Here is a 288,358-nt window from a genome sequence, read left to right as displayed (position 1 = left end):
TGTTCTGAATTTTTATTTTTTTTTATGTTAAAAGTAATTTATAGCTGTTTAAAAGAACTCGAAGCATATCCAATTACCATATTGAAACGTACACAAATCCAATTTCTTTTAATGTTTAACTGAAATTTTCATTATTAACTCTTTCTCTCACCTTAGACAGTTCGCATTATAAGAGTCCTTTTTTCGATAAATGGACAATTTGATTTTACATTTTTAATTTAATCAATGTACTAATGATTTATTTAATTTTATCTTAGTAAACATGAAAATGCTTATATATATTTTTTAATGTAATATCGTGAGTTAGCATTATTAGATAATTATATAATTATAACGCATCATTAATAAGTTCCTGGTTTGACACATATATAGCAATATTGTTGACAGACTCTCGTGATTTCCGGATAGTACAATCTTCCAAAGTACGTGTCAAAATCTCATGGTATTCTGATTGTTAGTTTAGAGATTACAGTCGCTTTTGTGACCCCAGTTTTGTAATTTTCAAGACAATGGATAGAAAGGAATTTCGTGTGTTGATTAAGCACTGTTTTTTGATGAGGAAAAATACCGTCGAAGCCAAACAGTGGCTTGATAAGCATTATGGGTACTCTGCACCAGGGAAATGAACTATTATTGATTGGTATGCTGATTTTAAAAGCAGTCGTACAAACACGGATGATGCTGAACGCTCTGGTCGCCCAAAATCGGTAGTTGTTCCGGACAACATAAAAAAAGTCAACAAAATAGTTTTAAAAGACTGTAAAATGAAAATTGTGTGAGATATCTGACACCTTGAAGATATCAGAAGGTAGTGTCTTTACAATTTTACATGAAAATTTGAGCATCCGCTAGTTTGCTTGCGAAGTGGATACCGTGTTTGCTCACACCGGCCAGAAACAATAATGCGTTGACGATTCAGAGCGCTATTTGGAGCTGTTGAAGCGAAAAAAAAGGGTTTCTTGCGTCGGTATGTGACAGTGGATGAAACATGAATCCACCACTACACGCCTGAATTAAAAAGATTGTCATCTGAGTGGACAATAGCCGGCGAAAGTCGTCCAAAGCGACCAAAAACTCAAAAGTCAGCTGGCAAGATTATGGAATCTGTATTTTGCGACGCACATGGAATTTTGTTCATCGACTATCTTGAGAAAGGCAAAACTAACAAAAGTGAATATTACATGGCATTATTGGATCGATTGAGTGAAGAAATCAAGAAGAAACGGCCCCACATGCAAAAGAAAAAAGGGCTGTTTCACCAGGACAATGCCCCTTGTCACAAGTCGATGAAAACAATGGTTACGTATCACATTGATTATAAAAAATGAAATACAATTATTTATTAATGAATTCTCTATATGCAAATAAAAATATTTCCTTATTATGAGAAATTATAAAGATACTATGAAATTCAAATAAATATAACATTAAAAAATGTCTTGCAGAATCTACCATTTACAATAATATAAAGAGTTAATTAATGATTAATCACCCAGTACAGTATAAATAATATAGATTATTATATTATAATATAGATTAAATATAGATTTATTGATGATTTTAATAATGAATCACGAACCCACTCTGTAGTACTATTATTTTAAAATTCAAAAAAAAAAAAAAAATCAAAAATTTGTTTATTGAACAACAAAACTAATAGAAATTTTTTAACTGACCTGCCTACGTCTCTATTTAATCAGAACCTTCAGGAAGTAACCTAGCCACATTGGATTTACCATGTGGTATTTATTAAATACATATGGATGATTTAAGATATTTCCATATCTCTTGAAAATACGAGGGTTGGAAACTTTAATAGTGGCAACTATTTTAATACATGGAATATAAAAGAGATTCATATCACCATGTTTTACAGTCCTTCAATATAGTCGCCAGCATTGTGTACAACCTGTTTTCAACGATGTGGAAGAAGCAGAACACCTGTAGCAGCGCCTGTTCTGTTCATAGTTCGAATGGACCGGTCTACTACCGCAAGAATCTCTAGAACAGTTTTGAAGCGAATGCCACTAAGTGGTTCCTTCATCTTAGAAATTAAGACAAAGTCACAAGGGCCTTAGATCTGGGGAGTATGGTGGATGGTAAAGTATTTCCCAGCCCCATCGATCGATCAAATCAGCCACAGCTTGCGCTGCATGCGACCGAGCATTGTCGTGAAGAATGATAGGGACATTCTGCAGAAAGTGCCGCCGTTTTTTTCTCAAAGATGGTCTGCGTTGGTGCACCAAAAATGATCAGTAATACTGCGCATTGACAGTCTGCTGTGGGGAAACGGTATGCATTAGCATGACACCATCACAGTCATGCACAAGAATCAGCATAACTTTAACATTGCTGGGGTTCTGAAGAAATTTCGAACTTCGTGGTGACCCGTAATGACGTCATTCGTTTGATTGGCGTTTCAGTTTTTGCTGGTACGATCTGGCCAAAGTCTCATCCAGCGTAATGATACGGAGTAAAAAAATCCTCTCCTTCGCGCTCATAGCGCTCCAGGTGGGTTCAAGCAGCATCGTGTCGTAGCCATTTCTGCATTTTCGACAAATGATGTGGAACACATCGCGAAACAATTTTTCTCATGAGCAGGCGTTCCTTCAGAATGTGCAGCTCAGTCGTATGCGCAAATCCTGTCTGTAAGGCCAGCTCACGAATGGCTTGGCATTGATCACTGTCCATTAGTGCGGCAACAGCATGCACTTCTGCTTCGCTGATACTAGGACGACCTGGTCGATGCATTCCTGCCACATTTTGGCATCCTTCATTGAAGGCTTTTACCCATCTTGCAACAGTTCTGTAAGGCAAATCAGATTCCTTGCAAGCCTCTTGAAGCCCTAGATGACATTGTCGTGCTGTACGACCTCTGGCACATTCAATTTTTACCCAACTTCATTGTTTTTGTTTTGAAAACATCCTGACAACACTTACTTTAGACCGCAAGCTAATGCAAGGATCAGTTCTTCCCGTCACTCCACATGCGCGTGACGTAGAAAGGTCTTTTTGCTGAGATCTAAAGTAGGTATGTAGCTAACGTGTGGTATACGTGACATTCTTTGGTTTTATTGCGTAGCATTTTTTCAGCAGTGTTGCCACTATTAAAGTTCCAACCCTCGTCTATTTGTGCAAACATATATATATGCACATTTCATTAAGTAACAGCAATTTTTATTTTAAGAATTAAAATGCTTGCAACTATAAATATATGTTGTTTGTTTAAGCAATATAATGAGAATAAATATTAATTTTTAATTACCTAATAAACGTAATTACTGTGATAACCATTGGATTCATATGTGAATGGCTAAAAAAACGTAATATATAATTATCAATAATAAAGGTACGTGTGTGCGTATTTTTATCAACATATATTTATAGATATATATTTTTTTATCAACATATATATCTTTAACAGCATATCTTTAGACCTAGATCTGCTACAAAGTAGATCTGCTTAGACCTTATCTACTTTTAAAAGTGAAAATGTAAAAATGAAAAAATGTCGCTCAGAGATAATTAAATTTTTAAATAATTGAAAACTAAGCGAAACTTTCGACATTTTCCCACCGTAATTAATAAAATAATTACAGCCAAAAAAAATTTTAATTTTAAGAAAACGCAAAAATTATCTTTTCATTTATACAGATTTAGAAATTTAAATTGTATCCTTGATCAAAAAAATATTTCATCCATGCTTTTTCATCGATTTTTGATCATGAAGGTATGAAATTATGGCTTATTTTCCATTACTGAGTAGTTTTCTTATTTTAAGTATATTTTTAATATACTTTTTAAAGTTTATATTATTTGCAATTTAGATTTAATTTCGCCAATAGGCAATGATGAAAAATTTTTGAGCCTATTTTTTAAAAAACTGTTGTTTTTTAATGTAATATAGCTGGATTTATAAAAATATCTTTCTTATAGCTTAAAAATTGTTACTTTACTTCACTTCTCTTTGAATTAGAAATTTTATTGAATAATCATCTGAATTGTTACACAAATTAAGAAAAATATTCTGCAATATATATAAATTATCAATACTGAGATATTCTACTCTCTGCTCTTATATTTTAGATAAAATTGTGTAGTTTCAGCAAAAAAAAGTTTTTTTTTTATTAGTTGAAGTTTAACTATGTAAATTTTTCTAATTCATTGAGGAGATAGAAAATCAATAAAATGAAATTAGCACAATGAACAGAAGGGTGTAAGACTTTAAAAATAGTACGTATTACATATTTATCAAAGTTTCGAAAACGACCTGCAACACCTAATGCAGGTCGTCAAAAAAGGTTAGCATCAAATTTGTTTTCACCATTAATTTAATCCTTTTAGATTCTTCACAACATATGGAAACAACCATCTAATTCGCTGGATTATAGCAAGTCAAAATTTTCCATTAATTATTTAATAATTTAAATTACATTTTTATTTTTAAATGATATAGCGTTACATATATAATATTTCGAGAACAGAAATATCTTGTCAACTTTATAGATCACTTCCTTTTGAGCAATTTACTTTCTCTACATTTGCTAATGGACTAAATGAAAAATCGGATTCGATTTTTTTTTCAAATCCCCGATGATACCAATAAACAGAAGAATTTCAATATTTTCTGTTATTTCTCGAACTTTAAATTCTTCTATTCCTGTGGGAAGAGGAGAGAATTCCAAATTATCAATTTATAAGTTCAATTTCTCTATTTCATGAAGCCGTTTTTCCTTCAAGAAATTAAAACTATTTTTATTTACGACATAAGTCTTGAATTGGAACAGATGCAACTTCTAAGACCTTATCAACAATTTTAGCTGATTTATCTAATATTAAATCTTTAACATTTCCAAAAATAATCTGCATCGTTGTAGGCAAAACGCTCTAAAAAATTTTCCTGAGGTCTTCAATGTCTAACAACTTTTTCTGAGACCTTCAATGTTTGCAAGTCGGCTCATTTTCAAAAATTCACCGGATCTATGTACAAGTTCTATTACCATATTATATAAAAATCTGTTGCATCAGAGTTCATCAAAATATCTAGAAGAAATAATGGGAGTATATGGGAAACCGCATAATAGTATTTAGTTATAGATATTGTGGCGGGCTTCGAAATCCCCAATTTAAATGTGTTTCTGCGCATGTAAAAAATGATCTGATCGATTATAAATTGGACTTATCTTAGACATTATGCCAGAGAATCTCAATATTCCAAGCTAGTTAAAAAGACTACGGCCACTTCTTAAAGAACAGTTTCGAAGATAGTATATGCTACATCAAAAGTCCTTTAGATGCATATGCATACTTAGATGCATATGTACACGAAAACAATGTTACAAGTACATTTTAATCCAAAAATCAGTCAGCATAGATACCACTATTGCGTTATTCATTATATCAAATAATTTAATCCATAATCAGAAGCTTAAAACAACGTATTTTATTTTTCCGTTGCTGTTTTACAATACTAGTATAGCTCCCTTCATTTCTACTTCTTTTTTCTTCTAGTACAATTTCTCAAAAAGTCAGTCTGTCGAAGTTTCCAGAATTTTTGCAATGCACGTTTGCTTCAAGATGCCGGGTTTACCATTCAATCTAAGTATGCATTACAAAATCAAGATATTCCTATCTTACATTAATGGCCCTTCAGAACTTCTCATAGGTAAAAAGATAAATACTACTCTTCCCCTTGTGAAGATCCATTTACAGCCTAATCCAGTGAACAAGAAAGTTCTCGAAGCTAAAAAGGAATAGAAAAATTTTTGAAAGAGCTGAAAGAACAGAAAAAGAATTATGACCAACACGGTGTTAGAGATCTTGAAGAATTATATTAAAAACATACAGTCTGTTTTACAGACTGAATGGTGACGCGAAAGGCATTTGTAACGGATTGGGATGAGCGAGGATAGAACCTGGAACCTTGTGCTTTGCAACCCAGTAACATGACCACAATACAAAAGCAATGGGGTCAATTCACGGTCACGTGTCAGGTACCAAACAAACTGCTTCTGTTCAATTTTCAACCGTTCTGCGCATGTCGTGATGTCTGCCGATAACGTTGACGAAACCATTGTTTAGTAAATATTACGTTAGCCGATCAATTATTAAAAACTTCTGATTTTTTTTAAAGATATTATTTTGAATTATTTTCTCCAAATTTCGTTATATAATTTTTATTTCTTATATTAAAATTTTAGTTAGCATTTTCAAAGAAACTATTGTTTTTGCATAATTAATTAACATCGCTTTTTAATTCGTTTGGTGCCGCTTTATTCTTTCCTCCTCCCCCCCCTTTTTATCCGAAGGATACATTTTGACAAATGACTATGGCAGTGTTTTTGAAAAATTACATATGTTCTTTTTTACATATTATTTAAATATTACTGAATGCTGAATCTTATGAATATAGTTCCCCGAGTTAGTTCTTTATAAAATAATTATTACTCTTAGATAAGTTAATATTTTAAAGCTTGCTAATAAAATACTATATTTTTTTTCTTATGTAATTACTTTTATAAATATTGAGACTTTGATGTTTTCAGTTTGCTCAGAGGAAAGAACATGAAACTCAAATTAGTATATATTGAATAAATTATGTTTACAATTTCAAATTATGAAATATAAAAGGTATGGATAGCTGTTTTTTTTAAATCTATGCAACTTATGAATAAATAATTTCATTTTAATTTGTAGAAATCATTAAAGAAAAACAAACAAAATCACGCTTTCATAATTTTTATTCACACATTACAAATATATATATATATATATATATATATATATATATATATATATATATATATATATATATATATATATATATATATATATATATAAAATATGTGATAATTATTTGAAAAAATATGATCAAATGTATGTTTCAATGTACTCACTAGTTCAAAAAACTAAAAAAAAACTATTTATCAACAATTATTTTTCTAGACACTTAGAAATAATATATAGTACGAGAAGAATGTCAATGAAAATGATGAAATCAATTTTATTCAACAGAAACATCCTAGATACTAAAGAACAGTTTTTTTTATCACTAATAAAAACATAATGTTGAACAATATACTTTTAAAGCAGAACATTTATGAATTTTTTTTAAATGCTAAAGTTACATTGATAAAAATTACATTGAATGAATATCATAAAATAAAACAAAAACATACAATACAGCAAATTTAAGAATAAAAGCATGATATATATATATATATATATATATATATATATATATATATATATATATACAGAGAGAGAAGTTAAATAGGATATAAAGAGGAGTTGAAAGAGACACTTTTATGCTTTCACAGAATTTTATAATTCAAAATTGATATGTTAAAGAAATAGAAAAAAAAAAGTGAAACATGCATATAGCAATGAAGTTGGGAATAAAAATTATATAATAAATGTTGAGATGGAAATTGATTTTCAATGAAAAGACCTTTATTTATTAAAATTGAAATCACTGAGGTGAATAGTGTTATAACAGGATATTATGATAACAGTCAATTTCAGTTTAAATACAATAAACTATTGACATTTCATTTTTAACAATAGAAAAGTTGTTTGATATAAATTCACTTTGAATCCATCACAAACTGTAAATGTAATTAGAAACCTAGTAATATTCACTTCCACCTAAGTTTAGCATTATAGCAGTTGTTATTTTTGCAACAGGAGTTTGTTTACTTACATTAATTAAATTTAGATAAGATTTTGTAAAAAAATGCAATGTAATAGTCATGTAAACATTTTCAAACCTTCTAAGCATATTCAAAATTATTAGAAATTTCATCAAATGTGAATAAAGTAAATTAGAAATGCACTCGCGATTTTGTTTGATTGTTTTTGACGGCAAATCGCTTACCGATTTCTTTTTCTTCGAAGAGTGTTTCTAACAAATTACTGAAACAGCTATATTTAATAAATGGACACACACTGAATGAATTCTTCAAAGATCGGAGCATATCACCGACTTCGAAGGCTTGAAAAAATCTATACCAAAGCTATCAACCCAAGTCAGGATTGTTGAAAGGGAAATAAGAAAACATTTTATCATGACAGTCACTCTTGTGTTTCGCATTAAAGCATGCATCCATCAGCACGCCAGTATTTCCTCTTTTAACACATAATAAGAAGGGGAAAAAAATGACTTCAAATGTAAACAAAAAATCCGCTTCATACTGCCAGAGAACGTTAATGGTAGACTGATCAACGAAAGTGGTGCGGATGAAACTTAAATGCCATGCGCAAGAAGTACATGACATGTGACTTGGCTTATAAGCTTTCACCACACATTACAAAAAACTATGTCCATATCATACTTGATAAGCGTATACATAGAATGAACCGAAAGCTCCTACTTTGAATTAGAACTTTTTATGTCGCCAAAAACCAATACTCCCCTGACGATGGAGCCAACTCCTTTGAGTCAACGTCATATCAGCCACTAAAAGTTTCATCATTAAGATAGCTCATGTACAGAAACAAATCCTAATTCCTTTATCACCAGGAATAGTAGAACTATTGGATTGGACACTCTCTCCCCCCCTCTTTCTATCCTCTTTTTGCTATAAGCAAAGCCTAAGAGACTTATTATGTCGTGAGGCGCGAACTTGTTTGTAACTGTAACGCGGTTTCGTTTGCCTTTTGAATTCATTGAAAACCTGCGCTAGATTTAATTTTGATATTCAGTAATTCTCATCATTCAGAGCTTTCATTCAAAAAACTGTTTCTAACAAGCGGTATTTTGGGATCCTTCTAGAATATCTCAAGTCATTTGATATGTTGTTATTGTTACAAAAAAATTCTATTTTTATTACGCTTCTATCAAAATTGTTGTGTGATGACTAATAAAATCTTCTGGAGCAATACTAAAAATATGCATTGGCATTATACTATAGGAGTTAATGTAATACCTCCTACACAGACACAAACAAAAAAATTTCCTCTTATAAATCTCGAATTATGTTTGGAATGGATAGTGAAAATTTGAAGGAAAGAAGCGGAGTGTTATGTGAGATACATTTATTATTTTACTTGAAAAAATATAAGAAATTAATCGATAATTTAAATAAAAATATTCAGTTATAATAAATTTTTTTAAAAATGTCCAAACTCTTTGCATTATATTTATTTTAATAATATCAATAAATACAAATTTATACTAATAAATTTTGAAATATTTTTATATATTCAAAATATTCTAAGAAATTCTAAATTTTACAAATTGACAATATATAAATAAAATTTAAGAACAAAAAATTAGAATTCCTGTGAAAGAACTATAATTACATTTAAGAAATTATAAGACCAAAAATTTACAATTATTATTCATGACAAAGGAACTACTTGATCTTAAAACATCAAACTCAACTTCTGCAATGGGTTTCAAGTTTCAAATGAGAAGTCGTAACTTTATACATATCCACAATATCCATTATTAACTGATTAACCTACCTAGTAATGCTTATTAATTTCTTCTAAAAAAGTCAGTAACACATGTTACTGTTTGAAAACAATATATTAAATTCTAAATCAAACAAAAAAAAGTGCAGAAATATGATAATATAATTATGAAGAATTAACGCATCCTAAAAAATCATCTAGATCATGTCAATCTTTAACTTTTTACTTTCAGATGATACAGCTGTTTTACCAGGATTGTTAGGATTTTTTAAATATAAAATACAAGTAATTAGCCTTAAAATATTATACATAAATTGTACCTTATTTATAAAAAAAAAAAAAAAAGATTTGCTAGGAATATAAAATATTCACATTCAAATGTTCAAACTTTAAAAGAATTAAATTCTTAGTTCACTCATAAATTCATACTTTGACATTTAATAAATGTCAGAATTTTCGGCATTCCAAAATAATCGCAGTGAAAGTTTCTTTTCATATTATTTTTATGAATAAATGATTATAAAATTGGTGAAGTTTTGTTTAACTAGCCAAATACAGCAGAAAATTTTATATAGTTTATTCAGCATCATAATATAGTGCCTGTGATAGTAAAAATAAAACTGTGATACAATGCCATACCTAGGGTCCTGACAAAGACAAAACCCCTAAAGAGCACCTTTTTTACTATGGTGAGGAAAGATAATCCATTTGTTGCAATCAAAGAGGACATTTTCAACAAAATCAATTAAAAAAGGGGGGAGGCATTTTTTTAGCTTTCTTCATTGAGGAGCCAAAGTTAAAGAAATTTTTCAGAGTTTGGTTCCCATAACCTAAAAGCCCAATTATAGGGAAGTTGACATAATCATTACCAGGTTTATATCACCCTTCAGGTGGTGAGATTCCTAAAAGTTGACATAATTTAGGCAATATCTAGGATGTGTGAATTTCAGAGTTTACAAATAATCATTCTTCCTTGTTGAGTGAAGTATATTGCATATTAAGAAACAACAACGCAATAATTACAGGAAACAATACAATAATGTATTAGGAAACAACACGCAATATGTAAATTTTGATATACACAGACATTTAATTATTATTATTTTTTAATTTTGACATTCTTTTTCTGAAATTTTGTGAATCTTTATTCTAACCTTATCAAAGAAAGGATACAAAATCTTATAATAAGGTCTGTTTTTAATGATTTCTCCTTTCAATTTCAGAATTTTAAAATTGGTATATCTTAATTATGATGATTGCTGTGTTTTTTATTTCCATTTATTTCTGATAAGGAAATAAGCAATCAATGATGTTTAGTTAAAATTCTAATATAACTCACTACACTGCAATAAATCATATCTTATCCAATGAGTATTATTTGCAGTAAGTATGGTGTCTTAAAAATTTAGATAATTTTCTGAAATTAATCAAAAAACTTTTTAAAAATTATTTTAGTAGATTATTTGAATAATTATTTAATAATTATTTAGTAGATTATTATTTTAGAAATTATTTAGTAGATTATTAGCTTTGACTTATTATTTTTATTATTTTATAATGTAACTGTTTACTGTTTAATTTATAATTTGTTGATTCTGATGAAGCTTTGAGAAATTCAGTGTCTTTATATTAAAATCATAATCTTAAACAATGGGGAATTGTCAACTAGAAACAAGCAGTGTAGCAAAAGAAGGAAAAAATAAATTCTTCAAACCCCAAATTTTTTTATTCAATATCAGAATTTGAAATTTTTTGCATTTTAGCTGTATAAAGGAACAGATTTTAGTATCTTTAATTTTAGTATCTTTTGATCCAAAAATTACCAGAGTGATGAATTAAATGTATAATTTTTAAAAAATTTCTGCTTGGAAAATTATTTTTTCCATTTAAGTTATTGATTTATATTTCAAAGACTGTTAAGCCTCTATAATGTGAAGAAATGCTCATAATAATTAAAATGAGGCAATTAAATAAATTAATTCAAATGATTAAAAAATTAATGTTCTTCTTGCTGAGTTAATCTTAGAATGTTAATTAAATATTATTTTTCAAAATATATTTATTTATTTATATTTTTTGGTAGGAGAACTATACTTCTTCTCTAAATAATTGATTTTTAACCCACTGACTGTAATTTTTTAAAATCACCATTTAGATGTGATATTTGCAAATTAGTTCAAATATTTTTCAAACAAAGTGAACTGTTAATATGTGCTAATAATTGCATGATAAGATAAAAATCTGCAGTTATAAAAGATAAATGCACTAAACCACCAAAAAAACAAGGTCCAACAGAAAATAGCCTGATTGACAACCTATGGAAATTGTGGGATAAGCAGTTGGAGGGTTAATCATATTCAAAGAAGATAAATGATATGTAGTATGCAAGAATTATTTAATAATTAATTCAAAAAGATATTTATATACATGAAAATAAAATGAAAGGAAAATATTTTAACATTTTTGACTTCAGTATCTGAATTATATATGCTACTTAGCTTTGCAGTAATTAATAAAATTGTATTCAATATTTATTTCATTTAATAATATTATATTTCATAAAATAATATTTCATTTAATAAAATTGTATTTCATTTAATAAAATTGTATTTAATTCAAACTTCCTTCATTTGGACCTCTGCTTGCTTTGTATAATTTTAACATTTGCATTAAATAATTTTTTTTATGCATTTCTGAACTGTAGCCAAGAAAAATTTGGCTATATTTGAGATTTTAGCTATTTATGTTTCTGTATATGCATGACTGTGCATCAAAAATTTTATAATCTCAGCCTCACTCATAAATTTTATAACCTAGCATTTAAATTTATAACAAAAAAAAGTTAGATATGAGGACATTTGCACTTGCTTTATGGCATTACATTTGACTTTTATTCATAATATATTTATTTCCAAGACTATGAATTTTATTCGTTTTCCTATTTTTAATTTGTTTTTATATCATTTCATCTAATATGTATATTTTATGCATTGAGATAATATTTTTATAGCTGAGTAGGATGAAGGAAATTTGAAGTATAACATTGTACTCCAAATAGGCTTGCTGAGCAGAATATTAACATAAGATTTTAATTGTAAGCTGTAAATATTTTAAATATGATTTTGGATTTGATGTGATAAGTGTTTTAATATATCAAATCTATATTTGTGGTGGCTTATTATTTTGGCTGGGTCATGAGAATTACTCTGAAATATATTAATTTTATCAAATGCCATAATATGTGTAAAAGTTTGCAGTGAATATTCTAAAAAAATAGTATACTTTTAAATTCAAGTTGAAGTTGCAATTTAATTTTAATTCAAGTAATATGTACATGTTTCAAGAAATCTTGTCACTCTAATTTACATAACTTATTATGAACTATAATTATATATTAAGACTATAAATAATAATGAAATATTAAAACTTAAACTATAATTATATATAAAAATTAACTTTATACATTTAATATATGTTATTAGATCATTATGTTTTGAACTTTTTTTGTTGAAATATTTGAATTTTTGTTTGTATGTGTAATTTTTACAAATTCTTAATCTGTGTCTTTACTTACAGGTTTCATTTGTGTCTCCATTCACGTTATTTATTTTATTTCTTTTGTTTGTTTTCCTTATCCGAGTGTACCACTACCGTTATCGTCTGTTTGAAGCATATTACCGAGATATTCTGGACGGGTTCAGAACTACCGTGGCTGTATATTGGGATGCTGTGTGTTGGGTATGGCATGGTAATCAAATTATTTCATTTGAAATTATTTAATCATTGAATAATAGAACATCAATATGGTGTAGAAATAGGAATTCTAACTTAAAAGTTTACTTGAGTATATAAATTATGTTTGTCTTTATTCTGGGATTTTCATTTAATTTTGAAATTTGATGTAAAACTTTTATAGATTAGATAAACAAGTTGTTTATTTTTTCACATATAATTGCTGGCCCCTTATACTATAAAAATATTCTACAATCTAATCTTTGAATTATCAGCTTTTTTTTAATACTTACAAATGTAAACGTATGTGATTAAAAAAAATATTATTTAGTCATAAACTGTACAAAAAGCTTTCATACAAGTATATTTGTTTGTAAACTTTTAATGTTTAGCATTGAGTACTTTTTCAATATTGTTCTTTTTGTCTGCTTTCTTTGTCCAAGCTTATCACTATCATTATTGTTATATTATTAAATCTAACTTCTAAAGTTATACATACTACTCTTCTCTTATGGTTAGTTCTTAAAATTTATGAAACTATGCTTTAAAACATCATCTTATCAACAATTTATTCTTAAAACTTAATTTTCCCACAATTAAATTTTTGTATATTACATTCAAATAGGAAACATTGCATGTCATTTTAAAATGACTAACCATCTTATCAAATTATAATTATTGAATACTTAACCAATATTTAATCATTATTTATATTATTCCTTATTATTTATACTATTTTATTTTAAAAAGCAAATTTTTTGGAATTTCTGGAAACTTAGTATGTTTAATGTTATTGTCAAAATTGTATAAAGTATTTGATAAATGTTTAGATGACTTCTTATTTTCTCACTTATTTTAAAATTGTTCTAAGACATTTATTTTTAAAATAATAAACACTTACAACAAAATAAAATGTTCTCTTTACTACCTTGATTTCTAAATTTTGTTACACAATATATGTTTTATTCATACCTTTCATCGTGATCTAGTAGCCTTTTTTTCTATGAGCATTTCTCATCTGAGCAATATAAAAATACTAATATCATCATCAAAATTATCTTAAATATCTACATTTACTGTAATTCATGGATATTAGTTGATATGGTTTTGAAAACATGGGCAATTTTTCTGAAATTCAGAATATTTTTCAACAGCAATTCACGAATGTCCTCGCGGCTGTCGATGACCAATTGCTCATATTCTTCCTGTAGGATGTCGAGAATTTTCTGGTTATTTTTATGCCTCATTTGCACACCGATCACGAGTTCGAAAGTAGTAAATTTTGTACTCTGTGGAGCAGTAGAGTAAATACACGATGTGTTGCTTGAACATGAGTGTAACACTTCCTAGGATCATTGATGGAAAGTTTGGCAAGCAGGGGGATAAGAGTTCCATGAACCCTTTCCACCTGTCCATTTCCTCGGGGTATTCCTGTGGTAATTTGAATGTGATTTATATTTTGATTCGCGCAATAGTTTGTGAATTCCTTGAAGGTAAATGCGGAACCTTTATCCGTGATGATACGCATGGGATTTCCGAACACTGCTTCCTGCAATTGCAGTTTCGTATTTGCATCATTTGCAGTGACACCTTTAACAGGATATAACCAAACAAAATTTGAGAATGCATCTATTACGTTGAGTATATGATTGTAATTTTTATTGGTTGACACTAAGGGTCCAATAAAGTCAACATGGTAAGTAATTAGAGGAAAGTTTTCCTTCGGAATCGGATGTAAGAACCCTTCAGGTTTACCACACTTTCGGTTGACTAGGATGCATTCGACACAGTTCTATATTACCGATTCAGTACTTTTTTGCATATTCGGGAAAAAATAGTCACCGTTCGATAATGTTTTTAGTTTTCTCCATGGCGAAGTGCCCTTTTGAATGCGCGTTCTTAATTATTTCGTGTTTCATTAGTTCAGGTATAACAAGCCTGAATGTTGTCCTGACATTTATACAAAATATTATTTTGTACCACAAAATCAGCTTCGTTGTTATCTTTACATAGGTCTTTCAATTTTTTTTAAGTATTCATCTGACATCTGTGCCACTTGCCCTCGCGTTGTTAAATCATCAGAAAGTGCAGTCATGACTGTTGGGTATCTACTAAGTGAATCAACGTGACGCATTTGACTGCCTGAGCGATGTACTATCTCATAATCAAAATCTTCGAGGAATAAAACCCAACGCGCTATTTTAGGAATTAATTCTTTTTTAGTAATAGTCTATTTGAAAGCAGAGCAGTCAGTGACAATTTTAATTTTAGTTCCTAAAATGTAAGTACGGAATTTTGTTAATGCTTTAATAACAGCTAAAACTTCTAGTTCATAGCTCGATAAATTTTCTTCCTGAGGTGTATTTTTTTGCTCATATAAGCTATGGGATGTAAATTATCATCGTCGTCAGCTTGAAGAAGGATTCCACTGTAACCTAATTTGGAAGCATCTGTATGGAGTTCCAGTTTGGAACCTGGTTTGCACAGATGTAAAACTGGATCTTGCGATAAAGCTCTTTTAAGGGTCTCAAACGCATTTATTTGAGAGAGACCGAATTCAAATGTTACATCATTTCTAAGTAAATTGCTTAGAGGTCTAGCTATTAAAGCATAATCTTTAATGTTCTTCCGAAAATATCCCGTTAAACCCAAGAAACTTTGGATTTGTTTTTCATTACGTGGTTGAGGAAAATTTTGTACTGCTGAAATTTTTTCAGTTGATGGCCTAATTTGTCCATTTTCGATGACTTGATCAAGAAAGTTAATTTTTTCTTTCAGAAACCGACATTTTTTTAGATTTAACTGTAGGCCAAATTCAGAGGCTATGTGTAAGACGCGTTCCAATTTTTGAATACCTTCAGAAATGGTTTGAGAGGGGATGATAATATCATTCAAGTAAACAATTAAAGTTCCGTCATGTATTAATTCTTGAAAATTTTTGTCGGCCATTGCCGATCCGAAGATAATTTGACGAAAACTAATGGTGAAATTTCCGGATTCTTACCGGATCGAAGATTATTTTTCTATTTCCGAGGTCATTGCATCCAGGACGGAGCACCCACGCGTGGAGACATGTTAACTCTGGCTCGAAAAACAGGCCTCTACTAATCGGATTATATATCAAATCAAATATCTCTCAGGGGAAAGCCCGGTTGAGATTAATGCTTAGAGATGGCTCATATTACAAGAATCACACACTAATTTAACATAAACGTATTTAATGAACTGAACGCTATTACAGTACTAAATACAGTTTTAATGGCGGGAATCAGATAGCTTCTTATTGGCTGTTGACTGATGACGCGAGCGCCGCCAGGATGACGTTCCGGACACCACACACACACATATACATACATATATATATATAAAATTTTCACAGGTATATAGCTTTTCCATCTTCCTCCCATCTTTGTATGCATGCATCACCACAGCTATTACTGCATTTTTTTGGGGAGTCCTGTTCCTTTTTTTTTTTTTTTTTTTTTTTTTTAAAGTTTCTCAATATCTGTATTTAAGAAATCTGTAGACGCAGTGTAGCATTATATAGCTGTCATACTATGAAGTAAATAACAAACAATGCAATTTGTAAACAAATAATGTTTGTAATTCCAAATGTGTTATAAATATTTTCAATTTCTTCTGCAAACATTTTAATTTTTTGAATTATTATGCGTGCATCTGCCTGATTGAACTAAACTAAAATTAAACTGCTATATAAATTGGAAATTTTATACATTTCTTTAAACATATAAAATCAATTTAATTCTGGATAAGCTAACTTCAATCCAAAATTATAAAATACCTTTCAAAATAGACCTCCCTAATAGAAAATTAACAATTTTATGTTTTAAAATTTGTTTCACAATATAAAATTCTTCTAAATCTTTATGTATAATATTTCCTTTTTATTATATTGTCACAAAAGGAAGATCTATCCATAGTCAGCGTGGTTCAGAGGTAAAGTACGTGCTTGCAACACACAAAGTCAAGGGTTTGAATCCCAGCCAAGTCGTATTAATTTAAAGGTTGAACTTTAAATTGAATTTTTTATTATTCATTTGTTAATGTTCTAGAAGCTTCTAGAACTTTCTATAACCTTCCTTATAATTCTAGATTGTTCTGTAAAGGTATAAATTCTGAGTTCCACAGGTAGTAGAATCGGTTCTTCGCCTGCATGTTACAAGTTGCTTAAAGCTAATAAACTTGATATAGTGTTACTTTGTGACTTGTTATTCTTTGCATCTTCATGACAATATTCAGTAACTCTTAATATTTTTTAAAAATTATAGTTCAGAAAATTGAAGGATTTTAAAAAAATTTATTATATTTTAATGATTTATAATTTGATGCATTAGTTTCAATTATTTCATAGTACAAATATTTATCTTACAAACTTTCTTAGATGAGAAAATAATTTTAAGTATTTTAGGTTTCATGGTTCTCTTCCCCTTCCTTAATGAAAGTTTGGAAAAAAAAAAAAAGTGCTATTCATTGTAATTTTATTGTTAATATTTGCCATAAAAATATGCCGATAAAAACAATAGGAAAAAATTATTCATCCATTATTTGGATTGAAAACTAATTAAGATTAATTGCTTTCTTTTTTTATGATTTTATCTCTCTTTTTTTTTAATCCATGCATTTATTCCATGCTATATCTTTCAGGTTATGAGATGGTTGGCTTTGAAAATATTCCTGAATCTAAAAAAACAGCTGCATTAATAGTTTTCTATCATGGAGCTATTCCAATCGATTATTATTATCTTTTTGCCAAGACCATTCTTATAAAGAAAAGATATATTAAAACCGTGGGAGACCATTTTCTTTTCAAAATCCCTAGTAGGTTTTGTTCTTATATTCTTAATTTAAAAATATCACTCTCATGTTTCTTAAACTTTAAAATTATATATATATGCAATGAATTTTGTTCGTCCTTATGAGAAGCTTCTTTTTTTTCTGATTAGCACAGAATTTTAAGCATATAAATAGAATATTTCTAATTAAAATCAACATTTTAAATATTATTTTGTGGTAAGTGTAATCTTAAATCTCTTTTCTCAAAGAATAATTGATGTCTATTTTGATGTTATATTTATATTACAATGGAAAAAAATCTGTTTGATTTCACCTGTTTCATTCATTTCCTTTATCAGGGTTTTAATTTCAACATGCCAAATTTTGAAATATATTTTTCAGACATTTGCAAAAAAATTGTGTTTAAAAAAATTCAGACATACTTATAAACTGTCTAAAATTCACTTTTTCCATTTGATATATTACTAAGCTCTCTACTGTGTAAGCACAGTGACCCTGGATACAATTTTTATCCAATAATTGATCTGTAATCAGTTTTTAAAGTATAATGGGGAATTTTATTATTACATTTAATTTATACAAAATTTAATGGACGGCAAAACAGACATCAAGGGAATAAATAATTAAAAATAAGTTATTTTCAGTAATTATTAGATTTAAATACTGCTGCCAAATTATAAAACCAAATGTTTGTTACTTAATTCTAATGTATTTTTCATAATAGTTTGTAATTTCTGGATGACTGTATTCCATGTATTTTCGGGACCTTATCCCATTTGTCTCCAGTATTTAAAAGAAGGCCATCTTGTTGCTATTTCACCTGGAGGAGTTCTTGAAGCCCAGTTTGGTGATGAAGACTATCGCCTTGTATGGGGAAAAAGAATTGGCTTTGCAAAACTTGCAATTGAAGCTAAAGTAGTAAGTAACTTATTTTTATAAACTTAATTTTTAAGAATTCATTTTCAGTCATATTTATTCAGATTTTTCTTAGATTTTATATGTTATAGAATCTTTTGATTCCACGGTAAATTAACTTTTTTTTTCTATAGCTGCTGAGGCAATATTTTTATCCTTTAGCCTTTTAGCTTGTGGTGGTACAATGAAACCACCATTTTCTAAAAATTAATTTCCAAATGTTTGGTGGTTACTAATCGAAACCAAAAATTCTAAAATAATATTTTAAATAATTACCTAAAAATTTCAGCACAACACTTAACAATCCTCTTATATACAGAAAAAGTTTTCATTTTGAGGCACTTTCAAAATGTTTTTCAGGAAAGAAAAAAATATCAGAATGTACATACAAATTTGTTGTACATACACATTTTTTTTCAAAGAAAAATTCTTTATATTTGACATTTTGCTAGGTGGCTTTAAATAAATACCACTGTACATCTAAAGCATGAGATTTAATTATTTTCTCTACTACACTCATGTCCATAAATTAAGGATAATGCCAGAATCGGCAAATAAAAGTTATGAAACAAAATAAACGTGGGTTATTCATAAAGCCCATTTATTAAATAAAAGATAAAGAACAAAAAAGATGGATTATGTATGATATCCTTCATAAAACTACGATTCGTGCACCCAGGAGCAATTACAAAAAATATCTCCCTTACAAAAACTTCACTTTATATTGTTGGTATGATGGTTAATATATACATTGTATGTCACCAAGACGATGAAATGCAGTACGTACAACGTCTGTCCATGCTATCAAATTATCGAGCTGATTTGGGGGAAAATTACACCACTCAACAAGCAATGCTCTCTGAAGTTTCGGTACACATGTAGAAGGTGGTTGACTCCTCGGTCAAGCGTTGTAAAATATCTTCAATAATTACTATGGATGTGATATGAGAGAGCACTTTAGTTGCGAATATTTACATAAAAAGTTTCGATATTAACACCGAGAAAAGGAAATCTGGATTGATATGGAGTTGAGTTGCAACTGGTATGACGCTTACATAATCTCCCACCTTGCAATTTTATGGAATACCGGAAATTGCAACAAAAGTTGAATCTATTGGGAATTTTAATACGTCTGCCAGCTTTAGTGACATCAGGAGCTACTTTGGTTATATAATCATCATCTTCAGTGGAAACGTGATCTGAAACAACTGGAGTTGCAGGAAGTTGAGGGTTTGTATGTTTATCCTTTTGCTGATCAATGAATGGTAATTTTTCAGAACTTCCGATTTCCAAGGAATAAAGTATCTGGAATGGTCTTAATTTTCCCCCTTGAGCTGTTCTTACTCTGGCGACTCTTGAATGTCCATCTGCCCCAGGGAGGACTTCAATTACAATTCTTAAAGGCCAGTGAAGGCGTTTTCCATGTTTCAAGGAGAATGATGTCTCCAACGTTCAAAGAATCATCTCGGTTGTGACGACCTTTATGCACTAACATTGTTAAATATTCGTTGCGAAATCTCGTTTGTAAATGCCGTAGTTTTTGAATAAAACGTAATCTTCCATTTAGGCTTTTATTGTCGATTTCGTCTAAATCAGTTGTATCACTACTAGGAATGCCTTGCAAGAAACAAACAGGTGTCAATGACCTTAGACCTTCTGAATTATCTTCAATAGATATGAGAGCCCTGGAATTTATTGTGGCATCACAGTCACATATAAGAGTTTCCAATTCTTCATAATCAATACTCTTTCGGTCCAAAATTCTCCTTAGCATTTCTTTTAGCATGCGGATCATCCACTCCCACCATGCAGCATTTGGAGGGTTGAAATTCCATTCAATTTTCTTGATAGTGGAAAATGACATGATCTTCTCCCAATCCAGATTTTTCAAGGCAAAACTTGAACCAACGAAACTGGTGCTGCTATCAGTGTAGATTATGTTAACTCAACCTCTCTTAGAAAAAAAAATCGTCTTAGAGCCATTATAAAGGCTTCCGTGGACAAGGAATTGACTAACTCAAGATGAACAGCCCTATAAATTGCACAGGTAAAAAGGACAATCCATGTCTTTTCTCCAGAACGCAAAAACAATAGGCTTGCCAAATCAATCCCTGTGACTTCAAATGCTGCAGCAACTTTTATTCTATTTTTAGGAAGAGGTGCTAAAGGTGGCTCAGTAGGTTTGTTATTAAATCTTTTACAAGTGATACAGTGAGAGCTTACTTGTTTTGCTATTTTATTGACAGAAATAAACACGTAATTTTCCCTCAAATTGGAAATGAGAGTTCGAAATCCGGCATGCTGCAATTCACAATGTTTCTGGTGTATCAGTCGACGAATTATTTCATGGTTACCCGGCAACAATATTGGGCACTTAAAATTCTCTTCTTCATCTCCCAGTATGAGCTTAGTTCTAACTTTAAGAACGTCGGAATCATTTTTGAAAGTTTGCATATTTTTCAATGCTTTCATCTTACTTCCTGCAAAACTTTCCTTTTGAATTAGCTTTAGCAAACATGTTCATAGGTTAGTTCGGTTTCCTTACATTTTTGTTTAAGGCGACAGTTTTTAATGAAACGTAGTATCCACGCCAGCATTCTTAAAATCTTCGTATATTTCGAGAAATAAAGTAGATTGTCAGTAAAGTGTTATCATTCAAAGGCCATAATTCTTGTGACTTTGATAACCATTCTGGACCTTCCCACCACTTGCTCTTTAATAAAATCTTTGCATCACAACCTCTTGAAGGAAGGTCTGCTTTATTCATAATGCCGCATTGAAAAGAGGTAGTCGACTCTCCATGGCTGAATGGTCATAGCACTGGTCTCATAATCAAGAGATTGTAAGTTCGAATCCTGCTAGAGACAATGCGATTCACGGTTTGTGTAAATTTTATGTTTTCCTTTATTTCATGTTCCAGCAGATTCTGGACCTTTAGTTTACCAGATAGTGTTCTGGACTTTTCTTACTGTCACCAGGAAAGTATTCTGGAACTTTCCCATTAGTATAAAAGCAGAAGATTTGTCATTCACTGTGTTCCGAGTTTAGTTAATAAATTAGTTTAGCTCTACTTCTTGTGTGTGTCATTGAGTTCCACACTAAAGTACCTACGTAACAATATGACCTGGCACGAAATGTCAGTTATCAGAATTCATATATTTTCTTATATCAGTTATTCTATTTCTTTCAAATGTATTTCAAGAATTATCCCGTTAAATCCAAGGTAAGACAACAGTCGAGTCAGTACAAAAGTATACTTCATTAAATTTTACCTCAAATCCATCTGTCACCTGGCAATATAATCGGGATAATATAAGATTTTAACAGTTCTAATCGAAAAAAATTGTAATTTCCTTTGTTGGTGACACTCTTGATTTACTTGCTACTAATTGAACTGAAATTTTCCCACTATATTCAGCACGTAAGAAAATATACGCGGTATAAGAGACTTCACTGGCGTCACTGAAACAGTGAAGACTTGTCTGACAATCTTTAAAAGGATTTGAAATTAGCCTTCTTGAAATTTTGCAATCTTTTAGATTGGATTGGATGTGATAATTCTCTGGCGCAAGATCCTTTTCTAGGATATGCTGCACCGAAAACACAGTTCACTTATCGAGTTTCTCTTTAGTTCCTTAAGATCCAACGTAAAAAACTGGTAAAACAGTAGGTAAAAGTACTATAATAGTAAATTTAAATTTCATTAAAAATTCCAATTTTCTTCAAGAACGGAAATAAATTTTTATGGGGTCTTTCTCCTATAAGGAAAGACAAGTTAAAATCAGAGGAGTTAAAAAAGTTAATAGAGGAGTTAAAAGTTAATCTTTTAGAAGATTTACATGTTTGTACCAGGCTAAAAATTCATTACATATATCTGCTAGAAGCACATCACATCATCCCCATTAATTTTTCTTTTCCAAGTTTTTTGTAGAATGATCTTTGGAATTAGAGTAGTTGGACTCGTAAATTTGTTGAGCAATAGATAATAATGTTCGTTTAATTATATTTTCTTCTGAAATTGTAATAGCAGTGTTACATGAAAGTTCATCATTTGCAGTATCCCAGGAAAGTCTTTGTATTGGAATATATCTATTTTTTTTTTCTACAATTTTTTCAGAAGCCTTGTAAATCAAATTTGGCTGCAGACATCAGTTCTTTAGCTTCAGAAATAAATTTGGCTGCCTCTTCCCTAGTTTCTAAACTAGTTATGCAATTATCTACATAAAAAGATTTTTGAAGTTGGCGAGCTGTTTCTTTCCTAACATCTGGAACATTCTCTAGATGATGAACTATCGTTGCCTCAAGTAAAAATGGGCTAGGAGAAGCAACAAATACCACTCGGCAATGTTTCAGGGTGATCAATTCCTCACGTCTTGAAAAATCTTTCCACCATAAAAACTTAAAATAATCTCTATCCTTTGGGTTCAGGCTGATTTGTAAGAAGGCCTTTTTAATATCTGATGTTATTCCAATAGCATTTTTACGAAATCGCATTATCAACTTTGGTACTAATTCTAGTAAATTTGGACCATTTTCTGAGCAATTATTCAAGCAATTTCTTGTAGAGTCTTTTGCCGAGACATCGAAAACTGGGCGAATCTTTGTAGTTGTATCTCCAGTCTTTATTACAGGATGATGAGGTAAATAGTGTCATTTATTCTTATCTTCATCTACAATTTCGATAATTCCCTCTCGAATCCACCTATTAAACACGTCATTCACACATTAAACAATTAATATTTATTAAAAAAATTAAAATAAATAATAGAGGGATAAAAAATTAAAAATTCCCATTAAACACACATTAAACATATTCGCTTAAATGTCCTGATCGAATAAGACTTTTTGTAGTTACATCAAACGCTTAGTGACTAATTCTTTGTTACTTTCTAACTCTGGATATCCACTTTTCCACGGCAAACATACTTCATATCTCTTGTATTCATTTCTCTTAATAGTTTTAGGGGAAAATTCAACTGTTTCTTCATCGGCTACCTGCCTTGATTTAATTTCTACAGGATCTCATATACCGATGGCATCTAATCTCCATAATTCGATCAAATCTAAATTGGTAACATAAATAATATTCTCCAAAGATTTTGACTGTTTAATTTGTTCATCTTGAAATGCTCATTCGAGTTTTGTTTTTATGGCTACTAAATTTTTATCAATGTGTTCAATTGATCCCTTCAGCAATGCACCAAGATAATCTGCTCCTATTAATAAATCTATTTCAGCAGTGTTTTGCTCTATATCACCTAATTCTATATTTTTTCTCTTCAAAATGGGGAAAATTTCAGGATTACTTACACGAGGAATAGCACCACATATTTTCTTTTCATCTAAAACGGAAATGTTGTGCCTGCAATTTGAACACGAACTTTGCAGTGTAATATTATACACATTATGGGATTTTTGTTTAGTTTCACTGCTCCCAAAAAGTCAGTGACAACATTTCTTGATCTACTGGTTCCAAACCCAGTTTATCCACAATATCCTTTTTTATGAAAAATCTCTGAGCACTGGTATCGAATAATCCTCGGATAATTAAAGATCTGTCTTTATTGATGATTTTCACCAATACCATTAATACTAATCTATATGAATTCCTCGGTGACAAGAGAATCTTAGCATCTAATTCAGGTGATGGATTTTGTTTTGTTTGATTTATATTTGTACACATAATACTATGATGTTTTTTCTTGCATATAATGCACTCCAATTGGGGCCTACAAATGTTCGAATTATGACCTGGTTTCAAACAAATAAAGCACGCACCTTTCTTTTTTAATGTTTCTCTTTTCTCTTCCACTGACGTATCAGGAGCTTTAAAGCATTCTGTTGCATTATGAAATGACTTATTACAAAATATGCATTGCTTGTCATTTTTATCAGCTCTTTTCTTTTCACTCGATAAAATGCAAGCTGCCGTAGGAATTTTATCTTTTGGTTTAATTCTATGGAACTCTTGATCCTTCGCAAAACTGGATCGAGCAAGTTGTAATCTCTCATCACTTTCGACTTCCGATCGAAGAAATTCTAAAAAGTTTCCCAAAATATTCGATTTGACTTTATTTTCAACTCCGCTACGTGTTCGTTCCCACTCTTTTATAAGATCTTCTGGAAGAGCTGATTCTACTAATGGATACAGCATTTCTTCGTATTTTTCAGATGTCACTCCTAATGTCTCCAGTGCTCTTAACTGGGTTTCTAATTTATCATAAAGAGCACGTAAAGTGAAATTTTCTCCATTCTTTGCTTGCATTAAAACAAGATTCAAAAGTTCACGAACATAAATTTGGATCAACAACTCATCTTTAGCAAAATGCGTTTTCATTTGTTCAATATCTTTATTATAATTCGCGCCCGACGACGGAAAACTTTCTACTAAATCTCTTGCCGATGAACCAATTTCCATCACTTGCAAAAGATATTGAAATTTATCATCCGAATCAATACTATCATCATCGTGAATTTTTTTAAATTGTCCCCAGAATCTGAGTCAGTTCTTTATATCGCCGTCAAAACGTTTTAATTCCAACTTGGGGAGGTGAAAAGTTCATTTTGTTTCGTTTAATACACCGGAAGTAACACTATTTTCTTCTTTCGTAGCCAAAACAAAATCAACTCGTTTTCATAGCAATCCACTGATTGCGATAATTTTCCGTTATGTCAAGGTCATTAGAAAATTCTTCTTATTCAATATTTTCCATTTCGAACCATATTACTCTAATTTTTTCATCTAATTCAAATAACCTTTCAGCTTTATTACTTAAAATATTAAATACCGGTATCAATTCAATTTTATTTACCGGTTCCGTTTTCATAGCATTTTCAAATTCTTTCAACGATTTTGTAAATAATCGCCTGAGTTGTGTTCTCTTCTGTTTTAGATAATCCATAATCCTGTCTCGGACGCCAGTTTGTAACATATCTTCAATAATTACTATAGATGTGATATAAGAGAACACTTTAATTGCGAATATTTACATAAAAAAGTTTTGAAAGCATATTTACATCGAGAAAAAGAAATCTGAATTGACGTGGAGTTGAGTTGCAACTGGTATGACGCATACAAGCATATTCCACACATGCTCAATTGGATTCAAGTCAGGTGAGAATGCTGGCCATTCCATACGGATGACATCCTCAGATTGAAGGTATTCATTTACGATGTTTACACAGTGAGGATGGGCGTTGTCATTCATAAACACAAATTCTGAATCAATGGTAGCATTAAAAAATTTACATATTGTTCCAAGAATGATATCTCACTATATTTGGCTGTCAAGGTTCCAATTTGAACATGCAGATATGTTCTGGAGCCCAGTATAATTCCACCCCAAACGAGCAATCCTGCACCATTGTAACGGTGCCATTCAATGATCTCTTGGTGATAACGGGTACCTAGCGTTCTGTATATGAAAATCCGACTTCAAGCTAACCCTAAATTAGTTGGAACACCTCACACAAGTCCACTGTGACGACATGTTCTCTATTCAAAGCTAACCACTGGCAACAGTGAGTTGCCGTGAAGGAAACACATCTGACAAGATTACGAGCATATAGACCAGTGTGTCTTAAACATCTGTACACGATTTGGCTTGAAATTGTCGTACCAGTTTCTGAAGACAGCTAACGAGATAGATCTGATGGTATGCTCCGTCTGCTTCTTTTGTCAGTTATTGTCAAACATCGGTCGTCATTTGGTGTTGTAACTCGGAGGCGATTTGTACTGTAGCATCTTCTGACATTTTTATCATCTTGAAATCGTTGCCAAAGCTTAGTGATGACACTTTGGGAGATTTCAAGTTCCTCGGAAATTTCCATTTGAGTACGCCCAAATTCCAGATGTCAGATAATTCTACTACTCAAAAAAACATCCAGATGCGACTTTTGTGTCATAACTATTCGTTTGTGGCACTGACCGGCTTATAGAACGCTTCTGAACACTTTTACCTCTTTCCCACCATTATTTATCTCTTTATTTATCTCAGCTCTCTTTATCCATCTCTTACATTCTCGTCATTGTGACGTGCTATCGGCAAAGTCCGGGATAACCTGGTTGGTAGGGCGTTGAATTCGCGTCCTTCGGTTGCGAGTTCGAACCCCGATGGCAGAAGACTCTCCGTGTGTGTATGGTGGCTGACGCACATATAAATCTTACGTGGTCAAAGCCCTCTTTATCGAGAGTAATACCACTGGGGGTATTTGGATCAGGGGTGATCGTTCTTTGATTCATGTCTAAATTACTATGTATGGATGAGTGAATGACATGCATGAATGAAGTCCGCCCCATAAAAAGGGTTGTGACGTATGTGTAGCTAAATCGTAGTCTTGGTCCTAGATGGCGCTACTGAAAAAAACAAGAGACGCACCCTTGGCTTAAAATCACTGTCTGTCAGTGGGCTTGTCTATGACAAATGCCATTAGAAACAACAACAACAATGTCTAGTGACATCCTGCAATTTGCATATTATTCTTAAAGATGGGTGTGATAATTCTACAGTTGAAATTTTTATTTTAGAATTCAATTTCTGTGAGATTTTGAATTTTCCTTAATTTATGGACATGAGTGTATTTGAAATGCATTAGTGAAACAGAACTTCCCTTTTTTTCTTTTCTCCTCTAACTCAACTAATCAAGTGACTGATAATTTGTAGGAGTTTTGCCATTTGTTTTTTGGATGAGAAATTTATTTATATTTGGGTGAGGTTTATACAAACAAGGGGTTAATTTCTTACCTTTTTGTTGCTTTTTTTTAATTGGTTGGCATTCATATTCTGGGGATGTTAAATATATTTTATAATATAGCATAATTTTCTTAATTTTTAAATAGTTAATTTAAACATTATGTTTCTTTATAGCATGAAATATAGTTATTACTTGTATTTGAAATCTAACTGTCATGCAAAGGACTTGATATTTCTGAAGTACTAGCAATATTTGATGTACTTCCTTCTGTCATAGATTTGATTGTATCAAATGAAGGCAGTGATGCAGAAGAGTCCTCTTTTTCAGAAATAATTGAAAGGACATTGAGGAAAATAACATAAAAGATAATGAACCTGAGGATATAAATATACCAGGTCTTTCATTCTATTCCATTTCACTGGAGAAAACACAAAATCTTAAACAAAACATGTATGTCGTTTGTTAAGTGATATTATAAAACTTAATTAACCACATGATCTAAAGAAGATAATCCACTGATTAGTATTGAAAACAGAACTTTTGCTACTGTGGTGTGTGCTATTATGTAGTAGCTTTTAAGCTGATAGCTATTGTTGTGTGCATATTTGTTCTTATATTTAGTGATATTCTAAAACAGAATTAATCACATGATCTGAAAATAGTGATTGATAAGGATGAAGAAAGGTATTAGTGAATATTAAAAAAGTATATACCATCATTAGGTGATGAAAGGTACAATTTTCATGAAATAAATAAAAAGTTAAAAAGACTCAGACAAAAGTAACATTTCTAAATTTTTAAGTTGGTCTGAAAACACTCTATTCACTTCAAGAACTGTCTAATAAATGCAGTAAAAGATATGCTGCAGCATAAAAATCTACTGCATATATCTATATCTATCTATCTATCTATATATATATATATAGAGAGAGAGAGAGAGAGAGAGAAGAGTATAAAGTTGAATGCAAGCCCTGTTTGGTGTAAACTGTAAGAAAGCATACTTAAGCTGAGACCATCTTTAGAAAAGATACAGTTTCATCCTTCCCCCTTAAAAAATTCTTAACGAGAAAAATAAACTAGCTATAAAATGCTGATAAAAATGTAATTCAGTTTTAATTATAAAATCAGTATGATTAAAGAACTTGTATTAATCAGTGGGAAGATATTTTAATTCTATAATTGATGTTAAAGTGTGCCTGAGTAAAAGTGTTAAAATGTTAGTTTTTAATTATACAATGTGCCAATAGATGGCAGCATGAGCAATTCTGTATGCTATATATAGGTGTGCTCACTAAATAAAATTACTTCTCTTCCTGCTGTCTCCAGCTAAACAGGTATGTGATTGATTCATTTGTGTCTTAATTCTTGCTTCGCTGCTCTTATATTTAACTCTGATTTGTTCAGGTTATGGGCCCAGGAGAGCTTTAAGAATAAGATGTTTTGTAAGATAATTATGATAAATATATTATTGAATTAAATGAAGGTCACGTGGAAAGCCACATGGTAGTAGGCCTAAGTGTATTTGATACTATGATTGATGATTTTTTTTTTTTACTGTAATCTTGCATTTTTAATTAAATAATTAAGCAAATTCCTATATGAAAATAAATTAATTTTAATAGAAAATTTATTAAAATTGCTTTCAAAGGAACTTTGTCTTGCTTGATTAGGGTTAAAAATAAAAAAAATAAAAAATCAGGATTCAGCATGCCTGGGGGAGAAGGTTCATTCAATCATAGGCAGTTAATTGGTAGGGCTAATTATATGGATTGGAAATTTGCAATGAAAATGCATCTTATTAAAAAGGACTTGTGGGATTATGTAGCAGGCATTAAAGAAGATACTGCTAAGGATATAAAAGCATTATCTTACATTGTTGAGGGGGTAAGTGAGACAATATTTAATGACTTAAGGGAATTATCTAGTGGGAAGCTGGCTTGGCAAGTGTTAGCAGAAACCTATGAGGATAAAGGTATCACAAGAAAGGTCTCAATAATAAAGGAACTGGTTAACACTCGCTATACAGACTGTAAAGATATGTCTGATTATTTGCATAGGGCTATCTCAGCATATCAGCAGCTGAAATCTACAGGCATTAAGCCTGATGAGGAGTTAATTGCTGGGATAATTCTAGCAAACTTACCTGATAGATTTGAGCCACTCATTATGGCATTAAAGAATTGTGGTGAGGAAATTACTGTGGATAATGTAAGAAATAGATTATTAGCTGAAGATGTGAAGCCCCAAGTAGAAGCTAATAGGGAAAAGGCTTTTGTTAATGAAAAGTATAAGAAATTTTTTAAGGGTAAATGTTTTAAATGTCACCTATATGGGCACAAAAGCTCAGATTGTTCTAAGGCTACATATAATGAAAGGAAATCTGAGAAAAGAAAAGATTTTAAGACAAAACAACCAAAGAGGGAGGAAGCTTACATGGCAGATGTGTATGTTAGCGGCTCTAATCCAAATACTAATGTTTGGTTTATGGATACTTGTGCTTCGTATCACATGACTCCACACAAGGAATTAATTGATGACTATACTAAGCCTAATGTAAAATTAATTAAAACTGGGAGTTCAGTGATAGAAGTTGAGGGCGTTGGTAATGTAACTTTCCTCTTGTCTCGAAATGGAGAGAAAGTGCATGTAACTTTTAGTAATGTCTTGCATGTACCCAAATTAACAGCTAATTTATTGTCTATTAAGTATTTAAATAAAACTTTTGGAATGGTTAGCACGTTTACTGGAGAAAGGTGTTTGGTCTATAAAAACAAGCATTTAGTTGCTAGTGGGACAGGTGTTGGTGACAATTTATATTCACTAGATATAAGTAGTGAGTGGGCCTTGATAACTCACAATATTTCAAATGATTTATTGCATAAAAGAGTAGGTCACTTAAGTAAAGCGGGAATGACAAAGCTGAAGGATATGGTCGAAGGCTTTACTTTTAATGGAGAATTGCCTGATTGTACTTCCTGTATCAAGGGCAAGATGCATAAGCAGCCGTTTTCTAAGGGAAAGGCTAAACGTGCCAAAGAGATATTGGGTATTGTGCATACAGATGTATGTGGGCCAATGAATGTCGCATCAATTGGTGGTTCTCAATATTTTGTTTCTTTCATTGATGACTTGTCACGAATGACTTTTGTCTATTTTTTAAAACATAAATCAGAAGTGTTTGAGAAATTTAGGATATTTCAGTCACATGTTGAGAAACAAACTGGCAGGTCAATTAAAGTATTGCGTTCAGATAATGGAACAGAATACATAAATAATGAGATGATGAAATATCTAGAATTGAAAGGGATTCAGCATCAAAAATCTATTCCATATACACCTGAGCAAATGGGGGTAGCTGAGAGGAATAATAGAACTCTTGTAGAACGTGCAAGATCAATGTTAACTGATGCTCATCTTGATAAAAAATATTGGGCAGAAGCTGTTCAAACTGCTAATCATTGTAAAAATGTTTCCCCTACAGTGGCAGTTACAGGTATGACTCCTTATGAAAAATGGAGTGGAGATAAACCAAACTTGGAGTACTTGAGAGTTTTTGGGTGTCGTGCATTTGTTCATATCCCTAAAGAAAAGCGAACAAAATGGGATGCTAAGGCAAGGGAAATGATGTTTATAGGGTATTGCCAAGATAGGAAAGGTTATCGTTTGATAGATCCTGTAACTAATGAAATAATAAATGCGCGAGATGTACATTTTTTAGAAAATCAAATGTATAATCTAATGAATGATGGTAAGCCTAAATTTTATGATGACTCTTTATTCAGTGGGAGTATATCTAATTCTTCAGACAATGAAACTAATGGTTCCAATAATGAAACAGAAAGGTTAAGAAATGATAATGCTGAAACTGATTTGCCAGATAATGTTGTTTCTCATAGTGATGAAGCTATTGATAATAACACAAATATAGGCAATTCAGTTGATAATTCTCCGCCTGTATTGACTCGTCCATACAGAGAGACAAAAATTCCAAATCGTTATCAGGATTTTGATATGGATGGTATGCCAGATTTGCAAATGCCCAATTTAAATCGTATGTGTTATGTAAAAGCTTTGGCAGCAATGACAAACGATTGTTGTCTAGAACCTAAAACAATTGAAGAGGCATTGAAGGGTCCTGATGGGAATCATTGGAGAGACTCTATAACTGAAACTATATTGGGTCATATCAAAAATAAAACGTGGGAAATTGTAGACCAACCTAATAATAAAAACATTGTAAACTGTAAATGGGTGTTTAAAATTAAGAAAAACTCCAAGGGCGAGATTGAAAGGTATAAAAGTCGGTTGGTAGCTAAGGGCTTCTCCCAGATTGAGGGGATAGATTATAATGAAACATTCTCACCAGTTGTTCGTTATGTTACATTAAGAGTTTTGTTAGCATATGCAGCTATTTATGATTGGGAAATTGATCAAATGGATGCAGTTATGGCTTTTGTGCAAGGAACCTTAGATGAGGAAATTTATATGAAAATACCGGAGGGTTTTAATGAATACTATGGAAGAAATCATGAAAAGAAGGTTCTAAAATTAAATAAAGCATTAGATGGCTTAAAACAAAGTGGCAGGCTTTGGTATCAAACTTTGGAAAAGGGTTTGGTTGAAATGGGATTGAGACAAAGTTCTTTTGATAGTTGTGCCTTTATTAAAAGAGATCAAAATGATCTAGTTATAGTAACCATTTATGTTGATGATTTGTTAATTTTTAGCAATTCTGTAAAGCTTAAAAACTGGGTTAAAGATGAACTTAAAAGGAGATTTGAAATGAAGGATTTAAGTAATGCAAATTATTGCTTAGGAATTAAAATTGAACGTGATAGAAAAAATAGGTCCATAAGCCTGAATCAAACTCAGTATATAGAGAGTATGCTTTGCAAGTACTGCATGCATGAATCACATCCTGTCGCAACACCTCTGGACTGTAACAGTTCATTAAATAAATTTACAAATAGTAATGTGGATATGAGGAAAATTCCATTTCAAGCGGCAGTTGGAAGCCTCCTTTATGCTGCTCAGGCAACTCGGCCAGATATAAGTTTTGCAGTGAATTTAATGTGCCAATTTTGCAACAGTCCTAGCAAAACACACTGGACTGCTATAAAGCGTATCATGAGATACCTTAGAGGGACCACAGGAGCCACGCTAAGCTATACTAAAGACCATGGTGATAACGTTATTGGATACTGTGACTCCAATTATGGAGGTGACGTAGCAGATAGAAGATCTACTAGTGGGTATGTTTTCATGATAGGTGGTGGAGCTGTGTCATGGTCTAGTAAAAAACAACCCACAGTTGCAACAAGTACAACAGAAGCTGAATACATGGCTCTGTCTGCTGCTGCCAAGGAAGCTATATGGCTCGGAAAAATTGTGACTGATTTGGGAATTGCACACGCTAATGGAATAACTGTGTATTGTGATAACAATGGTGCCATCAACCTAAGTAAAAATAATATGTACCATACACGGAGCAAACATATTGATATCCAACATCACTTTGTGCGGGAAGTGATAAAGAGTGGTCAGATTACTGTGGAACGAATGCCAACTGCTAAGATGATAGCAGATTTTTTAACAAAAACTGTGCCACGAGCAAAACACGAACTGTGTGCTCAATCAGTGGGTTTGACACTATAACTGATCCAAGCTGATATTTTAGAACTTTGGTGGATATAAGTGTTAGATTATTTTATGTTTATAACCAAGTGTTTTTTTTTTATATGTGTTTTGTAAACATGATTTAGATATCTGTTTGTTAATTTATGTGCATATTAATCAAGTTTCTGGTTTGCTCTGTATATTGTGTGCATAATTTAAAACTAAAGTGGGAGTGTTAAAATGTTAGTTTTTAATTATACAATGTGCCAATAGATGGCAGCATGAGCAATTCTGTATGCTATATATAGGTGTGCTCACTAAATAAAATTACTTCTCTTCCTGCTGTCTCCAGCTAAACAGGTATGTGATTGATTCATTTGTGTCTTAATTCTTGCTTCGCTGCTCTTATATTTAACTCTGATTTGTTCAAAAAGCTGACTTAATAAGAATTTTTTTAAATATCAGTTTTTCTGTAAGCTTCATCCCCTCTGATTCCCAATATAATTAACTTATTACTTTGCATTTTATTCATTAAATCATCCCTAATGCAGTTTTATACTGCTTTATAAAATAAATGTTATTGTGAACCATAAGACTTCAGAAATACTTTTATTTTTAAAAAGATATTTAAATCTTTACTAACTTTACGATAAAATGTTGTTGATTATCTCTTGAGCAGGAGTGCAGTTATAGTAAATAATAATATTATAGCCTTAATTAAAAGCTAATTTAATAGAGTATAAGAGATAGGACATGAAAATTCTCTCTATGCAATTTATTTATTTTTAATTTCTAGACAATGCATCAACAATATCACGCTGTTAATCTACTATTCATAATTTTTAAATGTCTATCCTAAAAATTCATAAATTCCTCCTTTTTATTTAAACTGAATTATATTATTAAATATATTTTATATCTAAAAATTTTGTGTTAATAATAAATATATGATAAATGACATTGTTTGAAATCAATGATAAAAAATTATTATATATTCTTACGTATATTTCTACAGCCTATTATCCCAGTCTTTACACAGAATATTAGAGAATCATTCAGACCAATAAAAACAGGCAAGAGTAAGTTTATTATTCTTTTACATAAAATAGAAACTTAATTGGTAGAATTTATTTTTAACCTTGAAACCTCTTAAATCATTACAATATTTTTTTTTCTGTTGTTTTCTGCATTTTTCTGTTTTAAATGTTCAGTTCAATGTGCATCCAACTTACTTTCATGCTACTCATAAAAGTTTTAATTTAAAATGATATATAAATTTCATTAAGTGCAGGACACAAATTTATGCTAAAAAATTAAATAGTGCTTTTATAGCTTATTTTAGTATATTGTGTGAGCTTTGTAATTAAAAACATTTTTTAAAAAAATCATAATGCTATAAAGCTTCTATTTTTGTAACATTTACAAAAAATTGAGTTTGAATGGTTTATCTGTTTCTCATGCCTTTTTTCATTTCTATTTGTCTTAAGAATTAAATGCAAAGCCAGTGATTTCATTTTTACTTTAGTTTCATCAATTTAAGGAATAGTGCTTAAAATAAAAAGTTTTTACAAATATATGAATATGTTTTTGGAATTGCAAAAAGTAAATATTTCAATGAATCAGTTTTAAGTTTGTTAAATTTATTTTAGTTAATTAAACTAAACATAAAATTATGTTTAGAAAAAGTTGACCATGTTATAAATAATAGGTAGCTATAAATAGTGTCATCTTAAGCTCATAATATGGTAATGACAAACCTATTAAAATGAACAAATGATTTAGAATATGAATTTAGAAATAACTGATATTGAAATAACTTAAAACTAACTGAGAACTGATTTAGAATTAACTTTAAAAAATAATTTAATTTTAACAGCAATTAATATTGTAAAGTGAAACACTTATGAAGTCAATTGCTTGTGATTTGGTCCTTTGTAGTTTTGAACTTAATATTATTATTTAAAAATCTTAAACCTAAAGGAGCAAAAATATAAATACTTTTACAAATTAAGTTTTACTTATATTACTTTCATTAGTAAATGTTGTGCATATTTATATTTTGTGCAAAAATTTTCTTATATTTTATAATATTATTTTCTATTGTTGTTCCTTACTTCATAGTGAAAGTTCCTTGATGTAAATAAAGTATTAAATAAATTTAAATGATAAATTTTATTTGCTATTTTTTTTCCACAAATATATATTAATATTTAAAATACATGATCAGGAATTTAAAATGAGATTGAAATCAATATATTTTATTGTTTCAGACTGGCTTAGAAAAGTATATGAGAAAACAAGATTGCCAGTAGTTCCTATTTATGGATGGTTTCCAGTTAAATTGAGGTGAGTTTATTTGAAATTAATGTTTTTTTTTCATTCTGCATTAAATGAATTTTATTTTTTTACTTGTATGATCTTGTATATAGATTATGCCATCATAATTAGAAATCTATTGTATAAAAAACAAATTTATATTAAAATAAATTGTAACAATTTGCATTATTCATTTTTAAAGCTAAATTTACTTTTTTTTTTTTTTTTTTTTTTGTCTTGTGTAAACCATTAGGTTATTCTGATTAAAATACAAAAGTAATACTTAGCTTTTTTTTTAAATTTATATCTCAAACTATTTTTGTTTTAAAATATTCTTTCTCAAGGATTAATAGTCTTGTTAACTTTTTCTTTTTTCAGAACATATATTGGTACTCCCATTCCATATGATCCAAATATAACCCCAGAAGAACTAGCTAAAAAAGTAAATTTCTTTCTCTATTTTTCATAGAATAAAAATACAAATAATTTTTATTATCTATTGTTTAAAAAAAATACAAATATTGACTGCAATATGCATGCTATGATGTGCATCTATCAGGATATTCCTTAATATATTTAAAAGAAATTAATACGTATGAAAAGAATTTAGTTTTTGATGCAGATATTTGATTTTTTTTGTAACAAAGTTCTGTATTAAAAACGAGTTTTTTCATATTTCCTTTTTTGTAAGAAAATTATTTGGAAATTTAAACTTGTTACATTCTGAGAAACAAGCAATTTGTTTTATTATATTAAAAATTCAGATTCTACTTTGTTTTCCATAGCTTTAACAGTAGTTGGAGATTATTTAAAAGAATATGTAATTCAGTTGTTCTTGTTTTCATTTAACATTTTTTTTCGGTTTTTCTATTTCTCATGCAGATATATGATGTAGAATAATGGATTTAAAAAAAAAAGTAACAAAACTTAAATGTAGAAGGCAGAATGAATTACACAATAAAAAAAATCTACTGTAAGATATTTTTGGAAAATATATATTCATAATTTTGAAAATTTTTCAAAATACGAGGGCAATTCAGAAACTAACCTCCGGTTGATTGAAAAAAATACACCAAGTTAAGTAAAAATATTTTAATATATACATCTTAAAACTACATCTTTGCACTATTTTTCGACATAGTCTCCATAACGATTGAGGCACTTATCGTATCTCTTCACAAGCTTTGAAATTCCTTCTGCATAAAAATCACCCGCTTGTGCCTTGAGCCAGCCTGTGACCGCATCTTTGAGCTCTTCGTCGTCATCAAACCGCTGGGACCCGAGCCATTTCTTCATACGCAAGAAGAGGTGATAATCGCTTGGCGCCAGATCTGGGCTGTAAGGTGGATGGTTGAAAACGTCCCACTTGAAGGACTCAAGAAGGGCTGTTGTTCTGCGAGCAGAGTGAGGACGGGCGTTATCGTGCAAAAAAACGATACCGGAAGTCAGCATACACGGCGTTTGTTCTGTATAGCCCGTCGTAATGTTTTTAGTGTTTCACAGTACACGTCTTGATTAATGGTCGTCCCACGTTCCATGAATTCAACCAACAACACCCCTTTGGCATCCCAAAACACCGTTGCCATCAGTTTTCTGGCAGAAAAATCTTGCCGGGCTTTTTTTGGTTTGGTAGGCGAATCTGAATGTGCCCACATCTTTGATTGTTCTTTTGTCTCAGGGTTCACGTACTTAATCCAGGTTTCGTCACCGGTCACGATTCTGTTTAACAATGGTTCTCCTTCGTCCTCATAACGTGACAGAAAGTCTAATGCAGAGGCCATTCTTTGACTTTTGTGGTGGTCGGTAAGAATTTTGGGCACCCATCGTGCACAGAACTTACGGTAACCCAATCTTGCTGTCACTATCTCGTACAAAAGAGTCTTAGAAATCTGTGGAAAATCAGTAGACAACTCCGCCATTGTGAAACGTCGATTTTCACGAACTTTTGCATCAACTGTCTGAACGAGTTCGTCAGTCACCAAGGATGGTCTACCACTCCTCTCTTCATCATGAACGTTTTCTCGTCCACTTTTAAATAAACGTACCCATTCACGGACAACTCCTTCACTCATAACTTTTGGTCCGTACACGGCACAAAGCTCACGATGAATAGCTGCTGCAGAGTATCCTTTGGCTGTAAAAAACCTTATAACAGCACGCACTTCACATTTGGCGGGATTTTCTATTGCAGCACACATTTCAAACTGCCACAAAAACTAAACTAGCGCAGGTACGATGTTCACTCGACTACGGCTTGATGCCGACTGACCTGCTGAGCGTGTGAATGCACAGATGGCGCGCTACTCCCCCCACTACCCGCACTGTGACCAATCGGAGGTTAGTTTCTGAATTGCCCTCGTACTTATAAATATATTAGCTACTTTTGACAACCAACTTATTCACTGGGAATAGCAACTATGGGCAATGAAAATTAAATCTTGTATGCCTAAGTTGTTATTCAAGATTCCCCTAATAAAATAATTTTAAATTGCAGACTATAATAGGTATTTAAATTTTATTATTTTAGTAGCCTTACATGTTTTTGTTCACTGTATACAGAACATCCTTAATGGTATCTAAACATTAACTTTTACATCCTTAATACATTTAACTGTATGCCTCATTCAACATCTGATTAAATTGATTAATGTAGATTAAATTTTCTTGTTCTTGATGCAAACTATGCAGTTAATTTTAGCAATAAAATGGTACAATATATTTTATATTCAACAGTTTATTAGCTGGATTAATCCTTGCTAAAAAGAAGAATTAAAAAGTAACAAGCATGGTATTTAACTTATCACATATATTTCATAATGTGCTTAATATCTTAAATGACTTTATTCCTAAATTACCACATATATGAAGAAAAAGGTTGAAATAAAAATGATAATGTATTGCATAGTTATTTAAAAAAGGAAAAGGAAAGAAAAAAAGCTGAATCGTACTTTCTTGTATTTCAATAATTGAAGAAAACATCAGTTGAATATTTATAGAAATAACAGAAGCTATTTCAATATCATTATATAAAAAGTATTGTAGCAAATAATGAATAAAACTATTTCGAAAAATTTATTAACATTGCAGGAAAAAATTGACATCAACACAATCTGCATCATCTTTACAAACATAATTTTTGATTGTAAAATTATTTTTGGACAATAATGTTTTGAAAACTATTACACAATTTTTATTAATATTCAACAAATTAAAATTTCAAAAAAAAAAACAAAAAAAAAACAGTGCAATTTTTATTTTTTATATTATTTTTTTGTTAAATTTGGTAATTCTAGATTAAACAGTTTGATTTGTAAAGCAGCAACAGAAAAACACAATTACTTTTATTAGTAATAGGATTATAGCTTTGCTAATTATATTTTGGAGATTTTTTTTTTCTATTACTTTCCAATTTAAGAAAGTGAATATTTGCTTATGTAGTTTCTTCCCTGTTGTTGGCTTTAGTGTTTATTATTAAAATTTTAAAAGTGAAATTTAATTTCAGCATGGGGATGTTTATAAACTGAAAAACTATTTATAATTTGCAATGTGCTTGATTTGTTTGTTCAAAACACTTAATTGGGCAAAGGATCAGACCTGAAACTGTTAGATTTGGTACTTAATTACTACTTGAGTCGTAAATTCATACTAATAAAGTTCATTTAAATTTTATTCCTCATTAATTTTGTAGCATATTATTTTACAAAAATCGTTTTTTATACCACCTTTGAAATTAAAAAAAAAAGTTACCTGTCCAGTGATGTCAATTTTATTTCTGTGCAATGTTTTTACTTATATTAGAATTTTAAGCATATTTGACAAGAAAATTTTTTCATTGCCTTAATTACAACTTTTGATTTTCGTAGTGATATTAAGTACTTTTTTGCAAGCATTTTATCTTTGCTATATCATTAAGAGTACATTTTAACTATAAACTAAAATCAGAAAAATAAAAATTTGGAACTGAGAAATTTAGTGTTTTAGTATATAAATATTAAGATTCTGAAACAGATTATATGATTTTTATTTCTCCTTTCCTCCTCTCCCCATCTCCTATCTCCCTACAGACTGCTGCAGCAATTGAAAATATGATCCTCACTCATCAGAGAGTACCAGGAAGTATTTTCAAAGCACTCATTGACAGAGTATATGAAAAGCCAAAGCTGAAAAGCCTATAATGCCATGATGTTTATAATAAATGAGTGTATATATAAATTTGAAATCTTTCTGCTATATTATTATAACTTCATTCCAATAGTTTATTTGCATTGTGCCTTGAATTTTTGTTACTTGCAAGAAAGAAAAAGTGAATATTATTTATTAAGTAATCATGGTGCTTTCACTTAGAAAAGAAAATGCAAACTTTCATAAGTATTAGATTCATTAATTTGATTTTTTTTAATGCTTTATCACTCTCTATTTATGGATAATTGCAATTTAAAATATGAATTTCTACCCCTTTTTGTACATTTGGAATTATTTTTATACTTCAGTATTTTTTGTTTTAGATTTATATTGGTTTTAATTTTTGTGAATATTATTAGAATATTTTCAAATAGCCCATAAACTGGCCATTTTTTATCAGGATTTCACATGTCATGATAGTCCAAATCAATAAAGAAGTTGATCAACATAATATAAAAGGAATTTTTTAATGTATTTACATTATTTGCTGTTTAATTTTTTAGCAGATGAAAATGTAATGTTGAATTTTAAAAATAATTCTTATCAATAACTAACATTGATCCCTATTGCATAGCATTTTTAATTGTGCAATTTCCTGTGAAATATATAAATTAGAAAGTATGATGAAGTAAAATTTTTGTATTTTTATTAGTACTAACGATTTTTATTTCAATATTCTGAATTAATTATTAAAGTTGTGAATTTTTGACATATTTTTGAGAAAATTGTTTTCAACATAGTGAGCAAGTATGTTTATAAAAATAATTTAACTTAAATTTGGTTGAATTAAAATTAATCAAAAAATTTTTTAAATGTTCTTTATTAAAAATTACAGATTTATCTTTTTTAATATGCATGTGATTTATTTCTTCATTTAATCAGTTTTCCCTGCAAGCTAAATATTATTTGTATGATATTTGCAATAAGAATGTGCATATTTTTTTATTCCTTGTATTTATATAGTTTTTTTTTTCATCTCATGAGTAACATTTAATGCTTCTTATTGTGTTTTTTTAATTAATGTGAACCATTTTCATGTTTATTGTTTGTGAAATTTTATATGAAACCTTCATAAAGAATATTGCCATTTTTAACTGCACCGTATATTTAATTTGTACTTTTACAACTGAAATTTTTAAATTTTCACTACTTTCTTTTACATTGATCATAACAATGACATTTTTGATGCTTTATATATTTAATAATATACATATATGAACATGTCTATATTCTTATAGAATCAGGTTGTGAAACAGATGTGATCAATAAAGTCATATAAATGGGAACAATGTCCGAGCAAATAAAGGTTTTACTATTTTACAATTTATTTAATTGCACTCTTTTTTTTAAAAATACCTTAAGATTACATGTTTGGTAAAAATACTTAAGTCAAAGTGTAATTTTCTATATAAATACATGTTGTAGCAGTTGCATTACTTTATCTTTTCTTTTGGATAATAGATGGCGATGCCTGATTAGGTATGCATTCCATACTGCATTGCGATTGCAATGAAAATGAGATGATATGCTGTTCTTTTAAGCTGCACGTGTGAATGTCTTGTCTTCTGTTTGTGTTTGCTTAGTGTGAAATATACCTGGAAACATACGTCCTATTGCTTCTACTGCACCGATCTTAATGATCTACATTCCACAATATCAGAAATTCTTTTTCGTTGGTCGCCAATGTGGTGGCGGGAAAATTTTCTTGTGATCGTCGGGACGACTTCACTTTCTTTCATCAATTTGATCAGAAATTCTTTTTTGTTGGGCGCCAATGTAGAGGAATGTAGATCAAGATAAAGTTGCAGCAATACAAGACATTCCTTGTCCAAGAAATGTTAAACATTTACAATCATTTTTGCAGACCTGTTCATGATACAGGAAATTCATCCTGAATTTTTAAGATATTACTAGACCCCTAAGCAATTAGACAAAAAAAAAAAGAATATTGTTTGGAAATGGAGTGAACAAGAGCAACAAGCCTTTCAAACTCTAAAGCAATGTTTGGTAACTCCGCCAGTATTGAAACAAGTTGATCCTACAATGCCTTTTATCATCCGGACGGATGCAAGTGGTTACGCCTTAGGTTCAGTTTTTCTACAAGGTGGAAGGCCCGACGATGAAAGACCAATATAATATGCCAGTAGACTCTTGAGTTCTGCTGAAAAGGATTACTCGACAACTGAAAAAGAAGTTTTGGCTGTTGCCTGGGCCTTGAATAAATTTCGAGGATATATTGAGGGTACAGTTATACAGGGTGTTTATAAAGTCCCGGACCCATTTTGATGTTTAATAACTCATAAAATAATAAAGATATAAACACACTTATGACATTTATTGATGGAATAACTCATATATTTTCCTTTTCAGGTTTGAATATTTTTACTTTTGTAAATATCGTCTGCGCGTGTGGTTAATTTCAGATAATTTCATTTTCCAGTCTAAATATCTGTACTTTTCTAAATATTGTCTGCTTATTAATTGCATTTTTTTCTCTTTTGTTTTTGTCAACTATTGCAATGTTATGTTTACTTTTGATGTGTTTGTTCTATGTAGTACTTTTATATGTGATGTTTTATTCGAGCGGATATTAAGGAGAATGCATACACCACAAGAGAAAGCACAGATTTTATGGTAGTTCATAGAAATGAAATCGATAGTGCAAGCACAGAGAAATTTCAGAAGAATTTACCAAAAAGATCCTCCATCCAAAAACAGCACCTTGCGGTGGAAAAAGAATTTTCTAGAAATTGGAAGTATCGAAGATAAGAAATGTTCCAGACGTCCTTGCACAAGTGATTTTGATGTTGAGCGTGTCAGAGAGACATTTTTACACAATCCTAGAATATCTGTGAGATCAGCGGCAACAGAATTGGATATGCCAATTTCGACGGTGTACAAGGTTATTAAGAAAAAATTAAGACTGCATGCATACAAAGTTCAAATTGTTCAAGTTTTGGAACCGAACGATAGACCTAGGAGGATGGCCTTTGCAACAGATATGCTAAGGAGGATAGAAGATGCTGCTGATTTTCTGAAGAGCATAATGTTCTCCGATGAAGCATCCTTTCATGTTTCTGGCATTGTTAATCGCCATAAAGTGCGCAAATGGCTCTGTGGATGCCGACATGCTTGTCGCTACCTGGCGTGAAATTGACTATCGACTTGATATTCTCCGTGCGACGAAGGGGGCACACGTGGAAGTTCATTGACAAGGGTCATGAAACTTTTTGAGTCTATTTAACCATTTATGTTATTAATTTAAATCTATCTTTATTATTTTATGAGTTATTAAACATCAAAATGGGTCCGGGACTTTATAAACACCCTGTATTACAGCAGCCTCTGATCACCAACCTTCAAAAGCTAATGATAATCCTGGGGCAATGTGCATTTTTTCCAAGCAAGTGCTAGGAAAACTGGAAGAAATTTATTAATGTAGAATGTAGTTTTCATGCATATCAAATCAATATAAAAATAGGGCACAAAATGGAATTCTTTCAATATCAAGACTTTTTATAATCAAATAAACTCGTTGGATGACACAAAAGCTTTATTCATATATGGTTTCTTCATAATAAAGTAATAATTTAATTTTTTGTAAATACAATAAGTTTTTTATTACCAATAGCAAATTTAGGTATTTTGCAGGCTTATCTAGTATGCATCTTGAGGCTTCGTTTTTAGTAAAATAATTGATTTACTTTCACATTTTAACAGATTTTTAACTTTATCAACATATTAATGATATACTTCACATTTAATTATTTTTATTTTAGTAACTTTTTGAAAATATATATGCCTTTATTGTTAGCCACATTTGGCAATTAGCTGGTGTGCTAGGAATATTGCTTATTAAATTCTAATGCCTGATTTAACATTCATTAATCTTTTGACAAAATTTTCATGATCATCAAAATTGTAATTAGCACTAAGCATATCGGTATTTCATCAATACATTGGAACTACATTTGAAAAATGGTCACTTGATTGTTGGGGTTAGGTTTAGTGTTTAAAACTTATATTTAATCCTTTGCTCTTGGATGATTGCTGTCAGGCACCATTCAAGATGGTGCATCATTTTGACGTTTTATTTACATATTTTTTTTTTTTTTAATTTCATGGTTAAAAACACCTACAGAATGGTATGAAAATGTAGATTAATTTTACACTGAAATTTAGCTTAAAACAATTACATACAGTTTTTTTTTTTTTTGAGCAATAAATAAATTTTTGTATTAAGCAAATAATTATACATCGAATTACTTTTCCCATTTCAATAAGTTAATAGCCTTTTTTTTTTGTTTTGTTTATCATGTAAGAGATTCCTAATGCTCCTCTGACGTCATAATTCTATTAAAAATGTAATTGCTCGGTTTATTATCTCCCAATTTCCATCTATCTTTCATGGGGCAGAAACTTCACTTTATTTATCAGGTAAACAACACATTTATTAAAACAATTTTTTTCTTTCAACATTAGAAGAAAATTTAATGATTAAATATTTGATAAAGCAGAAGAAACAATAGAATTGCATTGTAAAAATAAAATGCATTTTTGAAAATTCTGCATTTTTTTTAACTGTCAAAATGTGGGAAAAACGTTACACCACAAATAAATTGGTGTCGTTAAAAATTTATTTTTTAAAATTATATGAAAAACATAATAGTTTTCAAATAATAGTTTCAAGATTTATCGCAGAAAACGCCAAAATCTTGCTTAACATTTCATAGCAGCATAATCGATTCCATGGATCTTGCATCAGAAATATCCAAAGAAACAAATCATTAAAATTTCAAAATAATACAGTAGACTCCCGATTATCCGCGGGCTGGTTATCTGCGGAGCGGATTATCCGCGCCTGACGCACTAAGTTTTCTTTTTTTGCTTCCAAGCAAAAGGAAAATGCTTCCAAAACAAGAAACAAACATGACTGATGAACAATGACTGATTTCTTCAAAAAGGTGTAGTTTTACAGTTATGCTTTTGTAATTACATAATACATTACAGTATTAAAACAGTACATATGTATTCATTTTTCTGTGTATCCTTGACGCCTCTCGTAAATGCAAAGCACTTTTCTGTTTTCATTAACAAAATGCATTTTAGGTTAGTTTTGAGTGATATACTAAAATATTAAGCGTTAGTTAAACATTTCCTGCTGTTTATTTTACGTTTTATTGTACATAAAACGATTTTTCAAAGTTGGAATGACTGTTTTCTATTTTGCTATACCCGTTTTTAGCTTTTTTCGGATTATCCGCGGCGGCCGCGCCACCCAATTCCGCGGATAATCGGGAGTGTACTGTACATTCTGTTCTTCTAAAGTATATTTGCTACAAATTTGGTAGCTCTTGTTCAAACGATCTGGTTTGTAGAGTGTCAATTTATGCTCAATCTTTTTTATTAGTAACAGAAATAGAGATAGTTCATTATTGCGCGACAACCATATGTGTATATTGTTACAAAATTTTTCTTCTACAACAAATACCGCTAATCAATTGTAATAGCGCAACACATTTAATTGCTATAGTTCAGCAGCTTGCTTGCTGTCTGATCCTCTCAAATCTGTTTATTCATCGGCGACTCCGCCCACTCGCACACACACAACTTCTGACGATACACACGACTTCTTCTGACGATATACACGACATCTTCGCAGCTTCAGATTTCCCGTCTTTTATAGTTCCGGGAGGCGGGGCTAGAATCATCAGACCAATCAGGACGTACCTGGTTGTATCTCAGGTCTTAGTGGATGGATCGTGAAAGTTCTCGAACTTTCCAGTAGTATCCAGTTAGTCGCCAAACTCTCCAAATTCGTCGCCAAGCTCTCAGGTCATTGACGCACAGGACAGATCTTACAAAGGGTTTTAACGGCTTTTCCAGGATGACACTATTCATGCGGGATAGCAAAATTACAGATTTGTAACAATATGCTATTATTCATATTTAAAGGCTTAATGTTAAAAATTCTATAACGATTTAAGTGAAAGTAACAAAACAAATTTGAACCTTACCGATTATACTTAATAAGATGTTAATATTATTCTTCATGTTTTATAATTCATAAAATTTACATATTTGGCAATTAAATTTAGACAAGTTAAGTAAATTATATATTTGGCAACTTGTGAAATTACATCTTTTTAAATGGCCTTTAAGTGACTCCACTAAGCTTAGCTGTGCCATCGGAAATTTGTAACCGTTTGTTGCAATCTAATGTTTTCAAAATTTACATGCATTTGTATTGTTTTCTTGTGGATCTGGATGTTAGGCTTCGAATTGTGTAAAGACAAGTTGTTCAAACATCTCCACGAGCTCATCGAATTTCAGTCGCTTTCTAGGTAAGTCCAACAGTTCATTTATGTCATTATTGTTAATTTTCAAATCTAAAATTGAAAATTGACATATTCCATAAATCTGTAACTAGAGAAGTTTCTGGTTCGTTTCATCACTTGTGAAAAAGAATAGAAGAACTGTCTTTTAACTTCTGAATTTTATTTTATTCTAAAATGGGTGGTATTCGAAACGGTTGTATGACTTTTGCGTACCAGTCATAAAACTGTCAATCAATAGTCTCGTTTACAATGCGGTTGTGTTACATATAAGTGTCAATTCTGGAAGAGGTTACAACATTTTAAACGTTATCTAAAAGTGTCATATTTGGCTAGAGTTAGCATGATGTTTGACACAATTTCGAATATTTAACGATACGTTCATTTAAACAATTTCATGCGTTTTAATACTATATGAATAATTTTCACTTTGCTTTTTATGAAAGATGAATTGCTTCTCAATGTATTTATTCAAAAATGTATGATAAAAATCATTGAGGAATGATATTTCTTCTGATATAAATAGTGTATTCATTTCGAAATAATAATCATTTCTTCTAGATTTTAAATATAAATGCATTACTTTACATAAATATAGCGTTTTACATTAAACGAAAGAGTTTGCGTTTCATTAGTTTTGGCTTCATTTCTTCTTGATTCGTTTATTTAATTCAATAAGTTCGAACATTAAAATATATGTTATTTAAATAAAGTACTTAAAAAAAGTTGTTTCTTAAATTTAAAGTACAATTAAATGAGGTTAGTGGTATTGGAATGATTTGTAAGGAGGGAAAAGTTGCAAAAGCAATTCTTGAAATGCCGTAAGTAGTAAGAAAAGCTTCCAACTACGGATGTTGTTTCTATGCTATATCAGTTTTTAAAAATTCAGTTTCCAGAGTAGAACGCCATTACAAATTTAAACTTTTCTGTTTATCATCGTAGATTTAATTTAAATGTTGTTACATTTTTTTTAATCTGTACTCTGATAAAGATAAATTATTTGTTCATTATATGACTTTGCATTTTGTATATGAAATATTGTAAGTATACGCTGCATAAAATAAGCAGCTTACTAAATCAGAAGTATATTAATATTTTGCTAACTGATAATTTGTGTCTGCGAAAATGTGTAGGAGATATTAGCTGAATTCAAATTTAATTTTTTTTTTTCTATTTGCACTATTTATTAAACCATAATTCAAATCTACTATTAAAAAATAAAACAGAATTAAGAAAAATGATTTTTACATTAATATATGTAGTATATGTTCTTCAAAAACTTTAATTTTATTAAAGATCGTTCTTATATGTACAATAAGTCTTTAAAAATAGTGTTGAATGAAGTTCTGGTAATACGCTCGTCAACAATATACATCTACACCTTTTTTGAAATGTTTACTGATTAGTTATGTGTTTTTTTTATCATATTTTAAACAATGTAATTATTTCGAATTTCAGAAGAATTCATGGCCGTTTTAAACCTTTCAGGGGCCCTGAGATAATGCAAATCTCGAAGCCTCATTTATCCTCCAAATTTTTTATTGATTTTAATTTAATTTTTATTCAGCAATTTTAAGTAGTAAATTTTGAAAACAGAAGTCGCGAGTCCCTTTCTAAAAGGTCCATTTCAATACTGTACAAATAAAAAAAGTGCACAGTCAAAACGTAAAATTAATTTTATGCAAAATATCGAAAACAAAAGACAACTTTCTATAACACAGTAAACAATATTGTAAAAGGAGGGAATATATATTTTTTTAAATTGTAAAGCTCCAAATTTTTTAGAATTGTAAAATAGCATAACGAATAACTTGAAAATGGTAATTAGGAATATTAGTAGAATAAAGTTCAATAATTAATTTAATCAATACTTGATTATGACTTGAATAAATTTGACTGCAGGGCCCTCTGTCATTAAATGAAAGTATAAAACTATATACCTTTCTACAACTACTAAAATTTATCAAGAGCTGAAGGTATTTTTCTTTGCTGCTTTTTTAAACTAACTTTTTTTTACTTTGTTAAGATTTGTCATTTAATCAAACTCGTCATATTTATATACTTCATTCAACTAGAATATTATGTTAACTTACATCCATATGCATTTTTGCGATTAATATTTATTATAAGTATTCTGTATAAGCTTCTTATGCATTCTACTTTCAAAATTTACATAAACAATGGAAAAATAAGAGAATACAGCGTTTCAAAATTACCTAAATTTGTAACAATGTCACAAAAGACAAAAGAAATCACATTGAGAATATTTTAAAATTAAAAAAAACATTTCAAACTTTTGCGGCCGGATTTGATTGTATTATGAAGTTTTGAACATCATTGTTTTAGGACGATCAACAATTTCATTATTTTAAGCCATTCAGCCTTGGAGAAATCCCGGTCTCTGATTAGCGTATTTTTCTCGAAGCATCAACGAGTGATTTAAAATTGCGCTTTTTTATGAAATATTGATTTTCAGATTTTCATAACAAAAATCAGTTTTCGTCGCAAAGAAGCGGTATTGTTTTATATACCACTTAATGTTTTCGAAGTATTTTATTGAATACAACTCGTAGAACCAAGGACGTGTTTAAAATTTTAAAGTAATACATTTATTGACTCCAATCACATAAAATGTTCTTTATTTCACGTAGACGAATTTTCTTATTAGATGTACATGTCTAATAGTAACTATTTAAAAATTAGCTATTGGGTCCCGATTAGTGTGCATATCCTGTATATGTTAAACCATGTTTGCCTTAAAAACACAGAATTATTAATATATTAAAATTCGTAGAAACTATTTTTTTCATTTATATTTTTAAGAAATCTGTTTCATATTTATTATATTTCCTTCCTACAAGTGTTGAAATTAACGTTTTTTTTTTTTTTTTTTTTTTTTTTTTTTTTTTTTTTTAGGTTTAGTTTATAGTGAAAATTAACTTAATTTCAGATTTTGTCGGTAATGGTAACTCGTTGATAATTTTTTTTTTCTTTCTTTAAATTTCTTTCAAAAAAAAATTTTTTTTAAATATATTGTTGGAAAATATGTTTAAAATATTTTTTTGAAAAATGTATACTTCAAAATAAAAGATATCTTTGAATTTTTTTTTTTTTTTTAATTTCAAGATATATATTTTTTTTGTAATATTTTCAGAAGTTATAGGGAAAAAAATGGAAAAAAAAAAAAAAAACGCAATTTCGCTTAATTTTTAATCAAAATTTAAAAAAAAAAACTGTGAAGTGCGCATATAATATACAGTACATCCCGATTATCCGCGGAATTGGGTGGCGCGGCCGCCGCGGATAACAAAAATCGCGGATAATGCGAAAAAAGCTAAAAACGGGTATAGCAAAAAAGAAAACAGTCATTCCAACTTTGAATGACTGTTTTATGTACAATAAAACGTAAAATAAACAGCAGGAAATGTTTAACTAACGCTTAATGTTTTAGTATATCACTCAAAACTAACCTAAAATGCATTTTGTTAATGAAAATAGAAAAGTGCTTTGTACTTACGAGAGGCGTCAAGGATACACAGAAAAATTAATACATATGTACTGTTTTAATACTGTAATGTATTATGTAATTACAAAAGCATAACTGTAAAACTGCACCTTTTTGAAAAAATCAGTCTAAAAAAAAAAAAAAACTTTGTGCGGCAGGCGCGGATAATCCGCACCGCGGATAACCCGCCCGCGGATAATCGGGAGTCTACTGTATAATCAAATAATATATGTCTCAAATTTGATTGCTTAAAATTACAACACCAACACATTTATCTTTATTATAACTTAGTCATGGTTATAATAAAGGTTCGCCGGTATTAGTACAACCCAAAATTTTCAATTAAAAATTTTATGAAACTTAGTGTCCTAATAGTTTCTTCAACAAAATATTTTTACTCTTCAAATTTTGATATTTCTATAACTCGCACTATCACAGAAGCTTTGCGCGATTCTATTCATTGTACTATGTATCTCTCTAATTTTTCATAAAATTTGAATTTTAAATTGAAACGTAAATGATTAAATTTGAACTAAAGCAAAAACTTTTTTTTTCTGAAACCAAATACAGTTTTTAAAAATATCAATCAAAAAATATAACATAATCATTCAGCATTGAAGTATTGTGTGCACTACAGAATATATAGATATTTCTAAATTATGCAATAGTTGGAAGAATTATTCAAAAAAATTTCTCTGATTCATCAAAAAATTCAGTTTTTAGTTTTATCAAATGATGTGAAAAGAATATCTTTTTATTTTCTTTCAATCAATTAAATATAATCCTGAAAAAAATTATGGAATCTAAATTTTGTAAAATCCTTTGGTCTTATGGTATCATATTCAGTGAAATACTCTTGACACTCCTATTTTTAAATATAAAAAATATTTCTCCTCTCTATAGTAAAATTTCGCCTAGTAATGAAGTTTTGAATATCACTCCTTTAAGACGATAACGATTTCTCTATTTTAGGCTTATCAGCTTTAGGCAAGCTCCGGGAGCTGATTGGCCATCTTCTTTAGACGGACAATGGAGTGACTTATCGCGCGTCTTTGTAAGATAGTAATATTCAAATATTTCATACTCACGTATTTTTAATTCAGTAGAGTGGTTCTTTTATTTTGTTTAAATTGATAGTCTCTCAAGGATATTTCACTAAAATGACTCGCAGGGAAAGAGAGCGTTTAAAAATATATAATTCGTAATTCGTCAGCACATTTATTGACTCAAATTGCATAAAATGGTATTATGTGGGTCATTCAAGCCATTTTCCCTATTAGACGTATGTGCCTAATTCTAACTGTTTAGAAATTAGGTTTTGGGAACCGATTAAAGTGGGCATCTTGTATATAAACCATGTTTTCTTTAAATAAAACAGAATTATTGAATTAATGATATAGATATTTTTAAAGTTTACAGAAATATTTTCCCTTGCATTTATCTTTCTAGACAATGTCATGTTTCATGTTTATTTCATTTTTTACAGACATGTGCCGAAAATTACATATTTCTAGGTTTAGTTTGCAATAAAAGTTTAATCTTTTGATTAGTGGTTTTATCAACATGATGGTAATAAGTTGATAAAAGTTAATTTTTCCCATCGACGTGTAACGTGCTCAGGCAGATTAAATTTTATTTTTATTTTGTGTAGTATAAATTATTGAAAAATATGATAACTTTTTAAAAATTGAAAATTAATTTATATGTTTAAAATCGGTACCATTGAAAAGAAATGTTCTTAAATTTTAAGATGATGTAAAAATCCTTTTTGAGCTGTAATTTTTCTGGCAGTAATTTCAGAAAAAAAAAGGTGACATTTCCCGATTTTTTTAATTAATTGAGTGATTATAAATACTGTGACAATAATAAAAAAAATCCGTTATGAAATAGATAGGAACTTAACAAATCATATTTGACAAAGTGTTAATAACATTTTAATACATCATAATTCATAGAATTTGTAATTTTTATAAGTTTATTTATACTGCAACTAGACAATATATTTTTAATTGGCCTATCCACAGCCCTTTAGGCAGCTTCCTAGTCTTCCCGATTCGAAATCCGTCTCTACGTGCAGTATTGTGAATATATTGTGATGTCATGAAAATATAGCCGAGTGAATAGGCTAAATTTGCCTTTTAAATTTGTTTATTTATAACATCACAGTCAGACAATACACACAACATAAAACACATAACATAAAAACATACCGGGTGTTTCAAAAATGACCTGTATATTTCAAAAATCAATAAAAACTAAACGGGCAGCGATAAAAATACACCGTTTGTTACAATATGCTTGGGAGAACAGTAAATTTTCAGGCAGACAAACTTGCGAAATTAGTTACAATTTTCAACAACAGATGGCGCCGCAGTCTAGAAAAAATCTAAACTACGATATTTTCCAAATATCCACCATGCGCAGCAATAACATGGCCTAGTCTCAGAATGAAATGAGCAGAAACCCGTGTAAACGTCTCAGGCGGGATGGCTTCACATGCAGAACAGACGTATTGCTTCAGTTGTTCAATTGTTTCTGGATTGTGGCGGTTCACCTGATCTTTCAAGTGTCCCCACAGAAAGAAGTCGCAGAGGTCTAGCGATTTCAAAATTTTCCAAACGGATCCTTTATTGTATCGCTTTTTGGCTCTTTGGTTACATTAAACTTTCGTTGAAAACTTCGTCTTGTTGCAACAACACTGTGTTCTACGCGATGGAATTCCGACACCAGAAAAATCCTTTGTTCTAAGGAATAAACCATTTTTTCACAACAAACTTGCAATCTGTAAACAGCACACGCTTAAAGCAGAAAGACGACTTACAGAATGGCGAACTCAGACTGCGTTTTCTTCTATATATTTCAAATCGCCTGCAGCGCCATCTGCTGTTGTAAATTGTAATTAATTTCGAAAGTTTGTCTGCCTGAAAATTTACTGTTGTCCCAAGCATATTGCAACAAACGGTATATTTCTATCGCTGTCCGTTTAGTTTTTATTGATGTTTGAAATATACCGGTCATTTTTGAAACACCCGGTATAAACAACCGGAAATACATACATTACAATATTTGTAAATCCATTCCACGACCATTATCTTAATCCACAAGATAGAACACTATCACAAAGCATCAAGGCCTTTTACTTTCAACACCACCTAACACAACACAGCATCACATAGCACAACACCACGCTGACTCCCGCCGAAAAAAATCTCCGTCTGATCAACGAACTCCGGCGTGATGTCATCACACCCCTGATCTACACCAATACAGTACCGCCATCCACCCCCTGGAAATTCTCGAGTCAGATTTATAATATGCAACGAAGTTGATAGATAAATATTTCTGCAAATCATTTCACACAATTTTTTTATCTATTTAAAAAATAGATTTAAAAGTAACTGTTTTTCCTAAGTTTATGAACATTTCCTAAATTTGTATCTTAATTCAATGATAATGGAATTAATGATTTATGTTATAGCTTTGATCTCTTTTGTAATAAACGTATACGTCCAAGATATTAAAACAAGGGATTATTTGGAATGAAGATCATAGCATTATGAGAGTCATCATAAATTTCAAATTTACATTACATAAATTAATGTAAGATAATCGTATTATAAAAAAAATTGCAATACCTAAAAAATCGCGATGCAAAAGAGTGCGATAATGTCATGTAGATTGAAAAGAAAATCGTAATTATATATTTTTTAAAAAAACAACTCGCTGGGTAATGACTTCAAATCGCAACCACCGCTCAACAGGGGGTTCAGCTAAGATGAACGGGTCTGAAAGGAATGGTTTCAGAACATCCCTGGCGGCGAATTCCATTCCCTCTATTTTATTCTAGTGATAAATACCGATTTCACGTGCAATAAAACTTTTTCCAACCCTTTTTATTACTTTGACCATAAATTTCAAAAGACAAATATCCTTGTCTCACAAACTATAAAAAAAGACTTGGTAAGTGATAGCTGCAATTCCCAATCCGTAAATAACAACCAGTTTCAGGATTTTTTTTTTTTTTTTTTTTTTTTTTTTGTGTGTGTGTGTGTTTTGAGTATGACAATTGAGGCATTACAATTGAGTTTCAAATAAAATAATAATGAATGCTTTATCTAAAAAATTCATTTCATTTTTTTAAAAATTCGGTACAGATTTATATTCGTAATAGATGATGAATAGCTTCTATCTGAATATATAATGATATATCATCAATCAGCAATGACATACAAAGGATTTGCTAGAATAATATATCGTTCTTTTAAGGTGTACGTACACACTTGAAGATTATTTGTAAAGTTTTAACTTTAAAAATCCAGTTTTTTCACAGTAGGTTATTAATTTATGTTTAAACTCATTTCAGCGAGAAAAAAATCATATTACACTAATTATTAATTAATTAAATAATATTTAATGAGCTAATTAGCCTATTTTTTGAAACATGATATCTTACATTCTAATTTGTACAGACACACAATTCTAGCTGGAAATTATGCCTAATATAAGTCTTCATGTTGTCTGCCTCAAACAAGTTATAAAAATGTATAGTTTTTTTTTAAACAATTTTTTCATCAACAATGAATAGAAAAAGCAAGATTTTTTCTGTAATTTTAAATTTTAAACAGCTATTAAACATTTATTTCTATACATATAACTTTGATTGAGGCACAAAACATCCGCTATTTCATACAGATTATTTTGATATATAAATAACTGTCTTTGGTTAATTTCTTGTTTACTTATGATTGTTTGAATGAAGCAACATATTGGAAAAATATCATTCTTCATAAAATGAGTTTTAAAAACACCGTAACTAAAGTTTTTAATGAAAGCACCTCAAGAAAAATAATTATAACTCCAGAAATATTTCGAATATTGACAACATCTTGGTATCGTTTGAAAGTTAAAGGACCAGAGAACATTATTAAGCAATAAAAAATATTCGATATTTTGAGCGATTTTTGAAGTTTCAAGTGTATACATACACCTTAAAAGAACGAAGCCTGCATTTGCGAATTTTATATTTTTAAGTTAAGGATTTATGCTGTTCCTTTCACAAAGCTACAGCTATCACTTTTGAACTATTTTGTTATTCAGAGGGGTGACACGCAGTTAACAAGGAGGATGCTTTGTAAATATCATAATGTAAACGTGTATTTATGATTTTCTAAATATAGAAAAAAAAAATAGATAAAATGTTTCTGTAGTAAAAAGTAGCATCTTCCCCATCTTTCATGACATCCCTATTTTGGTGATATTAAAATCGACAGGCGCATCGGTAAAAGGATTGGGAATTTTCGTTTGTGAAAATGGACCGTATCAGAGAAACGATTCATTTTACAAGATATACGTAAAGTCTTACGGCAAAGAAAAGAGAGGTCAGACCACAATAAGAAAAATAATTTGCCCAGAACTAAGCATCTATATAATTTGTACTTATTATCATTTAAAGTTCTTTAATATTATAGCGTTCTCTAACAACTCTTCATAAGCATTCCTGTTTTCTTTAGTTCAAATAATTATAGGTATATCCTTTCTAATACAGTCTTTCCATCGATAGTGTATTGAAGCCACGGAAGATATTGCATATTTCAAAAATCTATTTCAAAACTTCATGAGAACCTATGCATTTCCTCACATGTGTTTAAATATTCTTACACCGCTTTCATCTTAGAAATACATTGAAACAGAAATACTAAATGAATTTTAAAAAACGCAATTTATATTGATAAGTGTGTGTTTGAAATCCATAATCAATTAATAGCAGAAACGTTTCCAGCTGACGATCTTGCTCATTAGCTGAAAATATTACAATGTAAAAGGAGCGTGGCAATCTATACCCAACAAAATTTTACCGATAAAACTTTGAAAGGATTGCGTCAGGTTTTTTAAACCCAAAGTCAGTCTGGTGTTACAGACAGTTTATTAGAGTATCAAAAATCATGATGCGTTTAAGAGAAATTTTGTTTACCAGAAGTAACATGAAAAACATCTTGAATGTATGGAACAGTCGTGACAAGAAATAGCTTATGCATTTAATTAACGAAAATAATAGAAAATTTTCAAGCGCCATTTTATTTTTTATCGAAATAAATTGAATTACCGTATGGACTTTAAACGGAATTAATGTTTTTGCTCAATATTTTGATTAATGTAATTAAAAAATAAATTATTGTATTATGTTTCAATAAAATCGGATGTTCTTTTTTTTTTAATTAACTTCAGCTTTTCGGAAGCCCTTTCATTTTCGAGAATACTGATGGGTTTCAATTTTTTCAATATCATTTTCAGAATTGCGAGGTAATTTGTCTACCCGTAATATCGGGCTAGAAGCTCATGGTACTCGTTCCCAATTATGTGGTAAGGCAATTAAGAAGAAATTCGAGTTAATCCTAACGAATAATCAGGGATTTTTTTTTTTTTTTTTTTTGTTCTAAAGGGATTGTAACTTTCATCTACTCCAGATACAGACAGTCCCTTTAGATTTCCCGAATATTATCCGGACTAATGAAATTGTAAAGCAATTTTATTAAAATGACGGTGATACCAACAATATTGATTGAAGTAATTTGTATGAGTTTACAATAGCCTTGGAACATGGATTTTCAGGTCTATCTATATCTATACTTATAATAAAGCTCAATGTGTGTGTGTGTGTGTGTGTGTGTGTGTGTGTGTGTGTGTGTGTGTGTGTGTGTGTGTGTGTGTGTGTGTGTGTTGGCGCTCTACAGGCCAGACCGTTTGACATACAGCTACCAAATTTGGTACATGTATACCTTGGAGGTTGGGAATGTGCACCTGGGGTTTCTTTTTTCGAATTTTTAATTAGAATTTTAATTATTAATTAAAAACTAACTTTCCCGCCAAAAAAATCTTCCATTTTCCCCAGCGCCAACTTTTCCGCCAAAAAAGTCTTCCATTATCCCCAGCGCCAAACGAGAAAGGCTTCAATTTTTTTTTCTCCCAACAGTAATGAGGCTAGGGTTAAAATTTTCGGCGGATTATTTCAATGGGTTCTGTTTATTTTCTTAATGTTTGATGCATTTAAAATTAAACATTGTTAATGAATCAAACTTTCAGATTCATTCTGAAGTACTTTTGAATTAAAATAAAACAGAATAAAGGAAATTAAAAATTTCTAATCCGCATAGCGTTACCCTAACTGGCGTAGAAAAAATCACGTATTTGCGTTACGTAACCGGCGAAGAAAATTCACGCATGCGCATTCTGTTCTGATTGTTGCTATGACAACGTTATCAACGGACGATTTAAATTACTTTTAGGTTAGTTGTATGCTTTTGTAAGTAAATTGTATTTATGTTAGTTATATATTTTTTGTATATGCTTATAGTTTTAAGTACATCGTTTTTTAAGTAGTTTTTTTAAACCTGTTTTCGACCGATTATTTTAAACGATTCATTTTATTTTCTTAGTGTTTGATGCATTTAAAATGAAACATTGTTAATTATTCGATCTGTTCATGATGAATTTGAGAAAATTTTGTTGACAAATTCTTGAGATATTACATAAATTAAGAAAGATATTCTTTAGTGCCCATAAAGTTTAAACGCTCAGTGACTCTATTATCTGTAATCATATTATTAAAAAAAATGCTTTGTTTCAGTAAAAAATATTATTATATTAATTGCAGATTAATAATTTCCACTTTAATTTAAAGCATAAATTCTACTAGGGGTAACAGAAAATTAGAGAGATACATATCACGTTATGAGTGAAGGCCTTTATAATATTATGAGTGAATTATATGACTATCAAAATGTGAAGTTTTAAAATATTTTGCTGAAGAATCTATTAAAGTTGGAATTGCGTAAAATATTTAAGGGTACGATCGGAGTTTAACCTTCTGCTTGCGCATTTTTTAAAAATCGCCAACAATGGCCTTGCGAAATGTTCGAAAGCAAAGGAGCAGATGTTCAATTATAGTGCATAATAAAGATTGCCAGCTTTGGCGCGTTATCGCAACTTGGCGAAGAAGGGGGTTAAACTCCTTTTCAACCTATTTAATTATTAAAATTTAATCGAACATTTAGATTGGCGAACCGGCTGGTCGCCAAAGGCGGCTAGTTTCCTAATAAAAATGGCTCCTATTTATCATGTATTATCGTACCTAAATCTTATGCTAACACAAGCTTAAATTTAATACAAGATATTCGTTTAATTTCAATGGGAAAATCTTCAATTCCATTCTTAACACGTTTGCAATAAACCAATTAGATGCAAGCTCTAAAAAATTAACTGTGCTAGGCAATTAACCTTTTGCACTCGGAAAAGTAATTCGATGCATATTTAAGGTACTTGTTCATTGCTCCAATATATATATATATATATATATATATATATATATATATATATATATATATTTAAGAATTATTTCCCACATCTTCTTACCATTTTGTTGTTGTTTCTTATGGCACTTGCCACTGACAAGCCCGCTGTTACGAAGACAGCGATTTAAGCCTGAGGGGGAACGTCTCTTATTTTTTATAGCAGCGCCAACTAGGGCCAAGAGTACGACTTTGCCATTCACGCATCATTCATTCGCTTGCACAACCCCTTTTTACAGGAGGGCACATTCACACATCTCACAGATAGAACAACAGAAGAACAACCATGCCCAAACCGGGACTCGAACCCGGGACGCCCAGATCACGGGGAAGACGCGCTACCCCTATGCCAGGACGCCGGCTTACCATTTTGTATGTATTTTTAACAATTGAAATTAAAAATAAACAAATAAAGCATCTAAATGATATACTGTTTAGTTTAGTTATATTAACGTCCCGTTTGAAGCAACACTAGAACTATTTTGAGACGGACCTCGTAATTTAGAACCGTGGTCAGATAACAAGGACGACACCTGAGCTGGCACCCCCCTCTCCACTCCACACCACACCAGCGGGAGGACATTTGGTCAGAACGGATTTAACGTGCAACAGACCCCCTGCACGACGGTTCTTCGGTGGAATCGGGTCTCGAATCTGCAACTCTCCCGTTCCGAAGCCGAGATCTTACCACCAGGCCACTCAGGCCAAATGATATACTGTGTTGAATGGTGAGTGAGACTCACCATCCGAATGCAAAAGGGTTAATATTAATTCGCTTTATGATTATTTATATACCACATCATTGCTCTAGGGCAATTTATATATAGAATTGATTGATAGAGTCGTAGATATGATAATACCATATGCTCGTGCTATGCCAATTTATATATCTAAAAGGGGAGAAAAAAAGAATACATTTTCAGGTATCTATTAATTTTTTCAACTTATCTAAGTAAGTATGTGCCTGTCAACTTCCAGTAAGCAATGAGCGTGCTTGAGGAACGAGATGCATTATCCATTGGAATGGATGTGATAAGGAATTATATAATTGAATTATCAGCAAAAACAGAATGAAACGATTTATCATCCTTTATTAATGATTATTCAGCTAATGTATCATTTGAAACTGATAGATGCGCTATACTGATTTTGATACATCCAAACAGATTGCAAGACTGCCTTTAACATAAACTGAAGCTAAGTTTCTCATTCCTTGTAATAATTTAAATTGTTTATCACCTAACTGCAAATATCGGAAAAATGCCACACTGGGGAAAAGTTTTAAAATTGTAATATATACCATTTTTAAATGAATCACAAACAATATTTAAAATATAAAGCAGCACAAGAGGCCAACTATTGCGCGCAATAGTAATTACGCCTACTTCAGGAAGATCACGTGATCGCAATGGTACAATGGCAAATAGTTGCACCGATGAAACAACCATTAACCATTATCCCATTGGATTCACGTGATCTTCCAGAGGTAGACATGACCATATAGTACGCGCAATAGTTGTCCTCGTGCGAACGCTGCTTTAAAGTGTTTTTTTTTTTTGTCTAACGTTGCCAGAATTCATTCTGGAAAGTTTTAATAAATAATAAATTTTCAGATAAATAAATCACAGAACAGTTTTAACCCTTTGAAACTGGAAAAGTAATTCGACAATAATTATTCATCTAATATAAAAATTTGTTTATTGCTCTGAAAAATATATATGCATAATTGTTTTGAGTCGAATTTTTTTGAAAAAATAATCTACAATTTTTCACCATTCTGTAGGCGTTTTTAACAATCGAAATTGAAAAATAAATAAATAAAACTTCAAAATGATTCATCGTTTTGAATAGGATGAGGGCAAAGGGTTAAAAGCACTAAATAGGCTTACATCCTATTTAGCTTCAACAGGCATTTGAAAAAATTTTAAGAATGAAATATAGCGACTTTCAGAAAACGTTTAAATGACATTCGAACCTCTTGTCCAATGCATCGTAGATCGATAATGTTCTAGGATCAATTCTTCAGTCATTATAACTATTTTTAAGAATTTATTCTTAATATAACAACGATAACGTGTCCATCGAAATTATGTTTAACCCTTTGCTCTCGGATGGTGCCTCTCATTCACCATTCAAGATGGTCATCATTTTAATGTTTTATTTATTTATTTCTCAATTTTGATTGTTAAAAATGCCTACAGAATGGTAAAAAGAGGTAGATTAATTTTTCATGGCAATTCAACTTACAACAATTCTATATATTTATTTTTCAGAACAATAAACAGGCCCTTGTATTAGGTGAATAATTATGCATCGGATTACTTTTCCGAGTATAAAGGGTTAATATTATCGCAAAGCTCACATCAGTAAAAGCAATAGCTAAAACAATCAAAAGTGTTATTATACTATCAACTAAACAATATATTTTTTAAAAAATATTTAAATTGGAGGGAAAAAAGAAATAAAATAGCTGCCCTGAAAACTTTTTTTTTTTAATTTTAGCAAAAAATTTGGTTTTATACAACAATATGCTCTCGAGTGATTTATGAAGCCAGCAAAAATGTTATTAATTTCTAATTAAAATTTTTAAAACTCTTTCTCATACTTTCTCTTAATGGCTTTTTCATCAAAATGTTTTTCAACTAAAAATTTGATAGTCATATAACTTATACTATTTTAGAAACCTTATGTCATTCTGTTGATTCTATTATATATTCTCCTTACTTTTCTATCATATCCTCTAAAATTTGATTTTTTATTTAAAAGGAACTGATTAAACTTCAATAAATACTAAAATTTTGTATATATTGTTACCTAATATATTCAAACTATCACCCAATAATTAGCTAAGTACCAAATTTAGTAGCTTTAGGCAGAGCGGTCTGATCAAGCATTTTGAGCGATTTTTGCAACATGCATGTAACGTATCGCAGTTTTTCACTCTATAAATACTACCATGTTAAAAATATTTGAGAGAAATTAAATAAAGCAAACTAATAAAAAGTAAGTGGTCAAATGATATAGTCACTTTGAGATACCCTGAAATTTTAAAATGCCTTACTTATTCATTTCAGAAAGAAAAGACTTCCTGCGTGGCCTTGACTTCAATCACATTTTGTTAGCTGAAGCTATCTTCTAAAATGCTTACAAATCTACCACCAAATTATAATTATTGTAACCTTCCCAAAGTGCCTTACTAAAATTCTCAGAGAAAAATGATGTGCAGCAACTGAATTTAGTTTAGAACTCTAAGACTTTAAAATTTTATTTTGGAACACCAACTCTGTTGAGGTTTAAACCAAGCCGATTCTGGATTTTGATTCGAATTGAATAATTAATGAGTGAGACTAACCAACTTTCGATCAAGGTTTCAATCAGATCAATATTTATGAGGTGGAGATGTAATTAGATCTGGATCAGATGTGATCCGAGTTATAAGCAGACTGCAAAAGAAAGGAAGTGATATTCCTGTAACTTATGTAATTTGTGTCTGTTGAAACTACTGTTAATCGACCTTCTTCGTCATAGTTTTCTCAACTGTTTTAATTTTGCTGCTCAAATTTCCAAGATAACTCTTACGTAGCTTTTTAAAATCCTCATTGAAATGTTAAGCTACTGAAAGTCAGCAACCCTGTCAGTGAGAACAAAATATTAAAAGTGGTTCTTTAGTTTTTAAAAAAAAGACGATGTCTGAGAAAGTGTGCTAACCACTGCCGAGATCATGATCTCATTGGTAGATAGTAGATAACTTACATTTTTCTAGTGATCTGGGATACAAATGCATCTTAAAGAACATATGAAGGCTAATAAACGTCTCTGTTACAATTTTAGCTTAGAAATCTAGAATTTTAATAAAATTGTCTTTTCTACTTTTTTTTAGCAAAGCTTCTTTTTCACATTGTTATTAATAATTAATTTAACTTACATACGAGAAATCTCTGAAATAAAAGAAATATTATATAGAATTTTTCGATTCATTTTACCTAAAATCCATTGCATTTATGTAATAAATTATTTTTTCACTAATAAAATAATCATTTTTATGTTTTATATCCATTTAAATTGACGTCTGTTATTACAAAAGTTTTTGTTCAAATATAGGCTGTTGAAGTTTTTTTTTTCCCCCACTAGCCTGTTACTTGTAAATTGTTTACTGGCTCTGTCTTTATTTACCCGAAGCAAATGTTTTGATGCATGTACCTATTTGAACAATATTTTAGAAATGTTATCATCTGACTTTTTTATTATTATTATAATGCTTGTGACAATACAAGGGGTCGCGGTGGCCTGGTGGCAAGATCTCGGCTTCGGAACCGGAGGGCTTCAGGTCCGAGATACGATTCCACCGAAGTATCGCTGTGTAAAAGGGTTTGCTTCACGCTAAATCCGTCGGAACCAAACGTCCTCCCGTTGGTGCGGTGTAGTGTGGAAGCCTGGAGATGGGGAGTGCTAGCTCAGGTGTCGTCCTCGTCATCTGACTGCGGTTCAAAATTACGATTTCCGTCCCAAAATAGCCCTAGTGTTGTTTTAAAATGGAAAGTAAATATAATCAAACTAAACTAAATCGTGGCAATACAATGTAACTTGATTCGGCTTAAACACCACCTTGCATGCCGGTGACACACTACACCGTTATGTCGTAAAATTAACAAATACTGTCCATTTTTAGATTCGAAAACTCTCCGCACTTTTTAGAATGTGACAGTCATTTTTATTTCACCAAAATAGAGAGAAAATGTTTATTTTTTAGCAAGCAATATATAGGGACATTTTTATTTTATTTATTGATTTGATTATGAAAAGTTTGAAAAATATTATGAATCCTTTATTTTTTTTCTTACGTTCGGGTTTTTAAGAAACGCACTTCTTTGATATTATTGACACGTATCAACTTTTTGATTAAAGAAAACAACCAAAAGTTATAAGCTCTGTGGTAGAAACAGTAGCGAAATACACGATGTGACGTGTTTATTTAATCTTCTCATATACGTGATACGAGCAAAAAGACCTCAAGTGACCAATTAAAAAAAAAATTACTGCTTTTTCATTCATTTTGATATCGCATTTAAACAGAAAACAGAACATATTGTGAGATTAGATATAGTTAGTGGTTCGTTAAAGTATTTTTATCGAGAAAATATTAGCGATTATAAAAATGACAAATCTAATCACAACATAAAAGTTCCAAAAATGCAAAATATGGAGAAAAAAAAAAAAAGCTAACAGACCTTAGCAAAAGTATCATTCAGTTGCCATCGTATAATAGTCATCTAATTAGATGGCAGGTGTGAATAGGAAGCGAGAATAAAATGACTTCATCGGTAGCAAATTATCAATGGGGGTATCTTACCTGTAGTTATTATATTGTAATATTTATCAAATTAGAAGTGTGCTCTCGAACTTACACAATGCAGTACGTTTTGTGTTCGCGAAATGGAAATAAGAATGCAGCGTTACATTTTTCTTTTTGATCGATTTTTTGCAGATCTTCAATTTTAACTTCAAGTTCACTTACTAAATTTGATAGGATTGCGGTGGCCTAGTGGTAATGTCTCGGCTTCGCTACCGGAGGGTTTCAGGTTCGGGACCCAATTTCACCTAATAACCGTGATGTAAACGGGGTACCGTTCGTGAGGTCAAACGTCCTCCCGTTGGTGTGGTGGAGAAGTTTAAAGAAGGGTGCCAGCTCAGATGTCATCCTTGTCACCTGACTCCGGTTCAAAATTACGAGGTTCGCCCCAAAATAGCCTTAGTGTTGCTTTGAAACGGGGCGTTAATATAACTAAACTACTAAATTTGATTTATCTTGTTTGTAAAGTTTTGAATTAACATTTTTGCATAAGCGAAAATAGACATCCCATCTTTTGACGGATTTTATACAAAATTAAATAGAATTAGATCGGCTTGATGTTTACTTTATGAATACAGACAGGAGTGATCACCCAAAAACTTTCTCGCGTACTCTCTAATAAAGCTGATATCCAAGAGAACGCCTTGCATAGTATTGGTGTACAATAGTTACGAAATATTAACTTTTGAATTTGAATTTAGCATTTTTACTGAATCTATCTTGCCATCCATGATGAGTTATTTGGTGATTAATCCCTGGCACGAGTCAATAATATCCAAAAACCGAATTTGTGTTTCAGATATGTTTTTCTCAACCGATTGAAAACAAAGTTGGGACAAAACTATACTTGCAGTCACAAAATTACAAATCAAATTTGATGTATTTAGCCACTGCGCTTTTAAATTATCGCGTCTACATGTTTCTGAAATTACAGACCAACAATCAACCCGTTATATAATTTGGCTCAAATGTGACAGGTGTCTAGACTACACATCTTAAATCTGAGTACCGAATCTCATCTATCTAGCTCTTTTCGTTTTGTAATTATCGTGTTCACTTATATTCGAAAAGCCGAACAGATTAATATTCTCTGAACAGATTTTACTTAAAATTTGATAGAAATCTGCAAATTTGGTATAAAGATCGTATACCAAATTTCAACCGTCTAGCTCAAAGCGTTTTTAAGCTATCTTTGTCACAGACAAATAGACGGATACTTTCCCAAAAATGTGTTTTTCCAACTCAGGGAGATTTAAAACCTATAGATTCTTCAAAATCTCGAGTTCGAATTTTTCGACGTTTACTGTACTTTCTCTATACTACGTGTACGAGAAAGTAATAAACTGCACGGAAAACTGTTGCAACTCTGGAAGTTCAAACTATTGTTCAACTTTTAACACTTTCGCTTCCATGTCTCAAATCTGATATTTACATCATCCATCTAATTAGAGTACCCCTTCTTTTAATTACATACTTCCTTGTTTTAGTGACACTGGTAGGTCACGCGACAGTCAACGTGTTAAGAAAGCAACAACATATTGTTCGAGGAATCTAACTTTCAATGCTGAAATTTTCGAGGATCGCCAAATCATTTTGTTAAAATTGGACTTGCGTAATGCTGATCCGTTTTGCTGAACAGAAGAATGAATATACCCGCTGACACTCAAACTGATTGTGGATTTCAGTCATTTGATACACATTAACAATTCATATATTTAAATCCATGCACCGAATTTCAAAGACTTTTTTCAGAATTTAACAGAAATTTATAAATTTGGCGTAAAATCCGAATTTCAAAGTAATGTTTGATAACGGATTCTAAAACACTCCATTCTTTTGCGCATGCGTTAGGGTTTAATTCATCAAAATTGGGATGAGAGGAAAGATGAAAGATGTTTATATTTAACAATAAAGTAAACTCGGATTACTCGCGGATTTATGAAACGTAAACATTGCAGATAATTAGTAATGCTGAAGGAAAAAGCACAGTAAAATATTTCAGAGCAATTTTTATTTAATGTAAGGGGCATAAACATTAAATTATGGACAATAAATAAAAGATTTTTGAATATTATTTTGCTACTTTTTTATATCTTATTGAATTTTTTGCAAAATTTTAAGATTAACAACAATGGATAATCGATAGTTTATTTTATTTAAAACATTTTATTTTCATTTAAGGATTTGCTGTTAATATGGAATGTCTTAAAGATATTATAAATATTATTTTTAAAATATATGCTATCTTATATATTTTGATATTAAAAAAACAACATTATTATTAATGATTTTTCTACTTAAGAATATTATATTTTTAAATATATTACATGAAATAATTAGCTAAATTTTCTGCGTACCACTCCCGAAAGCTTTTTTGACACTTGAACTAGCCATAACAATACGCAGTTTTGAGTTAAAATAAAATGCGGTCACATAACACACCATACACGTGAATATAAACAATACACACATACAAGTGGGGAAAAAAATGAGCGAAAAAGTATCTAATGAGAGGAATTTAAGATTAAATGTGAATTCCAGAAATGCGTTCATCCTTCCGAGTCTCACCCCTTAATGAGATAAAATCGTCGAAAAGTGGTCGTTTCAGGATACTGAAACGAACTGTATATCCATCTAATTTGTTACATTTTTGAATTACAATGTTCACACACATAATTCTTAATATGATTTTTGTGAGAGGTAGATCTATAGCTTGAGCTTCATCATGCCTTCTAGATATTATATATTCTGACGATTACATTTCTCTATTCTTGTGTACATTATTCAAGTATAAACAACAAAATGAGCAAAAACAAATCTAAGTACATATGAAACGAAACAATGATACGCTCAAACTCAGCATTTCTTTCAAACTAAACCTTACGAAAGAGGCAGAAGCAGACAGACGAAAAAATTTGTGAAATCATCTTTCCAAAACAACCCTACTTCTGGCGCCACCATTTTGGATTACTCCATCGCTTTCGTTAACTGTTCAAACAATGCCTCGTTCTGAAACCATCGAAAGGAGGAAAACTCAGGGATCATAATCCTGGGAAATGTTTCGTCATTTCGGCTTTATTCTTTCCCCCCTTGCGCGCCAAAACCTTAAGGTCATTTATCGAGGAGGAAATCTAAAAGTGCAAGCTCATGCAAAAGAAGAAAAAAGTTGTTGTTCAACTCTTTATTCAGTTTCGACTTGCGCGAGTGACCAATAGGACAGTGTAAACTGATCGTCAACAAGTAGCGAGTGATTGAACTTATTTATGCTTCTGTGTGTGACAAGAGTGGTGTTCTAACAGAATTGGTAAACTTATTATTTATATATTTAAAAGGTAAAAATTCTTTATATTCATTATCTTTTAATGTTTTGCTTGCTGTAATGAAAGAATGCTTATTATATATTCATTGTATTTATTTTTAAATACTTTTTATTCTCAAAAATATAAATATTTTGAATTAACATTGTGTTGTTAGTTTGATATTAATAACATTTGAAAAGTAATAAAATAATAAACAATAGGTATTAGCTTAATTTCTAAATTATTATAATTTAATAGTTTATTAATTTTCTTTAAATGATTATTGAAATAAAATTGAGCACCGTGATTTTAATTGCAAAATAGTATTATTTAGAATTACTATTTTGATGCTAATAGTACAATACAAAATAAATATTTGTAGCATAGTAATAAAATTATCTATCGGATCAAATTTCAAAATCAGGTTTTCAATATAGCACCTGCAAGCATAATTTTATTTTTATAAAATAATTTTTGATTTAAAAAAATATTTATTGATGGGTTAATTTATTCAACAAAATTTCTGAAATTTTATTAAATATTTCATACCAATTTTAAAAATAGGATTTTTTTATTAAAAAAATTGCAAAACGGAATGTGTATTCTTTTGTATTTTATATAATAAGCGCAGGTTTATTGCGACCTGATAAAATTTGATATGTAATGATATTTGCGAAAATGGCTTGAAGAATTATGTAAATTAATTATTCATAAATTTTATTTATTTAATGATATTTTTAAGGATTAATTATTTGTAGCAAAGAGAGAGAAAAAAAGCGAAAATGATATAATTTGTGATTAAATTATTTTTCTATCTAACGAATTTTTATGCAAAGATTGTATTCGTAGTTGAGCGATTAAATTTTGACTGAGTTTAACTTTAGTATGTAAAGATTTCTTCAGTATGTAATGAAATTATGGACAATTTTTATTATGGAAATTAAAAGATGGCGAAATGAAGGGGATTTAATTGAAATTCTGAACAAATCAGGGATAATTTTTCAATCTCGAACATAGATTCGAAATTCGTAACTATTCTTGTTAATCAAGATGTCTGTTCATTTCAACCTTTTGACTGCGAATCTGAGTTCCTAATTAAACATTACATTTTATTTTGGAGATTTATTATTATTTCTAATAACAGAAAGGATACTTGAGAAACAAAAGCGTGTCCAAGCGATTTATGTATTTTAAATTAATTGTTTCTTTAGATATAGCACTTCTGTAATTCGATGCTCAAGTCCGACATGTCATTTCAGTGCTAGATCGGTTAGATGTTAATATTATTAATATGATATAATACGCTTTTTATTTGTAATTTCCTAATACATAGTTTTCTTTATTACCATTCGTAATGAAATATCTTACTCCTTTATTTTTTTAATAGAATAGTTTCGCTTTCTAATTATATACATCAAATGCTGTAAACCATAGGTTCCCAAAGTGGTCCAGGTGGACCCCCAGGGGTCCATAGGAGACCACACGGGGGTCCACGTAGACGTGAAAAGAAAACAAGGGTTCACAAGTTGTAAGTGGGGGTCCACAAAAAAATTTCTGGTTTTCATAATAAAGAACAAAAATTTTGGCTTGTATTTACCTATCAACGTAGGTAGGTAGTATCATTCACTAGGTAGGTACTCAGAAATATTCGAGACTCAGTTCAAACACAGAATTAAATAGAACAATAGATAATAGTACAAGTGTACACCACATGTCGAGACTTCCAAAGTGCCGCCCGTGCGACCGCTCGTCCGGGATGCTTGTTTAGACCTGCAAAGGGATGAAATGCGACTTGCGCTGTGCTACTTTTTTGAAACTGAAAATGTGCTACTTTTTTTTTTCTTCTTAACATCCCCAATTTAGGGTGATATTTTTTAGGAGTTTTGAGAATACAGTAGAAATGTAGCAGCAGGGGGTCTACCGAAAATAGTAAAACTTTGAAAGTGGTCCACGAGAAAAAAAAGTTTGGGAACCTCTGCTGTAAACCAATCAGTTTCGGTATCTTTGTATTCCGATAGGAAAGAAAATGACATCACAACAGGTTTAAAACAACTTGCGGTTAGACATCAGATGACTATAGCGTCACCTAAACTGATTCACTTAAAATGAAACCTTTATTTATCTTTCAGTACCACTCCTGTTTAAAAATTAATGATTTGTAGCCTTAGGATTAAATGACTGCTCATAGACTTTTATACGAACAAATTATAATTTCATTCTCTTAGTACTGTGGAAGGATAACTCCAGTTTTTCAACCAAAAAAAATTTGACTGGAATCTGTATGAACCTTAAAATATTATTGAAAGAAATTCTTATTGAGTGGCTGTTGCTAACTAAATACGATACATTTATTATCCGCCCTATGCAATCCTGTAATTAATGTTTCCTGCAGATACATCAGGTTCAGGAAAATGTAGGATAATTATTTCAGCGGACATTTTTTATCGTTAGAATAACAGCAATGCAATGATTTTAATTAGCGAGAATAAACATGGCAATTATGTTATATAAATTATTTTTATATACGATAGAAAAACAAGAAATTCGTTGCATTTTTATCATATTCACAATACACGGATGATGGGCAAATACTTTGAACAGTTTGGCCCCAAATTTAACACGGAATTTAGTGTACAAATCATATGCTGAAATTCATTCCATTAACTTAATATAAAACTTTCATGTAAGCATAAAATAGCTGACCGATAGACAGTCAGGATGTGAGCATATTTGATCTAAAATTCTAATAAACATTTACAATTTTAGCAATGAAACAAGGTATTCAATTGTACTCATCTTATTGATTGCGTTTTTGAAATTCCATAATCAAATGAAGTTAATGGATAAGAATACTTCTCTTTGACTATTTTCATCCAAAATTTCACAAAAACCTACAATATCGTTAATAAAGATAATTAAATTTCTTCTTTATAATTCCTTGCGGTTTTTTTTGTTGCCACATTCTCAGACTGGCTTCCATAAGCTCAAATATGTTATTTTCGGATTCAAATCAATTAGTTATATTAACGTCCCGTTTTAAGCAACACTAGGGCTATTTTGGGATGGACCTCGTAATTCTGAACCGCGGTCAGATGACGAGGACGACGCCTAAGCTGGCATCCCCCTCTCCACACCACACCAGCGGGAGGACGTTTGGCCTTGACGGATTTAACGTGCAACAGACCCCTTTACACGACGGTTCTTCGGTGGAATCGAGTCTCGAACCTGAAACCCTACGGCACCAGAGCCGAGACCTTACCATCAGGCCACCGCGGCCCCTTTCGGATTCAAAGAAATCTAAAATGAGGAGATTCATCAGTCTTGAGGTCGAATTTGACAATTGCAGTACTTTCTATAATTTAGAGAACAGAAAGTGAAAATTACAAGATTTTCATTTAATGAATTCATTATGTAATAAGAGTCGACATTGGGCATGATATATATCATCAGTCATGATCTGGGTCAAGATTAGTGGCTGGAAGGGCCTTCGGCACTATAGTAACCATACTCAAGGGCATACTAAATAATTTTTCATGTGCATGGTTCTGAATAATAAGATGAGATGCCTTGGAGAATATTAACTACACTGAGAATAAAATATGTAACAAATTAAATTAATGCTGAGGGCAAAATTAAATTACTTAATGATTAAGTAGATTAATTTTGAAGATTAAAATGTTTAAAACTTTTCATTAATCAGTCAACTTTCTTTTAAATTATATATTAAGTCAATCACTGACTGATAAATTTATATCTAAACTGAGATTAATTAGTTACATTTGACACCCTTTAAGTAATTAATTATCGTCCAATTTAATTACTGTCAATTTTATGAGGTCGCCTTGTTGTTTCACAAACGTGATCAGTTAACCAGAAATTGCCCCAGCTTTCATGTTCATGATTCATTTTAAATAAAACTTACCGCCTTCGGCGAACAGCTGTCAGCTCATGTTATTTAATAGCATTAATTTAATCATGCATGTTAACTTTGATGAACTACATCATATAATACTAAACGAAAGTACTGTTTTATTAAAATTCGCACAATATCATTCTAAATGGGTAAACTATGCATGAAAAGTAGTGAAATAGGTCAATTTGTTAAAGTTTGCGGATATTTCAAGGTTTTTTTTTTTTTTTTTTTATGAATCTAGAAAAGATGCAGAGGACTATAGATGGTATATCTTAACATCACGAGTTTTCATATAAAATAAAAATCAGTGAAATTGGTGCAGTGATTGGAAATGGGGGCTCTTGGTTATTTTCTTTTCCCTTAGATAATACAGTGAAGGAATACTTTTGAGATTTCTTTCGGAAATGGATATAGGAGGAGAGAAGGGCAAATGACGAATGATGGCATATCTAAATATCATGGATTTCCATATGAAATAAAAATAATTATTTCAATAAAAAATTAATATACCACGTTTTTGAAACGGATTAAAAAGCATAAAATAATTTCTGCTAACCACCATACAAACTGTCCTAAAAATTTTTGATTGTGAATTTTTATTGAATTATAAATTTTATGAGACTACGAGAAATTATTTTATATTTTTTAAACAGTTTTTAAAAAAATTTATGATAATTTTTTATTTCAATAATTTTCTACTCTTTAATTTTATGTGTGTTAAATTACAATCGATTTTAAATTAGCTCTCCAATGAGCCGCGATTTGGTACGACGCCATCTATTGATAATGGGGAAAAAAATGGATTGAAAATTTTTTAACGAGTAGACAAAGAAAAGAAAGAAAAGAAGTTAATGTTTCAATGTCATCTATTTCTGAGCTGTATTTAAAGTTTCAAATCTCTAGCTCATCAGGAAGTCAGTTTACAACTGATTGCAAAATTTGCTCCGAATAGGTTCAGTAGAAAGCGAATTCATAAAAATGAGTGAAATTGAACCAATGGTTATGGTTAGAGGATTGGTTCTTTTATTCCCCTAATTAAATACATTAGTCATCCTATAAAGATGTTATATATTATCCTATATGTTATTTCTTTAGTACTAAATGTTCCACAAATACGCCGTTTGCATTTTTCAAAAACAATGAAACGATTCTAATCTATTTGCTTTACTTTTTGAATAAACAATACTAAATGATTAACAAAAATATTTTGGAACTATCCAAAACAAATTTTGTGTTTGCATGTAATTTGCATGTAATCATATATATAATTATTCGTTTTAATCTTTAATATTACTGTTGTAATGTAAACAGAATTAGCTTTTCGAAAATACCAATTAGAATTAAATGCTGTATTCATAACAGGAAAAAATGGAGATAGTCACATTCAAAGTGATTTTTTCTCTCAATTAATTCTAAAATGAATAACAAGCTTTTATCTAAAGAAGGAAAAGAAGACTTTTTTTGACACTATGTGGAAACAAATCATTCTTTTATCTGATCAATTTAGTTGATTAATAAATTATATATCAATAAGATAGCTACAAAAGACTAGCGCGTCCATTGAATATTAACTTCATTATAGGATAATTATGTTTATTAATCTGTGAAGATAGAATTCAAAAAGGCTTAGCTGCTTATTCAAGCGAAAAGGAACTCGGAAATTTTTCAGATAAAGATGCTTATTAAAATGAGAACTTTTCAAAATAATTTGAACAGCAACAGCTACAAAAAACAGTTTAAAAAGAATGGTAAACAAACGGAAAGAAAAAAAATCCTGACTATTTTGTGTAACAACTGATGATAACAAATCGAGAAGTGAAGTACCATTTTGGTATTATATATTAAATTATTAACAAATTTTCTACCTGAGGACTCTTCAATAATATTTTTTTAGGTAGATTCTTATAAGAAGACTACCTATGCAATGGCTCTCATGATAAGATTTCGGGAACAATTTTTCAATTTTTCATCGATTTTGATCCCTAGAACCCAAAACAACTCTTCGTTCAAAAGTTTATATACAGGGTGCGACAAAAAAACTCGAACAAAGTTATTGCATCATAGAATAGAAGTTAACTTATTTCTTTTTAAATTGTGCCTATTTCTTTTTGTCTACTACTTCAATAAAAGATATTTTATAATGTATCTTTTAGTTTATATATTGTTTTTTGGCTTTTTACAATGTCAAGCAAAAGGTCTGCTATTTTAGAGCTGTTTAGCAAAGAAAATGATAGAATGAAATTGTTCGTTTGCTTAATATGTATCTGCAAATGTTGTCTGAGGCAATCTGTCGTTTCAAAGAACTTGCCAATGATGGTCGGCTTCCAGGAAGTGAATGAAAATGTACAGTGGACACTTTCAATAGCTGTAAGGCCATCAAAAAGTGAGTTCCATCAAATTCGAGGGTTTCTCCAGGAAAGATCACTTGTAAAATGGAAATAAGTGACCGATCAGTGTGGCGATTTGCAAAAACAGAGCATGGACTAAAGCCTTGCAAGTTCCAAAAAGTTCAGCTTCTTACTGAAGAAAACAAACTCATGCGGCTCCAAAGATGAGGAAAACTTTTGAGACTGGTCGCATGTCAGAGCTGGGAGAAATTCCTTTTAACTAATGAGAAGCTCTTTACCATCCAATGAGCTCATAAATCCCAGAACGATAGGATCTCGTCTGCAGACACTCCAAGTACCTTGGCAATTTTTGAACATCCCCAACATTCTAAGTCGGTTTTTATTGGGGAGGAATTTGAGCAAGCAGCAAAACACCTCAGGTTTTTTGTGGATGAAGGCCTTCAAATAAATCAAAAAGTGCACCAGCAGGACATTCTAGAAGCTGCTGTACTTCTTTGAGCCATAATGCACTTTTGCAATGTAAAGTGGACGTTTTAACAAAACTCCGCACCAGGTAAAGTGGACGTTTCAACAAAACTCCGCACCAGCTCACAAGGACAAAAAGACACAAGAGTGATGAAAGGCGCATTTTCCGGACGCGATATCATCTGGAGAGTGGGCACAAAACTCGCCGAATCTCAATCCCATGGATTACAGTTTAGATCAATTTTGGAGGCTAGGGCTTGCACTCAATCATACAAAAATTTGGAATCGCTAAAGCAGTGGGTCGGTAATGGGATAGATTAAAGGTAGACTTGCGTCCATTGCTTTGAATTTCAATAAGCGTTTGCATCGCTACAAAGGGTGGCCACTTTGAAACCAATTGAATTTATTTATTAGTAAAAGTCTACTCTTATTGTTATATTTTGTTAATTAATTTATTTTAAATAAAGTTATGCTAAAAATTGTTTGTCCGGGTTTATCTGCCGCACCTGTAATATGAGTATAACGTTTTGCCCATGTTATCTTGTGAACGGAACAACTAGAGTAATTTTATTTGGATTTTAACTGGCTTAGAATAGGGGCTTGATAGAAATCTAAAATTCTCAGACGAAAATTCAGGGTCCATAAATGGCCCATCTAGATAAAAGGGGGTGGAAATCGGGGGGGGGGTGAATTACTCATTCCGCTATAGCTTTTTTAATATTGAAGGAAAAAAATCCAATTAGCCAAATTAGCGCCCCAGTAAGACGAACAACTTTTGTATTTAAAGTTTATCGATAACTGCAATATCTTAGAAGTTAGGGGCTAGAAAGTGATTTTCAAGCCCTAATTTTGACTTTCTATCATCAACAATTTATGTTGCCAGATGGTAACTTAGATGTAAATCGAATCTATCTCTCTATCTATCTTTGCTTTCCAGCTTCCCAAGAGAAATTTTATTTTCATCTTCATCTGTTGATGATTGTTCGACTAGAAAGAGAACAGACTGTGTATTATTTAAAACTCAAATTGTTTCTGCGTAATGAGAAAATATTTGTGACTAGAGTAATGGCAGGGTAATGAGATTATTTAGTAAGCGGTTGTGCTTAGAAAATAAAGAGTTTACTTAGGAGATTAACTTATTATTAATGAATCGAAAAAAAAATGGATAGATTTTATATGAATGTTTGTTGGCAAATCGGTGTGGTAAAGCAATGATGATGACAAAGACATGGAGATGAAGTCACTTAGCGTTTTTTTGGTAGTGCAAGGTCGTAGTTTTCTTTAATCGCGATATTATCCTTTTGAGATTTTTTTTTCAAAGAATCTTGTTGATTATTTCTTGTGAAAATCCTGTAAGATCGCGTGACTAAGATCCTTTTGGATGTCTTTATTTCTAATAAACCACCGCATGTTACCGATTTGACTAAACACCACATTTTGTAGTCTGTCTAAAGAAGTAACATTGAGTGGACTCATTTCAGAATTGGATTGTTTAAAAAGAGGTCGCAAATTCATTTTATTTCGAATTTATTAATATAAATTAATTTTTGTTGTTAATAAATAGTAATATTTAATGCAAGGCTTGTGTTTTTAAAGCGCAATGATCTTTAAAATTCGTTTAAAGAAATCATAAAATTTGTTTAAATGCAGAATTTTAAATATGATATTCATTTTTAAATTATTCCTTTACATTTTATATGAATATTTCCTTTACGCAACTGAGGGCGCTTTTTTTAGTATAAATATAATTTGGTTTGTGTTTTGTTTTGTTATGAGAAATATTCCCCGAACCTGCGTAACTCCTCTTTGAGAAGTACCAGAAATGCTCGTCTTCAAAGGTCATACGCATTCAAAGCATTCAATATGCTAATTATCAAAATTTTTAAATGTAAAATATTCTAATCTAATTGCGATATGATACAATAATGATTAAAATTTAAAAAATATTTTTAATATTTTATTAAAAACTATAATAATTTAATGAAATAAATAATTTTGAATAATTTTTTTTTTAATTTGTAATATATAGGAATTCGTGGTCATATAATTTATATCAAGCATATTGTACCACCAAATACATTGCAAATATTTTAGAAATTGTTATCAGTTAAGCAAGAGGGAAAAGGTGTAACTTTACAACTTATCATAATAACATTTACAACTGAATGCCAAATGACAGTGTTTGATAAGATTTCGACATTATAATAATTTTAAACTTGCTGAGAAATGGTACGGTACACGAAATTCTTTATATCAATGCTTTTTATTAAATCGGATCTGACAGTATTAATAGTTTTGAATATTTAAAAAAATTAACATTAGGATACTATAAAAGCGTTCAGCATCGTTTATTGCATAACAATTTCGTAGAAATAGGATAGAAATATATTTTTTTTAAATAATCAATTTTTTATTTTAAAACTTTGCTGCTTTAACTAAAAAACTTATTTCGAGAACATCCATATTACAAGAATTTTTATAATTAAAAATATTCTTGTCGAAGTTTTATAAATGTCTATGATACTTACTATACTTATATATTTGATACTTATCATACATTACTTAAAAAGATTTCAAAATGAAAGCATCGTTTTTTATTTTTTATTTTATTCATTCCAATTATAATGAATAGTTTTAAAAATTTTCTCTGCAATCAGAATAATAAATATTAGTTGATACTTCAATTATACTTCACTTCCATCTTCTCTGTGATTACACAGAAGATAAATATAAACTTTTCAAAAGGATAAATATCGTCTGCCAATAAATGAATATAGTAGCTGAGGAGAATTATTTTTTAACGGCTAAATTTTTTAAGAATTTCGGATTGGTGAAGTTTGGTGTTTCTTATTTGAGTAAAAGTTTGATCAAAGGTCTATGATCCTCGTTTTTTTTTAATTGTAACTAGTTTCTCTGGAATTTAACGGCCGTTCATTAATATCGCTTCAACATCAATAACAAAAAACAGCAGTAGACTACCCCCTTCAGTGAGTATGTTAATAGAAATTAGGTAATGAAAAGAATTTCAATCAATGCTGCTTTTATATAGAAAACTCGTTTTTCGAGGAAAGTGAATGCCAGAAAAAATCAGTAGTGAAAGCTGCTATCAAAGGTTACTTTGATTTGCTATATTTGCTGTACCTTATCTATTCTAAAATATAAAAAAAATCTTTACTTTAATAAGAACTTATTTATATTCTTAAAGTTTATAGTAAATGTTTAAAATAGCTTTATTGCAAACATTTAATTTTAGAGTATTAGAATTTTTAATATATATATAATATATATATTGATATTTTTCATTTAAGCTGCTCTCTGCAACCCTTACGTCCGATAAATTACTGTTAATTTTAAAAAAAGACTAAATATAGGTTGCAAATTTGTTGTTGTTGCTGCAAAAGGTTTTCGGAGTGAATTATTTATAAAATATCTCTTCTTGCTGTTGAAATATGATATTGTGTAGCTGGGTATGTGTATTTAATCCAAGGAAAGATGCTTTCTTGTCTTTTTCTTATTTATTTTCACACACACACACATAACAACACACATGGACGATGCTCACACACATATAAGGAAACACATAATATATATATTTAAAAGTAGAAATTGCCGCTAACAAAAGAGCGAGCGGTGCCTGCTTGCACCAGTTTCACATCAACTCTCTGGTTGAAGTGTTTACAATAAAGGGTGCGCTTCCCTCATATTCCAAACTTACAAATGATTTAGAACATATTACGCCATCTATGTTCAGTATTAAAATTTACTGTATGAATAAGTATACAAAGAATAAAAAATACAAATTAAATAATTAAATAAAAACAAAAATTACAAGTAATAAAATCACATAAACATATTGGAACCTTCGAAAATCAAAGTTAGTTGTTGGAAACATTCGTATTCGTTAACCAGCAATTGGCATGACTTAACTATCAAAATGATGATTTAAAACATTACGACATTTTATTGCAGCGACTCTTCAAAATATCTAAGTCAAATTTTTTGAATATTCAATATTTTGTCTTTGCTCGCTTCACAGTTTTTTAAATTAAATTTATTATGGGAAATTTTGAAAAAAACACCTGGGCAATACATGTATTTAACCTAATTTATTTAGTCTCATTCGAAAGATTTTGAATATGCAACATTAATTTACTTTGGACTTTTTCAAGAAGAAATGGTGACTTTTCAGAACAGTGATGCTAAGACAATAACGTGACTTTGGTTTTTTTTTTCCCACTAAGAATAAGCGAAGCAATCTGCATTATTAATATTTTGCATTACGCCCTTAACATGCATCAAAATAAAAGCTTTTTGAAGCAAAATATTTATACAAAAACAGTACTCAGATACTATTAAAACATTATAATATATTAGATAGAACATTATACGATGGAATTTTAAATCGAATACACAATTTGTTACTGAGTTTTTTATGTTACTTAAATTTCAACCCATCCATCAAAATATTCACTCACGTGCTTTTGGCATTATTAAAATTAAGAAAAAAAAAGTGCTTTCTCTTATATATTAGTCCCATAATAGGATTTTCGCTTCGTTTATTTCGTGGTATATACACTTTTTAATTTGCACCTACAGTAATTTGTAGCAGATTGATTCGATTCAATTCAGGTTTTTTACTCGAATTAAATAGCAAACTGAATTTTAAAAAACAAAATGTATCCCTTATTAACCGCTAACAATCTAAAAAAGTCAATAATCTGGTGTGAACAAGCTGAGGCGGTTAGTTATTTTTATAAATTCTAAACACTGTAAAACAAACACATTCTTTTGGCTGGAAAATTATTTAGTTGGTTAGTTAGAATAGTTATTATTAGTTAGAATATTTTCAGTGATCATGAACTCATTGATTCTATTGTAAACATTTCGTTTCTAATTGTTAATTTTTCTGTTTTCACTTCCTTGTATTCTTTTCAATTTTACATTTTCCTGCTTTTCAGCTGCTTGACTGATTCACTCGAGTTGTATTAATTTTTTTTCTCACAATAAGAAATGTATTTTATTCTTAGAACTTTTTTAAAACTCGCCTGTCAACTTCAAAAAGAATATTTAAGGAAGTAATGGTTTATTAATAGAAAAAAATCCTCACTTCCATCTGTTTGAATCTATATCGTAAATTCAGATGTAATGTATTCACTGGGAATAATCGATGATAGAAAAAAAAAATGCAACAATAAATGGAGAAACGTGTTTGTTTTTTATTACATTTCTTGTTTACACTTTCTTGACATAGATAACGCTTGAAAAAACAAATAACCTATCATTTTCCTGATGGATCGGTACACTCAAACGGTAATGACAGTTGAAATGGACCAGAAATTTAATTGATGACTACGGATTCTATACGGATTAATGTCAGTAATTATTAGTCCATGAAATGGATTAGAAGACTGCAATTTATTTTATCCTAAAACTATGCTATAATTTTCTAAAAATGCAGATTATTGATTTCTTTAATTTCTATTATAGTGTAGAATGGATCCATTATATTTAATATAAATTTTACAACTAAAATAGTGTTGTTTTTAGATGATAGAATTGATTTTTTAAGAAACATTAACGGAACTACAATAATTGCAGATCATTAAAAAGATTTTTTATATATAAAAAGTGGATTCTAAGATCTCCCATGCAGTTATTCAACCGTAGCTATGACCACCAAATCGACAAAATTAGTTCCGCTTGAAATGAATGCATGCTACCAGCTACTGTAATTGCCGGAAGTGAAAGTTATTTTTAAAAACTCTTTTGGCTTATTCAGTATTTTCCTTTTACAGATATTTAAAATAAACTGACTCACGCATTCCTCTTCGCTAATGACAATAAAAAGGAAAGAAAATCTGTGTTTGTATGCGCTTGTTGTTCTTAAATCTATCTGTACCTAGAAGTGCCAACTTTTGGTGCTGATATATTTCGGAAAGTAATAGTAAGAGCTTCGGTGTAGTTTCTTCTTATTTTGTTTCGAAATTTTAATCGTGTTTTCCTTTTTTAACTATATAGTGTCTATAGTGTTTTTTGATTAAGAAGACAATATATTATGTTCAAGAAATTATGAAATAAAATTATCTTTTTTAGATTTAATAATCACGCAATTCTGAGGTTTAGCTCTGTTCTTGGAGGTGTTGGTTCATTTCCTATTTTTCTTGACTTATTTTTTTTATTCATTTTTGATTGTTTTATTGGTTGTTTTGCAAATTTATATATACTTTTTTTTTGTATAAGCCAACGACCAAAATTGTGTGTGTGTGTGTGTCGTATTGGTTATTTGGCTTATTATTTTGAGAAATGTCATCAAATTGCATATTGATTCAAAAACAATTTTATCATTAATGTAAAGCAGCAACATATAAAAAAGAAAAAATATACAGAAAGAGAATTTTAAAAAATTGATCACCACACCGGTGATAAAATTTTATGGGAAATTATGGCATTTCAGTATCTCCCCATTTCAACTTTTGTTGGCCATTGTCCTCTTATGGAAAAATTCGATAATTAATGAGTTTAACAATCAATCACAATAATCCCTTTTTATATGGCTTAGTTCTGTGGTAACGAAGTAACTAGCTGTAAAAAAAAATTTAAAATGTTTCTTTGTGATTTTGAAGCTGATATAATGCCAAAATCAAACCATACCTTCTTTTTATTGTATTTAATTGCTAGTCTATTTTATAATTAAGAATTTTTTAGATAGATTTTGGTAGATTGGCTTAAGCTTCTCCGTAGTTATTCATTTAAAATATTCAAATAACTAGGTAATTTTTTATTGTTATTTTTATCTTTAGATGAAGTTGTAATTTATAAATATTACTGAAACTAAATCAAAACTACATAACATGTTAGTCACACTGGCTGATTAAAACGACAGTTTAACATATTTATCGGAATATTGATAAAAAATTCTCTTAAATAGTGAATAATATTGTCTGGTTAAGAGATTTTTTCTTTATTCAGTAGAGATATGCAAAATTTTCCAAATTGGCAATTTTTTCTTCGTTTGAGTATTTTGACGCTATTGAAATGTGTTCCATACAAAACAGATGATTAAGTGATTGCGAGAATTAATGGAAGCTTGGCGTCCAAAAGAAGAAATATTCTAGTAAAAAGCAATATGCACTCGGTGTTAGTCTATTTATTGTAAATAAGAATTTTAATTTTGTTTCCAATACACTGATAAATTATACAGCATTACTAAATTATATTGAAATTGTAACTAAAATCATCCAGTGGATGTGCTGTGAAAGAAATCCGACATGCTGAATAATATAAAGCGATGCTTTATTCTACAAGAAGACGTGATCATCCGAAGTATCTCATAAGGAAAAAAAGATCCATACAGAAAGCACTTATAAAATTAAAGGCACACACTTAGCTAGAGTTCGCTAATTATCAGCCCCCTACACGATAGCGCTAGGCTTCAATTAGTAGGCAGCTCACTGTGCGATCAACACTGGAAAGGTTAAAAGGACTTCAACCTCTCAAATTTATATTTTTTCGATAAAACATCGATTTTTCCAGAAGAATAATCAGATCTCGGTTTCTAAATGAAACGCAGCCATAATTAATAGACGCTAAGCGAAATTTCGTTATCATTAGTCAGGAGTTTATCTATTTTGCATAGATTTATACAAAAGAAATAACTTTTTTAAGAATTAGTTAAATAAATATCAAATTCTTCTTGGAGATTCTCGAGAATTTCCGAGTTTTAGATTTCTTCGAGATCGAAAATGGTTTTCCGAATTAAATATGTCTATCAATTTATGAATATTATAACTACAGTACTCAACAAAATAAGTTGAAATTTAATATACACTCTTTACGCCAATGTTAAAACCAAGTTTCACCAGTTTCTTATCGAATTTTGAACAATGTCCTTTTGTAAAAAGCATTTGTTTTCATCCAAGTACGTGTGAACACAACAACTCAAAAATGAGATGAACTGCATAGATGGCATTCTGGGTATGATCTTTACAATTATGTGTTTGCATTTGGGGCAAATTTTTCATCGGCTTGACTGCTTGTCTTTGATTCATTTCGTTTAGGTACGTGTCTAATTTTGGACTAAATACGTTAATAAATAGCTTGATTGCTTGGATTTTTTTCATTTGTTTGTTTATACATGCACAAATGAACTTAGTACATGAAAAATTTTTGACATCAAATCTGTACTTTGTCGAATTTTGAACCCGAAACCCAACTCAGTTTTTCATTACATTGCGAAGCCAAATCGTTGAAAAACTATTCTGGAAAGTCGACGAAGGAACAGTTCTGCTGGCCTTTACTTTGGAATCTTATTCTACATTAAAAAAAAAAATTCATTCCTATTTTCACTTTATAGCTTTAAATATTTTTGATAACCAATCCCTTAGACATTTGATTTGAACTTGAGATCAGAAACCAAATATGCTACGAACACAAGTTGTAAAAGAACTAAATAGGCGTTATTTCCTAAAAGTTTATAAAGATCAAAATTCAAAATGAGTTTTAAATATATATTTCAATTTTGTTGTATTATTCGCAGAATTTACAAATACAAATCTACGCGGTAATAGACTCAGAGATTAAATTTTTATACATGAAAAATGAGCTATCACAAAGTATAATAAAAAGCATTTATAGCCTAAGTTTTAATACATATTGGTGTAATTACCAAAAACAAAACTAGAAACGTCAGATTTCGCAATTTTAGAGTCTGTTTAAGCTATTAAAATAGAATAAATCTTTCCTTAATGCTTGCTAATTCTTTAATCATGTCGTTAAAAATTTGGAGTTTTCCTTTGATAAAAGTAATGAGATTGCTACCAACTCAACTTGAACACCTTTAGGTATTGGGGAGGAGTTACCCACTAATCTGAGAAACTTAGTTACTTTACTGTTGGTTCTAATGCTAGCACTAAAATACAGACGGAAATTAAAACAATAAAATAGAATTACTGAAGCAGAATTGTTATGTTCTTTTCATAAAATATAGCACAGTCAAATGCAAGTAAAAAGGAAATAAGTATTAAAAATTAAATCAGATTTATACTTCTTTTGATTCTCAAATTTAGTTAAAAATAAAAAGTGTAGAAAGTTTGAATATTTGATTGAAATTCAATACAACAGAGGCGGCGATAGCAGGGGGCCAAAGGGGGCAATTGTCCCCCCTGTCGGTACATGTTTGCCCACCCTTCAGCGGGAGATCGGCAAAAGTCTTCACTACTTCAGGATGGTTGTAGAGAGCTGAGTATTATCGAACATGATTATTTAAAAACATCTTAAAGTTAATATATTGTAAACTGTTGAAATATTCAAGTAACAATTAAAATGGTTTGACTATATTTGGCAAAAATAATCGATAGGGTGCAAGATCAATAAGATGATGTATTTTGCAAGCAATTTTTTGATAGACCCACTAAGAACTAAATACAACAAATGTCGAAGACAAGTTTGCAGATTTTTCAGACATCTGATTCAAATGCCGTTCACTCAGCTTATAATTAGCACTACTTTTAGCAATATAACCGACAAGGTAACAAGTGAATAAGATATCGACAAGATGATAGACGCATTTTGCGTACAATTTTTGGTCGGTCGACTGTGAACTGAATGCGGTGAGTATCGAAGATGAAGTCTGCAGATTTTCAAACATTTTATTGACATGTCGCTCAACAAGCTTATAATTTTCAATACATTTGGCAATAAATCCGGCAAAATGAATAAGATGTATTCTGCCGACAATTATTGGGCGGCTTACTATGAACTGAATGCGATGAATTTCGAACACTATATCCAGAGATTCTCAGACATCTGATTAAAACGTCGTTCATCAAGCTTTTAATTTACTTTTGGTAAGCTTTTAGCTACTTTTGGCAATATAACCGACAAGGCGACATGTGAATAAGATATTACATTTTGCCAAAACTTTTTGGTCAGCTAAGAATTTAATACGATGGATGTCGACGAAGTTAAATCCACAGATTTTCAGTCATCTGATTTAAATTTTGTTCATTCAGCCTATAATTTGCGTTACATTTAGCAGTGTGTTTTTTTGTGTTACATTTAGCAGAATTATCGATAAACAGGAAAGCGAATGAGACGTTGCATTTTTACAGACTAATTTTTGTCTTTCAGCTAAGATGTTATCATAGGTTATGATGAAAAAAGATTCGTTTATTTCTTGCCAGTGGAATTATTAGGAAATTAAAGCTTTTATATTATATAGGAATAAGGCGATTGAGTTGTTTTCTCCAACTTATCATTCTAATTGAAGTTCTAAAATTAATCATCATCTTATTCATCTAATTAATACTTCCTCGATAACGAATAGGTAAATTTATTTCACTGTGGGAATTGTCTGACTAAACTCTAGTTAATGGTTAAATTAAATTTAAGAAAACACTCTTTTCTTTCGACACTCTTGTGCATATGCTGCATTCTTGTTATTTAGCTGTAGCCAAATTATGCAAATTCATTATAAATCCCTGGTGTAAATAAATTGTATAATTGTAAATTAAGTTAATGTAATGGTGAAATATCTTTTTTTATCTAATTTATCAGGTTGCAATTATTACTCTGAAGAAATATTACCGACTGCAAATGATGACACAAAATAAATATATGTGGTATGACATGAAAAGAGCTTATTCATGAATGCATTAAATTTGTTAAATAAATTACTACTTAAATTCTTCATATTCTGCATTCAGTATTATAACTATGTTATCGGGGAACGTATTGTTTTATTTTCTTTTCAAATTTTTCTTTCAATTACTCTTCGCAGCAAAAGCTATATAATTACAGGTGCTTCTAAATTTTTAATAGACTTTGGATAAAGATGTCTTGATAAAAGAATGATTAAAGTAGTTATTCATAGAATATTCATATATAACATATTAACCCCACGACATATGAATTAACTTCCTAATTTGATGGCTGCTCTTATTTGGGAGGATGATTATTATTTTAATCCCCATGCAAGGGTATTTGAGGTAATGATGCATTTTTAAGTGATTTTTGCATTTTAAATTACTTAATAATTTCACTTAATTACAGATTTAAAAGTAAAAATTTAGTAATTCGATGCGCGAGTCGAACTCGTCATTGTTTATGAAGGGGTTAAGAAAAACCAATGCATACAATTGATAAAACTTATTTTTTGGGAGGAACATTAGCTTGCAATAATTTCTAGAGAAAAGAATACTTAACCATAAGAACACGTACCTAAAAAGAAAGATAGGGGAGTTTATATTCAAGATCTAGTTATTTTTTTAATAAAATACATTGTTTTTTTAAGTTTAAATATACACTGAAAAACAAATATATGGAGAATCTAATTTTTAAATAGTCCATTTTTTACAAATACATTTTTTTATATCTTACATAAGATATTAAGTTTGTACATATATTTATAAAATATTTTCCCCAATCTTCTTAAGAAACAACACCATTGTATCTTTTCCGCATTTTATATTGTTCGTGTCCGAGTTAAATTTTTTTTGAGAATGCGCACTTATACAAAATACGTCGTACAGATTCGAAATACATTCGAATTCCTGCTCAATCCTTATTTAAAAATTATTTTAGGTAGGGAATTAAGCTAAAAAACCGATTTTTGGCAAAAACACGGAATATTTTTTTAATTTATTATTCTATATTTCTAAAAAATTTCTTTTATAAAACTTTTTGAATTTAGTTTCAACATTCATTTTATATAGCTTCTGATATAAAATGATAAAAGCATATATCTGTTAATTTAGCATGACATGTCATTCTGGTGCAATCGGTATTTCTATCTGTGTACTACAATCTAGAATGAAATAAAACCATTTTTTTTTCAAATTAGATCGAAGGAAAATCAAATCTCAAGAATCTCGTTAAAAAATAGACTCAAATATTGACAATCTTTTGATGGTCAATAAAAGAAACTGATAACATTTTTTTACAAATATCTTTGTAAATTTTTAGCAATGGAAGAAAGAAGCTAAATAATACTTAATTTCCTTTAATTAAATGCAAAATTAATTATGTATTATTTTGAAGCCAAATCAGAGAAATTGAGCTTGCCCGCCACCGTCTCTGTAGTACAGTACAAATCTGGAATATCTACACAATAAAGTGTTTACGGAATTATCCCAGCTAATCCGTGAATTTTTTTGTCAAAAATAAGCTTTCATATCATTTGATTAGGATAGTTTTTGGCAAACAATATTAAATTCAATAAATACGTCATTATTAGTATTACATTAGCATCTATAATTATTAAAATGATAATTTTTCACTCAGTCACAAAGCTGAAGAGTTATTTCTAGATATCATAACTGTAGATTTTGTTAGAACAAAGAAGAAAATCAAATTATATTTTATGAACAAACGAAAAGACATCAGATCGCATCTGTTAAAAGAATTTGTTTTTATCGCAAATGAATATATCTTTTTTTGCACGCAGTTTCATTTAACTGAACTTGGTTCTTTCTTGTAAAGATGAAAATTTATACTGATTTTTCAATAAATTCATTAAAACACTTTACACTTTCGTATTTTCTTTTACAATATACTATTTTATTAACTGCAGAACTTAATGATCAGTCAACTGAAGAATTTAATTCAGTTTTGATTCCATTCAAGTGGCGATATCTGACAGTAAATTTTAAGATTTCATTATATAATAAAGAATTATTGATAAGACACTATAAAGTATGAAATCATAATTTTTCTAAATTAAATTAAAGCCCTTTTAAAACAGAATTAAAAAGAAATTCTATTCTAAAAATGAAAATGTGTTTTTAAAAATTTTAAGATGATTAGATTATATATAATCATGCTTAATTTTTCAATTAATGTTTGCGATCACTCGGTCTTGACCATTTTTGGTTAATTGTAAAAGACTATAAACATCTCTTAATGATTTTTGACAATGAAAAAAATAACACAGCTATACACCATTTTTAAAGTCAGTAAATCCCAAAAACCAATCAATATAGGGTTAAATAAACATTGCAGTGGACAATTTAGAAATTGTAGAAGACGACGAATTCATAGAATTGTATCTTAACTCAGCCATGTCAGTTTGTCTGTACCAGCTAATTTAGTACCTGTGCACTTGAAACACTACCAGCGGACGTTCAAGTACATTCTTTTGTCCTTTTATTTCGTCTTTTTACCTTGTTCTCGACAGAAAGCTTCGAAATCTCAATCCGTGCCGGCAAGATTACTAAGGAAATGGACTTTATGGTTCACCTATTAGCCTAATTGGTTGAACTTTTCTACTCTATTGTTTCACGTGCTTCATTGTATTGTGAACCCAGAATAAATATTAAGGATATTATTTTTAAAGCACCTAGCGGGAGGGAAAGCAATGCTCTCCCATTTCAGTGCCAAGGTTTTGGGATGAAATTTTTAAATGTAGCTTATTTTAACTTTGCTTATAGTCAAGGGAGAAGGTATGTATAGTAGAATAAATTTGAATTTTTGTCATTAAACTTGAAATCATTTTTGTAGTAATCGAAAGTGATTTATAATTCTGTGCTTTTAAAGTAGTTTCTTTGTTGAATTCGATCCCTAATAAACTTGTCAGGCCAGAAAACGCCCTGTATGGCATTGGCTATAATATTAGCTATAAAAAATTAACTTTTGGGGCGAATTTATCATTTTTACTGAAATCTATCGTGTCATCCTTAGCGAGTTACTTGGCGATTAATTCCTGACACGATTTGATAGTGTCCAAAAATCAATTTTGTGTTTTTAGATACGTTTCCCTCAAATGATTGAAACAAACGTTTGATACGAAACTGAATTTATAGTCAAAAATTGTTTTACCAAATTTGATACATTTAAATCATTTAGTTTTTGAATTATCGCGTTTACATGTTTCTGCAAGTATAAACTTACAGACAGTCAATCCGTAAATAGATTTGGTGAAAATTTGACAGGTATATAGAATACATATGCAAGTTCTGCATACTGAATTTTATCTATCTCGATCTCATCGTTTTGTAATTATTGTATTAAATTATATTGGAAGAGCTGGACAGTCAGATTTTCTCTGAATGGAGTTTGCTTAAAGTTTGATAGAAATCTGCAATTGTAGTGTAAAAACAATATACCAAATTTCAACCGTCTAGCCCAAAGTGTCTGAGTTATCTTTGTTACGGACAGACAGATGGGCATTTTTCAAAAAAAACCTTTTCAAATTCGTGGAGGGATGAAACATGGAGATTCGTCAAAATCTCGAGTTCGAATTTTTTGACGATTACTATACTTTCTCTATACAGCATATATGGGAAGTAATAAAAATTGTCTAGACTATTATTTTCTACTATCAGAATGCATCACGTTTTTGTGTTTGACTTCGTTCTGAAATAATAAGAATTGTGTATGGTGTCATTAAGTTCTCTTGGAATTCACTAATTAGTCCAAAATATGATACAGATCTACAATGTTGGCGTCAAGACATCGTAGAAAATTTCTTATAACCTATTCTGTTCACTTGCATAAAAACATAGTTTATTCGTTGATGTAGGCAAAATTAGTTATAAATTGACTATTTTGCTGCAAAAGGCATATACTGAAATTCTCTCATCAAGTTTATTCCACAAGGAAAAAAAAACTTTACTATTCATTTACAGCCATAAAGTAATTGTTTGAAGTTTCATCTTTAACGTAAAAAGTCTTAGGCACAAAGTGAATTACAAAATCAGTAAATCTTGTATTTTATTTAAAGCAGCAAGAATCTGGGATGTAATGAAATATAAAAAAAATTGCCAGAATTTTATAAAAATATTTAGAAGAAAAGAAAGCAATTCATGTGTAAAATTGCACAACACAAGTTTTCCCGAACGACAAAGAACCTGAGTACATGTCTTTTAAAAATTGCACAATCTTGGTGTGGGCTTTAAATGATATTTGATAATACTATTTGTTTTAATAAACGATTCCTTTAAACCCATAGAACCAATTTCAGAAAGGCTGTGTGCTGTTCGTTTCCAAGAAAAAAAGAAATTCATTACAATGAGGAGCAAGCGAGCTACTATATGTTCTATTTTAAAAAATCGTTGGTAATGTTAAAAAATTCAGGAGATTCTGGCATAACATGCAAATATTGAGGGATATACGTAGCTATATTGTGCGTTAAAATTTTTCCATTTTCTGAATGTGCTGCTTGAATCGATTCCAGAGATGTTTCACCATGATTCAGCTTTTTAAATGCTCCAAAAATCAGCTTAATTCCATAGAAAATGTGAGAATCGGACTATAAAATATATTTTCTGCTCGATAAATGCTTCTATTTTCGTTGAGCAAATGTTTAAGTGATGACTATGTGAGTATCAGTTAATACCCTATTAAACGATACCAATGCGTTGTTCATGAATATGGAAATGAATTGTTCGGTATTTTTCCTACTTGAAACCTTTAAAAGCAAAAAGTAATAACTGCAAATATATATATATATATATATATATATATATATATATATATATATATATATATATATAATATTGTGAATATGTTTGATGTCAAACATAAGTAAACATCAAAATTTAAGAAATATTAAATCCTTCTATGTTCTTTCGATATTTGTCATAGATAAACTTGTTATATATTTATTAGTGAGTCAATTTCTTCTAGATTGGGAAAACATGAAAAATTTAAATTTTGGATTATTTGACTTTTATTTTTATTTTTTTGCTTGCTCAGAAAATTAAAAAGAAAACTCTAGTTATTATAAGAAAGAATGCCAATTTTACTTGATGTGCATTTCAGAATACTAGAAAACGATGCATAAAGTGAACGATGAAGAATTAATTTGTAATCGTTATGCTAAACAAGTTCAGTCATAATCATGAATTACAAACGATATGGATGTGCAACAGGTACTGACAATTGTAAAAACAACCTAACAAGGTGTTTATAACAATTTGTAGTCAGTCAATATCTATGCACGACACCACAGAGTGACATAAGCATTGTGAAGCTTTTTTGTAATCATCAAAATCAATAATCCATTAAGTTTTGAATGTAATATTTAAATACATTTAAAATCAAACTCTTTTCTTTATCGAGCTCTGAATCTTTTGATAAATAGGTATCATCAATTCGTAAAGGAAGAAAGCTTCGAAAGTACTGTTATACAACTCAGTATTGATTTTCTGCTGCTACGCATGCGCAGTAATAAAACAGGTTCTTTTCTGATACATGGTTTTTACAAAAAGATGCAATTAAAAGTATATTTTCAGAGATATTAGAAGAAAATTTTCAAAACAAATAAGAAAATGAATAATAATTAAAGATAAATAAAAATTAATTAAAAATATCGAGCGATAAAATTTTCTTTAAGTGCGAATTTAATATCGTAACATATATATTTATTATATACGTATGCACACTTTCATGACTTTTTTTAAATCATGAAATGGCAATTTGTAAACTTTTATAAACGGAAGTAAGAATCACAGTACATTCAATTAAGAAAATTTATTTTGGAACTCAATTTTTTTTTTATTAAAACTATTTAAAAATTATTAATTCCTTTGTTAGAATTTCCCTATATCCAGTCAACAATCTAATTACTATAAACATAATTTACGACTAATAAACGTTTATTATTACTGCTAATTAAATTATTCAAAGGTCAAAATTTTATTGTATAGAAACGCACAACTTTGTAATGAAGTATAAGTTACAGCACCAGACGCAGTTGCACTTAAATATCAGTTGAAATACAATCATTGAGAGATCAAATGTTTACAGTTGATCATGTCTCCAAAAAAAAAAATCAATACATGTTCCTTTGTAGCTTAAGATAAAAAAAGAACATCAAAACGGAGCAGTTTATTTTTAAATACCTCTTTTTATTTATTTCTTAATGAAAAAGAAATGTCTATCTTTCAGATTTGATATTATCATGACCTCTACTTTTTTTTTCTTTTTTGTATACGAAATACTATTATATTTTATTTTACACCTTATTATTTTGACAATTACAAAGTATTGTATTTCTCTATAAATTTGAATTCGAGATTTCGACGAATCTTCACGCTTTGAACTTTCTTGAGTTCACGGTAGAAATGAAAGCTACTGCTAAGAAATTAAGCAAAAAAATATTTAATTAAAAAAAAATACCCCAATTTTGGTCAATTTTTCCACAACAACTAAATTTTTGTATTAAAAAATAGATTTTTTTTTTGATATAGTTAAAAGTACTATTAGAATTGTATTATAAATTCTGCACGATAATGTTTATCTCTGGTATTGCGGAAAAACACCAAAATCATTTAATTAAGAATTTTATAATTTTTTTAAAAAAAATTCTTACTGGAGCACATTTTTAACCTCCAAAATATATCAAAATAAAATTTCGGTTAGAACAGTCTGTTCTATCAAACGCCTACTCACACAATCACAATTCTCCATTATCATTAGTACAGATAAAGATGAATCCACTACTACCTATCTATAACGACTAGCTGTTCGTACACTGTTTGTATATTTAAAATAATCAGCAAGACCAAAATAAACCAGCTGCTCAGCAACAACTACAGTACTGATTTCGCCAAATTTTATTACATATCAAATTTGATGACACATAAATGCGTTTTTATATTATCTTGCTCTGCATCACAGTCCACTTTTGAGAAAAAAAATTTAAAATTACTGCTTCATTGTACATTCTCAGAGGGAGAAAACTGCGAAAGATTTTCCCGGTTCCGTCCACTAAATAAAATATCCCTTCTTCCGATTTCGCTAATTTTTATTTCAGATGAAAATCTTGGTCCCTATCATGAAGGAACATCTGCCTATTCTGCTTCCCTTTTCGAACGCACTATTTTAACAACAGGACCGGCTTCGCCTATTTTTTCCCTTCATTTTGCAAGCATAACTAACCAGTCAGAATGCTGTTTTAGAATTATATGCAATCCTTATTACTGCAGTTATAATTTTAAATAGAACTTTCTTTTATTTGGATAAAATATGTTTCATTAAAATTAGTCTATATAACTATATTAATACTATTTATATGAACATTAGTATTAATATCATCAATGCCTAGTAATATAGACCTTACTAAGTGATTAACTACGCTTCAAACTGATGAAATACATTGGCTAAATCGATCGAATTCTTAAGGCTGAAGAGTTTTCAAAAGATTTTTTGCAAAAAGTATGCAGTATTTTGTAATCAAGTTTTATTTTGCGAGTAGTGTCCCGAAATTGGAGGGAAAGAGGTAAGACTACTGACGATGTGTCTAGGGATCATATGCGTAATGATTTCTCAATGCTCCTTGCTATCCGAATTTTAAAATTAAGCGTAAAAAGCTTTTTACTTAAATTTTTGTTGTTTTACGATGATTTTTCTCATTAATTTTCCATAGTATCGTTTGAAAGATTGTTCTCTTAGAGCTGAACTGATTTTTTTTCAGATAATTGCCATTCTAAAGAAATTTGTTTTGCATCTTTGACGTAATTTACTGAATTTTGAGAATTTTTTTAAAATTATTTTTCCTGAAAAATTTTTTGATCAAATTCTTGCATCTAACGTTATAATACCATTATCTTTATCAAATTTTTGAAATCATTATTCGATTATTTATCTCTAATTTAGAATAAGAAAGGTTGAAATGTCTTTTTTTCCATTGATTCGTTAGTTTGAAATTATTTTCAAAATGGTCCAAATATTTTCGTCGCGGATCTAAGAAGGGCGAAGGGACTTTTCTTCGTTGATTTGGCAAGGAGCCAAACGAAAATTAAGTTCAAAGTACCATAAAAGTTATTTTTGTACAATTTTAAAATTTTTATAGCATTATTTGTAACAAAATTTTTGATTTCTTTCTCTTTTTTTTAAAATTTCTAATATGGAAAGTATTGTAATTAGGGATTGCAATACCGGACCAAAATTTCAATACCGGTATTCGGTATTTTTTAAATCTTAATACTGGGATACCGGTTTTAATACAGGTATTAGAAATTTTAGAAAAAGAAAACACAGGTACTTGTTTTATTTGCCAGTTTTGTTAGAGAGTGTAAATATCACAAAAAAATAATTTATAACTTATAAATTATAACAGTATCTAATCACAAAAAAGTAAAGGAACATCTTATTTATTTAAATCACAAAAAAAGTGTAAATATCACTATTCAGTCTGTGGTACTATTACAAATTTTTGAAATGTGATCCTAAAAAAAACATAATACATCAATTGTACTGTCCTTAAGCCTGAAAAGTAATTTTGTGTAAAAATTACCAGCTGTCGAAAACGCTCTTTCGGCATCTACGCCAGTTGGTGGTACAGGTACTGTTAGCAAATCGCGATATACTTTTTCCAATTATATACCTCTAAACCCCTCATCTTCACATAAATCGATTTCTCGCCGGATGGTTTTGGATATACTGATTTCTGTATTGTATTTTGATTTGTTGAATTTTTTTTTATTTATCTCTCATTCTAATTTTTGTTCGAGAGACAATTCCTTTTTATTATCGATATTAATGTCATCATAATCTTCGGTAACTGTACCGAATTCTTCTGAATGTGAATAGGTTTGTGGGTAAAATTTTTAAAGAAATTTTACTATAAACTTAATCAGATTTGAATTGGTTAGTCTCTTTTTTCTTTTTCATTTTCATTTTTAAAATCATTATAATTATGTAAATACCGTAAGACATTTTTTATTTCAATATGCCTTTCTTCTGTGCGAATTTTCAATGTAATATATAATTCTTCAGATAGTGATGTGTGATTTTCTTTCAGTGACTGCAACATGAAATTTATTGTTGCATTAGTTGTTAATAAATTTGAATTTCTCCGACATAATGCCTCAACAGCCAGTTTCATTGGAATTAAAGCTGATACAGTTCTGGATATTAAGCAAAATTCACTATTTGAAAAATTAATTTGCAAGTTTAAATCGATTATTGCTTTTTGGATTGGATTTTTCAGTTTCAAAAATCGTTCCATCATTAGGAGTAAACTGTTCCAACGTGTTTTAGAATCTAATATTAACATATATTCTGTTTTATTTTCAGTTAGTATATATTTTGGTAATATATCCTTTATATATATATATATATATATATATATATATATAATATATATCCTTTTTTATAGAGGAACGTTTAAATATCTTAACAATTTTTTGAACTTTATAAATTATAGGAAGCAATTCTGGTTAGATTAATATTTCATCGTCATTAGCAATATCTTCTTCAACAATTACATTGTCATTATCTTCATTGTCAATATCACTCTCACTCTCTTCAAAGTTGGAATCCGAAGTTTCTATATCCACAGTATTTGGATTATTCTGTTCTTTATTTTTTTGGTATAATACATCTATTACTCCTAATTGAATTCCATGTGCATAGCACAACTGCTGATTTGCACCAATCAACTTTCCAACTTTTTTCACAATTGTTGCTCCATCAGTCGTTATGGATACAATATTTTTTTTCAGGGATAATCCATGTTCCGCTAATTTAGATTTAAGCAATTAATTAATCCATTAATTAGCTAATTAATTTCGCCCGTTAGGGAGACATAAAAACAAAAATGTATACTATTTTGCTACGTTCGCGATCCCTGAACATATAGTGGAGACCATTTTAAAAATTTCTAGTAAATACCGAAAAACCGGTATTTAAACTTGTGAATACCGGTATTACAAAATTGCACAAATGGCTCAAAATACCGGTATTCTGTATCCCGGTATACCGGTATTGCAATCCCTAATTGTAATCATCAAAAAAATCGATTACGAGATTTTGATGGATTCCCACATTTCAGATTTCCCTGAATCAGAAAAACACATTCTAAGATTTGTGACTGATGTCTGTCTATAAATATGATAGCTCAATGACGCTTTCAACTATACAGACAAAGTTTGAAATGAGAGTGTAATTAATTTAAAAAAAAATAAGCATGTTTCAGTATTTTAAATTCAACATTTATTGCAGAAAATTTCAAAATAATCAGCACTATTCCCATGTACATATTAAATATTTTTTATATTACAAACTTTTTCGCATTTTTATTGAATATATTGTAAATAATATTTTAGTCAATGGAGGATTTTTTATAAGTTATTCCCTTACTATTTCTAAGAACACAAGATATAATTCATATAAGGGGAAAAAATCATAATATATATTATTATACATTTATTACTATTTTTTGGCTTCGAATGAGCTGAAATAGGTACAAAATATAGTCAATGTTTTAAAATTATGTTAAAGAAAATTCAAAGAATAAAACAAAAGATTCAAATTAAAGATGTTCGAATCTCACAAGCTCCATTATCCATGCATTTGACAAATTTTTATGTATAAATAAGTCAGGGGAAAAAAACATTTTTTTTTTGTGTGATAGCCACTACAATGGTCCTTGAATTTAGTATCCTAACAAATATTGCATAATTTTCTATTTCGATAGAAACCTTTTAACTGTCTCATTGTGAATCATTTGTCAGTCATCCCTCAAATGACCTTGATGCTCATACGTAATCAGTGTCGGATGATGATTCCGTGCTTTCATCAAGGTCATCAAACTCCCATTGATATTTGGGAAAATGGAAAGGAATTTAAGGAAAGGAATTACAGTAAAAATTCAAAGCATGCATTTTATTTATTTTTTTCTGAATTCAAATTTATCGTCATAATGTGTGGATCTCTATTTATATAGAAATTTTTTAACACCGATTTAAATTAAGAACAAAAATCGTAATAATTTTTTTTTAATTCGCAAAATTTTCTTTATGTAGCTATGATTGCTTGATTTGAAACATTTGTTTGAACTTTTTAATACTCTATTTCTTATCACAAAAAATTAAATTAAAAATGAAACAGGCTGATTTGAAAATTGAGGTTCGAATTAAACATAGAATATTTCGTGCGTTGTATTTCAAGTCCAATCTTGTCTATTTTGTGCGGTGTTTAAGATTTCTGTTAAATTTTGAATGAAATCTATCCGCAAGAAGTGTCTGAGCACAAGTGAACATGATGATACAATAACTAAAAATTGTAAAGGATTAGATAAATATAATTTGGTAATTTTAACATTCAAAGTGTAAATCTATATGAAATTTTGAATGAAATCCTTCAACGGGTTGACTGTCAATCGGTATGTACATTTGCATGTATGCAAATGCGATGACTCTAAAACGTTGTGATTTAAAATAAATAAAATATGTTAAATGAACTTATTACTAAAACTAATTCTGTGTCAAATTATGGCTTTAATAAGTAAAAAAAAGGAACTCCAAGGCATACTCGGCTTTCTTCGCTATACCACAGAACAGAAAATGCTCATATGCGGCACTCTGAAAATAAAAATCTGATCACTCGTAATGCTCACAGCCTAACTTAAACATGTCTTCATTTTTAGTTCATTGTTTCGCTTTTAATCACCTGCAGTTCAGCACGAAGGGAAAAAACAATCTTTGTTTTGGTTTCATGTATAATTGTATTTTAATTTGTTATTACTGGCTTTTAATTTCGCTTATAATCATCTCATCATGTACAGTGCAAAACGTAAACTGCTTATAAAAATAAAATCTATAAGATAACAATCTTATCTTTCTCAATCTTATCTATCTCCGGTAGGTTTATTAGTAACAAAGATTGTTGGTATGATAATTCTTGAAGGCTTCAATGAATAGAGGAGATAGATTTCAAAATAATTCGTTTATCATTATTATTATTTGTTTTCAAAAGATGAATACACTTTTGGTAATTTATCATCTACTTCACTCGTTGCGTTTTTGAGTCATCGAGCTCACATTGAGGGACAGACAATAGATTTCAAATTATTTGTTTCTGCCAAAGGAAAAGAAAACTAATTTCTCTTATAAATTAGCTTTAAAAAAATCACTGCAGTTTCATGTAGTTTTTGAATAATACATAACCTATGCTAGCAGATATTTTTCTACATGTCAGCTGGGGTAGGTACTTTACAACTATAAGCCATCGAAATTTTACTTGTATGTCAGTTTTAACCGTATACCAATCTCTTGTAATAATAACAATGAATGTGCACGTGTGTTGGTGCTGTACGGGCCCGACCTTTTTACCTACAGCTACCAAATTTGGCATATGTATATTTGGTAACGATTTACTTGAAATTTTAATTAGAATTTTAATTGATTAAAAATTAAGCTGAACTCTGGCGTTTTGCCGTGATAACTTTTAAAAATATTATTGCACGAAAATACATGTTTTTAAAATTATTTATTTATTTTGAAATATTTCCAAAAATGATAGAATTGTTGCTCTGAAATTGAAACCTTTTTCATTGTTTCTTTAAATATTTAATTGCTTGATTTTCTTCCATTGTTGAAAACTAAAGAAAAAGGACTCTGTTTAAAATGTCGTTTAGAAGATGAACAACAAAGTAAAGTTACAATATTGCGATAGTTTGAAGATAGATGAACCGGATATTTAAGTTTTTAAGAGGGCTATAATGTCGTGGAATAAGTCTCCATTATAAAGACCCATGAATTCAATGAGCAGAACATATAAAAAGCAGTTAGAACAGCCCAGATTTAATGTCTGAATAATAGAAAATAATAGCTAAATAACTTAAATGAAATTAAATATAAACAATATTCCGGGCGAACCAGCTGGCTTGCCATAAGAGCCCCCCCCCCCCCCCCCGTATATTACTGTAATACTTTAACATAGTTTGAGAAGAATGACAAAAATATCTGAACCGAGGACGGAAAAAAATACAAATATTTATCTTCCCATGATTTGGATAGGAGGCGGTAACCTTTTTGTTTATTCCTAGTATCACGGTTTTAAAATGATACTTTGAGATTTTATCTTCCCATATCTAAAGATTAAAGTATATAATTTCAACGTTTGAATAAGTATTTTGAGACATTTTTCACTTCAAAAGCATTATCTAAAATTCTTAGTATATTGTTTCAACACTATCTAATAACAATAACAAAACTATGCTTAAGTTACGCAAAGAAAATTAAGGATTCCACGAAGAAAACTATTTATCCGATTTACCTATTAATAGCAAACGATGATTGAATCATCATATTACCTGTTTTACAACTCAGATTGAATTGAAGATTGTTAAAATGCAAATTGATTTCATGTTTTGCTTATTTTACGGTACATAATAAAAGATAATTTTAAATAGGAACCTCCTTATCTCTTTTTAAAGAAAATTTAAAATAAATTCGATGCCTCGAATTTAAAAAAAAAGCATTTATTATCCCTTTTTAGAAATTTTCCTCCTTGTATTTTGTACCTCTTGTATTTTTTTAATGCCATTCAATTATTATTTTTCAACATTTCTTTTAGCATCTATATAAAATGAGGACTCATGTTATTATTTCATCACATCTTTTAAAAGTATTTTCCCTATAACAACACTTAATAATTGTAGAATTCGAAAGAAGGGAAAATAATGTCAAGGTGATTTTTCCATCCAATTTAAAATCAATGTCTTACAGACGTAATTTTACTCTTGTTTACAATTAAAATTTGATGAATGAATTAATGTCCTTGTTGATTCATTCTTCCTTTTACCAATTAGTTGACGTTCAGACACTTAGTCTTGATGTTGTCTCCATATTTTAAGTTATTTTTGGATAAATATTATTAATTTTATTATATATCTCTTTTTATTGCACGTTTCTTCTTGACTTCAAATGCAACTGCAAAAAAAAAAAAAAAAAATTATGAATCAATATAAAATTAAATACACGTTTTTTCGAACTTATACGATGGATTCAAACGAATTTTGATATACATGTGTACCAAAAGAATTAGCTGCGCTATTAAAAAAAATTGCTGTTTCCTTTAAGTGGATGTGAAATTGGAGTAAGAAGATTTCACGTCTTTCTGCAATATTTTTGGAATATATTATAGCATAAAACTTCTTTTTATATCATGTTAAATGTCAAAACATAAATTTTCCAGTAATATCAATTTCATTTCCAAACGACTATTTCTATACTTTTAATATTTTTTTTAACTAAACACAATCTGTAGCAGATCTTTTTGTTTTGTTGAAAGATAACGCTTATTTTACTGCTTAATCCAATCCATCGCCCTCATTTTTGCCATTGTTAAAATTGCTTTCTTCAGACATTTTCATTTATGTAATGTAAGTATCTTTTAATTTGTAAATGCAGTAATCTGCCTTTAAATACTATTTTTAAAAATTGTTAAAATTATTTTTGCTGGTCGATTTAGTTTTCCTCAAATTTCAACAACTTTAAATTTTTAAAGCACCTGATTGGATACCATAAATCTTTTTAATGTCTGCTTTATGAATAATGTCTGCTCAATGAATAAGATATTGTTTCATTCAACAAATTTGCCACTTTTTAAAATAATATATATTTATATAGGCTTCAAAATAATGTTTTTTTAAAATCATATTTACAGTACTTTTTTCTAGCCTTGACAAACAACAGGTTTCTTTTAAATTTCGCAATATCTAGAACTCAATGATATTTTATTAACTATTACGAAATCATCGAAAATGTGGATTTAATAATTTGATTAAATATTAGGAAAAAAATAGTATTGGTGTAAATGCAGATTTCAAAACCCGTATAAAATCAAAACTATTTCTTAAAAAAATGTAAAAATAATTAAAAATAAACGCAATCAAAAAAGTTTTTTTAAAAACATGGCTTTTTTTATGTGCGTTGATATTCATTGACAGCAATACTGTGCTCCAATAAAAATGTTCTTAAGCTCTATCTGAATTTCGTAATTTTTTAGTTATTGTTAGCAAAACTCTGTGATACTATCTATATACTAGTTTGATTGATAAACTTTCCAGGAAGTTCAAGTCTCACGCCATAAACTATTTGTGCAATCGAAGGATTGTTGTCTCTGTAATGTTTATTTGCTTGAGCAATGCATAAGCCTAAAGTTGGTAGTGTGTCAATTCAAAAAAGATTATTGTGAGTTTTTAAGGCTATTTGTATCGGTGAAGGTATTTGCTGTTATATGATTTATGATAGAATGTCGTATGTTCCAAGTTAGTACCACATATTTTGGACACTTTATTTTTAACTGCGTTGGAAATATTTTAGAAAAATTCATCATTAGAATTTTGTATTTCAATGTTTTCCGATGTTTTTTTCCCCAGTTCAGTTTGTTTTTCATTGAATCGCTTTATCCATTTTCCCTTTCTTTTTGTATATCCCGTATACAGTACACTCCCGATTATCCGCGGAATTGGGTGGCGCGGCCGCCGCGGATAACAAAAATCGCGGATAATCCGAAAAAAGCTAAAAACGGGTATAGCAAAAGAGAAAACAGTCATTCCAACTTTGAAAAATCGTTTTATGTACAATAAAACGTAAAATAAACAGCAGGAAATGTTTAACTAACGCTTAATATTTTAGTATATCACTCAAAACTAACCTAAAATGCATTTTGTTAAAAAAAAACAGAAAAGTGCTTTGTACTTACGAGAGGCGTCAAGGATACACAGAAAAATGAATACATATGTACTGTTTTAATACTATAATGTATTATGTAATTACAAAAGCATAACTGTAAAACTACACCTTTTTGGAGAAATCAGTCATTTGTGTTTGCTTCTTGCTTTGGAAGCATTTTCTCTTTACTTGGAAGCAAAAAAAAACTTAGTGCGGCAGGCGCGGTTAACCCGCCCGCGGATAATCGGTAGTCTACTACTATGTACAAAAATAAATAAATAAATAAATTGTAATCGTAAAAAAAAAAAAAAAAAAAAAAAAAAAAAAATCCGAACTTGAGATTTTGGATTATTCTCTATTTTTCAGAGCTCTCTCAGTCTTAAAAACACATTTTTAAAATGAACATCTGACCATCTGATCGTTGCTCTGCTTATACACAAGGTCAAAATCACTTTTGGCTAGACGGATGAAATTTAGAATATGGTTTTTTTCAGAAAATTTATAGATTTTTACCAAATTTTGAACGAAATCCATTCAAAGGAACCTATCTGAATAACTGTCCGAATGGAAGTAAATACGACAACTACAAAACGTAAAGACTAGATGGATAAAATCTGGTACACAAATTTAGCATCTAAATTGTAGATCCCTATCAAATACTGAATAAGATATCGGCCGTCTGTCCATTCGTACTTTCGCATGCATGTAAAGACAATTATGATTTAACGACACAATGACTTAAATCAATGAATTTACCATATGATCTTTTACTAATATTCAATTTCTACCTTAATTCTTCGTTTCAGCGGGTAGAAAAAAAATGGGGTAATAAAAAATATAATCCAAAATATATAATTAGTATTCTTTATTATCCTATGAGGTACAAAATGCTCATGTGCCTTGCTCAAATACCTTGAATTTGGCGCAAAATACTGCCTATTGTGTAATAAAAATCTAGACAATCTCATGTGCAGTATTCTGAAAATAAAAATCTGAGTAATCGTAAAGTTTTTTTCCTAATACAAAGTCCACAATTTTTATATGTTGTGGAGGGATGGAGTGTGCAAGAAAGTTCCATCTAGAACACTTCCATAGATTTTCGTTTGTTTAATACGCTATATTGTTTCACCAAGAAATAACTATGCGTAAAATCATATAAAAAAGATAATTCCTTTTTTATTGAATTATGAAGATTTCGAAAGTAATATTAAAACAATCTATTTATGTAAGTGAAAATAAATGTTCTATGGAATGACCCATATTGATTTAAGGAGACAGTTAATTTTGAAATTAGTAAAAATGGACAGAAAGATAAAATTTTATTTTCATTATTTCCTATACAAAATATATGTTTATATTCAACTAAAATAGTGTTATAAGATGCATTGTTTAATAAAATGAATATTTGAAGAGCCTAGAGAGAAAAAAAAAAGTAAATTTTAATGACTTTCCTCAAAATGATATTGTAATTAGTTTTAAATATCTTTGAAATGTTCCAAGTGTCTTAATTTTTGAAGAAATTTAATAGAATCGATAATACAGATTTTAGTTGAACATTAAAGGAAATAAGGTGTGCGTTTTATATTTCGAATTTTTTAAAATAATTTTAAGTCAATTTTAGTTCTCCAAAACATAAAATTCTTATGAAAATTCAGTGAGTGTGCATAAAAATATTTCTAAAAAAAATGTTATTTAATTGGAATTATAAAATTATAGGCAGTTTTGTTTCAAATAAATTTATATTGGGTAACTAGGAAAAAAATAGAAAAAATTAATATTTAAATCATATGGAATATTTAGATTTTTTTAAAAATTATAAATCTTTTAATTTTTAAAGAAATATTACTTTTTAAAAAGTTTTTTAAAGAAATTCGACATATGTATATTTTAATATATATGCCTAAACAATTTCATAACTCTACGTGAATAATTCGCAAAAATGCCTAATAAAATCCACAATCCCCTTAATGTTATGAATAAATGTTGCACCAAATTTATTTCAATACGATTTTAATTGGCAGACGATAACATTTTTGTAATTAGATAAGGCAAGCTCATGACGGACGTATCTGCATTTCTACATAACAGATTTTAGTTCTTGTTTTAAGTTATAATATAGATACGCATTATGGTTAGGAAAAAAAAAGCAATTTATTAATGTAATGATTTGTATAAAAAAATAATCTAAAATGATAAATTAGAGAAATCTTAAATTTTCATTTGGTTGATATTCCCTTACTTTATAAAACAATAGGAAATTATTCAGACATCTGAAAGAGCATAATACATTTTCTATGTTCACTTATCGTACCGAGGTATTGTCTTTTAGGTTCGAGAACTATCAAATAAAACAATAACAAAAATTCTATTTCGCATGCGCAGTTTCACTCATTTCTATTTAATTCGATAAGTTTAGAAATGTGCATAAATGGGAGAAAATAAAAATAAGGCATACTTTTTTTTCAGCATTTAGTGAAATTGGAAAAGGTTTGCTTGCATGGAAAAATATTTATTGCTCATTAATAGTTGTTAAAAACATTTCAATTTTAATGCGTTGTTTTGCGCGTTAAAAATTCGAACATCCTATAAAAAAAAAAAAAATAGAAAACTGTCAGACAGCCGATAACTGCAACTGGGCAATATAGGAAGCAAAAGTTTACAAACAATATTCTGTCATTCGTCCTTGCTGAGCGGTGAGCATTGCGTAATATGAAACCACAATGCAATAGATGATTCTTACTAATACATACTTTCATGTACGCAGACATTTCATTTTTTAAGAGCGCTCTTTTAACAGTTTGTTTTTGAAATTTTCTGCATGTTTATTCAAGCACTTGTGAACGAAAATATACAAAATTTTGTAAAACGATCAATTTGTTAATGATTTTTCCCGGTTGATTTCAAAATTTTTAAACAGGTATATCTTTTGTTTTTCTATCAGATAGTGTTTTTGTGGCTTTTTCTGTTTCTTATTTTCACTTATTTCTGGTAGGGAATATGCAGAGTGAAAGATGGCTTTTTATTCAAAATAAATTCTAATGTCACTGCTCAGCCTCACATCATGACTTATCCAGTATCTAAGTATTACTTATAGTAAGTATGCTAATTAAAAAATTTAAATATTTACCAAATTCCTTCTAAAAATATAATGTTTCTGACTAGATTACTTATTGATTACGTTAATAATAGCTTTTACTTAATAATTTTATAATGCCACTTTTTATTCTTTAATTACTTAATGATTCTAATTAAATCTTAATAACTATAGTATTCAGTATAAAATGAAAGCCTTAAACAGTTGTGGTTTGTCATTTCAAAAACAAGTAGTGTAACAAAAGATATTTTTTAAAAAATTGTCCTTAAAATTGCAATTTAAAATTTTGTGTATTTTAAAAGTATAAAATAGCAATTTATATTGCTTATTTAATATGCTGTCCTTTGCCAATTAATGCTAGAGGGAATTTTTATTAATATACTTCAAAATATATTTATCTGCCAAAGGGTACTTTTCTTTATGACTAATTGATTTATACTGAAATTCAAAGAAGATAAAAAAGATATATAGTATTCAGTAATTATGAAAATTAAAGTGAAATGATTAAATAATTTAAAACTGAAAAAACATTTAAGTGCATGAAAAAAAATAGAAAGGAAAATATTGAAAGAATTTTTCTTTGATTAGTTATAAATTGTTTACCTTTTCAGCACTAATAATTTTGTTACTTTCTATATTTCATTTGAATTTTCTTCATTTTGACATGTGCATTTTTTTTTTTTTTTGTGTGTGTGTGTGTGTGCGTGTGTGTGTATTCATTTAAAAATATGCACAAAAGGATTTTTTTTTCATGCAGTTCTGCACCAAGCCAAAAAAACTCTGAATAAATTTGAAATTTCATGGGCTACAATAGAATTTAGTAATTATTTCCTAAAAATGTTATATACTTAAAGCTATGCAAAGTATATTTATATTTCTGAGTTAAAACAGATACTTAACGAATTTATAAAGCTGCATGATATGAAAAAGGATTTTGTATTTTTAAATTAAAGAATCTGTAAGTTAACATTTATTTATCTCTTCATAATGTAGATATTACTTTTTTTTTTTTAAATTCATTTAAACATATGCTCTAAATGATTTTTTTTTTCATGCAGTTCTGAACTACAGCCAAAAAACTCTTTTTATAAATTTGAAATTTCATGAGCAACAATAGAATTTGGCAATAAAACTGCCTTAGCATTATGAAAATGAATAAATTTTGCATAATTATTATAAAAGTTATAACTTTTTTTCATACCAATGGACAAACTATGACTACTGCCAAATAATATAAAATATGCATGTTAGTATTCTTGATAATGCTCATCCAATAATTTGACATTTATATAAATTTTTAAACAAATATATTTTTGAATTCTTTAATGAATTTCTATCTTCCTCAGGTGTAGATGTTTTATATAAATTTCTTCTGTGGAGTATTTGAATCTGTGATTTCTTGTCCATATGATAAAGGATCGTCCTGCCATGGTTAATTATTTATATGATTTAGTTGAAAGAATTGGGAACTGTACATATGCTACCTTACATTTGGAATACTTGGAGAAATATGTAGACATTCATTTTGTACAGTGGCTAGTATGGCTTTTTACACCCATAGTTGTGAGTAATGTTTATTTTAAATAATAACATCTTGCTTAAACTGTGACAAACTCTTACTTTTTTATTCCTTGCTATGTAGTAAATCTGCTGAAAACTAAAAAAAAATGTTTATTATTATAAAACTTACAATAAAATAGAATTATTGAATAAAATTTTATTTCTAGTTTTACTGCAAGCATAACACTTTTAAGAAGTGATCAACTTAATATTAATCATATTTTACTAATTAATCACAGCTCTCTCTATATATAGTTTTTAATTCAAGGCCTTTTTATAATTTTATTATTCTTTCTTTTTCAAAAGAAAAATAATATTCTCAATTTTCTGTTTTTCCACTATTCTCATACATTAGCAGGGAATTCGAAGTAAGGTTAGTTTACTTGTTCTATAATACACTGCTTTTAATTTATTAATTTTGCACTTAGATCTTAATAATTACTTCTAACCACAATATCTGCTGAGTGTTAAAGAAGTTTCTTCCCTCATTTAGCATATGCTTTTCTTGAAAATAAATTTATTCACTGTAAATGTTATATATATATAAAACTATGCAAAGTATATTTATATTTCTTATTTAAAGCAGGTATTTAATCAATTTACAAAAGTGCGTGATAAGAAAATGTATTTTGTGTTTTAAAATTAAAGAATAAATTTAAGTTAACATTTATTTATCTCTTCATAATGTAGATATTACTTTTTTTCATCCATTGCCTGTTCATCACATTTATCAAGTTACTATCCAAAATATGAAATTTTGAATAATTAAAATGCAAATTTTTAATCATGAGAAATAAACTACCAGTTTTCTTTCTTTTTTTATATATTTGTCTAATGATGTTAAATCAGTTTTCGATTTTATTTAAATAAAAGCTTTTCTGCATTTAATCTGAAACTCCTTTATTCAAATGCTAAATAAATTGAGAGTTTTTGTCTTGCAAAACTGAATGAAGAAAAGAGAATACTTATAATTCATCTTCCTACCACTACATTTTGTTATAACATATGTAACCTTTTTTTACTCCCATCACTATTAAATAATACGTTTATAGTCATCTGAAACCATGCAAACCCTTATTACAAGATCAATGATTAAATATTATGCTGAGTGGAATTTTCAGTTATTCAGAATTTGGTTGAATTGTCATTCAAAGATAAATTACTTAGTTGAACCAACTTTGTTTCACTGCAATTTCTTCATATTAGAAATTACAATTTTATATGTACTGTAATTGTATTCTGTGATCGTAAGACATATAATCTGATAGTAGATTTTTAGAACTATATAGTTTAGTCTTTCGACACTTAGTAGAAAAATACTTTTTTGATTAATGTATTCTTAAAGGCACATAGTCCTTCTAGTATTTCATATTTTGTTTTTTATTTTCCTTCTATATTGGCTGATTCAATTAATTATCTATTATATAATTATGTAATAAAAAATTTAAATTGATAGAGAAAACATTTAATAACTAATTTTCTTAAGAGGAAACTGATTTTTGCAATCTATGTATGTTTTGCCATTGTTTTCTTTATATGCAAAACTATACACTAAAAACTGTATAACTTTAATCACATTCATAAATTCTCTAGCCTAGCATTTTATAATAGAATAATTGGATTTCAGATTACTTGATCTTGCTTGAATATTGTAGAATTAAATTATTTTTAATTACTATATTTACATACTTTAAGTGTAAAGAATTAACTCTAGTTTTTTGCACTCATGGCTTAAGTTTTGTTTTGTTAAGTTTTACTTCTACTTGATATATTTCTTTGAATGACTGTGTATTTTTTATGCTTTATTGGATAAAAATTAAATTCCAGTTTTTATGCTTTATTAGATTTTTAATAAACTCTCATTCACTTGCATCTAATTTATATATTTTATACAGTAAATTCTTTTTTTTATAATTGAATAGAGCAGAAGTACTTCAAAATATATAATTTTATTCCAAATAGTTCCCAAGTTTTTTCAAACACTCTGTTGGATTTGATGTGATATTTTGGTATTTTGTTGTCTCAAATAAATATTTTCAATGACTTATTGTTGTATTTAAAGGCTGAGAATCGCATTGAAATATATTGTTTTATCATATGCATGCCATAATATGCATAGAAGTTTGCAGAAAATAATATGATGAAAGAAATCTACTTTTAAACAACAACTGAACATGTTTTTGCATTTTAATTTTGATTATTAGGGCAAGCTTCAAAGAATTCTTGGCATTATTATTTATATAAATTATTTCAGTAAATACATTGTATATTCAGTATACATACCAAAACTGTCAGTTTGTTTTGAAATCTATTTGAATTGAATTAAAATTTATATATATTAAGTACTGATTGGTTATCTTCTACTAAAAGAAATTATCAGATTTACTGATTGCCAACTAAGAAAAAAAATTCTTCAGCTATATTATTTATAGTTAACATTTTCAAATTAGAAATTTTTTATATTAATTTTTTAATTGTTATAATAAGATTTTTTATATTCTCAAATTTTGTATATTTGAAAATATATTGTGTATAATTTTTACAAATGTTTAGTCTGTCTTTGCTTTCAGATTGTTTTTGTGTTTCCTTTTGTGTTATTTATCCTGTTCTTTTTGTCCGCTCTCTTTGTCCGAGCCTACCGCTACCGTTACCGCCTACGTGAGGCATACAACAGAGATGTTTGGGATGGGGCCAGAAATACCTTGGCCACAGCATGGGATGCTTTGGGTTGGCTATGGCATGGTAATCATTTTTAAATTGAAATTATTTAGGGTTTTAATAGTAAGAAGTGATATGCAGTTGTAAATTTTAACTTCAAAATTTATTTAAATATATAAATCATTTCATTCTTTATTCTGAAATCTTTTAATTTCGAAATTTTACAAGTTTCAGATTTGCATGTTTTCCATTTTTTTCTTGGACTGCAAAAATATTATATAGGCCGATCTTTGAAAAAATGTTTTTTATTACTTCTAAGTGTAAATGTATGATGTTGCTGAGATAAAATATAAAGCATTATTTATTGATGAATTGTAAGAAATGTTACAAGAATATATTTACTAGCAACATTATAGTGAAATGTTAACATTAAAGGCCATTTTCAATATTCTCTTTTCTTATTGATATTATTAAATCTAACAATCACAGAATTTGCAATGACTTCCATATTTATGTATGCAACTCTTCTTTTATGGTAAAGACTATGCTTTAAAACATTATCCTGGTCTTTTTCAGCTGTTTTTTTCTAATAGATTATTTTTTAATCAGTACATTAGATTTTGCAAGTTTATTCAGATTTTTTTTAAGTTAGCTTTTTGCAACTAAAATAATGACATTGAAATAGGTAATAATTTCTTGATAAGAGTTATAATTAAATTTATAAAAAATAAAAATAATAGCATGTTGTGAATTTTTTGTTATTTATATTGATTAAAATAAACAAAATTGTTTTATTTTTTGTAATTTCTGAAAGTATATCTTTGTTATTTGTGTCAAAATTATGCACGTTACGTGATAAAGTTTGTAACTCTATTTTCCTTTTACAGGTTTGATTTGTTCTAAGACATTTATTCTTAAAAATTCTTAAAACATTAAACATTTTTAGAACAATTTAATGTTCTTCCTATTGTCTTCAGCTCTAAATATTGCTATTCAAATTGCCGCCTTAATTTTCATCATGACCTTATTTGAATTTTTGTGTGAACATTTCTCATAGAAACCAACATCATTCACTTGCACAATATAAAAATGCTCATCTCAATATGTTTAAATTAAACTATTTTAAACATCTTCATTTTCTGTTATTTATAAGGCTTAATAACCGTATTATTCTTTCAAATATTAAACTTAAAATTTTTCATCGCTATCATTGCATTATATAACCTTTTTTTTTTTTTTTTCAAAAAAATTGATTTCATGCATATTTGTAACAAAAGTAATTGTTGCCTATAATTACATGAAGAAAAACATAAAAAATATTATCTTTAAAGCTCTCCATATTGATCTAACTTTGTAAAATTATTTTAGCATATTCTTATTCTTCGATTTATTCATTTGCTTTAAAATGGCCATGAAATGTGACATATTTGTAATTATGATTTTAAAAGCCCAATTTTTTTAATTCAGATTTTTTTTTAAGGTAACTATTTTTGAACCATTGTATATGTAGAAAAATTCATAAATGAAAAAAAGCATTTATCTTGTTTTATTTTCGCTTATTAATAATGTAGTTGTCCCATTCTACTTTTTTTTTGTATACATTGCTACATCAAGTGCTGCAAATGTGCTTAACAATGGAATTTTATGTTTTGATTCAATTTTTTAAACTAATTGCTTTAGTGAAATCTGTATGCATAGCAAGCCTAAAATGATTTTTTGATATACTTGATTTTTAATAAATTACTCTTAAAATTTTTTTGAATAAAAGTTTGCTAGTTCTTTTTTTTATTTTATTTTAATGATTTATAATTTGTTGTAATGTTAGAATTATTTCATAATAAAAATATTTGTTTTATAATTTTTCTTATTCAAGGAAACAATTTCAAATATTGTGCTATAATTGTAATTTTATATATATATATAATCTTTATCATTAAAAATAACTTACTCATAATGAAAATTGAATAAAATTCTCATTTTTTCCCCCTTTCTTTTTTTATGATTCATTTGTTTTAGATCTAGGTTTTATAGTGCATTTATTCCATCTATAACTTTCAGGTTATGAAATAGTTGGCTTAGAAAACATTCCCGAGTCTAAAGAAGGAGGTGCATTAATAGTTTTCTATCATGGAGCTATTCCAATCGATTATTATTATATTTTAGCCAAGACCATTCTCATAAAGAAAAGATGTATTAGATCTGTGGGAGATCATTTCCTTTTTAAAATCCCAGGTAGGTTTGTTCTTACATTTCTAATTTAAAAACATCATCTTTAAATTTCTTAAACTTTGAAATATTACTAACTTACATGGAGTTTTGAGCATATAAATATAATACTTCTAATTAAAATCAAAATTTTTAATATTAATTTTTAGTTATTTTCAACTTAAGTAGTTTTTCTGAAAAATAATTGATATGTAGGTGATATATTCTGATTTATCTTCAAAGGGAATTTATCTACATTCATTCTCCAATTTAATTGATTTCTTCACCATATCTAAGACTTCAGTATATCAATTTCTGAAGCAAGCTTTGCAGTCAATTCTGAGAAAATTGGGCTTGAAAAATTCTAGCATGTTCTTATATTGTTTTAGTATCATCTTATCCATGCATCCGATTATCAGTTGAATAGCGCTTTGTTGCATAAGTGCTAGTTTCTAAATTGAATCTCTCTACTGACAACTTTGTTTTTCACTCTCTATGTATTTCTAAATATAGATATATATATAATTATACCAATTTTTAATATTGAAAAACAAGTTTTGATTAAAAAATAATTCATTATTTTCACAATCTTAAATTCATTAGTTTCTTGATCAATCAATCTAAAAGAAAACAAAGCAGTGCTCTCTTTCAGTGAAATTCTCATACTAAAGGTTGTTAAATCTCTGTTGCTACGTCATGCTCTTTTATAAATCTCACTTTAAGATTCCAAATACTTCTAAACTAAGTTTTTAATTAATAATTCTTTTTTTTTAAATCGTCACTAATTTTAATTTTGAATGTTACAATATTTTATATTATAATTTTTGATTTTTTTTTTTAATATACTTTAAAAGTATGTTATAAAATTTTATTTTATTTGGAATAAATGAAATTATTATGCAAATTTAAGAATTGACAACATGTATAAAAGGCAGCTATTAAGATAATAAGTAAATAAAAAATTATTTTTCAATTATTATTAGATGTAAATCCTAATGTCAAATTAAAAAAAAGTTTGCCACTTAATTCTGACATGTCATTATTATTAGGTTGGAATCTGTTGATGGATGTGTGCCATGTATTTTCGGGATCTTTTCAACTTTGCGTCCAGTATTTAAAAGAAGGTCATCTTGTTGCCCTTGCTCCAGGGGGAGTTCTTGAAGCCCAGTTTGGTGATGAAGACTATCGCCTTGTCTGGGGAAAAAGAATTGGTTTTGCAAAAGTTGCAATTGAAGCTCAAGTAGTATGTAATTTATTTTTATAAACCCATTATCAGTCACCTTTATATAGATGTGAACTACTGTTTAGTTTTTATACATTAGGGAATTTTTTGAATCTATGTTTAACTAACTCTTTTTTTTTTATAATAACTGCAAAAATATTTTATCCTTTAATATAATTGCTTATTGGCTAAAGAAATGTCATAAACATTTTTTCTTGGGGGACCTATGATAAATCATATTGCATTTTCACTTTATGAAGCCTTAATTTGGTAAAGTATTAGATTTCTTTAGTTCAATAGTTCCCAAAGAATGGGCTGCATCACCTTGAAGTAATTCTGTGTTCGCAATAAAGTACTGCAAGATAGTATAGAATGTTGATAATTTTATTTACTTCACTAATATGAAAATAAACTATTTTGCAAAAATTGTTTAATGAAATGTGCTAAGATTACTTTGAAAGAATCTTATTCCATCAAAGGCACTTTGGAGCAAGAAAGTTTGGAAGCTGCTACTTTAGTTAGTAATCAGAATATCATATACTATTATAATGATTGTTAAAATTAGAAATCTTAGACAGCATTTGTGGAATATTGATGGTTCATAACTCCTAATGTTTTCAAACAAATATTGTAGATTAAAATAATTTGGCAAGAATAAAATCCAATAAAAATATTCTATATTCTATTAAATTTAAATATTCCATAATTGATATGAATTAACTTTCCTTCATTTGAATGGAACCAACAAGCATGAGTATTTAGAAAATCAATATTTAATCTCATTTTGATTTGATTAAACTGATAATAACTTATATTACAATTCAAAGGAAAACATTTGTCATTTTATTATATAATTGCTTGTTACCTGATATATATAATTTTATGTGTTTTTTGTTTGTTTAATGTTATAAAATTAATAATATTATTTTAAGAAAGATGACCTCTAAAGTTATATCATCATTGGTAAAGAAAGATATTGTTTTCATGAAGTAAAAAGAAAAATTTAGAAACGGAGGTGGCATTTTAAATTTTAATATTGATCTGGATATATTCAGTTCACTACATGTACAGGTTTAATATAGAAAAATATATGCAGTCATTAAAAATCTTCTAAATATCTGCAAGAAGAAATGAATGAATGCATCGTGAAGTTGAATGTTACCACTCTTCGGTATAAATTATGGATTTGATTGGGATTGTTGATAAAAATTGCTCATTTGAGTTTCATAATGTCATGAAATACTTATTTTAATCTTTCAAACAATGGTAGGGACCAATAAAACTTGTATTAATATTGCAGTGAAACAATAGACAAAGTTATTTTAAGTAATATCCCTATAATCTCCATTAATCTTGTATAAATAATATACATAATCAAAGAGACATATAGTCTTCACGATTGAAACATTCCAAAGTGTAATGATGTAGGATTATACAAATCAAATATCATGGACAAAATTTACTTGCTTGATGAAATTAAACATGCCAAAAAATATTCAAACTCTGCATATTGGTTCACACTGAAACCTTGCACATATAATTATATCCAAAAGATTCAAAGATAAACTCAAGCCATGTTGAAGTTGAATGCATGCAGCATTTAATGTAAATTTCTGGAAAGCGTATTTAAAAATTGATTTCTAGTTAATATTTTGAGTTGGAACTTCCAGGGGTGTTTGTGCTCCGGGGAAACCCCGGAATTCCGGGGATTTTGAACTTCGATCCCCGCGTCGTTCAAAAGGAAGTAGGAATAATAATGAATTATTTATTTTGATCTGGGTAATTTTGTTTGCTTTTAAAGCAGAAAATGCAAGGTCAGTGTGTGTGGTGAAAACTTTTCCTTTCTTTCTCCAAAGACAGTGATAATGCGTGAAAAAGGGGGAAAAAACTTCTTTTTTGTTCTTTCCTTATTGCGAGTTATGACTCATTCCCCCGGTTCTCGGACATTCTCTTCTGGATTCTTTTCGGCAAGTAGGCGCGGCAGAAAAAAAAGGGGGAGACTTCGTTCGACCAGATGTGCGATCACGTGACTCTGGGTTCAAAGGTCTTATCTCTCCTGGCGTGGCGCCAATAAGTAGAGAAGGGGGATTTTTCGCCTTATTAGCTATTTGTCATTGATCGCTTCGCAACTTTTTTTTCTCCGCTGTGTAAAATTTTCGTTTCATTTATTGATGCACGTGTAAATTTTTCGTTTCGCTTATTGAAATATTTTTTTATTTATGTACGCAAGAGAATTTCATTTAGAAATTTCAGCATATGAAACAGAAATTACCCCTTAAAAATTCATATCTAATTAGTTTTACAGCATTAGATCCAGAGCTAAGAGGTAAAACCAGTACAATATTAGCTTTTGAAAAATTATCATCTTTTATGTCCCATATTTTTAGTGATAATGAAAAGTCAAAAGTAGAAGCTGAAATAAGGTTATACCAGAGTGATATTGATATCACCAAAGAAATGCTCTACACATCTGATGAAAGTGGAAATCAAGTCAAGTGTACAATTGATAAATATTGGTCTAAAGTTTTTAATTTAAAAGATGATTTCACAAATGATTATAAGTATCCTACATTGGCTAAATTGGTCAAAGCCTGCCTTAGCTGCTTCCATGGCCCATTAGTGAAAAGTGCATTCAACGTAATGGATACACTTGTCACTGACTATAGAACCTCTCTTAAGATTGATTCCCTAGATGCAGTGCAGACTATTAAATATGATTTAATGGCTTCTAAAGAAACCTCATGTGAAAAATATGGCTCAAAAAATCCAATGACTGATCCAATTCACAAAGATCTCTTACTGAATATGAACAGAAGTTGGAAAACATTTCAAGAGGACTTAAAAACATGTATTTCAGATGAGTCACCTATAAAAGTCTCTGAAAAACCTTCTACATTAGCAGAAAAGCAAACTGCTTCTACCTCTGCATGTGCAGTTCTCGAGGAAATTTCTTCAACTGTAAATGAGGAAAATAAAAGTCAACCTTCCTGCAGTTATGAAGTTCACCACAAAAGAAAGACAAGCCCACAAACATCAGAAAATAAAAAAAAAAGCAGCAGAAATTAGATAATTTTTTTTTAAAGAATTAATTCAGGTAATTTAAAATATTTGCATAAAATGTAGTAGTTTATATGTTTGAAAATTTATGGTTATTAATTTTGCAAAAAAAGTAATTCATTGAACTTTTATAATTAGGTCATTCAATACTTCATAATTGTAATTTTTCATTTCTCCCCCCCCCCTTCTCGAAACTCCAAAATGCCGGTAGTAAGTCCGTAAAAGTTTCAGGGGATTTTTTGGGGTCCCACAAACACCCCTGAACTTCCTAGAACTTTCTATGAGATAAAAACAGCAGCTTCGTCTAAGGAAATTTTGGAATAAGAAATAAACTCGCACTAAAATACAATAAAAAATGTAATTATTTTAATTATGTAAACTGCATTATTAAAACAAAACTTATCACTTTTTAGAAAGACATTGTAATGCTATATTTGATATCAAAATTTACCTACCTGAGTAAAAACTGACAGACTAAGAAATTTTGAGAATCCCACTTTTTCTGCAAGTTTCATTTATCGTTTGCTTTCTAGTACAGCTTAGTACACTTATTTAGTACACTTTATTGTTTTGGATTCTTTTACGTAATCTTTTCTGTGATATATAATGTAAAGCTATTGCTTAAGAAAAATGGTGTTATAATCCATAAAACCTTGGGAATATTTTTCAAGAGACTGATAATTTTGAACCCTCTCTATATAATATTTATATTTTATAACTGGAATCTATTCTATAAAAATTCAGTGGAAATCTGTTGAAAAAGCAATGTGACATCTTGTCCTTAATTAGATAGATGATTTGAAATAAGATATAAAAAAAAATCTGTCTCTGCAATTTTTTAAAGCTCTAAACAATATGTCAGCATTATCATATGGTTATAAAACTTTCTGTAATCGTAGAAATTTATATATTCCTCCTTTTTGTCTGGACTTTATCATGTAATTGATATATTTTATAGATAAAATTTTTGTGTTTGTTTTGAAATCTTAATGCATAATATTGTTTGAAATGAATGACAAAAAGAATTTATTTTGTTCCTTTTTTTAATTTTATTTATTTATTTATTTTTGCAGCCTATTATTCCAGTCTTTACTCAAAATCTTAGAGAAGCATTCAGATCAGTAAAAACAGGCAGGCGTAAGTTTATTTTCTTTATGTACAATAGAAATTCTGTTACTAGAATTTATTTTTAACCTGGGAAGCATTTTAACTTTTAATTTTTTTTTGCTTGTTTCTTTCTGCTTTCTACTATTAGCTAACTTTTCTGTTAACAGTTAGCTTCCTTTGATGTTATTCATGATAATTACATATACATTTCATTGTGTGCAAGGCACAAAAATTTGTATAGAAAAGTTTAGTGGTGTGTTTTATAGGTCATTATGTTCAAATATATTTTTAATATATGTCTGAACCTTGCAAATTAAAAACATTTAAAACAGAAACCAGAATGCTGTTGAGCTGTTCTTTGATAATATTTATAAAAGTTTGAGTTTGAATGATTCATTTATCTCCATGTTCTTTCTTTCTTTCTTCCTTTTTTTATTGTTGTGCATATCTTAAGAATCAAATGCAAAACCAGTAATTTTTTTAAAAGTTTGATTGAAGCAGTTAAAGAAATCAGTGTCTGAAATTAAAATATATATATATATTTTTTTTTTGAAAATGTATGGGTTTTTTTTTTCGAATTCCAAAAAGTAAATTATGTAATTATATTTCATTGAATTTTCCTTAAATAATCAAACTTAAGCATTAGATAACTATAAATTTTGGTATTTTAGATTGACTGTATAGCAATATATTATTAAATAAAATTTTTTAAAAAGCCCTGAATATGATTGAATTTAGAAATAACTGATATATTTAAAAATAATTTAATTTTAAACATCAAGAATAGATATTTGTTGTTGTAGAACCTTATATTTAAAATGAAAGTTTTTAAATTTTTTTATTATTTCTATAGTGTATAGAAACATTTACTAAGTTAATTGTCTGTGATTAACTCTATTGAAGCTTCCAGTTTGTGTTGTCACTGATTATAATCAATGTTAATTAATTAAGTCATAAGCCTGAAGGAGCAAATATATGAATATTTTTATAAATTAAATTTTAAACACTTGTTTTATTTATATTATTTTCTGTAACAAATTCTGTGCATAATTATGTTTTAAGTGAAAAATTTTGCTTACTTATATTATTTTCTATTACTATTTTGTTAACTAATATTGTCTTCTATTGTTTTTCATTACTTTGCGATGAAAGTTCTTAAGAAATAAATAAAGAAATAAGAATTAGTAAAATGATTAATAACCTTAAATGATAAATTTTATTTTTTGCCCCCCCCCCTCCTCCTTCTTCAAAAGAAAAAAAAAATGATTATTTAAACATTTGATTGGGAATTTGAAATGGGACATAAAATAATTTATTTCATTATTTCAGGCTGGCTTAGAAAAATATATGAGAAAACAAGATTGCCAGTTGTTCCTATTTATGGAGGATTTCCAGTTAAGATGAGGTAAATTTATTTGAAATTAATTTTTTTTTCATTTAATTTTATTGTAAAGCAATGAATTTTACCTACAGATGTGCTGTTGTGATTAGAAATCCTTTATTTTAAAATGATTTTTTTTTTCTTATTCAAACTGCAATAGTTTTTGCTTTTATCCATTTTTAAAGCTAAATTTACTCATTTGTCTCATGTGTAAAACGTAGATTATTCTGATTAAAATAAAAATAATAAAATTTACCTTTTTTCCCCCTATGACTATTGCAAATTGATTTTTGTTTTTAAATGTTTTTTTTTCCTTGATGATTATCAATCTAGTTTAATTTTTTTACTTTTTCAGAACATATGTTGGTACCCCCATTCCATATGATCCAAATATAACTCCAGAAGAACTAGCCAAAAAAGTAAATTTGCTTCTCTATTTTTAATAATATTCCTTTTTTTCTGTTATCTATAATCTAGAAATAATCTGAATAGACAATAATATGCTTGCTATTATCTGTATTATTGAGCTATGTTCTAATTATTAAAAAGAAACTGATATTTTAGATAAGATTCCTTTTAAATACATTAGGATCACAATGCTTATGTAATATGTTGGATGCAATACATATAATCAATGTAGATATTGGAATTTATTTTGTTGTTGCAAATATGTATATGATATATGAAGGTTCCCTTTTCTTTGTTTTGGAAGAAAAAGATTTGGAAATATAATCTTGGTGCACTCTGAGAATAAGCAGTTTGTGTGATTATTGAAGAAATTAAAAACTATGCTACTTTCCATTCTTTATTTCAACTATAGTTGCAATTTATTCAAAGGAATATGTAGTTCATTTGCTCTTATTTTCATTATTTTTAATTCTGCGTTTCTCATTGTTTATAATGCTTGATATGCAGTAATTAGGGATTGCAATACCGGGATACCGAATACTGGTATTTTGAGCCATTTGTGCAATTTTGCAATACCGGTATTCACAAGTTTAAATACCGGTTTTTCGGTATTTACAAGAAATTTTTAAAATTGTCTCAACTATATGTTCAGGGATTGCCAACATAGCAAAACAGTATACGCTTTTGTTTTTATGTCTCCCTAACGGGCGAAATTAAGTAGCTAATTAATGGCTTAATTAATTGCTTAAATTTAAATTAGCGAAACATGGATTTTCCCTGAAAGAAGATATTGTATCCATAACGACTGATGGAGCAACAATTATAAAAAAAGTTGGAAAGTTGATTGGTGCAAATCAGCAATTGTGCTATGCTCATGAAATTTAATTAGGAGTAATAGATATATTATACCAAAAAAATGAAGAACAGAAGAATCCAAATACTGTGAATATAAAAACTTCGGATTCCTATTTTGAAGAGAGTAAGAGTGAGAGTGATATTGACAATAAAGATAATGGCAATGTAATTGTTGAAGAAGAGATCGCTAATGAGGATGAAATATTAACTCATCAAGAATTGCTTCCTATAATTTATAAAGTTCGAAAAATTGTTAAGATATTTAAATGTTCACCTATAAAAAATGACATATTACTAAAATATATACTAACTGAAAATGAAACAGAATATATGTTTATATTAGATTCTAAAACACGTTGGAACAGTTTCTCTTAATGATGTAACGCTTTTTGAAATTTAGAAATCCAATCTAAAAAGCAATAATCGACTTAAACCTGTAAATTAATTTTTCAGATAGTGAATTCGACTTAATATCAAGAACTGTATCAGCTGTACTTCCAATAAAACTGACTATTGAGGTATTATGTCGGAGAAATGATAATTTATTAACAGCTAATGCAACAATAAATTTCGTGTTGCAGTCACTGAAAGAACAGCACATGCCACTATCTGAAGAATTATATATTACATTGAAAAATCGCACAGAAGAAAGGCATACCAAAATAGAAAATGTCTTATGGTATTTACATAATTATAATGATTTTAAAAATGAAAATGAAAAAGAAGAAAAGAATCAATTCAAATCTGATTAAGTTTATAGTAAATCTTCTTAAATTTTTTTTACCCACAAACCTATCCACATTCAGAAGAATTCGGTTCAGTTATCGAAGATTATGATGACACTAATGTCGATAGTGAAAGGAATTGTCTCTTGAACAAAAATTAGAATTCACCATAAATAAAAAAAATTTAACGAACCAAAATACAATACAGAAATCAGCTATATCCAAAACCATACGACGAGGAATCGATTTATTTGAAGATGAGGGATTTAGAGGTAAATACTTGGAAAAAGTATCACGCATTGCTAACAGTAGAACCAACTGGCGTAGATGCCGAAAAAGCGTTTTTGACAACTGGTAATTTTTGCACAAAATTACTTTTCTGGCTTAATGACAGTACAATTGATGCATTATGTTTTTTAAGATCCCATTTCAAAAATTTGTAATAATACCACAGACTGAATAGTGATATTTACACTTTTTGGTGATTTAAATAAATAAGATGTTCTTTTACTTTTTTTGTGATTCTTTATATACTGTTATAATTTATAGGTTACAAATGATTTTATGTGATATTTACAATCTCTAATAAAACTGACAAATAAAAATAAACCCATTAAAAGAAACACCTGTGTTTTCTTTCTTTTTCTAAAATTTCTAATACCGGTATTAAAACCGGTATCCCAGTATTATCTAAAAAATACCGAATACCGGTATTGAAATTTTGGTCCGGTATTGCAATTCCAGCAGTAATGTATATGCAAATGTTTTTGTAAACTGCCCAAATCAAATAGATGTATAAAGAAATGTAAATTGGACTGTAATAAAATTTCTACTGTTGCTGTTACTTTTGGAAAATGCACATTTATATTTTCGCAAAATTTACTAAACACTTATAGTAGTATTAGCCACTAACAGCATGGAGCTTGCTCATCTGGAATAGTGATGGGGTTCAATTTTGATTGAATCTTCTATGCCTAATTTGAAATTCAGGTTTGCCTTAAGAAATAATTGTAAACTTCAGTGTATGGTAAATATTTAAGCTGTATTATTTTATAGCCATTCATTTATTTTATTCACTGATTACAGAATATCGTTAATGATATTCAATTCATGCGATGTAACTCTCCAGATCATTTAACTAATTACTCCAACAAAATTTAGATTGATATTTTGTCCAAATTTCTTATCCCTAATGCATATATAAATTGTATTATTTTAGTGCAGTTGATTTTAGCACTAAAATGCAGTTGATTTTAGCACTAAAATATTGGCGACCATTCAACAGCATGTTAACTGGATTAAAACATGCTGAAATGTACCAACATTGCTATTCTACTTCTTATTTATATTTCATAATATACTTAATATTTGAGAATCCTTTATTCATAGATCCCACTAAAAAAATAAGGAGAATGAAATAAGGGGGGGGGATCTAGAATTGAAAAAAAAAAGTATTATTACTCAAGAAATAAAAGAATCATATTTTCTTGAACTTTTATGGGGGACAGAAAACATCAGTTAAATATTTGTATTAACAATGGAAACCATTTGAATATGATTGTAATAATGAAAAGTATTGCAGCAAGTGTATAAAAATATTTTTTAATATTTGTTATAAATTGATAACAAAATCTGTATAACTGAAAATAATTCTTTTTTTTGTTTTGAAGGTGATATAAAAATTGATTTTTGTCTAGTAGTATTTTCAAATTCTATTGCATGAATTTTTAATTTAATTCAAATTTTTAAAAAATTGATTTGGTCCTCACATTTTTAAAATTCATATTATATTCGAGTCAAATTTGCAACTCTAGGTTAAACCATTTGCCTTGCAAAATGGCAGCGGGCATATATTTCCTTTTGTCAGTAACAGAGATCAGAGCTTTATTAATTATATATATATATATATTTCCAATGCTTCCCATCCTAAGAAAAGCGATATTTGGTTATGTTTGCACTTCCCTGCTTTGGACAGTGATACTAACAAGGGTTCTCATTACTAAAATTCTTCAAAGAAATTTATAATGCTTATAAACATTAAGTATCATGTTGTTTATAAGCTGTAAAATTATGAACAATTTGTAGCATGCATAAGATGAAAAAGTTGTTCAAAATGCTTGACAAGACAAACCCTTAAACCTGGAGTTACCAGATATGGTACATACTTATTACTTGGGCAATAAGTGCTCATTAAAATACAGTTTTCCAAAATTTTGAAATTTGTTACGAAAAAAATAATCAGAATTTCAATGTTACTCTTCATCAATTTTGGAAATATCAAAAAAAAAAAAAAAAAAAGTCTTTTCAGTGATGCAGTTTTATTTTTATGCCTTTTTTTCTTACTTTTTTAATAAATTGTATATTATCATATCAGCATATTTGCAACAATGTTTTTTTTTTTTTTCATTTTTTTAATTACTGTATCTATAGACTTGTGCAATATGATATTAATTATTTTTTTGTACACATTATCTCTGTGATATGATTAAGAGTAAATTTAACAAATAGCATAAAAATAATCAAATCATTCTTTCTTTTCTGAAATCATGAATCTAGTGTTTTTGTGAATAATGATTTAGTTTTTTTAAATGGATTGGATAATTTTTACTCCTTTTTTTCTCCCCTTCAGACTGCTGAAGCCATTGAAAACATGATCCTGACTTATCAGAGACTACCAGGAAGTATTTTCAAAGCACTTGTTGACAGAGTATATGAAAAGCCAAAGCTGAAAAACATATAATGCTGTGATGTTTATTATGAACGAATGTATATACAAATCCAAAGTCTTGCTGCTATATTTAATTACTTCATTCCAATAGTTTCCTTGCATTGTTACTTGAATTTGTGTTACTTGCAACAAGAAATAAGATAATATTATTTATTAGATTATTGTGGTGCTTTCATTTAGAAAAGAAATTGCTGATCAAAATATGCTAGAAACTTTTACTAGTAAAAGTATTAGATTCATTTATTTGATTTTACTAATTTGAATCTCTTTCTATTTATGAATTATTGCAATCTAATATATGAATTTCTACCTCTTTTTTTTGTACATTTGAATTTATTTTTATATTACATTTATATTTAAATATTTTTTGTTTTTACTTTTAATTTATCAATTTTAATTTTTCTGAATATTATTGAAAAATTTTCAAATGATACCGAAAATTGACCAATATGTTTCAGGATTTGATATTTCATGCTAGTCCAAATCAGTACGGAATTTTATAAGTTTATTATAAAATGAATTATTTTTGTCAAAAATATTTTTTAATTATGTGATTATTCTTATTTGCTGTTTATTTTTTTAAACAACATATAATGCAACATTGAATTTTAAAAACAATTTTAATCAATAACTAACAGCAATTCACTATGAAATATAGGAAAATAAAAATGATAAGTGTGGAATAATAACATTTTTGTGAATATAACAAATTTTAATAATTAAGTTAAAATCATATAATAAATTTGCAAATTTTTTGTTCATATTTTTGAGGAAACAGTTTTCTATATAGTGGACGAAAATTTAAATTGAATCTTTTTTTTAAAGTGTTCTTCGTTAAAAATTATTGATTTCTTTTTTTTTTTTAATGCAGTGTGAATTATTTGTTCATTTAATCAGTTTATGCCTCATATTAAATATTAATTGCATGATATTTCTAATAAGAATATGCATACATTTGATTCCATGCATTTTTATATTACAATTTTTTATTGTATTATGATAAAAGTTTATGCTTCTTATTGCATTTTTTAAAAAATTAGTGTAAACCTGTTTCTTGTTTTTTTTTTTTGTTCATGGAATTTTATATGAAACCTTCATAAAGAATATTGCCATTTTTAACTGCACTATATACCTTGTATTTATTTTGTACATTTACAATCGTAACTTTTGAATTTTTCACCAATTTTTTTTGCATTGATCCTAATAATGACATATTTTTGAAGCTTTATATATTATTTAATAATATACATATATGAACATGTCTATATTCTTATAGAATCATAGTAACCAGTTTGTGAAGCAGATGTGATCAATAAAGTCATATAAATGGAAAGAGTGTTTGAGTAAATATTTATTTATTATTATTCAATTTATTTGAATATCCTTTGTCTTTTATTAGAGTAATATCGCAAAATAGCTCGGGATAGACGAAACTGTAGCACAATTGTAAATTGGTGCATAATTTTCCACATACATGCAGGCTTATTTTTCGAGACAGGGAAAAAAATATTTTAGAAGGAATATATTAATAAAGAATATAGTTTTCATACATATCAAATAATACATATCAGTACAGAATTATGGCACAAAATGTAATTGCTTTGATATCAGGACTTCTTAAAATCTAAGAATTTCTTCTGACTGTTCTATGACTTTTTTTTTCCTGTGCAAAATTCTTCATAGTAAGCTAATAATTTAATTTCTTGCATTGCAAGTGCATCACATTCTTCATTGCTAGTGGCGAGTTTAGGCAATATATACCAAGAGGTTTCATTTTTTTTTTTTTTTTTTTTTGTTAACTGATTAATTTAGTTATATTTCAACAAATTTTTAACTTAATCTGTATATTAATGATTAGGTTATTGTTTTTTTTATTACAGTAGCTTTGTGAAAATATGTCTTTATTTATGTTACTAACTGCCTTTGGTGATCAACTGCTTTGCTGAGTATATTGCTCATGCCTTATTTCATTTAAATATTTTATGCATAATTTGTTCATTTTTCCCTGAATGAGATATTCAAAGCATCAAATTGAAATAGAGATTAAAGTCTTATGTTTAATAGTTTACATTTGTTTGTTTATTGTGTACAACCTTCCTAATATTTCTCGTAACATTGTAATGCTATTAATGAAATATAACCATTCAGTTTATCCATCTTCTAATTTTCGTCTGTCTTTCAGTGTTTTGTATCTGTACTTTATTTCTCATGTAATTTACACACACATTAAACTGAAATTTTCTTTCTTTGTTTTTATAAGTAGAAGAAAATCACATGATTAAATATTAGTTGAAACAAAGAAAATATTAATTTCAGTACAAGGATAGAGAATTATGAAATTTTTAAAAAATGCTAAAATTCAGGGAAGAAGTTATACCTAAATCAATATCATTAAAAAGATAATTTTTTTAAATTGTCTAGAATTATCTTTGTAATAATATTTTTGGAATTATCGCAAAAAAAAAAAAAAGCCTTTTAAAATGTCATTTTTTTTTTCAAAATAATCGCTCCGAATTCCTCGTTCTCACATTCAAAAGTATATTTGTTCCAAATTTGGTATCTCTAGGTCAACTGACGGCTTTATAGAGCATTAATATATGCACATTCCCTTTTTATTAGAGAAGAAATAGATGTTTCATTAATGTATGGCAACCATGTATGTATCTGCTAATTATTTAAACCGAATTCTGTTTGTTTATAAGTATTGCAATAATTAAGTGATTGCAATGAAATAATAGGGATCTAACAAATTATAATTGATATGATATTAATATTGTTCTAAATGTTTTATAATTCTATACCCTGCAACATTGCTTACCCAGTCATCAGTAGCACTTCTTCCCGATATGTTACATATAACGTAGCATCAACAAATTATTGAAAAATAGATATTTCTAAAGAATTTTAATTCATTTTAAAGTTCGTTAATTCTAAAACAAATATTTTCAAAATTATTTAATAGACATTTATTATTAGCTAAATATATAAGTGAACAATTTTTTTTTTAAATCGCACAACGCGATTGTGTTGATCAAACAAATTAACATTATTTGTTAGACATTTACAACTTTATTTCATTAATTAGCAATCTCTTTTATTTATTATTTTTTTTTTTTTTTGTCATCATTGCTCGATTTAGCATTATAACCAAATCTTCATTCATTTTTATTATGAGGAGTGACTCCAGTGTTTTTGTATTCATGTCTGGACCAGGATTCTTTTTTTTTCTCCTTTTTTTTCTATAAATGCTAAAAATACTTTCACTATCGCATTGCTATAATAGAAGACTAGGGTTAAAGTTCTTTTCGGCGTTTTTCGTAGTTTCCCATAATTTTTCATAATATATCCGTAATTCCGTAGTTTTCACTTAATTTCCTTAATAACTGCAGAAATTCCGTAACTGATGGAGAGTATGTAATTCACAGAATTTGGAAATCAGACTTACATTAATTTACCTTCTTGCAAGATATTATATTTGGAAGCTAGGTTAATATCTTTTTAATTGACCTGCTTGCAGCTATCCTAGTTAGGAGCCCTACGCAGTTGACTAACCGGAAATTCGCCACTGTTCAATATAGTCTATTGTCTACAAATTTGGATGCTTTCATATGTTTTTTTTTTGGTAAATCTGTGTCTGAGGTTTCGGCCTGTGTAAAATTAAATTTTCCAACCATGTCTGTAAGCTCATCCACTTTCAACCATTTACTAGGTAAGTCCAACATTTTATTTATTTCATTAATATGAATTTTCAAATCTAACTACCTCAAAGGATTTTCATTTGTTAGTAATTGTGCAACTAGACAGTTCCTGGGGTTGTTACACAACTTGTGAAAAAAAGAATGGATGAATTATCTTTTGATTTCTGAACTTTATCGTATTCTAAAAGGGAAATATTTAAAACGAGTGGGACCGTGTGACTTTGAATTCGGAGTATTTAAGCTTTTCGTAAATTGGTGTATTTTGGATTGGTGGATTTTTTTAAAAAATCAATTAACAAATATAATGCATAAATAAAACTGTTCAGTAGCACATCATCGATTTACCATGGTCACTAATTAACTTGCTCTGGTGACTCAAACAGTTCATAAAATTATAAATAAATATAGTAAGATTAAATATGTAATTACTCTAATATATGTGCCTTACTTTATTTCTATCTTGAGAGCCTAATTCTTGACATTTTTTTTAGATATCATGTTATTATGGCTCTTTTTAAGAATGATATTTGATCGCTAAAGTTATTATTGCAAACCTAAAAAGGCATTTGTTATGGACATCCAGAATTGTGACAGATTAGTTTAATGATTGGCATGATTTTATCAGACCAGGCGAGAAACCGGACAATGTTCTTAAATCTTACCTAAATAATATATAATTAAAAAAAAAATTTCATTGACAAATACACAAAAATGTTCTCTTTCAATTTTCTTTCTCGTTTGTTTGCCTGGAAAGTTCGCTACTGCTCCTCATGGTCTTTTGTTGCCCCCCCCCCCATGGTCTTTGTTTATCCCTATGGCAGTACCAGCAGATTATAGTTTAGTCTTGCATGTAAATTTTGTATGCAAGACTTGTGTTTATTGTGCGAAATGCTCATTATCAGAGCATCAAATTCTTTTGTAAGTATGCTAGCTGTTATCCGAACGATTTGCAACATTAATTAGCCATATTGAGATGTTTGAGATATATCAGTTTGAATTCTTCATCAAATATTAAAATCTTTTTTTTTAAATAAAAAAAATTATCAATTTTCATGTCTTTAAGAATTGAAAATAAGTTTAGTTTAGTTTAGTTATATTAACGTGTAAAGCAACACTGTATTTTGGGACGGACCTCGTAATTTTGAACCGCGGTCAGATGACGAGGACGACACTTGAGCTGGCACCCCCCTCTCCACACCACACCAGCGGGAGGACGTTTGGCATGACGTATTTAACATGCAACAGACCCCCTTACACGATGGTTCTTCGGTGGAATCGGGTCTCGAAGCTGAAACCCTCCGGTTTCGAGGCCGAGACCTTACCACCAGGCCACCGCGGCCGAATTGAAAATAAGAAGTCGATCTTGTTTCCTGTTTATTCACTGAGACATTTTGTTTCACATTACTGTTAGAAACACTTAAAATAACCTTGAATATCTAATCTTTCTTTTTAATTAAATAGCTGACTTTTGCATTTGAATTTAAAAATATTGTTTGTCTTTTACTTTCTTGGTTAGGAGGTATAGAAAGGAAAGCTTATTGAAATCGTTCCAATTATTCGACATATAAATTTTGATGTCTTTTGACCAATGTATCTACGACTTTTTGATATAGTTCACATCTCTGACTTTGTAGCAGTTGCAATATCATAAAATAGCATTTTTCTTTTTCTTAAAAATAACTTTTCAAAAAAAAAATACTTTCCTTTTTAAACATTATTATTCTAAGAACATTTGTATTATAATGTTGCTATTCATAGTCTACATAAAGTTGTCGAAACAAAGGTTATGTGATTTGTAGAGGTTACAATTCAACCATAGAGAAAAGTATCAAAGTACATTTGTTCAATAGCCATTCCCATTCCTAATACTTTCTAATATGACTCGAGTTTATCATAGATGTCATAATTTTTTTATATTACTGAACCGATATTACAAATTCTCTCTACTGAAAGTTCATTTCATTCAAATCCCGTTTTTAAACTAACCATGGCTTTGTCATAGTAGACGGGAAGCTTTTTACAAGTTTACGGGTTCTAGATTCACTTAAAATTACTTGAACAAGATACTGAAATCTGCTCAAAATGGTAGTCAATTTTCAGACCTTGAACTCATTCTTGCCATTATACAGTCTAAATTCCAATATCAGTAGATTATAAACTTTTTCGTAGCAACAGTAACAAGAGAAATTTGAGACTCATCTGCTATTGGTCACTTGAATTCTTGCCAATTCTAGTTGTGTTGTCTTAGCCTTTTCCATTCTTTATATTTCTATTTGTCTCAACCATACTCGTTCTTCATATTGTCTTTCCTCTTCCTTTTGTTTTCGATTGATAATAGTCGTTAACTACTATCTGTAACAAACCATGGATTTTAAAAATATTCTTTGCTTTTTAAAATAATTGCCTTCAGTTTCGAAATTGTGACATTTTAAAACAATGTTTCACCAATTTCTTCGCGACGGGTAGTAAATCCTTTTTCTTAATATATATATATAATATTATTCTTGTTGTCAAAACATGTAAAAATTATTGTTGCTTGAAACATGTTTCGAACCAGAATTAATGTCTTGTCAATAGACTCCAAAAAATGTAAATTACAGCAACAAAGAACAAAGTCACGGTTGCCTTTTAAAATAGAAATTTATTCAAATGATCAAAAGTATCTATAAATGAAATTTTTATTAAAAAAATAACTATTTTATTTATTGCAAAAAAAAGAAGAAAAAAAAAAACAGCTTTTGCATCTCAAAACTTAACTTTCACAAAAAAAAAAAAAAAAAAAAAAAAAAATCTTAAATGAGCTGCAACTAAAATTCTTCCAGGATAAATGTATTTTCTTTTTTAGAGATGAGATGTAAAAATAAAAAATAATTAGATTAAAGCGACAAAAAATAAATAAATAAATATTTTTTACAGTACGAAACTACTCTCATTGAAACAGTTGTACATCTCAACTATGACTTGGTTGACTTTTAGAAGATGTTAATGAATTTTATAACAAAATATTTAAGAGTTTTATAAAATTTTCTTAATTTTTTAAAAATAAATTTTACATCTTATTTTAAATTGTATTTCCATCTTGAAATATAAGGTTTTTACTATTTATTTTGGGACTCTGAAACTGATATTAAAAATGAACCAACATAAGTACAAGCACGCTATAAAACATTACATAAATTTAGATATTTTACTAGATATCAAATTCATCAATAATAAACGCAATGGATCCTCACTTTAAATGACACAACAAATTTTGCTAAATTTTTAAGTCCATCTCGACGTTTTATGCTTCTATTCAAAATCTTAAGTATGTCATTAGACAATACAATTAGAAAATATTTACTATAAAATAAATTAATTGTAAATGATTCAATACTTATGCTTTCATAGTTATTAATTTATTTCACCTCACTCTATAAAAATAAAAGTATGAGTTCATCTGCTAATGGAAATAATAATTTTGATGACCCTCTTTCGGCTCTGGATGCCGCTTCGGGAAAGATCAGAGACCTGGAAATGAGAGTATGTGACGTTTTGACCAAACAGCAAGAAATGCAAAATGAGCTATATGCTCTGAAAATGGAGCTCACTGAAGGAGTTCCAGAGCAAGCTGCAGAAGAAACTTCCGACATCCAATTTCCTGAAGACTATCACTTCACAGAAGAGCTCAAGAAGATTATGGAAGATATGCAGAATTCTCAAAAAGCGTGGATAGAAAATGTGAAAAATATGTCAAAGGCCGAAACGGGAATCACTAGAAGTAAGAGTTTGCACAACAGATATTTTTATTGCTGTAGGTTTGGTTTGATTTAAGTGCATGGTACGGAGAAAATGAATAACCGCCAACTGCTTTTAAAATAACGAACCTGACGAGCTCTCAATTTTTTTTTTTTGCAATAGTTAAACTGGAATTTTTAGCTATAAATGCTGTCATCCCCTAATGCCCGAGAGTCACAGTTAATAAAATCCAAAAAAACTGCGATGATCGAAGAAAAATTTGTATTTAGTACTTGCTACTACTTAAATTTGTAGCATAAAAAACCATTTTGGGATCAAACCCTTAAGAGACAACATTTCTTGGTGATTGAAAGTAAGTTTGCTCCAAAGGTGGGCGCTATGAAGCAGATCTCCGATGTCGGTTTGGATATCAAAATTGGCGAAGTAAAAAGCGCCATCCCCCTCCCTAAAAATAAACCCTCGCCAAATAAATGCCAATAAATATTATAACTGCTAGATGTTCATTTCAATTTTTTCCAAGTGATAGCTTACCAAATTTGATATGAAAATTAAGATTATGATGGTGGCCTTCATAATGATTGGTAAAAGTATAGATAATTTGACGCTGATGCAGACAGATAATTCCCAACATATAATGAACAAAAATCTTAAAAAAGGAATGTCTGTTTAATACCTACGCCATTTTGTCATCCATTTTCTCTCCCAAATTAATAAATTTGTATTTAAACGCTGAAAAAACCAATGTTCCAAATCTTATGCGGCAAAGCACTCGGATTGAAACTTAAGAGAACGGTTCTGGATAGCAGTTTAGCAAATTAAGCCAATAAAATCGCTGGTATATATTTATTCCTTTAAAATAACGATTCGACTGGACTGTAAAAAAATTCAGAAAAATAATGCTACTTTAAAACCCCAAACAGCATACAAGCACAATTATTCTTCCTTCGCCTTCGTCGCATGTATGTTACTTTTTATGGCCCATCTCAGACTGGGAGAACATCAAGCAGATGTGCCACGAATGCGCTATCTTCCAGAAAATAACTCCTTTTTCTGTATGTACCCTTCTCATTACAGGATTTGCAGGCAATTAATTTATTCAAAAATCAAATTTCAGGACTAAAAATTTACATTCATGAAATTCAAGGTGTGAGAAATTCTGAAATATTTCGTATTATTGTTCAGTCTAGTTACTTTATTATTCATTTATATAAAGTATTAATTTTTAACATTACATTCTCAATGTTGTTTTGAATGAATTACTCTTTTCAACTGCCAGAAGATGCCACTCTCAGATATTAATTTGTAACATGAACATGTAAAACGCGCATCTATAGACCTTGAAGTTGAGTTTCTTTTTGGAATAGTGAATTAAAGTTCACGGCATTTTCGATTTTGATTATAGAAAAAGAACCATTATTATTATTATACTTTTTTTCTATAGAAAGAGAAATCGAAATCGTTAGAAAATTCGATATTTCGACGAATTTCTCCGATTCGGGAAAAAAAAAAAAAAATTTGGAGTTATCATATTCACAAACAAACAGATGTAACTCAAAACGCAACAATTTGGATAAATAAAATTTGGTATATAATTTCGTTACTAAAAATATAGATCTGTGTTTAGTTCTAGTTTCATTCGGTCGGCAAAAAGGGCATTATTTTTCCTTCTCCTGTGCAGGATGCTGAAAACTAAATTCTGGGCACTCGTGTTATTAAAAGGTCTATAATTTTATGCAGGGGGATTATACCTTTATTGAAGAGTGTGAAAGAAAGTTTCATTGAAATCGCCCCCGCTGTTTTTATACATCTTTATGTTGCTTATTTACTCGCTTCCTAATACGTTCCGAGTTTTGAAATTTCTGTATACTTGTGTTTTTTTTAAGAAAACATTATTTTTAGATCAAGGAATTAATTGAAAGTTACGTTTTTCAAATATAATTAAATTTAGATTTCATTCTAGTAACAATTTAAAAATGGTTATGATTTCAAAATTCCTTAATAATTATAATAATGAATTGATTAAAGAATAAAACGCATTAAACAATTATATTATTCTAATTTTTAATACACTAATAAAAAAATCATTAATATCTACATTTGTTAAATTAATAGTTCATAAAAACTGTATTTTTTATCAGTTATATATATAAAATTAGTTTGAGTAATCTAATATCATTATATTTGCAGTGCATATTTTCGTGTTTTCTATTCAACGTATAATTCTTTTCATTTACCTTAATTTTTAAAACATAATCATATTTTTCATGTTTTAAGTAAATCATTCTTCGCAGCTGCTTCGGACGTATTCAGGGACATGGAAAAGCATCTCAAGCAGAGACTGGAATACCTACAGGCTGCAAAGACATTAATCGAAGGGCCTCTTGTAGAAGAGCCTCCACCTCCTCCACCCCCACCGCCGGAGCCTGAAGAGCCTCCGGAACCAGAAGAAAAGAAAAAGGGAAAGAAAGATAAGAAAAAGAAGTAGCGAGTCATTTTCCAAAAGAAGCATTTTTTTTTTTCTAATAAAGTCTGGTAAAGAAGAAGAATAAGAAATCTTCGTTCATTTAACAAAAAAAAAAAAAAAAAAAAGCATATATATTGGGGTAACTAACAAAATTAAATGCAGTACAGGAAGAATACCTTATTCAAAGTTTAACAGACATTATGTAGTTCGTGGGCATCTAATCTGATTTCCTTGGGTATTATGATTTGCATCTAAATTAAAATTAAACTCAGTTTCATTGCTTTTCTAGATCCTGAGACACCGCAACTGGTTTCTTAGTATTTTAACACAGCTATCGAAAAGTATCGTTTTGCAAGCGAAATGAATATTGTGCTAAAAACAATCAACCACCCTGTAAATGTTTGATTTTTTAACAAATGCTTTATATCGTAAAATTCTAGATTTAAAAAAAAAAAAAAAAAAAGAATTGCCATGTGGTGCAATTCCAAAAATATGCTCATTATTTCGATTCTCATATATTTCTAATCTGAACTATAATTTTTACATATAAACAATCGTCCATCAAAATTTCAAAAAATGAATAGTTAATATTCCTGTTTTTTTATGTCATTTTGAAATTGCATGCAAAAGTGTTTAGACATCAAAAGCTTATTTCAAATTCAGTTGAAAAGTTTTCTTTTTTTTGGTCCTGTTTGCACTTTGCATTTCACCTAAATTCTACAAATAATGAAATATAACCTTCTCACCACTGAACCAGTCATAAGATTTTGACTACCTTCAGGAGTCAGAGGGTTAAAATAACAATACGGTACGAGGTTCCTCACAAAATGTTTGCACACTTGCATTCTAATGCTGAATGTTACATTCTTAAAACTATATAAGCTCATCTTTATATCATCAAGAAAAGATAGTAAAAAACAAATATACAATGCATTCATGAGTAAAATGATTGGAAAAGTAGTATTCATGAAATAATGCATTAAATTTTTTAAAAAATTGTAGATTATTATTTTTTTAATTATGAAAAGGACAACTGCACATGGAAAAATGAATCTTCAATATATAAGTAATCTCAGAATTTTTATTTTAGCCATTCAAAAGCAATAAATAATTTACAAACTTTTAAAGTGAGAGAAAGAAGTAACATTTGATCTTTTGAAGACAACACACATTTTAAAAAAAGCAGGACTATATTTCTAAAATTTTAAATAATTGAAAACAATTTTCAATAAAGAAATTTCAACAATGTAACAAGCTTTAATGAGGAAACATAGGTTGAAATAAATAAACTACATGCATTGCTCATCAATATATAAATGTCCAGATCATATCATTTGAGCAATAAAATGAAATAATTCAACCTTTCAATCCATTTTTTAAGTACACAAACATCGTTTAGAATAGATAATCAGATAGATGAGATATTTAAAAATTTGAATAAGGCAAATATAAATTCTAAAATGAAGTACTTACAGATATTAAAATTTGCATGAATTAACATGGCATAGATTTCATTTTACAAAAACGACACTTGGGTGATAAAACATTCAATTCGCTTCTTTAAGTCCGCGTATTCATTCGAGGAACATCCACTTTTGACACAAAATCTGGCAAACATCGACATTGCGCAGAAATTTAAAGAGTAAACACAAAACCATATGGCTGGTTTTTTCGAGAGAAAGAAAAAAAAAAATAATAGAGAAGGAGGAGAAAGATCAGCTATGGACGCACAGTCTAACGAGCAAACAGTTTTCCCACAAACAGTATTTGGCAACAATGAAATATAAAAGTAAAACGGATCTGCCGCAGTCCCTCTCTAGGAAGCCTCGACCTTGAAGGGACTGCCTGGGATATGGTCATCGCCCCATTTCACAACAACGATGTGATCGCCCTTCTCTTTCACGGTGTAGTTCACTTGGTACAAATTCTTGCCGATTGTCTTCACATGCACCTCATCAGTGGGACCCTTTGGACCATAGACTGAGCAGAACAGAAGGTTGTTACCTGAAACAAAGCATTTTTTTAACAATATAATTACTTAAAAGTCACTGAGCATTTAAAACTCTATGGGCACTAAAGAATCTCTTAATTTATGTAATATCTCAAGAATTTTTCAACAAAATTTTCTGATTCATCATGAGCAGATCGATTAATTAATAATGTTTAATTTTAAATGCATCAAACATTAAGAAAATAAACAGAATCGTTTGAAATAATCGGTCGAAAACATGTTAAGCCTAACCTCATTAGCATGGGGGGGGGGAAACTGAAGCCTTACTCATTTGGTGGTGGGGAAATGAAGATTTTTTTGGCCGGAAAGTTAGTTTTTAATTAAAAATTCAAAAAAGGGACCACAGGTGCACATTCCAGACCTCCAAGGTATACATGCACCAAATTTGGTAGCTGTACGTCAAACGGTTCGGCCTGTAGAGCGCCAACACACACACATTGAGCTTTATTATAAGTATAGATGGTGTGCATCATATGCCATTCTCAATGCATGGGTATAAAATCTTTAGAATGAAAGGAAGCCGTATCTAATCAATCCTAAACCTATAGTATAGAAAACTGGTAAAAAATAGTGTTTTCATTTAATAAGTGCGTTTATTCCGCACATATACCAGTGACATTAGAATTTCAGTTCCATTATATAATATGGACTACTTAGTGAAGCTCTCCAATACTTATGATATTATCATCAGCACGACAAAGTGGCGAGGATATCAGAAGAATACAGAGCTCATACAAGCATCGTACTCCTCATCTGCCCGCGAATTCAAAATACTAAGTCTATCGGAAAATATTAATTGATTAGCTTAGTTGAAATTGATTTGTTAAAATCTTGTTTGAAAATCAAATTACATCCAAAGTTATCTACAGATAGCTTCAATTATTTGGATTAATTAAAGTTCGATATTTTTCACTGAAAACGTCGGTAAATTATTTATCAAAATGGAAGTTATCCGTCGTATTTTGATATTAATTGTTTAGAATTTCTTTAATAGAACAATTTTGTGCGTAGCCGCATCAGGATCATGCATTCAATCATGTTCTGAAATTTCATAACTTATTTGCAGTTTAATATATCTATACTTCAGTGTTATTTTTTTAAAAAAAATGTTACATCATATACATTTAATATATCGTCAATAAATTAGCAGATAGATCATAAAGAGGTAGCTGCACATAACAATAATAAATATTTAGAAGCATGCGCCAGATTTAGATTTACAATTTTCGGAATGAGAAATTTTTAATCTTTATTAGAAGTAAATTTATAAATGGACCAGGAATATGAATTAATTAATTACAGAGATATCAGATTAGATTTTTGCATATGTACATTACTTTTTTAATAGCATGTAAAAATTATATTCCAACATTGGAAGTCAGTGAAGTAGAGTTTCAACTCTACCACCAAACACTCAACCAAAGATAATGTTTCACTGTTCTTTTAAGGGACATAATTTTCAGTTTTTAATAATTCAATTCGTATAAGTATAGTGGCCTAATTATGGATTACATATCTGGGGCAACAGTACCAGAAACTAATAATTTAAGGAGGCTCTTTCACCAGTCTGAAAATATTGGGAAAGAAAGAAGGGGCAACATTTCTTTTCTGAAATCTCATGGTATGTTTCTATAGAAAGAAGTTAATTTTAATCCACAAGTTCCAAATTATTTTCGGAAAATAAAATTCAGTTACTCGATAAATTTCAGAAAGTTGCTTAAAATTACAACAAAGTAAGCTGTCGCAATTTACGTAAATATAAATATTCAACATACCGGCTTCTCCGCAGTTGACGGTAAATTGGTTTTGCCTATGAAGATGAGCTTTCTTCAGTCCCATTCCTTTGCTAGTGACTTTGTTGGCGTCTGATCGGAACCTGGGTAGATGGTCAGCCTTTTGCTTGGCTTGTTTGGCAGAAGTCTCCACAACTACGTTAGACTGTTCTTTGGAGCCGATGTCGGTCAGCGTCCGGCCTGCAACAGCAAACAACACATCTCATTTCAGATCTTAAGAATTGGAGACAAATTGCCCATTAACAAAAGTCTGTATGCAATACCTGAACAGGTAACTTTGAAGGGACTTCCAGATATGTGGTATCCATTATATTTAACAGTTATGAAGTAATCTCCAGGAGCCAAAGGAGTATATCGGACTTTGTAACCTTCTTCTACTTCAGTGCAGTCCATAGATACTTTGGATGGACCATCGATGGTGACGGCAAGTGTTCCAGTACCAGCGCTGCATGTGTCCACAATGAAATCCGTTTTGGTACCTGAAAATGAATTTCTATTAATGTTGCAATATTATCTACACATCTTAAAACAATAGTCAAACTTTTATTTAGATAAAGAATCAACAGCGAAAAAATTTTATGGATATATTTTAAGTTTCGAATATGGATAAAAACTACTCTATAATGAACTATAAGAGAATCGCCAAATTTAATACTAGAGTTTTTTTTAAAGTGGTATTTCAATAACAGTAAAACTCCATAATAAACCCCATAGAATTTTAAAATCAGATTAAATTAATAATTCTGATTAGGTGCTTATTAATTAAAAAAAATTGTAATATTAAAGGCAACCGGTTTATATCGAAGTGTAAAAAATCGTACGAATTTATAAGCATCAAAATCGCGAATATTGTTTTGGGATGAAAAACATGTGAATCTTCACATCGCTATGAAAAGATATATACTTTCAGAAAAATCATGATGCCTACAATTCCACATACATGATCAATAACTGAAAAAAAGTGCTTTGCTTTTTAGAGTATTTTGAAATTACGCATCATGCCGACAAATCGTAATTTTGCCCATGCCGCTGAATTTAAAATGCTTAAGATAATACCAAATTTATTTTATACAAAATCTATAACAAAATGTCATAACTTTCTACACAGATACAAGTAAAAATGACATTTTGTTTTTACATTCTCAGTATTTTATGTATTAATTTAAATGTAAGATGCAAACACTGATTTTTTAATACGGAATAGGCTAGAAAATAACATATGACATTGTTTTAATTTATAATTGGAAGGTTAATAGTATTGAAGTTAGCATATAAGGCCTTTTTCCATTCAAAAAGAATCTAATGTAACCAATATTCGGGGATCAAAATTTTTATGAATCAATAAATGTTCAGTTCGCCTCAGGCATATCATTTTCCATATTAACACGAAAACAGTAACATTGAAAGCAAATTAACACCTACTTTTATCTGAGCAGATTTATATATATATCCCTAAAACTGCTTTTAGGAATTAAACACTTACGTACCTGATACAATTTCTTTTAATCCTGGACCATAAGCTTGCACGGCGGCGGGATCAGCATCATCCTGTCCGATTCGTAGTCGGAAGGGGCTCTGGGGGATATGGACACCGTCGCAGCGGATGTGGATAAGGTGGATGCCATTTTCACGAGGTACAAAACGCATGGCCCACTGGTCTGAAAACACAATTTATCCGATTAGTTTCTGTTTTAAGCATGTATAATAAATGATGCATAAATATTAAAAAGTCTTCACTTAAATCAACTTAAATAGATATTTTTAACCTTGTTTTTTTGTGACAAAAAGTTTGATGAAGCTTTCATTTATGCCAGTGAAAAAAAAGCATATCAAAATTTCTGAATACAGATGAAAACATAATAAAATTCTGATTACATTAAAATTCTTTTAAAAAAATGGAATTATTTGATGAAACTTTGCACTTACAATCGCATCAGTTTTCATATGGCAAAAGCATTTAATTCAAAGAGGTAATTGGATTTTATGTCAGGTAAATATAAACCATTGGCAGCATATAAAATAGCGCAAAATTTTTAGTACTTTTGTAAGATGTTTAACTTCTGCAAAATGTTACAAAATATTTGCAGGTATAAAAAGATAAATAATGGGTAGTTATAATAATAATTAATACAAAACATTTGAAGGATATAATGATTGAAAGTTGCATTTATATTTACATTTCTGGTGGCATAAATGAAAAATTTAACAAATAGGTTTACAATCTTCAATAATAATCTTTTTTTAGCACCACTAGATTGTTATTCGAAATAGATATTTGAACAATATATGCACAAAGAGCCTCGTGCAAAAAAAATCTTATTTTTAATCGATTAACTGCCATATTTTATGTCAAATATGCGTCCAATAACAGTATTTTAGAAGTTATTCGTTTCATAAAAGTATATTAAACTATTTAAAGATGTCATAATTTGATAAAGCTTATTGGATAGAATTCATAATCATTCCATATATTCTATACATTCAGTATATTCCTATGTATATATTCCTTTTGGGCATATGTTGAATTAATATGACAATACATCACAAAATAAATATAATCTATTATGTAGTAGAAAAATCATACAATAGAAATTTTTTTAAATATAATAGTTCAGTCGAGACTTTTGGTCTTTATTCTAAATTTCTGACTGTTGTTATAAAAACGATCTTTCAATTAACTCGGATTTCAAAGCAGGTGCAATTCTTTTGTAATAATATATAGTATGAAAAACAAAACAAACAAACAAAAAAAAGAATAATCTAAGACTTAAAAAATGCTATTATTTATTTACAAATTGTTTAATGCTTTATAAAACAAATGTCTCACTAGAAGAAAATTTTCCTTAAAACATCAAAGAAAGAAAAATGCGATTTAAGTGTATTACTGCGGAAAAAAAAATATCTAGAAAGAAAATTAATCACAAACTCACCGGAATCGAGAGGTGCAATGAAAACGTCGTCTTCTGTGCCCGACGGCGTAATCACTTTTCCGTCAAGATTTCCCTTGGCACCATTCATGAGAATGGCCAGGGAGACTGGCTTATTGGCTTGCAGGCCAGTTTCAGGCACATGAGCCAATTCAATTTTGGCAGCGTCACCAGCAGGTGGCATGATGTATACGTGGTAAGGACTGTCAGGAATATGTTGCTCATTGAATTTGATACCAACACGATAGTCACCTGATAATGAAACACGAAAGAAATAAAATTTTGGAATTTATGGATGTATATGAAAGTCAGTGTTTTGAACGTGTAGCAGTTTCACACTCCTCAAAGAGTCCGATAAAAGCTGGCATACATTATCAGGGATTTAGAAAATTTATCTATGAAATTAAAATGTTTTCACTCTTTCCATTAACAAAAAATCATACCATATAAGGTCGGAGTTTGAATACCATTTGAAAAAGAAATTTTATAAATAAATGAGAAATATTCGCTTATCGTAAATTGCTAATTTTTCGAGTTGGCACACCTTAGAGGTTAAAGTGGCGAAGTCCCCCCCCCTCCAAAAAAAAAAAAAAAGGTACTTTTAAAAGACGAAATTTAAAATTCGCATATTTTCCTTACAATTTCGATCCCCGCCCTCCCCAAACCCAAAAGGGATGATGCTAATTTTAGTCAGGCTAAACGACTCAAATTTTTTCCTGAGTTTAGCTTTAATATCTTATTTTTATTCCGGTTTAGCGAAACAATTTAGTTCACTTACCAGGTTCAGTAACCTTATATTTGACGAAGCAAGAACCATCCTTGCAATCTTTGAAATCTATTTCAGCTTTTGAAGGACCTTCAACGGAAATGGCCAGACTTCCGGCCCCTGCTTCACGAGTCCATACGTTGAATTCACCTAAGGTTTAAAAAAAATGCACATACGTCAATATTCAATAATTGTAATTTATATATATATACAGAGAGAGAGTGAGAGATAAATACTGCTGCAGGGCATGTGAAATGCAAGTATTCCATTCATATCTGTAAACGAGTCATTACGCCATGTATTGATTGCAATATATTGCATTAAAAAATTACTGCATGTATGAAATGCCGAATTCAAGCCAATATTCTTTGAAAAAAGGGGAGCAAAAACAAACATTTCAAACCTTTATTAAGTGTTCACTGTGATTTTCTATGACGATTCTCCAAAATTATTTTATGCCATGGAGAATTTCCTTTTTTAAAATTCTCCATTTTATTTAAAAAGAAAAAATAAATCTTAAATCTCTAAAGCTAAGTTTTCAGAATTTTTTTATAAGGAATTCGTCTCACATTATTAAGTAAGTTAATATGACAAATTCTTACGATAATTTTGTAGAAATACGGATTAACAGCTGTGTTTACGATATGCCAAAAACTATTTTTTGACAAAAACTCGTAAATATATTCAAAACTTTATTTCAAATTCATTGAAAACATAACGGGTACAAACTACCAATGTTCAGTAAGGTTTGAGTAAATTGCGATAAGTAGTTTATGAGCATATATTGCATAAAATTACCAAAATACAAAAATGTGTATTAAAAAAAATACTCACCTCAATATAAGTATTTGTTTAAATTTTTTACAAATTAAATAAAAAAAAATTTAAAGAAACAACAACTTACAGACTTCGTTGGTGATGCCTCTAAGCAAACCAGGTCCACCAGCATGCACTCGGTGAGCACCATGATCTCTGAAAGGACCGACAGTAAACTGGAAGGGAGATCCGGGAATGTGCATGTCCTTATTACGCACGCTCACGGTATGAACACCAACTTCCTTGGGAGTGAAGTGGACGTTGAATAGGCTGTCATCTAAATCAGTAATGGCGGCATCTTCGGATACACCCGATGGAGATGCAACACGGGCAGACATGTCGAATGCGCTAGCACCTACAAAGAAAGAAATATTTATTTTGATACGTACGTATAAATCTGGTTTATTTGTGTCTAAAGCAAACGGCAGCAACATTTATTTTACGATTTTTTTAAAGTTCATTTTGGAAACATGGAATCATCTAATTATTTTACCTGGTAGCCTGAACTGAAGTTTGCATTCTTTGCCAACATCAGCAACAGGAACAGATTCACGTTGCTTCTTGATGAATTCTCTTTGGATGTTAGATCCCTCACCTAAGACTTTCACAGTGAATGGGCTTCCTATATAAATAATAAAAAGCAGCTTAGTGATTTAAATTTTGCTCTTCGGCATTAGCTACACTCCATTTGGAGTAAAAATAGAGATTTCTTACCTGGCACATGATGATCGGCGAATTTCAAGTTAATTATGTAATAACCAGGTTCAGTAGGTTTATAACTAGCAGTCAAAGTTCCGTCTTCATTGTCTTTGCACTGGATGTCAGCTTTGCTAGGTCCTTCAACTGAAAGACTGAGACCACCAAAACCTGCATAATTGGAAAAAATAAATAAACAAAAATGCTTCTACGTAGCTTATTTTATGAACTATGCACCAAGAGGAAGAATATTAAAAATCATAACGGATAATTCTAAGAGTAAATTTTATCAATAGAGTTTTTGATAAAGTACTTATTATTTATTTGCATAATACAACTGTATAAGATAAAAATGAAAGCACATTTTGTTATTTGAAGAAAGGGTTTATGCAATAAATATTAAATTTTCATAGTAAAGACATTTAAAAAATAAGGACCAGATAGAATTTTTTTTTAATGGTTTAGTTTATAAAGTTTTCTACTGGTTACTAAAATGAGATTTTTTTTATGATTGCAACATTATTTTTATATACCACTTGATAAATAATTTTCTGAATAAGCAGATGCAATGTCGCAGAAGAAATGAGTAACAGAAAACACTTTCAAACGGAGCTTAAAGGTATTTTCGTCATAGCCTACTTTTAATTCACACTAAACTAAAAACGTTTTTCAGAATAAGAGATAAGCAATCCTATCAGAAGTATACAAATCACAGTTAACAAATTCTTACCTGCTTCTTTGGTGTCAATTTTGAATTCATTGGCAACATGAGTTTTGCCTTCACGGATGGCATCACCAGAAACCTTCACTTTGGTAGCATCTCCGATTTCTTGGTCCAAGACGTTGATGGTGAAAGGGCTTCCTTGAATATGATTTCCTTGTCTTTTAACATTTACCAGATGCGGTCCGGCCTCACGAGGAGTGAAAGAAATACCTGAAATGGAAAAAGTAATGATACGGTTAGACAGCAAAACAACAAAAATGCAAGAAAAAATTTGTTTTTTAGTAAATTAAGTATATAGAAGTTCATTGATCATGGAAATAGGTGCTTCCATGTAAATGAATCGCACAATACGATTTTGTTGATCCAACAAATTAATACATTTTCAAACATTTACAATTTTTTTTTTAATTAAATGGCAGGTTATTTGTACTTTTTAAAAATCATCATTGCTCAGTTTAACATCATAACAAACTCCCAAACATATTCTGTAATGAGAAGCGACTCCAGTGTTTTTGTATTTATGTTAGAACAAGATTTTTTTTTTTTCCCCATGCTAAAAAATGTTTTCATTAACCCCCAGCATTGCTGTGAGCGACGATTTGGGAACATGTATTTTAGGCGTTTTTTGTAGTTTTCCTCTATATATCTGTAATCCGTAGTGTTCACCTTATTTCCGTAGCTGTTGAAGGGTATGATGATGCTATGTTAAAAGAATTCACAACAATTTGGATATCCTTGAATGTGTTCAACTCATCATTATTATATATACACAATTATTTTAAACTTTCTAAATTTATAAAACTCATGATTTAAAATGAGTCTTGCATCTATTTTTAAAAATATATTCATGAATCTAGCTTTAACTCTTATAACTCAAATCATTCACATTTTAATAAACTGATTTAAAAGCAAAATATTAGTAAAAATAACTTTAAAAAATAGAATTGAAAAATTCTGCTCATATTTCTTACAATAAAAATACATTGAAAATGTACTGAGAGTAAAAACACTAATATTAGTATATGGAAAAGAAGTATGATTTGTACCTAAATGTCCATTTGGCAATGTCTTCAAGAAGCAGGGCTCTTCCAGACCAGATGGAGCGACTATGCTAGCATTGAGATTTCGAGCATCCTTCTCAGACACCTTCAATGACACTTCACTGGAATGACCCACAGATATTTGATTTCTCTTGCGGCCTTCCCCTGAAAGCAGAATGAAATAGTTCATCATTACAATTGCGGTGGCTTTATTTCTTAATAAAATAAATAAATTTGCAAAATCCAGAAAGCAATTGAAACCGAAAGAACTTATTTCCAAGTTTTCAAGAAATAAATAATTTTTTGATATATAGTTTAATAATATTTCTATAAAAAATAATATTAAATTTTTTTTAAAATTCTTACAAAAAGCACTCCTTTATAAGTGGAGAAAGGAAAATTAAAGATAAAACTACACAAGAACTACATTACTACATAAAACTACAAGTGAATTTTAAGAATAAGTTTAAGGGAAAGAGAAGTTTACACACCAATGCTACAAAATAAAAATTTGCCATTAAATTTTCGATTTCTCGACCAAAATTTTTTTTTTATATAAATGATATAAACGATATCAAGCAATCTGAATATTATATTGAAAACGTTACGAATTGTATGCCTTTGATAAAATAAAACATTCTCAAAAACTTGATTTCAACGAACTACTAATTAGAAAATGTTTTACCATTTTTAGACAAAAATGAATTTTAAGAAATTGAGCAAAAATAGGTTGAAAAAAAAAAAAAAAAAAGAGAAAAAAAAATGCAATATTATGAGAAAGCTTTCTCTCTCATCCATGAATATACATAGTTAACTCACCTGTAATTTTTGCAGAGAATGGACTTCCTTTGATATGTTTCCCACCGAATTTGACAGCGATGTTATATTCACCAGGAGCAGCAGGCAAATAATTAACTGCAACTGTACCATCTTTGTTGTCGTGGCAGGTGATTTCAGCCTGGGAAGGACCCTTTACGGAGACATCAAGAGCACCTAAATGAAGTCGATATATATAATATAACATTAGTTGTGAATAAGGGGAATTTTCAATTAAATTGCATATTTTATTTCCTTCAATATAAGGCGCAAAGCCCATTTTTGCAACGATTTTGTAGAAATATTGTGTAACCATGACTAGGAAAAAATAAATGCTCTCAGCAGCAACGCCAAAAACAAAATTAGGCCACAGGTAAGCATTAAAGCATTTTTATGCATTTGAAACAGGAATATTCTTGAAAAAGAGATTTATTTTGGCACTTTTTTTTAATTTGCTACAGAAGAAACAAACGGTGTTACAGTGTTAGAAAAAACACTGAGAGAAATTAGACATCTGAGAAGTGTGGAAAAAACCCCCAAAAATCTGTGTAATTCAGAAGGTAGTCTCTTTTATACATTTAAATTCAAACTTAAAATCAACTTCAAAATTACGAAAACTCCAACTGAAAACACACATATGCACATTGGATTCTTTTTTAAAATCTAACTAAATCAAAAGAATTTAAACTAAGGAAACAGGAATAATGATAGCACAAAAATCATGTTATCCGAACCCACAGTTTATATCAGAATGTATCCGAATGACATGTGAAAAATAACAAACTTAATTATTTCTTACCTGCACCTGCATTCTTGGTGTAAATGGTGAAGTTTGCTGGTTCACCGGCAATACCACGGCACAAGCCAGGGCCATGAGCAGTGACAAACCCACTTGAAATTGAGTCCACAAAGATTTTAAATGGACTGCCTATAATTGTTGAAAAAAAGGAAAAATGAGAAATACAAACTATTTATGAGAACACATCTATTTTAAGGAGGATTCAATTGAATAAATAAAAGAATAATAATTATCAATGTAGAAGATAGTACAGAACTCAATTTGTGACATACCTGGTATGTGTTCTTGGTTGTACTTGACATGCAATTCATGCAAGCCTTCTTCCTTTGGATCGTATTTTATAGAAATAGTGCCATCTTGGTTATCTATCACCTGAGGCTTGTCGAACTTTCCAGATGGCATCTTAACTTCAGCTGAAAGAAATAAAATTATCATATTTAATGTCAGCTCTTAAAACTAATTTATTCAAAGTTTTATGGAATTTTATATTTTATATAATTTTCTGATATTTTTAAGTCAAAATATCAGAATTCAGACATGGGCGATCATCTGCAAATTTAATATTTCTCATTATTATAAAATCCACTTTGATGTGTACAACAGAATATCACATTTGTGCAGAATAAATCTCAGAAAGCCTTTTAATACAGAAATGAGGAATCTCACTTTTAAATTAATTTTGATAAAAAACAATTAAAATAATTGTATAATTATTAATATACAATTATTTATATTATTATTGATAATATAATATACAATTATATATTATATAATTAAATTTAATAACAATTAAGAATAATGAGTTTAAAATTAGCACTTCTTAAGGACAAATGTAACATTCTTAAATATGGAATTCGTTAAACAGGCCATATTAGATTAATTAAAAAGATTATTATAAATATTGATGATATTAATCTGAAGATGAAATTATTTATGTCTAATTAATTATAATAAGCAAAATTATTCTAACACAATGTGATACAAATGTAAAACCATTAATGGTCTTCTGCTTTCAATTTGAAATAAGTAGTTTGTGAGAACAAAGAAGCAAATAATTTGTATTAGTTCAATTATTTGAAGTATGCATTACACAATTCGTTTTAGAAATTAGAATCCGAAAATTAAAATTACTGTGTCGGTGCTAATATGTTGAAGAACCTAACTGCCTAGATTATCATTCTTATTAAAAAGCCTTTCTGTAATTCTAAGCAAATCCTCAATAAAATTTGAGAGGAAACTGCGGGTGTAAAATAAATTGGATTTAGAAAATTTAGTGAATTTATCCTACTTTTGAAAACTAAAGTGTAACATAATGAAACTAAAAGCTAAAGTGTAGTAATGAATTAAATATTGTAACTTAATTTTAATATGTTACATTTTTTTTCCAGAATGCATACATTTTTATGCTTGATTTAAATTGTGAAAAGTAGTAAAGATTTCTTTCATAAGTAAGCTTTATACTGAAAACAATTTATAAATTTCATTATGATCTGTCAGCATATGCTTTGAAATCGACTTATAAAATCTTTATAGAAAGTTAAAAGGTTTAGGTCTCAAATTATCAGTTTATTAATCATGAGAATAAAAAAAAGTTAATTAAAATTATCTCATTCTTTGGAAATAATTTGTACTACAATTTGAAAATCAAGTTGCGGCAATTTAAGATATTGTTTAATGCCAGAAAAGTTTAAATAACAATTAAAAGCTATCATCAACAACTGCCCTGGATTCTAGCTAAATTTCAGTAGGCAGTGTAGTATAAAGTAACCAAAGCAACAAATTAAAGCAGTTATTCATTTTATATGAATGAAAATGCATTCCGCACCTGTTATTTGACCAGTGCCAGAGGGTAATACGATGCTATGTAATTCAACACTTCGGAATTCAGTGGTCCTGGATTGAGTGGTCCTTGTCTTGGTGACGCTCTTCCTCTGGACTTTTTCAGTAACAGCCTATCAAAAAAAAAGTATTTATAGTTTCATTCTTCTTATTGTATAATACGTATTTTTTATTTTTTTTAAATTATACACGAGTAAAAGAATATTATAAAAATTCAATGAATTGCCTTCATTAGCATTCCAATTTTAAGTTGCAAAAGAAAAGAGGCGAGCATTTTATAAGTAGCTGAATCGTTGATGACCATATTAAAACTATGCGATTCGCATGAGCGGATGAAAACACAGATTTAAATTACTGGAAGAAAAAATACTATACTTATTAGTTCTAAAAATTAATGATAGAAATAACTCAATGAAATACAAAACTCCGTTAGAAAGCGCTAGTTACTTAACTTTTTGCTACTTTTGAACTAAATTCATATTTCTACATCTGAAACTCGTGAATTAAAATAATTTATTTCTGCAATACATTATTAAGGTTGATAATATAAAATTAATATATAAAATAAAGTAAACTAGAATATTGTAAACGCAAGCATAAAGTATTCAATGATGCATAAAATATTCAATAATGTCCCGAATTTTAATATAATGCAGTCGTCTGTCAACTCTAATATTTAAAAGCGAATTTTTTTTCTTTCTTTTGTCAAACATGACATTATATAGTTTGTTTTGTAGATCAAATGATTTATCGTTTCGCATAAGAATTAAGAAATGTATTGTTAATTTTTTTACGTTAATAACAATAATTGAGATTTTAATAACTTCTGACGCTTAAAAAAATCTATAAATTAATTTTTGGAAATGTCCATGGGTACATGAATGTGGAAATTCTCCCCAAATGAGGTAATGGAAGAAATTTTAACCAAAAATTTTGACTGAATCCCTCAGCAGAAAGAGAAAGTTTCCCCACAATGCGCAATTGATTTTCTTCATAGCTCTAAGAAACCTTAGAAAAAGCATCATATTCATAAAAGAAGTTTTAAACAAGCTTGCAATCACTATACTTACAAAAATAAGACATAATAAGTTAAATGCAATTTCAGCTATTTTTTAATTTATGCAACCTTATCACAACATTCAGTCCAGAGAAAATATTAAATACATTTATTTGTGCAAGTAATTGTAATTATAGATTAACATTAAAACCATTAAAGAATCAAATAAACAAGCATAGAAATAAAAATATCAGCACAAAGTATCCATTACAAAAATTTAGATACTTTTAGATATTTTAATTGTTTACGGATATTTTTAGGTGCATAACACGGCAGTCTCTTTTGACAACACTTTCAACAGCCATGTTTATATAAAAGCATAAAATAACAATGAAGTATTTTTCTTATTTTTTTATCATATCTCAAGAGTTATGTTTAGTATTATATATCTTCCCTCTCAAACCTTTAATTACTCTAAAAAATTCACTAGTAATTCAATCCACATATTTGCAAGTTTGCTTTTTATAATTTAGCGCTTAAAGTTGCCATCAGACGTTGTTTAAAGAAGCATCTGGAAATGAAGCTCCAGGTAATATATTAAGACAGTCGGCATTTAAATATTTTAAACCTACAAAAATCGGTAAATATATCTATAAATTTATCAAATGTGCCCCCCCCCCTTTTTTTTTCAGTTTCAAAAGAACAAAAAAAAAGGGGGGGGTGAGGGGAGCAAAAGCCAAAAGTTTCCAGAATACGTAGAAATTTTTCTTGCCACTTGAATTGTGAGAAGATAAAGATTTCTTTCTATACTAATACCAATATAAAAATTTCACATAAAATTGAAATAGTACAGATATAAAATTTCATAATTTTCAAGCCACTCTCATAACACACGAAAAGTACAGTTATTTATTTTATCAGCGATTTTTTTTCATTTAAAGATTTAAAAAAAGGTTATCTCCAAATTTAATAAAAATTCTCTATGATGAAACGCTTATATTATCTTTATTAGTTTATTTTATGTTTATTGCCGCTTTTAAAAGCCAGTCTACGTTCTTTCTTCGTCTCACTTTTTGTTTGTATTTTCTAAATGCTTCATACCTACAAAGAATATTAAATTGCTAGATTAACTCATTTATTCATTATTGTATGTTCTTTACATATTACATTCTTACGCATAGTAAGAATGTTATGGCTATACTAAGTTGGGCTGCGGAAATGTCTAGATATTTTGATGGTATTAATAACGAGTTCATTTGTCAGACTGTCTAATATTAACACGAAAATCTAACTGCTGTACTGAATTTCTCATAATTAATTCTTACGGCTCTGCTGGTTACCGATGACCTCCACGGAAGTGAACTGTTAATATGCAAAAATATAATTTAAGACCAAGAAAGGGGTTGGTGTGAATTATAATCACATCACATTAGAAAAATTAAAATCGCCATCTGCATTAAACCTGCTTTTTTTGAAAATTTTCTCTAACATTTTCAAATACAAAGCAACTGGCATTATTTGCTGTCATTATTGCCAAATCAATCATTTAGATGCAGCGCAAGAATTCTCTACTTTTAATACTGTTAACATTGTCTAGTTGGTAAAAAGTTTTATTTAAAATTTATTATAAAAAGATGCCCTTCATAAAGATTTATTTTTAAAAAATCTATTTTTCAGTTTTTTGAACCACTTATCTCATCTAAAAACAGGTGTTCGTCAACGTGAATGGAAGGGTTCTGCATCCACCTGGGGCATCAAGGAACATTACATATGGACCGAGTCGTATCATTTAGATTTGGCACAACCCCAGGCCTAACGGAATGAATTAAACAGTAGCTCATTCTGCTGCATTTTCATTCTTGATGTCGTCTCACGCTTCTGTCTTGATTGAAACCCGCATAATGGGAACGCCGGCTATGCTAAGATTAGAAATCTCCCACATTCAGATGTCATAAATCAATCCAAGCTTCCCTCCCTTCCTCTTCATCTCATTTGTGTGAATGCCCTTCTCCTTTGGACTATTTTTTTTAAATGTTTCCGATAACTGACATCTGGAAGTGTTAGGTGGAAACGCCAGAAATAGCGATAGAAGATGTTAGAAAAACAAGCGAAACAAGCATTCAAGAGACAGACAAAAAAAAAAAAAAAAAAAAAAGTCGCCAGCTTCAAAATTTAAATATCTTATTCACCAGTATTAAGAAATTTCTTTTAATTCCCGACATCTATTGAAACCTTAGAAATGTGTTAAAATTTCAGATTTAAAGGAAGGAAAATTAAGAGTTTAAAATTCTTTTTTTATATAATTCGATAAAATATAAAACATATCTAAAATTCTAAAATAACTTTTCGTGGGCAATTTTGATGGAATGAAAAATGCGGAGTTTTTCCAAAAGTAATATTATATTTTATATATCTGTATAAATTGACTGACAGCTATTAAATTTAGATCTTCAAAGACCCAATACAAACAAAGTTATTTTTTCATATAGTAGTCTCATTTAAAATAAAATCGAAAAGGAATTATTAAAAGAAAGAAGAAAAATCAAGAACTACGTAAAAATATTTTCCCCTCAAAATGAAGCAAGAATAAAAGGTAAGAAATAATGCTATTAAGTTTACGCATTGCGAAATTTGTTTCAATTCTTATTAAGTTGGATTGCATAGTATTCTATATTTTTAAAACTTAATCGAGAATCATTACAGTTGCAAATTAATGAAAAAGTTACTCATTATTCACAAAAAAAAAAATTAAGTTTTCTTAAAAGAAGATTCCAATTATATTAACATGCAACTTTCTAACGTAGATGGTAAAACAATTCAATATCTCGAATGATTCGGTAACTTAAAATTCTGTGTATGAAAATAGAATTTGTAGAACTTCAAACAGTGCAGAAAAAAATAAGCTTCTTCGTCATTGGAAGAATTTAAAAATTCAGTTAAACATTGTATAAAATAATCGCAGAATACAAATGGAAAAATAGCATACGATCTCACAGAAATCTGGAAATCTCTAATTTTATAAAGCATCAAAAATAATAAAAAAATAAAAAATGCGTGTAATGTCATGTCAAATTGTGCATATATTTAAAGAAATGTATTCTGTGTAAATTTTAGGATTATACATGGGAAAGAAAAAACAACATACAAAATTTTGAAACAGCCTGGGTTCTAGTGTATCAGATTACCAGGAGAATGCCAGAATATACATCTTGAGTTTACATCAATTACCACGAACTAATGAAGTTAACAGTGTATATTACATAACAAAAGTATGGCTTTTAATTATCCACTTAACACTGAATAATGTAAAAAAAACAGTCAATCCCATCAAAACTGAAACATACAAACGACATCTTGCGTCACATCCTATTGCTTCAAGAGATTAAATAAATCAATTTAAAGCTAATGAGTGCCTAATAATTTTTTAAAATTCTTTTAAGGTGAAGAAATTCCTCTAAAAACAAAAACGAAAAATGCAAATTCCATAAAGACCCTGAAAGAATAAAGAAGCGAATATATGGAACAGGAGGGAAAAAAAAAAAAGAAGTTTATTTTAAGTATAAAATATGAAGCAACGATACATTAGCAGGTGTGATTTAACAAGCTCCAAAACAAACGTCACGTGTTTTGACGGAAAATGAAAGAAAAAATATTTTTGAAAAGTAAACACGGCATGCTGTCACGCTCTTAGCATCTCTTCCGAAACGAATGTGTCTCGTCGAGTGCGAATGTACACAAATGAAGACTGCGAGTTTATGTGAAGCTTATCACTTGTCAGAATCCATCAAAAACATAAGCATGAAAATGTCTTGCTAGTTAGTAAGGGCCTTAAAATATGAGTGGAATGCGGCAGAATTTAAACTATTATTGGATCGAATTTTTTGATCGAAAACGACTTGAGTCGGTTTTACTTTAAACTATTACTTGGTCAAAAAATATTGTATATATTGTAGAAAAGAAATTCTAAAACAACTAATTACAGGACATTTCCTTTTATTTTAAGAATATTTCCATAACAGTTTCAATCCGGCATATGTAAAATAATTTTAATTTTATTTTATAATGGTGGTATACTGTTAATAAATACATATACAAAAAAGATAATTATTGAAACTTTTGCACAAAAGATTGGTGAATCTTCGGAAAATAAGATCCCGATCCGCTTTTCTCAATATTAAGATGAACAAAGCACAGTTTTGATGTACAGTAAATACTTTCGGAACATCTTTTATGATGCTTTATTGGAAAATTTATTTATTCCTACATTGAAAAGAAGGTAAGAATTGTCCTCTATTGGCTTTACTTAAGTGTCCGAAATCAGATTCATAAGGCGAAAAATACAGTTTAAGATTTGTACTGACATAACGGAACTTCCTCGCTTGTTAAACAGCAGTAAATGATTATATTTAAACGAATATTTATTATTCAATAACAAATTTGCATCCAAGAGGGGGTTTTTTTTCTTCCTGTTGCTACATTTTTTACTCATTTTAGAAATTTCCAGTGCTTTCTAAGTTTCAAAAGACTAAAGAATATCGTATTATTTATAGCAATTAAAGCTAACAATTCATTAATGATAAAAAATAGCGAATATTCTTTTTAACTAATGAGATAATTTATTCGCATTCATCACTGCAAAAATGTTATCAAATGTAAATTATAATACTAAATGGTATTGATATTAATACCATTTAGGTAATGGTATTGGTTTATTCTTTTTAGTACCGCCATCATTTTTCAATTCCTACTATTAGTTCACACTCTATATCTTGTTCAAATTTTCAATCGTTAATTAAAATACTTTTTATTCATCCACTCAAGTTCAAATACATTTTTTAAACTTGACACTTGATGTTAATACAGTTTTTATTTTTAAATATTAATTCATTAATTAAATTTGTCCAGTAATTTCTATTTAGTAGCCAAAGTCACCAAATCCGTCGCCAAAATTGTCACCAAGCGAAATTGATATATTACAAGCAAGAAATAATTACAATTATTGAGTTATTGCCACTTAATATTGTAATTCTGTCACAATATACATATTTATATTAATTGTAATTATTTAATAAAAAGTAACTAAAAAAATTTTTTTTTGTTGACCTACGTAGGAATTGACTTAAACTTTTTTTATAGATATTATTTGTTATAATAAGATTGTGCGTTCATCTAAAAATTTGACAAAGAGAGAAATACGCGTGGAAATAGCAAAACAATAACAGGGGAAAATGCAGCTAGCATAATCTCAAGACAGCAGCTAGGTCAATTAAAACATTATCAAGCATTTCGGGAGACGGTTTCTTTAAATTTACACTCGGATATATTTTATTACATTCCGAAATTTCAGTCTTATGTAGCAAATATCGAATTGTTACTTGACAAGATTTTCATCTTCGCACTTCTTACATCGATGTAAAGAATTAATATACGAACATTAATTAATTTTCGTTACAATTGCTTATCATGTAGGAAAATTTAAAAGCAATTTAACCATTTAAACACAAAGAAATAGACATTGATATTTCTTTTCGGATGAGTACCGAAAATGAAACAAAGAATTTCACCTTAGACTTTTGTGTAAGAAAGAAATTTAAGTTCCTATTCGCTATTTTCGTCTCGACTGGAAAAAAAATATGTGGTTTCTTGAAAATTGTGCAGGTGCGTTCACTGGTGAGACATATACATCATTTGTCGAATTCATTTTGGATGGATTCTTGGATTCATTGATGATAAAGTAGACGCGGAATTGCGCTGGGTTTCCTTTATTTTTTTTCTCACACCGCAAGGTCGCTCAATGTGAGCTACTTACCTTGGAGAATATTCGAGCCAAATCTGCCGTGTTACCTGGCTTTTATTCAACTTAATGAGACTCATAAGAACAAAAGCATTGTTTTGAATTGAGCTTCTTGAACAGCACAAATAACCATGCCAGAAGGCTTTTCCTGGTAGATCCGATTTGAAATCGAGACAACGTCTCAGGCAGATCACTAAACGGAAAGTGATGAGTCGGGGAGAAGGTGAAAAAGAAGACTTCATTGTTAATGGCGTGTTTTTAGAAACTTGCTGCACACGATACAGAAAGAAGTGAATCATTATCTGGGAATCATTATATGCATTATAGATCATTAGATTTTGTTCTATATAAAAAGTGGCTAAAAGTTGAATAAGAAAAATCCAAAATATTAATTGAACATATCTCTAAAAAGGAAATCAATATAAGGAGAAAGATTAGAAAAATTTTCATTATTACTTTGATATGGTAAATCAAACTTTCATTTTGGTTTTCATTTATTTTCATCACTAAGTATGCACATCTTTTTTTAAAAACATCGAAAGATTTTTTTTCTTTTACGATTGAGAGGAAAATTTATTTTAAAATATTCAGATGCATGAATAAGAATTTCATGGCGATTTTCATTTTGAGATTGAAACGTTTGTACATTTTGAAAGCAGTTATCTAGGCTAGAGATTCGAATATCGCAAAAAATGAAGCTAACAATACGATTCTATTAAGAAATGGCAATTTTCAAGAAAAATAATAAAATCTGCCTTATAAGAGTGAACTACCAACTGCTGTAAAAAAATGAATGGATTCAACCACAAACAGGTTGTGGGCCGTTCATTTATTAATGTAAACTTTCTTCATTTTAAATACACAAATTTTCTTTTTTTTTACATGAAATTCAATTGTATTTTCAAAAATTACAACTAATAGATCCAAGCTTATTCTTATTTATGAATTTTAATAATATCTCGTTTCTGCTGCGAATGAGAAAAATCACTTTCGAGATACAAAATTTGAAGCACATCTAACTACAGAATGATTTTGTTCTTTAAGATAGCATTTTCCGGTTAAAACAAAGAATCCAGATGAAGCGTTTAAGGGGCAAACTGAAAAAAAAAAAAGAAACATCCCCACGACCGAATACTATCCATTTTTCCTGGCAGTCTGTCAGCGGGAGAGCGCTATTTCGGGTAGCACAAGCGAGCACCGGATACTTTTGTTACAGAAAAACTATTGGCTTCAGGACCAAATTCTTTTTAGACGCCTTACTGCTCCAGCAGAGTTACAGTTCTGAATTCATTGAGCCGATGTTCGAAGGGGGGCGGGAAGAGCAACTGTCAGCGCAATAAAATAACACAGCCGATCGCCAAACGAAACAGAAGGATTAGGCATTGAACTCTCAAGAATTTGACAGCTGGAAACATTTCGACTGTTGAATGGAATACAGCTAACTACTTCGAAAGATCCGATTTCTGAGCCATCTTATATCGATGCTTCCTGATAAATACTGCAAACATGTGGTTCAGACATTAATTAGAGGAAATGTGAGGAACAAAGGAACAAATGATAAAGGTCATTAACTTTCTGGACATAGCCCAAATACTCGATTTCAAAAGAAAGGGCGACTTGATAAAGAAAATAACAAGTGTTCTTCAAATAATTCATCATGAATTATAATTTGGATTAAATTCTGTCTTGTTACTATACCTTTAACAGGAAAATCTTTGAAATAATCATCTAATAAATGAATCTCGATATCAGCTTAAGAGAAGTATTTAAAAGGAAAGAAAAACCGAAGATATTCTAGTTCTAAAATTAATCCATTCCAAAGATTTATAACAAAAAAATTCGACAATTCCAGTATATTATTTTTGATTTTTTTTTCATCTAATAATAAACCATTATGAAATACTTTTGATGACATAAATAATCAAATGATTTCAGGGCGTCCCTATATTTTTCAAAATGCAATGCTAATCTTCATCAATATAAACTAGTATCGAATGAAGATTTTAAAATATACAATGGATAAAATGAAGTTGATTTCACATGTAGCTGAATGAAGTGCAATAAATAAAAATGATCTGCAAATTCCTACTGTTTATATACGATGAATTGTACTTGATTCAACTGGTGTTTTTAGATAGAGGAATGATCTTTAAAGCAAATACTCAGTACTGTACCGGTAAGTTTTAAAAAGAGTATTCGAGAAATCAAACACAAACAAATATGAATTAGTCTTGACTTCACAATAGTAGACAAAAACTAGTTTAAATGGTACTCGAAGAGTTCAACAAATGGTTAAAATATCCGTGATATATTAGAAATTTGGAAAGAAAATAATTTATTTATAAGAATTGCATTTAATTTCAGTTTTTGCGACCAGAATGCAGAATTCTAATTTTCAGAACTGAGGTACAAAAAGCCTCACCATCCTTTATGTCAAATGAAAATTATCAATCTACAGGAAAAACAACCATAAATTTTAATCCTCATTCATTAAAAGAAATTAAGTCGGAAAGAAACATTTTTCAAAAATTCAAAGATCAAAAACAATTTTACACTTCAAGAATATTTATGTACACTGAGGCGTTTCTCACTTATTGTTATATATCTCTTGCTCATTGAGTATTCTCTCATTAGACTTTGTGAGAATTATCTATCAAAGATAAAATAATTATGAGCACTGGAAAAATGTTAACCCATTTATGATCGTCTTATTTATATGCTTTCTAAGTTCAAACTTGCTTACTATACAGAAAGCAACAAATACATGCCTTGATAGTATAATTTATACACAAATGAATGCAGGAAATTATATATATCTATAAGTTATAAAAAAAATTTAATTAAAGAAATAACAGAAAAAACATATAAGTATTAAATTGAACAATATTTAAGGATTTTTACTAAAATCATTTTATTGCCAGAAAAATTAAACAAGTTTAAAGGTGAGTCGAGCCTTTAGTCCGAAACATTATAGTATGATGACATTTTAAGTTTGATTCGTCTATCTTTAATTTATTTTCGAAATTTGCTCTTAATTATGAGCAGCAATATGTGCGCACAAAATAAATATATTTAATATCGGCGCAAAGAGGGCGAATATAAATACAGTAACTGAAACAACGAAATAAAGTGCAAAAACGATAAAAAGTTTGACATTTAAAATAATTTTTAACATTTATTTAAATTAAAGAACATTTTTTTTTTTTTTTTACTACAGTAAGAAATGAAATGCTATTTTTTTTTTTAATTTTAAAATGTCGTAAAAATTATTTTTGTGAGCTTCGAAAATATTGCGGAAAAACATTTAAATATTTTATTCATTTTTTATGAAAATCTAATTATAATTTTGAAAAGCCTTTTTTGTTATCACTTACTATCCAAAAAGTAACTAAATGCCGAATTTGATAGCTTTAGGCCTAACGTTCTATCCTGTAGAGCATTTAAAATTATTCTTTTCTCATCATACATGGCAGAATTTACAGGTAATATGCCTGTCTACAAATATTATCATATTAAAATTATTCGTTAAAATATATAACAGCTGACACATTTGCCCAAACACAATTGTAAGAATTTCAGCATTCTGTGTATATATATATAAACCTCAGTAAGTAGCAAGAGTTGAATTCCTTTGTCAGCGCAACAACATAGCACGTAAAAAAACCTCTCAATAAAAACGCAAGCCAACAAACAAATAAAATCATTAGCAATGAAAGAATGGGGGGAAAAAAGCGATCCATTTTATCAGGATTTTTTCCCCCATTCTATTTTAGTTTTAAACTACAGATCACCCAGCGTGTTCTTGATTTAACCTGCATTCTCACCCAATCAAACTAAATTACTTCCCACTTAACGTCAAGATCAAATAAACAAGGCGCGTGGAACCGTAAACTCTCTCGGGCAGAAACGACAAAAGAAAATCAATTCAGTTGTACACACTTCATGTCAACCAACATCGAGAAGAATTGGATAAGCGTGCTAGCTATTTAACTCGCACACATTCTTAATGAGATTCATCACCAGTGCGTTAACGATCTGTTAAAAGCTTGAATGGAATGAAAAGTACAACAAACAGAAAGAATTTAACAGTATATACGTCATAATTTAGTCAATAATTACGTCATAATTTAGTCAATAATTACGTCATAATTTAGTCAATAATTACATCATAATTTAGAGATTTAAAAACCCCAATTTTTCACTAACTGATAAGGCCTTCACATAGGAAAAAAAATCGATCCTTATGTTGTTTTTTAATAAAAATTTAAACAGTTGCCATTGAGTTACTTTTATTATACCAAACTATATTTACACAAAAGAATATTCACAATCGAGTGATTTTTTAACAGTTAACTAAAATTACGAGCATATATTTTAAGACATTTTTGGAATAGCATGGACAAAATTTAAAAATATCAATGAGCAAATAAGTAAAATGAAGTTCACAAGACTTATTCGAATATTGATTCCAATTATAAATACTTTACTCAAGGAAAAGTAATTAGATACATAATTATTCCTTTAATAAGGACACTTTATTACTTTGACAAATAAAACGAATATGTTTGAATAAATAGTTTTTTCCGAGCAAATTAATCTGCGACTTCCAGTAGATAACTTTTAAGATGATGAAACCAAGCAATTTTAAAATGCCACACCATCTAGTATGGCGTCTAAGAAGAACATTTAGAATGCAAAGTTGTTAAGTTAATCGCAATATGTTACTGTGGTTGTTATAAAATCTGAATTTCCATGAGGAAAGAAAAGACAAACTTTAAAAAGTTGCCTGAAGTTCATATCTTTTTAGTGGTAGATTTCCGACGAGCTAAAGGGCTGAGCAGGCAATTGAAAAGATGCTAGCAACTTATTTGCCTAAAATATTTGAATAATTTTAACAATGAGTCAAATATATTGACCAGATTCTTACCGGTTTCAATTTGTTCACTTAATTACTACAACATTTTAAATGCCGAATAATAATATTCTATACAAAAATAAGAGCCATGCAGTTACGAGTTCATAAGTAAAAACTAACGTATATTTTTAAAATATTACCAAAACAAAAAATTAATCTAAATACATCATACACATGTTGCTTAACTTAAAATACATTGAAATGTGAAGCTAAATGGGTGGGTCTTAACGTGGTATTAAACGTGGGGCCTTATGATATTCATAATTTAGCGCTTTAATATATCTAAATCCGTCACTGTATCTCTCTTTATTTAAATTATATTTTATTTATCTTACAAATATAGTTATTGAAAGAGAATCAAAGATAACGTAATGTTTAAATGAAAATGAAGTGGTATTACTAACAGATTAACATGCATTCGTATCTAAAACTATAGATTACTTGGTGTGAACTATCTAACCAATGCACAATAAAGAATAAATTTGAATAAATAAGAAAACCCTTTCTATGCATGCCAAGAAATTATGGATATGAATGCAGCGTCAATAAAAAGAATTTAATAAAGATCGATCCATGTAAATAATCAAATTGTTTTTTTAAAAAATGGGACTAAATATTTGTTAAAGTGTAATCGATATCACGATGTATAGAATAAATATTCAACTATTTTCAAGCGCACCAAACAGCAAAACATTTGATAGAGAATCTAGTCTTCGGAAACTAAAGTTAATGCTTACAAATAAAATATAAAAAAAGTTCACCAAGAATAGTTAAGATGGAAAAAAAGATAATACAAAATAGTTTTGCTGTCTCTAAATGCTGACATATTTTAATTTCCATTCATAATTAATTTAAACAGCTCATTGAGATTAATATATCAATGAAATATTAAGGAACATTTGATAATTAAAGTGGAGGGAAAATAGCCACTAGTACCTAAAGACAAGAAGTTTGTCTAGAAAAGTGCAGCCGACTCACTTCCTTGTGTCAAAAAGCTATAGGATGATTTGTTTCAACGTTTTCATGAACGGGATTTGTGTAGCACGTCATATGTCAAAGTAAACAACAAAAAAAAGCTAAGATAAATTCAACAGTTCTTGATGAATATGCAGTTCTTCCGGCCAAAAAAAAAAAGAGTTAGATTTAGTTCTGCAATATATCCCATATAGCAAAAATAATGTGATAGAACAAGTGTGCTAGGGATTTTTTTTTTTTTTTTGTGTGTGTGTGTGTGTGTGTGTGTGTGTGTGTATGAAGTAAGCAGTTTTTGATTCACGCCAAAATCCGCTACCAGAAGGAAACAGCTCTCACCTTCAAAAGAATTGTTTAAATTCTGATGTTGATAACACATAATATTGGTATGCAACCATTTTTGTTACAAAAATTTTTGTTTTACTGAAAGCCTTCTTTAATAATTCTACTTCTAAGTTTTACTGAAAGAAAGAGATGGATTTCCAACTAAGCAGCTACCTACCACAGACAAAATCAATCAAAGAATGCAGTTAGCTTAATTGCTCAATTAATAAATTTGCAAAAAATAAATTCTATGAAATATAAAATATTGGCATAGTATTAAAACTTTGTGAAGTATAGTTGGTGAGATTCATATATCTGCTTCATTATGTTTCATGAGTCATTAAAATTTGTATAAATAATGAGCATTTTTTTAAAAAATAATATTGCGTAAAAGCATGGATGAAGATGACATGAGTCATAATAAATAAATACACACTTTTACAAAAATTAACAAAATAAAAAAAAGCCTTAAATAAAACATTAACGTGTTCATTGAGTTAAAATGTGAAACCAGATTGATCCGTTTATTAATAGAGGAACTTCATAAGTTGTACCACTGTCTAAGGCTCCTAACTGCAACAAGTGTTGAAAAGTGAATCATTCCTCAGTAACTGCCTATTAAATATAGCATCATATAAATTCTGCTTGTAATAATATTTGAACAAGTTATGATCCACATCATGAATTTATCAATGTGGGTGGTATAGTCAATTAAGTATATGTGACAACAACCAGTCAAATGCATCATTAATAAAGTAACTGTAGCTCTTGTTTATTATTTGATATCTGATTTTGCTCCTTTTAATAATTCTTAAGAAGATTATTATATTACTATCCAGTAAACCTGCTAAAATTTGCTTAGCATTTAATGGGCAATAGAAATAAAAGTCTAAAAAAATTCTACGAAATAACTCAAATGTAAATGGAAAATGCTATAATAACGGATCCAACAACAGTGCAATGAGACTGAAAAATGAGAAGATAATTTTTTTCTGAATTGAGCACAGCAGCGAGTTATTGAGCGCAACTGCGCAGTCCTCATTGTCATGAGTAATTGTGCAACAAGTTGGAATTAACAGAATGCGTTTGATCAAATTACGTCACGTTTTATACACCATGTAAATATCGATTCCATTTGACATTAAAATGAGTCATTTTTATAAGCTATTTTAATATTAAAAGAATGTTTTTGGATCGCTAAATAAAAATAAAAATCCCGTCCTCTCCCGAAAAAAAAAAAAAAAAAAAAAGATTGAAACAAGGTAGAATGTCTTACTTCAATAACAGATTATGTAGTTCGTTTTATAATTCATTTAATTAATAGCAACTTGGAAATAAAAGACAGCAAGAAGCATATTTTGGATCATCACAAAAGTTCATGAAGTTCTCTAAAATTGCAGTGAAAAAAGGAAGTATTCATTTAGGGTCTAAAACGGGCACGTTTTGCATTAAAATTAACAAATTAAAGCAAAGTAGAGAAATTCAATGCTCTGTGGTTGATTTGAACAAGATGAATTTGTCAATTCAATCTACACATTTTTATTTTTAAATATGCTAATCGATAATAGAAAATTCGATTTTTTTTTATGATAAAGAAGAAAATATTTTGATTTAGCAGGAAATTTGCAACAACTTTTTTTTACGCTGAAAGGGAGTACTTAAGGACGTATGAACCACCACCAATCCATGCCACGATTGGAAAAATGAAAATATGGAACAAAGACTGGCTGTATAACAAAAGCATGTCAATTCAATCAAACAACCAATTATAGCTTAAATAATAATTTAAAAATAAAGTAAAGCCAATTAATAAGAAAAACTTAAGAATTTGGAGAAGCCTATTCCTATCTTTAAATGTCTTTTCAACATCAAATACAGTGCAAAACGATTTTTTTAGATAAGTGACAGATTTTTTTAAATAAATTGCTATTTCAACCAGTGAAACAAAACAAAAAAATAAGTAAATTACAAAACAACCATTTAAAGCTCTTTAATTAAGCAGATCCAAATCTTTGGTACGTGCAATTGTATCTTTTTGTTTGAAAAATAATCGATATGTTTAATAAATATACTGAAGTTTTAATTTTTAAAAAATGTAAGATTAAAACCACACTCTGAATTGGTATGAAATATATCCTATAAGTGATGCTATTTATTTGTAAAACTTATCAGCACTGTTAACAGATCCACTACTAAGAAATTGTTAAACTGGACAAATACATTCTAGGACTTTTCTTTTTTTCCGTTTCCCCACCAATTTTAAAGACACTTAATTCTGTTTTATGAATGGATAAGTCTGACTTTTAAACAAAAGAAAAATTAATTCAATGCTTTTATAATTCAAAGTCTGAAAAAAAATTAAATTGAGTCAATATATTTGAAAAGAAATCTTTACAAAAATGTTTGTTTCCATAGAAATAGCTGATGATCAAGAAAATCAATTTTAAAAAGCGCATACTTAAATAAATGTTGAATAATGCGTATCTGTAAGAAAATGAGCACTTTCTATTCGAATAAAAAACAGGAATCTGTAAAATTTAAAAAAGGTATAGGGATGATAGGTGACCACAAAATACTCACAGCAAATCTTTAATATCCGAAGGATCGCATCCGATGACGAGGCACTAGATTTCAATAATCAGCGTGGAGAAGATCTTAGTGATGAAGATAGGGAGGATGCGGAGCGGAGAAGAGGGCGGGCAGACTCTCATTGGATATCTTGGGCGGGGTGTCAGACACCCGAAAATGGGAAGCAAGAATTGTCGGTCGGAAGAAAAGAAAAAAGAATTGAGAAAGGTTGAAAATAGCTTTTCTCTACAAGTCGCAGAACAAACGCAGAAAGAGATGTTTGTTCCTCAGTCGCGAGGTGCACGGAAGCAGCAATTTTTGGTGAAATGCTCACATTTAGGAAAAGAGGCCTCGCTTTGTGTTAGAAACAACAATTGACATTTTTAGAACCTAATTATTAAGAGTTCAGAGATAGCATAAGCGAAGACCAGAAAGTTCGAGAAATGTTGGCGATGTTTTGAAAATGAATTAGAGGTGAGACATATCCTGTTTACCTGGTGACCTTGTCTCGTCTGGCTTCAGCAAATGTATCTGTGAGCACTCTCAAACAGAATTTTTTACTTGAAGATGAGAAATTTTGTATAATAGAATGAATATAAATGCTGTAATTAATTGTATATAATTATTTCTAATACAGTGCTGTCCAAATAACACGACAGACAAAAATTTCTTGGAAATTTCTAAGGTATCTCTAGCAGTTTTCTATACTTTTCACGCGATTTCATATCCTCCATCCTAGCTTCTGATATTTCTCCATTTTAGAATACGAGAAAACCAAACAACTAATCAAATTACTCTTGTTAACACCTTAAAGGGCCATTTTTTTCTAGTCATATTATGCTAAAATATTTTTTGGCTTGAAATTAGAATAAGAAAAGGGATTCATTTAACTTATTAGATAAATTTAATTCGATTAATTAATTAATTTGGTTAATTAATAATTAAGTAACAAATCAAGATACGTCATTTTGTGTGAGATAAAGAACTGAAGCATCTAAGTTTGTCTTTCTAAAAAAATTTGTCAGAACTGATGCCAACCTACATAATTTCATACAAAGATTGATAAATTTGGTGAGAAGCATACTTCCCACGGCCCTAGAAAGGGTTAAAATATCTGTCAATCTAAACAACGGATTAGATTTGAAAAGATATAATATCAATGAAAACAACTCGCATAGCAAATAGGTGACAATCGACGAATTTACAGAAAAATGCGACCAAATCTACTACAGAAGCTTATATTTCAGATTTCGAACTCGCCATAAAAGTAAATGAATATTGTAATCCTGAAACTTTTTTTTATCCTTTGAATTTGTAATTCTTTTTTAATGGAGCTGAGATCCTCATATGGAAGTCTCTTTTCCGTTGGAAAAGGATTACGAATATTGGGCACAACAGATTCAATATCAATTGTATCTTGAAGTACGAACATATTCTAGTTATAAGAAAAGGAATAGGGGATGTATCATCTTACTATAAGAGATTTCACAAGAGGAAACAAAATCTATGTTATCATAAAGTTCATTATATTTTATAAAGCTACCGGCATCAAAATAAATGAAATACTTTTAGATATTAAAAATGATTCGTAAGTTATTCAACTCTACATCAACGAAACTGTTTATATGTTATTTCGTTTATTATAATTAAGAAATTGGTAATTTGTTGTTTCATAAATTCCTTTATCTAAAAAAATATAAGAATTATCTTTCGGTATTACAAAAGAACATAATTTATCGACAAAAAATTAGTTTTATAAGTCATAACTTGTTTAGAGAGCAAAATAGTCTTTAAAATCCATATACACAGAAACAAAAAACAAGCTTTTCTTAAAGTAATCAGAAAAGATTGATCCAGAAAAATGCTCTGTATTCAGTACAACGTACAGCAAGTATCATATAATTTAGAAGATGAAAGATCCCAAGCTGAATTTTAAATCATTCAATAACCAAACAGCAAAATAATTAAAAATGCATATTTCCACAGGATTCCAACAAATTACGTACTTAGGAATCAAATGGCAGAAAGAATCAAACGCTGAATTCATTTGCAAAACTGAACAAGCCAATTATAACCACCTGGAAAAAATTATGCAATCGCTTTCTAAGTCATGTTGTTTTATCTAAACATATGACATTAAATGCTCGATTCACTGCTGCATAATCAGCATTTTATTCTTTATTCCATTGTTTTTCGTCCCCTTAACAACGATTTGCACCTGCTAATGCGTTCTTACATAATCACAACAAACTTTTACTTGAAAACAAAACGAGAAAAAAGAATCAAATATGCGACATCACTTTAATTGAAAAGCTAAAATTAGGTCAATATTTCTCTACTTTAAATAAATTCAGACTTCCTCGTTCCGCAAAAATTGTGCCAAAAACGTTTTGTAAACAGGATGGAAGCTCGAGAGAGACGAATCGCTAGATAATGACACACCTGAGAACATTGTCGAGGGAGAGTAGTTTCGACAATCGAAAGTGACAGCTGAATAAAAAGGAGCAGGAAACAGCCATACATCTTTGATCAAAGGATAGGGTATGTTTCATCTCTGCTGTCGGTGTTTTGGAAGCGATAGTCAACGAAGCAAGTTACACTGACGACATAAATTAGGAAATATTTATAAGACCGAGTTAAATAAATCGTCGGATTTCAAGTGCTCCCTTCCAATACTTTTTTCATTCATCATTACTTTTTGTTTTATCATGTAAAATAAATATTTTTTATTGACATCAGAGATGTAGAAGACATAACATTGTAGTTAACCTGGTGCACATACTTAACCCTTTGCACTCGGAAAAGTAATAGATACATAATTACTCAGCCAATACCAAGACTTGTTTATTGTTCCGAAAAATAAATATATGTAATATTATATTTTAACTCTAATTTCAATTTAATTAATTTCCAAGGTTTTATTTTAATTTAGCCCATAGTAACTTCACTCTAAAATATTCTCTTATTTCGTGATCCACTTCCACTTTCTCTACTTAATTAGTTCAAGATAAGCTTTGTAAAATTGCTGAATCGACTAAACGCCGACACATTCTCACGCTCCGCGTGAAGGGGTAGAAAAATGTCCAATAAGCACATTTTTTTTTAAAGATCCCTGTGTTTCCCTTACTTGTGATTGACATGAGTCAGAAATCCCTATCAGAATCTTAATATATTAGCACTGTAAAAAAATATTTTCCCTATCCATATCTCATATTATATAAGACGAGGGATAATTTATTTCGCTCTTCTTCCCCACTTCTGCTTTTGTGCCACACTGTGGCGGACGTGCCTTGTCCGTGTCTCTGCTTATAAAAATTGCCTGCTTCTTCAAGATGAAATAAAACGACGTCACGAAATCAAAAGTCTCTTCACTGTCTTCAAACTGCATTCTGCTTCACATAAAATAATGCTTACATATATATAATTGTTTTAAGTTGAATTATCTCGTTTAGTTAATTTGCATCTTCTTACTACTTTGCAGGTATTTTTTAACCAGCAAAATTAAATAAATGAAGCGTTAGAATGATGCATCATCTTGAATGGTGAATAAGAGTCACTATCCGTGTGCAAAAGATTAATAAATTCTTAAAAATTATAAAATAGTTTAAAAAACATTTTAATTAAAATTTTCTACCTTAGTGAAAAAAATATCATTCGACAAATAATGGCTAGATCGATGTCCCATTTGTAGTTTGACGAAAGACTATTATAAATTATGGTTATTAGTGATGGTATTATAGATGACTATTAATGTAAAGTAATCAATAACAACAAACTGTCACTAAGTCGATAAGCCACCCTCTTTATAAGCAGATAAAAGCCGATCTGAACCGATTAAAGAAAACATCACATTTGGCTGATTAAGAAAAGCCTTTGATTAAGAAATAAACCCTTTTCTTATTAAATTAATATTATTTTAAATATACATTTAAAAAATTCTAGATAAAAATAAGTGATAAAAACGAAAACAAAATTTAAAAAATATTCACCCTAAATATCTAAATATTAACTAAAATCAGAAAATAAGGTATAGTAGCTCGTGGTAGGAAATGGAAAAATCATTACCTATATGATCGAATCAACTGCTTATCTTAATTTGTTACTTCATTTCAGTAGCAAAATATTTTGCAATCTTAAATACAGGTGTTTTTTTAGCATTCCCGAATAAGTTGGGAAAAAAAAAATAAAGTATTTAATGAAAATTTAAATTTACAAGATTCGTTCAACAATTATATAACATCGTTAGATTTTATCGTAGTATTTCAAATCAAGCTTTTCTGAATCAATTGGTTTGTTTATACTAAAGTGAAGCCTCTTTCGGAAGCTTTGGTGTTAATGCTTTCATGAGTTTAAAGATTAATATACCGTACGCAACTCTATTTGAAATCCCACACGTAGCAGTTTTAAAAGGCCTTTTTTTTATTATTGGATTTCGGTGCAATCATTTTCTTCTCACGCATGATACAAAAACTATAAATACTAAACTGATTCTACAGAAATAATAAAATCCCAAAATAAGTTAAAATGCTACAAATACTTTCCAGATTTCATACATTGACATGTTTAATGCACATGAATGTATAGAGATTATAGTAATATAATCGTAATTTATTAATCCAGTTTTTTAAACTTTATTTTAAAATAGCAATTTTAGTTATAAAAAAAAGTCAACAAGATTACTTAAATAATTTTAATATTTCAGATAAACACAGTTTCTTACGCAATACAAGATTAAATTTTTCGAAGTTCTACTATAATTAAGACAGAGTTCTTATTTGAATGATTTTGAGGATACTGTCCATTTGTCTTCAGAACTACAGTATTACTTAAATTTTAATTACTGATTGATTCTCCAGAAACATTTGAAACAGAATCCAAAAACTTTTAAGGGGTTAATGCAAATAAAAATATTGCACAAGGGTATTCACAATATCCTCAAGTAATTAATGCAGGAAAAAAAAATTTCTTACGGATAATTCTTTAATGACGAAACTTTTGGCTGAAGTTCAGGTTAATTCTGCGACATTTTTTCACAAAAGATGAAAAGTAATGAAAAACGAAGGCGTAAAATTATAATTTTGACAGTATAATTAAACAAACATATAAGCAAGAATATTCAATGAGATCACTAGATCAGTTTTTATTCTGAAAGTATTTAAAAAAATTCAATATATAAAATAGTTGTAATTTTAAAAACTCTTTTCAGAAAATTATATTTTTTGTTTCATTTTCTTAACACAAATTAAACAAGATTTAAGCATGAATTAATGGAGTGATTCTAAAATGTAGTAATTGATTATAATGGTTACAATTATTACGGACACCTTCGCTTTTCAATCAGTTGGTGCAATCTACAGTCGTTTCACTTATAAAAAAAAAAAGATTTTATTTTGGTATCGTTAAACCAAATCTGCTAGTCACAGTAATAAATAATGCTTTCCATAAAAAAATTTAGAGAAATTATGATCAAAAATAGCTAAACTAGGCTTAAGATCAAATAAATATTTGAAAAAATTGCATATACAGTATGCAGAGGATGTTTTAAAACAAATTTAAACGGAAGTGAAAAAGAACGGTCACTCACCACTGAACAAAGCTGAAAACTATCGTAAAACTAAACACATTCAGAACAAAGGGCGGGGAACCGTCAGAAAAAGACAATCAATATCAAATAAATCTTCCACAAAGGAAATAAAATTTCATTTTATATATCACAATCCCAATGAGATGAGAAAAAGGTACGATAAGTACAGATTAGTTTCGTTCGATATGAACAAACCTTCTGTGTTCCCTGTGCTGTGTTGATTTCATCAATCTTAGTTTGAAGCGTCTATCTCTTTAGCCAATTTAAACACAAAGACTCTTTCAAGTTTTTTGGCAAGGGAAAAACGAAAGAAAATTCTATGATTCTTCGGTAGAATTTCAGGAAGTTGGATCACACTTCCCTATTTTTCACGAAAGAGAAAAAATTATAAGCCTTGAACTTTTTAAAATCTACATCTCATCAAACGATTAGAATTTTTTTCTTCTATTTGTAGCAGTAAAGCGAGCGAGATTCAAAGATTTTTTTAGAGGATTTAGAGAAAAGAATAGATAATATGGATTGCCTCCTATTTTAATTCAGTAAAAAGAATTCTTCAAAGACAAACAATACGAACTTGTAATCATTGAATCAAGCATTTTGTTTAGTGAGAAGATAGTCTAAAAGTAAATAATTAAGTAAAAAAAAAAAAAAAAAAAAAAGAGGAAATAACAATGAAATCTGCTGTTCTAAATTCAGTTTATCAAGCAAATACTGACTTGGCGATTTCACCATTGTTTTCTTAAAGGGAATTAAATATTTAAAGAAGATTTATTGTAAAGGGTGAAAAGGTAGAACTTAAAAATGCAGCAAGAGAGACGGATTTATTCACAACAATGCGAAACAAATGAAAAAAAGTAAGCAAATAATAATAAAAACCTAAATATATGGTAAATCTTAAAATAGCGAATAAATAAACTTAACACAGACAATGGTTAAAATGTCTAAATACTTAATTATATTATTATATATATAAATTTTAAGTGCCTTTCCTTTACTTCTATAAAATCTAAGAATTTTCTTCTCTATATGGTAACGAAACATGAAGGAATTGTCATGTTCGATTAATCAAGTTCGACTATTGTATTTAGCCTGTGAAAATTATTTGCTCTTCAGAAACAAAATTAATAACAATATCAAATTTTTAATGAAGTCAAAATTATAGATAATTTTTATTGTATAGTCTCAAAGGCATGAAAATTTTGTTTACATCAAAACTTAATTAGTTTGGATTTCTGAAGTAGTGGAAAGTGTTGTACTTTTGACCCACCTTCAATATTAATTTTTCATTGGCTTCGTAAGTAAATTTACAGTTAAATTGCGAATGCCGATGTAAATGCTGCTACTTTTGCATTTATTATACAATACATTTATTATACAAAATACCTTTTAAGTTTTTAAAAAAAAAGCCTTTACATGGTGGTCAATACTATCACATGGTGTTGTAACATTTGCCGGAGGAAAATGAATTGTATTCACATAAAATGATAAAACAATTATTTTGACTAATACAAATTGATTAAATATTTTTTATATATATAAAAGCAAATTATTCGCAAGAAATCTTAATTTTAAAAAAAATTAATTAATTTTAAAATATATTCATTATGTTATTATTTAATGAATGAAGAGAATCTTTAAAATTTATAAAAACCATAAACATTTTTAGAATATATTCTTACAAAAAATAGAGTTTCTTTTGAGTTCCTTTCTATGTTTTTAGCTTTGGGAGCATTATTTGATTGCAATAAAGCTAGTTCTTCCGAACTGTCTGCTAATCTTTGATTTAACTATTAATCTTTCTTTACTTGTTTCTATTCTTCTTAGAGCCTCGGGAAATTTCTCATATTTTTAGCGAATTTAATTGAAGAAGTCAATGAAATATTTAGCCTGAAAAGACTAAGTCGAAATCTGTATTGACGAACCTACCACGTAAGAAATCTTAATGAATTATTGACCTGTCAATCACAGATGAAAGTTGAAACTCATCATCAATGAAAACATTCTTATTAAAGAAAACAAAGCATTGAACCCTTCAATGATATAATTTGAATTATTAGTTGATAAGCCACTTTTAGTGACATCACATGTGGTAACTGGTTTACCACTTACTTTACTCCCTGCTAAATGGATGCATTTGATGATTGTTGTGAGGATGAAAGATCATAATCAATTTTTTTTTTTCTTAGTAAGAAGAATTACGCGAGCCTTGTGATTTTAGAGGACTAACAGTGCAGATTCTTCAAACTGGGTCGTTTATGAAAGATAAATTGTATAAATAATTAAAGAAAATTGTCTTTCAAAGTAATCTAAAGATTGAAAAGTATTCTCGCTAGAAAGAAATCATACAAATGTAATCTAAAGATTAAATCACTTAGAATCAAGATATTACATAATATCATATATTAAATTATAGACTGAAGTATACTTAAGACTCAGACGCATTTTGATCGACCTTTCTTTCAAGATTAAACTAATTTTCACGAGAAATAAAAAGAGAAAATTTACTTCGGGCTAACAAAGTTCCCATCATTATAATAGTTTTTGAGATCTGAATTAAAATATCTAGTGATAGGCCGTATGGGAAAGAGCAAATAGAGATATGTATAAAATACCATCTTTTTCACAATTTAAGAAAATGATTTTGAATACAGTTTTCCATCAAAGATCAGTAGGAAAAAGAATAAAAGATGAAAAAAAGCAAAATACCATTGTAACTCTAGCTTGGGCAAAGGAACAACATATTTTCTTGGTCAAAATACAACTTGGCATAGTTTCGCAGTTAAATGCCTAATTCCTTTTCCGTTAGGAAGAGAAAAATTAAATTTTGCATACATTTAGACTATTATCCTATATAGTCTGCATATATTAATGAATCTCTTTGATGCATAAAAAATGTTATAAAGCAAACGATTATATTTGTAATACTTATTTTTTAGTAATGAAATGAAATGAATATTTTAATTCCTCAAAGTAAGCATTTCTTTAAAATTTACCAAGTTAAATTAAATAACTGACGATTAATCAATTACTTTTGATAAAAACGGAGGGTTTTAAATCTTTTTTCTCTATTTTGACTGATATTTATTTTCACAAATTTCAACCCTTTGTTTAATTTGAAAATTAGGCGTTAAAGAATGCAAACTAATATAATATTAATAATTGATCAATAATCAACGCATCCTATCCTATTATTAAAGCCAGTCCTTCAGGAAAGACTACAATCGTTCTGAAGAAACATTCACCTATTTAAACAGTAATAACTAAAAATAAAAAAAAAAAATCGATCGCCTATGAAAAACTGGTAACTTAAAATAACTCTACTAGTAAAAAAAAGTAACAATTTTTAGAATTCAGAAAATAAAATTTTTCAATAAATCCATCTATAGTTTTGTAAAAAAATTTTAACGGAATTTTCTTTTATAAATAAAAAATGAAGTTAAAATCCAATTTTTTTTCTGACTTCATATTTTTCTGGAGATCTCGTAACATAAACCGTTATATCGAGATGCTGCTTTCGTTTGTGTTTCAGACAGTAAATACGTTACAAAGCACTAAATGAGTCTTTCTGGAATTCATCCAGAAGTCCTGAATTCCCTCCTTATTCTTCTTTTTTAACTTTAATGAGTCGTATGCCAGTTCTCCGCTCCTACGCCCCCATTACTTACCAAGTTCACATGCAGATAAAAGAAACTCCTACGCATCCCTTCCCTCTTTCCGATTTCACGCTTCTAAGTAGAAAGGTTAAAAATTTCTTTCGGATCACCTCTAAGCCTTTTCAAGTCAAGCAAGACATCGAAGAATAAATTATATAGAATTCTTATCCGCAAAGTGACAATAAAACATTTTAATAATATAGCGAGGAAATACTTTTAAGACAGATAATATTTAAATTTTTTTTAAACCACGATTTAAACAGAAAGTTCCGCAAATTTAAAAATACAGAAATAGCAAAATGGTAATTGAAATTAGAAGGAAAAACATAGCAATTAGTATTTGGAAATTATTGAAAGATAATAATTAGTAATTGAAATAACTGGAAAATTTAAGGTAGTAATTAGTAACTGAAATAATTGAAAAATGTAGGCAGTAATTAGTAATCGAAATAATAATTGAAAATGTAGACAGTAATTAGTAATTGAAAACAATAGAAAAAATAATATCTAGTAATTAAAAAAATATAGAGTTAAAAAACTTTAAATCATCTCAATTTCAGTGAAATATCTAAAAAATTTTAAACAAAAACAGTAGAAGTTTTCTTAAGCAATGCAGATCTAACCGAGATGATTTCAGTAAAGTATTTAGTAAATAAATTATTTAGTACTTTTTAGTAAACAAATTTTTAAATGTCACGAATGTCATGTCATGTTCTTTATAAATTGTTGGGAGTTGAACAAAAATATGAAAAGCAGGCAAACGAAGCAAAGCTAATTATAGCTTCATTATAAGATAAGTTAGCTGCTAAAACTTTTTCTTCTTAAAATTTTTCTGAATTAGCTAAAAACCTTTCAAGGTAAAAAAAAAAAAAAAAAAAAATCTGACGAATATTCATCAAAAAATAACAATTCTGCCCACTTAGCAAATTTTAACCTCCTTTAACCGTAAATAAATAATATAATTGGTTTCTTATTTTCCAGATATGCAGAAAAATCATTTTGTAATATGGTAGTTACAAAACGAACACAAACGCAAGTTAAATCTCTTCAAACTTTACTCCCGATTAAAATATGCAAATGGCTTTATTCAATAAGAAAATTTTCTGAAGAAAGATACGTTCAAGTTCTCACGACAGGTGCTGCTGAATCATGCTGTGCGATACAGAATAGCATCTCCTTTCAAAAAAATTAAATTCCTAGCAGCTCGTTTTAGTTTGAACGCTTCTGCTCTTATTCAAGTAAAGCAAAGCTGTTACCACACAGAAAGAAAACAAATACTTGAGTTATCTGGCTCAGAGCTTTCATCAGCACTTACTGACCCTGTAAAACTATTTTCATTATTTCGTTACTCAACTAGCAGAAAAAGCAACACAAAACTGAAACGAAAATAAGGTTACCAGCGAGTGTGGTAATTTTTTGTCTTTGGCCTGATACCTTATTTAATAATAATGCGAAGATAAAGCGTGGGGAAGAAAGAAACAGAAAGGAAAGAAACCTAGCATTATATGTTAACATCTTCCCCAAAAGGCGATTTAAAAACGTTACTAAACGTTACAAAATCGATTACAGAAACTATATCCGCTGATCTTGCAACAAAAATAAATGATTATTTAACGAATAAAACATAAATAATTGCTCATTTCTATTATACATCTATCTTTTAACATACAAAAATATTCAAAATATAACCAACTAATGTATTTCGATGCAAAAACTTTCATTTGGTGGCAATTTATATTCTTAAAAGAGGTTTTATCATTTAATAAATACGTTTGGGCAGAAAAAAAAAATTATTAAAACCAAAACCTTCAAGAAAAATATTCGTAACTTATGATCTTCTGGTTAACTATACGTCTAAATTTTGCAACAAAAAGAGTCAACACAAAAATAAAAAAAGTTTCATATTTTTGAATCGCAGACATTCGTTACCATCAGTAATATAAAATTACATAAAAAGGATGTAAAATAATTGGTTCCAATAATACATATGAAAATTATTCGTTTTTTCTAAATATAAAAAAAAGGTTATTTTTTTAAAACCGATTTGCAAATTGCAGTAATATATACCATGAATTCACTAATATTAAGATGGATATTATGAAAATGCATTCAAGATTTAAAAGTATATTATTATATATATATACAAAAATGATTCATTTCTTTAATGAAACTATGTTATATATTTGATGCCTTCGGCTGAATCACCAAATTATCAGTTAAGTTTAATTTCAGAAAAATCTCTTATACTTAACTCCGATGTTCACGTTTCTCTCAAGAAATGACTTTATCCATCCAATTGAGACGACATTGAAGCCGTTTTTTTTAGTAAACTCGTACTTATTCTGTTTACTGTGTACATCAAGGATGTCAAACAAAACTGTCCGCACTGAGTACAGAGAAACATCGTTTAACAAGCAAGATTCATTCCCTGTTTTACTAGTAATGCAAAACTCTCATTAAGCGTCAAAAAAAAAAAAAATTAGTTACTTCTTCACATATATCCAAGAAAATGTTGAGCTTTAAGAGAAGATTAATTATCGCAATCAAGGTATTCATTATATTTTCTATCGAATAAAATCATCTAAATTATCACTAAGAAATAAATAATAATAATTAAATTTAAGATCTAAGAATAAAAATTCTAGTAAGAAGAAATATCTATTTATGATTACACAAGAATGACTATAGATATCATTAGTTTGTTTATTTACTGTTTTAAAGTAAAAATTTCGAAAGCTTAAAAAAAATTTAAATTTTATTACCTAGTTAACTGTTTTTGATGAGTATATTCGTCATGGAAAAAGTACAGCATTTTGCGTTATGATGAGTTCATTCGTCAAGAGCAATAAGTAGTGACGATTTGCGACACAATTTAGATACGCATTTTCTAAAGAAACACAAATTCCAGACGAATAAATTCGTCATAACGCAAAATGTTGGGCTTTTTCTACGACGAATATACTCGTCAAAAACAGTTAACTGATTAATGTAAGCCGAAATTATAATCAAAATAATATATTAAAGTGATTAGAATATCAAATTAAAAGCAAGGTTTATATCTTTATACTGAAGAATTTGAATAATTCATCGCATTTTGAATAAAAATTCGTGCAACTCTAAAGTAACTCAATTTAGAATAAATTTTTTGAGCAATGTACAGAAGGGATTTTCCTATGCATAATATTATATATATATATATATATATATATATATATATATATATATATATATATATATATATATATATATATATATATATATATATATATATATATATATATATTGTTTATAAAGTGGTAAGCAAGATTGAATTCTAAGTGAAAAAATCTAATATTTGGTCATATCCTCACTTCTTGCAGGACAGAAATACCAAATTGGATATTTTTCGAAAATAACTCATTGGTAAATATTGAAATGCCCGGAAAAAATAAAGAAATGCAGGCTTTAAAATAAAAGAAAGAGGTTTCCCGGGCAGAGATCTACTTTAAAAGCGATGACAGAAACCACTCGTGTTTGTTGGCCTTTTAAACGCCATTCGACAGTTCTTATCATTCCTAGATCAAATATTTTCTTTCCTCTCCGGTTTATCACGCCGCCACAAAGGATGGGGATGAGCTATTCTTGGAGGCAGCCCTAACTAATGGAACGCATAAATCTCCTCTCAAATTCATTGGTGAGTGGGGCGTAAAGTATTCGTTGACGCGCTGCGTCCTCTCACCACAGAGCAAGCAGTTCATCCATAAAGTAGTAAGAGGCTATTGCTTCGAAAGAAAGAAAGTTTTTTTTTTTTTTTTTTTTTTTTTTATATGCAAGCTCGGCTGGATAACGTTTTCTTTGGGAGAAGTTATTTTTGCTCATGCAATGTGACAACTCTTGCCAAGATATTCAACTTCCATCAACTAATTGTCTGCTCAAAAGATCAACAGTTCGGAGCCCCAGTGAGATAATCGGCTTATTTAGAGGACAAGAGTTAGGGTTTCGTTTCTCAAACGATTCCAAGAAATACCGGAAAAAGCAAAAGCGTCTGGATACTTGAGTTTCAATGAATGATAAAAACAGAAAAGTTATATATTTCTTTGAAATGTTAATCCTATTGTGGTAAAGTTCAAATGAAAACAATATTCAGTTAATTAAAAGACGTCTATTTGAAAAATATTAACCGAAAAAGAACATAACTTCCTTAATGGAAATTTTTAAAAATGCCGTTACCCCAATTGCCATAACAAATAAATAAGAGGGCAGTGACCTACTGAATCGTTTGCTGCATCGAAAGAATTGCCACAACTTTACAAATCACTTCAAATGATACATAACATTTAAACATGAGAATGAAGTTTAAAAAAAACATGCGCAAAACAGAAATTAGTGGCAAAAACATAAACACACAAAATATTTCGAAAATTACAAAAAACTTTTTTTACAGCCGATTTTTTACAAATTAAAGTTTTTTATAAAAGAATATCGAAAGTGTAAAATTTTTAAATCATCAAAACGCCATGTCTTAATGATCCATTTATATTAACCTTTAACGGCAAATCATTGCACTAATAAGTTATTATATCCTTCAGCTAAAAATTCACAAAATTTAATACCGTCACCTTTTAAATATTTATAAAATTAATAAATATATACGAAGATGGCTTATAAAATTAAAATTAAGATGTAAATGCGAATAAATTGTAGATTCCAAATTTTCTCCTGTTATTATATTTTTCAGCTGTAACATAATTGGTTATTTGCTATGGATTTCATTTCTAATTTGAATTGTGATCTACTAAGTAATCATTACAACTAAATATTACAAAAAAAAGTAAAAAGTAATGAGGGAAAATTATTTCCACAAATGTGCAGAAAATTCTTTCAATGGAAAATTTTTTTAAGTATCCATAGGAGAAATAGGAGAAATTTAGATAAGAGAAATTTAAGTATCCATAGGAGAAAAAAAAAAAAAAAAAATTGGGTGAATATATGAAAAAAACTTATTCCATCTCTTCTATGCATTTTGCAAATTGCTGTAAATAAATATCAACCTATTTTTTTAAAAGTTTAGAGATATAAATGTTTGACAATATATCAAGAATTCTTCCTCAAATCAAGTTATGCACCAAAAGCGACAAGTAAACAAATTGCTACTTTAAAAAAAATGCTTAAAGTTTCATTAAATTCACTGCAAAAAACAAAGGGAGGGGGGTTAGTTAGCTTTCATTTATGCATTTAGTAATATGATCCGTTTGTAGCATTTTAAGGAATCCAGTAAACTCTTTCAGTCTAATGTTCAGTTACTTGTATCCTTATGATTTTTGGCCAGTTTTAATTATACTTCCAAAATTATTCTTAAGAACTTTGTTGCACATGCTTTTAAAGGAGAAAAGTTTCAAAGAAATTCTTCATAATACCTTGTATTAAGATGGTATGAGGCAAGTTAATAAAAAGTTCTACTTTTTCTACAGGTAAGAAAACATTTTATACCTTAAATCTCTCTAAGGGGCTTTAACCTCTAAATCTCTATAAGTCAATAAGAATTGTCAGTAATACATATTTTATATAATGTTTTAGTTTTAGATATTATCATGAAGTTAGATTTTTAATCATTAAATATATATAATATTATATATTTAAATCTAAAAATATAACTAAGTTAAAATTTGAAACCAAATAGAAATTCCGTAACAGAATGTAGTGAATGCAAAACACGAATAATATACTAAACAATGATTTGAAAATTCACATTTAATCTTTAAGACTGATAAAAGTTTCTTTTAATGTTGCAACCGACTGAGACAAAAATTTGATACAGAAGCACACTTATAGTTACAATTACAGAATTTGATATATTTAAATCATTGCACTTTTAAGGTATCACGTTTACACGTTTCTGAAAGTACAGACTGGCAGATGGTCATCTCTTCTTGGATATAGCTCATTTTTTGGATTGACGCCTACACTATATTTGCTAAATCTGTGTTTCAGAATTTTATCCAGCTAGTTTTTTCCATTTGTAATAATTTTGTTAACTTGTATTCGAACAACTAGGCAGATAAATTTACTCAGGATGGATTTTGCCTAAAATTTGATAAAAATCTACAAATTTCGTATAAATACCTTATACCAAATTTCATCCGTCTAGCTCAAAGCATTTTTGAGTTATCTTTGTCACAGATAGTTTCCAAAAAAGTGTTTTTTGAATTCAGGAAAGTGAAACAGATACAAAATTTTTAACGATTACAACACTTTCTCTATACTTTATATAAGAGAAAGTAAAAAAATGAAGAATATTTCAAGTAAATCAATAATAATAGGTAATGCTGCAAATTAAAGCATTTCTTATATATTTAATTTCAGAATCAAGTAATCATTAATAATTATATTTCACTTTGTAATAGAAAAAGGATTTATCGTAATTAATTCATCTGAAAAAGTTTGTAACCTAATGCTATAAATGGACATTCTTGGTGACTTCCCAGGCAGCAAATGGATGCTTAATTTTATTTTTGTATAAAACTGGATTGAACTGCTAAAGAAATTTAGAATGGTATTTTAGAATCTGACACTAAAGACATACAATTCTTCTACAATATTCATGGGTAAACACATTTGTTACAAAAATTCAATTTTATGTGCAATTATGATCAAAAAGTATAAGGGTGTTATAAAACCAAACCAGTTTTATGATCCTCAAAACACACTTTAAGTAAACCCCTTCAAGATACATAGCAAAACTTTTTTTTTTCATCTATACATTTAAAAGGTTGATCACAATAATACTTAAAAATAAGAAGAACTCCACTGTACTATTATTAAGGCTGACCTGTAATAAAACTAATGACTGCTTATTTGCTTAAAATAAATGCATTATTTTAGATATATAAACGATGCAGTTTCTTAAAGACGCCCATTGATTGGCAGATCTTCATCTAGATGACCATCAGAAAGTCCAAAATTGTCTTAAGCAAATAACATTTAAAGCATCACAATTCGTCTACTTTTCGTCACAAAATGAATTACACTCTTTTAAGTTGAAAATGTCAACAAGTGGAGAATATTTTTACACATATTTTTGTTAAAACTAATTAGACTGTACAAAAATCAGAATTTGATTTTTTATTTTTTTTCAGAACTGTATTCATTGACTCAAATAGCATAACTATACATGCATATTCAGGGAAATATATGTCAGTTTTCAATAGTTTAGAAATTAACAATTAGATCATGAACAAAGTGCTTATAAAGCATGCATGCATTGCTGTGATCTTGAATAAACCCACTGTAATTTTGATATTAATTAAAAACATTCTTCAAAATCTAAAAAGAATAGCAAACAGCTTTATAGACCTGAGAAGGGACCAAAAACTGTCTACAAATTTACATTTTGGGGACTGGTTCACTAACCGATTAATCATTAAAGAATATCCTGACTAATCATCATGGCACTTTTGAGCTAAAATCAATTTGTAAAAGATGGTGCAATGTATTAAAAAAAATCAAACATTCATTTGTTAATTGCGAAATCAGCAAGAATAATGGTAGCGAAACAGTTGAAATTTGAAGACATCTATTAATAAACATTCCTTTATTAATATTTTGCGATTTAAATTAGTTTTTTTTCCAATATTTTTAAGTAAATAATAGCATAAGTTTACAAAATCAAAAAGGAAAGAAAAAAAAATCTAAAAATGTGTTCAATAAATTACTTAAACCTCTTTATACATGCTACTGCATTTACTGCTTTCAGATGTAAAGCATTTTGTGGATCACTGTTGAAAACTGTATCCAAATGGATTAATTTTTCAGGACAAATAAAAATAAAGTAATCTTCACACAATAGATTGTTAACACTGCAGTAAGAGCAGTATAACAAACTGTGAACTGTAGAACTTTACTGCCAATTCCCTATTTCATAGTTATGCCCAATTATAATATACAAACTTCCTTTAAGAAATATTACTCTGCCCATTTTTTAATTTATAAAAATTTCATTGAAATTCACCTCTAAACAGTCGATGCAAAACCAGATGCACACATATCTGAAAATGGAACTTACCTCCATAGTAAAACTTCCACCAGGAATTGGATTTCCACCAAATTTAATATTAATAGTATAGTTGCCAGTCTCTTTAACTGAATAGAAAATTGAGAATGTTCCATCTCCATTGTCTTCAACTTGAATATCAACATCTCCCTGTATGTTGCTACTGGTGATGTTACAGGTGACTGCTCCCATACCAGCTTCATCAGCTTTCACAGTGATGCAGTATTCTTCACCAATAGACACCTTATCTTCAACACCCTCTGAAAAACATTTCAATATTATTTTAAAAATACAGATGATATCAGAAGTCTATACTAATTATAAGATAATTCAATCAAATTTATTTCATCTCATTATAGCATTTTTTACTTAGATAGCATTTTATCATTAGATGTGGATACATTTGATGATAAAACAGAATGTTAGTAAAAATTCATTGAGTTTCTAAGTTTATTTATTTCTTCCACAAGACTTGCATACAATTTTAAATAACATATATATCAAAAATGTATGTTAAACAAAAAATATGTATACATATATTTTAATTAATATTAAATATTACAAAAAGCAGTTACATTCTAGTTCATAAATCATTGCTTTGTAATGAAACATTTTAAAATAACAAACCTGTAATTTTGCATTTGTCTGCTTGACCTACAGCATAACTGCTCACAGTTATTGGTGTGTTAGGTACATCCTGGCCACCATATTTCACAGCAATCTTGTGAGGACCAACATCTTCAGGAACATAACGAACTTTGTAAGTACCATCTTGATTATCTACAACTTGAGATTTCAATGGCTTGCCATCTGGCCGCTACCAAAACAAATATATTTCCCATTAATATAATCATCAATATAATACCATTAAACAAATACAAGCAAAACAAAAATTAAATATTACAAAAATTTAATTCAATCAAGGCGAAAAAATATGAAAAAACTTATTACCTTAATTTGAACATCAAGATTTGCCTTTCCAGCTTCCTTAGTATCAATAGTAAATTCGACTGGAATACTAGCTGGTACTTTATTCTGCACTCCTGGTCCAGACAGTTTTACTTTTTGTGGCTCCACAGCTGGTTTCACTTTCATTTGGAATGGACTGTAATGAGTAGCAAAAATTTATTAGTAGTTCTTAAATGAAGTTTGATTAGTTAAAATTAGGAAGTTTGATAATTATTAAATAAAGTTAATGAAAAACTGCATCTTTCAGCACACATAATATTTAAAATACTGATATACAGAAAACAGACTGTATTATGAATTTTTATTCTTTTTAGTAAATTAAAGATATTTTATTTTCAAAGACAACCAATAACTAAATAAAGTATAAAATTGAAAAATTTTCAATATAAAAACAACACTTTTAATCAGTACAAATAATATTAAAGAAGTACTACTATACTTATTTCCATACTTTTATAAATTCTAATAAAAATTTAAATAATGTTTTTATATAACAGATGAAATTAAAATGATAATTTATATCATACATTCCCAAATATGGCTTAATTGCTGATACAAGTATCAAAAATACTGACCCTTTACCAAATGATAAGGTCATGATGAGAAATTTTTTTTCTTGTCTAGATATTAAGGTGCCTGGATCTTCAATAAATATATTGGAATTAACTTCTAATAACTAAATTCATCACTTTTGTTATTATTTGATAAAATGCTTCAGTTGCCTATTTTAAGCAGCAGAAACTAATTGTCTCATTATTAATCTATTAGTATGAAAGTCATGATCCAAACACTGCTTGTGTGTCAGACTACTTGTGTGATTAAATTTCCAAACACTTTTTTTTATATGATCAATCGGTAAAATAAGTGCACCACATACATTCTTTCTCACAATATCCTGCTATTCTAAAATTTATTTTCCTTATTTAAAATTCCAAACAAGTTTTTTTTTCTTGCTATAAGTTAATAATTAGAAAGTCACAATAATAAAGGATTTAATGAAAAGTAAGAATTTTGTTCATACTGACTAAATAATTTATTTAATACTGTTACTGATATTACAATCGTATTTGCTGTAATATCAATATGACACATATTGCTGTCAATCAATTGCTATTGCTACATATCAATTAAATGAATCCATTCAAGATAATTACGACTATTATTTATAACTAAAAGATGGGCCTGGCCCATCTAGACGAGCCAGTATTCTGTTAATTATATTGCAAATCCAATTGGCTTTGTCTCACTTTCCATTCAGTATAATTTTAAAATAAGAAATAAATATATCTTTAAACAAGATGCTTAAATTTCTTCTTCTATTTTCCCAATCAGAAGCTTTGCTAATGTTATTGAGACCATTTCTCAAAATTCTGAACTATAAATAGATGATACACAAAATACCTCTAATTTAAATTCCTCCTCCAACTTCTTGATTAATGTGAAAACAGCTTATGGCACATTTAATAACTACTATATCAAGAGGTAGATTTTTTTAAAAAAACAGTAAATTTAGTTTCATAATTTAACAAATTTTTGACTTAATATAAATGAATCATTAGCAAGTTGATACATTTTTTTTATCTTAATAACTTTATATTATATATGACTTACAATTGCATGGTATCACATTGAGAAACAATATTATTTAACTAGATGTTTGAAGTTTAGATACATTTATGTAATTATTAGAGTAGATATAATGAAATATACGAGCCTAACAATTTATATTGGGCAAAGTATCAATATTGTCCTAATATTTTATAATTCCCAAATGTATTTTTAAAAGAATTATTAATATGGTTATTAGGCTAATAAATCACTCTTCACTCTCCATAGCCTTAAATAGCTGCCTAGTCAGAGCTCTGCCCACACCACCACAATTATGTCACAAATTTGAGCTATATTCTTTCTAGTCACTAGTCTGATCCATCATTTTACAAATTAAATTAATCATTTCCTTCACCAACCCCCTTTCCCCATAAAAGAATTTTAACTATGTTGCATCGGATAAAAAAAATACACATTAAAGAAATTAATTACAATATTCTGTCAAATGGAATACATACCATTAACAAAGAAACATGTATTAAAATGTTTTAAATAAATTAAGTTCAATGATACTTTGTGATAAGCTTGACAGTAATCTTATGATTTTGGTATTAATACTCAAATTAATTTTTTTAATGAAGAAAATATTTATAATTGCTTATGATAAACATCTCACCTTCCAGGAATGTCTTTTCCACCATAAGTCACTTTCACATTGCATGGGCTTCCTTCTGGAGGTGGCAGATAAGTAACATCAAAAGTTCCATTGCCATTGTCACGAATTATTGGTTTAGATGGGATTGGACCTAAAAGTTAAATGTTCCTTTTTAAACAATAAGGAAAAATACATACTACAGAGTAATTTAATTGAATTACAAAGGTAGAAAATACATTTCAAGAAAAAAATAAAAAAAAAAAAATAAATAAAGAATTATCTACAAGTCACTTTGACATATGCGAGAAAAAAAAAGTATAACAAATACATGTGCTATTTGGAGATTCATTTATCATAAATAAGACCTGATGTTTCCTTTGAAAAAATCTATTATAAAAATTTAAATTTTGCACAAAACATTGGAAAAAATGTTTTATTGCACTTCATGTTCTGATTTGCTTTCTTTAACCAATTTATATTCTCTTTTTACTATTGATGTAAGACTATATTTAAATTTTAAATTGATAAGAATATGCTTAAATTCATAGATATGAACTACCAATGTATTTTCAAAGATTTTAGTATTACATGACTTTTTTTATTTTTCATCAAAATATTTTTTTATGCTCATTGCAATATTTTAATGTTTGTATTATATATATAACAAACTAATTTGCAATAAAAACTTTTTTTAAATAAATTTGAAGCAACATATTACATTTAAACCAAGTTATTTAAAAATCGAAATCCAACTTGTAAATTGTACATTAAAATTTGCCAATAGGGAAGCTGTACTTTAATTTGTATCTTAAAATTCCTCTGATTCCTTTCAAAATATATTTAAAGTAGGAAGAAACTGCCTTAGAAACTTCGAGATAGAACTAATAAAATTAAAAGTAATTTATACCTTTATCTGAAGTTACTTGAACATCAAGAGGAGCTTTGCCAGATTTAGTAGCATCCACAGTGAATGGAAGAGGCTTTCCAGCACGGCACTGGTTTGGTTCAACACCAGGACCAGAAGCTTTAACCTTACTAGGATCCACACCAGGTGTGCACATGACTTTGAAAGGACTTCCTGAAATTTAGAAAGTATATCTTTTATTACCATATATATATTTAAGTTTACTTTAATTGGATTATTTGTAACAAATTTTCATTATTCATTTGATTAAAAATTGACAATAATTTACAGTTAAATTAATAAATGCAAAAAATAAACCCTACAGAAAAACTATAAATGGCACATAAAATAAAAATACTTTTTATGAATATTGTAAAGATAAAGATTGAATTGTTGTGAACACAAAGATGAAAAATGAAGCAATTCCAGACAGAGAAGATGATATACCAAAATATCAGATTATTATGTAAGAAAATTATAAAATGTAAAGATTTATGTATTTAGAATGACAAAAAAAAAAAAAAAATATTCCCAAAATCTTATATATGTTTCAGAAAAATTATTAACTAATGTGCACATATCAACAAAATTAATTTGCTAAAATATGGTTATAAAAATTTTCAACCAATTCCCAATGATATAAGAATTTTTTGTTAATTATCAATAAACAAATACAAAATTGCATTTCTGCAAGTAGGTAAATGCATTTATGCATATTTTCTTATTATCAATCAATGCATTACTCAATAGAGATATGTTTCTATTCAAGTGCATTGTTTTTTTGAGTTAATGCTGCTTCTGAAAAATGACCAGAACTCATTTATCATCAGGGAATATAATAATCAAACTGCTTTTTTAATAGCATAGCATTTTCTTATTTAAAAGTTTTTGTATTCTATTTGCCCAATTCATTGGACCATTTCCATCAATGTAAAGGAAATTCCTTCACAGTTTCATGTTTGACCCCTTATCTCCCAGATTCAAAAGAGCAAAACTTAATAATTGTGATTCAGTCTTATGAAAAGTAAAGAAGTATAAAAAATAATATACATATTAGTTTTATAATAAAAAGCAGGAATTAAAATTTCATGATAAAAAAATTATTTTCAGAACATGAAACTTTGGTAAAGAAGGCCACTGGTTGGAAAGCACAGAAAAAAAAAACATTTTTCTCATTGCAATAATTAAATACGGCTTCTTAATTTTAAAATAAAGGCAATAAATTACTTTGATATCTAATAATGATATGTGCATGAAAAATATAGTCACGAGATATCAAAAATTACCAGGAATATCTTGGTCAGCATATTTCACTCCTATTTCATGCATTCCTACTTCCACAGGAATGTATTCAACTGTACAAGAACCATCTCTATTGTCTTTGCAAGTCATTTTGGGTTCAACAGGTCCAACAATCATTAGACCCAAAGTACCTCTGCCTGCACCTTTGGTTTCCAAAGTAAAGGTATTCACCTATCATAAAAATTAACAAAAAAGAGAAAATTATCTCATGCTTTTATTTTTTAACATAGCAAACTGTTAAATTTCAGAAAAATCCAGTATTTTCATTAAATTTCTATAAATGTTTCTTAATACAAAAAACATGTTTTTATAAATTTAAAATAAAGCTTTAAGCCCACAACAATTAAGGCATCCTTCCCTATTGAAAGCTAAAATTGGAAGATTAAAAAGTAAAAGCTACTGTTTGTTTATTTATATGATAATTCCAAGATAGGTTTTTAACTTTCTAAAATCAAACTTTTTTTTTGTTTGAGAAGATGATAAAAAAATATTAAATATGACTGGATTAAAAATAAGAATTCCTCAATCTATATAGTCAAAATAATTAGAAGAATCAAAGAACCAACCCCCAACTGCAGATACTGGTTCGATTTCCCAAATTTTTGTTTTATATGAAAGTTAATGACCTTTAATTGTCATTTATAGATGCATGCTCACACCATCACTCCAAGTTTTGGGTAGAAATCTCAAAGAACACTGCTTCATTATACATTCTCAATTGGAGGAAATTATAACAGAATTCCCCAGCAAAAACCACTGGACAGGTTTCACTATTTTTCATTTCAACTGAAAGTTCTTAACTTTTAGGTAGGTTATTAATAGCTGCCCATCCACCTTCCATTTTAAAAAATATTATCATTGCGAAATAATATTTAGCCTCCACCTTCAATGATTTGTCTGATTTTGCCAATTTTATTTGTCATTTTGCAATGCTTAGCAAAGAAATCAATAAATAATAAACAGTTTCATGTTACATTAAACATGTAAAGAATTATGTTATTAATTAAATATGTCAAAAAAAACTATGAACTTTCATTAGACAGCTTCTAAAAATGCAATTCTTGTATGTTTATTTTACAAAATGAATTAGTCTTTAAATAAATAAATAAAGTTATTTTTTTAAAAGACAACTGGAGATTTGCTACATTATAAATAATATGGAATTATTGTAATAAAAGGCTTAAAGACTATGCTGAATAAGAAAAAAATATTGAAAAGTGCAAATAACTTTAATTCTTTTTCTATTTATGCAATATTTACCTGATTGACAATAGCTTGCTCTAAGCCAGGTCCAAATGCTTTTACTTTTCTAGGATCACAACCTCTCATCACATTTACTTTGAAAGGACTGCCAGGAACAGGTAATCCATCATATGTTATGTCAATTGTGTGATTACCTATTATCACAAGTAATTTACTTGGTAAATTTTGTTTATTAAAATACATGATCATGCATGTCCAACAGAAAGAAGACAGAGAATTTGAAATATTATATAAACAATAAATATTTATTTGAAAAGAATCACATTAAAAAGAATTAATGCCTAACTAATTGTAAAATCTATCTAGATTGATACATTTATCTTTAAAAAAAAACATTAAATAAAATTACTTTACTAAAAATCCTTTTTGGATTTCATAAATTGAATATACAGAATTAAAACTTCAATAATAATAACTGTAAATAAGCAAGAGACAAAAACTGATACAAAATTCATGCAGTTTCAAGGAAATAATTTTCTTTTAATGCATATGTTAATTATAGATTTAAAAATCCCTACGAGATTTGTGAAAAAATCTGGAAGTTAAGAAGATTATTTTGAAGACATTCAGATCAGAAATCTTTGTTTTTACATATTACCCCTTCAAAATTTTTCACTTTTTTTTGTGTGTTTGTGTTTGTGTGTGTATGTGTGTGTGTGCGTGTGTGTGTATGTGTGTGTGTGTGGTTTATAGCAAAATTCTAAAATATAAAAATTTTTAGCTAACAAAATCTTGTTTAAAGAAATTCTGACACGGAGAATGGGTTTTAAACAGAATAAAAAGATATTAGAAAAGAGGAAAAAATTACAAACCCTCTTCAAAAGGTGTATAACAAATTTTGTAAGTTCCATCATTTTGGCTTTGAACAAATGAATCAGTTTTAGCTCCTGAAGGATTAGTGATGGTACAGTGGACTTTACCATCACTGCGCTTAGTAACTGCTCTAGCATCCACAATAAATTCTGTTAATGAATCGATGTACACACCTGTAAAGTAACATTACAATGAAATTATCTTTAAGAAGAAAATAATTATTTCATAAAATTATCTCTTCCATTTAAGAAGATTTATTCTTGAATAATAAATGTAAATATATATCAGAAATATTCTAAAAATTTAAAACTATTAAATAGTTTTATATATTTCAAAAAAGTTTTGTTACTTGGCTAGTTAAAAACTATCCATGTTGAAATTAATAGATTTTTTTAAAGTTAAAACAATAAGTTTTGAAAGCATGTAATGTAATCCAATTTAAGAAACGTTTAAATAAATAAAAAAAAAAGTAATACCAAAATTTATGGCTCACAAAGTCCTATTTAAAGAAATTTTAAACTACGGCACAAGTTCTTTACAACTGAAATTGGCAAATATCAGATTTATAAGATAAATTTGTCATTGTGTCGGTTCACACGAGGACACATCACACCACATGATAAACAAATCCATACATGCCATTTAACTGAATGTTGCAGAGCAATAAGACAAAAGATTCCAAAATTGACATGTATGTACCAGAATAAGCATGAATTGGCCCCATTCAGCTGATTTTTTTATCTCAATTAATCATTTTATTTCTAACAGCCCTTTATAAATCAAATCTCAACTTTTTATCAAATACACAAATCCAGTAACACTGCAGATTATCAGAGCAAAAAAGGAATAACAAAATATTGTATTTTAACAAAAGTGAAACCAATAGAAGACTGTGCACAAATATAAAAATAAGTATAGCATTTGCAGAACAAAAGCATTGAAGAAAAAATATTGCAAGTTACTAAACATCTCTACAAACAGAAATATTTATAGTCTGCATTACACCTTTTTTTTAAATTCATCTTGTCATCGCAAAAAGAAAAAAGAAAGAAGAATTAAGTCATTGAAGCTGTACAGTAAAAATTAAAATAAGATTTTCTTCATAAGAGATAAAACAGGAAAATAAAATTGTTTTCAATTTATCATCTCAAAATATTTTTTTAAAAAAAAGTAATTGAAGAGAAAAATTTCAAATTGAGATCAGCAAAATCCTTCGTTCAATATTCTCAACTCTAGTTACCAACAAGTTGATTAAGATAGGTACACAATGAAAAGGGATGTATATTGAAATGATTGGAGAAAAATTCGTGGGAAGAAAAGTGCCATGAAATTTAAAGAAAATTATTAACAAGCAAATAAGAGTTGTAAAAAAAAAAGGAATAATAATGTACATTATTCCACAAAGAAAAACCCATTATACAAACAGGATGTGCAAAATTGACTGGAAATTGAAATCAAATAATTTCCCTGGGCTCAAAAATATACTTGGGTAACAAACTACAAAATTATTTTTTCCAAAGACAGATTCTTAAAAGCACCATCAATTTTTTTTTTCAAATATATAGAAAGCATAATCTACAGAACTTTAAAAAAAAATGTCAGTAATATATTGAAAAAGTAATATTTTTGAAATTTTTACACAATCAATTTCATAATTTTGCCAAAATACATTGATACATTTTTTTTTTTTTTTGCAAATATTATTTATGAAGGAGTTTTAAAATTTTGATTTTGAGTGGTCATGAATATAAGTAAACTAATGATTCTGATAATAAGTCTAAACAATTTACTAAAAATATTTATGCATTCTTATTCTAAAAATTTTTTGTAGGTGATAATCCTGGGTAATAACTACCTTTGATACATTTGAATTTCAGTTACATCCATTTCGGTCAATTTTCTTAATTTTTTAGTATTATGTTCAATAAAAATATTGATGAAAAAATTTTATAAAAAAAGATACTTCAAAATTATACAGGGCGATAACATAAGAATATCCGTATTTTGAAAATGATTCAGCCTCAGTTGGTTTCATGATTAATATTTTAAGCTATAAAAAAAAAAAAAAAACCCTCACAAATATCAATAATTCAATATTTAAATTCATATAAACTCTTTGCGGAATGTCTAATTAATGTATGACTACCATTCTTCTTGGTTACTTGTCAGTGTCAGCCAACAATGGGGGAAAATATCGATCTGTCACATATATTTCTTCAAAAAAATTATAGTAGGTTAAATCAGGATTTCTTAAACATCTGTGATAAAGAGCTCAGTCTTGATCAGCAGCCAATTCAATGTTTCTCCAATCTTTTAATCAAACAAAAATTTACAAAGCATATGAAACTTTAAAACTTTTAAATTGTCTATATATTGTCTTTTAATTTGCTGAATTATCTTCTAAGTTGTTTACTTATTTAACTATAACTTTTCAGAATATTCTCCTGTAATCGCCCTGTATACCTGCAGTTATTTTCCTAATTATCAGTTTAATATTAAATTGTTTTCAGTTAAAATTTTCCATTTGATTCAAGTTTTCATATTAACAAAAGCATACATGCAAATTCTATTTCAGTTTTGCAGCATTAAGCGCATACTTGATAGTTAAAAGTTAGAAAGCGCAGCTACTATTGAAGACGCTATCAGCCAAGCTTTTTGTTTTTATGCAGCACATTATACTAAAACGAAAAAAGAAAAAACATTTCTACATCTAATACATGCAGAAATTTAAAGTCTGGCCAGGGTTTTACATTCATACCCTGGGACTGAATGCCATTTCCCAGCACACGGATGTTCCACACATCGACATCGGAAATGATGAGGGCTACAAATGGCGATCCTTGTATGTGATGTCTGTCGTAGGCAACGTTGATAACATACTCCCCAACTTCAGTTGGTAAATAAGCAACTGAACATGTCCCATCACCATTATCTTTACAGTTTATAGCTGCCTCACATGGGCCTTCAATAGTGATTCCGAGACTTCCATAGCCGGCTCCACGAGTATCGACAATGAATTCAGCTGGCCGATTTACAAGTCCTTGATATAAGCCAGGACCATATGCTAGAACTTTGGTAGAATCAGCATTGGACATACAAAGAAATCGATATGGAGTTGGTGTCAATGGTATGCCACCAAATGAGATGCTCAGTAGATAATGGCCAAGTTCTGTTGGTGTGAAGTTTACAAGGAAGCCTTCAGCTGTAGGTATGACGTGGGCTTTGACGCGTCTGCCAGAAGGACTTGTTATGGTGACAGCAAAGTCAGCTTGGTTGCATCCAGCACCTTTGGTAATCACCCGGAACTGTTGCAGAGAGTTTATGGGAGCCGCTGATTGGGCGAGAGTGCATCCGATTCAACCCAGTTGTCATCTTCAAAAACTAAATTTAATACACTAAAGTATTAAGCTGCACACTGGTTAAATTATAGTCCTACAAGCATGCAAAGTGTTACTAGAAGTTTTCTTTGTTTCATGCTGAGTTAAGTTTGACATTTTCTGGGTTGAGATTGGTTTGTGTACAAATTCATGCCGTATTAAATATGGTACCAGCTTTTAAATGCGAAAACTTCATAAAAAATTAGTAATTGATTTCCAAGACAGTTCTCATTTTAGTAGCCGATTTCCAAGCCATTTCTCATTTTTAAAAAATGTTATAAAGTAGCATAAATAGTGTTTCTCAGTTAATATTGCATTATGTACAATCTGAGAAATGTATAAAATATGCTTTTTCCAACTTCACATACAAAAGCATCAGAATGAAGTAATGTGTGTTTTTTTTAAACCGTTAAGTGAAATTTTTAATAGAATTGTACACAGGGTTACATAAAATATCACTAGAATTTCTTTTCTATCAAAAAATACACTATAAACTTAAATTATGAAAAGGTACTACCACTCTCTCAGTTTTTTTAGAAGCACATCCAAGACACAAATTTTATAAATCTACAGCTAACAACAATTATGCACCAATCAATCATCCAATGAATGTGCTCTTCAGGACAAAAAGATTCATGTCTTAGTTTAACACATCAACTTGTTCTTCAAAATATTTTTTTTAAAACTTGCATCAAAGTTTTGATTTTACTAAAAAAGACAAACAAAAAAAAACTGATATTTTATTGAACACAGAAGATGCACTTTCCATCCATCCTTCTTTTAAGGCAAGCATATTTTGTTAACCAGAAAAGATTTCTAAAAAATTCTGTCAAGAATATGATAATTCAAAATGAATAGATTTAAAAGAAATCTTCAAAAAGATTCTGCTCCAATAAAATTGTTTCCATTTAGTGAATTAATGAACAAGACTAACATCACATGTGTAGTTTTATTTTAAAACAGAAAGTTAAAAAAAAAAAAAAAGACATTGAGATTAAATTTTTCATGCTATAGTTATCAAACGAAATCTTTATTTGCACAAATAACTTTAGAAAATATATTTTGCATTAGTACTCCCACTTTCTTGCATTTCTATTTGAAACAAAAATAATATTCATTCATTTTATTAAATCTTGCTTCAAAATTTTCTTTTACATTTGTTATTTAAATTTTCCTTATCCCCTTTGCAAAATTCAAATACATTAGATTATTATTCAAAAAGGTTTCAACTACATATTCTTTTAATTTTTAAGACAATATTTCCATGCTGTAATAAAATTAAATATACTATAATATTTTTGAAAAAAAATATTATTTAAAATCAAAATCTTTTTTATTATAAATCACAATTTTGTTTTTTAATACAAGCATTTTTTTAAATGCCTTAATTCAAAGTCTGCAAACGTTAGTATAAACAAAATTTGTTGATTGACATGCATTTTAATACAAACCGAAAAAAATCTTTGACAGATAATTATTGTTTGAAATCTAGGTTGATCACACTATAAATTTTTAAAAATAGTTCAAAAGTTATGAATTTTAAATCATGGATGTACATCCATTTTTAAAAGGAAAAAAAGTTTATTCAAAATATTTGAAAGGGAAAAAAACCCCTTAGTCTTAGTGAGGAAAATTTTACAGCTCAATAATTTTTTTAGAAGGAAAACCTAAATCTAGAAAGTAACAGAACAAAACAGGAAAATCAGTGAAACAGTTAATAAAAAAAATAGATTGCTGTGTAAAAGATTACAATTGATAAATTAATTTGTATAATGTTAAGTTTTGGGAAAGGAAATATGCATTTGGCACATGCTCATTTACGGAAAAAAAATACATATTATTGGGGTTTTATATAATAGGTTAAAATTAAAAATTTAAGCAAGTGTTAACAAAAGTTAAGTATTTAGTGTTAAAATACTTACAATAGATACACGTACTGTGCAGCATAAAAATAAGAAATAAAATCATTGAATAATACAGGAAAGATTATAATTTAAAAGCACTGAGAAGAAATTAAAAAGTACTTTAAACAAAATGTTCATTCTGATTGGTAAAAAATCATTAATATGAAATTAAGTCATTAATTCTAAATAGAAAAAAAAATATTATATAGTTTACTTTCAGTCTTATATTCATTATATTAATATTTTGTAAAAAAAAATATTAATTATAATGAATATAAGATTTACAAATCTAGAATTGTGATGGTTATATTTGAAAAATTCTAATTTAATAACGTACAAGTAAATTGCCAAGATCATACTTTCAATTTTGATACCAAAATCTTTTTTAAATATTATAGAAATGACATTTAAAATATAAAAATTTTATTTAAATAAATGTTAGATTAAAAATTTAAAAATAGTTACAAAATTCAATTATTAAATTAAGTAGCCATACTATGCATTTTACATTAAATCCACTTTACATTTAAGAAACAATAGCATTTTATCAGACCAAAAAAGATTAAAAGAATACTCATGGAAGCAGATTTAAAATATATATATAAGTGAGAATAAAAAAATATGATACAAATCACCTATTCTTAAGTATTGCTATACTTTATATAACATTGAAAGTGATTACTTTTACATTTTTAAAAACTGATTGAAAATTATTGAGAAATTTCATCTAAACTGAATTATTAAAAACTGAATAACTGAACTAAAAGGGGAAAAGATATTAAGAAACTGAATCCAAATTGTGGAAAATGAAACTATATTCACTTTTTTTATTTTTAAATTTTAATTTAGGCTAAATCAAGTAAACAAATAATGCATAAAGGAAATAAATGCTAGGTTTCATTAAAAAAAAAAAAAACCTAGTAAATTTTAGAGCAACTTTGAAAAATATAAGAATCTGAAGTAAATTCTATTTTGCATTACAGAATAAAAATTATTGCGAGTTAATTCATTCTTTAAGTATAGATTCGTTTTTTAAATAGATTTTGGAAATTAAAAAAAAAAATGTAACTTAATGTTAAAATTAACAAGCGTGGAATGTTAAGTATCATTATTCGATGGGAAGGTTAGATGTAACTTAACTGATCATCATTAAGAAATTATTCAGATTTATATTCAATTAATACATATTCTTGAAAAGAAATTACAATTTAAAAAATTCTCATAAGAATAACAATAAGAAAAGAAAATTTACTTGGCTCCAAGCCATCTACTTTCACTTTGCTAACATCAATTTGAGGCTCAACTTTGACTTTAATTGGACTATTAGGAATCTCTTTTCCAGCAAATGCTACAGAAACCTAAAGAAATATACATTTTTTAAATAATTTATATACTCTGTCAATGCCTTAATTTGTGATCCAAAAAAAGTATTTTTAATTATTATAAAATAATGCACTCACTGTATAGTTTCCTGGATTAGGAGCCATATAATCTACAGAATAAGTACCATCTTCATTATCCAAAATCTGTACAGGAACAAGACCACCTTTTTCATCTGTCAATTTCACTTGAGCATTGCCTGTCACAATTTCACAAATTTTGGTCAAAATTAGACAAATAATTTCAAATGAAAAAAAAATACAAACAGTATAAAAGTATACTCTCACCTGTTCCAGCCCCTCTGCAATCAATATTGAAATGAGTTGGCACTTGGGCTTTAACACCTGGTTCAACTCCAGGACCAAATACTTTGACTTTATTGGTGTCAGTAGGCTCACCTACATTAACCTATCAAAAGAATGCAAATATATAATTTTTTCTTCCTTTTTTAGCAATTAATCACATCAACTTTCTTTAAAAGATATATGATTTGACTAGATTTACCCTGAAAGGACTTTTGGGAATTGCAACAGCACCATAGTTAACTTGCACAGTGTGTTTTTCATTCTTGGTGGGACGATATTGGGCTTTGAATGTTCCATCCTTATTATCAGTGACTTTAATATCAACAGGTTTTAGATCAGCATCCATAACAGAAACATCCAGAGGTGCATGACCGCCAGCTTTCTTGCAATCAATGGTGAACTCAGTTGGTTGACCTTGAACAACTCCAGATTTCTGAAGGCCAGGACCATAAGCTTCAACCTTGAAAAATAATAATTAATATATATGACTAAAAAAAATTTAGATTGTTTTAAATTCTTAATTTTAGTAGTAGAAATTTAATTTTAGTAGGTTTCATTAGTAGAAATCAACTTGAACCTCATATTCTTATTTAAATAATAAGTAATAACAAACTTGACCAATTAAAATTCAAAAGGCAAAGGCTTCTGCATTCTCAAGTTTTTAATTGCTAAATTAAAAATTAAAAGCACTTTTTAAATTTTAGATAATTCCACAAAATGACAGCATTTGTATATAGTTTTAAATTAGGTAAAAAATTGCTATAAATCTGAAAAAAAATATATAATTTATTTTGCTAAAATTAAAATTACTGTGGTTTACAATATATTATAACATATCAAATATAAATATTCTTTTAGTCATTACAAAATAAAATTATATTTATCATAAGTTTTCCTGCATTTCTTAAAATACAGTGAAAGTCAAAAGAAAGTAAACACCAACTTTTCATGTATAAAATGCTTTATTTCAAATGCATTATTGACTTATAATGTAAAACAAATACTTAAAATTAAATGTTCATTTAATTAGAATTTAACAGCTTATAAATATTAAGCTAAAACAAAATACAAAAAGAAATAGCTCAATTTAAACAAATGTCTAGCCAACTTTCTGAGTCAAAAAAAAGTAAACAGATAACTCCGATAGCAAAATAGAATGAAAAAAATTAGCAATTAATACTTTGTTTGCTTTCCTTTAGATTTTATTACAGCTTTTAACCTTCTAGGCATAGATGCTACCAATTTTTTCGTCAGTTCGATCGGGATTTTCTGCCATTCTTCCAAGATAGTTTTTTTCAATTCTTCTTTATTTGAAACCGTTCTTTGGCGTACTTTTTTATCTAAATATGCCCATAAATGTTCAATGGGGTTGAGGTCTGGAGACTGCGGAGGATGGTCTAAAGTCTTGGGTGTCCGATATAGTAACCATTCTTTTACAATTTTAGATGTGTGTTTTGGATCGTTGTCATGCTGGAAGATCCAAGTTCGTGACAGTCCTAATTTCTCAACACTGGGGCCAACATTTTCTTTTAAAATATTTAAGTAGCCTATTTTATCCATCGTAGATTCGATAAATACCAAATTTCCGACCCCTGCTGCCGCCATACATCCCCAGACCATAATAGAGCCACCCCCATGTTTAATTGTTTTAACTGTACATTTATCATCAAATTCTTCGTTCTTCGATCGCCATATTTTCGACTGCTTTTTAGGGGCCAAAATTTAAAATTTTTTTCATCAATAAATAAAATATTATTCCAAAAATTTAAATCATTTTTTTCGTACTTCCTAGCAAAATTCAGGCGCTTATTTTGATTTGTTTTCGATATGAATGGCTTTTTACGCGGTATCCTACCATGTAACCCATGATCATTAAGAGTTCTTCTTATAGTACTTGCGCTTACTGATTTTCCTGATGTCTGAGATACATTTTGCGCTATCTTTACAGCACTTTCAGCTGGATTTTGTTTTATCTCTCGTACTACAGTTCTAACTTCTGCATCAGTAAGTCTTCTTGGTCTTCCTGTTCTTTCAAAATCCTTAATCTGCTTATACTTCGTATATTTGTCATGATTTTTTTGACCGTGCAATGATTCCTTTGGACAATTTGTCCTATTTCACGTAATGATTTTCCGTTTTTCTTCAAATTTATTATTATTTTTCTCGTTTCTAGTGATGTTTGTTTCCCCATATCCAGTTTTCTAAAAATGTTCCAGAAAATTTCAGAAATTAACAGAAGAGCGAAATGTACATCAAGAATTCACTTTTGTTTAAGATTCTGTGAAAAAAAAGTGGTGGCACTTACAAAATTGATAACGTTATAGTGAAAGACTTGTCAGTGTTTACTTTTTTTTGACGCTCAAAAATGGGTGTATTTTTTGATTAAGCGGCTTATTTCTTCTTGTAATTACAATTTGTTTAATATTTATAACGATTTAAATATTTTAATATTAATTATTTAACTATGCAATATTAATTTATGTTACAAGTCAATAATATATTTGCTATATATTGTTTCACACATGAAAAATTAGTGTTTACTTTTTTTTGACTCGCACTGTATATTTATGATGATTCCTGTGCACATTTTCAAAGTCAGAAATTAGATTTGAAAATTCAAATGCAAGTTTATAACCAAATATGCAAAAGAGATGAAAGCACAGCCATTAAAAAAAAATATATTCCAGAAACTTTTTAAAAACTGCTAATATGCTGCAAGTATAAATACTTTTTATAAATACTTTATAAAAGACAATATAATTTATTATATAAATTGTTTTCATGAACAACATATTCATTTAAGCTTTATAAATCAAATAAATTTGATGATAACTTCCAATAAAGACAAATAAATGGAAGAATGTACTAAAATATTATGATATAAATTGTCATTTGTTCAATATGTGATGATATTTTAATGAATTGTATCTATATGATCCAATAATTTAATCTCCGCAGACTATGGAATGCAATTCATTTCTGTAAAATGTATGGAATATTTTCAGGACTTTCTGGAACCACAAACTAAAAGAAATATTTTAACTTCTCACTATTTATTTTTAGTTAAAGAAAGAAGTATATAATGACAAACATTGACTCATGTTAAAACAATGGGAAAACAAAAATTCTTCTGCATGCCAAGTGAATGTCAAATGAGTCATGACAAGTAAAACAAGAAACTGAGTTTTTTATGCCAAGATTATTTTGGCAAATACATTTGAAAGTAAAAACTTATTATATGTGTTCCTAGCTAATCTTGGATTGAAACACAAAAGATGCATAATTATATTTTGATTTTAAAGGGGGGAAAAAAGAAAAGGCCTATTTAGAGATCTCACCTTTTCAGGATAGTAATCAGTTTTAGGAAGAATTTGAGCCATATAAGGAGATTTCGGAATATCTTCCTTGTCACATAAGATGTGGACAGCATATTCACCAGGAGTTGTTGGTAGATATTCAACATCTGCTGAACCATCTCCATTATCAAAGCACTGAATTTTAGCATGAGATGGTCCTTCAACTAAAAATCCTATATATAAAAAGAATGTATGTAATTTAACTGTTAAAAAAATTATAAAAATATAAGCAACATATAAAACTCTGCAAGGCTCCAACTTCATATTTCTTTCTTTTCAAGTTTCAAAGTATTTTTCACAACAGAATACAGTAAGGTTAGGAGAATCTCATTTTTGGCAGAATAATGATGTAAAAGATTTTTTAAAAGTCTGAGTAAAAAGGGTACAAAGAAGTGCCTATTTAGATTTTGAATTTTAATACATATTTCAAAGCAAAACTAAAAGAGATGGAATTTCTATCATCACCATATTTTACCAGAATATAAATGAGTTTGTTAACACATTTAATATGTCTCCCATTCGAAGGGCAGAGAATATGCTGCAGATTTTAACCATACCGACTATAACAGCAAATGGTCGAAGTAATAAGAATGTAGTATTTAGAAGATGTCTTATAACATTAATCTTCAAAAACTGATCACAGGTCAATAATTAATCCTTCTTTTATATAAACAGCATAACATAACAATAACAAATATAATATACCAATTTAATTTACAATTTAAATGAAAATAAATACTAAATATTCTCAGATGACAGTTATATGTTATGATAAAAATGTCAATATCATCTAATCAGTTTGAAAGCATTAACATTAAAGTCAAATATTTGAAGTAAACTTTAATAATATTTTCAATGGAACATATAATCACAGCCTTAACACCTTGTGGAATGGTGTTTATTCATAGATTTGTTTAATATAGCTTGACTTATAAAAAAACAATATGTACTGAAAAATTATTAAATATTTAAATTTCACTTAAAAGTTCAGTTATTTTTTAAACTTTTTTGATAAAAAAGTGATAAATATATTATATAAAGTATTTGCTTCTTTATTAACCTTTCATGAGAAGTTAAAAAAAAACAGCAGAGAATAAGGTCTTTTTTTGTTGTTGTTGTGAACTTCATAACTAGAGAATGCTGCTCTCTAACCAGGAAAGTAGAAAACAGGAAAAAGAAAATGTGGGAATGTATACAGGGTTTATATAGTTTCAGACGAGAATTTGCCCCTAACTTTTCAAGGCTAGTAATATTTTTAGCTAGTTAACATTTAAATAGAAGAACATGTTAGAGGAAAAGAAGTATGTAACTCAGAAACTAAAATGAATTCCTATAATTAAAAAAAAATAATTTTAAGAATGTAGATAAATTGAATTTATTATACTATCTGTATATAAATATAGTATAATAAATTTGTATACACACAAAAAAAAAGTCATAAGCAAATTTTTGAACAAAAAGTGATACTTATAAAGTTAAAAAATAGTTTATATTCTATCAGGATTTTAGAGGAATATACTAATATAATTTTAATCAATAAATCAACTTTGAGTTAATCAGTAAAAAATTATATCTAATACATAATGTATATGTTTTGCTTTCTTTTGTGTTTTTTTTACTAAATAATATTATAAAATATTCAATCAGCTACAGATGAAAATTTATTTCAATTTTTTTAATAAAATATCAAAATTAAATAAAAATTTTTAAAAAATACACTAAATTCCTTACCAAGAGTTCCTGTTTCACCATTTGTTTCAGCAGTAAAACGAGCTGGATAACCGGCAACACCTCCATACAGACCTGGCCCATAAACCCTGATTTTAGATTCCTTGTATGGAAGCACATTGACTTCATATGGACTTTTGGATATTTCTTGTCCTCCATAGGATATTGTGACAATGTAACGACCTTCCTTATTTGGATAATAAGCACAGTCATAATTATTTTCATCTATCTTACGGATATCAATTTTTTCTTGGACACCACCTGAAAAAAAAGTTGGAAAATATAACACACATCTCAAGCACAATCTTTAAAACTAAGATTAAAATTATTTAAACTAAGTCTGGATACATAAACTTTTATGACTAAATTATTTACTTAATCTAATTTTCGAATAACTCTTATTATCAGTTACAAGTAAAGTTAAAACTATAGTTATTTTCTTTCATAAAATATATTACAAGACTTTGCATACATATTAACAATTTTTAAAAGTTGAGAGGAAAACATTAAATATGTCAGTTTATTAAAATTTTAATTGATAAATATTATAATTATCACAATATCACTCTGTGTCCATATAAATATTAAATATTAATGAGGATAAAATCTATTTCAGATTGCCAATTTAATCAGTAATAATTAAAAAGACTGCTTTGACTTATGATTTTGCATTACACAATGTAAACTCAAAAATGTTTTAAATTAAAAAATAAAACATTTTTTTATAAATTTATTAATATTTTTATACATAACATAAATGATTTCTTTTAAATTTCAGATTTTCCCCTTTAATTATTTAATTTAAAAAAAGTTTTAGTTACAATTGGCAAATAAAAATATTAAGAATTTTGAAACTAATACAACTGCAAATAACTGAATCCAAATCTATAGAATTAAATGATAAAATAATATTAAGAAAATATGCACTAACCTGGTCCAATGACTTTAATCTCAAGCAGCCCATTTCCAGCATTCTCTGTACATATTTTGAAATCGGCAACATCTTTGACACGTACACCATTCTTTTGCAGACCTCTTCCATAAGCTTTAACTTTACGAGAATCGCATACTGAAACAAAAATAGACTTTCATAGAATAATCTCTTCATTACTACCAAAACATGGAAAAATACTTGCATTAAAATGAACATGAAAAGGCATGAAAAATCTGAAGTTGATACAGTAGGAGAAAGAAATCAGCAAAGCACATCATTTTAATGCAATGATCCTTAAATTTAGAAAAATATTAAATGTAGAACATACAACATGTGCATTTATTTCTCATTAACCACTATGCATTTTCTAACACATCCAATTCATCCAAATCTATTAAAGTTTTTTTATTTATGTCAAAGATTTCCAAATGATGTTATTAAAGGTTGTTATTACAAAATTTTCATTACAGTTATAAATAATTTTTTTACCTATAAAAAAAAATTATCTAATTTTTCTAAAACCAGCAAAAAAAAATTGTTTCTTTAAATAAAATCATATTAAGCAGCACAAAAATCTGTTTAAAAAAAAAGAAAATTAAAGACTAAGAAATATTTAAAAAATTGCATATTTAATTTTACTAACTAGTGCTGTAAATTTAATTTCAGAAGATAAAAATTCAAAATCCGAAATAAATCTTGTTTTAATAGCATTGGTAACCAATTACATCATCAAATGGCATACAGGACTGAAAATAGTTTAAAAAAGAAACATTATATTCTAAATGCTCTGTATACCTGGAGTAACTTTAACACCAAATGGACTTTTGGGAATTTGCTGTCCAGCAAAGAAAACATTTACAGAATGCATTCCTGTAGTTTGAGCAACATATTCACAACGATAAACATTATCCTCTGTTTTGCGTATTCTGCATGGAACAGTATTTCGGTTGCCTTTGGGATCTAAAATAATGACTTCGACTTGACCTCTACCAGCATCTATTTAGAAAATAAATAGTCATTAGCTTGATTCTCAGAACAATTTCTGTCATATAATTTGAAAGAAAATAAAATTAATTAATTTTTAGTGTTATCAAATATTAAATGTTTCTTCAATTTAATGATATTAAAATGAAGCTGAAGCTAAACAAATGACAGAATATATTCAAAGTAAATTTTTTTTAAAATTGCAAGTAAAATTCTTAAATAATATTTTAAATAAAATATTATGCACTAATATTTATTATAAAATTATAAACTTCATTTAATGAAACAGAAAACAAAATATTTCTTACATATGGATTTTAATGCATAAGTAAATTTCTTGTAAATATCAGTTTAATTAAAAACATGTAACCAATAAATACATATTTAAAAACACTTATTGTATTTCCAAAATATATGTGTAAATTTTTCTTTTCATTCAACAAGTATCAAGAAAGAAAAAAGTAAAAATATCTATCTTGCAAAACTAAGTCAAATTAGTATCCAATATTGAATAAAATAAAATCAAGATATACAATAAGATGATATTTGTCAGAATAAATTAGAAAATTTCAGTTTAACCACATTTTGAACTTTCTTGCAAGATATTTACGTAAAAATAAAATTTCAAATGTGAACAAGAATGAAAATTTTAATTGCTTTTTCATTTTCTAATTACAAATAAATAAATCTGATATTTACAAATCAAAAATTATGAAATAAATATTAAATGTAATCAAATCATTGATTTTTATTTATTTATTAAAGCTGTATATAAAAAAAAACAAAAAAAAACACCACTATACCTTTGGTGAAAATGTCAAAATAGGTTGGTTTTCCTGCCATTACACCCACAGGTTCCAGACCAGGACCAGATGCTGTAACTTTCTTTGGATCACCAGCACGACCTTCCACCATAACTGAAAAGGGACTTTTAGGAACTTCCTTTCCAGCAAACATAACTTTCACCTGCGTAGAATAATTTTGTTTAACAAAACTGTTATACATCATAATAAATTTGAATTCCTGCTTTATATATAAAAAAATCCGATTTTTTTATATATAAAGATAGATAATATATAAAAATCATAGATTTTTTTATATATGAAGTTCATTTCATTATTTTATGAAAAAAAAATGAAAAATATTGAAAAAATGAAATGAAATTTTTTACATAAAGTCAAATGTTTATTTCATATTTTATGAAAATAAACTCACTAAAAAAAATTGTAGTAAAACTGTAGTTAAATAGAAATAAAAAAAAATGCCCAGAATCTTAAATAATAATAATAATCTACTGGATTTAAGCATTAAGTAAAAAAGTAAGTTAGCTTATGACTCGTAAGTTTCTAGAATTTTATTACCTTAAATAAATTAAATTGTTTAAAATTCAGAATTTATTTACATTGGTATATAAAATAATAACCTGCAGATGTACAATAAAAAAATTTGATTATTTTTAAAATCTTCTAAAAGGTAATACATCTATAGCAAAATAAACTTGGTAGCTTTGACTTCTAAAGTTTGTTATTTTTTCTATTTTTTATTACGAAGTTATGTTATTTTTTTCTATTATTATTCTCTATTCTGGTAAATAAAAAAAAATATTTTTAGCACATTGAAATGAAATATAAATTCTAAAATAAATACAAAAAAATTGTTTCAAGCATTTAGAGAAGAAAACTTTTACCTTATGAACACCTTCCATTTGAGCAGTATACTTGACTGTATATGTTTTGCTTCTGTCATCATTAAATTTAATTTCAACCTGTAATTAAAATATTTTTTAAAACTAAAATTATTAACAGTTCTTGACATTTCTTTAAAAAGTATTTATAAGTCAAGAACAAAAGATACTTCGTAATAAAAATTTACAAAGAATTTAAGTACTACATTTATAATAATAGAATTTTAAAAGAATAAATATTAAAAATTAAATAAATTTTAAAATACTTTAGAAATGAAACTGATTGAAGTTAACTAAGAAATATAAAACTACAAATTTATTGTAAAGAATTCAAATATTTTTTTAATTAAATTAAACAAAAGAAATTAAGATTTTTTATATATTAAATATATCAGATTTGATTAATAGATCACAGCAGAAATTTTAAAAAAAGATTTGCATATATTACAGGTATTAAAAAACATACTAATATTAAATTTCTAATTATTAAAAAGGAAGCATACTGGTTCAAGTTTTCCTTTGGGATTTTCAATGAAAACTTCAACATTTCCTTTACCAGCACTAAATGTTTCTACAGTGAACATTGTTGGTGCACCAACATTAACACCAGTTGGCTCAATGCCAGGACCATAACAGCGTACTCTGTTAGGATTGGTTCTAGGTCTAAGAGGAGCACCAGGTTTTAATTCTGCCTTTGGATATTGTGAAAGGTAAGTCATCATAGATAGATCATCTACATTAGGATTGATCATTTCTTCTGGTTTCACAAGCTGAAAAATCAAGAAAGAAAAATTACAGTGAGCAAGAAGAAAACTATTTGCTTGGCAAAAAATTCGACATATAATTATAAGAGGCAAACTTACTTGAGGAACACCTAACCAATTATCTGCCAGATCCATAGCTTCTTTGGCATTCTGTAAAGCATTTTCTGGTTTCATGTCACACCAGTCTGGGCATAAACCTTTAAAAGAAAACCCATAAAATTAAAAAAATATAGAAAAAAATATCATTGAATTTTAATAAATAAATATATTTTTTTATGAAATACTATTATTTTTTAGAATTAAATTAAGAAAATTAGTTCAATACATAATTATTATTTTAATAACACAACAAAATACGTTTAAAAATGGTAAAACTCATATTAACCAATCCTTTATGATCATAATAAAGAATTGAATTTTACTACCTTTATCAAAAATATCCAAAATATTATATTTATACAAATGATGTATAATTAAATATATCAATTTTTTTTGCATTAAAATGCATATAATCAAGTGGAGGAAAAAGCTAAAAGAATTTTTTTTTATCCTTTTTGTATCATTGTATTTTATAAGAATTGCTATTATATAGATGATTATTTTATTAGATTAAGATAAAATAAGTAAGTATAAGTATAGTATAAAATAAGTAAGTAAATATAAGTATTTATAAATGAGACATATTTATGCATACTGTCATTTACAACAAATGTATATAAAAATAAATTTAGTAATTCAAAAACTTTTTTAAATTTAATTTTATATATTAAAATGTCTTTTTTAAATTATTTGGTTATAAATAAATTGATTAAATAATTTTGATTAATTGATCTTTATTTAAGCAGCAATGATGATGAATAATTTAAACATTTTCATACATAAAAACACTAATTTAAAATAGGAAATCACAAATAGAATTTTCAGATAAAGTCTATATTATAACAAATTATGAAAAAAATCATAATGCATCTTATATGCAAAAATAATTCAATTTGTGCAATTCGTGGATAAATTGCAGAAAATAAATTCATTAAACAATTGACTTATTAGATAAAAAAAAAGAGGGGGAGGGATAAGGAAAAATAATTTTATAAATCTTTTACCTCATCAGTACAGAAAAATACATTTAAATATTATTTCAGTCATGTCAGCAAGAATCAAAGGCTCTATTACAATATAAATTTATAATTTATTTTAATTGACGAAATAAAGTTTTTTTAAAAATACTATGTCATTCGTATACTGAACGCAAACTGAAAAAAACCGCGCTTGCTATCGTCGGTTGAAATCGACGCACACATGCTACAAAACGAAAACAAAATAAAAGTAAAAGTTGTAGTCATTCTACGAGAGGATGTATTTATGTCAAATATTTTATTGGTAAAGCCTGATTGACTGAAGTTTAATGCAGCAGTTTCAACAACTGCCTTTACAGAGATTATAGTTATGTTAGTGTAATAGCAATAATAATGTATTATAGTAATTACTAATTATGAGAAAAAATTTAGGTTCGGTTTAGTTATATTAATGTCCCGTTGTAAAGCAACACTAGAGTTATTTTGGGACGGACCTCGCAATTTTGAACCGCGGTCAGATGACGAGGACGACACCTGAGCTGGTACTCCCCTCTCCACACCACACCACACCAGTGAGAGGATGTTTGGCCTTGACGGATTTAACGTGCAACAGACCCCCTTATACGACGGTTCTTCGGTGGAATCGGGTTTCGAACCTGAAACCCTACGCCTCACGAGCCGAGACCTTACCACCAAGGAATTTCATAAATTCTTATATTTGAACTAAATAGATTGACAGAAATGATTAAAATTTTGAATCTACTCCGTAACATAGTAGTATAGCAATGCTGCTGGCTTGATTCATCAATGCTTTCGTCTGGTTTGATTGCATCAGCCATAGCATTTTGCATATAATTTTTTACATGGAGCAATTTAAGGAAAGAATGTCGGTATAAAGGCATTATATTAATAAAAGTAAAAATAAGTTTGCATTGAAACAAATACTCAAGTAAAAAAATTATTTTCTTTACGATAATTTTTAAAATGGCCACATCACATGAATAAAAGATTTGATGAAAAAATTTATTTGAATTTAATCATACAACAAAAAACATTATTACAAATTATGTTTAAATTATATTAGAGAAATTTATGAAAATAAGAGAAAAATAATTATCATCTATAGGCTATTTTAAAAATTTTTTTAAATGGCGTAAAAATTATTCCTGTACTATAACATGCTCCAAAATTACAGCAGGAAAATATTAAAATTTTGATATTTTTTTATTAATTAAAATTGTAAAAAAGCATTTCTTAATGAGAAGCCGTATTACTGAAGGAGTAATGTGCGAGATGTGGTGCTTCAGATCTATCAACCTGAACTCAAAAGATTTTTATATTATGTGTTACAAAATTTGTATCATATACTGTTCTACGATTTTTTGAGTTTCAACAGTTTACAGAAAATATCCTTGCCTAAATAAACACTATCAAGAAAAAATATTTCAGAAATTTTGCTTTTTGCAGCAGTTTGTTACTTTATTTTCCAAAATTTAATAAACTAAATTTATTAGAGGTGTATTAATCATATCATTGAACTTTGGTTTCTAAACAATGCTGTCAATTCCTTCTGTTTAATTTATTTCTGTTATTTACATGAAAGACATTGCCCTCATTTGATTTTAGAATTCATAGTGCATCCTTCAGAAGGAAAAACTTAAAATTGTATGCAGTTAGACCTTAGATTATATGAATAATTATGCTTGTCATTTGATTGGATTATGTTAAACAAAAACTAGAGTGTTATTACTCTCTGTATCCAAAATTTTGCAGCGTTTCTTGAACTTCCGATCCTCTGTTCTTTTGATAATCTGTTTACATATATAGGATATTAACTATCAATTAAACATAAATTTGACATTTCAAAAATTATGTGTCTCATCTTTCTCATTTTCATTATACAATTAGTACTAAATGTCTAAAAATATTGTTACGATATTTTCACGATATTAAGGGGCATTTAGGATATTGTGGAGGCATCGCACAACATGTTTTTTTAATAAGATCTGATCGATTTTATATAGATGTCATCAATAATCCACACTTTTATTCCCAAATTTACATACCACAGCAGTAATTTGTAAGTAATAATTTATTGAAGCAATAATTATATCCAAAGCAGTTGAATGCAGCTTTCAATTTAAATACGCCGGTATTCTTCTAAATAAATTTTATTCAATTATTTAGAAACAATGCGTTCCATAATAACAAAACTGTTAATATTACATTTATATTAAGTACTCAAAGTTTAAATAAATATGAAGTCCATATCACTTATAAAATTGATTAGCTGCATGCGAATATCAGTTAAATGAATTCTTACCTGGAGCAAGAGCATCCACAAGGGCGGCAACAGCTCGGCCATCATTCCAGTCAGAATTGAAGTTATTAATGGGGAGATCAGGCAATTTGCTCTGAATCCATCCCAACAATCTCTGTTTGGGGGAAGGTCCGCCTTTTTTGTCGAAAACGGAATCTCCTTCCTCTCCTTCCCACATGGGAAGCGATATGGAATAATGCAAAATGAGAGTCCATATTAGACCCAAGATCAATTTCAATTTACAGTCCACAATATCTGTACTGTCTGAAAAGAAAAGAAAGCAAATATTTAATTTGTCAAAACTGAAATTATATATGGCATTTACAAGATTGTTTACAGAGAAATTGAATTGATGACAAGCTTCCAGACATGCTATTAAAAATTCAACAAATATTTAAGTAACTTTTATTCCGTGATAGGAGGTTTCTTCAACTGATATGTTTATGTTTTTATTTTGATATTAGATGTCGCTCAAATTTGAAAGTTGATTTCGTTTCTCATGTTAACAAATAGCCAAATTTCTTCAGATTTGTTATGTATGCTTTTAAAAATATTAATAGTTTATTATCAAAGGTTAAGTTTTTTGCGTCTGCAATCACATCAACTTTTCAATATTTTCTGAAATTTCGCGCCCTTTCAAGAGAATTTCGTATAACGGTTTACAAATGCCTACTTTTTGTATTATTTATTGTATTTACTAACAGCTTATTTTCGAATTAATAATTATATATATAATGTTTTATTTATATAGCGATATATATTATTTTGTTTCCCATGATTTTTTCAAATATCTCGTCCTTACGTCTTATAAATTCTGCTACGGTACAATATTACGAATCATTCTTTACTTGTATCAAATAATTATAATAATGAAGATAAGATATATTTAAGATAAAAGAAAATGTTTGCTTCGCTTTAGCTTTTATAAAGACTAATTACTGAAAGTACAGTCAAACTATAGAGGAAAAAATTAGAAATAAACGAAGTTTTCATAATTTAACAGAAATGATATAATTTTTATCACTATGAAAATTAATGTGTGTTTGGAGCAGAGGAGGCACTTAAGGAAATTCCGCTAATTTCTTATAAATCTAGATGCAAATAGACTTTCTTATATAATGAAGATTTTAAAAGTGTGCCAGTCAAAGGAATAATTTTTTTTCTTCTCTCGGCAATCAAATTTTTCAAAATTTTAGAATTTTTAAAATGCCAAAAAATTTCCCTAAAATGCTTATGACCCAGTATTAGTATATATTTTAATAAAAATGTTTGATTTTAAAATGGTTCGCTATTGCTCCTTTAACATTAAACAGGTAACCACATATAATGGCGAATAAACAGTTCACGATATCAACAAAAAGGAAATTTTTTTTTGCAATGTAATTTTATTTGAAAAACATTTTGCATATAGAAATTATGTGTATATATAGAAAATACAGACTATATGGTTAAGTATACATATCATAAACTGCCTACTTTTGGTAAATTTTATTATTTACTAATTATTTTTCAATGATAGTTTTTCTGTGTAATATGTAGACTTTTCTGCTTGAGCCATTTAAATTTTCAATACTTTTCTTTTTGTGCCTGCTCCTTTATTTTTTTATTTTTAAAAAACATTTTTAACTTCTTTTGCATGCAGTACACATGCATATGAAAAATCTTTTTTTTTTTTTTTTTTTTTTTTGAATAGCTAGTCGTTTGACTGCTATGTAAATTCTATTTTTTTTTTTTTTTTCCATTTTAATTATGAGTTTTTACCAATGTAACGCCATTTTTGACATACACCTAATCATCATTAAAATACATATCATAATTGAATAATTAAAAAATATATAAAGCCATTTAATTCCCTAAAGATATTGATTACCGCATGAGTAACAGGTATGATTATATTTTATGATGACCACAATTTTAGTATTTCAAAATCTGACAAAACAGCCTTTGCTAATAATGAAAACAATTTCACTACTCAGAAGATATGAAGTAATATTCCCTCCTCCCCACACACAATTTGCGAGATGATAAGCAAATGAATATCATGCATCATTCTAAAGTATTCTACAGCAAGAAGCTAAAAAAGAAGGGATTTCTGCAACCAAGTTGTTTTTGATTTTCGTCGCAAAATTTACAAATTAACTCTATCAGTTCATTTTAATTGGTCATTCATTAAATTTTACAATGAGTTTTGTTATTAACTAACTTTTAAATAAAAATCATGCGAATCCAGAACAGGGAATGAAATATACCTTTTTCTAAATTTTAAGTAAAGTGAATATTTTTATTCTGTGGAAAAGTTACCGAAAATAATAATCTTTCTGATAGTATAACGCATTTCTTCTTGATTTAAACAACAACAACAAAAAACGATATGAAGCGCATATTTTTCGCAAATGCATACTTTCAAAAGCAGAATGAATTTAAATCTTCATATTTATATTTAGGTACTTCCTCTTTCCTTTTTTTAAAAATCGAGATAAAGCTTCATTAAAATTGCCATCGACACTGATAACGCCTTTTCGATCATCGCCACTTTTCTAAACATTAGATAACTGATAACAAGAGTCGATAAATTACTTTGAAACTGAGTGAATCAGTGTCAGTATAATCTTGTTTTTTAAGTTTCAAACCCATTTTCAAGCTAGACACTATTTTTGGTTAGAAGAATTTATTTAATATTTTTCTGTTTTTTCTCCAAGAATGAAATGTTTGCAAGAAACGTTTCTCTAAGATCTGCTGTCAAACCAGAAACAAAATTATCTACAACTTTTATTCAGTTTTAAAAATAGTCATTGAATCATTCTCTAATTATGATCAAAAACATTTTCTTTGAAGGTCATGCAGTGGTTTGGACTGAGCATAATCTTACTCTAAATCTTGCTAGTTACATTTAGTGAGAGAAGAAATCGTGCTCGAGCAGTGATTTAACTCGCCAAATCGCTTGTTTAACAACTGATTACGTACACATCGAGATAAAAAAAATACTTATAACTACAATTCTTCCATTAAAACCTTCAGCAGCGCTGTTAGTCTTTGAACCACCAAAATGTGGTTATGTTCTTCATGCTGCTAAAATCAAAGTAGACTTTCATCATAAGAAGATTTTAATAGAATAATAATTCTCATCCTAATTTAGTGAAGAATACATCAGAGCTATCAATTTTTCTCTAGCAATATGCATCTCTTTAAATTTACCCATATGATATTTATTCCAAAATTCTTAAACAATCTGCAGAGCTATAAAGGCAGGTAATATCTATAGAATTTCAGGCTTGAGTGAAAGTATAAGAGAAAATTTACAGTTTCAAATCAAAACTAGTCTTTACAAACATGACTTTCCATAGGATTGCTGTTAGGTTTAATAGCATAGTAACGGAACAAGAAGCTGACAGAAGGTATGAGAGCCCAGGCTTGGAATAAAGATTGCGGTAGAGACAAGAGGTTAATAAATTTATTAATGACGGCTTTTAAAGCCTAACATGATGAAACAGAAGGGAAAAAAAAAAAAATACTATGATGCGAGTATCACTTATATTCATTGTGTCACTAACTGTATAATCAAAACTTATTAATGCTAGATTTATGGACCTCCCCCCCCACTTTGTTAGGTTTCGTAATTCTGGTATTAAATATATAAGAAAACATGAACATTTCGCATTTTAAATATATAATGATTAATAAAATTGCACCGAAATATGTATTTATTTGAATCTGTTTTCTTTCAACAGCTTCAAATTTCGAATATCTGTACGCAGTATACCAATTTTTTCGGGTAAAGCAGATTTTTCACTCAATGGAAAAACAAATTATTCATTTAATAAACTGGTCAGCTTGACAGGTTCATTAAATGAATAATTTTTTTAATTGTAAAAAGCACTGCAATATCTTTATGGACTTGATAACTATAAAAATTTAAGTTTTTATTCGTAATACAATACAGGTGCACAATCGATAATAAAAGTATATTCATTCAGCAGACGCGTTATATCCATTCAGAAGAAGCCCTTTATCCATTCAGCTACGCCAGCAGACGCGTTGCTAATGGAGTATTATCAACGCGTCTGCTAGCATAGACGATTTTTGCAAATAATTTGTGTAAACACTGCATGAATGCTTATTCCAGCAGTCGATGTTTGTCTTATTTTGCTGTGCTGCGTATGATTTTTTTAGTGTTATAACGATTGTATACGGTGCAAGTGTAATGAAATCTTCTGCATTATTAGTTTTTATGTTAAAAATAAAAATTATGAACCAAAAACCACAATTTACTTTACCCCTCAAAATGGCAGGTTTCACTAAAAATAGGTATACAAACAATCTCCTAAAATCTGTGTTTACAAACAAGAAGACATTTTTCGCCCTTTCCATCTGAATCTTAAAGCTAAATGAAAACTATTCAAGGGTGTTTTGTAGTACTAACTGAAAAAAACCAAAATCACTACATATTTATAATAATATAGACAAGATAAGTAATTAAGAAGAAACTTTTAAAACTAGTGGCGTGGTTATAAGAAACAAAGCACTCATAGTTAAAATGATTGACTTTTAAACTCATATTCTTATGATCAAGATTCTGAAAAGGAAAAAAATGGAAAAGATTAAAAAAAAAAAATCGAGATGTAAGTACTGCGTATATAACACAATTGATCAAAAAATATAAATGCTTTCTACCCATTTCGTAATCCGTTGTCGATTTAAAGAGGTGCAATAATTCGAGCTCGTTTCCTCTACAGAGACAGCAGAAACCGGATTTTAAAATGCCTAAGACGTTCCAATGAACTTGTAACGACTCAGAGAAGCTTGAATGTTTCGCCTGCAAGAGTTTAAATTGAGCGGTGACCGTTACATACACCTACAACTGAAAATCGGCTAGCTTAACAATAGATTTTCAGAACAAAAAGGTTTCAGCCATACTTTTAGTGTTTTGCAAGATAAATTATGGTCTATCATTTAAAACTTATTTAAGGTAATGTGTTTTCCCCGTTCTCTGTCTCTCTCTCTCTCTTTTTTTTTTTTTAAGATTTGATTAAGAAATGAATTAACAAGCCAATGAATGGGAGTCAATATAATAAATAAATGAAAATATCTGTTAAGTTCATGTATTATAGAAAAGTCCTCCAAATGTTTAATGTTTTGTTTGCTTTGTGAAAAACAAAACGAATTTTATATTTTTGCACTTCATTTTGTATTCATTTATATATAAGATACTATAAAGCAACCCTAGTGGGGAAAGGTTTAAAATTCACAGCAGAAATATTTTTAATGTGTTATTTGATTTTTTTTTCTATTTTTCCCCCCAATTACAAATTACAATGAGAAAATATGAAACTCATTCATTTTACGCTTAGTTTCATCAATGAAGGTCTATTTCACAGAAGCTTATTTACTGAAACAAAAATTTAATTATTATTAGCAAATGATACAAAAAATTACTGAAGACAGCAAAAAAAAAAAAAAACTCATACATTTCATATAGAATAAAATTAATGAAGCAATGCCTATAACATCGTTTCTGTAAAAATTTGTGCTTCTTTTTTCCTCAGAATAAAATGAAAACAAACTGACTTTAAAGAATATAGACATTTTCATATTATTTCTTTTATGACTAAACACAATTTTTTCGTAAAGGCTCAAGGGACATGTTACTCATTTATAGAAATAAAGATGCTGAAAGACACGTTTCAGTGTAAAATACATATCAAAAGAATGTTGTAATAAGCTGCTTTTCATTGATAAATAAAATTTATTTGTTCGTATCATGGATATCCATGACATTAAATATACTATTCATAAACCTTTTAAATAATTAACTGACAGATTAAAATTTTCTGCTTTTAAGTTCAGATTTAATGATTCATTCCCTAGCAATCAGGTGCATAACTGTATTGAAATGGAATATTACTTATGCTAGTATCAGATGTTCGATTTCGATATTGTTTCATTGATCAGAATTTTAATAATATTTAAACTTTTTTTCTTTATCTGAAACGAATTGCATTACGTCATATAACACAAGGATATGTACTTTATTCCCATTCTAAATATAGGGAAACAAAAATTCAAGCACATGGATTTTGAGAAAGTGCATCCGAGATTGTGTCCCCCCCCCCCTCACCTCAGCCTTACCATTAAATATCAAAGTATATTTGTAAAAATCAAAAGTGTTTCCTCCAAAAAACAACTTCAAATTACTGGATGAAATAATGTGTATGCGTTACGCAACCAAATGTTCTCAATTAAGAATATTTTCATTAATGTTAAACTGAACAATTTCTATAAATGCATTTTTTAGAAATTATTTGTAAATTTAGTATTGATATATTTAATTTTATAAATAAATTTTTCATATTTTTATTTTTCAATTCATTTTTTAAATCTTGTTAGGAGGAATATGAAATTCTCATGCTATTTTATTAAAAGGAGGGGGGGGAGGAGACTTCACTTAATTGACTATTTAAATCAATTAAGTAAAATTCATAAATCCATTTAAAAAAAAGCTTCAGTATAACATTCTGAAGGGCAAATGTTGCAAAACCGTTATAAAAGGGGGGGGGGAGGTACATTTCAATTGTTTTTTTTAATTGAAGCTTGACTGCCTACAACTCGAAACCCCAAAGTGCGCTTCTAAAATTCGCTTATCATACATTTTTATCCTCATGGGAAGAGTCTAACGACCGTTACCAATCGTTGTTTGGCACGACACCAGCAGCTCGTAAAAACGCATTCCTCTGCAAGAGTTTAGGCCAATAGGTCAAACGCGGCGGAGGGAGAAAGTACAGTTTTGCTGCAAAAATTCGAGTGATTCAATTTCCCAGTTCTTTCCTCCCATTTTTATCGCTCATGGGCCTCTTAGCTTATCTCCAATATACTTGGGTCGGCTTAAACACTCGTAGAGGAGACATAGCAGTTCAAATCCTAATGTAAATAGCGAAGCGTATCTTATTATTTTGGAGAAATAGAAATACACTTAAGCAAGCTTTTCTATAAAAATGGATGAAATTGAATAAAGCATAGAATTTTAACATACTATAGTCCATATTTGTATTATTTTATCAGTAGTTTATGATAGATAAAGATAAGGTCACTGATATAATTACAGTTATTTAATCCATAACAACTAGCTCACCTCAATAATTGAGTTAAGCTAGAGTTAAGAGTCAATTGATGGGATGAACAATACCACGCATATCTCGTGGAAACTATATAGAAAAGTTTTACTACAAAATGCTTTATCTATGTTTACGAATTATTCTCGCAAGTAGTTAAGCTAAGGTTTATGTATAGAATTTTATTACAAACACAAACACTAATTTTATTACAAACACAAATTAACATAAAACTGATATTATAAAATCTTTTCTGTGCATCAGCAGAAGAGAGGAAAATGGAAATACTCCTTCGATTTTCTCACATATTCCTTAGGAGGTCACTTATAAGGCATGCTGAAAAGTGAATTTGTCAACAAGATATGCAATCAGCTGTTCTTTGGCATGACTGAAATTCCTGGAATTTCATCCTATTCATTTTCCATTAACGGTTTGTAACAACTTTTTTTCTGCATTTCTGACGATGACTTCAGATTTTTATGAAATCTTTCATTCACTTTATATAGAAACTCTTCAAGTGTATGTTTAGGAATAGTGCTTTTTCCATTTGACGGATCTGAATTGAAATTCAATACTATGTCTACAATTTTTGACTGAAGATCACAATGATTACCATTCATTTAATTCGCTGCGTTTCTGAAATTACAGCTTTCACGTATACGCAGATATACAAATGCATTTTTTTTCCCATTCAAAGATATAACAAAGATTTCGAAAGCGATTTTTTAGATTTCCAGGAGGTTTCAAATACTGTTCCATCGAAATCTATAGGTTAACTTTTTTTCATAATTGCAAAACTTCATCTAAGAACATTTCGTATACGAAAAAATAAAAATGTACCTATTAAGTTTAAACAACATATTAATAACTTCTTTAATAGGAAATTTTTTTGTGTGTTGATTCAACGAATGAAATTCACAGAAATCGGCAAGTTATTCCTGTCGAAAAACACAGCTGTCTTAAGATTGACAAAGCAGGCGGATTTGTACAAGTCTCAAAAGCAAATTATATACGGAGAAACTAAAAGAACCAAAATGAAAATAATTTCTATGAGCTATCTTTATGGAATTTCATTACGCAGATTTTACATAAATAAGTAATGAATAATACTGAAGAATTTTATGAAATTCCTATTAATTGTACGTTTTTTAAGGAACAGACTAGTTTCAATGAAGAAAATGGAAAAAGAGCGAGCTTTTATGAAAATACGCTAAGAATATTCAATAAGAGGTATCAACTAATAAATAATTATTGCCAACATCTTTACATTATTTTCATTCCGATCAAAATTGAAAAGTTAATTATAATAAATTTATATTCTTTGATTTCTTTGGCACTGCAATAATTACCAAGTTCTAGATTTATATTGCAAAATGATTCAAATAATGTTTTTAAAACTTGGGGAAAATTTCAAATTATGCTATCTGTTCTTTTTATCGTCATTTTCGGAAGAACAGTGTAACATTATACCACTGAATTAGTTTCAGAAAATTACCAAAAATGATAAAGACTCAGTTTTTGCAAACTTCCTTTGGCAGGGATTTTATTACAGAATTTACATAATTGTCAATACTTTCTAGAACTAGAGCAATTCTTTATCTACGATTCTGTCAGAAACAATAATTCGATACGAAAGATTTGACAATATTTTACAATCAAAGTGACTCTGCTTAAGGGGAATGGCATTTCAAGATTAAAGTTTATATATATATATATATATTTCAGGTCTATAAACTTCGAGATAAATTACTTCTCCAAAAAAAATATTAATTTTGCCAAGACTAGAATGATCGGTATCATTTTAGCCATGTGTAATGGAACAGGTAACAAATATCTTTCCTTGAATTTGAACCGCTTGAGTGAATAACCTTCTCTGTGTATTGTTTACGGTTTAATTTTTCACATCTACTTTTTTTGAAAGTGACCTTGGTAAGACACAGAGGCTCCTTACAGTATGAACTTCAGAATTACGAATGATCGAATTAACACCATTGGACGCTTTTTCTGGAAAAGGAAGAGAAAAAGTTTGAATGCAAACTAAGATAACCTTATACGCATTGATTTCATTTTTTAGAAACCTGATAACAACTGGGATCAGATGTGTGTTGTATATTCTGCTTTATAATGATCACTAGTTTGATATTATATCAAATCTGTTTCATCATAATCTTCATATATTTATACTTGTATGATATACAATACACTCCCGAGTATCTGGCCTGATGTGGCGGAAGGACTGGCCGGATAACAAAAAAGCCGGATAAGCAAGAGTTCTATGAATTCATTTCTTTATTCACCAATACCAGAAGACAAAGTTTTTACACCAAAACACTTATAGTACGTATTATCTCACTTCTTACTGAATATTAATCCCTCCGTTTATCTCAATGTGAAAGCAGCGGGGGCCCAATGAATCATAGAAGCAGTTGCTGGTTAAAAGGCTCTATACTGGAGTTTATATATATTTATATACCGCACTGCTCGTTTCAAGAATTTATTAGATAAAAAGTAAGTTAAGGGATGTAAACTGTTCACATTTTAACATAAATTCCGTAATGCCCAACTTAAATGCAGGAAACATAAACAAAACATTAATGTAAATCGTAAGCTTAACTCTTAAGGAAATTGGCTCAAATTGATTTTATTTTTCATTGATAAATGATTACACATATATGAAAAGATAACCATAAGATAAGAGACAAAACTTAGTTTTTAGGTTTTGAAAAAGTCTTTAATGGATCACTTAACAGAAGCTTTGCCTTCCTCATTTAATTACGATAAAAGGAAACTAGGCCGGATAGTCGCGAACCAGTTACTCGGGAGTGTATTGTATATCTTAATAAGATCATACATTATTTATAAGTAGGGTAGTAATAAGTAGGAAGAAAATCTGACGAAAATATGCATTCTATACAAACAAAAAAATTCTTTCAATGTTAGGGAAAACAACAAAGAAACAAATGCCCATAACTTCTGAATCGTGAAATCGCTTTAACTATCGTTATATATTAAAGCAGTATCAGAAACTAAATCATATATAATTTCCAACACAATCTATCGCAATTATGAGATATAATAATAATAATTATTATTATTATTTTACCCTTTTGTAACACAACTGCCATTCAACAAAAATACTAGATTAATTCAGATAACCCCATGATTCTCAATACGGAAGGCGCTATTATACTATTCAAATGTGATTCGGTTACGGATACACCAAAGAGTCGCCGCAAGCGTCTATTCAGCGGTTTTAAAGATTACACTAACACCCGACCGTCAGCGTACAATTGATCAAAAAGTCCGATTTCATGCTTCGTAAACCGCACCCATGATCGGCAGAGCGACAAAAACCAAACATCGTGGGACACCCACTGAGTTAGCAGCAACACAAACTATTCCACTGTAAAAAATTTGCGTGTACCTACTTCAAAAAATAGTTTTTTATTTAATAGAAAGAAGGGTGGAAAAATTTTACTTTTTATACGATATTTTCTTATTACAAAGGAGACCAATGCAACAAAGCATGTTTTTTTAAAGACATACAAAATATTTTATTATTTTCATTCGATTTTAGTTACACTTGGCATTCGGTTATCTATTATATAATTTGTTGCATTCTAAAGAGATTCGTGTGTGGGGGGGGGCATCTTTATTTTAAGTTTCACGAGAAGCGATAACTTTTTGACCAGATGGCTGTGAGTATAGTGCTAAATATTTATTTTCAGTTATTTCATAATTTGGAATAATAAAATCTTAAGATGTTTTTTCGAGACAATCAGCTTTTTTTCTTACTTTTTTTTACATACAATAACTGAAAGACAACTAAGCAAAATATATGTGTTTTTAGAATAACAGAAATTTGATAACGTTTGATTTTCATAACCACAGAACAATTTTAAATTAATTCAATGCTTCCATAATTATCTAAGCAAAATTCAGAATCATTCAAAGTAATTATTATTGTCATAAAATAATTGGAATGAAGTAATTAGCCATTGTGTAAATTCAAAAATTCTTACAAAATTTTACCGATATGAATTATAAAGTAATTTTCCATACTTTAAAAGCTTGAATAACAAAAATGAATTTAAATAAGTATTACCTGATATATTTATTTTAATATTTCTTTCTGATTTATTTCTACTTCTCACAATTTTTGCTTTTATATAGTTAAGAATTTTAATATGACTTGGAAAGTAATAGTTATTCACTAAGCAATTAACAGCAAAAAAAAAATGAATTGGAAAGTTTATAAAACTTTATTAAACAATACCCAGAAATAAAAAAAAAGTATTAAAAATATTAACCTTATTCCAGAGAGAAGCATTCAGACGGAACATTGACGGCATGCCAATAACTAAACACCTACGGTTTTAACTCAAATAATGCAGATACAATTCAAATCAGAAATGTCAAGAAGTTATCAAGTTACACCTCCCTACTGTCAGACGAACAGTCAAAATGATCAACTGACAATAGTTGGACGAATCCAAAAAATAAAATTTAAAATGATGTCCATGATTTTTTATTGAAAAAAAAAGATAAAGTTCTAATCATTCTTTTCAAAAATATATTTTACCAAAATAATTAATATTTACAGAGAAAATTCATTTAATATTTTAACAATTCATTAAAAAATTACTTGCCTACCAATAATTGTTGATCATCAATTAACTATATGGTAAACGGGATGGGTTTTTTCAAGTTCAATTATATCAACAGTTTGGAATATATGCTTTAGTTACTTAATGTCGATAGAACAAATTACTGAAAATGGCTTCTATTTTAATATTTCAAGCAAATAAATATGGAAGGAATAAAGACTTCAGAGGCTGCAGCCTAATAAATCATTTGATATCGTTCTTTTTGACGATTATAAAATTCTCATGTGCGATTATATCAAATAGCTACTGTAAGAAATGAATGAAAAAATAATTAGAAATATATGAAATTTTGGAATAAAGGGAGAAGGAATAACAAGATAATGGTAAATACAAAATAATAATTTGTATAGCCAAACGTCTCGAATTCTATTCTTTTAGACGATCAGGTACATTCTAAATTATTTGTTAAAATAAACTTTTTAACAATATACAACTCAAAAAACTTTTAATTTACAAATACATTGCTTCAATAATAATAATAAATTCTCTTTAAAATTGCTTAATGTAGAATTAAAAACTCGTGGAAGCAGAAAACATATTAGTTGTTTTGCGATATAAATTCAGTCAAGCAATTTTTTAAAAATATGCCATCTTAATAAAAAAAATTATTTTCTTTTTAAATTTACTTGCGCAAAAAAAGATATTTCCGATTTAAATATTTAATTAATATTACTAAAAAGTCTAGCGTACTTCATTTTGTCATTTGTAATGATTTAATTTAATTAATTCTTAAATGAAAAAAAGTATTGAAAATTCACTAATCAATCAAAATATTAACAAGGTAAAATAACAAATAGCTTTCAAATAATCTCTTTAAATGACTAAATATGTTAAAGAATTATAGATGACATCTCATTTTACTATTCGCATTTCGCGTCTTCATACGCTGGTTATATCTTTTTAAAGTCAGAAGAACGATTTTTCAGATGTCTTAGCCTTTGGAAACTTTTAGTATAACTTACGGCAAATTAATTTTTCTACATCGAGAAAACGTTTCCACTATTATTAAAAATTCTAAAAACCTTTATTTAAAATGGGTTTTTTTTTCGAGAATTAATCCCAAATTATATCAGCCTTAGCCGGCTATCACTTGTAATCTAGATAAAGACGACAAGGCAAATCGACTCAAAGGATCAGAAAGGAAAATCATTACAATCGAAAACGTTCTGGAGCACAACAATGCATTTATTCCATGCCAGAAATTTTTCACAGATATTCCAAAATTAAAAGTTCAAGCAAAATAATCCACTTCAGTTCTTCTATTTGATTGGTTCCATCTTCATTTAACGACATCAATCATCAGTATGAAGAGTCAACCTGCTTATTAATATATACTTTTTTAGCATTTTGCAAAACATATGTTACGCAATGCAACTCCATTCAGACAAAATGTCAGGGAACGAATATAAACAAGCACACAGCCATTTACCGAAGAGAAGAAAAGAAACAAGTGGCTTTATAAAAACAAAACAAAAAGAAACAAAAAGAAGGGAGCCAGACGAGACCAGTTCAAGGTCGGAGAGAAAAGGTGTTCTGGCTTTGCCTTGTCCACACACGTGGTACCATTATTTCAGATGATCAGCCGCGGAAGAATAGACCTCCGGGGAACCCTTCTGCCACCAAACGCGTGGGCAGCAAGCACATTTCACAAGAAATTCCAAGATAAAAGAACAAAAATTATACCGGCACGAACTGGTAACAGCAACTTTATGTTGAAAGTCTGGGAGGCTGGTTCATTTTGCATAGTTGATGGAACACAGACTTGGAAATTAAGATTCCCGCCAAAACCGATGAATAGATGGTGAGGGCAACAGGTCATGGGAGGATTAGAAAAATAGAAACCTATACTTATTTACAGTTGGTTGGGATTAATTGGAAGGTAGACATTTATTACGGAAAGAAATGGTAACCAAGGTTGCAAGGAAAAAAAAGTACAAAAAAGTGCAACTTCCCATTTTAGAAAAAAAAAAAAAAAAAAAAAATGATGAAAACTAAAATTTCCAGTTCAAAATTAGCTGTTACATTTGGGTTGCGACCGGGTAGTAGCTTTTCAAAATAACCTTAACCATAAAATTATTTTTTGCTTATAGTTTTCACACACACAAAAAAAAAGTTTGGGTGGTCAATGCTTTTACTAAAATGTCCCTTTGCCGTAATCGGATATAAATTGTTTCTTTTTATACTTTATATGCATGTGAAAGGTTGAGTTTGAATTATTTCATATCAAAACAATATTGACAAAATTTGATCACAAATCAACTGCTATTTGCAGATGCATTCTCAGCTTCTCAAAAGGTATTTGAAATATGAAATAACTGCAGCGCGAGGAGCAGCTGTTTAATAAAATAAACACGACTTCCGGGAGAATAATAGGTTACGCTTCGTTGTGAACAACTGCCATCCTTCAAAGTAATATTTCTTTCTATTTAGCAAATGTTCCGATGTAATTTTAAAAATTGTTTTATTAAAAGTTATTACTAAATATTTTTACATGAAACGTCCGGCAGAATGCGTCCGTTAAAAAGAAGAGAATTAGAAATAGTTTGATTTTCATTTCATGAAACAATTTCAATACATTTTATTACTCACAAATTTTAGTTCATTTCACAAAAATAAAGAAAACGCTTATTATTGCAATGTAGAAAGTTAATTTCTAAAATTCTAAATATTACATTTAAGAGAAAGAAAAATGGCTTGTTTATTTTATTGAATTATTTAACTATTAATATTTTTATATTTAAAACATTTTTTGAACCTCGAAAGAAATTTTTCAGATTAGAATCTGCTGTATGCACTTAAAATCAATAAAAATTCGATGTGTAAATTAAACTTTTTTTAAAAACAAAATCTGCAAATTATTTTTTACTTCATCTTGTTATTACTTATATAAAAAAATTTTTATTTGAAATATATAGTTAAAATTAAAAATGTCTTTTTAAAATTCTGATCTAGATAATATAAATACTGTGAATATTCAGTGTTTCCTTTAGTTTGCATTTGCACAGCAAAAGACTGTACTAAATAGAAATTTCTTATATTTATATACTTATAATTTTGTCGCATTTATGTGTGTAATGAATCAGTACATATCCTAAACATTTTGAAATTGATTTATCCTATTAAATCCACATTACTGAAGTGATTCATTATATTTGTGACTTAGAGCTTTTTTAGATCAGAAATTATATTTATTCGGTATGTTTTTTATTACTAATCTTGTAACTAACTATCTGACAAATAAAATATATCAAAATTTTAGACTTCCTCCTAATGGCACGTGACCTCTATTTTCGAAAGACAACGGCGGAAGTCAGGATCAACACAGCTGTCGAAAAGTCGGCACTTTGACAGCTATGATAGAAAAAAAAAATTCAAGGAGAATCCTTCGAAACAATCAAAGAAAGACATTACGCAATGCATGGTGGTTTTACCATCAGGTAAGCATGATCGTGGGTGTTGTGGTTGCGGTGAAGAAAGGGCTAGGATGAATACGAAAGATAGTTACTGACACAAGTTAATCTGCATATTTGAATTCCATTTTTGGTAAAGAAAAGAAAGATTTGCACAAACACAAAACACTTCATTGAAAAATTCAAAAGGAAAAACAGTTGCAGGAAATTAGATCAATTCTGAACTACAAAGAGAATGAGAGAGTAGTTTCCATTCTAAGAAAAAATATAAAGAACGATGACTTTCATATTTCATAAGATTTACCAACATTTTGTAATTCCAACTATTAAATAATAAATTAATTGTAATCAGACAAAAATATTCTTAAAATTACAAATTTTATGGCATAGGAATGGTTGTCAATAATAATTTGTCCCAGTATTTCTAATGCATTATGTAATATATTAATGAAGATTTATAACATGAAAAATATTATATAATTAGATTCTAAAGACAAAATAATACTCACTGAAACAAATGCCTCAAAAAAGCAGTTTGAAATCTGATTGTTCATAAGTTCCACATAATTCAAGATCACGGCATAATTTCTTTTAAATAAAACTATTTTTGATGTTTTGTCTCATCTTGGTGAAAAATACTAGAAATTAAATAATAAATGAATATCGTAGAGATGAGTTGACCTGCATTTTGCCCAGGCACCAAGAACCCATTTGTTGATTATTGCATGAGCACCCGAATAACAAGCTATAATTGCCATTTATAATGTCGATAGGTTGGATAATATTTGTTAAGATAAAATTATGCATTTACCAAAAGACACATATGATGAAAAAACGTTGAAAACCTTCTACAAGACGGACCTAGAACTATAAAATTAGTCATGTAGTTATTTCTTTAGTAATAGGTGCTCTCTAAAACCGGATCTTAAAAATTTCGTTGATTCTTAAATTAAAAATCTAATTAAAGTTTTCGCCCTTAGTAAAAACAGAACATAATATCGTACAAAAATTATTTTTATATCACTTTAAATTTCACAAAAATTAACTTTCAGCAATACTAATTTTGTTTTCAAGCAATTTATCTCAAAATTTTATAAGCTAATAAAAATGCTTATAGTATATTTTAAAAAAATAGTTTTTATCGTTTTTGTACACTCTTTATTATTTATTTATATATTTTATATTTATTTATATACTTTGCGACGGAATGTATTTTATTTTTGATATAATTAAATATAATTTTTAGCCTAAAAGTCAAACATTACTGTTTAAATTTTTTGTTAAATTTGAGTAAGACAAAAACTGTTCTTTAGCATAATATTTTTAAGTTAACATTTTTCCTGCAAATTATGCATGCAAAAAGCTTTACATACAAAATGTGACGTTGACGTAATCAAGTCAGACAAAGACTGGAGAGCGAATCAAACCAAAAATATATCGAGATGATATTTCAGACTAAAGGTTCGAATTTTTCTAAAACTATTTATTACGCATTTTCGACAAAAGTGAAGGGTTTTTTTTCTTCTTTTATTTACATTATTTTGGTAATCTGGCAATTCATAGTAAATTTCTATTGGTCAAATATTTTTTATTAGATACATTCAATAAATATTTGAAACAAATATTTACTTTTCTTAAATATCTTTATCAGAATAAAGATTCTTAAAGCCAGAATATACATATATTGAATTTATTTTGCCCTCCATATACATGAAGAAAAATCTTCAATATACGAAATTTAATTTCGTGTGTTTAATGATGAATTAAATATTTACAGATGCAGTTCGATATCCACGATTTTTCACAAAATATTAAATGAGTGTTATATCCACCTAACATTTGATAGGCAGAACGAGTTGACTAACTTAAATATAATAACATGCAATTTGAGCCATCTAAACCATACGACTTCATGAGCAGAGGGAAATAGTGAAATGTGTTGCTCTCATTCGCGATTAGTGAGGAATCATCCCATAAAATCCTTAATACTTACAAAACATATCAAGCTTAATAAGATACCACTATCACGATATTTTTCAATGGTACGGCTCGTACAAAGGCATTTAGAAACTACAGCGTCCCTTCCTTCAGCTGTGTTAGTGTAAAAATACAGTAACAAATTTCAGTTTGCATATAATATTTAAACTCATCAATAATTAATGCATTTTCTTTTAGAGATAATTTTCAAATGAAATGATGTATCATTCGCAAGAGAGGACGAATACTTAATTTTTCCTGTCATGTAATATTTTTATTTCACTTCATGTTTTATAAAGGAAAGAAAAAGAAAACAGGAGTTTTAAATATTTCTCCATTACAAAAATGTTTTAACGATATTCTGAAAAAAAAAATGATTAATGACAGATAAAACTTCATTAAAAATATTGTTCTACACTTTTTTTGTACGTAAATATGAATTAATAACCCTGTATATTTGTTTTAACTTGCTTCATCATTATTTGATTGTTCAAAAGTAGTTCGATAAATCTTTTTAAACAACAGTAAAGAATTCAAGAAGTAATTAAGAAAATTTATATTCATGTTTAATGTCACATTAAATTGCTTCATAAATTATTAAATATATATAGATTTATTTAATCAAACTTATCCACATTAAATCATTATTTTAATTAATTAATTATTAAATTAATTAAGATCAATTATTGCTGAAATTATCATGAACAATGTAATATAAATTACAGCGCATCTAGATAAGCAATGAAAGAGTAGCCACTACTTTCTAAGAAACGTGTTTTGTTTTTTGTTTTTTTCTTTCTCTCCATATTGGAATGTCGAATACAATCAGACGCCGGATCTGTCTTGAAGACATATACATCTCAATTATCACAACGATGAGAAAAATTCAAATATCATTTATAATCACTTCAAATGATTTAAAAACTGAAACTGCACACATATTTGAAGTTGAAGCGATAACGATCTAGAGATCAAGGTTATCTTCAAGGGAAATAAATTCAACAAAATTTAGAAGCAGAAACAGATCAACTTTATAAAAATACCCAAGATCACTCATAACAAAATCAAGGCTGGTAATAATTTTTTAAAAAGCAGTAATCAGACATATTTCGCAAAAGCATTTTTGTCGAATGTGTATACATCGCATATTAGAAAATACTTCAGAAAGAATTTTGATTGTGGATGAGAAAATATTTCTGACCAGATTAAATCTATCAATTCCAAATTATAAGAACATTCTGATCAATAATTCGCTAAATCGGTAACAAAGCGTAACGTCCATAACCGCTGGACCGTTGCCGGCAACCAAGCCTGAACACCTCACGTAACATCTATCAATATAAATATACCAGCGATTCTTCAGAAAGCAAGAATTCTTATGTCAAAAAAAAAAAAAAAAATAATAATTTTTTCGGTGTTCTTTCATGACGTTTAGATAGTAGAAGCAACGAATTTTTGGCAAGACGGCAAACGAATTTTTATGGCAAGAACATGCAGGATGAGATGTCTTTTGAAATAAAAGACCATTTCTTATCAAAACGTGCATTAGACAGTCTTTTAAAAAAGAAAAATAACTCGAGACAAAAGTACATTTTTAGTTAAAGAAAATGATGCAACAAACCAACAACTTAATAAGCAACAAATTAAAATGAACTCTCTTCATAATTATTCTGGCCTCTAATGTTCCATCTTCGCATTCGTTAGTAAGAGAACTAATCAATGTCTGTATTTTGTAGGTTAATGACAAAGCCTGTTTGAAAAATTCAAATCTAGAACTCAATTGTCTACGAGGTTAATGTCCAAATATTCCTATTTTCTTAGTTAAAATTTTATAAATGTCATCATTCAAACATAAGAAGTTGTTTCTATTTTAAGTACAGAACTATCGTTTTTATCTCTTTTAAATAATAGCTCTGAAGATGTTTGTGACATGTAAACATGATTCAGAGACGAATATAACATTTGTTTAGATTTCCCTCTCCCATGACAGCAATTCTGACAAAATGGCAATAAATGGCAAAACTGCCATTTAGCATTGAGCTGAATATTTTTTAGCGATAAATCTATTTCAAATAGATTTATATAATAAAAGATGGCAAATATACACACCTTTATCATAAGATGAATACATATGGATGTGTATGCTAGCGCTCTAGACAGACATTTTGACCAAGAACTACCAAACTTCGCACATATATACATTGGAGGATGGAAATGGTCAATTCGGAGGGATTTTTTCATATTTTAATTATTTAAAAATTCAGACGAATTTTGGTGTTTTTTCGCTTTAACGTTCAAAAACATTATAATATAAAAATGATTTTCACATCGTCATAACATTTTTTTAATTATATATTTTCATTGATAACAATTTTCTTTGACATATAAATTAAGTTTTTATTTTTAATGAATTTTTAAAATATATTTTAAGTTTATTTTCTAACAATTTATTTCATACTAAAAAAACAGAATTTAACCTTCCACGTTACGAGTTCATACAGGGAAATGAGCTTTTATCAACTTGTTGTATTTACCTTGACAAAGTTGAAATTAATAGATTAATTTAGCTCTTACTGCCAACTAAACCTAGAAAAGGATAATTTTAAAATAACAATTAGGAAATGAAATAAGCATGAAGCACGATACTTTCTAAAAAGACTAGGGCATGAAAAAGATGCGAGTTTTTATATCGACATTACTGATTCAACGACTCTGCAATATTTGAGGCAAATATAGTTTATATTATATTATATTATATTATATTATATATACATATATATATTATATATATATATATACAAGATATCGATTCTAATCGGGTCCCAACACCTAAATTCTAAACATTTCATATTAGACATACATATCTAATAAGAAAACATGGTCCAAGGGGAGTAAAGAATACTATTTTTTATGCGGGTGGAGTCAATAAATGCTCTGATGTATAGCGAATTTTATGTTTTGATATAGACCCTCGGTCTTTCTTTATCACATTTAATAATATATTTTATAAGTCTCAGTTAACAAAATATTTTTGGGGCAGTAGCATTTTAAATAAAGTTTCATCCTATTGCTATTAAAACCGAGTTTTCATACAAATTGAATTAATAGTTAAATATTATATTTCCCCAAGGCTCATTAGCCGAAAATTATGAAATTGCTGATTGTAATAAAAATAGGGACATTCAAAACATCATAGCTCCATCAGATTTAATTGTAAAAGATAGAAACGTTTTTTCTCCATTTAAAAGTTGGAGTGACAAGAATATTTCACTGAATATGATTACTTAAAACGAAAAAAGACTAAAATATTTAAGATTCATAATTTTTTCAGAAGTATATTGATTGATTGAAACAAAATATAATATTTACATCAAATAAATTCTTTTGAAAGTAAAATTAAAAATTTAATTTATGATGGATCAAAGAAATTATTTATTAATAATTCTTTCCGATATTTCGTAAATTAATAAAAATATTCCGTAGAGCACATAAAACTTCAATGGTGATTCTAATATCAGAACGATTCTATTTTCAGATTCATATTTTTAAAAAAACATGTTTAATTCCAGCAAAATTTTTATACTAATTAAAATTTAATCAGTTCGGTTTCAATTTAAAGTTGAAATTTTATGGGAACTGATATAAAAATAGATAGTAGAATCAACAAAACAGTATAAGGCTTTTACAATAGAAAGAGGAAAATTTTAGAAAGCATTAATACCGGCGTATTAGCTGATTACCAAAGGTGGTTGGTAAAAAAATAAAATAAGCCATATTTTTTGTCTTCAAATTTTCTTTATGTATATTTAAAATTTGGCCGAAAATCAAATATGCTTAATAATTCGATAAAATGTCTTATTTGCAATCTGGACAATTAGTTAGTAAAGAATTAGTAAGTTAACTTATGAACTGACAAACAATGATAAATCTTGCTCATTTTAAAAATGCGGAATGTATACATTAAAAATCATTTGAATATATACAGACAAAGTAAAACTTCATCTCCATACCACAAAATATATTTGAATTTAGTCACAATTTTTCCTGTAGTCTTTTAGGTTTTGGATACTTCTATAGCATCTATTTAATCAAGATATTCTAAGTTTCTTGTTAAGGGTTTTTTTTAAATTATTCCAGGTAGTATTTAAAATAAAAGTTTAAAATTTTTCTTGGCTCTTATAAAAAAGTGTAACAGAGAATTGTTAAGTTTTTTTTTAATCCCTAATAAAGACTTAATATGTACTATAATATCACATGTTTTAATCTCTTCTGCGAAGTTTGTAATGAAGTCAAAAATTACCGACGTTGCACTTTTGGTGAATGAAGCGATACCATGACAAAAATAAAGATAAATTGTTGATCCTAAAATGCAATTTTATCCTGACATGAAAAACAGAGAAAAATATTCCCTATTATTAGGGATGAGTTGATTGCCCAAATAAGGTAAAATTCGATTTCTTACGCAACTTTAGAACTGCTTCAAATAAAAATACCACAAAAAGTGTTGTTTTTTTTTTTTATTAAGATAGTTTCTAGTAACAATAATAAAAGCAAATGTGTGTGTGCAATATTGGTCCTATGACTTTCTGCATGCTACTATTTTAAAAACATCGTACAAATTTTTTTATACCTTAACAATATATATATATATATATATATATATATCTTTTCCAATAATACGAATTTATTATGCAATTGTTACATGATTTAAAAGTTTAAATATTATATATAAAAGCATTAATAATGTTAAATTACTGGTAAAATTTTGACTAAAATTATATCAAAAAGATGCTTAGGGTGTTTCTGAAAAAAAAATAAGCAACATTTTCAGTAATAATTATAGTCACTGTCCACAAAATTTCCTTTCTCACCATAGAAAAATATCTAGGAATTTGTAAGTAAACATATAATACAGTTCCCATTATTTGTCAACTTGAACCAGCGATTAACAGTTTCGTGTATATTATCTTACACGAAAGTGAATGATATAATAAAATAAGAATAAGCTAGAATAAGAATTTTCAAGGAATAAAGAAAATCAAAAACGAGAATTTAAAGAAATCATTCTATTTACACATACACACAAAAAAAACTTACCTTAAAAGACAACAAAATAGAGTTTTGATAATAATTTGATGCTAATTGTACAATTTAACAAAATCTTTCCGGGGGGATGAATTAAAGTTATAAAATGAGTTTATTTGCGATTGTACCAGATTTTTCTTTTTATTTCAATTGTTTCATTTATTCGATTTTTCTGATGTGAATAATTTTTTTTTTCTGATTTTTCTCCAATTATTTTCCATACTAAATATACCACAATTCAAATTTTCGGCTTTGCATTTTGATACAAAATCTGTCATTCTAATAAATGACATATACCAGAATGACAGATTTCCTGGATCAATTGAATTAAGGGGAAAAAAGTGTAGCCATGAAGGCATCTAAACATCAACAGAAATTTCGATTTTTCTTTCATCCTTGTCACATAAACTAATTATTTTTGCAGTTATTTTTTCTTCCTCTAGTTCAGAATTTTATCCGCATTCTTAAAAACACACACACACACAAAAATTAAGAAAATTCACATTAATTACTAGCGCATCGGTTAAAAGATGATGATTCAGACGATTTAAGCTGCAAACATAAAAACGCATCCACAATTAATATTTGAGTTAACATTTCTAAAATGCAAACTTACCAATATTGACGATCTTAATCCCTTCATCCTCTTCTAGAAATTTCAAGGCCACAGATACATTTTCCAACTTTTGCGACCTAAAAGTAGGTTTCTTATTATGTTTAGGTAATCTTCTACCGGACAACACCTCCACCAGAGCGATGAGCCTCAACCCGTCCGAGAGATCCGTCTCGAGGTTGGCAATGGGCTTGCCCACCGTCTTCAGGTGTTCGTTTGCCCATCGTGTGAACGTGTTCTGTTGGATACGTTTCCATACTGCGTCCTCAGCCAGATCGCGCTCCATTTCGTCTGGCTGCTCCTCCTGTTGCTGCTGTCCATTCTGAGGCTGTTGCATTCTCGCGCCGCGCCGCTGATGACCTCACTTCCTCCTGGTTGCTTCTTTTGATTTTCTTCTTTACCTCGAGGTCTTCTCTCCCTGCGTGACAGGAAAAAAAAAAGAAGAGGTAATCAATTGTCATTCTTATAGTGAATGGAAGCAGGTGAAGTGATTGGGAAGTCTTTTTGTTTACGATTTTATATCGAGAAAGTGATTATAAAAAAGTGTTAAAAGTGTGTTCAGGATGACAATAAAAACATCTTATATGATAGCTAGCTGAAATTGTATAAATATAATATCTTGTATAATTTCTTTTAACATATTTTTTTTTTTATCTTTAGAGAATTTTTAAGAAATCTTATTAATTATTGACAAGTTAAATTTATGGCCAAGATTATATTCTAACTACTATATTAATCATGGCACTTTCCATTATGTTTATTGGTCTGTAAATGAAACGTATTGGTAATTAGTTACATTCGTGGTACGTTTCTAGGTGTTATGAAATACAAGTCCGGGTAATCGAATACCGAAATTTCTTTCATACACATAATGACGTTTGTCAATTAAATTATCTATAATTTAAATTTCTTGAATTATATGTAATTTAATCGACAGAAATCATTTTTTGTATTGACTACTTTTATACAATGCTGTAAAGAATTACTAATTCATAAGTTGTCAGAACAAATAATACTTATTTTTCTTACATTATATTTTAATGATACATTAAATTAGAATACTATTTCAAAATGAATAAAAGTTATAAACATTGAAATATTGATATAATATTTATTGATATTCGAAAGTAATTCATAAAATTCCTTTCACTTCAAAAAATAAACTAGCACTAGTTTCATAAATCTGTCTGTTTATTTCAATGGTTTTGCAATTTTTAATTATAAAATACTGCATACGTTGTTTTAATCCAAAACCTAATGTTTACCAAAAATAAGTTTTCTAACTTTTTTTTTTTTTGTAAAATTTGTCAAAAATAATGGGACTGAATTGTAATAAATAATTCATAAACTATGAGATACACATTTCTTTAAATTAAATTTCTTAAAAATTGTAAGCAACTATTTTGACATTGTTGCTTACAATTTATTTGTTTTTATCGCGAAATAAAACAAATAGTTAAAACGGTTAAATATTTTGCTTTTTTTAAGAGTTGATTTATCGTTTTCATATCTTATTGCAAGCCTTGAACAGCATTTATTTTTCTTATTGAAACTAAAAATACTTCAAATACCAAGAAAAACGTGAATAAATTCGCATAAAACAGTAAATTCTTGTAAGATTTCTAGATATATTTGGGAGTGATGCCAGGAAATTACTGATAGAAAAATTCAAAACATAATATTCAGAAATCAACATGAGATATTAGGAAAATACTAGCTGTCATTTAAATCTGCTTCAAAATTGATTATAGCACTTTAATATACAAAACAGATTCATGAAATAACGAAATAATCCTAAATGATTAAAAATGGTAAGGTATTTTAAATATAAATAAAAAATATCTTTATCTTAAAAAATGTGAAAAATACCTTTTTCATGAGTCTTTATGTTTCTGTTTAAAATAGATATAAATAAATGCATGAAAATATCGAATATTTTTCATCTAATCAGATATTTCTTCTAACACGAAAAATAATATGAATGAAGAATTAAGAATCACTCCTTCTCTGTGTTAAGAATTAAAAAACAAAGAATTATTTGTTAGTTTCGGTTGCCACCAAAATAATACAAATATACTAAATTAATTTTTGAAAGCAAACATTTAGAGTTTTAAAATCGTTTTCATTATTTTCTGGCGGGAAATAATATTTTGGGAAAGATATATAAATAAAAAAATTAACAAAAAAAAAAAAAAAAAAAAAAAGGAAACGTCTTAACATAATTCATATATTTGCATTTTTTCATCTAATTGTAGGAATTGAGAAACAACAGATCAACAACTCAAAATTTTTTAAAAAAACTTATTTTAAACTGCAATTCTGTTAACAGTTAAAAAAACATGTTAGATTAAAAAGTAATAGATTTATTCTACTTCATGAGGAAACTGAATTTCAGCTGCACTTAAATTTTTGATCACTGCTAATAATTGGAATAGTTGAATGAATTTTTAAAATGAAAAAGAAGTTAAAACTTTTTTCTTGTTCAAATTTATATGTTTAGTATTTTGCTTATGATATTTATGTAAAACTTTATTTAATGAACAAAGCAAAATGATATTAATAATTAATATTATAATTACATTAATATTATTATATAATGTTACTATAAAATTATAATAGTATTATATATTTCAAGTAATTGATATTAAAATATTATTAGTAATATGAATCAAATTTCCAAAGATATTTATGTTTTATTTTATTATGATACTACAGAAATAATAGATCAAAAACCTAAAAATGAACCAAAATTTGATTTTAATGATATGCCGAAATGTTTAAAATTTTATATTAGTGCATTATAAGAATGCCCAGCAAATTAGCCCAATGTTTAGCAAACAGTTCAAAATAATTTTCTTAACAAATTAAGATCATTAATTAATCTATAAATTTCTAATTTAAAGGAATTTTAAACGATCTGGTTTAAAGGAAGGTTCTGGTTAAAGGTTTAAAGGGATTCGAAGAATAACATTTTTATAAATTATAGCTCCTGGAATCATATTTATTTTATTTTATTGATTTGCAATTAGGGAAAAGAAAGTAACTTAATGGCCCCTTGAATTGCTTAGAAGTCGAAGATATGAGAGAAATAAAAATTTGATTGATCTGCGTCATTCAAAACATCGTTTGCTTTTAGCAATATTTATAATTCTAAGAAAAATCATATATAAAGTGAACAGATCTACTAGATTTATATCTTATTAAGATGAGGCGAACAAAAGGAGGGATTTTTTTTTTTTTTTTTGACATTCTGCATTTGAAGCTTTTCAGGTTGGAACTTGGAAAATGTACTTATTTCCATCAAGCAATAACGAAACCCTCTGGAATCTTAGTCGAATTTGCCTTAGTCTTAGTCAAGTTAGTTCCACCATTTTCCCTGTATGCGCTCGCGCTCACACACACACACACAATAAATCCACTATTTGATTTTATACTTGAAAATTTATTTGAGAAATGAAATCAAATTATTTCCAAAAACAATCTTATGCTTATTACGATTAAAAGAATAAACAAACTAAAACGATTTTTTTTTCTCAATACATATTCTTATAAATTTATTACTAATGACTAATGCTTTGAAAAAAAATTTGGGGATACGTAGGAATAATACAGATACGAAATATTAATGATATTTAACATTTTTTAATACAGAAAAATATGCTTTAATTTTTATAGAGTATTCTATGCAATGGAATGAATCTTTTGAATTAAAAAACATTTGGTATTTGATTGAATTCAAATATTTGTACCTTCGACATAGATAAGAATTCATGAACACGAAACTTTGAGATAGTCTTTAAAATAATATTTTTATTCGGATTACTGGTCCTTAAAATAATAACTTTTCACTGATGGTTAATTTTTTAAAGGAATACGATCATTGTTTGTTATATATCAATAGGAATAAGAATTTAAGGCGACATTTAATTATAAAAAGAAATTAAATTATCATGTAACATTTTGTAATTATTTGCAAGAAAACTCTTCCAATTATAGTTACTACTTATGGCAGCTGGAATTTAGTTCTCCATTTCATAAAAGTAAAAGAGAAAAAAAAAAGTCCAAATGAAATTTATTTCAAGTGTTCTGCAACCATTCGCACATAATTCCATTAATGGTCTATAGCTGGGTCGCAGATGAAATACTGCACACGATATTTCCTCACTTGACACTTTATATGACTCAACGATAAAAAATTCTCCTGAGAATGTCTCGAATTCTAATCGTAAGCTCTTCGGAAACATTACTCGTGCTCCAAAGAACAGAAGGCAGTGACGTCATACCGTGATGTCACAAGTCTTCAGAAAAGCGATGATGTCATGAACTTACAGCCAGACGGGCGATTAAAAACCACCGGCTCAGCGATTGTGTGTGTGCACAGATTTCACCGTAATCGAAAGTTATTTTCTATATATGGAAATGCATGGAAGAATGTTAAAATTGTGAATACACAATGGGAGTGCAACACCGCAACAGCTGTCGTTTGGAAATACATACTAAGGCGCGCACCGTAATATTCTTATGTTCCAAGTTTCGCCATTTTTCCTGTTTTCATTTTTTTATTACATTCCTTTCTTTCTGGATTAGCAAATAAATTTAACTAATGAAAAGAACGCCAGAATTTTATAATATAGTTTGCGTTTAAAAATTATATGGAAAAAGTGCAAAGAAATCAGCAGAGCTATTCTGCTGTTTAAATTAAATATTTTAAACTGTTTTTTATAAGAAGATATAAAAATTATGAATAGTCATTAGGAATAGGATTTTTCGGAAATTGACAAAATCAGTTCTATAAAAAACTGTATAATATTCTGTTCGTGCTCAAATAAAAAGTAAATTTAATAAAGTAACGAGCCACAGTAAAAAAAATCCAAGACATTGAAAATTTAAAAATTTTTCTTAACATAGGAGGGTTATTTCTATATATTATACCGCAAATGAACGTGGCAAATATTTTGCAACTCGTATATGTCTGTTTAAATTCAGAAAATAACACCATATCATATCCGGTATAATATTTTATTACTTAACGGAAGTTATAATGTTAGAAATGTTCGATGCTAACATAATCTTAAAAGCGTTTTTTCCATAAATTTTAAATTATTATCAGTTAATAAAGAGAATTTTTTAATGCTAAAAACCTAATATTTTTAAATTTTTTGTTTCTACATGATCTATTTGAAATATATCAACAAATACAAATGTCATAAAATTTGGGTATTAGGGTAAAAAATAAAAATTAGAATTGTTCAAAGTTAAGCTAGAATATGTTTTAAAGTTTTACGAAATTGGTTTACTGAGAAATTTTATAAATATTAATCATGAAATAATAAATATGCATTCATTTTCATGGTGTTTTGTTTTCCTTATATAAACTTTCATGCAAAAAGTATCCCAGATTTCAACAGATTCAGCAAAATACTTTTTTCCCTAAATCAAACAAAAGTGATAAATTATTCAAAAAATAAACGCAAAAGAAGGAAAAGAAAACACGATAAATTTCTGTTCTTGTCTGTAATTGTCAAAAGCTCCAATAATAAAACGATTTTTTAAACTAGTAGTAGACATCAGATACCCTTTTATAGATGGAAACATAATGTTTTGTATCTAGAATCCTTAGTAAAATTAGTTAACTATGCATGATGAAGGAAGCTTTTTTGTTTTTATTCAGTCTTTCAATGTTTGAAGAAATTCTGCTTCATACCTTTACTCTGCTGTATCCAGTTAAGATGAATAAGGGGTAATAACCTTTTCTAAAGATTTATAATTCAATTTAAAATTTGATTGGCAGTTGACCCTTTATTAACAGATTAAGGTAGCCAACAAGGTTGACAAACTTGTTTCCGTGAAAGAATATGATTAATGTGTCTAATTTTAAACTAAACACAATCATAAAAGTAGAATATGAATAAGATGCATAAAAGATACAAGTTGTATTTCTTTTCAGAAACCAATTGAAATTGTTTTCATATATAGGGTTAAACAGTGGAACAAGTTTTTCTCTCTTTAAATACTGCATCCAAAATTATACCTCCAGTTACAATGTTTCATTAAATGAAGTGAACAGTTGCATAAAATATGCTTTAGCTTATGTGAAAGTAGATATAAAAAAAGTTAGTAAAATTAAATTTTTACATAGTTTCCATATAGTAAAAAAACGTAAATTAGTTCAAAGTTTTTCTTACATTCATTCATTTATTTACAAACAATGTTTCCCACTTCTATCTATAAAATTGCAGAATTATTAAAATGCAAATTTATTGTTTTAGGCATCTTTTTTATTTCTTAGATTGTCATTTATTATTATTCTTTCGTTTCACATTTCAGAGATAATAGAATATCACAACAAATTATTAAAGTGGCGGAATCAGAAAATTATTTATTTATTCTCGTTATATTTTTTAAACAATTATCAAATAATACATTTATTGAAGTGTTTACTAAACTTGTTCAAATATGATATGGCAATTATAGAAAGGGACATTCTATTAACAATACATGCAGTTGCATAACATGTAGCATAAATAATCAGCATTACAAAATATTCTTCATGACTGAAATGCATCATTCTTTCGGAAAACTGAATATCACGCACTCAATTGTGAATTAACACCTTTATTTTCATGACTGGAATTGCACTACTCCTCCGATATATTTTGAATATTCAATTTTTAAAATTTCTCTTCCTTTCTTTATAAATTGAAAATTACAATTATCGAACATTCAAAGTGAATAACAATTACACTTGATTAGTAAATTTCTTTCAGTCATGATGATTAATCCTTTGTTTCTGATGGTATTTTTTATAGAGTTGCCGTATCTCTGGAATGTAAAGGCTTAAATGACGTACTATTAAACAAATATTTCATATGGCAATTTCTTCGTATTGAATAAATTGAATCTCTAAAGTAAACGTTTTAGTTTAAATATGTGATAAGACTATCCAAATTTAGAAAAACATATCTGCTAATTTCCTAAATGTAGGTTTAAAACTTTGTGTGTATGTGTGTGTGTGTGTAATGATATTTTAAACTCTTAATTTCAATTTAATTAATTTCCAAGATTTTATCTGAATTTAGCCCATAGTAAATTCATTCTCTTATTTCTTGATCCAATTCAACTTTCTCTACTTAATTAATTCAAGAGAAGCTTTTTAAAATTGCTGAATCGGCTAAAAGCCTAACTTTCTCACACTCCGAGGGAAGGGACAAAATACCGCTGAGGAGACAAATTCTTTTTTAAAAGATCCCTGTGTTTCCCTTACCTCGTCGACACGTATAGCAAAAATCCCTATCGAAATCCTAATAATATATTAGCACTGTAAAGAAATATTTTCCTTATCAAAATCTCAGGTTATATAAGACCAGGGATAAAATGTTCAAGAGCTTTATCCTCACTCCTTTCTGCGTCGTTCTGTGTTGTGTGTTGCTCGTCGCTACTGCTTGTACATAATGCCTGCTTCTCCAAAATGAAATAAACGATGTCACGAAATCGATAGTCTCTTCACTGTCTTCAAAACTGCATTCTGCTTCACATAAAATAATGCTTACATATTATATAAATCGAAAGATATTGACAGTTATACACTATTTTTACCGCATAAAAATTCCGTTTTTCAAAAATATTTATTATTAACCTCCACAAAAACTAAAATGTTTTTTTCACACAGTTATCCACCTTATTTAATGAATCATTGTAATTAGAAGTATAAGCATGGATGTAATATTTAGGGAAAAATTGTTTATCTTTTGGGAACGAATAAACAATTTATCGCTCTTAGGATTTCACTTAGTTTATGAAATGCAAAGCGAGCAGAAACAGAATATATTGGCTGTTAAAAGTATATTTGTTTTCTTAAAAGTGATATCATCTATTTATATAAGTTAAACACGATTTGTAATATAATGTTCCATTCTTAAACCTGAACATTGGAAGCAATGGAACACTGAAGCATTTAAAATGCAACGCATAAATATAAAAAACAGAAATTCATCAAAGTATTCTTAAAACTAGATACTACACAAATAAAGAGAAGAAAAAAAGACAATTTAATATTATTTTTTTATGTGGGGGAAAACAAAAATAAATATTTTATTAATAAGCTTTTGGTGAATAAAACTTTTGAGAAGCAGAAAAATATCGGAAATGGAGTTTCCCCACTTTCGATACTGATTTTATAAGCATTAATTTTTGTATCATTAAAATCAATATATTTTATAAATAAATGTATTGAAATTTATAAATAGCCAATACTAGGAATATCCATATGTTACTGATATGAAAACAGTTTTGCTAGGGCAGATTAAATATACACAAGGTGCATTTAAATTATATATATTAGATAGAGTGCAATATGAAATAAGGGCCAAACCTTAATTTAAATCTTTAACTGTTAAGCTAAATATTAGATCGCTATAGCCCAAGTAAAAGAATGAAAGAATGGTATGGGTTTTTACCTTTCGTATTATTCTTCGCCTTTCTACCCTTGTATAAAATCTACTTTAACAGCATAAAATATTTAATTAAATTTCAAGTAAATAAATTCTAGTGAATGATTCAAACATATTAATTTTATCAGTTGATTGAATACTTTTAAATAAAGTATAATTTTTTGCTATTTTTCAGGCATTAATTATGAAATATAAAAAGTTTTATCCATGAGAATGTGCAAATTTATTATATCAAATACATTTCATTCCAAGTATTGGTGGACTAATTTTGCATTTATAAAGTGATCTATTTTTTTTATTAAAAATGATCAGTTAAGAACGGTTAAAGAAATAGAAGGAATTTTAAAAAAAAATCAATCCCACGAAAATGGTAGAAAACTATGTTAACGCCAAATAAATGTCTCTATGCGAATTTTACACCTTCTTAAAATTCTTTTAAAAAGACCAATTTTAATAAACTGCCTTAATCTCTGTGGAAACATGATATTCGTCAAACACATTGTGATAAGAAACAGCGATAGAATTCTTACTCGAATTGGAGATATCCAATACGCTTAGACCTTTTTCGTGAGAAACTGTAGTGTCAGCTGGTCTCCGTTTGTATTCTTAGCATGAGTCATGCGACTAATGACTGAACTTTGTAAAAAAAAAAAAAAAAAGCTAGAAGCTAGAATCCTCATTTACGAATGGTGAAATTTGGAACGCTACTTAAGACCTTCCGAAATTTCCAAGAATATTTTTCCTTGACTAACTACAAAAGAGTAGTTCGTTTTAACACATTTATGTTACTGCACATATGATTTATTCGTAAAGTAATCTAAGTTATTTTCTTCTTCTTTGCATTTTAAATTGCAATAAGTGAAGTTTTCTGGTTTAAAAATTATTTAGGAACTTCCAATTTCAAGCATTAACACAACAAAGTAGTGCAAGAAGATTGTAGATAAATGATAGCTAATTTCAAGACGTTTGCAGTATACCAAGAGTTGGAATACAGTTAAATTATTGACGTAGTTTAATGGGCTTATTATTGGAAATTTACAAAAAAAAAAAATGATGATAGATTAAGACTAGCTATGCGATAAAATTGCAATTTCATTCCTGCTTTTTGCGAGCTTTCGACGAAATGTATCTCATAGAAAGGTTCATTAAACACAGAAGACGAAATTTTAATTTCTAAATTTTCCTTCATGTTGGTCCTTTATATTTATTAACATAATTTTACTCTAATTAAGTTAAATAAAAGTTTATGCTATGTTATTGATTATTAAGATTTGACTCCACCATTTTGAACAAAAATTTATTAATATTCTACTTTAAATGAATGAAACGTATAAAAGCATAATCAAAATTAAATTAAAATTTATAGTTTGCATAATATGTTTTTCAAATTAATTCCAATAAAAAGTTACTGAAAAGAAAATTTTGTATGTTTCTCTCCAATATGGCGTTATTACACATTAAAAAAAATTAATATCTGTATTTTCGTAATATTTTTTTTCTCACTTGTAATATATAATGTTTAACATTTTTTTAAAAGAGAAAACCGAAATTAGAGGGCACAAAGATTCAATTCTTTTTTCTTGCCATCAATGACAAATTTCTGACAAGGCAGATTAGACGCCTTTTAGAATCGTTATAATTGGGAGACAAGTCGAATGAAAAATATTAGTATCGTTTATAATTAAATTTGTAAAATATATACAAATTTCTTGAATTAGGACTATGTGTACTTTCGCAGAATTACTAAAAATCCGTGCTAAACAAATTAAAATATAATAATTTATTCATAATTTATAGAAATGTCAATAATTCATTAATTGATTATGCTATATTTCATCTGATAGTCAGGTAAAATAATGTTTTTAATATTATATTTGCTAGAATTTAATCATTCCTTTAAAATTATCATAGTAATTAATTTTTTATACGTACGAAAAGCTTAAACTAATAACTACAGTAATTTTTCAAGAATTTTATTGCTCTAGTCATTTTTTCCAGTGTTCTGTGTAATAAAAAATAAAAATTTTATTAGAGTTACAAAACTAAACATTTTTAAATAAAATAAATCATTACAGGATAGATAAGTTAAGAATGTACAGATTTATGAAGCTAAATAGGCCAGTTATTACAAGAGGGGAGAGAGCTTATAATGTGCATTGCTTGGAACCCAAAATTCCTGAATGTCACCGTTGCCTATCATAGAAAAGATACAGGTAAGCAAAACTGAAAATCACGGTGGACCCCGTTTTTTGCAATACTTTAACATTCGAAAGTTTTGTCTTCAATTTATTTCAAAAGTGAAATTTAAAAATTTTATATGAAGGATGGATTGCATATATCTTAACACGGCGAATAAGAGTCATATAAGCTATAAGTAAATTGGTTATGTGCTGTTACCTGATACTGACTCAGTTCTTTAATTCGCGAATCGGCGATTTAATCTCGAAAATTGCAACATATGGGGGAGGCAGGTGCTGATTGCGGAAATGTAACTGAAAACGAAAAGAATGTCACAATTTTAGTATTAATTTTAGTATTTTAGTATTATGTCACAATTTAGTATTTAGTATCACAATAGTATTAACCAATTCTTTAATTAGAAGTACTGAAATGGGTGTCAACGTAATATATTTTCAGCAAGGCATCTCTGAAATTATTATTGACATGCCATTGATTTTTGAGATAAAATACTGAACTTCACAGGCATTAGTGTCATATTACAGAGAAAGTTGTCTCAACTGTCGGTAGGTATCGTTTCCACAACATTAGTTTGAGCGTAATTTTGATGCAGAAAGATAAAGCTATATTCTTACGAGATTGGTTGACTTGTCAAATCTAACTGAATGTAGTCTTCCTAATTTTGAACTATAGCCAGAACGTCTGCATCTCCCTCCAAATTTTCACACCAACGCGAGTTCTTTTGACCTACGATTAAGTTCAATGCACATAAAAGAATGTTTGCATAGCTAATTTTAAAAGAAAAGCAACGTTGAACCCACATTTACAAACCAAAAATTCCAAAACCGTGAATAGAAATGGAAGCGGGAAAAAAATATTTTTAATGCTAATTATTAATAAGAACCACTTTAAATATATTTGTTCTTAAAGCCATTGTTGAATTAGTAGAAGACTGTCGAAGCCGAAATTTCCTATTCTTAATCGTGAGAAATAATAGACGAATTTTTTTTTTTTTTTTTTTTTTTTTAGCTCCGATGCAGTGACCATTATGAGGCCCTCCTATTTTATTAAACTTTCACTTAAAATTCGTTTCCTACCCTTAAATTTTTTTATGTATCAGCATATTTTTAATTTAATCGCATGTGAATAATTTATTTTAAATTAACTTCTTTTAATATTTTATTTCTGTAACTTTGTCGAAATGTTTATTTATTATGATTCCTGATAGCACAAATTCCACACCACACCAGCGGGAGGATGTTTGGCCTCGACGGATTTAACGTGCACCAGACCCGCTTACACGATGGTTCTTCGGTGGAATCGGGTCTCGAACCTGAAACCCTCCGGTTCCGAAGCTGCGACCATACCATCAGGCCACCGCGGCCCTCTAGTTAGAAATAAAGAAATTCGACAATTATGAGCTCTTTAAGCTTCTAGGAGATTAAAAGGGGTAATTAAATAATATATAAACTTTTGTTCTATTGATTTACGAAGAATTTAAAGCTAATACTAAAAATTTTCCTTCATATAATTTTTTTATAAAAAAAACGATTCTTAATTGTTTGAAACAGGTCCTATTAAAATGAGATATAGTTGCAATAAAATCAATGTAATAAAGATTGAAAAAAAACTCAAATATAGAAGAAAATAAACTAGGCTGTGCCTAGAAGGCGACGAAAGCATCAAGTGGATGCCAAATGACATTTTATGTGTGACGCCTGTCTCAAGTGGTTTGATGACAGTACCCTATCGAAGAAAGTTGCTGGTACAGCTGGACAAGAATAATTCTCTCCCCTCCCTTTCCTTATTTATGGTAACAAAAGAAATGGCAATCTTATTTTTGGGTTCTTAACCACTAGTGTGTGAAAAAAAGAAGCTTTATAGATTCTATAAATATGAATCGCCGATAAATTATTTATGAAGTATATTGAAATAAAATTTTAGTAATTTTCCGATTAGTTTTCTGTATTAAGCAGTAATTTATATCTCAAATGTAAATAAATTGACAAATAAAATTAATATAGCATTTGAACGTATGAAATTCATTAAAATGACAAAATATGGACATTGATTCATTATTTAATTAGTCTTATCACCAGTTATACAACTCATGTTTTATTATTGATTTAATACATTATATTTGGGTCATTTTATATACATTCTAAGTAGATAATAAATTATTAATTGTCACTCCTTTCCTAAACCATGCTAAGAACTCATTTTTCTTATAACAAATCATTATACAAATAACTACTTTTTTTTAAATCAAATTAATTATAAATAAACTAAAAATTTAGATTGAAAGACAGAACCTCTAAATTGAATTACTGTAGTGTATTAAAGAAAAGTCACTCTCTATAATAAGAGTTCATTTTTATTTGTTTACTATGTAATTCTTAGAGCTATTAGATGAAAGCCTTTTTTGAAAAATGAGAAATTCATTCATTTTCAGAAATTAAAAGACTAATGAGAGAAATCTGAATGAGCCATTTTTTCATATGATTTCATGCAGGAGAGTTTTTAGACTGAACATCGATGAATTTTCACTTTCATTGTACAGAAAATGATACTAAATTATGATAATTTTTTTCTCGGAGAAACCAATCGTTTCTTTCTGTAAAAATATTTTGAATAAATAGATCCGTGATAAGTTTCATGTTTTTCAGTAAAACAATTCCATTGGATGCATCGCAACACATGAATTAATCTCTCTATTGATTCTTACTGGAAAATTCCATGAGAATTTCGAAGAAAGTAATCGTTTTTAACACTCATTTTCTGTTCAATTCTTCTGCATTATATATTTTACAGCCATCCTAGCCTTAATGATTTATAATCCTCAAATCGTAAAAGACTATTTGTCACATAAAATGAAAATTTACAATCGTCTTCAGAACCGAAAAAAATCCAGGAAAAACTTTGTAGATTGATTGTATAAGTAAAAAAAACTAACCTTCGCTACCTTTTAGTAATATTTTTCTTGGATTAGCAGCGCACTTTCATTGTTCTTTATGTGGCATGAATAATGAATCTTATCAAGATAATCACCGAAAGTATGCAATAACAAATACGAAGAAATTCAAGTTTACACAGGAGATGCGTATGTTTTTGAACATAAAATGTTCGCTTGTTGAACGAGAAAAAGGCCGTATTTTTTCCATAATTCATTTGCTTGATTTATCGGCATGTCAATATAAAACCAGTGGTGGTGGTCTCTCCAAAACTTTCTCACATATTCTCTAATAAAACTTGTCATACCAGAGAACGCCTTAAATGATATTGGCGTACAACAGTTACGGAATATTAATTTTTGATGTGAAGTTAGCATTTTTAATGAATTTATCGTGTTATCCTTGGCGAGTTATTTGGCGATTAATCCCTGGCATGCGTTAATAGTACCCAAAAAATCGAACGTGTGTCTTAGAACGTTTTATTCAACCGATTAAAACAAAAAGGCAAAAAAGAAAAAAAAAATGCACTTGTAGTCGCAAAATTCCACACCTAATTATATATATTTAAGGTTTTGGTTTTTTTTAAATTATCGCGTTTATATGTCTCTCAAAGTACAGACCTACACACAGTTAACCCCTTATTCCATTTGTCTCAAAATTTGACAGGTGTCTACTCTATAGATGATAAATCTGTGTACTGAATTTTATCTATCTAGAAGTGAGCTAGAATTTTTTAATTTATATTCGAACAGCCAGACAAACAGACTTCCTCTTTTATGGGATTGGTATGAGCGAGGATAGAACCTAGGGCCTTGTAGTTCGCAGTCCAGTAACATAACCATTATACAAAAGCATATGCTAGTGTAGCGTAGTTGTTAACTGGATTATATGCTATTCACCAGTGACTCTCCCTCCAGTGAGTCGGAGGTGAGACGAATGATATAGCTGTTGCGTGGTGATGTATTTAGCTGTTGTCAAATGGGCCTGTACCCAGTTGAATAGCGGCGAGCGTGCGTGTGAGTGAATGGTTGCTGATGCTGCTGCGCCAAGTGAGTCTGGCGACTTTAGTTGCGGGTAGATGGCGCCACAACAGCTGTTACGAAGGTTGAAGATTCATCGTTCGAGGTCACCAATTTGGGGATTGGTATGAGCGAGGATAGAACCTGGGATCTTGTGGTTCGCAATCCAGTAACATAACCATCATACAAAAGCATATGATCGTGTAGCGTAGTTGTTAACTGGATTATATGCTATTCACCACACTCTGAACAGATTTTACACAAAATGTGATGGAAATCTGCAAAAAATCTGGATAGAAATCTGGTGTAAAGACAGTATACCGAATTTCAACCGTCTACTGAAAGCGCTTTTGAGTTATCTTTATCAAACAGACTGACAGACGAATATTTTCCAGAAATGTGTTATGCGAACTCATTACTCGAACTTATGGGAGGTTTAAAATGTGAGAATTAGTCAAAATCTCGAGTTCTAATTTTTTTTGGCGGTTACTATACTTCTGTAATACACATATAAGAAAGTAAAAATTAAACAATTATAAACAAATTAAAATCTTTTTATCATAAGGTAAAGGGTAAATAATCAAACTAAAGCAAATCACACAACAAATTATCCTATAAAATTCATTTCCGATTTTGTAATATTCCTAGGTTGCGAGTTAAAAAAGCTTAAAAATTCAGTTCAAAAAATGAATGTCCTCATTGTAACAAGCCATCTTCCGAAATCAAATCACAAGCTCAAAATAAGTAAAACAAACATGCTTTTTTATATCGATAAAACATAAATTATAAGATTCTCATTCTCTTGACGATTAGTGACGAGTAGCTCCCTTTCTCAAACCTGCCACTTTTTACTTGAGCGCAGGCTTTAATGGCTGCTCTGAACGCACTTGACACACTCTCCAGCGTGATATTCGCCCTCTATTAATCATTAGGTGGGTGGAGGAGACACTGTTTCCATTGTGCGTGACGTCACATGGAGGCGCCGTTTCGAAACCTCTTGCCAAAAACCAAAATAGATAGGAAGACTCACCGACCGACACAGTTAAAAAAATTATCCACCTACGCGAATAAGCAAAATGAAATCATTATTATAAACATTTCAGATTTGCTTCACGAAAGAACGATTAATACAAAAAGTCAACAATTTAACACGCTCCCAAAATGTTTTCCGTAATCTCCAAGGGAATACTGAAATCTGGCAATAGTTATCTGCAAAGCGCATCAAAAGGTGTCGCTGTCTTCTCAATTGCATACTGCTTTCTTCTCATGTCGCGATTTGGGAGTTTCAGGATTCTTCTTGTGGCAACGAGAATGCAGTCATAATATATGGTATTAAATTTATTCAAAAAGTATTTTCGAAGAGATACTATCGATTATTTTTATGCGTATTGTTTCAAAAGAAATGTCTTCCAAGTTGTTGACGGAATTGTATCAAATAGTATTGTAAAAAATTGTGTTGTATATTACTATGCAATTGTAAAAACAACTTGTGCAGTTAAAAGAAACTTGCTACTTAATGTGTTTTCACTAACCATTTAATTTCAGTTACCAGCGGGAGAATGAAAACATCGTAATCTGTGTGTTTCCAAAAACATCTCATTGTATTTTTGACAAATTTACACATTAATAGTATGTATCTGAATGACTATAATCTGTATTGCAAGGAAACATGAAGCAGAATATTTAGTTTAAATTAAAATTACGCTTTAATTGAAATGTTATATAATCAAACCAACTTTTTTCCGTTAACTTTGGGACGTAGTTGCTATTTCTGAAAATGAAGAATTTGAAATTTCATGCTATTTCAGTGGGAGAGCATTTAATATAAATTTATAGCAACCTCAAGTAAACTGCGGATCTTAAAAAGAATGAGGTTTTGCTTCTTTTTTTTTTCGAGATCGAGACTCTGTCAGCAGAACATAGGCGCACCTCATGAAACAAATGGCAAAGAAAACGATAATTGAAAATTTTTTTAGAAAGAAATGGGGATGAGTATTATTAATTTCCAAGGAGGAAATTCATTTGATGAGAATTAGTTAAATTACAAAATCTTAGCGTAAACGCAAATAACAAAAAGGAAAATAAAGCCAAGGGAAATGGGCTCCCAAAACTTTCTCGCATATTCTAATAAAAAGGTTATCCTATCTTTCCACAAAAATTTTTGGATTTTTTTTCCGATTGTCTTGTATGTTACAACAGTTATAAAATATTGATTTTTGGGGTGAAGTTATCATTTTTATCAAATAATTTATCATTTAATCCTTGGCATGCGGTTAATAATACCTGAAAATCGACTTTGTGTTTTAGATGCATTTTTTACCAATCGATTGAAACAAACATTTGATACGGAATCGTAGTCACATCGTCACTACTAAATGTCATATCTACGTCATTGCATTTTTGTAACATGACCACAATACAAAAACAATTGCTCGTGCATAGTAGCTGTTAACTGGCTTATAAGCTTTCACCACAAGTTATTGCATTTGCATGCTTGTGACAGTACAGATAAACAGACGATCAACTCCTTGACTGATTTGGTTCCAAATTTAACTAACAATTTATGTATTAAATCTGTGCATCAAATTTTATTCTCTAGTGCTCTTCATCTTGCAGTTACTGTGCTAACTTATATTTGGACATACAGACATAGATTTCTGAATGGGATTAGCTCAAAATTTAATAGATAGCTACAAATTTGGTAGGATGACCATATACAAATTTTCATTTGTCCAGTTCAAAGCCTTTTGGGTTAATGTATTAACAGACGGACAGACCAGAGAAGTAAAACATATAAATTTTTCAAAATCGCGAATTCGAATTTTTTTGGCAATTACAATACTTTCTCTACACTTAGTAACGAAAAGTAAAAACATAAAACTCAGGAATAATTCTCAATGGAGACGATTAATGTCTCATTTAACACATAATAATTTGTATCTTATTTTACTCGGAATATTATGTTAATATTTTTGAATGAACATGTTTCTTTCGATATAAGCGTTTGGCACACATACATAGGTTTTCAATATCGAGGCTATAGATTTGTAAAATATACCAACGGAACTCATACAATGATATGAAAAATGTTCCTTTCCATACAAGCAATGATCGTAGAAACATAAGTCAAACGTATGAATGGCCAGAAAAGGGTCTTAACATGTAATGAATACAAAGAGATGATTTAATAAAAGCATTTAAATTTAATTGAAGCATATTAAGTCTATATGGATGGTACCCGGATTTCTACAGTTTGCTAGACAGTATTCAGAATTATTTGATTATCATATAGTCATACAATCTGTGGATGGTAATCAAAATTTCCACAATTCTCAAGACAATGCGAGAACTTTGTGCTTGAGGATTACATCATATGAACCAAAAATTATCACACTAGATAATTTCAAATCGCGCAGTCAAATTGTAAACATAGCAATTGTACACATTCAACACATAGCAACAGTTTCTTTTAAAACCGAGCTGTTAAGATTACATAATGAATTATTATTTGCAAAATTAAATTGATGCAGAACATTTAATGTGCATTATTGATTGCGATTTCAGTTTATTTAATTTTTAATTAAAACGGCATAATCTTATCGTTACAAAGAATATTTCTCCTTTGGTACATCATGAAATCAACAGTGCAAAGTGAAATATTATCCAAGCATTATTGGTGTACCTAAAAGGAAAAGATTGAATGTTTAACTTAATTGTAGTCAGGTTATGCATACAAAAATAAATCGGCAGTGAATTCATGCCAAATGTTCAAGCATTTATCTTTTAGAGTGGAAATAACCGATTGGATGCGAATGGAACAGTTTACTTGAATCCAAGAATGGAGATCTAGTTGTTTGTGCCAAGATAAACTGAATAAAAAAACACCGATACTAATCTTTGGTTGTTGCAAGAGTTTTATTTCCGTTTTTGAGAGCTATTATTTGTCAGATTTTGCCAGCAGACAAAATCATATCCAAGCAGTTTAGCCATAATATATACAAAGTAATGCTACTAAAATAGGCGAATTCTCTTTTAATGTCTCATGTAATAAATGAAAAAAAAAAAAACTTTACTTTCATTGTAAATCTTATTCTTGATTTTTCTTATTACTTCAGTAGTAGATATTTAACATCAGCCATAACTTTGGAAAACACGATTCCAAAATGCTTTCTAAGCTAATAAAAACCGTTTTCTCAAGTTAATGAGTTCAACTGCTTGAACGACGGAAAAAGTCTAATTCAGAAATATTTCGGGTTCTGTGTTACTTTGCACAGTTAAGTTTTATTTACTCATGTTAAGTTTAATTTGCATATGATAGACATTATAACTGACAATGCTATTATAAAAAACAAAATTTACGGGTTATCTTTATAGTAAATATTTCATAGTGACATTTTTTTTATGAAAGAAAAATATTTTGTATCATTTAGAGGAAAATATATTTTTCATGACATGAATTATCTAACAATAAATGCAGAATAAAATAAATAAAGAAAGCTCAATAAATCACAGTTAAAGACAATAACAAAAACGGCAATCACAATAAGTAAATGAATAATACGTTTTTGCTTATACAGTTAACATTGTATTTCTTCAACAGCGAATACAATTAACAACAAATTCAAAATAAAGATCAAACAATATATAATGAAAATGTGAATGTTGAATAATTTTTTAAAGTTCAATCCGCGAATAACAAGTTGTTTGGTGTAGAAAGGATCAACTTTAAACCATCTTCAACTTGTGATCACGTTTAAAAATAACTAATATATCAATATTTTAACATCGTCATGTTCATAGGCTGAATACAATCTGTGAATTGCGACATACAAGCTACAAAATGCGTTTGAAACAGTCTACAGCATAGGTTCCCAAAGTGGTCCAGGTGGACCCCCAGGGGTCCATGGGAGACCACGCGGGAGTCCACGTAGACGTGAAAAGAAAACAGGGGTTCACAAGTTGTAAGTGGGGGTCCACGAAAAATTCTGGTTTTCATAATAAAGAACAAAAATTTTGACTTGGATTTACCTATCAACGTAGGTAGGTAGCATCATTCCCTAGGTAAGTACTCAGAAATATTCTAGACTCAGTTCAAACACAGAATTAAATAGAACAATAGATAATAGTACAAGTGTACACCACATGTCGAGACTTCCAAAGTGCCGCCCGTGCGTCCGCTCGTCCGGGATGCTTGTTTAGACCTGCAAAGGGATGAAATGCGACTTGCGCTGTGCTACTTTTTTGAAACTGAAAATGTGCTACTTTTTTTTTCTTTTTAACACCCCCAATTTAGGGTGATATTTTTTAGGAGTTTTGAGAATACAGTAGAAATGTAGCAGCAGGGGGTCTACCGAAAATAGTAAAACTTTGAAAGTGGTCCACGAGAAAAAAAAAGTTTGGGAACCTCTGGTCTACAGGTTAGACCATTGAAGTTAAATCTGCCAAATTTAGAACATAGTTGCTTTTTAGAATCTAGTTACTCGATTTTTATTAAAAATATATCGAATATCAACGCTTATACTCGTTTGCTTTGCAGCATTAACAGGCATTTATACACAATTTAATTTTTAAAAAATTCAGATTAACATTTTTTTCTGTATACTTCTTTCCTTCAATTTTAATATACCTTTAAAAATGTTTCTTTTAGGTATTTTGCAACAATACTTTACATTGCTTTAGTTATTAGCTTTGCTAAGATATTAAACAAATTTTTGCATGCCATGCTTCCGCTGCTATTACAATTTAAATAAATGATACAAAGACTATTTCATTCTCAAATATTATCACTATGATTTTCCGGGCTAGAGACTCGAATACTAAATTTTCTAAACATGTATTTCCCCAATAAAATAAAATAAAAATATTATCCCATTTTCAAGTTTATTTTCTAGAGTAGTGACTGAATGATTTAAGAATGATCAATGCTGGCTAGCTCAAATAAAATTATATTTAATATCTAATGATCTACATTCACAAGCAATTATATACAACACAATTAACACATAAAATAACTTAGACAAATCCTAACGACGCTACATTTTTAATGGCTAGCGGTTGACTACTTGTTTTTCTCTATATCCGCTAGAGGGCTATCCTATTTGTTACAGAACGAATATTTTTTTTATTTGAATAGTACTGCTTAAAACCAAAAATTTAAGCATATTTGAAGGGTATAACGTTTAAAGTTACCCAAAATTTTATATATGATTATGAGTATCATTTAATGACAGAACACAAAGACTTACACATATGCTAAACGAATTATTTAGCTTAGTAATACTAACATCCAGTTTTAAAGCAACGCGAGGACAATTTTTGGATGTACATAGCAATTTAGAGTCGTTGCCAAATAATGAGAACGAAACCTAAGAGCTGCTTGCAAATTTCTCTGCCACGCCAATCGCAGAATATATGACCCTAATGGATTTAACATGCATTAAGATCCGTTTGCATGGAATCGGATTTCGCTCCGGTCAAGAAGCCTTACCATCAGGTCATCGCCATCTGTGTTGACTGGATGAAATCAGAAAATATGGGAAAGATATGCCTCTGCAGGTAAAATACGCAGTCACCATTAATATTTCTCATAAAATTATAATACATGGTTGATTACGTATTTAAAAAAATTATGCATATCACACATTTTATGCATTGAAAGTTTTATTTCTAAAAAATATGCATCTTAAAACGTTAAAACAAATGCAAAGGATTTGTTGAATATGCAGTGAATTGCGAATTAAGATTATAAGCTTCTACCCGGACAGCTGTTTTGGGTTACTGGCTTATATGCAATTCACCCCAGTCTCATAATACACACACTCTAGAGACGCTTAATTCCTAAATCCGTTATGGCTTTTACAATTAATGAAAGCACAAAATTAAACAATTTTCAAAACATCTCAATAGAATCATTAACCAGTTAATTGTTTTTGACGAATGTACTTGTCATGGGAGAAGTACAACATTTTGAACTATGACGAGTTTATTTGTGAGGTGTAATAAGTATTACAATTTTTGTAAAAATTCAAACATATTCGTAAATTTCAAGTAATTTAGAATATTTTGAAGCCAAGTGGAAATCAAAAGGACAAATAAAAGATTATTAATAAATATAAAAAAAAAACCACCTCCGCATATAATACGAATTGTTTTTCTTAAATGTATCGCTGTGTTGTATTAATCATCCCAGAAGCAATTAAACAACCATAAATTGTTTTAGACTATTCAATAAGTGGCGCGCTTGGTAATAAAACGCGGGATGAGGATCCTTTTGTACCATGCTTCGCTCAGTACCATTCTCTACAGCAAATTTATTATTTAAATTAATTCTTTTTCGTTCAAATGCAAAGAATGTATGTTATTTTAAGTAGATAAATAAATGATCATTGAAATAAAAAAATAAAAGTCATTTAATTACAACTTAATATCATATTACACATGTTTGACGAGTATACTCATCATCCCTAAATTTTAGTGACACAATTTAGATCCGCATTTTCCGAAGAGGTCAAAACAGTTAACTGGTTAAAATTTGGAGCTCTGGGACGATTGCTACTTTGCTTCTACTTAATTCGGGGCATAGTTAAAAGAGAACAATACTTGAGCTGGCACCTTTATTTGTAAACAAACACCCACTACATATAAACTGGAGGACATTTCCATCGGGAATGCGCGCATTATGAATATTTAGTGAAATCTGATCTCGAAACGCTGAGTCTTCAATTTGACATTTCGATATAACCTAGAATATATTTTTAAGAAAGCAAGCTGCTATTTATATGCAAAAATTCTGACGTATCTCGGGTTCAGTTGGGCGAGTACATGAGAATTTCTATTTTACAAGAAATAATATATATATATATATATATATATATAAGATAATTTCGTAAAACTTTAAATTATGCAAAAATGAATAAATAAAATAATATTTTTGCACTATTTTTAATTTTTGAAGCGATTATGTATTAGTTGAAATAGTTTAATACAGTTACAAAAATGAAAACAGTTTGACAAGAAGAGAATTTTAAAGATTACATTAAAAATAATCATAAATAATATTTCCTTTCTCCCCCCCCCCATTGAAATAGATTATTAGTATTTCGAAAGTATCAGAAAAAATGTGACGTAGAATACTAAAAAGCATATTTTCAATATATCATCATTTCTTATTTTTAAGTTAGAATTAATAATGCTTATAAAAAGATATTTTAAATCCATACAAAGAATAGCCTTATCAAATTCGTAAAGGAAAATATTTATTGGTCACTTTCTTTTTTTTTATTAGACATACACACGTGTCCCTACCATTATGCAAACATACCTTGATTTTCATATACCTCAATTTTCAATACGTTATTGTGCAAATAGGAAATAATGTTATGAATGAATTAATTTGTTATCGTCAACATTTAATCTGCCCTTTGGACTGCAACCGAATGCTGTAAATTTTATTCCATTGAAGAATGATTTGCACAAAACTAGCGAACGATTCTCAAAAAACGAAACCATATCTTTATCAGGCAGTATTAAGATATATGCGAAACACTTCCGGATTCATCGTAATCTATTGAAACTGATGTTTCAGTTGCGATTATTATTTTCTACCAACTAGTTACTTACAACCTCATCAGAGGGCTGCGGTGGCTTGATGGAGGGTCTCAGAATCAAAATACAGCTGTTTTGAGGGCCGTTTCTATTCCATCCATCACATGTATGCACTTAGTGTATGTTAGATTTAACGTTAGTCACATATTCTAACGTTTTCTAATTATAAAAGCTTGGAGAGTAAAGTGCCGATCATTATCCGGTTATGATGAAAAGTGAGAGGTCCATTCCAAAATATCGTTCTTGTAGCTTTCCAAATAGAAAATTAATATTTAATTTCAACTGAATTAAAACAGCTTTCACTTGATAACATAAGCAAATCTAACTGCCATTTATTTTACACGGTTCAAACCTATCCAAAATGTAACAGATTCTAAATCATTCATTGTAGAAAGATATTATTCTTTAAATAAATCAACTCCCCTCTTTACTTTGGCACATATTCTTAATGATAAGAAAGTTAGAGAGCGAAAAGATAGTTTGGAGTTAAAAACAAAGAAAAAAAAAGTCTGCATCCGGGAGTGATCTCAGACTCCCATTTTCTGTTTTCTGTCAACACAGTATCTTAAAAATTGACTTTCGTCGTTTTTTATTACGTTTATCGGATCCCCAAAATAAATAAAAGTTCCTATAATATCAGTGTCACCCTTGAAAAACATATTCATGGCTTGAGTTCGGCAAATTTCCAGTGAGCGTCTTTCAAGCGTTAAAACTAGCTATCTTGGGTTCGTTCATAGATCCTTTCAGTAAAAAGGCATCTCCATCAAAACGTAATACGACGTCGCCATTTTTCAGGTTTTACCAAGACGTCTCCCTGGAACGCTTTGTTTATGTCTATAGTTTGTCTGCTTCTGTATCGGTGCCAAATTCAGAACAGAAATATATTTGTAGAAGCGAAAATTCTTTTCTCTCCTACACTTACTCCCGGACCCCGATAATTTAAAAAACGCTCAGAAAGACCTAAGTAGCTCTGAAATGCAGGAAGTAAATGTTATTTGAAGAAGCTAAAAAAATGCAAAAATACTTTTTAACGATAACTTACGTCAAAGGTAAACCCTGAGTTTATGTGTTGTTTTACATGAATGGATGTTAAGATCAAGAATGTTTGTTTTTCCGAATTTTCAACCTTGTCTTACATTGAGATGCAAGTAATGACACGACCCAGTTTTCTAGAGAACAGTTGTAAGCTTCAGTTTCTGAACCATCGCAACTAAGAAAACTTTAGATCAGAATGATTTGATAGTCGTTTACGAAATCAGACATCAGAGCATTTTTTTCTCTTACATTTCCATACAATGTAAGAGAATCTTCAGGGAATTGGGAATCAATGACGGATCTTCAGCAATCTTCAGCAATTGGGAATCTTCAGCAATTGATTGAGCTATCTCGTATAACTATAAAATGCAATTCGCGTGTGTGTGTGTGTGTGTCGGAAACGGCTCTAACGATTTGGGTCAAATTTTATATTTAAATAAGTTTTTGCTTTTTACACAAAAAGAACATTTTTATAACTATTGGAACCTTTTTCTATCTGCCTCTCCTGCTGATAATATTATATGGCGCCATTTCACCATGGTAAAACTGAGTGTAAGTTCAAAAACATAAGTAATGATAGATAAGATGTAAAAGGAATACTGTAATATAGCAGATTGTTATAGCAAATAATAAGTGCATTCATGATTTTTGATTTAAATAACCAGTTCATATGTAAGTAAGATTGAAAAATACTTATTTTAATCAATACATGATTCGAATCTAAATATTTTCTTCGAAAAAAACACGATTTTACAAACAAAAAATGAACAAAAAAAAATACACTGCCGAGTGAAACTTAGCCTTCCAGACATTACTATATTTAATGAGGTAGGGCACAATAATGAGTTTACCGCCTCCATTAAATTACAAAACTTGGTTTTCAAAGCATCAGTGAAGGTTAAAATGTTAAATAATTTAGGGTGTGGCGAATCGTGATGCGCGAGGATAGAACCTGGGACCTTGTGGTTCGCAGCCCAGTAACATGACCACGATACAAAAGCAATTGCTCGGGTAGCGTAGCTGTTAACTGGCTTATAAGCTATTCACTACAAGGGAATTCACAGAAAATTTAAGGTTCCCGTAACTTTTGTTGTTTAAGGTATTTATTTCGATATTGAAAAAGTACCATCTGATTAAGAAGTAAAAAAAAAAAAAAAAATGCATCGGAGGTTTCCAATTTAAATGTTCTGACAGCACATTAATATCTTCTTTAATGAAAACGCCCAGACCAACTGCTATTAAATAGCAGGTATTTCCAATAATAAGTAATTGGGCAGAATATGATTACCTCAAACTATAGAGAACACAGAACTTGAACTGAAGTTTTCAATCTAACGAGATTTAACTTTAAAAATAGAGAATCGGAGATTTTTTTTATTCTTGTTAAACATCAATCATCAGAATTCCAACCTGAATAAATTTTAATTCTTTCTTCGTTTCTAGGACACGTTCTTGCATCTATACCTTAACGTATTCTGATACTGAAATGTATGAATGGAGAAATATTCCCTTTTGAGATTACTAAATCTTATTAATTCACAATGAAGGAAAAAAAACTATTGATTACGGGTATTTATAATAAACAGACATACCAGAAACCAGTACATTGGAATAAATTTTACAATTCTTTTTAGCTTGAAAAATTAATTATGAAGTTATGTATATTATTTAATCATGATCACTGATGTTTCAAGATTTCGTTTTGAAAAATTCGATTAATATAAACGAATAATTTTTAATTGTGTATTTCAAAACATGGACAAGAAGCTTCGAAGCTTTTTTTAACCTTTTGAACTCGTAAGGCGCCTCTCAGACGATGTTCTAGACAGATTACAGAATTAAAGAAGCTACCTATTAATTTTTCTGAGAAACAAAATTAAACTATAAATTTTTAATTTCCAGATCACGAAGTCCTGAAACGATTCCTTATATTATCGAGAATGATTATTCAGTTGATTTCGAATCTTAATTCTTTTCCTGGTGCAAAAGGTTATATTTCAAACAATCATTTTTACTTTCAACAATCATTTTAAAGGTTAAATGTTATACTCAAACCATAATTTATGAATTTTTACTTTTTTATTAGTTTACTGCGTAGCTTATTATGCTTCACAAATTTAAAGAATATATGAATTTTTTAAAATGATCGTTATTCACTAAAGAACATTCAATTTTTTTAAGAAGAGATTCATTTGGCATTAATAAAAATGTTTTTCTCTAAATGTTAATTTTTATGAAAGAATTGCTAAACTGCTCATGAAATTAGCGCCATAATTAAAGAATCAATTTTTTTTAATTACAAATCACATTTTGAATGCATAATCAAATAATTTTCACTTCAAGCTTTTTTAAAATTCGAAACACAACCTAAATCCATCATTTGTAATGTAAATGAAAAAGAAGTAGTTTTTGTAACAATGTGTTCGAAATAAAGATAACTACAAGCTAAATGTCCTTTTAACAATTCTGAATATAAGAGTATATAAATATATAAGCGTTTACAAAAAGAATCCTAAAAATTAACAAAATTATTCATTTCTAACAAGACAATTTATCAATCCATTTTTTCTTACTTATAAATGATATCAAACAATTTCATTAGCGTCATTTTAATTTGCATATTCTTCTGTTTGCTTTTAAGAATCTTCTGATTTCTTTTCATCTTTCAATAAAAGTAAAACCCTTAGTGATGTTCTTTATAGAAATGTACGAGATCATGAAAATTGCGAGCGCCATAAATTTCATAACTATTTATAACCAATATAAATTAACTACCATGAAAGTTTTTTTAAAAATTAATTTTATCCAATCACCACAAAATTATTAAGAAACTCTAAACGAAGCTTTGGATTAAAGGAATTTTAAATGAGGAATATTATCAAATTTTATTGCGATTGCAGTTTTTAATTGTTTTGAAGATGGTTTTTGAATGAATAGTTTAGTTTTTTCGTGCAGTATATAACTGGTATATAAATTCTGCAATATTAACGGAAGAAATGTTTGACTGAATTACTTATTTCATATGCAACTCTAACTTATTCTGAAATCTCCTCTATCATAAAGATGGAGTCGAGTGCACTTTGGAGAGTCCCACCTGCTCACCCTTGGTATTTTGGTAAAAATAATGTTTGGTGTCACCGTCTGGATGCCTCTAGAAAACAAACGTCTCTCTCTCTCTCATTTTTTAAGTGGACACACCAAGTCCCTCACCTTCCGACACGGACGGAGGATCTTTGCTGAATGTCCTTGGTGCAAGGCAGATCAAGCCTCCCCCAATTACATTCTTAAAGGTTTAAATTTTACGATTTTTGACATTTTAAGGGAACCGCTATTGTTTTTGTAACTTTTAGAGATCTTTGGTTTCTGGAGGTGGTACAGCGCAGCTATAACACCTGCGATTAGAAATAACAACTTATTTCATGATAGAATTTTATTATTTTCTAATGTCTGTGTTAAGTAAAAATCCATCAAAGCCAAGACAAACAGTCAAAAATTGGATTAACCCAGCCAAATAAGAATGATTGGTCCAATACTTCAACAGTGATGATAAAATAACCCTATATGGGATAGAAATCAAACATATTTAAAGAATTGCAGTTTAGTTATATTAACGTCCCGTTTTAAAGCAACACTAAGGCTATTTTGGAACCGCTGTCATATGATGTAACGAATTGGTAATAATCCTCCCTTCCCATTCCCCCAAAAATACGTACAATTCCAAATATTTCTAAAGTGAAATCGTTGTTAACAAGAGAAAATCTACTGACCCAGATATCAATTTCAATATATTTAAAAGATCGATCGGAATGATAAATAAAATAATAAATCCTGATTAACAACTAAAGACTAAAAAACATTACGTTCATCAATTTTTGACAAGACTTTTGACTCAATGCTGAATAGTTTCTAGAAACCTATATGAAAATTATTTAACAGGAAATAAATAGATATATTTTGGCCTTTGGTGAAGAATCCATTTACCTGAATAACTAAAACAAAAAAGTTTATTTACTATTAAAAACGGAGGAAAAAATGTACAAACCTGGTTTCATGAATATATGGAAAGTTTTAGTATGGAACTTATGACTGCCAATTGTTTCTTCTATAATTGGGAAATTAAAAATAAGAAGGACAGGAAAAAAATACTAAAATTGATTCACAACGTATGGCTAAAAGGAAGTTTTTAGTCTGATATTTATTAGAATAAATTCCATTTTTTTATCCGATGATTTTCAAATAGTAATTTCACCAAGACAAACTATAAGTCATGCTTCGAAAAGAACCACTGCATTCCTTGGGGGAGGGGAATGAAGACAGATACAAGTATTGCATATATGACATTTCAACATATTTCTGCGAGGTCCTCTGATGTTTCGTCTAAGGACTACCGTGCCTTAAGTCTGTTGGAAAAGACCTCTTTCTAAAATAATGGAAATGAATACCCCTTAAAATTTTAGGAAAAGCATTGCTATCACAGAAATGACAATGCATATTTATAATCAGGAATAAAAGGCTATCAGATCATTTAAAAAAATAGTCACTACAATTTAAACATTAATTAAATGATCCCGAATTCGTTCTAAAAATCTGAGAATACACTGTATAATTTTGCTAAAAATGAAGAGATTTTTGAAAGTATTTTCCACGTGTTTCTCGTGCCGATAATTGAAAAAAAATGAAACAAACATGCCCAAAGAAGGGAAAGAATTGAAAGAAACAAATTATGTAATAAAAGGCCATTAAATTTACAATTAAAGTAACTGTCAAGATAATGGTTAAACTTCGTTTGATTTTTAAACCATCAACAATGGAATACAGTTGCTAGTGTATATAAAATGATTCATTGATAAAATCATTAGTTTTTCAAAGAGGTACCAAGAGCGTAAGGAACACTATTACCTACATTATAAGATCACAACAACCTGCTCAGAAAACTAAGTGTTCAAAGAAGAGTTCATTTTTCGCAAAACGTTCTGATCAACAATGTTTTGTTCCTAGCATCTTCACCTGAGGTGCAGAACGGATGCAAAACAAAAAGCCTCTAATTAGTGTGCAGCCAAGCGATTGGTCTCATCGTATCATTTCAGAAATTATCTCTTTGGTCGAAGACCTCGATCGCAATTAGGACAGATATCTCATCTGATGCCACCGAACAGAAGGAAAAGACCAAAGAAAATTAATAGGAAGCAATTGTTGCGTTTCATTGTTTCCAGTCTTAGTTCCGTAATGTAAGAGTAGAAAGAACGATCCAGCTAGTGATACCGAGGAGTGACAAGATATCGAAGCGATAGGCTGGCTTCCTTTCGGAATTTTAAAAAGCCTTTTTAAGATAATATTGATTTTTAACATGTTGGTATTCTAATTGAAAATGATTTTAATGATTGACGGTTGGTATTCAGTTTTGAACTGATTAGATTCTTGTTAAAATGTTTCTAAATTGTTTTGAAAAAACAATAAAAGGATACATACTTTCAGTTACTCTAGAAATATGATCCCTTACATAATTTCCGAGCCTTCACAACGTTACAGTGCTAATCCACCATCTGTATTGCCATTTTGACTCAAAAGTTCTCAATTTACCTAAAACTATTCACGTGCCAAATACAATACGATTCAATTCAAAACCCTTCTACAAATAACCAACTTTAAGATCTTATTATGATCTCTAATAAGGTCATCCTCTAAAGCGTTACTACTGAAAAGAAGTGTATTGATTATCAAAAATACACGTACTTCAAGTACAGATAAAACCTGTGGGGATAGTTTCCCCAAACCTTTCTAGCATACTCTCCAATAAAGGTGAATCCTAGTGAACGCCTTGCACGGCACTGGCGTACAATTATTACGAAACGCTAACCGTTGGAATGAATATAGCATTTTTAAAGAATTGATCGTGTCATCCTTGGCGAGTTATTTGACGATAAATCCTAGGCATGCGGTTAATAGTATCAAAATCGAATCTAGACTTTTTTTTCCTAACCTACTGGAATAAAGATTTAACACAGAATTACAATTGTAATCGCAAAATCCCATACCAAATTTTATATATCATCAATGCATCTTTGAATTATCACGTTTATATATTTCTGAAAGTACAGACCAACAGACGGTCAATCCCTTGTTTGATTTGGTCCAAAATTAGATGTTATAGATGTTAATTTTAAGTATCGAATTTTATTTATATAACTCCTCATTTTTCAGCCATCGTGCATTTTGCAGCCAAATTATACTGGAATAGCCGGACAGACATACTTCCGAGTGGATTTTACACAAAACTTGATAGAAATCTACAATTTTCGTGTAAAGATCATACACCAAATTTCAATCATATTACTCAAAAAAGTTTTGAGCTAGCTTTATCATAGACAAATAGACATTTTCTAAAAATGTGTTTTTTGAATCCGGGGAGGTGGAAAACGTGAGGATTCGTCAAAATCTCGAGTTCGAATTTTTGACGATTACTATACTTTTTCTATACTACGTACAAGTAAAAAATGAGAAGTTTTACAAATTTATTTTGTACAACACGACATTTCATTTTATTTTCGAGGAATTTTTTTTTTGACAATGTTCTAAAATTTTAAGCAATTGTTCAGAGTGCGTACTTGGTGAACTCGCATGCACATATCATGGACGCGCAAGTTGAAATTAAAATCTGCTGAAAGCAACATCCGATTTGTCTATAACTCACTCTAATAAATAAAAAATAAACTGAAAGGAAATTTTCTTTCATCTATTCTCTTGTTAAAATGCTGTAGAGTTAAAGCGGGAATTCAATTCCCAAGCATTTTTTTCCCTCGTGCTATAACAGTGTCTAGAAAAGTAATGAACTCGAAAATAATGACTATCTGTCAAATAAGTTATGTACCAAATAACGGTAAATTTATATCATAAATTAATAAATTTACTGACTTTCCCAGAACAGATTTAAAGATACAATGTTATATTCTTTTATTTTTAAGTTTTGAATTAAAGTATAGACGTTTTGCAATCGTTACACATGACATTATATAAGCTTTAAAGGAGCAGCGGGGTTATTACTTTTATTTATTTCTCAAAGAATTCTTGAAAAATGTATATCGCCTTTATTTTTAAACTGGCATCAATTAAAATGATTTATTCTTGTCACGATTTTAGCTTTGGCGAGATACCAAAAATGAAATCTTAAGAAGTTAAACAAACCAATTTTCTTTAGAACTCAAGCTCAGTGAAAATATGTTAAAATAGGGTTTTTTTCATGTTTAGACAGGAAATATGAAATTTTATAACTTTATTCATTTTCTAGATAAGTAATGTAATGTTAAATCTTACAAAATCATGACAAAACAATGACATGCAATGCTATTTTCATTTTCATTAAAAATTTAGGTTTAAATACTCAATTATAATAAGAAAATAGCAATACATGGCCGAAATTCAATACTTTTCGTTTACTAATATATAGATAATAATTATCAGACTCAAGAGAAATCACTCTGCTTACAAATTTACAATTTTTCTCTACAAAATGACTATTCTAAGTTTCTATTTAACTAATTTTCTCACACACGCACACACAAAAAAAATCAGTATAGGATTCTATAACGATTCTAAAAAACTTAGATGAGATGAATCATTTTCGGATTCCCTTATTCAAAATTAATTTATGATATCGTAAAAACAAATAAATCTTTTACTAAACGTCGTGATCTTATTCATTTCACTATATTTTTTCACACATTATAAACAAATACTATACACGAGCTTTCCCCAAAGATTAGTAATATGCTATATAATGATCAAAACTACTTTTAAAAAAAATAGGCAAAATATTTCATTGTTACATAGCTGATCGGTTTCATGTTTGTAAATATGGCAATTTTATAATCTTTTTTTTTCTATTCATTTATTGATTAGGGAAAGGTCTATAATTTTGCACCATTTTTCCATATTTTCAGAATTAAATAATATTCACTTGATTAATTTTAATCCTTTATAAGTGAAGGCTATCTGGTAAGAATACGAATCACTCAAGAAAAAATGATGCCGCGTTAAAAATAGATTACTGAATGCTCTTCCATATTTCATAATAAGATATTTTAGAGCAATTTAAGATATTAAAAACTAAATATATTTATAAAAATAATTTTGGTCAAATTAAAACTAATATAGAATATGGTTATAATGGCTTGATGATTTGGGTACAGATACTTTATAATAATCATGCAAGCGATTATGGTTTTAAATTTCTTGAAGTCCATAATAACTTTTTTAACCTTTTCCTTAGAAATTTTAGTTTGACTAATTTAAATATACAATAACCAAATAAAAATTTAAAAATAAAAACAAATTAAAAAAAGACTAACTTTTATTAGAGCACTATTTTTTTTAAAATCTGACGTGCTTCAAAACAATGCATGTAAGCCTGAGGCACTAAAAACAGCACAATAAGATGAAACCACAATAAATACCAAAAGAAAAAAAGCCTTCCAGATATTTATATAAAAGTTAAATATTTTATAAATATCAATTTATAATTTTCCAATTTACATAGAAAATTTTGCTCAATGAAATCAAGAGTTTTGATAAAATTATAATCTACTTTTAGAATACAATACACACCTGAGGATCCGGCCCCATGTGGTGGAAGGGATAATATAAAAGCCTGATATTCTATGAACTTATTTCTTTGTCCATCAATATCAGAAAACACAACCTCTTATATCTAAATTCACTGTTATAATATGCATTTTCTCACTTATTATTGCGTACTAAGACATTCAATTATCTCAAGCCACGAGGCCCGGTGAATCCTAGAAGCCATTGTCGGTAACGCGTCGTGTTAAAATAGAAGTCTCTGTACTGGTAGTTTATATATGTTTATGCACTGCACATTTCAAGAATTTATTACAGTAAAAATAAGTTAAAGGATATAAACTTTTTACATTTTAACAAATTCTAAATAAAATTCAATACCTAATTTCCATGCTGAAAACATAAAACATTAACGTAAATCGTACGCCTAATTCTTAAGAAAATCTTTTCTTAATTGACTCAAACTTGATTTTATCTTTCACTGATAAATGATTACACAGATATAAAAAGGTAACTCTAAGATTAATACACGCCCGTTTCTCATTGACGAAATATTAAACAACGAGCAGAGCGCTGATCTTTTCCTGTCAGAACTTACATTTTGCCACGACATGTAGGAGGATGGTAGTTGATGCCTGCTTCCAATGCCTTGGCAATATTGCCAATGCAACGTTTTGCCTTCCTCATTTAATCACGATAATTAGACCGAATAGTACGGAAGCCGGATAATCGCGAACAGATACTCGGGAGTGCACTGATTCTAATATTTTAATTATATTAAAATCATATGATAAGAACTGAAAAATAAAGTTTAAGAAAAGTGAAACTCTACTTAAGTCTTTATTCTTTTTAAATCTTTGTCGCATGCGTTTAAATGACTTCAGTCTAAAAGTAAAGTTGTTTTGAAGATGGTGTGAAAACAGGCTACTAAAATATCGAATTTAAAATTTTTAGTATATTTTTCTAACAAAAATGGTTTGAAATTATATCTGATTCATACTTTCATGTGCGTAAAAGTTTGGGGAAAATGTGTTACGTTCTCGGACTTTTTCCCAGGAAGCCATAAATACCCGCCAACTAAGACCGTATGTCTGCTTTTTTAGACGCTCAGCAATATCTGTATGGGGAAGCCCTTTTCAGCTATAAATAGATTAGGAGGTACACTAAAATGTAAATAGATGAGGCCACCGAAATTCTGGTTTTAAACATCTTTAAAACTGTAGAAATGGATCCTCCTTCATATTATATAAGTGCACTAAATTCCCAATGCTTGTTTAATACCACTATGCCTAACTATTTTCAATAAGATTTGGCGCACTTGTGACAATTTGTTTTAACTTTCGAACTACATTCACACTCTTAAAATTTTCTTATTATATATTACGGTTTTAACATTCCTGAAATATCATTGAAAAAAAGAACGGAAACCCCCCTTAAATAAAATTATATAAAGAAAGATCATTAATATGCAACTATAATGTTAACATGAAGAAAGCGCACAAAATTGGTATCATACATTTAACTGAGGTTGTGTTTACATTTTCAACTTGGATGCACTGTAGTTGCAGCTATATACAGGCACATCAGAAATGTCATTAGAATTATGAAAAAAACTAGATAATTGAGAGTTGTTTCGAGAATAATCATTATAATGATGATGGTAGGAATAGATCGTACAATTCAAAATTCAACATGTTGGCCGATTACAAAAAAGAAAATGGAAAGAACATCAAAGTTTTTAAAGTTTAATTATTTCCGTTGATTAAGCTTTAGAGAGACTTTAAAATTAACGATATCCTTTGATATGCCATTTTTGTCGCATGATAAGCGTAAACGCTCATGGCATTTAAAATTTATCTATACATCTGCATACCAAAATTAATTCTTTCGCATACAAAGTTGTAAAAGACAAAGCAGAAATTAATTTTTTAAAAAATCAAATATTATTCTGATCTAATTATCTAAAATATTTGCGTTTCTATATATGGATTGAAATTTAACAAAATGTCTCAAATAGAATGCCTCATCTACTTAGTTGGCTGCCTGGCTGCCTACAGAAGGGAAATTATGATAAATTTATTATTTAGAAATCGATGTAAAGAATTTAGTTTAAAAGAAATGAGCTAAAGAAAAAAAATTATCAATAGTTTGAAGACATTTAAGGAAATAAATTATTAATAGTTTGAATACATTTAAGAACATTATTTTCATGGATTAAATTGCTATCCGTAGTTGACATAAATAGCAAAATTTTGTTTATTCGCTTTGGATACCGATATCTTTAGCTCAATCGCATGTAACAAATCATGTAAAATACACAGATTGATATTATATCTCCTTTTCAACACGAAAGGTGCAATAGATTATACATTTTCAGAAGTTACCTGAAGTTAATTAAAATTCTTTCAAGAAATAGTTTCGTTAACTGGTAGCTAGAGAGAATTTAAATGAGGGATAAACTAACGAAAAAGTTTCATTTTTATAACAAGAGCTCGTTATAAAGAAGTCGGGACTGCCTTGGCTACAATCCCGCATTTATCGAGTCTGTCACAAGAAATAAAGAGGTTCTTTCAAAAAATTCCTGGCTTGGGATTTTTGTATTGGCTTTCGCAATCAGTCATCTGTCAGAACGTCTTAAATTCGATATCTGGAAAGCCCTTTGTTATGCAAATTAGTTAGCTTACGAGCATCCAAAATTCCATAGCATCTCATTTTGTTTGTTTCTTCCAGTTAAAATTTACATGCATCACCTTGACGCTTTCCAATTCAAGTTCATTGTAAATTAGGAAGTTGAAACATTTGAATGGGCTAAAATATCTTCGCTGTCAAGAGTGACGGCTCGCGCATTACAATGTACGAGTGTCTTAAGCAAATACTAGATTTCCAATTTTTCAACAGATTATTTTTTTTGTTTAAGTCATAGTTAAGTTTAAGACAACAATAAATAACTACTATGACGCTTGTTTTTGTACAATTGCAGTAAAATAACATTAAAATTTCATAACTAATCAGACAATGCAATTAAAAACAAAAGAACTAAAAAATAAATCCTTACTCAAATCATTTGCTATAGAAAGAAACTGATGTCCATATTCCTTTTTGCTTTGCTGTGAAAAGTTTAAAAGTAGCGAAAACAGTTGAAGGCAACGCAAAAGTACACAGCTGCATGCTTTCCCAGGTATAAAAGCAATATAAAAAATTATGGCCCTTTAAAAAAAAAAAAGAAAAGAAAGAAAGAAAGAATAGAAGTCTTTTCGTAGAAAATTATTTTTTTCCTTGATGCATTCGGATATTTTTATCCTGTTTATATGTTATTTTGAAACTTTTAATAGTTATCAAATATTTGGATAGTTACTAAAACAAAAAATACGCTTTCGCCTATTAAGAATTGACCAAAACGACAAAAATCCATTTTCAGTATACAGTTGACAGAATTAGACTGCATTTTAGATCCACGTTTATTACATTTTCGTTTCATCTGTATATAGATTACTATAATAATGTAAAGTGAAAATGTAAAAACAACCACTTATTTTTTTTTTATGAAGAGTTTTGAATCTGACAGAAAACTTTTAACGTAAAACCCCGTGAAGACATTAACGTTTTTTTACAATCAAAAATTTCTGACAGAAATGCAGCTCTAAAAAAATAATAACTTTTTTTAAATGTGATAGGAAATATATAATTGTCGAATTTGTCGAATTCTTCCATTTTTTGATTCCTAATGATGCTAGAATTTTAGTTAAAACTAAAAATATTCAGAAAATTACGTAAGATCGAGGTGGGACAAAATTTATATAAGAGCGGGAGAAGGGAACTAGATCTGACAATTTTTTTATATAACTCAATAGATAAATAAAAAATTCTTTATTAATGCGATGAATAAGGTCATGACTGAATTTCTAAAAGCCATATTTTGCTGTAATTAGAACTTTTTACATTATAAATGCAAAATTTCTAATAAGAATTTTATAGCTGTATTATTAATTTTAAAATCTATATAAAACTTTAAAGTAGAACGCATCTGCATCAACACGGATCATAGTTCGAACACGTCCATAATTGTGTTTGGAAGAAAGATTATAATATAAAGAATTGCTCTCTTTATTACTGATGTTCATGAATTTTTTACAAAAATTTGGCTTTTAGATGGGAGACAGATTTAAACCCTAAAACGGTGTATTTATAATAAATATATTATGATTAATATTATTATTATGTTATGACAATATTATAATTTTAAAATCTTATATAATATATTTGGATCATTCTCATATTATCAATCAAGTTTCTGAGCGAGCCTCATAACAGGAGGTTTAAAAAAGCTTTAAATTAAATCAATTACAATACTGGTTAAAAATTTCGATAAAATGTAGAACTAACTGATAGATTTACAGTTAAATTATCATACTATTGAACGGCTGGACAATTTGAATTCAGAATATAAGTTTACTCTTTCATTCCCTCATGCAAATTGCGATAGAAGAAAGTTCGCATGAAAATCTGAAACATATAAGAGAAAGTCGTTTATAAGTTGGTCGAGTTTAATGCTGCAAAAATTAGATTTGCCTATGCTGAGGCTACTTGCATCACCTGTTCTGTAGTTAAAATTTCAGAACTATTGTAGTTTACACGTGGTGACAAAAAACATTATAATATGATCATTCTTTATATTCATCATTTTATATAAATCATTTTTATTCAAATAAAATTAGCAATTTTTTTCATGCATAATAACACTAAATTCCGCCAGTTACACATGATATTTTTTAAATAGCAGCTCCGGCTCACAGTGTGTTGAAATAGCTCGCATATTTCACATCTCTGATTTTTTTTTTATGTATGAAAAAAGAAAAAAAATTATACATTTATTTATAAAAAGCTTTCGGGTACATGGAAAATAAAATTTAATTAAATGGAATAGATACGAAATGTTTTAAATGAATGGAATAATTTAAATGATTTGGTGAACTTAAACAATCTCTAATTTCAGATCAGCATAACTCAGCAAAAGCCCACTTGTGAAATATTCACAGCCGAGTTAAGTACATTCAAAATTCAGCTCTGTCATAAAGGAATTATGGGATTTTATAATTATGTAGGCATCTTTTCTACATTAAAACGATTCTTTACTTCAGGAAGAATGCATATCTAAGAAGCATAGCAACACGCAATTATTAAAAGCAGATAACTATATTTTATTTATAAAGCAAATCTATAAAGTATATGTAAATATACAACTAAAACATATCAAGGGACGAAATAAGAATTAATAAAAAAGTAATTGGAAATTTTATTCAATATCCAAACTTTAAAAAAAATTGTTCGATATAGACTTTAAAATTTGTTTAATTTTTGAATCCTAACAAAAAAATTACAAAGTTTTCCTATGAAGTAATTAAATGAATGTAAATTAAATTAGAACTTCAAAACTATTGTCACGATAGGCTTTTCATGTATAAAATCTGAAAATTTGGAACAAACATAGTTAAGAAAAACGTTTGGATTTAAAATCAATACTCAGATTTACTACATGAATTCGAATTAGTTAATTCAATTAACAACAATTAAATCAAAAAGTTTAAGGCCAAGAAAAAATTTTCTGACATTTCTGAATGGAAAAAGGTTTAAGATGCCTGGATAAAAAATACCTACGCAATCACTCTAAAAATTGTTACAAAGCAGCAACAGCAGCAGCATGAGTAACCACAACTCTGATCACCAGTAATTCTATTTTTACACAAATGACAGCACGAGAGACAAAAGGGCCGCTGAATCAAACGCGGTATCAACACTTATTTTTCTTGCGTAAGAAATGACAAGGAGCAAAGTGTTTGTCTTACCTGGTGCTTATAATCCTAAGCGACTGTGTGAAGCGAACGAGTGAATTCCCTTCTGTGTATTGCGCGTGCAGTGGTAGGCTCCGAAGTGAGTCAACGACGGTATTTTCAATCCCCTCGAAGAGACGGGAGCTAATTTTAGTGGCAGAGCCCTCCCTCCCAAAATGCCTCCTCGAAGCTGCATACTCCCACACTTTCTACATCTTCCGGATCTGTATTAGAAATTCATTAGGCAGAACGAATAATAACAAAAAATTGTGAAGCGATTCGACCTTGATTAATTGACCTTGGAAAAGTCACGCTTTTTTTTTTTTTTTTGAGATTGTTATACACTTCCTTCTTACCCAGGATTTAAGAAAAATAAAGGAAAAAAAAAGTTGGAAGGAATAATTTGTCATGGAAGAAAATAAATTGGCTAATACCGCTCTGACAAAAAATTGTAAGCATATAAAAACAGTTTATTTAATGGTATCAGTACACTATAAGAATATTTTGGAAAGCTGGGAAAGAGGCGAAAACAGAAGAAACCATTTTTTATGATTTGAAACAAACACTTTGTGGAGAATGACTTATGAACAAATGGAGTTGACTCTTATGATCCCACAAACGCAAAAGTGTTATCGCGCATACTATCGTTGTACGTTATTTAGTTTTATACATGACATATATACAGGGTGTTCATTAATTATTGTCAGGGTTTCCATACCTCATAACTTTCGAATAAAAAATATTACGCAAAAACCGATTACGTATTCATAAATTACAACTCAAAGAATTTTATTAATGATATTAAAGCGTAAAGCTTGCACAATTTACACTTTGTAGGCATTCAGCTGAAGGCAATTATGCATTCGTAAATTACAACTCAAAGAATTATGTATTCGTAAATTGCAACTCAAAGAATTATGTATTCGTAAATTGCAACTCAAAGAATTATGTATTCGTAAATTGCAACTCAAAGAATTATGTATTCGTAAATTGCAACTCAAAGAATCGCCTTCAGCTGAATGCCTACAAAGTGCAAATTGTGCAAGTTTTACACTTTAATATCATTAATAAAATTCTTTGAGTTGTAATTTACGAATACGTAATCGGATTTTGAGTAATATTTTTTATTCGAAAGTTATGAGGTACGGAAACCCCAACAATAATTAATGAATACCCTGTATTTTATTTACGCAATAAGTACAAGATGACCAATGGATTGTAAAATTGAACTGATGAAACAAACTGGATATTTTTTATCAGTTCAATTAGATAGCGGGAAAACCTTCCAACTGCTTATCCGCGGGTTGGAAGTCGGTCATTTTCTGTTGTATCCCGTGTTTTTTGAACTTTAAAATGTTTAACTTTTACGATTGCGGATTTTTATTATATCATTAGATTTAGATTTTAAGCCTTTTATTTTAGATAAGAGTTTTAATAATGCCTAATTTCGGAACAGACAGCATCTCATACTCACGAAAGGAAAAGGTTTCGACTATTGTGACATTACAAATCACGACAAAAAAATGTTAACAGCGCTTGCCATAATTAAAGCTTGATTTTGATCAAAAGGCAGTGAAGCGAGTATAAAATTTATGTTACGCAATGGATGATACCATGCCCTCGCCCCCTGCAAGATGCATAATAAATCTTAAGATTAAATTCGCGTGATACTCTAAGTGTCAAAAGAGTATGAATTCATTTTATTCTCTATAGAATTATGCGGCCATAGTAACCTGGTGGTAAAGTCATTGTTTCGATGCTGGAGGGTTCTACATATTAAAACTGATTTCACCAAAGAACCGGCATGTAACTGGATCTGGTATATTAAGTCTATTTGATCAAATATCTCCACATGGTGTGGAGTGGAAACTCAGAGAGGAGGTACGAGCTCAGATATCATCGGTTCAAAATTACGAGGTCAATTCATAAATTAAAATTAAAAATTCATATTAACATGATTCGAAAAAAAAGTTTTGGCATTTTATAATTAATTCATTTTTTTTATATTAAAATAAAGGAAAAAATTAATTTCTTCAGTTAATTGCATATAATTAAAGGAAAAAAAATCATTAACATCACAATAAAAAAACTAAAAAAAACAAAGAACCAGATTTTTCATCTTGTTCTTTTTTCTACGACATAGCATAACATAATTGCGTTTACATCAATCAAAATAGTAATAAGTAATATCAAAATAATTTTTATAAAATCAAATATTTATAAGCCTTTTTTTTCTCTCAACTCGGATAAGTAGATTGGAAATAATATTCATCCTGAAATTAGATTAACCAATAAACCAGTTTGTTCCAAAAAAAATGGATGAAAAGGTAACATAACGCAATAATCCCAAGAAAAACGAATCCATGTTGCATTCCGTGGCTAACTGAATGGCCGTTTCCATATATGAGAGTGAAGTCATTCTTTCTGAGGAAAGATCAGGGTCAGACGGTTCTTGGAACGAAGAAAGAGGTCACTTGCTGACCCAGGCGCAGATTTCCCTTGTACTCTCCGACAGGTGTTTTCACTGTATTATCTTCTCGCGCCACTTTCACTTCCTTACCCTACATGGATATGTTGTCTTTAAATTTGATAAACGATGTTAGCTCTTTGACATGTTTATTTTATTAGTTCCTTCTAAAAAGCTTTTAATTAAGATAAACTGAGATCACCACTGCTTTTGAATCGCACACTCTCAATAAATAATATTTTTTTAAAATTAAATCTCATTCAACAAGAATAACCTGTTGATTTACTATTTTGTGTCATTTTTTAAACTATCTGCAACACTGTTCGATTGGCGATTATTTTTGAGAAATCAGAGTTAACATTTTTTTTTTCTTCCGAAATCTCATTTCTGAATATAGCCAAAATGTTTTTTCAGGCCGTGATCTGGATTCTTTTCCCATTTAATTGCATTCATTCAAAATTGTTTTGCCAGAATTTTTAGTCGTTACCCCTTTTTCTGTATTTCTTGACTTTTTAAAACTATGAAAGCTAAAACGGACGAATTTCCTCAATTTCAACTCGGAGGATAAAGTAAACAAAGTAAAATGAATGCAATTTTGAAAGAGTAAATAAAATTTATTTTCTTTTCTTTTCATTTTTTTTTAGATCAGAAGCGCTGAAATTCTGAGTCATAAAAAATATTGAAAGTAAAAAGAATAGAAAAAAAATTAACGAATAATAAATAAAATTTTTCGCTATCGTACTTTTTTTAGACTTATTGTTAAGAAATATCATATTCATTAGACCATTTTCTACTTACATCAAAAAGTAAGAAGAAAAATTATTCAGAAACTGATTTCTTTTAGAAGTTAAATACAGCAATTGTTTCTGTTATAACATAAAAATTCACAATAAGCAGAATATCAAATTTGGGATAGCTTATCAAACCGGAAAAGAAAAGAAAAAAAACTGCATTTTCTCTGCAAATCCTAGATGTCGTTTAACTCCAAACATATTGCAAAACTTGGAAAGAAGAATTCCCTTTATCTTTAGTTGATACTAGTTGATATGCTTGGAATTTGAATATTCATTTTTAATATTTTTAATGTGAAAACTGATTTTGTATAATATAATACACACTACCTATTTATTATACCAAAGCATTTAAACCCATGAACCTTGATCATTTGCAATCGCTTGAAAATGGAGGCTATACCAGTTCTTTTAGGTACCTTTAAATAGCTATTTTAAAGCAATAGAAAAATCCAAAATGTATGAAACAGAATTTCAAAAATTAGGGGTTAAGTAAATTAGATTATTTATATTTCAAAGTCATATGTCCAATTTAAATATATACATATAAACTGAAAAAAATTGCATAGAAAAGAATTTGGCCTTTCTAAAAAAGTAAAAATTTTAATTTTAAATGGTATTAAAACAGCTTGCTCCGAAATTGTTTCAAAATTTCAGTTAATTTAAGATTCAATTAGAAAACTTTGGCATTTTGAAGAATTAACATTATTCTTTCAATTGTGCTAAAGAATAAATATGGAAAGTTTGGCTGATACACACCCATAGGTCTCGAACCAACGACTCTAGTCCTGGATCCGAGACTATGTCATTAGAAACTTAGATTCTAATTCGCGTCGGGTAATGTTCACTGGCGGAACGAAGCATTTCCTCATTTAAAGGACAATTTCAAGTAATTACTGTTTTAATTTGTAATGATATTCAAGTTCGCAATCAGTAAAAAGAACAATTTCATTTAATTTTTGGCATAAAATTTAGATTTTATAAAATGAAATAACAATAAACCATAGCCGCTTTTTCATCCTTTATTTCTGCATCTTATAAATGAACAAGGAAAAACTGATTAAAATTTTTCTAAGAAACAAGAGTTTAGTGACGTAACTTAATTATGGCTCTCATGAAGGAGCATTTACAGATTTCAGAATGAAAAGTGAGATTTTATTATCTTCTTACATCTAGAAATCATCTTTTGATAACTTAATGACTTTTATAATAATCTAATAAGCAGTTAGTTAGAGCTGAGCGTAACCTATTAATAATCTAGCACGCATAACTTAAAAATAAACCAGTTTTCATCATTATCGAGTTAAAGAAAATACAAAAATAAATTTGTTAATGTTGAATGGGAATTTAGAGTCACTTAACTGATTTGCCCTGAATATTACATTGCATCTAATTCTGTTATTTTAAAATTTATAAAGTTCAGTCATTCATAAGCATTTGATTCCATACAAAAGTTACAAGGAATTCATAAACATTTAAAATGTTCCAAAGATTCTTAATGTAACTAGTACGACAAAATTCCAAAATAAGTGTCTTATAATTATATAATTTAAAAAATTAAATTGTGAGGAGGTTAAAATACTTCAGCACCTAAACTTGTTATTAACGTAAATATTACTGTTTTCCAGAAACCGCAGTGCAAATACTTTGAAGTACAGCGAGGGGAAGATTAGATATGAAAATAAATTTAAATAATCTGATGCAACAAAGTATATTAAGAAAAATTAAAACTTGAAGGGCTACAAGTTTTAAAAATAAAATAAAACAATTAGATGTAATTAAATAAAAACATGGGTAAATGGATGTAAATATTTGTAAAAAATTTTTTGAGCAAATTGCAACTAAATGTGTATATTTTGCGAGAAAAATTCAACCTATTCTAATTAGTAGATTTTAATACGATAATTAAAAACGGCACAAAATATTTTCTTTTAGTTTAACAAAAACAGTTACATTTCAAAAATTCTGTAATAGTTTTCACAATTGCTTCAAAGTATATGCTGAAATATTACCAGAAGCTCATGTTTTAAATATAAATTTTTAATCCAACCATCATATAGCATATAATTGTAGGATATTAACAATACAAAAGTTTGATTCTATTCTTTAAGCCTATATTTGGAATAATTAGACAATAAAATTAGTTTACACAGATATGAAACTGATTACATATAAATACTTACGGTGATCTAACCCAGTTTTTCTACAGGCAAACGAGTTCACTGACTGTCAGACTACGGATATAATAGAACTGCATAAAATCTCGCGCGTGTTGCTTTATGGCGAATACCGTCGTGCGATTTCAACTCCCGCCATTAATCTTTGTTGATACAAGTTTGTCTGGCCGCTCGGTGCGCCAGAGCACTTGACAGCTTTATTTGCGTAATGAGTCAGGTGGTCTCACGTTAATTCCATATATAAACCAGCCACGATGTCGTTAAAGATTCCTAGCGTTTTTCTTGAAGGAATCATAAACCACTCATTTTGATAAAGAATCTCTTCAAATTATTATATTATATTAGTTTTGTTTATATAATATTTTTCCATAAATGCAGTCAATTCACGCTTACGTGAGATAAGTCGAACGCGATGGGGCAAATTCATTCTGGAATTTGTTGCACATTTTGCTGGATGTGTTGTGAGGAGATGAATTAATTCAGATATATAAAATCATTGTACAGTAAAACAGTGGATGGCAGAATAGAAAAAAAAAGTATAGATGACAAAATTTTAAGAGTCAAGGATTCAGGTATGGATTCCATCCAATATCCGCCATGTGCGAGGCTTGGTTCTAGTCAAAATAATCGGAATTTAACTCTTTTCTGCTGTACCTTAAGAGAAGAAAGTGCCAATTCAAATACTGTTTGACCACAATTAAAAATTGGGAGGTTCATTCTAAAATTGCTCTCATATGGTTAGAAAATAGGACATTTATTAACATAAACTAAAGAATACTACGATGAAATTTAATTTGGGGAATATTTTGAATTTGCCGAACTGGTGGAAAAAAATATTAAGGCTTACTTTTACGAATTGGTGGAAGAAATATCAAATTTCCCAAAACTTTCAAGTATCAAAATTTAAAAAATATGATTCAGAATCAAAATTAAAAAGAAAAATAATTTTTAATGCAGTTTTATTCGATTACATTTCGATAACCTCAAATTATTGAATTCTGAATTTGACCTCTGAATTTACTTTATGATTATAGAAATCTGAAAGCAGCGTTTTGGTTTTCAAGCATAGGTTATATTTGTTCGCCTGTCGCCCAATGATCGCCTGTCTTCTGTCTTGCATTTTCGAGAGATATCGCAAATTATAATCTCTATACAGCAACTTGACCGATTTTGACAATTATTGGTAAAATCGTCACTTTGCAAGTATAACTAATGAATCTAAAGGCTCAGTTTGTTTTACAATTAAAATTTAACATTATTTTCATTTGATATGATAAAAATGTAGTTAATTAAAGCTGTGTGGCATTATTAAACTAATACTATGTTAATAGTGAATAAATAGCTGGTCGCTCAAAGAGATTAGTTTATAGAATAATAAATAAGTAGCAACTTTACGAAAACATTTTGAAACAAAAAGAAACAGACAGAATAAATATAAGCCTCAAATGTACTCAATAAGCAGAAGTTAAATTAAATATCAATGGATACACAGATAATGGATTTATAATATAAACGCCTGTAAAATAATATGAAATCTTTAGTAATAAGCATTTACAAAATCCTTTGACTAATGCAAATATTGAATGTGACGTGTGATGTATTGCTGTTGCACAATATGTAAGACAATATGAAACATTCTTGCTGATTTATGGAGGGTTCACGAAGTTTTTGAATTCAAAGGCTCTTAAGCTCTAGACATTGCTTATGATTCGAGAAGGTAGCATTACATAAATGAAAGTGCTTTAGAGTGTATATTAGTGCATGATAAGGATATCAAGATAGATATATAATATGAAAGATGTCGAGAAAAAAGTAAGTTAGACTATTTATATTGTGGCGGATGTATTGAGCGTGTATAGAACCTGTGACCTTGTGATTCGCAGCCGAATAACAAGACCACAATACAAAAGCAATTGCTCGTGTAGCGTAGCTGTTAACTGGCTTATAAGGTTCACCACAGTACTCTCCTTCCAGTGAGTCGGAGGTGAGACGAATGATATGGCTGTTGAGTGGTGATGTATTTTATTAGCTGTTGAGTCTAATGCGCCTGTACCCATTTGAGTAGCGCCAAGCGTTATGACGAGCTGTGTGGTTGCTGTTGCGTCAAGTGAGTCTGACGGCTTTGTGTTGCTGCGTCAAGTGAATCTGACGACTTTGGGTTGTTGTGGGTAGATGGTGCCACAACAGCTGTACGAAGGTTGAAGGTTCATCGTCCAGGTCACCAATGTGGCGGATGTATTGAGCGAGGATAGAACCTGGGACCTTGTGGTTCGCAGCCGAGTAACAAGATCACAATACAAAAGCAATTGCTCGTGTAGCGTAGCTGTTAATTGGCTTCTAAGATTCGCCACAACATTATGAAATTATCACAAAGTTCGAATCGCAGAGACATGTAGGGGCGTTAAGCAAGTAGTCGGTGACTAGTTGCAGATGAAATGTCTGTCTGTCTTCTGATGTTTGTGGCTTGAATCATTTTCGATTTCTTCAATTGCTGTTTAATATTTTGTGCAGTTTTTCGACGAGTCTTGAGGAAACTTTTTATATGGAAATCATTAATGGTAAGAAGCTGTAAATACGAAAATCTACATTCGAGATAAAGCACAGTATATTACAAATTTGCCTTGCAGTTTCGTTTTGGAGTGTTTTAAGTTCTTAAATGTGAGTCTTAGTTGCTATGACCCAGATGGGAGACTCATATCAAATCAAGTAGTCAGATGTCCCAGATTAGTTGACACAGTCCCGTTTATATATTCTTTAATTTTAAGTATGATGACCTGAAATTTCCCATTGCTACTTTTAAATACACAATTCATAATAAATAAAAAATTTAAAAATCGAGTTAAATATCTTAAAATGAATAATTTTTATTAAGAAATGCATGCAATTGGTTTATTATAGTGAATCATCACAATTCTATCAGAAGTCTTTTAAATTTAAATAATTTTCATTATGAAAAACTCATAGTATCAACATTACCAATGGTATTCAGACATTTTGTAATAGCGGGTACAATCACCAATTTCGACTTAAAGTTTTCATTTCACCCCACTGAAATCTGGACCAACCTTGGTTGAATTTTGGAAGAATTGGTCACTCGCTTAACAAATACAAGACAACAATAAAGTGTTCAAATTTTTTGAGATATAGCGACCATATATCCGGATTTCTATTCTTAAATATTTTCATTCCGGATACATTTCTAACAACTCATTTATACTAGTTTATATAAACACAAATTCAACAACAAACAGCCATGATCATAACCGTACCCAAACACAAGAACAGAGCTTTTCTTTCAGAACGGAAGAAAAAAAAAACATAAGTCACATAAACGAAATCATTCATCTTTATAAGTGTCTTTCTAATTAGCGTAGGGGTTTGTGACGTCAGACAAGAAGGAGACTGCCCTTTTTCTTTCTTTTTTTAAATGAAAGAGCGGTGATTCGGAACTCAAATCTAGTGAAGGCATTTCACACTGAAAGAGAAAGTTTACTTGCCTTTGACGAGAAAATAAAAAAAGTCAGTTTACTTTGTGTTTTTTTATTGCATCGCTTGATATCTGAAGAATGCATTTCTATAAATGGTAAAGCTATGCGCAAACGATTTATGTTTTCTGTTTAAAAAATTGAAACTGTTCTATTTAACGATCAAATGTTGCATCTAAAAGATAACGAATAATACAATGACGTTTTTAATATCTAAAGGGAAGATTATTAAATTAGTTATTAAAAAAAGTAAGAAGATACCAGAAGGTTGCAAAATATTATTATGAAAGCTATTTAATGACTCAAAAAAACACAGATTAATATCTCATTCAATTTCAGCGAAGAAAAATAAATGCTTCCTTTAAGTATTTGCATCTGATAATTTTTAGTAGAGAAATTTTTCTGGACACATTTTTTTAAAGATTTATTTCTTTTTATTATCAGTATGATTGAAATAACCCAATTTAAATAACTTTTTATCAGACATTTTTCCAATAAATGTCCCTAAGCCTATTAAAAGTTTTATCCATGGTTGAATCCTTTAATAGCTTTCTTTTGATTTTTCTTAAAAAGGAAACATTGCAGTCTCAGTCAATGAAAACATTTCTTTATCTGATTTTAATAGGGTTATTGATCTCATTGAAACTGGCGTAAAACGATATACTAATGTTATCTAGAATGCAGTTTAGGTTTTTTTTAAATCAGCAGTTCTACAACGTTCTAGTTACCTACTTGTGCAATTCTGCTAAATTATGATTTTAAAATAGAATTTGTTATAATGTTCAAACCAAATATTTAATTAGATAAATATTTTTTCCGTTATATAATAAAATTTGATATCACTATCTTATAATATCTTTAAAATAGCAATTGAAAAATTTTACAAAAACAAAATTGTTTTATCCATGCAATACAAGTAAACAATACAAGCTTCAAAGAGGGGAAATTTTTAAATTTCTGCAAAGAAAATATCTATTAAAAGCACACCTGTCAAAACAATACTATTTGCATTTTCGGAATAGACTTTTTCTAGTTCAAAATCATTATCAAAAAGTATAGAATTGCAAGAAAAGTTGAATTCTTTTCTAAAAAAAGTTAATTTGATTTCCATATCTTTTAAATATATATGCATAAATTAAAGATTAAAACTATATATCATGAATAAAAAGATTCTCTTCCAATGAAGCCTCAATCTCTTCTACTGATATGCACATTCATGTATAACGAAGCATATTATAACAGTTTTCTGGAGAAACAAGCATATCTTTATCATAAAATTGATGAAATTAAACGAAATAATTCAATAATTTCCTGATGGAGGTTTTTGATAATTTTCTGAAGGAGTTGTTAAATGTGTTTCTAATAACAAATTTTCTGGAAGAGATGATTTTGATAATAACCAGCGGGAATGGTCCCCTTGGAATTTTCTGGTAAATTCTTTAATTAATATTCTTGTGTACATTAATTAAACCATTGATCAACTAAACAATCAACTATTGAGGAGCAAAAATTACGGCAGAATCTGCTATCGTGCAATCTTTAAAGATTAATCGCTGGAATGCGGTTATTACACAATCACAGAACATCGAATTTGTATTTTGGACCCACTTTTGGACTTTTTTTCAACCGACTGTAACCAAAAATTGTCACAGAACTGCTATCATAGTAACAAACTCACATACCAAATTTCACATATTTAAGTCATTGTGTTCTACACTTCAGATCTGTTAAATCTGTACCAAATTTTATACATCTAGCTCTCTTCATTTTATAGTTATCATATTGTTACAAACTTGTAATTTGCTTCCCATCACGGCTAGTATCACCTTAAGAAAGACCGTTGTAAGATCTGTGCTGAGCGGCTGCCACGTCAATGACCTGAGAGCTTGGCGACCATTTGTCGACTTGGCGACGAATTTGGCGAGTTTGGCGATTAAATGGATACTACTGGAAAGTTCGAGAACTTTCACGATCCATCCACTAAGACCCGAGATACAGCCAGGTACGCCCTGATTGGCCTGAAGACTCTAGCCCCGCCTCCCGGAACTATAAAAGACGGGCACTCAGAAGCTACGAGGTCGTCGTGTCGTGTGTATCGGAAGAAGTTGTGTCGATCGTCAGAAATGGTGTGTGAGAGAGGAATCGGAGTCGCCGATAAATAAGAGGTCTTGGAGGATTAGACAGCAAGAAAGCTGCTGAACTAATGAACTATTAGAGATTAAATGCGCTGCGTCATTAAGATTAATTGACGGTATTTGTAGTAGAAAAAAATTTGTAACAATATTAACTCATATTCGAACCATCGACAAGACATACTTACTCTGAATAGATTTCATTCAAAATTTAACATGAATCAGCAAAGTTGGTATACAGCTCATACACACAATTTCATTCGCCTATCTCAAGAAGTTTGTAAATTTTCATGTTCGCAGACAGATGGACATAATTCCAAAAATATGATTTTTTGAACTCAAGGAGATCTGAAACGTAGAGATTCGTCAAAATCTGGAATTCGAATTTTTTTGAAGATTACAATAGTTTTTCTTGGTATATTTCATTTAAGATTAAGCAAAAGTGTGAACTTTGTAATATGCTATTGAATAATGAATCATTTCACGTCAATTCATAATAATATCGCAAAAATAACAATATCATAACCGCACAATGTATTACGCTGTATTATTATATAATGGCCGTTTTCCTCCTCAAAATACGCAGTAGATTCCAAAATTGAAATCACACGGCGCATTTCAATATAATTCGTGAATATGAACAGACTACAGTGGAAATTATCAGTGTATCCTAAACAGTGTATGTAATTTTAATAGATAAAATATATTTTGCTACAATAAGTATATATTTTTTTCTTTCGTATATTTTGCTACAATAATGTTCATTGCTTTAGTGACTGGATTTACATTTTAGTGCGTTCCAACGATAATAAATATAGTTTTTAAGTATTCCTTATCGCTACTTCATCATTAAAGTCAGATTTTAAAAATAAAATAGATTGACGAATCAGGCCTAGAACTTTATTATGCTACAATGCTTTCGACTAGACATTCGAATCGAATTAAGAAAAATAAATAATACGGCACAAATGATAGGCAAAGTATAATTTTGGTTTTAAATTTCTTATTTTGCAATCTAATTTTTATTTGAAATTTTTTTAATACCAAACGATGTGAAAAAATCATTATTTGAACATCATTTCTTCCATTAAATTTATTGATGGTTTTTTTTATAGTATTTTGCCATTAGAATTTCTGAAGCTGGGAAAAATTCGATTTGAGAATAAGGAATTTGTAAGACTTTATTTATTTATCAGACAGAAAAGCGTCTTCTCCACTTCCGCTAGGAGAGGAAAAGGAAATGATGATGACAAGCTGCCATAACCGAAGAAAGATACACGTTTAATTAAAAGGATTAAACAGAGCTAAATTTCTACTTATTGCACTGTCTAGAGCAATGTGGTTTTCCCACCCTCCTTTCTAAAGAATCGATGTCGCTTTGCTTTATAGGGTAATATTGAACTGATTGATTGCAAGTTAATATAGATATTGTTTATGTTAATGATAAAGGGTTTTCAGAAAAGGGTGAATCATTACACCAACGTAACCAGTTCTTTTACGATCCTTTATCTATTTATAAATAGATAACACTAAAAAATTTAGCTTAAGCCTTGACGTATGAATTTCTGAAAATTTTTTTATATTCATTTTTCATGCAAGCAAAAAGAATAGGTTTTGAAAAAACCTATTTGAACCTATTTTGAATTTTTTTCCAAATTATTTTTAAACCGCAGGCTAGATCCAACAACCTCCACCAAAAACTAATTTAAATTAATTTTAAAAAGTTACTCGTGTGCGTATGTTCGATTAGTAGTCACAAAGCTGACCACAAAGCATTTTTACATTATCTAAAGGAATGTAGACATTGAAGTTTTGATAATGCTTTGCTTTACAGGGAATAATTGAAATTAACTAACTGCAAAGTAAGGCAGAAATTTAATAGACAATGAATGACAATTCATGTACGGGAAGAAGTATTACTCCGAAGTAAATAGTTTTACACGTTATACTAAAATTTGAAATATTTTCAAATAATTGAGCAAAATTTAATTTTTAAAAAATAATCGATATTTTCTGTATAATAAATTTTGATGTAAGTCAAAAATTGATTAATTATAATGAACTTTCTCAGTAATCCTTAGCTAAATAGAAGTATGTGTTTTCTTAGTTTTCTTCGTACTCTAGAAATTTTCACACTTTTCAATGCAATTCTCTTGTATTGATTTTCGTGGCTTTTATTTGTAATTGTACCTAACTATATAAATTGTGATTCATTGTTTGATTAATTGACCAGTTCAATGCATTAAAATTTGATGCAGACTCACATAAAAAGATATTTGCCGATTCGGTAAAATTATATTAGTGCCCACATGAAATACACGAAGAAAAGTTTTTCAGAACTAAGAACTATTTCCTCTTTATTTATAACACAGAAAATAATTCCATTAATGAATATATTATGAAATAAGTGCAGTAAAAAAAATTCGGATAATTATTGTATGCCAATAAACGGAAAACAAATCAAAAAATTTTATATACAGAAAAAAGTAGAAAGATAAATACGTTTTAAAAAAATAATGGTGAAGGTAAGCTATCAATTTAATGTATCATAAGCATTTGTTTTTAGAGATGAAAAATTTTCATTCAATAAGCAAATGTTAACATTTTTAATGTTCTTTATCATAAGAGAAATTCAGTTACATAGAAAAAAATTAATAGATGTAATGTCAATTCTCTTAGAGATTTACAAGCATCAGAACAAAAAAAAATTGTGTAACAGCAAAAATGCTGGTTTAAAGAAATAAGCCTTATCTTTATATCATTTTGCAGATTTTTTTTTTCAGATAAAAACTGAGCTTTACTAATTTAAATAATTTCAAATAATGTAATAATTTTAATTTTGAAGCATGCACATATAAGTAATATTTATACATTACTACAAATAAAAACTGGAAGAAGTTTTGAATTAAAAAAAAAAAAAAAACTGGAAACAACAACAACAACAAAAAAAAAAACAACCCTGCTTTGTTCTACTGATGTCCTACTTGGAAGCTCCATGATAGCTGTTGGCAATAGACATCATAATTTCTGAACCGTTGTCAAACGACAAAGATGAACGACCCCTGAATCAGCACCCCACCTTCCAAACCTCTACATCAGATCAAGACATACATCTCAACTCGATGAAACTTAACTTATATCATACATTTCTTTACTACTCCTAAGCCTTCGATGAAATCAGGACTTAAAACCGCAACTACACCCACTAATCTGTGTTTCAACATCAGTGAACAACAGTTTTTAAAATTAAATGAGGAATCATGATACAATGTTACATCTGAGTTCCGAAACAGTGTCAATCATTGTGACTCCTTACGTGTTGTTAATCTTTTCTAAATTAAATTATTATTTGTTAATAACAGAAATTCAATGTTAAAAAAAATACATGTGGAGATGTTTCTTGTTTGATATTATTCATTTCAACCAGATTAATTAATCAATATTAATAATTTATTATTCATTTATACTCAGATCATGTGTAATCTAGGAAGCAAGCATGAAACCGAGTGATGATATCTGCTAATTAATAAAACTATATAATTCATATAATGCCAAATAGTATTACCGAACCAGAAAGGGTTACATGTTGTTATAAAATAGGCGTGGTTCATTATTTCCGTAAATCTAACTTCCCAATTAAACTATTACCTTTTTCTGACATTTTCTGTTTGATCTATTATAAAAAAAGACACCTTGCAAGGCTGGAAATCGACAAAATTTGTGAAAATTTGTATGAAATTAAATCACTTCACGTGACATCACAATCACGTGATAAACGTCATCTCTTATCCCTGCATCTGCCATGGTATCTTCACTTTTATACTCCCCGCAAATTGGGTGATGCTTCTTGTCATCGTATTTTAACAAAATGATATATTTTTTTTGTATCTTTAAAAAAATGACTCGATTTAACTATCAATGTGACACATTTCACGCGATTCACTTGACAGCGTTAATAAAACTCACTGATGATATAATTTAAGGACTGATGATGCTGATTGCTACTAAACGATTGGATAAGCAAAAGATCGATTTTTCGAGAAATAGTACAATCATTTCATTATACAACATATTATATTTCCTTATACAATATAATATATTTCCTTATATAATACTTATGATTATTTATTATGTATCTTTTTATTTTCATTAAAAATAGTTTTAGACAATTAAATTGAAGAATAAATACAAAAGGAAATCAAAAGGCTAATTTTAGTTTTAGCTTTCCTTCCAGAATTTTTACACTGACACAGATCTTGCCTTATTTTGTATCTAAATAATTCTTTAATCATTTCGAATCAGTATTTCATAGTTTTTTTTAATCTTCTTGAATTCTCTTTTCAATTAAAATGTGATATTATCAATAAAGCTGCATAGAAATTAATCTTTTAAAATCTTCATCAGGAAATAGAAGGAATTTGTGGATAATAATACAGTTCATGATAATACATGATAAAATTATGATGAGCAATGACCAATATATCCATAAACATTTTTAAAAAATCTGATCTTTAAAAACAGGCCAAGCTTCTTTTTCTATTAAAAGGCTTTAAGAAAAATTAATTTTATGGTTTTATTGCAAAGGAACTTCAATTTCAATTACATGATTACTGTAGAAATCAAAATACTTGTTCTTAAACATGCGTTATATGGCTACTAAATATAATTAATTAAATAATTACTGGAATATTAAAAGTATCAACACATGAATTACTTATTTGAATGAAATGTAAATAATTAAATGTTTTCTAAGATTAAATAAATTAATTTTCTGAATTTTCTTGTATAAAATTTATATACACTTATTATTTTATACTTGACTTTTGAAACATTGATTCTTAAAATTTTAATTTTGTAATAATTTTACAAAATTGAATTTAATTTAAAAGAACATTTGTCAAAATAATTTCAATTATTTTTATGATATTTTTTTGTACTAAAGTAGCAGATTTAAAAATCGGCAGTTTAAAATCAGATTTAAAAATCAGTTGGAAGATACAGTAACAGAATTTTGCTTTGTAACAATCGAATCCAAATAAGTATCATCTAAAAATATGAAATATGAAAATTCAATAAATTTTTTAACGAATTTGAAATAAAATGGATCATGCAAAAAATGTTTGGTGATTTTGAATAAGAAATAAAATAAAAAAATATAAGACATTATTATAAAACAGGAACATGAAGTGTATTTATTTTCTAAAACATTTCAAACTAGCGAAAAAATAAAAGAATTTATTGAAAAAATTTTCTGCCTCTGTTCAATTCACTCATTCACTAATAAGGAAGCACAAAATTCAAATATTTGAAACATAAATTTGATGTAGAGCTAATAAATTTGGCACAGAGCCCTTTTGAGGATGGAAATTTTTGGAGCCCTTTTGAGGATGGCAGAGATTTTTCAAATTTCAGAATTAAAAAAAAAAAAAATCTTTCAGATATCAGAATCTTAAATCAAACCCTCAGAGAGATTTTTTTCTAAATTTTAATTAATCAAGAATTAAGCGAGATTTTAGCAAAATATTAGTGATTAGAAAGAAAAATTCTGCTTATTATTTGCCAAGTTTGCTTGAAATAAATTAATACAGACAATGTGCAATTTGAAGATAGTTACATCTTATTTTTAACACCAATATGATGTCATAGGACTAGATTCACTGGGAAAGTTGTTGAACACAATAGAGAGAATAAGTGTAATACAATTAAAATAACACTCCTCTAATATACATTACATTACAATTTAATGCTTAAAAATACTTTTTGGGGGAAATCATGAACCTCAAATTGTGCATATTTAATTGAAATTAAACTCAGTATTCCCAAAGAACCGGCTGGTCGCCAAAAACAACTAGCATAATGAATGAAAAAGCTACAATATACAAGAAAGTTGGAGAAAGTAGATATAAGTATTAATATTTAAAATAGATTACCAGATTATAGTCAAATTATCTCTACTTTTATAACTAGACACTGCGATACAATTTTTTTGTTGCAGGGTATTTATAAAATTTGTTCAAAATTGCAAGAAAGTAATTTACTAATTATTTATTCTTTTCTTCTTCTGATAGATAAAAAGAACAAAAGGACACAATTTCCCTTTATAAGGGAAAATATTATTTATTATGTAAACGACATGAAAGCAAAATTTTTTAAAGTATATGGAATTTACAAAATATAAACTGATCGTACAGATTTTTAGCATTAAAAGATATTTAGCAATGGACACACACATAGAAAAAAAAAAAACCCAGTAGAAAAAATTATTCATAAAAAGATTAAAAGTTTTCGAATGAAAAAAAGAAAAAAAAAATATACTAAGAAACCTCATCAGCTCTTTCATAATGTTTCAGAGTCAGCAATAATCATTAAGTAGAAAAACTAGAGAGAAAAGACGTTAATCAACAAAAAACGAGAAAAAAGAAATGAAAAAAATCTAATATCTCTGCTCACCAAGCGTTGAACAATTTTCTCTCTTGAGCACGTTTTTTTCTCCGAGCGGTTAATTCCAGAGGGATGCCGAAGAGCACTCTTCCACACCTTATCACAGCTATCGCCTTAATGACGGTTACAGCAAGGCGTCGTCAAAACAACGACTGCGATATGACCAATAACAAAGAAGAAAAGAAAAAACTCCTTCCAATTCCAGAATGAAGTTAAGAGTCACAGTGAGATAAAAAAAAGGCACAAAGAAAAGTAGAATGAAAAAAAATGAATAAAAAGAATGAGAGTGCGGGTGAGGGGGTGGCTTCAAGACGAACGGGGTTCGTAATGTTGCGTGCAGAGGGCTTTCCAAATATAGGCAAGGGAAGTTGAGAACCTCCTTCCCGCCTTCTAGGGGTGGCTTACTTAACCGAGAGCAAACGAGGTTTTGGGGATTGGCGGTTACGACATCGTCTGCTCGTGGCGAATGGAGAGATCTTTCCGCAGACGACATCGACACACTGCGGTTTTGCTGTTCGGAGAAAAACTAACAATATTCCAGCAAACGATTTCGAACATTCAGATATTTAAATCTGTCTGAATAAGTGTGAATGACTGGGCAATTTCTCAGACGATAATGAAAATTGATTTAGTTTTCTTTTCTTTTAACAAAGCAAGAGTACAGCGGGAGAAAGAAAAAAAAAAAAAAACCCGAAAATCATTCAATTTGTGAAGTGTTACTGTAAAAGAAGAGGGGGGGGGGGAGGTGATGATAATATAATGTATACTTTACCTACAACTTCTCATATTCATGATCAAAATATGATAATAAAAAAATAAATGTTTCGAAATTTTTTTCTGAAATTTTGTTATGGGCACTTAGATTTGTGACATTGTGCTTGTTGAATGCAGAGTTTGATATCAACGTTTATTTTATAATACTTAACTAATTGATATTTTACGCCCGACTTTCAAATTAAAATTAATGTAAAAATTCAAGTAAATAAATAAACACAATCGAATTTTAAAAAATAGCTTCTATGTCTAATTCTTTTATGAGATTGCATTTATTACATTGATGTACTTAGTGCCCAAAATTACGAAGACATTTGCAATTTTATTTCAGCTAATGATAATAGATTTCTTTTGAAATGTTTCCGCTAGAGTAAATAGTATCCTGAGCAAAATATTTTTCTTTCCCTTTTCTCTTTTTTTTTTTTTTCTTTTTAAAATTGTCATTATCATGTGAAATAATATATTGGTTGCGCACATGATACACAGGATACATAGTATCCTGTGTATCATTAAATCTTCTAAATTGTTTCGCTGTTGCCTTAAAAAATTTTGTTCCTCATAAATACAATTGTTAATATATTTTACTTATGATAACATGACAACAAATTTTGTATTAAAAAAATGGAACAAGAATTTTACACTATGGTTTTCATTCATATATGTGTAACTTTGAACTTCTATAATAAATGCTGTTGAATATTAACCTTAAAAGGGAAATTCGTCTCATTACCCCATCTTATGCCCTGCCGTTATAATGAGAGGAAAAAAATCCCTCCATATGTTGTCTTCAAATATTGTTCTATTTGTGGACTGTGCACCGCCTGCATAGTGACTGCCTTTTCTGATTCTGTAGCAGAGGCGAAGTGATTGAAGAGAGGAGGAGAGGGAGGTATTGATGTTTGGATCTTATGGAGGAGGTGGGGGTTATCGGAAGAAATATTACTGCGTTTATATCATTTTATGATATAAACGCTATAAAATATCATGAAGGAGTGAAAAAATAATGCCATTCTCCAGGCGCCATCTATATTTATTAAAAATATATAATTCAAATAATTATATTAAAAATAATTATATTACGCTCTAGATACCTCATTACACCACTGTTTCGTAGGTAATTTTTTATGCTTTATAAATCAATTTTTATGAATTATAAATCAAATTCATATAAAGACCTAGATAAGTTTCCCCCTTTAATTTTTCAATTGTTTTTCATCCTATTTTTACGATTCACAGCTTTAACTAAAAAAATTATTTTAATTTAAAATTAAAGCACTGAAAACAACAAATGTTTTTTAGTACTTTTATTTTAGTTAAGGATTATAAAAAACAGCTTATCTGAAGTAAAAAAGGTTGATCGAATAAATATATCATCAAACGTATGCACCAAGGCATTTTTTTCTTTTCTTTATAACATACCGTTATTTTCTGCATATAATGCACAGATTATCTGTTAATAAAAGACATGAAAATCGTCACTAATAATCTGTTACCACGGATAATCGGCTGTATAGTCCGTGGATTATACGGAGGTGAGGATTATCTGCTGAAATTTTTCTTTCAGGGCTAATATTAGCACCTACGGATTATATGCCGCCTCAAATAATACGTAGGAAATTATGGTAATAGCGTATTAACGTAAAATTGAGTAAAATAATATTTGTCGCAAGCACAATAAAGTAGTGATTACGCTTTCTCACATATATAATGAATGCCATAATTATGATTTCTTTTGTAATTTTTTATTGGTCATTTCAAGCATTACGAATGTCATTTTAAAGATAATATTTTTAAATGTATGCAATTTTGTAAACATTTCACGTTGAATTCAGATAAAAATAATTAAATTATAAAAGCAGAAAATTTTTTGTTGTACATTTTTTAACCCGCAATTCGAGATTCAACTGTTTTAACATATCAAATCTAAACTAAATCGTATTAGAATCAGATAGCTTTCTAGAAAGTTGAAAAAATTTTCAAAGCTATTGATTTACATGGGACTATATATGGCGAGTTGAACAAAGGTTTTTCCATCTTTCAGAAAAAATTGACAGCCAGACACCTCGCCAGATGAAGCATGGCAAGCGACGTCTCATAAGAGAGACAACATGCTCACATCACAGAATGCTCAGTCTATTTTAGGCCAGAGAGTACTTAAAAGCGCGTTGGTGTGAGCTCGTAGATTAGCTCTAAATTGATAAAAGCAATCATTGTTCACCATTTTTAACGAGCTTGTTGAAAAGCCTCCCTTCTAAAACGGTGTCACTTTTGAGCGCTGCAGACCTCCAAAGTACCGGGTACGGGTTTTGTGGAGCTGCTCTTCATTTCCATAATTGTAACTAGTCACAATGCCTTCAAGAAAAAAATATTCTATGAAAATAATAGGAAATAATTCAAATTTTTTTTATTGTTTTCGACTTTTGCTGAAAATTATGAATGTATTAAAAAAATGGATTTGCATCATTCTACCGTTTTAATCCTTGGAAATTTCTTATTATTAGAAGCTACTTGCTTACAGAACATCATTTTATAACAAATAAAAATATTCATATTATGTTTCAGAAATATTTTTTATTAGGAGAAAAAAATTTAAATTCCTTACAGCTTCAATTAAATTCAATGTCCATTTTTTTTTTTTTTTTTTTTGCCTCAGACTAATATTTGACTCTAATTTAGAATATGTGTTTAAAATTTCCAAATCAGGAATTTTTTGCAGTTTTGGTTGTTACTTCTTCTATAATTAAATACTTTCATCACATTTGAAGGCATTTTTTATTAGAGATATGATTAACAATTTTAAATGATCAAGCGAAGTGTGAGAATAGCACACTTCGCATAGCATAGAAATTTAATTATTCGACAAGAAGGCATTGGAGATTTTCAGACTTACATACTTTGTGATTTCCAGATAAATCAAAATCGAGGTTGGACAATAATAGGATAGTAGTATAGAGATTTTTTTTTCAGTTATTTTCATTATGAAATATTCATGGTAGTTTGTAAGTGTTCATATAAAAATGAATACACTAGTATCTTTAGAAAATCATGTGACATTTGTTTTCGGCTCTACATGAACTTATCTAGCCAAAAGTACAAACTATAATGATGCGCTTTTATATAGGTTAATTTCATCTTCAAATTTTCACGACTTTAGTGGTGAATTCATTATGAAAAATGGAAAGAAAAATAAAATTATGAACTGCAGAGTGAAATAAAAAAATATTTAAAAAAAACATGTCCCGCCGAATAAATGCAATTAATAACGAATAACTTTGTGGCAAAATGAGTAACAAAAAATTGAAATAAAAGTATTTTTTGAACATAATAGTTTAATTTATAGTTAATTACCTCACTGAAGTCTGCGTTTTTGAGTTTCATTGCCTGTCGACTTCCAGTCAGCTGTTTTAGTAAAATTCAAGAAAGAAAGTTTTGAAGCTAAATAAGAAAATAGCATTTTTATTAAGTTACAAATACAATGAAAACAAAATTAGCATGGTGTTTCACACATTTTTTTCAAAAGAATACTGAAAATTATTTATAAATAAAAAGCGAGGCACCCCAAGTCTGAATAAAGTACTATGCATTCGGTAGAATGTGTTGAACTTACACCCGCTGCTAAATTGCCCCCCCCCCTGATACACCCCTTACTTGTTTCCGAACTAAACCATCGTAGTTGCGAAGGATAGCTCACATTTCACTATTACCTCATCGAACCG

General features: G+C 29.0%; 3 protein-coding genes across 7 annotated transcripts; 2 read left to right on the top strand and 1 right to left on the bottom strand.

The window, feature by feature from the left end:
• Window positions 1-66,251: 66,251 nt before the first annotated feature.
• LOC129963504 (transmembrane protein 68-like) lies at window positions 66,252-120,976 on the top strand. 3 transcript variants are annotated; one of them, XM_056077932.1, is made up of 10 exons: window positions 66,252-66,526; window positions 102,642-102,742; window positions 104,090-104,306; window positions 106,874-107,045; window positions 109,020-109,193; window positions 110,216-110,409; window positions 114,519-114,582; window positions 115,882-115,957; window positions 116,289-116,352; window positions 120,551-120,976. In XM_056077932.1, exons 3-10 carry the CDS (start codon window positions 104,151-104,153, stop codon window positions 120,659-120,661), a joined length of 1,011 nt encoding a protein of 336 aa, XP_055933907.1. In that variant the 5' UTR covers window positions 66,252-66,526; window positions 102,642-102,742; window positions 104,090-104,150; the 3' UTR covers window positions 120,662-120,976. The 3 variants fall into 3 exon arrangements, with proteins under 3 accessions (XP_055933907.1, XP_055933905.1, XP_055933906.1); XM_056077930.1 differs by having other exon boundaries at window positions 66,252-66,554; XM_056077931.1 differs by lacking the exon at window positions 66,252-66,526 and adding an exon at window positions 102,335-102,566.
• A 6,800-nt stretch (window positions 120,977-127,776) lies between these two features.
• Window positions 127,777-130,570, top strand: LOC129962890 (uncharacterized). Its single transcript, XM_056076891.1, has 2 exons — window positions 127,777-128,107; window positions 130,377-130,570. Exons 1-2 carry the CDS (start codon window positions 127,777-127,779, stop codon window positions 130,568-130,570), a joined length of 525 nt encoding a protein of 174 aa, XP_055932866.1.
• A 1,038-nt stretch (window positions 130,571-131,608) lies between these two features.
• Window positions 131,609-284,037, bottom strand: LOC129963499 (filamin-A-like). Of its 3 annotated transcripts, none has more exons than XM_056077922.1 (39): window positions 283,878-284,037; window positions 227,740-228,154; window positions 204,882-205,142; window positions 201,582-201,679; window positions 201,222-201,488; window positions 200,722-200,799; window positions 199,838-200,000; window positions 198,846-199,046; window positions 198,048-198,185; window positions 197,120-197,377; window positions 195,371-195,561; window positions 192,232-192,492; window positions 192,015-192,135; window positions 191,808-191,926; window positions 191,600-191,705; window positions 187,825-188,397; window positions 185,066-185,239; window positions 184,251-184,387; window positions 182,975-183,161; window positions 181,692-181,862; window positions 180,806-180,935; window positions 178,564-178,717; window positions 178,240-178,429; window positions 177,625-177,872; window positions 144,763-144,889; window positions 143,210-143,350; window positions 142,938-143,066; window positions 142,142-142,315; window positions 141,329-141,487; window positions 140,289-140,492; window positions 139,577-139,729; window positions 139,356-139,484; window positions 138,951-139,217; window positions 138,059-138,196; window positions 137,284-137,532; window positions 135,841-136,011; window positions 134,617-134,832; window positions 134,336-134,533; window positions 131,609-132,553 (listed from the first exon to the last, which is right to left on the bottom strand). In XM_056077922.1, exons 2-39 carry the CDS (start codon window positions 228,071-228,073, stop codon window positions 132,366-132,368), a joined length of 7,203 nt encoding a protein of 2,400 aa, XP_055933897.1. In that variant the 5' UTR covers window positions 228,074-228,154; window positions 283,878-284,037; the 3' UTR covers window positions 131,609-132,365. The 3 variants fall into 3 exon arrangements, with proteins under 3 accessions (XP_055933897.1, XP_055933898.1, XP_055933899.1); XM_056077923.1 differs by lacking the exon at window positions 283,878-284,037 and adding an exon at window positions 266,391-266,515; XM_056077924.1 differs by lacking the exon at window positions 187,825-188,397 and having other exon boundaries at window positions 283,878-284,036.
• Between the last annotated feature and the right edge of the window lie 4,321 nt (window positions 284,038-288,358).

This window comes from Argiope bruennichi, chromosome 3 (assembly GCF_947563725.1).
Source record: "Argiope bruennichi chromosome 3, qqArgBrue1.1, whole genome shotgun sequence".
NCBI classification, from domain to species: Eukaryota; Metazoa; Arthropoda; class Arachnida; order Araneae; family Araneidae; genus Argiope; species Argiope bruennichi.
The sequence above is the reverse complement of the archived record's forward strand: the minus strand, read 5'-3'. Positions and strand labels throughout refer to the sequence as shown.

Coding starts and splice junctions, on each gene's coding strand:
- LOC129963504 (XM_056077932.1), top strand. CDS start 104,151: ATGATAAAGGATCGTCCTGCCATGGTTAATTATTTATATGATTTAGTT. Junction 104,307..106,873: donor GGCTTTTTACACCCATAGTT/GTGAGTAATGTT, acceptor CTTTGCTTTCAG/ATTGTTTTTGTGTTTCCTTT. Junction 107,046..109,019: donor TTTGGGTTGGCTATGGCATG/GTAATCATTTTT, acceptor TATAACTTTCAG/GTTATGAAATAGTTGGCTTA.
- LOC129962890 (XM_056076891.1), top strand. CDS start 127,777: ATGAGTTCATCTGCTAATGGAAATAATAATTTTGATGACCCTCTTTCG. Junction 128,108..130,376: donor CGAAACGGGAATCACTAGAA/GTAAGAGTTTGC, acceptor CATTCTTCGCAG/CTGCTTCGGACGTATTCAGG.
- LOC129963499 (XM_056077922.1), bottom strand. CDS start 228,073: ATGCAACAGCCTCAGAATGGACAGCAGCAACAGGAGGAGCAGCCAGAC. Junction 178,430..178,563: donor ATCTTGATGTTCAAATTAAG/GTAATAAGTTTT, acceptor TTGTTTTGGTAG/CGGCCAGATGGCAAGCCATT. Junction 137,533..138,058: donor ATATAAGGTTACTGAACCTG/GTAAGTGAACTA, acceptor TTTCATTATCAG/GTGACTATCGTGTTGGTATC.